This window comes from Rattus rattus, chromosome 11, assembly GCF_011064425.1.
Source record: "Rattus rattus isolate New Zealand chromosome 11, Rrattus_CSIRO_v1, whole genome shotgun sequence".
Taxonomy (NCBI): domain Eukaryota; kingdom Metazoa; phylum Chordata; class Mammalia; order Rodentia; family Muridae; genus Rattus; species Rattus rattus.
The window spans coordinates 38,638,990-38,927,347 of NC_046164.1; positions in this window are offsets into that span (position 1 = coordinate 38,638,990).

Sequence of the window (288,358 nt, forward strand, 5' to 3'; positions counted from 1 at the left end):
TTCAGCCACACATCTCTGACCTCCCCACAGTTCATCAGAAAGAGGTTTCTTCAGTAAGAATGAGAATTGCCTATAGCTACAGACAGAGGCGCACTTGGACACTAAGTCACCTTAGCTAAGGAGCAGAAGCAAGTTCGCCCTTTATAACACCAGTTTATTACCTCCTGAGGAAATGGCTCATCAACACGCAGGCCTGGATAGAAGAAGGCTAAAGGGACGCTACTCCTCACTGCAACTTCCCACTGATAGACTCATGGTAAAGGAAGTCATTGCCCTTTGTCTTGTACCACAGCTGGCCCAATGAAGTACCAATCGGTAGTACCAAGACAACTGTTATAGAGATGTTTTTGGTTAAACTAAAGTAACTTCAAAAGAAAACCACAAGTCATGAATCTAGAAAACGGCCAAGTAATTAGGAGAGAACATTGTTAGGAGGGAGAGGTTGATATGAGAACAGGGGAAGGGGGATAACCAGAATGCCTTGTACACATGTTTGAAATTGTAAAAAGAACTAAAGTTAAAAAAAAGTCTTACCTACTTAGTTGCCTCAAAGTAATGTATAAAAGCAGCAAAACAACTTGGGCTTTTACTTAAAATTTAGTTCTTATAAAAATAAATTAGGCAATATAATTTTAAATCGATGTGTTATATCATTTGTGGAATTTTGTTCTAGAAATAAGTACATGGCAAAATGATCAGTTTTTCCTTTGAAGATAATATTTTATACTAGTCTAAACTCTTTAACCACAAATGTTTGAGGAAACATGATAAATGACAGATAGGGGAGATGGAAAAATTAGAAAATTAACTGTCTATCAGACTCTGTAAGGCTTCAACAAAGAACAGTTCACAGGATAAAACATCAGAGTTTGTAATGTGGTCATCATTTAGGATCCCACTTAAAAAATAAAAACACCTCATATTGGTTGATTGAAAGGCGTGTTCCTAGTCTATTGGGCAAAGCAATGGTCTGAAGAAATATGCTACCCTTGAAGATCACTTTAGGTGCTGGATAGAGTACTCAGTGCTTAAGAACACTGGTTGTTCTTCCACAGGACCAGGGTTCAAGTCCAGGCTTGGCCAGTGGGAGCTGACAACCATACGCAACTCTGGTTACAGGGAATCCGACATCCTCTTCCTCCACGGGGATTGGAACATGCAATGCACAGACACACTTGGAGGCAAAATATCTACATACGTAAAATTGGAGTAGATAAATCCTTCTTTAAATATTTTGTTCATAAAATTAAGAAGGAAGATAAGAAGTAAAAAGAGGGGAAGAGAAGGGAAAGAGACGGAAAAACAATATAAACATGGAAAAGGAGCAAAATTTGGGTGTGACTTAGAAGTTAAGATTATTTTTTTTGAGACAGTGTTTCTTATAGACCATACTAGCTTGGGACTTAGGAGGTCCTGAAGGTGGCTTTGTGACCTTCATAATCCTTATGTGACCACCTCTAGTGTGCTGGGATCACACAAACTGACATACTTATGCCAGGCAGTGTTTCTTTTTTTCTTTTTGTTTGTTTTTGTTTTATATTGCTTAGTTTTGAGACAGGAATTCACTGTGAACCCCTGGCTGTCCTGGAATGTATGCTGCAGAGCAGGCTCACCTTGTAGTAGGAGATCTGACTGCTTCTGTCTCCCAAATAGCTGTGGTTAAAGGCCTGTCGTGCACCACTCATTGTCTTCTTAGGCAAATAATGATATATCATAGCAATTTTAACATGGTTTTACATTTTAGATTAGAAATTTCCATCACATTCCATGTTAACATTCAGAGAGAATAAAGTTAATTACTTTATGTTGAGAAATTCAACTTTCCTTAGTTACTGCCTAGTTCTTCATATGATACACACACACACACACACACACACACACACACACACACACAAAACAACCTGAAACAAATCTCTAAAAGTATAATTTTTAGTATAATTATCTAAAAATAATTATAGATATCCTTTTGTCAGCAATTGCCAAAACGTGAATGGCTAATTAATTAAAGTATCACTATGTTGGTTTGTGGCATTTTATTTTTGAAAATGCTAAAGATTGATAGTTCATAACATAAGAATATGCTCAGATATCAAATTTTGATCTAATGGTATATTTTAATACCCTGATTACTGAGGCTGCTTGTCTTTTTAATCAAAACTGTTGCCACTAGTAGACACCTAAAATGATTTTTTTTAATTTTAATGCAAAAACAAGAGTAGATAGAAATAAGAATAAAAGGTTCTGTCCATTGAGACACAATGAAGTAGTAAAACTATTATGTTGTTCGAGTGTCATAGTGTGATTGACTTACGATCATCACGAGTATTTGGAAAATTAGATGAATTAACATCACCAAGATCAAAGTCATCAGGCTCAGTTCAAGTCTTAGCAACCCAACAGAGGAAATCAAATGTTCTGCTATCATTATTTTGTAGAAAATATTGGAAAACTGAACAGCCATTTTAGTGATGTACTAAGAAAGTCTCATTTTCTATTAGTCTAAAGAGCAATCATAATGTTTGAAAAATATCGGCTCTTTTAACAGCTAAGGATTGCGAAGAAGAAAAATAAGTAGAAACAGAGCTCTTTGATTCAATCTATTATTGCAAAAACAAACCCAACATCAGCTTTCCACTGCCATTGTCCTCTGCTTCTTTTTAATATAATTTCAAAACCATTCACTGGCAGACTATAAGGGACTTCTGAGGTAATTTTCTGATTTGCCCTGATTGTCTTTCATAGTGATAATTTGCAGTCACAAGTGGATCATTTAACTTGATCACAATTTACAGAATCAGACTTAGCAATATTTACCAGGAATATAGATTAGCCAGTACTGTCAAATATGCAGGGCTTATTTGAAAAGTGCATGATTCAGTAAATTCCCCTACCAATCCATTACTGAGAGGTAAGTCACCTTTTGATCTTGCTTGACATGTTACCCTAGTTAATAATTGATAATTTTTCTAGGTAAATTATTTTAATGTGGACAGGAAAGTTTTAAAGACCATGGATTTATGCCAAGATTTCTACATACAGACCAAACTGAGTTGCACCAAGAGAAGGTCATGGTGCACATTCTTAAGTAGCTAACTGGTAAGAGAGGGATTAAAGAACATGCTCACTACAGAGAAATGTATTTGTTTGTTTGTTTGTTTTACTTATTCACTTTACACCCTGCTCACTGCCCACTCCCAAACCCCCTCCTACAATCCTTCTCCCATCCCCTTTCCCCTTCTTGTCTGAACTGGTGGGGGACCTCCTGGGTGAGACTCCCTTTCCTGGCACATCAAATCTCTGAGATTCTAGGCTCTTCCTCTCCTACTGAGGTCAGACAAGGCATCCCAGCTAGAAGAACACATCCCATTACCGGCAACAGCTGTGAGGCTAGCCCCAGCTCCAGTCATTCAAGACCCACATGAAGACAAAGTTGCACATCTGCTACATATTCGTAGCGAGGCCTAGGTCCAGCCCATGCCTGTTCTTGGTTGGTTGTTCAGTCTCTGAGAGCCCCAGGGATCCAGGTTAGTTGACTCTATTTGTCTTCGTGTGGAGTGCCTACATCGCAATAATTTTCCTCTGTACTTTAATCATCATTCAAACTGTGAGAAAATAACTGAAAACGTGTTTATTTTTCCACTTGGAAAAATAATGGAAGAAAAATGAACAAATTCGCCTAGATTATTAAAGACAAAACTCTTTCAGCCTCAGAGAGGATGAATATGAGGAAGTAAGACAGTCAATAATGAGAAATATTATTGTAAAAGTTACAAACTAACATGCAGTTATAGTATTACCAACTCAGCTTCATACTAACCTGGGTTTATACCCAAAGGTGTTTCTTTTCAGCAGAGCATGTAACTTTAATAACTGTCCACTATCAATAAAACTTCATCCAGCACCCTTTCATCTGTGTTTATCCCAGGTGAGAGCACATTAGGAAACGAATTAAAATTGATATATTTTGTAATACCGGAAGGTAAAGTACTATTTAGAATATCTCTATTTAATGGTCATATGTCAATAAAAATGAATTTTTAAAGTTAAATCCTTTACTCTAAAAGTAGACAAGAACATCTTGTAAGTCCCAGGGGACACAATGAGCAAAAAGCGATATGAAAGTAATGAATTTTCAACTCTTTGAAATCACACCCCTCAAAAAGCCCATTTTTTTCATGCACTGTTAGAATATTTTCAGTTTTTAATTGAAATAGCTGGCCAGATAGTTGGCTTGGGTGAATAACCACATCATTAAAAACTTGTCATGAATATATAAAAGTAACCTAAAGGGATCTGGATTTCTAAGAAGAGACATATGGTCAAATTTTTGTCCATTCTTCCAGCCATGTAAAAGATAACTTCTTCTATATTATCAACCAAATAGAAAAGGAAAACTAAAAGATGAACAGAGTAAGAAAAAATGTTGGCTTGAGCGTATAGAATTTTTATGCATATTTTCAGAAATGAAGGACAACCAGACGCAACCATGAATCAATGGTGCCTCAAACTGAGCTGGAGAATCGCTTCAGTGGTTAAGAACTCTTACTGATCTCACAAAGGACCGGCATTGGAAGCTTACCACCTCCTTATGCACACATGCTGATAAAGAACATATATGCAAAATAATAGAATTAAATCTAAAAGTTACTAAAAAAGAGAAAGTTTAGAAAAAAAACAGTGAAAAATGCCTCAAACTTATAACGTTAACTCTCTTGTGTCCAAGGTCCAAGATGTGAGGATTGTGATATTTAAGGTGAGTTTTATATACACAACACCCTACTTTAAGAAAGTAAGCAGAATTATCTATTATGCTATCTCTTTCCATATCAATAAAGGCCAAGGAAGCTTATATTACACACTCAGTAGGTTAGGACAAGGCACCTCATTGTCCTTCCTCCAAGGGGTGATACTAGAGAAGTTTAGGGGGAATATAGACATCAAAAGGAAGAAAAACAAGGACCCCTGCACTATATCTTAAATTGGATATTTTTTAAGATTTATGTTCTTTCAAGTATATATGCTTCTCTGCATGTTTAGCCTGCAAAGGTCCAAAGAAAGTGTTGGATGCCCTCCAACTAGAGTTATAGAGAATAATGAGCAGCCGTGTGTGTGCTGGGAATTTATCCTGGGTCATCTAGGAGAGCAACAAGTGCTCTTAACCATTGGGTCATCTCTCCAGCCCACTTATTAAAGATGTTGGGACTCCCCATCCCATATGGCAAGAGCAAAGCACACAGTCTTTCACCCATCACATAGATGATGATTTTATAGTTATTTACCCCACGGAAATTTCTACAACTATCATCTCAAGTTCCAATGCTAAATTGCAAAACCACATAAAAAGAAACAGGAAGCCATTTTAACAATGAACAAGAAATCTTAGCAAAGAAAGAAAAACAAAGAAGAATGTGACAGAAAACTTAGGAAATGAAATTTACAATTTATGTGAAATCTTAATCATGCCCTGGAAGCCATCAATGAAGGACAAAGGGAAGAATCACTTACTTTTATGGCATAACAATACAATTATTAAATATAATAATTTGAACACTGGCTCTGAATAGGTTGAAGAAAGGGAGGAAGAAAACCAGAGAAACTGACAGAAAAAAATCTTGTTTCAAACTACTCTCAACCTGGAGCACCCCTCCTGACCTTACCATGCTGACAACATTCTTGAGACACACCGCACTGCACAGCTTGTGACACTGGCTATACAGAGGATTTCCTGTAGATAAGGAAGTCCAGAGTTCACTGAGGTGCAGATGTAAAAAGTGGCAAAGTATCCAGAATTTGATTTTATTTATTGACAAGATGGACTGACAGTTAACACAGCCCTAAATTTTAATCTACCCAAGTCTTAAAGGCTTAACGCATCTTCAGCCTTAAATAGATTTGGTACTTCATTGCCTGAAATTTCTAAGTGACTTTCTCAGTAATATCTTTTCTGAAAGTGTTTGGGAAATCTATGAAATATCCAAAGTATTTTTTTCCTGCCATTTTGTAAATAAAATATAAGCGTTCTTTCTTGCAGCTCAGCTTAGGAAGTGCTTGAGATTTCTGACAGGTCATGAACGTGGCGAAAACTGATTTAATAAGGTAAAGAAAACAGATTTTTCTTTTCTTCTTGGCAAGAGCCGAGAAATGAAAAGCTTTAGGCCAAACTGCTTGAAAGCCGCAAAAGTTCCACCAATGATGCGAGCCTCCAAGTTTGGTAGCGTTTTTTGGTACAAGCACAGATCTTAGCCTATTAGACGTAATAAGTTACATTTTTGGCAAAGAAAAGTCGAATTTGTCATATTATCTTTATGGATGAAGTTGGAACGACTGATACTATTAGTGACAGCACTTGATGTACGAGATGCACTGAAGGGTTTCACACACTGTGTTATCTCTGTCACTAAATGGGCGTGACTCAGATCTCATGAAGAAACAGGAAATGAAGAAATCAAAAATATTCTTTTTCCACGCAATTACCCTGTATGTTTCATAAACATCAATGTAAAAAAAATAAGAAGACAACCTATTACACAAGATAAGGAGATTAAAGATTTACAATCGTTGATTATAATGCATGACCAGAAAATCTCTTCCTTCATAAATAATATTAGGACCACCAATGACATCTGAAAAAAGTTAAAGACCAGGCTAAGTCTCAGTCACACAGCCAGCACTCTCACAGAAGGTCTCATCCTTGAGTGAGCCAACATATGGTGTCTAATGGTTTTAACAGCCATCATAAGTAAGTGAATGTTCACGGGATGACAGAGTTTAGCCAGCATTAGTGTCTCCTACTTCCTTTGATCCTAACTGCCTGGTTTCTCACAAAGATGAGGGTCTCATTTGATACAGAACTCCCAAGATCCATGCCTTCACCTCATATCCTATTCTATTGCAAAGTTGTCTCAGAAGTTCTGCTCAGAAATGATTCCTGGGTGCAGGTAGTGGAGGGTTAGGGCTGGGAATACAGCATATTAGGGCTCAGCCAGAGGGTAAATTCTGCAAGTATAGGATATATTTATACTCTTCCAATATGCAGGAAGTGTCTCTAACCCAGTCCTCATCTTGGTTCCAAGATGATGGAGAATTTGAAATAGAAAATTCAATCAAAAGTATTTATCAATGAGAAAGAATAAGATCATGTGAATTTCAGGAATGGGCGGACCATGGTAATTAGGCAGGGAGGGAGAAGGTTGGAAATGTTGTAACTACAGTAATAGCATATGAAATTCTAGGAAAATATTTAAATTTCAAAAATCACTAATAAGCTGTGGGGGTTTGCAATCTCTTGGAAATTGCCTCCTTTACAGTGGACTGGCCTAGAGACTCCAAAAGACTAATTGCTCTTGCAGGGCCTCCAGTAACCATTTGCAGTGGGTCCTGCTAATTAAGCTATCGCTTTTATTTATAGTTTAGGTAACGCTGTCTAGCACAGTTATTTCCTGATTTTCATCATAGCTGTGTTTACAGATTTATCAAGTTAAGAAAGTACGAGCTATTAAAAATGCTACACTAAATCTTTTAAAGAAGCAAATAGGGTAAAATTCAAATAACTGTTCAGATTTTTACTTTTCTTTATAGTTTAAAGGAAATTAAAAACACACATTCAAAGCCTCTCGTTAATTATTATAAAATCCTCATAAACAAAAATATGACTGTAGCATATTCTTTCTATCTGAAAGTCCTTACTCCATGGTCCTAACTAACGTCCAGAACAAAGTTTTCCTCTGAAAAAGACTTGAATTTCAAGGTGTGCTAAAAATGTCAAGGCAGATCATGCCTTTAATGTCAGGAAGGCGTGGAAAGACCCTTTCTTCTTTTGGGTTACCCTTATAAACTAGATCTTTTTAAAAATTTAAATGTTTTTGCTTTGTTTAAATTTTTATTTTTAATCAATTTTATTCCACATTTACATTTATTTTTTGCCTCTATGTATGCATAATCACCACATGCATACCTTACATGCAGAGGGCAGAGAGGACTTTAGATCTCCATGGCAGAGAGAACTTCAGATCTCCACTGACCTAGAGATAGGACGGTTGTGAGCTACCAATGGGTGCTGGAATTTGAACCCGGGTTCTCTGGAAGAGCAGTCAGCACTCTTAAGCTCTAAGTCTCTTAAGCACTCTCAGCCCCCTCAAATTTAGTCTCGAAAAAAATAAAATATATAGCATATCTTTTGTAAAAGAGATTTTGCTAAACAAGTGTGAAAAATGTATGTAGACTTCGCCTGTGACTAGATCACTTTACAAAGAACTTCTAAAGGCATTTTTATAATGGATTCACTAATAGCACTCTGAGACTGGAAATTAATTAATTAACTAACTAATTAATGAATTATGGATACAATGATGCTTGCTAGAATTTTACAACAAGCTGGTCTTTTTTTTTTTACAATGATGTGTATCTTAATTTGGATTAAAAATATAACCATAAGAGCAGTATAATGAGGAGAGCAATGCCAGTTTTGATGCAGAATATTTCAGTAATGCGATTCCACAGCCAAAGTGACTGCTACTGGTGATATGTTAAAGATTAAGATGTGGACTTGCAAGATGGCACAGTGTGTAAAGGGTTTGCCATAAGATTTGTGACTGGAAGTCACATAATGGAAGGGGGAAAAAGTCCACCAGTTAGTCATGTGACCTAGGTGTCCTCTGTGTGTGTGTGTGTGTCTGTGTGTGTGTGTGTGTGTGTGTGTGTGTGTCCTCCACCCATATTTGAACACACACAAAGAGGGTGGAATGGCATGAATTTAAAAAAAGAAAGATTGAGTCAGGAGGAAATATTTGGTAAATTTTGGTATTAAGACTTTAGAAGTACTTTCGGATTGAAGAACCAGTATTTTTACATATTACTGGTGTTCCTTTAAAATAAATACATAAGAATAAATTAGATATTTTCATAGATAAGCTCTATGGCATGCTGGACTTACCAAGAGTCAATAAAATATTTTTCATTGAATTGTTCAGTGCATTTAGTTTTACTGAATTTCTGAGGGAAAAAAATTAAAATTAAAATTAAATTTGAAGTTCTGTCTAAATCGTGTCTTTGCCTATAAGAGTTTTTTAAGCGTACAATTACGGGCTGATTTTAGCTTATATAAACAATCTGGGGTCAAAACAAAAAGACAGTCTAGGGTCAAACATTCATTTCCAACTTAAATACTGGTTGAGTAAGGACCATTTCCATAAGCCCTTAAACTGCATGTATGGACAGAGTCCAAATAATTTCCCACTGAAAGAAAAAGAGAAATAGTTTTGGGGTTTCTTGTATCCAATTCTCATGCTGGGAACAAATGAAATCAATCTTTGTTCAGTCACAATTGAGTCAAGTGTTTGCAGTCATCAGAAAAGGATAAAGCAGCTAATATCACCATGGTGACAAATACACACTGTAGGGTCAGTAGATTAAAAAAGAGCTTAACATACACAGGCATGCATGCATGCACACACACACACACATACAAACAAACACACACACACACACACACACACACACACACACACACACACGCATGCACATACACACCCGCACATACACAAACACAGAGTGTAGTTTGCCAAACTTTGGTGAGTTTTCTAAAACAAAGTGGTAAATTTTATTAGGTTATTTCATTTTAAGTCACTTTTCTACAGTTTATTCACCTCTTGTCCCCATCACTTCTACCTTTTCGTCCCAGAAGTGACGTAAGAGAGACCGCCATCACAAACATTCAGATGGCTATTTTTCCAAATGCATTCGTCATAAATACACTCCAGAGTGATTATGACAGACCGCTCCTTTCTAATTTTGAGTTCCAGGTTCACAAAGAATCCTTTCATTAATTTAGCCCATCCTTTATTCACTCATTTCCCAGTGAATTCATTTGGTCATTTGTACACTTCATGTGCTTATACTCGGTGCTTCAAAGGTACACATCTGTTAAATTAATGGTTATGGACGGGCGTGACACATGAGCTAATCCGGCCTCCTCCATCTCTAGAGATTGAATTTCTTGCTGTTTTCAGATTCTTCAAGTGATTATATAATGACAAAGAGCTAGTCCAGTGGCGTGTTGAAAGGAAAAATGAGATTCAATATTAACCGAAAACTGATTCATACTAGCCCTTTCTCTCGTGTTTCTTGTGTACATCATCAAGATGCTATGAATGGAGATGAGGATACTGTGTGGTTTGAAGCTGCAATGCTTTGAGGAAAGGAAACTGACAGATGAACTTTATAACTGTGGCATTACACTTTCAGACTTTAGTCACATCTTAAAGGACCCAATGATTTTCTCATAGACTTTTAAGAAAAGTTTATATATACTAAGGGCTTACGTACTTCTATCATAAAGGATAGATAGAAAGATATTCTCAGAATATTGTCTGAGTATAATTCTTTAAGGTATACATTTTCAATATCTTTTCTTTTGCTTCTAGATAGAAAACAGTACCATAATTTTTCTGTACCACTAATTCTTCAATATTTATTTATTTATTTATTTATTTATTTATTTATTTATTTATATGAGTACTTTGTCTGCATGTCTGTTTGCACACCTGAAAATGATATCACATTGCATTGTATATGCCTGTGAGCCACCAGGTGGGTGCTTTGAGTTGACCTCGGACCCGTGTAAGAAGAGGCAGTGATCTTAACCATTGAGCCATCCCTTCCCCCCGAATTTTTCAAAATTTTAATAAAACTTCATACAGTTCAATTGTATCGGAATTAGGCAATGGCTCCAAAACATTGAAACAAAAATTCAGTCGTCTTGTAGAATTACATACGTAATTATTTATCTTACTTAGAATGCCACAGGAATGCAATAAAGCCTGTATGAATCAGGCCAAAAGAATTATAATCGCAATATTTAATTTAAAAAATAATGTTGAACTTTAGTTGGAATATAAAACCATTCACTTGCTTTCATGACGGTTGGAACCACAGAATGATTTGTGGCTTGTGGCACACTGCTATTAGCAGGAGGAAATGCCAGTGACATCACCGGACCATTATAGCAGATAAGTTCACCTATTAAAGAACAATACTAACAGTGTTTTACGTTTTTGCTAACCTGGCATGCTGAAAAAAACCTGTGCTGAATTTTCTTTTTTATAAATACAGCATTAGTTACACTGTTTCTATCATGTGTCCTTCCTTATATGAATGAATTTCGAATATTTAATAATGCCAAACATCTAACCATATTATTCATTGCATTGTATCCTAATAAAAAAGAAAAAGTTGATACCATACAAGTACAAATTTGAAAAAAGTTCTTGTTTTAAAAATAAGAGTGAATTACCATCTATAGGTAAAGACAGAACAAAACCGATTAAAACAATATAAAGAAAGAATAAAATCTGTATATTAGCCAAAGAAAATATGTAGATGAAAAGCACCTTTATTGTCTCCTTTGTTTAATCTTTGAAACATAAGCAAAGTAAAATTAGAACATCATGTACCTCAAACTGAATATAGTAAGAGTGAGTGTGTTTGACCCAGGGAAGGCAGATATGCTGTTCTCTGAGTCAGGGTCATAGGTCACACTAGGAACTTGAGCACAGTTGCTACAGAATATACACTGTTCACATAGCATCTTGACCTCAGCTTAGAGGCAAAGTTTGCCTTTTCTACTTCATCTGTGTGACTTTGCACAGAATTTGCATTTTCGTTTTTCTCACTTATTTCAGGAAAAGCAAACAAAATCTGTTCTCAGGGTTGATACACATACAAATTAACTTTATATGCAAATAGCAGGTGTTCGAGGGTGGAGGGCTTCTCAATCGGGGCTATTTTCATTGTGAATGTTTTTCACAATTTCATTGACTGACTCTACAAAAGGTTGAGGGCTGCTTACACCTCGAAATCTTTCTGACGTCTTTCAAACACATTCAGATGAGCAACACAAAATATAATTACAACCATAAGCCACATCTGGTAAGTGTATCAAGTTTGCTTAGGGCTCTAGTGAATTCCAGATGTCAAATCACACACATCAAAATGCATGCTTTTTTTTTTCTGTGGATGACCACTGCATGGGGGGAATAATGCTAATTATTCAGAAATATAGCATTTGGCAATGTGAAAAACCCAAGTTTTGCATTCATTGAAAAGATGCTTCTAACACAAGACTGACAACATCGGAATTAAGATCTGTGACTCCAAATCTTAATTTGTCCCTGTGTTTTGTTTGTTTGTTTGTTTTGTTTTTAATCTACATGTCATCATTTTAATAGTATATAATCTTCAGTTATATATTTTCATCTCAGAATCAAAAGAGATTAAAATCATCTGAAATAAATGAAATATAATTTAATATTGGCTGTAGCTTAACAGAGAGCTCTCATGCTGTAGGAAAACTAACTTTGTAAGGTTCTACTGTCATCATGCGTCTCAGACTGAATAAACCATTTGTACATTAACATACGTTTCTGGGTTATCTAAGTTCCTATGGCATGGTTCACAGCATTTAGGGTTTACAGATACCTTTATTATAATCATGTTTATCACAGATATTAACAAGAAAGACACAGAATTTCCTCAATACTAATTACACTATTACTAATTGAGTCTTGACACATGAGAGACATTGAAAAGATATGATGAAAAGTTAGAAAGCTTCATAGCTCCTGACCTGCCAGAAACGTTTAACCAGTATAAAAAATAATGACCCCTTTCAATTAAAATTTTGTTTTTAATCTGCAGGTGGAGCAAGGAGCACAGGTCTGAAACATCTGACTGTGAGGATTCCCGAAAGGGGAGGGGTTGTGTGAATGAGACAGAGCTGGAGTAGGGGAAACAGTGAACATGATAAAATACCTTGTGTCAAATCCCTAAAATATAACATTTTTTTTTCAAATATTGATTTTCCCTGTATTTTTATGGACGTAAGAAGGTACTACAAATACTTTCAATGTCTTGGAAAGAGTTTAGCAACAAGTTTCTGGTAACGCATACTCAATAAAAAAAAATCCACATCCCAATTTTATTTATACCCAGTTGACCCCACTTCTCTTATCATTTTCTCTAGTAGTCTTACATTTATACTGATTACATTCCAAGTATGGCACACTTTTATCCTATCGGAAAACCCAAAGAAAACAGTTTTGTTTCGTAATTAAAATCATAATTTATTATTCTAATAGTTTGCTCTGGATTTTTGAAGTCATTAATGGATTTTTTCTCCCTTTTAAGTGATACTATGAGGCACATTTTGAAAAGGACAAAAGGTGACACGGTATTGATTATACTCAATTACCATAGGATGCAGGCTCTGGCCTTCACAGAGTGCTGATAAACCATTCACATGTTAAAGACTCCCCACTTCTCAGCAGCAGTACTAAAGAGAGGCATCTTCTGCAACAGTGAACATTAAAATATGACAAAATGTAAACTGATGCGACTCTATACTTTTCCTCAGTAAATTACTTTAAGGTTAACAGAGTAAGGTTTAGGGACCATGGACTTACTCTAGATTTCTGCAGACCCAATTTAAGTTACACTGAGGGAAAAAAAGCAAGCTGCTCTTCCTCAAGTAACTAACACTGAGGAATTACAGAAAAATGCACTCTAAAGGGAAATGTTCTTTTTTATCCCACAGGCTTTTTACATTTTCTAGAACAAACCTTATGAGTGTCCAGGTAGGACTCTCAGCCTGTATAGAAGAGTTAGGCTTTTCTTATTTTATGGCACACAAATATATACTTCTTAATATAATAGTGGTCTCAGAAGGAGTGTTTCTTTCCTTGGAAACATTATTTGGGCTTACAATTACACATTAATTAGTGCTGTAAATTGAGTCATGTCTATAGCATGAATGGATTGTAAATATCCTAACACCAGGAACCATTAACTATTTTACGTCCAGATAAAGAGTAAAGTTTGCACAGAACAGCTTTTGTGGAGTGAATACCCTAAAAATTTCTGTGTTGAAATTCCAATCCCCACTGGACCTGAATGTATAGGCAGAGTTTCTGGGGGAAAGGTTAAAGTTCAATGATGCTACTGTTCTTATAAACAAAATTCTTCTCTCCATATTCACTTTTGGATACATATAATCACTAGAAGAAGAAGGTTTACAAATTTCAGTCAAGTCTACAAATTTCCCATATAACAATTGGCCATGCTACCATTGAGTGGAAATATGACCCAGCTTCTAACCTTAGAACACATTTCTCAGGTTAAGGAGTCTATCATGCAGGGTCATCCCTCCCCCAAGCAAACTACAGATACCAAGCAGAGGTCTGAGATGTCATTTATGCTTCTGATAGAACACATATATGTCAGAAGTTTCCTTTATCACTCTCCTTAGGTTAATGAGCTTGAACAAATCTCAGAAAAACACTTACTACAGTTAGTTGAGTTGAATGATAAAGGCATACAAATCAAATACACACACACACACACACACACATACACACACACACACACACACTCGCACAAATATGCACATTTCTGAGTGTAGGCCCTTGGGCACGAACGCATACGGATCTATGAAGCAAAAATGACAGAAACATCAAATGCTATCTGCCGTGGCCACTCTCTCAGCGTCAGTCAGCCTATGTTAACCAAATGAGAAGTCCTTTGCACTCCGTCCTTTGGATTTTAATGGAAACTTTACTGTACTGAAATCGCTGATTAAGTAACTGGGAATTGGTGATCAAGTCAATTTCCAAATCTCCATCTTTGGAGACTGAGAAGTCAGACCAAGCACCCCCGAGACTCTCAGTCACACATTTGGTTGTCCTGGCAGCCAGAGCCTACACTGAGTGTTTCCAGAAGCCCGAAGTCATCCTCGGGTCTCTGAAGCACACAACCAAAGGTAAACTGCACACTTTCACTTAAAGATCACTAGCATTTTGAAAACTCATGTTGGAAACTTGGGGGAGAATAAATGTATACTGTATATCTTGACACAGGACGGAGCTGCATAGGATGGGAGTTTTTATATGAAAAGGACAAAGCAGCTTTCTAAAAATGTCCGCGCACTAAAGGAATAAAGGCCATGTGAGGACGGAGGCGGCAGCTGCATTCACATCAAGAAACGTCCTCACCAAGAACTAAGTCAGCTGTACGTTGGGATGCCTACCATCCAAGCAGAAAACAGTTTTAGATTACTTAGCCACCGAGATGGTATTTTAGTATGACCAAAGTACTGTAGCATGATAGATGACTAAGTCTTCTAAGAAGTGGTTGAAGGAATGAACGAAAAGAAAAGGTTAGACAGGGATCCCTTCCCTCTGAATTCATGTTTGAGTAAAAGAAGAATTGGGATAAGTATCTTGCCAACCTTTATTCATTCTGCTTCAGTGAAGAGAGGCGACGTCTTTAACTAATGGGTTTAAGGAAAGACAATGTCAGAGCAGCTCAGGCATTTCTCTTACCTTGTCACTCTATCTCTGCACAGACTAGAACGTGAACTCAGTGTATTTTCCCATATTTTCACAGTAGAATCATGCTACCTTGAGATACCTAGAGATGTCACTATCCTGGACTGGTTGGAACTGCTTACGTCCTGAATGGGACACAATTGAGCTGTTAAGACTGAAGAAGGAGCTGGAGAGAGATGGCATTAAAGTTTAGGATGGGCCTATGTGGAGGAAGTAGTTCACTAGGGGCCTGAATAGAAGGCTATACCTGAACCTGGATTCCTTCCTGTTACTTTTCTTCCTGTGTCTAATGAGACCAGTAGCCTTCGCCACCCACAGGGGCAGCATCAAGTTCTGCCTCAGCAAACAGAACCAATGAAGTGAGCAGAAGCCATGAATGGTTTCCTTCCTCTCAGTTGTTCATGTCAGAAACTTAAAGTCTGACTAAAGAAATCCATTGTATCTATCTGAGTAAACCACAGAGCACAAATACTTTCTTGTTTATCTTTGTTGACTTGTCTTGATTTGAAGTCAACTGTGGGGGGGAAGGGTAGTGAGTATTGAGTCCCAGTTGCTTTTAAAGAGAATGGATCACAAAAGGAGGATATACTCATGGAAGGCATGTGGGATAATTTTGGAAGAAAAGCAAAATATATACAGAACAAATCTTGACATGCAAGTAATTTTAAAAGCTATGTGTAAAACAAAACCAAAGCCTCCAAAAATGTAAACAGTAACCAAAAAAGAAAATCAGTATAACCAAAATTAAATTATGATACTTCCTGGATCTTGTGAGGTAAGAGTGTGCTTGCACATTTGGTGACTATCAGAATGAGTCAAAGAATTTACATACACACATGTATGTTTGAGTGTGTGTGTGTATATATATATAGTTGTGTAAAGATTATATGCCCTCAAAATTGAGCTTTCACTGGAGCAGGCCTATGCCCTCCTTACTCTCCCTGACTGTGGGGCTGAGCTTGTGCTGTGGAAGTGAAACAGTTAGGGGAGTCCTTGATTCCTGCAAAGCAGAAAGGGGCTCCTATCAGGCTCCTTAATAAACAGCTTTCTGACCCTTTCAACAGATTAATGGTCTGTAAAGCACCATTAAAGTGTAAGACAAAAGCACTCATCCACGCCTAAATATTCATAGAAGAATACTGAATTTGCATTGCCTAATATGAACATATTTCATGTAATGTTGGAGTTTAGCATAAGAATTATTAGACTGGTTAGCATTTGCAAGAATTTCATGACTAAAGTGGAGAGAAGCCTGTCCTTTTCCTTATCTTCAGCAAAATGTCACTAGACCATATGTTCCCTGAAAGATAAACTGAGATGACAGCAATCTCAAGAAGAATTATACCATAATAGTGGCTTAATAAAGTGTTACTCCAGTGCATGGAAACGTCCACTTAGGGAGACTATTCTATTTCCAAAATACAGACCTTGCTCTAACATCGCTAGTGCACCATTATTTTCATTTTTAGCTTAAGTCAGACAAGATAGAACGCAATCCTGTAGTGACGGTCTCCATTCTTGACAAAACGTAGGCTTCAAAATGATTTCATTCTGCATACATACTTGGTGATCTGCGACTAGTGGCTCCATTGATCTAATTTATCATGTTGTCCACGTTTAACACTTAATATGTTTTGAATGACTTACTTTCTGTTTTGAATCAGAACTTTTTTTTTCATGTTGAGGACTACAGACATTTAATAAAATAGAATTACAAAGAGCTATCAGAACGCCACAATTCCATTGAACGATCACAGGCGAAGTACCCTGTATTGTAATTCTTCTCCACCACATTTCAAAGGAAAACTTCTCCATAGGTAAAACAAAAGCCTTTCCTCCTTCCACTGGACCAGTCAGAAGGTCCCAGACATCAGCATCATCGGTTACTTTAGAGCAAGAATGAGTATATAAATAGGATAAATGTTAAGAAATCAGAAGAGGCTGGAAAAATAATCATTAAAATCCAATGAAAACAGAGCAGGCCCACGAGAATTCTAACAGACTGTTCAGTGTGTGGCACGAACACGTGACCTGCCATTAAGCAAATATAATTAAGGGAAAGGGAACTGTACTTTTTCTTTTGCTTTCCTCCCTCTCCTGCCCCCTTTGGTAACTTTAGCTCCACATATGGAGCGTTTGGTTTCACTTCTGGTTTACTTTCTCTTAATCAAAGACCCTCACTGTAATGCCTTCACACAGGGCTCAGTGTTGTGGTTGCCATGGAAACCATAATTCTGAATGTCCTAACTTGTGTGATTAAAATTTAACACAAAGTAACATTGATGGTCTCCCACATTTCCAGGACCACCAATATCCAATTCTAATTAGCAGCACAGTAGCTGGTTTGGAAGGAATAAAGAGCCGTGGCTACCCCAGCCCTCACATCGCACCCCTCCCAGGGAGCACAAGGACAATATATAGTGCCGAGCCTCTTACAAAGGCCTGGTTCAAACAGAGGAGTTACTTCTAGATGACTTTCATATCCCCTGGAGAAAATAAAGCACATACGCTGTCTTCTTTGTATATACCATAGCAGTTGCTAATTTTCTTTTTAATTTGGTGTCCATTTCGCACCCCTGTTCACTGATGGCAAAATTCTGCAATGGTCGGACATGCGCATGTGATAAATGAGCATGTGTGTTTTATTTCCTCAAATATTACAATGATCATATTCATCTTTATAATTACTACAGTTTCCTTTTCACGTGGAATTAGCCCTTTATGTTTTCACTAATAAGTTATGACTATGTTCGACATGTTCATCCGAAGTTTGTAAATTTACCAATGTCTTCCTCTCCCTCCTTCCCTTCCTTCCTTCCTTCTTTCCTCCCTTCCTTCCTTCCTTCCTTCCTTCATGCATTTGTTGACAAACTCTTGACACTCCCTTCAGGAAACATTCTCTCTGAGTGGTCACTTTAATTTCCCAACAATTATATTATCTCAAGAACACCAGCATGATCGTGTGCTTTGGTACTTATTACCTTCATCCATTACTAAGGACAAATGCATTGGCCAATGCAAACCACTACATTAGGCAATTGTACCTTGGCAATCCATTACCCTTCATTTGGTTTATCATGAGACCATGTGAATGGCTTTGTTTCTCTTTTCTGAAATGCAGAAGAAAGTTTCACTTCCTGGAACAAGAGTCTTAAACATTTAACATTTACAGTGAGAAGGGAGGCAGTAACTCCACCAATCAACTTTTAAGGTAATTGTAGCCTAATTTTAAAAGACATCACGATAAAATTTATTTCATATCCATTTTCATGTTTGTTTATCATTTTGAATAATTTACTATTGATGGTTGATGTTATGTTCACTATTCGTCAAAACCTTTCCCACTTCATCTACAAACCTAAATAAACATACATATGTACCAGATATATAGCCTCTGTGAGCTAGATAACAAAATTAAGGAAATTCACCCAAAAAATAATTACATTACAAAATATTTTCTACATGTTAGAAATCATTTTTTTTAATTTTTGCCCAAGTACTCTGTATTAGCAATAATATAGAATTTCATGGTGAGGTTAAGCCCATCAACAATGACCTTTATTGATAAACTGTTAATTTCTTATGTGAAAAATTATTGTTAAAACCTTGTCTAACTCTGAAAGTTACACAAGTTCATTTAAATGTCACAGATATTTCAGAAAAGATATGAGTATTATCTTGTTAATATTTTTTACTCTACATACAATTTTGTTGTTTAGATGCATAACAATTCTAATGGACCCACAGACAATCCCTACTTCCTAGCACTCTCTACGTACAAGCACAGGATTGTCCTGTGCTACCAATGGTCCATTTAAGACTTTTATTTCTAATTAGAATATGTGAATACATTCAAGTGACCCCAGAGAAAGTTATTGTTAGTTTGCAGTCAGCAGGATGAGAGGAAGAAGGAAAAGACACTTGGGAATGTAAATGGCAGAGAAAGTTCCAAGAGTGAGCTAGGCACAGAAATTAGAAATAGTAAAAGCATATGCAAAAAACGAAGTAAAAGATAATAATAATAATAATAATAATAATAATAATAATAATAATATCCTTCCTACATTCCTGACATCTACTCTGATATATCTCCTTAAATAAGAGCTAATTTTAACAGATCTTTTTTGAATGTGTCATTTATTATCTAACAGATGCACTAAGGTTTCAAATATATTTTTAAATGGTGTTTGATACCATCTGTTCTATAAATAGAGTTAAAAGAATAAAAGAACACAGGAAGCCCAAAGGAGTGGGGGTGACCAGCTAAGAAAAACCTGGGGAGGCCAAGAAAAGAGGACACGAAGGCCTTGTTTTACCAGGATTGAACAAGGCTGGTTCTATGAAGGCTCATCATGAATTAATCTTGCTAAGAAGTCTGGCTGAAGACTTTAAGGATGCATCCCTTTACTGTTTTAGAGTTATCAGACATCAAAAGAAATGAAGTAGCTTATGCCAGTGACACAAGACTCCTGTAGCCTCAGGTTGGATGATGCCATCCTTTCTACTGGAACTGCTTTTAATTGTTTTAAACAATCATCGGAGTTGGGCATATACAATAGACAATAATGATAGCTACAAGCAGATAATCATTGTTAAGAAAGGAAAGTTGCATTTCTTTCTTTTTTTGTTCAGGTAAATTATGCAATGGGTAGTGGTTAAAAACTGTTCAAGAGATAAAATCTCTGAGACCTTGGATCAAGTAAGTCCACTGGGCAATATTATATTCAGTGTAAATCAAATGGATGACAGCTCTGTGATTAACAAAATTTGCCACCAAGCATTGAGACCTGAGTTCCATTTCTGGAACATACGTGGCAGAAAGAGAAAATCTACTCCTGCAGGTTGCCCTGTGGCCTCCCATGTATACAGCAGCATATACAAACTCATGTGCATTGCACAGAAAATAAATAAATGTTTCCTTTCCGACGTATATGCCAAATGTTACTAGATAACCTGATACTTCCAGGAGGGGAATAAAACCTGGTGTATAAGAAAAAGAAAAATATCAAGAAGAAGAAGGGAGGAGGAGGAGGAGGAGGAGGAGGAGGAGGAGGAGGAGGAGGAGGAGGAGGAGGGAAGGAGGAGGAGGAGATGAAGAAGAAGAAGAAGAAGAAGAGGAAGAAGAAGAAGAAGAAGAAGAAGAAGAAGAAGAAGAAGAAGAAGAAGAAGAAGAAGAAGAAGAAGAAGAAGGAGGAAGGGGAAGAGGAAGAGGAAGAGGAAGAGGAAGAAGAAGAAGAAGAAGAAGAAGAAGAAGAAGAAGAAGAAGAAGAAGAATCATCTTCTGCTAGAATATGCACAGTTCTCTCTGACTATTGATAAATTTTGCACAAAACAGATTATTATAAATATCTCATTTGGGCTAATTTTAGGGCATTATCAATGAGATTAAAACAATTTCCCTTTTCTTTAATTGAAAGATTTTTATCACTACCCGCTGAACATGAATGTGCTAAAAAGACAACTTTTACCATTTTAGTTCTTAAAAATGAACTCTCAGTGTTGTCAAAAGTTCACTTTCTGCTATGGCTAAAGTTAAATGAATTTTGTGGGTGGATGATCTCTGTGTATAGGGAAAATGTCAAGCATTTGAATGGAAAAGCGCAAGCTGCATGTAGCCTCCTCACGAACAAACCAATTCTTTCTTTCTATGTGAAATTAGGTGATAGATACAATTTAGAAATTCTGAACCAGGATGTGGATTTAATACACAAAGTACGTTTAAAAAATGGTGCTGGGTAGATCCGCGGTTAATACATCATTCCTTGTGTGTCTGTTAGTGTTAGGACACAGTAGGGTGTGCTCTCAGAAGACAGGATAAGAAGGTGATGTGAGTTAACCCACTCACAAAAAACACACTTGGAATGCACTCACTGATAAGTGGATATTATCCCAAGACCTTGAATAACCCAGGATAAAATGCACAGACCACACGAAGCTCAAGAAGAAGGATGACCAAAGTATGGATGCTTCAGTCCTTCTTAAAAGGGAGAATAAAACTATTCATAGGAGGGAATACAGAGACAAAGTTTGGAGCAGCGACTGAAGGAATGGCCATTCAGACATTCAGAGCCTGCCCCAACTGGGGATACAGCCTGTATGTGTGTGTGTGTATATATATATATAGCTAGCCACCCAAACAGGAGCCTGATATAGCTGTCTCCTGAGAGGCTCTGCCAGAGCATGTCAAATACACAGGCCAATGCTAGGAGCAAACCATTGAACTGACAATGGGGTCTGGAGGAATTAGAGAAAGGATTAAAGGAGCTGAAGGGCCTTGAACCCGATAAGAACAACAATTCCAACCAACCAGAACTTCCAGGGACTAAACCACTACAGAGACTACACAGGGACAGACCCATGGCTCCAGCTGTATATGTAGCAGAGGATGGCCTTGTTGGGAGCCAATGGGAGGAGAAGCCCTTGGTCCTGCCAAGGCTGGACCCCCCCCCCCAGTGCAGGGGAATGTCAGGGTGGGGGGAGAGGGGGAGTGGTTGGGAAGGGGGAACACCCTTATAGAAGAAGGAGAAGGGGATGGGATGGGGAAAGGGACTAGCATTTGAAGTGTAAATAAAAAATATCCAATTTAAAAAAAAAAAGAAGACAATGTGAGATGATTTCCTCCACTCATAGTCAATTCTTTTCTTCCACAGAAATGTTTCTAAAGTTGCTTTCTATTAAATTTATTCCCTAGTGTTCTGTTGCATCTAATTTCAATAAAAAAAATTGCAGATAAATTAACATTCTCTGATTTATCTGACATGTGTTCTACTTGGCTACCTTTTAAATGAAAGCTTTCATTTATAGAGATACTTTGGTAAGTGGATTACATAATCTTTTAGAACTCTTTACAATTTCCTCAAATTAAATCTGAAGGATCAACAATAAAACTCTGTGTTTTAAATGCAGATGAAAAAAAATTCTGAAGCAAGGGAAGGAAATTAAAACTACATCGATCAGAAAATGGCTATTAGAAATTGTTTGGAAAGTCTTGGTCCACTGAAGGCTGTGTGGAAGCTCTAAAGTTTTGTGACATCTCCTGTGCTTTCGGGCTGTAGTGTTAGTTCTTTGATACGGTGATGACAGGATAAGAGCTATATTAGTGGGATTCTGGGATAATCACACAAATATCTGGGGTATTACTGAGATAAAAACTCAAACTTTCATTTTCAACTGTTTATTACTAAATTACCATAATTTGGTAACAAAAATATTGCCAATTCGGTGTAGTCTATTCTTAATGACATTGAATAAAGGCAAATGTAGTGTGGTGAAAATGTCATTTGTTGAAGTAGTAACCAAAGGTTTATTCCCTTGTGTCTAAGAGCAATGAGATATAATTTACCCAGAAGTATGGGTTCAGAAACCAGAGTCTCGTCCTTCATTCTCCTATGATGGTAAGTTTACATGATTACATGTCGATCACCACCAAGTTCAGGAATATCCAGCCATTAACAATTTTTTCGCGACAAAGCGGACCAATAACCACTTGCTGCGATTGTACTTTTAAAAGGCCATTTGGGATGATCCTCCCGGGAATTGCATTTGTAGATAAACATTTTGCTAATTACATATTGTTCTAGGACAATGAAGACAGAAGTAGGCTGAGTCGAGAAATCTAATTTCTTTTCTTTTTAAGCAGTTAAACCTTACTTCTCTATACTTGTTAGGGATTGAGAAAAAGTATGTAAGGTGAGCACTGGCTAAATGGAAAAGGCACCCAAAATCATTCAAGGAATCTTGGGAATGTTTTAAATAAGAGGAAGTTTGGCTCTGAACCCAATCCCTACCCATACCACAATCCCAAACCAAACTCTAACCCAAGCTCAACCTGCACCCTTTACCTTACCCTTACCTTTATCAAAACCCTGAAGCTAATCCTGACTTCAATGCTTAACCCTACCCTGATCCTAACAATAAGTACCAGATAAACTCGAGAGGCATCAAAGTTCTGCGTGAAAGTGCAGTGAAGGTTAAGGCTGTTCGCCAAGAACCAGCGTCAGAGCAGTGGGTACGCACTGGTACTCCTGGCCCAGTTAACTCTCACTTAACTCATCCTCAGCGGATTACTCAAGTTTCCAAGACACTTTCCTTTAAAAAAAAAGCAAATATCAAAACAGTAACTATTCTCCTCTCTCTCTCTCTCTCCCTCTCTCTCTCTCTCTCTCTCTCTCTCTCTCTCTCTCTCTGTGTGTGTGTGTGTGTGTGTGTGTGTGTGTGTGTGTGTATGTCAGGGTTTCGCTGCTTTCCTGGAACTTAAATAAACCAAGTTGAGTTCAGACTCAGAGACCTGCCTTCCATGTGCTAGGATTAAAGGTATGTGCCACCACCATCAAGGTTCAGTAACTATTTTCGAAAAGAGCTTATACAATATATAATATTAAAGACTCCCCTCAACAAATGCCTATCCTGGCAGAGACTGGAGTCCAAGAATGGATGGGTTATACTCAGAGACCCAACCTGTTAAGAGGAAAAGGGAGGGTAGCAGGGAGAAGGACTTTGGGAGGGGTGGACCAGGAAGGGGGCAGCAAGTAGGATGTAAAGTAAATAAGTAAAAAATAATAATAATAATTAAAAATTGGGAAAAAGGCAAAAAAGGGGTTTCTTCAATAATCTTCAAATTATTCTTATTTAGTAATACTATATCACTACTCACAAAAAATATGAATGTCTTTCCCAAACATATTAAATGTCCCTACAGAAGAAATCTGGTCTTGAAATGTCCATGCTCTTATAATACGCACTCTATTTCAAGGCATTAAAAATCTACCTGCCATCAGTTCCTAAGACTTTGCTCGAAAACTGTTCCTTGTTTTCAAGTTTCCACTATAGCACAAGCATGTCATTCAGTCATCAATGAACACTTCTACCAAGTCGGCACTTGATTTTCTAAAATGAAGACGGCATTGCTATTTCACAATACAGTAGATATCTTACATAGGACAGACTGATATAGTACAAGCTAAATAAATAATAATGATAATGATAATAATAATAATAATAATAATATAATAATAATATGATGTTTTATTCTTTGAGATGAATAACATCCTTTGGTGTTTAGAAGGTAATAGGTAAAGCATCATGGGTCACTATGCATGACACAAAGTAACCAAAAAGACCTTTTGATCAGTATGAATTCCTAAAGTGTATATATATTTGAAATCATTTCTATTTTTGAAAACGTGCACTCCTTGGCTGGAGAGATGGCTCAGGTGCTGAGAGCACAGGACGCTCCTTCAGAGGACCTGGCTTCTGCTCCCAGTAAACATCCAGAAGCTAACAACCATCCCTAAATTTGGTTCCCGAGGATTTAATGTCCTCTACCAGTTTGCATGGGTGTCAAGTATGTAGAACGCACATATGCATGCAGACAAAACACCCACGAATGAAAATTCAAACACAAATATTTTTAAATGTGTAGTCATTTTAAAAACATGAATTTTGATCCAGGGTAGGCTTCAAAATTAAGGGAGCACTACTTAAGGAAATAAATTATTGATGCTTAAAATCCCGTGAAAGGTTAAAAATTATCATTCTCAGTAAAATCTCAGGAAAAAAATGAACATGGTCTATGCATTCATATTTTCCACATAGATAAATACTATATAACTTATGTCCAGTGTTTTGAATATTAAGTCTGGAAAAGCACTACATAAATCAGTGATCCTATAAGATTCAGCTGTGCACTGCAGACTCCTCTCCAATGCTAGTTATGGCTTTCATTAATCACACATCTTAAGCCTTTTAAAATGTGCTTACTATCAACCCCTACAGAACAAATACAAACACAGACTCTTTGTATTCAGTGACATAAGATCCTCATAGAATTGCAGCATCATATTTTTTTTTAGAGCAAGACGATCCTTTATGGGTAATCTAATGCTGCCGTCACTAATTGGACGAATGAGAATACTACAATCCAGAGAGATCAGATGAGGAGCCCTGGGTCTCATAGCAAAGTAACCACAGACAAATCCATGCTGAAGACAACTGAGACTTGGGTTCTTCCCAGCAGTACCACATTTGTAAATTGGATATAATTCGCTTCCAAGGGTACATAAAGACATATGATATTTGCCAGATAGGCAAATCCTGCTATATAAACACAGTTTTATAATGTTTTTTGTTACCTTGGTTCCTACTGTGAATATCCATCCAATGTTTTCTTAGATTCGACATTTATACTTCTGGAGCTTAATATTTTGAATCTGTGGAGTTTTATCTACTATCTATTGTTTTATAAATCTATTATAAGCATTGTAAAAAATTTTTTGAGATCCTTCCTAAGGAAACAGCACTAGACATGAGAAGTCACGTTAATAAAACAAGTGACTGTATCATTGTGCCTAACCTGCTGTCGTGTGCTCTAATAATAAGACACACTCACAGAAAAGAATGAAAAGTGTTACAGAAAAAAAAACAGAAAAATTTCACTCAATAATGTAATTTTCCCAAATATGTTCAGGAAACAATAAAACACTCAGGCCTTCCAAGAATTAAGCCAGTGTTAAGAATTGCTGAAACCCAGAGTTTAAGTGCATAGTTTTGGCAATATCAACTTTTACAAAAATAACAATTTAAACAGAAATAATGAAATCTACTTCAAAATCAAGCACAAACAAAATAATTCAATACATCCCTTAACTATACAACCCAGCAACCCCTCTTAGGTATTTATTTACCTTGGAGAGCTCTTGAAATCTTATGCACACAATCACATGCACACATGCACGCATGCACACATGCACAGTACATAATTGTTTGCAACGCTTCATTTTTATCACTTCCTAATTAGAAAGCCCAAATGTTTGTAATAGATGAATAAATGAACTATGATCTGCACAGTACTCAGCAATAAAAGTGGAATGAATTAATGATGCAGTCAAAAGGAATGAATCTCAAAGGCATCATGCTGTGTGAACACAGTTGGGCTCAAAAGGGAACATATTGTATGGCTTGTTGGTCCCGCATTCTGAAAAATTTTAAAACAAGAGTAGAGAATGACCTATGATATTTAGGGGCAAAGTGAATGAATACACAGGCGATGGTCACTTGAGGGAAACAGGAAGACATTTTTAGGTGATAAAATTGGTTGGTGTCCTGATTTTGGCAATCATGATTTCCCCATAGGCCTGATATTTCATGTCCTTTTACAAAGAAAACAAAGACACACTAATGAAAAGTTTAAGATGGAGATAGATAAACATGAGCTACAGTTCTAAAACACATGTTCGTTAAAATTCCTCAGACATCTAAAGTGTTTAAATACAAACTATGCAATGGGTAAGAAATTCAAATGTATGTGCTCTATCGCAATCATGAAGAATACTCCCTACGGTGAAACTCTGTCTTCCCAAACATTGAATCCAGGACTGTGGTATGGTACAGAAAACACAAGGCAGCATGTGGTAGAGTTTAAGGCATGCATATGCTATAGAATACACTCAAGGCCAGCTAGGAAAACTTCTCTTCTCAAAAAATCATATATTAAAGAGTTAATAAAAAGAGAATCCGGGTTATAATTCAGTGGTGGAAGGCTTGTGTAACATACACAAATATCTGTGTTCAATTCCTAGAACTTCAATCAATCAATACTTCTTACACACATACACGCATGTATCTATAACCAAGTAGAACAACATTTAGACATTTTAAAACAGTTTCAACATCAAAGACTACATATAGAAACCTAAGTGCAGCAAAGACACTGATACCAGGATACTTGGTAAATGCAAATGATTTTATTGTTTTGTTTTCTTGTTTCTTTAAAGGAAGTGAAAACAAGTTTGTTTATTTTTTGCTTGTTTGTTTGTTTGTTTGGGTTACTAGGTGATTTGGTTGTCTACTAATACTGCCTCTCCTGATCACTGTTGTGTGCTCTGCTCTGTGGCATAAACAGGCTGACAGTTTCAGCTGTCTTCTACTGATGGGCAGCTATCTGTCCAACATCAGACTTCTCTTTATGCAGATTTCCAAAGGCTGCTATGTATGCGTGCGGATTTTGAAGGGCACTAACTATGTGGCTGACAGCCGGTGACAGCCACTAAGCACGGAATAAGTAGAGACGATAGTATGAATAATCCATGAGCTTTCACTCTGCCCCTGGCCAGCCTCACGATCCTGCACTTTCTGTGTGGCTTTGAAATTAATTAGAAATGTAATTTCATGACAAATCAAGTTTTGTTTTAATTTTCTATATACAAAAGAGTGAAAGTAAGAGACATTAATGACCTTAACTTTAATGCTTAAATATGTGTAGAAATAAGTTTCATCTAAAAATTAAAATGAATAGTCTGGATGGTATTCCAATAAAATAATACCCCTCTCTCTCTCTCTCTCTCTCTATATATATATATATATATATATATATATATATAAAATTAAAATTAAATTAAAATTAAACAAGTGAATGCAATGTGTATATATTATATTGTTGTAAAATAAATATTCTATATAATAAATTATATATTTATATTAAATAAACTATAAATAGTAAATATAGATATAAATCATTTCTTTGTAATCACACACACATATATTTGTATTTAAAGAAATGTTAGCTTTGCGATGTACCACAAACTTGTCAGTTTCCAACCTGATAGCTATTCCTGGCTACGGCTCTGCTCTCATCATTCAAATACAGTAATGAAGATCTGTCAATTTATCTTTGGAAATATGCTCAAAGGTGTAACCACCACTCAATCCTAGCTGTAGCTTCAAAGTGGATTTTCATTTGACAGCACTGAGTTATTGCAGGAAAAAACATGGACAATATATTTGCCTATACTCGCATTGTCATCTATGATCTTTCCAGCTAGCTATTATATGAGTCCATGAGAGAGGACACTGACAGAGCTCTGTATGTCCGAAATACAGTATCGATGCTGGAGACTCAAAAGGAGAGCTACCCTGGAGAAGGCCATAAGAAAGGCCTTCTTTGAAATGTGTTTAACCACACAAGATCAAACTGAAGTTTGATTATAAAGGAGACAGAAAACAGAAGTAGGAATGTCATAAATTGGAAATTTCTTACCTAAAAACTTGTATGTTTGTGTGTGTCTATGTGTGTGTGCATGTGTGTGTCTTTTGTGTGTGTATATAATTATTAGTGGATGTATGTACACATGCACACATGCATGTGCAGGTAGTGTAGAGACCCAGCTAGACATTATCTCCTTTAACTTCTCTCCATATTCACATTTTAGTGACAGGAATGAACATGAAGTTCATCTCTCTGGCTTAGCTTGCTGTAAAGGGATCTTCTCAGGATCTGTCTATCTCTAGGTCCACAGCACTGGGTCACAAGTGTACAACCATGCACGTTCCTTTGCTTGCCTGGCAGGGCAGGCACTATACTAAATGAGGCATGGCTTTGGGCTCTACAGGAGTTAATTTAAAGGAGCAAGGATCTGCATAGATGCAGATACTTACAGCCAACTATTGGAAAGAGTTTAGGGACCCCCTATGGAAGAGTTAGGGGAAGGATTGAAGGAGCAGAAGGAGATGGCAATCCCATAGGAAGAACAACAGTGTCATCTAAACCAGACCCCTCAGAGATCACAGAGACTAGCCACCAAAGAGCATACATAGGCTTCTTGGTGGCCCTTGGGACGTATGTAGCAGGGGAGTGCCTTGTCTGCCTTCATGGGAAAGAATGGGAAGGGGGATGGTGGCAGGGTGAGGTGGGAAATGGGATGAAGAATTCTGGGAGGGAGGACTTGGAAAGGGGACAGCATTTGAGATGTAAATAAATAAAATATTTTAATACATAAATAAAACATTTTTTCAAAAATAGAAGCAAGGAAAATATCCTGGCTCCCATATTGTGATAAATATTCTACTAGAAAAGAACAGAAGCAGAGTCACAGAGGACTCTCACGTAGGTTCTTTCAATTTTAATGAGTACTGTATAGAAGAGTGTAGCATGAGAAAAGGAGTCCTAGGGAAGGAGACAAGGATATCTGTGAAGAGTGGGTAGAAGTGAAACAGAGGCTAAAGAACTTGGTGGAGGAGGATTCAGAGTGAGGTGAAGCCAAGTCAGGGGTGGCCAGGAGACTGAGTTGTGAGTTACAGCAAATGTGGTAAAGATGGGTCAAAGGAAAACATTTCACACTGTTTTGTTTCTACAAAGCAAGGGCCGAGATTGTACTCAAGGCAATTGCCAAGGGGGTGATAGGAGTCTGGCAGAACCTGCTGATCGCTATACCATGTGTGGGATATTACTGTAGCGTTACTCAACATACCTAGGGACTCGAAGGGTGGAGTCAACAACTGAGCTTCTGCCAGGATGGTATTACTGAATGCCCTTTGTTATTTTGAAAACTTCAGTTTGCTGTTGTATGGCTAAACACATCTCAAAGGAAGCATCTATGGTGGCCTTCTCCAGGGTGTCTCTCCTCTTGAGTCTCAAGCATTGACACTGTATTTCACACATGCTAAGCTCCGTGTAATGGTGTGTGTGGTAGAAAGTTTAATTAACCTCTATCACAGGAGGAAAAAGAAGCCTATGTATGGTAAATAGCACAGGAAAGGCCATGCGTCAAGACTATCTCCAAATCAGGAACACTTCTCCCTCCTTCTTAGAGGCACATTGTGTCTTACATTAAAATAGAGTCTATTCAAATATAGAGTGCTTGTCAAGATCTCATAAATAGAAAGTAAATAATATTATGGATAAAATGTTATTCAGTGCTTATTTACTTAAAAAATAAACCAATAAAAAATGGAGTTTTATGGGAAAAATAATGTCTGCAGGCTACAAAAGAAGCAGCTGGGGTCTGGTATTGTGAATATGTTGTGTCTCCTGATTTGGGGGAAGTTATGGTGTTCAGTCTTGTCAATGCAGACTGCATGCTTCAAAGGCAAATATAGTTCACATCGCTATACACGTCTATTTACTTAAAAGCACAATGAAGCAAACAAAGACGGACAAAATAGGTTAGAACTACAGTCTCACTTGACTACAGGGAGATTGTTTTTCTCTTAGTACATTGCTCTTTGGTTTGTAGATTGCTTCTGATGGAAACAACTCTTCATATCTATGTCTAACTCTTGAGAGACTATCTCACAGAGTGACACTGGCTGTCTTATTATCTCAATAGTCTGCCTGCCTATCCTTAAATTTGAGGATACATCACCACCACTGGGCCTGTGCAGCTTCCGTTGTGAGCATTTATGTAATACTTGCTTACAGTTTTTTAGGAAATTATTAAATGAGTCAGATTTTTGTCAAGTTAATGTACTTCAATGTATCACTGAACTTATTTCTCTTAGTAGATGAATGTCTATGGCATTTAGATACTAAGATAAAAATATAAGCAACCCTGAGTGACTTCATCATATCTACTCTCAAAAAAGAGGGATAATGTTGCTTATATAAGCATATGATATAGAGAATAAACCACTGATATCAACTTAAAAATTCTCACCTACAAAGGCATTTGCAAGGTTACCATAATCTTAAGTGATTGACTGTTTGCTTAAGAATAAATAAAGGGTCCTGGAAAATACATTGAGGGTAATTTTAATAAATATTGTTTCAAGGAATCAAAAACAATAAATATTAATAATAATATGAAGAATAACATGTGAATCAGTGGCCAAGATTATTTTTACTAGATATTTATAATAATTCATATTTTAACAAATTTACAGTTACTTAAAAAAATTATTTTGAATGTCTCTAAGAAGACAACAGGTGCCCGGTATTTTTGTACAGGGCTGAAATCTCAGAACTCTGGAGACTGTAGAAGAAGGATTTGGAATTAAGCTACTTAATGATACATTATCCTCAAAACAACAACAGCAACAACAATGTCAAAAATAACAACCATAAGAAAAATAAAAGAAGATGAAGAAATTCCAGTTGTTACCATTATCAATAGAAAGACATAAGTTATACATTATGATTTCCTTGAGAAATGTGTATATTAAACAGAATAAATATGTTTATAGTAAATAGATCTGTTTGAAAACAATCTGCTTAATATGTTAAAACCTTTATGGTATGAAATGAGTATATTTATATCAGTTTTGGATATAAAATTGAGAGCAAATGAAATGAATTAAACAGGAATGACATCAGTGCATTGTCTTGGTGTCCAAGTACCGATGGAAACAAAATCTTGGCATATTGATTTCAATAGAATACTATAGCCCTCAATGCCTTTACAGAGTATCAGTTTACAAAACTACCTTCTTTAGCCAAATTATTTTTATATTGTTAGTTTATATTTCTTCACCATAGCAAACATGATGACCTACATAATTTATTGTTAAGAAAATATGAGAACTTAGTTTTTAAAATATATATGAAATGAATATACTTCAAAATATATAGTTTTTAACATGCTGTATTTTCAATTAATTTAGTCTCATAAAACATATACTAAGCTGACTTTACATATTGTAAATTCATGTTTAAATTATCAGCATACATAATAATGTATTAATTACCTTAATTTGTTCTGTGATTGCTAAATATCCATAGTTTTGTCTTCTGAATTTCTGAATTAATCATTTCTGCAAAAAATAAGATAAAAGATACAATTAGATGATAAAATATTCCCTTTTACCATCTCAACAACAGAACTAGTAAAATTTTATTACTACTCAAGAAACCCATTTCTCCACTACACTTAAAACTGTCACAGCAGAATGAGAAGTAAGAAAACCTGAAAGATACAGATACAATTCTCGTGAAGACTGTTTGTAGGAATGTAAGTGAAATATTTAAGCACACAATATCAATACTTTTCTACTTGAAAGACCGCACAAGATTTCAAAATCATACATGTTGAGTTGGCTTGTTCTTGAATAAAATTTTACTAGGTATTCAAATATTATTAAATTATGTGTGTGTATTTGAGATAGAGATAGGGATATGGAGACCAAGTAATAAAAATAATTATAAAGATCTAAATAAAATCTAATAAAAATTAAGATATATTAAAATAAATTATTTTAATGATTTTCAAGATATTGTGTTTATTTCCTTAAAATGGTCACAATTCCAATTTTAAATCATGAAACTAATAATCCCCATAACAGGTGGTCGCAAAAATATTAAAGGGATGTTTTCCTTTAAAATATTTTCTTTGATAATTTAATATATACTTGCAGTTCTGTAACTACATCAATTTTCTACTTTCTAGAAAGTATATTTAAGAATTTATACAATTGACATACCTAGTAATTATTCTGAAATTTGTATTTTGCATGTAGTTGCAATAGGAGTTATTTTTGTTTCTCCTAAAGTATAACAATTCACATTCCAAAATAATAACAAGAACAATATCTATTCTACAATCTTGTCCACAAATGGATATGGAATTAAATATGGAGCAAAAATCAATACCATGTATTTAAACTGAGTTCCCAATAATAATCACAATTGGCTAAAATCAAACCAAGGATATATTAGTAGAAAGTATCCTCTAATGTAAATATTTGATTTGAGTTGGTGAATTTAAACTGTGAAAGTAGCAAAATTTGCTATATTTTAATAAATGTTCAATAGTATTTGAATACTTAGTAAAATTTTTTAAGATCAAGCCAACTCCATATTTGAATCACATGCTTGACTACTCAAACAAGTATCTCTTTTATAATCAATTGCTCAAAATACCCTGAATAATCTTCTTTCAACCAACTGAGCATTCTTCCAGTAAACAATGACTTAATAGATTACTGTCCTCTTGCTTTTGAGAAAAATGTATATTTGTCTTCCTGAAAATGTTTTATATAACTGGAAAATTGAGAATCACAGCATAGGCCTGCTCACAAATACCTCCCTTCAGGTATTTTGCATCACCATGGCAATATATTTTGATGTTTGGAGATGGCTAATCTTCAAACTCCACTTCCCCTCAAATGAATTGTTGCTTATGTTCCTGTGTCAACCATGTAAATATCTGTTATGAAGTCCTTTACAGCAAAGATTACTTGACAGTCTTAGAGTGTATCACCTCTGCCTAGTGGAACAAGCAACTATGTCAGCCTCTTAAATGCTGATGAGGCAAACAAAATTATTAACGTTTTCAAAAGTCAAAAATAAGACATTGTGAACAGGAAACCGTCCACATTAGCCTCACAGAAATTGAGATCCTACTGGAAAGGTAACCAGTGTGTATGTCCGTGCATGTGTCTGCATAGTCGCTTTTACAAACCCTGTTTCTTCCTGATTTTATTAGTTGATCTGTTTTGTTCTTTGTTTTCCTCTGTAAGCAGAGGCAGTCTTCAGCCTACAGTGGGGAACATTTTGCAGCACTACACTCTACTCTTAAGAATCACTTAGCTTCTTGGAGAGAGCACAGGACCAAGATCAGCTTGCTAAAGCCATTGAGCATCACAGTGAAAAGGACCAAGAGACAAGAACCCTTAGGAATGGAAAGGGGGAAGCAAGGGGAAGAGAAACAGAATAAACTGAGGAGCAGAGAAAGGGGCCGGATAAACTTCTTTCCTATTTTATAAATGTAGACATGCTAGAGCATGGACCTTCAAAAGCTGCTCTTGTGAATATTCCGAGTATGTGATTTCTTAGAAAGTGTTCAAAAATCTAATCATTGATGTTTTAGCTCAATTAGTGCATCTGTTCACATCTCCATCACCTTACAGTTGTACGTGGTCCAAAAATACCATAAAAGCAACACCCTAGAAATCATTGCAATTTACCAGAGGACTTAAGAAAGAGATGGAGAGACTTCGGTTCTCAAACCCTGATTTATGTTAGTTAGCTAAGGATAAAAATAACCTATGCTTTGAACAGGCATTACGATTAATCACACATAAAAGGCAACAAGAATAGATATCGATGAAAAGTAATGAATTGCCAATTTATAAAATCAGTAATCAATGATAAATATGTTTTACTGTTCAGACAGAGCAAAATTAAAAAGAAGACAAACTGTAAGCAATTGTCACATATTTACTGTTTCAGTCATGGCTCAAGGGAGTATAGATGCAGAAGGAACTAAAGAGATTAAAAGAAAACTCACAGAATTCATGCACATTCCAAGTAGGAAGCAGACGGAGACAGAGACACACAGGAGAAGACACATCTATACGTACAGATGTATACTTTATATATTTACAAACTACATACTCTCTCTTTTCTATAGGCTATGCACATATTTTATACTTACTAAAATTCTTACAGTGTGGCAAACACTGTTTTATTTACTTCATATTGACATTTAATCTTTTAAAATAATTATCTGATATTTGTCCAGACATTTTTTAATCTTTAAATATCAAAAAAGGTTGAGTGACAAATTCAGAGTTGCATTCCATGAACTCTAAGTTCTGATTTATTCTATGTATTTTATACAATCTATACACACTCAGGCTTCTCAGATAGCATTGTATTATCCCTAACCACTTTGTTGAGATATTTAAATTGAAGGGAAAATAAGTTCCCATAGATCGATAATTCGATAATCTAAGAAATTCGTGACACTGATTGCAATTAGTTAGTTTCACACTTTGATAGTTAAATGATTTATCTCCGAAATAACCCAATAAAAGTTGGTATGAGATTAAAATGGAACAAAAAGGTATGACTTTCTCACATGTGCTCCTTCTAAAATTATATAATATGACCTGTTGGAGTATCCCATAATGTTCAAAGGGGCAGTGAAAATGTGGCAAGATTGTGCACCTCTGATCATTCTGTATACAGTTAAGAGAGGCTTTGGGGCTAGAAATGTTGGGACTTCGGTCTGTGGCTTCTGGGATTTAAACACATGTTGTAAGACTGAGCTACACTCCCAGCCCATACTCCTGTCCTTAGCCTGTGCATTGATAACTAAAATAAAAACAGTAAACATGAAAAAAAAACTGTCTACAAGGTGATTTTTATCCTAAAAGTTACTCTTCAAATCTGCTTTGTAAATAGTACCCCAAATTATTTAAAGTCTCACTTTTCCAATGTGGGCTTCTTCTAAGTAGTCTATAAGTGTACCATAGTGCTAGCCTAGAAATTAGGTTTCAAAACTCTCTAAATGAAGAACGCCCTTGTTTTTCTCCCATAAAATCATAATTTACAAAAGAAAACTTTCCACATCACCCTCCTTGAGAATCTGGCCTATTCCTCTGTAAAGATTCTGCTGGGCAGAGAAGTCTGACAATGCACTGCCTTGTATGCTGGCTTACGGGGTTCAGAAAACCATAGTCCACATCATGCAAGCACATGGAAATGGAACCTGGAGAAGAATCGAGTAAGTATGGTGGCAAATATTCTCCCTGATATCAATGTTGAAAATAATCAAAGTTTCCGTAACAAAATGCTTCAAGTCAAGAGAAATTATCGATGTGTCCAACAACTAAGAAACTGTTAATGAAAGATAAGGTATTGAAATTTTGTACAAAAGGATGCTGTAACAATTTGCCTATGAATTGTTCAAGCTCTGTTAGAGCCCTCACTGGACTTAACGTTAGACCATAAAGCAAATCTTAGTAAGGGGTAAAAGGACTGAAGTCATAAAAGAATGTTCTCTAAATGAAACAATTAAATTAGTAATGAAAATTAGCAATCTCTAAATATTCATCAATTGCAAACAGTAGCTAGAAATATTTTAAGTCAAATAAAATCAAAAATAGCACATCAAAGTTTATAGGTGGCAGCAAAACCAGTATTTAGAGGTAAAGTTATACCTTAAAATTGCTGAGAAAACAAGAATGGAATATGATCAATTAGCAGAGCTTCCATATTAATCAAATAGAAGAAGCAGCTAAATGTACAGTTGAAAAGAAAGGAACACTAACTAAAAGCATACAGATGGTTTATCAAACACCAATGCTAGCATGATTATTAAGTTTTTAAAAAATCCTATGAGTCAGATCATAAAATTTCACTAGTTGCTTAACGCCACAAAATTATTCATGTTATCCATGATGCTCAATATTAGCAATAACAATTCAATATACTTACCCACAAGTTTCCCCTCCACTGATAAATACAACTAAATCTGAAACAGCTAGCAGACATATGCATGGGAGAACACATTTAAGCCATGGACGACGCAAGCCTTATTGAGAAAGGATTACACAAATCCGTACGTGAACCAACTTATTAGCCAACCTATTTACTTGTACGACTCTGAACTTTATGATAGTGACAGCCATCTCCTCTGCCTACATTCGTACATAGGGTGACATTACATGTCCCCATCTTTTACCATCATATGCCATTCCACAGACTACCACACCAAATCATATTACAGCCTTGGATATGTATTACAAAGACGAATGAACAAAGAAGTCAACTGAGGTAAATCACCACTGTGGTAAGTGGTTCAGATGACAGGACAGCACAAGCACATGTACTTAGTTCTAATTCCTCACAGGAAATCAAAGAGAAAGGTTTGGGCCTTTTGTTTCCTTCAGCCTTCCCTTAGAAGACAAAGACCCTTCTACCCAAATGGACATGGCAAGATCTTGATTAATACAAAGCTCATGTGTAAGCAGGTGTCCTCCAAGTTACACTGGGGATATGTCTCAAATACCCATTATAAGCTAAAAAGTAATTTAAGAAAAAAAAAGCACATATAAGACATACATTTCAGAAAATATAATTTATGAACAGTCACTCTAAAGTTTATTACTGTTACGCTCATGTGGCTGAGTGGGATCAGGAAGATATAATGGGGTCCTAACATTTAAAGAGAGTTTGATAAAAGATATCTGTCTTGCTCAAAATCCACAAATTCCAAGTATGATGTTTACTAAATGTTTATCAAATTGTCACAATGCAAAGATTCCTAAATAGAGCCATTAAGGGCTGTCTCTAAGAAAACAACACTTTTGTTGCAGCAAGTCCTGATGTAGACTGTTGTACTTGTGTTAGTTTCTCTAGGAGTCTCCTTTCTTGGCCTTGATGAATGTATGAAACAAAATAAAACAAAATAAGTAGGACTAAGCAAAGCCAGCCATGGGAACTTCATTTTATTGCTTATATGGTAAGTGACATACTGATCTTATAACATGGGAAAGGAAAAAGCCCATACAAAACTTTTACCCTTGGAAATTCTAGGACTTTAACACATAAAGAAAAATTAGGCTTCCAAAAATGGGAGAAGTAGGTATCATGCTCAGCAGATATAACCAATGAGGCAAAGGACCTCAGTTCACAGTGAAAGCTCCCTAACAGCAAAATGGATCACCAGCTGGGCTGAGACCTCCCTATCCTACTATTTAATACAAGGGTTTCCAAGGAGGAGAAGCACTTTTGTACAGTCTTGGGAAGAGTTACTGAGGATCGAGGAAGATTTCTTCAGAAATAGCTGTTTCAGTTTTGTGCTTGAGAAATAGTTCTCAAATTATCAACATAAAACAGTCATATAATTTATCTAGTGCCTTTACTTTTCAAAATGCCTCTGCTCTGACTCTGTAATTACACATGGCATATTTGGCTACTAATCATGCTTTCCTACCTCTCTAATAATGGGTATTATCAAGATTAATTATAGTAGGATGTGCCTACCCTCTATACTTATAAATAATCATTTTCTAATAGAAACTACAGTAACCTACCTGATGTTTTTATACAAAATAATAACTCTACAAATATATATTAAAATTCAATATTAAGGTTTTGAATTTTGTTTTGTCGGCAATTAAATCCTAATAATTTAGCACTGAAGTGTTTCAGGACAAGAGATTATACATATCATTGATGGCGTTGTTTCAAGTTCTGTAAAATGGAGTGACATTTTAATTGTTTAACAGATTTTCAAAATATAAAATTAAGTGAAGAAGGAAAATCTGGCATCAGAACCCCTGCCAATTTAGAAAGAACAATATATAAAATTAATTTTCGAAACAAACAGGCTGATACTGATTGCTGCTACTTTGTTGAATGTATATTTCAAAAGTCATAGAGAATAGAGATATATACCAATCTCCATCTCTTTCTTTTATCAGAGAAACTTTTTACACACTGTTCATTCATTGAATTCAAGTTTATTCCACTTGAATAAATCAGAGATGATAATCTCCACAGTCCCTATCCTTTTGTAATGCAAGGTAGAGTGATTGGTCTTCAGGATACATTATATACAATCTCAGTAATTATTCCATTCATTCTCCTTTAGCATTGGGACTCTAGGACTGCAGATCGTTAAAGACGTATATGTGTTACTTCAAGAATTATCTTAGAGTTTAGGATATGGACATTCATCCCTGCTTACTGTCCAAACTATAAGCTCAAAATGAAAAAAGAACATACACCCAAGTGGACTAGAAGAATAGCAATGTGAAAAGATCAATTGTTAAGTTTTTGGCAAAGTACATTCCCTTGTTATGGTAAACTTAGACAACATAGCTTATTCTGTATCTGTTACACAGTGTATGAAAAACAGATTAAGGAAAGGTTATCATGAAATGCTACTAACCATTTTCTACAGATTTTAGGTTGATTTTTAAAGAGATGCTGAATTTTTGCATACTTCTAGTCTCTAAATGTCAGTTCAAAAAAATGGTTTTTCTCTCTAGTTCCATGATGTTATGTAAGTCAGGTGATATCCACCCAAGGAAACACAGCAGAACCCTTTGCTCTTTTGCAAACGATGAGAACCCACATTTAATGAAGTGTTCTCAGACATTTAAAATTGCTTGGCTTGCCAGGCCAGACACTGATTGTTATATGCACTTTTCCCAAAACTCTGGCCATTCAATAAAATCAATAAATGTATTCTAACTAAAGTTTAAAAGGCTTCTGGGAAGCGACCTCTGCCAAAGTATTTTGGGAAGGTGCCAACTGCATAGTGGTGGTGAGATCAAAAATCAGAAAGTACAAAATAAAGGAACTTTTTTTTTTTTTTTTTTTGCACAGATGAAAAAAATAGGCCTGGCTGGAATTCTAAAAGTGATTGGCTTACACATCCGAGATCAGATTTCCAGAGCCCAGCTCGTCTGCCTTGCTTGGCATTTATTTTTTCTGTCCCAATCCCGCACTGACTGCAGTTCATTGCGCTGGGCTTTATTTCCCACTTTGTCTAGGATTTCAAGCAGAAAATCTTCTCTGCTGATGTCTTTAAAATAGTGTGCTTTGTGCTCCACGGTAATGAGTTCCTATCTGCGACTCCAACATCTGGAAATCAGGACCAGCGTGGCTTACAATCTGGAATCAAGGAACGTGTTTTATAAAAAGGTCGCGCTGCACTAAAGTTTGATGGGCTCAACCCATGGAGAAGCTTTCACCAGAGACCTGATTATGTTTTATATCCCACACAGACTTCTGTCAAGCAGAGATCAGAAGGCAAACACATATAGAGACAGACTAACAAACATGCGGAGCTCAGAAGGAAAAGAGATAAATATCTATAAATAATTTGAAAATGGTTTTATTATCAAATGAGCCGATCTCTGAAATTTGGGCTCTACCATAAGAAAAGTATTTGGCTGCACTGTTCATAAATATTTCTTAAAAACTGTCTTTAGTTAATCAACAATACACAGAATAAAAGCACAGATAACTGGCCCTTCCTTTCTGTATGAATCTCAATCTCAGTGAATTAAGAAATCATATTAGAGCATACAAGATGGCACATTTGCTGTCAAGCCTGAGGACCTGAGTTCAATTCCAGGACCCCACAGAAAAGAAAGAGAAAGTCAACTCCCCACAAGTTTTCCTCTGACATGCACATCAACACACAAAACAGTGTAAAAACACACACACACACACACACAGAAATATATTATAGAAAAATAAGGGATATTGTATTACTATTAAGAATAATTCAACATAATAACTTATTAAAGTTTAAAGAACATATACTTGTGTATATGTTAACTTTTTCCTTTGTGGACATTTCAATTGTCTCCCATTAGGCGAAGAATATATATTTTAAGAGCCCAGTAGATGTCTGGAATCATGGAACACACCAGTTCTCTATACTGCCCTTTTCTACATGCATCCATATGGCAGAATTTAAACTAAAAGGCCTGCACATGAAGAGACTGACACCACTATGTAGACATTAATGTAAAATACCTACAAAGAGACCCTCTGAGAACAACCATGTACACTTGTTTTTTTACTATCAATAAATGTACTTACTTTACTTTTCTTTTCTCTTTTCAATTAAAGATCCACTTTCCAGCTTCTCTTAAGAATGATTGAAGTGTCTACACCACTAAATAATGCAAGTTGGGTCATCAGCAAATAAAGTTACCCCACCCCTGAACACTAGGCAGTACCATGACAGTGGATTTGAAATCCCCATAGCAATGAAGTGTCTCACAAGCAAATAGCACCAGAAGTAAGAATTACTAACATGTTATTTGGGACAAAGAAGACAAGGTGAGACGACTTCATCACATTTCTGAGAAGAGCATAACATTTTAAACCTATCAATTGCTTATTTCTGTAATTTTCTATTTAATATCTTTATATGACAGTTAGTCTCAGGTAAACAGAACTATACTGTAGAAAGAAGCATACTGTAGTCCTAAAGTATTTGTACTTTACTCCTTCCATATTTTATGTATATGAAATAACTACATACAAAAATATATTTAACTTTTTGAGTTACTATGTATGTCATACACACACACACAAACACACACACACACACACACGAAATTTTTGTCCTTATTTCTAAACAATTTCCACCAAAATCTTCTAAAAAAATTTAGCTCTGTGGAGGAAAACTTACATATACAGGAATTTTTTTTCAAGAGTGACAAATGTTGCCTATAAGATACTCACATAACTCTTACAGAGTAAAAATATCCTATTAAAGTGAAATGTACATTTCAGAATACTAAAAGTCAATGAATGGCAAAGCAAGGAAATCAAGTCTTTGAATTAAATTTTCAAATTTCTTTGAGTATTGAATTTACTATTCATTCTACTAAATGTAACTGGATCGCTTTAAAGACCGTATTCCAAGCCATGTACAGTAGTAGAACATGCTTGCATTCTCTGTACACATAAAGCTGACCAGGGAAATTCTGTGAGTTTAACAGAGCTTGGCTCCATGGTGAATTGTGAGCAATCGCGGGGTACAGAATGAAACTGACCTCACAAAACTAACATCCTCCCCCAAAGAATGTATCACATAAGTATAGAGGAAGTGCCAGTAGCTAAAATACTCTTTGTTTGTCATACCCTTAGCAATTAAAGTGTCAGATTCATGCAAGCTTAAATATCCAAATTATAACATCATCTGTATCTGTAAATGGAAATGGTTATACCAATTATTAACAATAGTATTTGAAATTAAGTGTTTATGCTTTATGAGACAAGGCATGCGTCTTTCTTCTCATGGGTCTGCTGTATGTTTATTCTGCCCCTAAGCACAGTGCACTACAGTTCTTGGAGTCAAGTCAAGCTCCAAAGAAAGTAGGTGTTTCTTGAAGAGAGAAGGTTGAAATCCTGTGCCCCCAGCAGTTTTTCCATGAAAGTCTCTTCCTCCAGTGTTTAGCAAAATGATTAGTAATAGCCTTTAAATCCTGCAATATTGGTTTTTCATTTTTTTTCTCATTTTATTGTGGAGTTTCTTTAGAGAGAACCTCACTATATAGCCTAGGCTAAACTCCAGATCTAATCCCTCAATCCTACATGTAAGAACTACACAGGAGAAGGACTAAACCCTGAAAATTTAAGAGTATTTCAACTTTAAATCCATATTCTATGAAGGCATTTGGAAATGTAAAAACATACTAAGAAAGCTGATGTGAGTAGTTAGGCTTTACACACACACACACACACACACACACACACACACACACACACACCACAAATTCACATCGCCTGGAATGTAGTTCATGGTTTAACAACGCTGGCTATTCTTTCAAAAGACCCTGATTTGTTTTCCAGGATGCACATGGTAATTAACAACTATCTAGTTTAAGGGTATTTATGTCCTTTTATGGACTTTCTGGGCATCAGTAGTATACATGATAGACAGTCATAAATGTAGCTAAAATACACACACACACACACACACACACACACACACACACACACACACGAAAATCAATGAAGAACAAACAATTTCCAACCATTTCCATTCAATAGTCAATCTAATAAGCAATCAATGACCACAAGCAATTCTGAAGCCATGATTTTGCTAACTGACCTGTGAGGCTAAGCTAATTGTCAACATTATCAATATGAGTATGACAGTAAAAATAACTAAGGAACATCAAGTCATAAAGTCATAACCTAGCAGCTCAACTTCCTAGTCAAAGGATTATTGGGATCAAAGTCTAGATTACGTTAACAAGCCCGGTGGAGAACCAAGGCAAATATATTAAAACACCACCTAATGCCAAAGGGCAAATAAATATAAAACATTATTTTCGACATCAGTGCAGTCAGTCTGTAGAATACAAGTTGATATAATTAAGTTCACCTAGGACAGAGACATTTAAAAGCCTGAGCTATATACTAAGTGATGAAGGCAAAATGGATTCTGTCCAAATCTATTTTATTTGCTTAGATGGTATTTATTATATCTGCATTTTATTACACAGTAGTAAAAAAGATTACAAGGTAACGTCCTGCTATTTCCTTTTGAGAAAAAATGATACAGGGTATTATTAAACCTCGGCACAGTCATTCACATGGCATGTTGTTCTACTCGTGGATTTATATCATATCCATAGCAATTTATACTTACATAGCTGAGGGTAAGCCTAACCAGAAGCTCACAGTTTAAATGTTCCATATATACACGGCAATAAAAATCTAGGATATTGTCATCATCTGTAACTACATCTGTAGACAATCTCCAAAATACATCTTTTCGATACATTCCGTCAGAAAAAGTAGCTACCACTTTATTAGATATATAAATATCTTTGGAAAGCTGAATTTTGGGTAAAATGAAAACTATAGTGTGGTCCAACTGTTGAATAAGGAATCAATTTGCTGAGAATGTCAATGATTTGAGCGACAGCTCTGGCAATTGCATGCATATCAACTTCCTTTCATCAGCATTCGCCTCAATTTATAATCGTACATTGAAAATGGTGCGGGTTACGGAATGACTGTTACATGAACAGAAAGATCTAATTGTTTTAGTTATTTAAGAGAGAGATGGGGAAAATGAGATTTGGGTTAAGGTTTGCAGATTGTATGGACAATGTCTTGGTTACTATCTTCGTATACATTTCAGACAGGGAATAATTGTTCAGAGATTCACGACACCTAAGAGTTGTTTTAGGTTTGAACAGAAGCACCTTTTATCAACTTCTCTGGAGCATTCTTACCAGCCCCCGCTGATCTAAAAGCTCAGGTGTCTAACGGCATCATTTTAGCGCCGTATCCAGTAGGACAAATGCTCCCTAGTTCAGGGCTGATGTCATCTTTTTGAGATGATTTGTCCCAGGGGTTCTGGACCACCATATATCCTGTTTGCTCAGGGTGTACTCAGTGCCTTTTCTTGTTCCCATTAAATTACTTCAGAAATCCAGAAGAGCTAAGAGTCAATGTAGTTTATATCCACACAAACTATGAAAATTGTTTCCAGTGTGTGGATAAAGTAGAATTTTTTTCTTAACCAATGTGAGTGCAAATTCAAGTCAACTCAACAACAATTCACCTTTTCTAAACCTTATTGTTAAGACATCTGATTTTGAATCCAAGAAAGTCTTGGCAATGCCATAATGTCATAAATGGTATGCCCATTTCACGGGGGATAACCCATCCACCTTACTTTTTATTTTATTTTTTAATTTTTGCCAAACAAATTTTCTGAGAAAGGCACCACAATGTTAGACATCTCTTCCACAAGTTCAACCAAAGGGAAAAATATGACAAACTGTATGAAAGCAGGAATATATAATGATTCCTTATAATATTTATGATAATATTGGATACTGCATGGCATCCGAAGTTGGATGCTGGCATTTAGGAGAGACCACAACTCGGTAGTCATTCACATGCCTAGTACTTCCCTCTAACTTCTATCTGCATGTGTATATGGTGACACACTGAGGTGGCCTCCTCTGGTCCTCCACTGGCAGGCACCTTCATTAACTGAGCCGGGGTCATACATTCTGTATCCTTACTTTAAACCTATCATGTTCTAGATCCTCTATCATGTTTTGTGAAGGAGAAGTAAAAAATGCTCTGCTTTCTAAGAAGCTGAAGGCCACGTATAGCAAATGGGCGTGTAAACAAATAAACCTACAGAATGACTGAGGCAATACTTTAGAAACGTAATAAAAGAGCGGGGTGGCAGCAATGTGTGACTAGAATTGCAGAACTTGGGAGGTAGAGGTACAGGGAAGTGCTATCATTGTGAGTTCACAGCCAGTTTGGGTTACAGAGCTGGTTTCAGAACATCCAAGTCTATATACAAAGATACCCCGCCTCAAATAAATAAATAAATGATAAATAAATAAATAAACAAATAAAAAGTTGCCAGAAAGACAAAAATTTTAAGCAGCACCACTCAAATCCTAAATATAGCAATACACTGTGACAAATTAATGTGCATGCTAATATTTTATGTTCCATAGCTCTCTACCATTGAAGAAGCCAAACAAAGAAAGGATATATGATTTATTGGGCGACTGAATGCACTATCATCATCATCATCGCTGTTGTCATCATCTTTGTGATCGGCATCATCACTGTCATCATCATTATCATTGTTTTTGAGAGGTGGAGGAAGACAGAGTCCAGCTATCCAGCCTGGTCTGCCTTCCAACTTGTGATTCTTCCGTCACCTCAGTCTTTCCAGTGGTGGGACTACAGATTTGCATGACGATGCACAAAAAGATCCCTTTATCATTTATTATAAATTTAGCGTGTGACATATCTCTATGACAGCATTAAGTGACACACGACTCTGGCGCATGATATTACATTAAATTAGGCATCGATTTGCTCATCTATAAAATTAAAACTAGCAGTTATTTTTAACAGTTATTGAGAAGACTAAAAGAGGAAACCCATGTGAAATCTCCAGAACTATCTTGGGCATATAACAAGAACAAAGCATTTTTAGCCATTAAGGCCTTAAGCGGTACACTTTATTTTTATGCATATGATTTTAATTATAACATAAAATGAATAACATTATCCCCATTTAAAACATGATAAATCTGCAGCGTAGAGAATTTTAAAGCCAGAGTCACAAATCAACTTATAGCTAGACTACTCAGAAGAGATAGATGTAAGTGGCATGGTTTGATGATGCTAGGCCTCACAACCTACGTGTGTCTACCACCATAGGTGTTTCTGAAGAGACAAATGAGTGTCACCTGCGGACAGAATATATCAGAGTGAAAACAGATCAAAAGTAAATAACTAAATGTTACCTTTTCTTTAACCCAACCATTCAGAACCTAAAATCACAAGTTCCTGCTGAAAAGACCACAACTTGTCAGAAAGGGGAAGGAAGGCTGACCTCTCCTAAGTATACAGCTAGGCCTACAAGAAGACACTACAGCCCAAAACAGTGTTGGGAGACAAAGGCCACACATACTTATGGACAACTTAGAGAAGCTGGCCATTCAATATTGTTCTTCAAGAATTATCTCCTGTTCCTCAAGTTATACAGTTCGTGAGCAACACCCTGAGCTAAACAAGAAAAACACGTCTAGGGTTGGGGATTTAGCTCAGTGGTAGAGCGCCTCCCTATCGAACCCAAGACCCCGGCTTCCGCCCCCAAAAAAAAAAAAAAAAAAAAAAAAAAAAGCATCTAGGATCTGTTCGTGGGACCCTGGTTGACCATATGCTTGTTCTGAGCCAAAGTGCTGCAAACTGAGCTTTTCCCTGATAAACAGCTAAACGCAGCCTGGGAAAGTACAGAGTAGGAATAGACACCGAGTATCAGCTAAAATGGATAAGCTGTGCCTTGCCTTATAAATACACGTAGGAGTTTAAATTCATGCCTGGGTCATATAATTATTGCTGTCCCCAGCATATCACACTCCAGTTAACAGTTTGTTTCTTATACTCTCCCTTCCTGTTTCTGCAACCTCATGCTGGGTAATTCGTGTTCATTTATAAAAAGAACACTGTTCATCCCATTTTAACTTTTACATGGATTTCACTCATTTTCAATGACCATCTTCTTCAATATTTTCTATTTTCCACTGCTATTTGCAGCTACTGGTACCATAGTAAGCATCAGACTTGTTTGGTAGAAACCACTCTAATCCTTTTTCATAAAGCAGTCCAATTAATCTTTTAGCAGTAAACGCTATGGAAGAGTTACTGCCCAGATTTATGGACAGATATAAAAACTAACAAGTTGCAGGTTCTAGAATGGCATCATCACGATGTAACCAACAAGTCCTGTTCTTAGCTCGGCTTCAACAATATTAACATCTTTCTTTGACTCATTTACGATTTACTCTTCAAGGTTTAACTGAAAAATAAATATTTTACAATTGTCTGATTTTTACAACAAAACTTTCTTCTCACCTAATAACTTGCTGCAGTTTTTTCTGGTAGATACCTTACACTATTGGTAACTCTAAACATGCAGGCCTCCTTCCGTGTACAGGAGTCATCTCCCATAAGATGCTATCAGGCTTAACTTGACTTCAAAAAAGGACCACAGAGAAACAATTATAGTGCAATGCTGGTGAAATAGCTCACTGTTTAAAGGCACTCGCTCTTAAGCTTTGACTTCACTCTGGAACCCATGAATGCCTATGTATTTACAAACCTACACAAATAAAATAAGTAACTATAAAAGAAAAACAAAATTATAGGGTTACTAAAAATTTTGGTCCTAATAACATGCCCTGCACAATAAAATCCCATTATCTGTCAAATGGAACAGTAAACTGAGGTCAAAACCATAAATATTAGCTAGAGTATGTCTGTGTAGATCTCCATGTCTATTGACTCCACACTCATCATTGCCTGTACTTTACTATTGATCAGAGGAGTATTGGAAGATTCTATCATTCTTACTTTAAAGTATTGCTTTAAAGTGAAACGCAATGACATATGTTCATATTTACTCAATGTGATATTCATATCAGTATTACTATTTATATAGAACCAACATCCTTTAGAAGTCATGATCAGACAGTATCACAGATGTTCCATTTTGTGAAAATCTCTTGCTCCTTGATTCACCAGAATCATAGGCCATTTTCTTACAATGTCATGGATAGAATTCAATGCTGTCTATGGATTCTTCTATTTTGTAGCAAGAGAAGGAACCATCACACTTGCCTGTCTCTCGCCCATTAACAGACCAGCAAAATCCAAATATTGAGGGGACAATTTACCTTATGGAAATGAGACTGTGATATATTATCTCCTTCTCTTGAAAAACCATACTGTGAAGAAAGGTTACTTAATATTCCATAAGACCAAAAGCAACATAATGTGCTACCATTCACCATGGCTGAATACCCATTAGCTGGTGCAAACGTCATTCAATGAATATTGAAGGACAGAGGTTTAACTAAGCTGCTTTTGTTCCTTGTTCAATTTGCTTTGCCGAGTTTTATTATTATTTCTAACGTTCTTTGAATTAGCCTGGGCTGACCTACAACTCCCAAACCTGTCTTCATGGTTCGAGTACTGGGATTATCAGGGGACAACATCACCACACCTAACCATTGAGTCATATTTGTAGGTTCTGGAAACAAAGTTATAACCAAAACAATACCTCTAATTTGTAAGAGAGAGAAGATAAAAAAGATAATTGAGTACAGGCCATATAGTATGTTTCATAATGTTTGACAATGATGGCTAGAGGCACCATACAGTTTTGAGAGTCTTTCACTGACTGGTAAAGTAGGATTAAAAAATCTGAAAAGGGAGTAAGCAAGAGGACTCCAGGCACAAGGAACTAATGCAGGCTTCTTAAGGAAAGGGTGGCAAGAACAATCCAATCCATGAGGGAATTAATGTGCCGCAGCAAGCTTAGCAGGGGAAATGTTGTAAGAGGAAGCAGACACCTAGCAGTTGGCCAGATGCTAAGTTTGGCAGAGATATTCAGACTAGTACGCAAATGTAGCTTTACTACAACAGTAGAAAAGCACTGATGTATTCTCACCAGAGAAGTAAAGTAACAAGAGATATATAGGAAGGTAGGAAGTTAGGGAAGTAGGTAGGTAGGTAGGTTGGTAGAGATCTGGGTAGGTAGCTGGGTAGTTGGGTAGGTAAATAGGGAGCTGGGTAGGTAGGTAGATGATAATAGTTGATAGATGATTGATAATTACACATCTGGGTGGACGTACGTGTACATGAGAGAAATGTATGTGATTAAATTTTTCTAACTAAAAAAAAAATCTCATTTAAAAAAGTGTCAAAGTTTAATATCGACAAATCTTTTTTTTTTAAATTTTTTTTTTTTTTTTTCGGAGCTGGGGACCGAACCCATGGCCTTGCAGTTGCTAGGCAAGCGCTCTACCACTGAGCTAAATCCCCAACCAACTATGCATCATGAAAAGAGTACAAAAGACATACCATTATCTATTTTAGACATAATATTGTCTATTGTAAACCTGTCAGGGCTGTTTGAGGAAGTAGCTTCATAAATGACACTAGAGATGGTGAATATTTACTGTGAATTAGAGATAAAAATTAGTGATGATACACGTTTATATAGCAGTACTAAATTAGAAGAGTCTAACAGTCAATTAATCATAGGAAACAAAAAAAGAGAGAAAGAAAGAAAGAAAGAAAGAAAGAAAGAAAGAAAGAAAGAAAGAAAGAAAGAAAGAAAGAAAGAAAGAAAGAAAGAGGCTGTCCTTTGAGAATCTCTGACATTGGGGGGCAATTGGAAACTACTGAACATTAGGGAAGAAAGAGCAAAATGAAAGACTATGAAATGACTTAGCGAGAAGGGTAAGAAACATTGCTCATGAGGCCAACCCCACTACTTTTACTGAGAGCTTCCAGGGAAGTAGATACTCAGATCCTCACTTTGGATTTAACATCATAGACGGTAATAAAAAATATGTGCTTTGTGTATAAAGGTGAAGACAATCACCTAAGGAGAACCTCCAATGGGCTTGAGAGCAGGACATAGACAAACATCTGTAAGCTTTGAATGTAAAACATCTCTCACAGGTTCCTCTACTGAAAGTGTGATCCCAGTTGGAGGTGCCCCTACTGAAGCTGTGACATCTGTTAAAGGTAGGGCTAGGCTGGAGGAAGTCTCTTGCACACTGAGGCTCAAAAGACATACTTTGCCGGGCCTCCTTCCTGAGCTTCTGCTTACTGACTGTCTTGAGCTTAATGTCTCTCCGCCATCGTTTTTTCCACTGCCAATGATATTTAGCATCACCGAAGGGACCATGAAATGGAAGATGTCAACCATGAACCACATGAATGGAACTGTGAATTAAATAAATCCTTCTTCATTCAAGGTATTCCCCCTCAGGTACTTATCCCAAAGATGAAATACTGATTCATGCAATAGCTTTTAACATCATAAATATTCGCAGCCTCATGTGAAAACTGACACGGAAAGAAAATTCCCTATACTTAAAACCATAGGAAGACCTACAGTGTCAACAGGGATCCCTGACTCCTGGGAGCTCCTGGAGTCTAAGCCACCAACCAAAATCATACATAGGCTGCTCCATGGCCCCAGCAAATATGTGGCAGAGGACTGCCTTGTCTGGCCTCAGGGGAAGAGGACGATCCTAATTAAACCTGTAGAGACTTAATGACCAGGGAAGGGAGATGTCTGGGAGTAGGGAATGTGGTGGGTGTGGTTGGAATGGGGGTGAAGTGGGTGGGAGTAGGAGGGTGGGGAGGCAACCTCTCAGAGTCAAAGGGGAGGGGTAGGCAGGAAGGCATGAAGAACTCTGGGAGAGGGGACCAGAAGGGGGCAACATTTAGAATGTAAACAAATAAAATAATTTTTAAAAAGGTAAAAAGATCTATAGGTTTACGGTTCATAACTAACCCTCTGGAACACGCACCATTCCCTCAGTTCTTAAAGTTCCCATTCCATACATAAACAATGACTTCCAATGTGGCTGAATAACTTCATAGACATGCTCATCTTGTACCTTTAAAATGTTATCTACTTGGCTTCTCACCCTTTGCTTTCTTTTCTCTCAGATCAAACTGTGTATTGTTTTAGTGTTTGTGTGATTACTCTAATGGAAGTGAATTTTCACCAATGATCTAAAGCTGGTGAAGGCATCCAGAAAAAAAGGTCTTATTTTTATTAAAATTGCATTAAACATGAAGAAAAATATAACAAGGATAGTAAGCAACCCATTTATCAGGATGGTGCTGTAAGTTAATAATTATAATTCATTTTACAAAAGTAAGTAGCAGGTCATTACGTCTTGCAAGACAACATGGAAAATGGCCTTTAAATTCTCTAGTCCCAACAGACATTGTGATGGATATATAGTGGTAGGATTCAAAATTAGTGTTACTATAATTGACTAGCTAGTTGATTTTTAACAACAACAACAACAACAAAACAATCTGACCAGTGTTTTATTGAGAAATATAGGAAACATTGAACTTTGTCCTTAAATTGCCAAACAGTAATTACTACGTTGTAACACAGCCAGTGAGTAGAATTCGGAGGATGAACAACTGAAGTTGTGAATGACTTCAAGCCTTGTAGACTTCCAGCCACAGTTAGTTTTTTTACACTTAACTTTTTTCCCTGTGTATGGAAATGATGAATTGCCTCTGTAAACATTTCTTTAAAAAAGAAAATGCAGGGAATCTCATTTTGGTTTGTTTTTAATTTAAAATGAGACCAAACAAAGAAAACAATGAAGCAGAAACTTGGGGAACTATCACAGACAATGTCTTTGTCTTGTCTTCAATGCAATGAACGTTTTTGCTTCACTACAATATTGTAAAAAGTTTGCAAAAGGAAACAAACACTGTGCTTAGTGCGGTGGATATGAAAAGGGGGCTGTATGTATGGTCATTAGTTACAAAACTAATTTTTTTTCCTCTGAGGAAAAATAATATTGGGTTTTTCTTCTTAATATGTAGAGTCATTTTTAAAACATTAGCTGAAATGGCGTTCCATTTCACTAATAATATCAGCTCCCAGTGTGTTTGGTGTAGCCTTAAGTGTTTTACAGACAAGAACAAATAAAAATCTATGTATGGTATATTTTTTTAGGTTTAAACACATTCTTTTCTTTAAAAAAATAACTGTTTTTTTTAAAGCTGCCTTCTTTAATCATCCTCGGTTTCAATAAGAATGTTATGTGGTTTATAATCTAAGTTAATAATCATGAGCCCACTATTTTCTTCCAATTTTCAAAGAGAGGGAGAGGATAAAGTCATGTTTATCACAGATTAAAGAAACAAAACTGATCTAATTTGTACATACCTTTGAAACAGTCAGATAGTGCAGTGTCTGTGTGAGCACTGATGTCTAAGTTTTCCCACAAAAACCAGCATTATTAGGAGCTGACAAGACAACTCAGCGTGAAAAGTACCTACTGCACAAGGTGGGGAATCTGAGTTCCTAGCCTTAATATAGAAGTTCAGCATGAGGACACATAACTCTCACAGTACCTGAGAGGAGAGACAGGACAGAAGGAGACCTGCAATTTCCTGACAGGCTAGCAAGCCAGAGAAACAACTTAACTCCATGTTCATTGGAATTAAACATTTGGACGAAAGCTTCTATAAAAACATCCAATGTCCACCATTAACCACCATACCTCTACACATCCACATGTACACCCAACTGTTCACATCCTCAGGGACATTACTGCCACATACCCTAAAGAGTAGCATCCTCATGTGTATCTGTGAAGGCCAACACATTTTAAAATATTAGATTATGGTTTTAACAAAAGCATAAATCAGTGGAATCAAAATTTACAGAGAAATAACGTTAGGATAGCACTTCGAAATTGGGCGCCATCACGTTGAATGTTATCTGTGAAGCCAAGAACTATGATTAAACTATATATTTCAAACATCTATCCAATATTTATTGAGGAAATCTTCCTTCTTTTATTCTCTGCTAGATATCACTCTGTTAGGAGGACCTAGACAGCTGTGCGGAGAGAAAGAAATGCTTTCTCTGGTAAGCACCAGTCGCATATGCTAAAGGGAGGGCAGTCAACTTGTACCAGGACGCCCCAGGAATGTGCAAATAGAAATGGGTACTGAAGACTCATTGCATGTCTCCCATGTGGAAAACATCCATTTAAATTTAGAACTGCCGCTCTTAGAAAGATAAAGTGCAGGTTTCAATATTTGATGTTTACCGTCACCTTAGGAGTTTGGAGAATGCTTTCATATCACGTATCATATTTGTGCTTATCAAAGGACAGAAGCAATCCTTGTGGGATGGATGATGCTAATGTTTCATTATTGAGGACTAAGGAAATTATCCAATGAGGACACACACAGACACCCACATATTCCAAGAGTGTTAACACATGTGGTGAAGAGGAAGGTGCTTTGGAAGGGCTAAGATCAAAACTGAAATAAGATAATCGAAATTCAACGATAATGCCAGGCTCTAAGAGATAAGATCTATTTAAGCAGATTTTATGCTATGCGACCCTTAAAATTTATGTACAGCAAACATATCAGTCATCACAGGACCACACTTTAAGATGAACTTTGAATATGAGTTAGACGCCTCACGTATCATCACCCCGGAAATAGGACATCCATATTATAAAAGAGCTTTGCATACTCCCGTTTTCCCAGAAGGAAGCTAGTCTTTACACTCTGACTCTGAAGGACCTTCATAAAGGAACCAAGGACAAATTATTCTGGTCCACTGACCTTAAACATTCTGATCAATTCAGACTGTGAGTGATGGAAAAGTTGAAACTGGAGACTGACCTACTCTAGCGCACATAAACTGAATAGAGAAAAAGAGGCCTCTGAACGATGCAACTTTTCAAACCAAGGGAGAACAGAGACTCAAGGTGAATGCCAGAGATTTTTAAAGGAGTCACAACAAGGTCATGCTGATAAATTGAAATGAATATGACTTGGAACTACTCATAAATCATGCTAATTTCTTCAGAACCCACTGTCCTGGCCTCTCTGAACTCAGAGGTAATGGGCATATTATTCACATACCTGATTAATAATTTTGAAAATTTTACATCTCTTACAATAGCCTCTTGAGCTAGAGTTCAAAGGTGATGTTTCATTCAGGTCACTAAAGCACAAACTGCCTCCTACCCACTCTTTCTTTCACAGCACCCACACATACAACCCCTGCCCATGCACCCAAGCCTTATGAGGCAGGAATAAAAGAGTTTCTGTAAAATATAAAATGTATCCTGTTTTGCTACATACGCTTTTAATAAATAGCTTGACCTTCAATATTTCTCCTTGCTTATAAGCTTTCCTCACTACGGAAAGTATGTCGTCCTTAACCAAGTTTTAAGAACAATGGCTGGAGTCCAAACCCATGTAACACGAGCGGCATGAATTACTGGTTAGCATCCTGCCTAATGTAGGTGGGGTGAAAAGGGGTCCTTCTGGATAATCTAGTCACTCTGGGATTATGATAATCATTTTAAATATAAACTTGATAGAATCCAGAAACATCTGTGAGACTTACAGGCATAAATGGGAGTGATCACATTGAAATTTTCACTATTTCTAATCTTAACTTTTAAGTTAAATTTTCATTACATAATCTCCCCTTCTTTTTCTTTTCTTCAACTCCTCCCATGTATGCCACCCACTTTTACTCTCTCTCTCAAATACTTGACCTCTTTTTCTAAGTGTTGTTACCGTACATTTAAACACACACACACACACACACACACACACACACACACACACACACACACACACAGGCACACTCTAGTAAATATACAAATACAGCCTTCCCAGTCCTTATGTTTCTTGTCCGTATACCATCATACTTTGATACCACTTTGGGAGGTCCCATACTTCACCCGGGATCCTGAGGTTTACAAAGTGAAGCAAGGTGCCAAGTAGAAGCATACCTTCATCTGCTTGTTTCTTGACTGTGGAGACAACTAGCCTTGGTGCTTCAAGCCCCTGCTGCCTTGACTTCCTTACCTGCCAGAGTACTCTATCACAGCAACAGGAGAGGAACCTGACACATGCCGGTTGGTGCCATTATGACACAAAAGTAGGACACTATATTTGCAAAATGTATTAGTATAAAATTTAAACTCAAATTCTCAGAGTGAGGAATAATATGTGAACCACAGGCATGTGGCCATTGCTATACCTACGAAGCTGCCACAGTCCTTCTATGTTGCTCTATTAATTACTCTCAGGACAGAATAGAAGGTGAAACAAGCAGAATTTCTCTCCGAGTCATATGATTTTATACTGTACCATTCTTCTCTTAGCAACATGATACTAATAAATTAGATACGAGTCAGCATTTCTAATGGCAAGTGTTTTTTGTTTTTTTTGTAATTATAATACATTTTAAAAAAATTCCCAACAGGTTTTCCTCTCTACGATAAGCAAATAAATAGGCAAACAGTCTTTCCAAGTTAATAATATTGCAAAATCCAACATCTTTCTCAAAAACTTCTACAAACAACAAAAACCCTGCAATCTTGCTACTAATATTTAGTAATACAGCATACCAAATTCCCTCCTCAATTATTGGGGTCTCGATGAATTCAAAATCAAATCCAGTTTAAACGTTGTAATAATGACTATCAGTATAAGCTGGTTCTCCTTTGGTCTCAAAATTGTAAGTGATTTACACAGCAAATAACTAATTTGAAACTGCCTAGGTAAATATTGAGGCACTAGAGACCTGTCTATTAATAGATCCTTGGTCACTTTACATATTAGTTTAGAAAATTATGTATTATAAATAGGTGGATTTTGAAACCGCTTTTAGAATAAAAATTCACATGTCATGAATTTAAAACATCATTCAAAGAGTCAAAAAATTGTATCTCTGCATCTCAACACTAGGGAAATTGAGACAGGAGTATTGTTTTGAGTTTGAGGCTACCCTAGGCTTCCTAGTGAGTTCATACAATCTTGACTACAATATGGGACCCACACATCAAATAAAAAACAAATAAATGAGAACCAGAGGCGATGTGCATGTATATGTCTGTGTATGTGACATAGACACAGAGAGCTGTATGACATCCATTCCATGCTGACATATATGGTATACATATATTTCTCACTCAATATTAATAAATGAGAACTTGAGTCATCTGAGAGATTATGTCCAATGTAGCAGAAAATGCCTGTTTCAGGATTGTTGGGGCCTGGTCCCTAAACTGGAAAAGCTAGACCATAAAAGTCTCCTAAAAGAGATTCTTGGATTTTTTTTTTTTCTAAGAGAGACTCTTACTCTAAAGCCAAATACATGGAAAATTTAAGTTCCTGTTTAGTCCTGTTGCACTGTAAGCCTGTGAATATTTTCATTTCATAGCTTTTCACTGAGATCATTAGATGTCTGGGTGTACAAGGTAGTAATTAGTACTAACAGAAGGAATACTGCTTCACTGTGTTCAATGCTAGACCTCTGCCAGGACAATTATTGTGAAAGTCTAGATTTGCCTTAACAGAAAAAAATATTCCATCAGGATACTTAAGGGAAGACATAGCTTTTCATGGCAATTAAACTCTTTCATCATTATTTTCCTGTATGCAAGTCAAAGCACAGAATGGACAATAAGAGCAGAATTAACTGAATAAGCATTATATGTATGGTTCGTGCTCCTTTATATTATGATGCGAAGCTATTTTTCCAGGTGATATTAACGTCATGTTTAATAGTTTTCTGTAGGGAGCCATTCTGAGCTATACAGTCACAAAGGATGTGGGGAGCGGGTGTGGCGGCAGTCCCACGATGGTGCCCGGGACTGCAGCTAAGCACCTGACTTTCTCACACACCTGAAACTAGCCACATCCATTGTGAGAGCTGCGCAGGCGCACCATGACGCAAGATCAGGCCATGTGATGTGGACCCATGAACTGAGATTACGCAGTCTGGAAGGAGGAGGCGGAGTTGAGGGAGGATATAAGGGGGTGTGCTGGGGGCTGGGGGAGAAGGAAGGGAAGAAAAGAGAGATTGCTGCTTGCATGCAGAAAGAAAGGTTCCTGAATAAACTGCTTTGAGAAGAATGTCGTGGTGTCGCTCCTTTCTGCGGGACAGAAACAGAAGCGACAGTTTTCCTTGTTGCCATCTAAGATTCTGTCTACATCACCTAAACCCCTGTGTGAAAATGTAACATATACTTGTAAACCTAATGTCCATTCCTAATAACTAAATATATTAGTGGCTGATTGAGATATTAGCCAAGGTTTTAAATCAAGGTGTACACAAAACATAAATCTGTAAGGTGTGTGAAAAAATTTAGGCCCATTTAAAAATTCATTGATTCACTCAGAAGTGAGGAGGCAGCACCCCGTGTGGAGTGAAAAGCCACTTAGAAGAGTCATTCAGTTCTGTTCTGATTCATTAAGCAGATACATTGTTACTGACGGGGTACAATTATAAGAGGCAGAAACATAGATTACACAGAACAAAGCCTTATGAATCAGAATTTGAACAGCAATAGCGAAGTACAGATTTGGTTTTTACTACTTTACCTTATATGAAACTTGACTGTTATTCTGAATCCTCACTATTCCCTCAGACAGGCACTAATATATGGCGCATACCAGTTAACAGTGAATAAGCTGTTTCATCCTTCATATGATGGAACCCTCAGAAATGTGAAGTTGGCTAAAGTTTTAAAAGAGCTATGTATGATGGGACGGAGACATTTAGTGTTAACAATGATTATTAAGATGGATGTGGTGGCACAGGTTGGTAATGTTAGTGCTTTGGAGGATGGGTCAGGAAGATCAGGAATGTCAAGGCAGGCTAGGCTACATACTAAGAAGCTGTCCTCCAAATTTTAGTTAAATTATTAAAATAAAGTAAATGTGCATGGTCATTTACTTGTAATGCTATATATTCTGTAATCATCTACAGAGAAAACAACAACAGCAAAAAGCTTAATTATTTGAAATAGCCCGGCCATACGACCTATAATCACAGAAACTCAAGAGTTTGAAGCAGGAGGATCAATGGATAAACTTGCTTAGAACAACAAAGCAAGCTCCATCCCAAAATAAGTAATTTAATGAGATTCTGCCTGAAAGTAAAAAGACAGTGTCCAGGAATGCAATTTAGTGTCGTAGTCATTATCACATTCAAGATCATCAATTAAACCCTCTGTATTACAAAATACAAAATAATTAATCAATAAATTAAATGGTTTAATGTGTTTTGGCATGAAAATTTAGGACGATTAATGTACTTAATAATAATCATTGCGATTGTGGCCCACAACTCCTGCTGCATTCCTGGAGGCCATGCTGGCACCAGGGATTTCAGACAAGATGCCATTCCTGCCCACTAACTCCCCTTAAAGCATACCCAACAGCTGTAAACTGCACCCATCCATAAGCTGGACCACAACTCCAGCTGATTTCCCTGAGGCCCACACCTGTCATTTGGTGTGGTATCCACATGTATCTTATTTTGTCCTACAACTTCAACAGAAGAACTCTTCTTTACCAGAGTCCACACTGATTCTAGGGACCCCAGAGGTAAAATTGGCATCCAAAGCTCCAGAAGTCACCCAGGCACAAAACCCCAGCAAAGACTCATTACTGCTCCTGAAGAACAGATGATCACCTGAAGCCCAGTCCATTCAGGTCAGAAGACAAGAGAAAAAATAGAAATTAAGTGAAAAAGCATCCATAAAACACCCATCTAACAGAAATAATCATTAAAACCAGCAACTAATCCTATAATAACCCCAAACCCAGATGATTAGAGGCCAATGTAAGAATACAATCATCAATAGGTAGGGCAATGGGACCCCACCAGAGCCCAGCTACAGAGTCCTGGATATTTTAACAGAAGCTCCAATCCAATTTAAATCTAATCTTAAGAAGATGACAGAATCCTTTAAAGAGGAAATGAATAAATCCCTTAAAGAAATCCAGGAAAATATAAACAAATGAAAGAGTCATAAAATTTTTTAAGACCTGAAAAATGGAAATATAAGCAATAAAGAAAATACAAACTGAGGGCATTCTGGAGATGGAAAATCTAGGTAAGTGATCAGTAACTACAGATGCAAGCATCATCAACAGAATATGAGAGAAGAGAGAGAATTTCAGGTATAGAAGATACAATAGAAAAAATTGATACATTGGCCAAAGACAAAATAAAACCTAAAAATTTCCTGACACAAAATATCTAGGAAATTTGGGACACTATGAAATGGCAAAAACATAAGAATAATAGGAATGAAGAAGGAGACTTCCAGCTCAAAAGATCAGACAATGTTTCCAACAAAATCATAGAAGAAAAATTCCCTAAAGAAAGAGATGTCTACAAACATACAAGAAGTTTATAGAAAACCAAATAGGACTGGGGAAAAAAAGACCTCTCACCACATAATACAAACATTAAATGTATATAACAAAAAAAAAGAATGTTAAAAGTTCAAGGCAAAAGGATCATGTAACATATAAAGGAAGACCTATTAAAGTTATACCTGACTTCTCAATAGAGACTGTAAAAGACAAAGGGGCCTGGAAAGATGTCTTGAAGTGTCTAAAAATCCGCAGATGTCAGCCCAATATACTATACCCAGCAAAATGTTCAATCAGCATTGATGGAGAAAATAAAACATTCCATGACAAAACTAAATTTCAGTAATAAATCAAGCACTACTGATGGATACTTCATGAAAAACTCTAACCCAAGGAGGTTATCTACACCCATTAAAAAATGGAAACACACACACACACACACACACACACACACACACACACACACACGCAACACTCAATTACAGAATAAAAAAGACAAAGACTAACAGAATGAATTGAAAACAGGATCCATCGTTCTGCTACATATGAGAAACACACCTCAGTACCAAAGATAGGCATTGCCTCAGAGTAAAGGGCTAGAAAAATATTTCCCAAGAAAACAAACTTAAGAGACAAGCTGGTGTAGGCATTTCAATATCTAATAAAATAGAGTATCAACCAAAATTAACCAAAAAAGATGGGGAAAGATAATTCATATTCATCGAAGGAAAAAAAATCCACCAAGATGATGCCTCAATGCTACACAGGCAAAGGTACCCACGTTCACAAAGGAATCATCATTGAAGCTTAAATCACACGTAGAACCCCACATCTCAATAGCAGCAGACTTCAAAATCCCACTCTCATGCATAGACATGCCATCCAGACAGAAAGTAAACAGAGAAATAATGGAACTAAAAGACATGATTCAAATGGTCCTAACAGACTTACAGAACATTTCACCCAAACACAAAAGCATCTCATAAGTCCTTTCCCCAAACTGACCATATAGTAGGTTACAAAGCATGTCTCAACAGATAAAAACATATTGAGATAAAAACAGCCATTGCTATTTTCTATCCAACATATTTATGTAGTCATCATGGGGGAAGGAGGTAAGGATTTCATAGAGGACACTTCTGAGATGTCCCTCGTTCAGCTTTGCTACTTCTCAGCCTTCAGTCTGTTCTGTTACATTTTTTAAAAGATTTATTCATTTATTATATATAAATACATTGTAGCTGTCCTCAGACACACCAGAAGAGGGCATCAGATCTCTTTACAGATGGTTGCAAGCCACCATGTGGTTGCTGGGAATTGAACTCAGGACCTCTGGAAGAGCAGTCGGTGCTCTTAACCACTGAGCCATCTCTCCAGCCCCTCTGTTACATTTTTAAGAACAATAGGTACACATTGAACAAAAACCTAGAACCTTGCCATAAAAGCAGTACTTAGGTGTCCTTAATTGTTCACAGTACGACAGATAAGGTAGCTAAATAAAAATTTCTACCTCAAAAAACACTGTCTCAACCCCTTCACCTTCAAATCCAAATCTCATCAGAAATACATGAAGTTCAAAACAGCATTAAAAGTCCATTTTTTAATTTTTGTATAATTACTTTGGCACTGGGGGCAGACTTCTTTCCTTCTTAAAACAGATTTAGCTACTCGCTACAGTACTAGACACAGGAATATTTTATTCCAAAAATTAATCAGTGGATATTAAATGGTAGATTTATATCAGCTTATCAAGCCTTGAAGTTTATGGAACACTAATAAAGTGATATAGTCATGATTTACTTAACTATTTAAAATCATTATTATACCTGCCATGTTTTACTCTTGCGACTAGCCCTTCCTCATATTCTAGCTTTCTACACTGTAGAAATTTATTTTTATTCATTAAGCAACGTTAATTCTGTCTTGTAAAATTTAATTTGAGAATTTTACTTCCATGTCCAAGAGAATGTAAGCTTTGTCAATGTATTTTAGAAATAGGCAGAGCTTCGGGGTCTGTTTGAATGAGCCACATTTTTCCCTCCCCAAACACTCTGCTTTATGCTAATAAAAATACTCATCATACGATATGACTGATGACCTTTCAGAGAAGGGATACAGGATGTCGAAATGTCTCAATGACTTTTCCAAAGAAACAAAAATTGGACAAAGATGAAGAAATGCTTCCCTAACAATACAAAATCTTCCTTGTAATAATTTTGAATTTTATGGCATAATCATATGCAAAGGATACCCTCTACAACATAGAAAAATAATCAGAGAATAATTATTTTTATTTGAAACATGTGCATACAAAATAAGTTATATTTTCCTCTGGGCATTTTTCTGTTATTATTTTATTTCCGTCTGTGTACATGTGTGTTTGATGTGTGCTGGTGTGTCTATTGTATGATGACATGCACATGGCACACATGGGTATGTGGGTGATAGGACAACCATCATTGCCAGACATCATCTTCCACCTTATTTGAGAAATGTCTTCTTTCTTTTTGCTGCTGTTTACAGCAAGCTATGTGGTCTTGGAGTTTTCAGGGCTTCTCGTGGATCTGCCTCCCTCTTCATTAGTAGTATTGCTCACATATGCCCATTACTGAGCAAAACATTAATGGAGTTCTAGGGACCCATACTTATGTCCTCCTATGTTGGCTTCTTATTTTCTTACTTTGTGTTTTTTTTTTTTCCTTCGGAGCTGGGGATTGAACCCAGGGCCTTGAGCTTGCTAGGCAAGTGCTGAGCTAAATCCCCAACCCCTTACTTTGTGTTTTGTTTTGCGCTTTTTTTTTTTTTTTTTTTTGTGTATCTTTTACTTCCACTCTAAGTTTATGGAAAAGAAAAATCACCAAATTGTATCCTCCACAGTTGGACACAGAGACACACTAACACACTGTCAGCATATTGATCAGATATAAGAAATGAGTCATTAGGGGTCCAGGAAGATGGTCCTCTCGATAAAGCACTGCTGACTCAAGCATCTTTGGTAACTGAGTGTGGTCTCAGCACCCAGGTGAAAGTTCAATGTTCATCGAGTGGTGGAGATAGAGGAGTCCTGAGGGCTCTGTGGCCAGCAGGTCTAGTTGAATGATTAGTCCATGTTTGCTCAGGGAGCCATCATAGAAAACAAAGTAGAGAACAACTGAAGAGAACACTTGATCTCAACCCTTGGTCTCCACATATACAGACAAACATAGCTACTCATTACCACCCCCCCTGACCACACATTCAAATAAATGATTTAATAGGACTCTAACAGAATGCTTTGAGAGAAGAAAAGTCACTGTGAATGTAGACTGCTTACAAAGAAATAAATGTGATAAAGAGCCACACTAATAAATTCTTTATAATTACAGCAAGTTCCCTTTTTATTATTATCTGGATGTAAGTTTCATAAAGAAGGGTTTGGTGATGAAAGATCCCATAGCCCAAAGTAGGTAATTGCTTGCTCTTGAATCTGAGTTAAGGAACAGTGTAAGAATTTTAACATTTTGTTCATGGAATATACACGATTTTCTAATCCTCAGCTTATCAAAATGTGAAGCACCATGATAGGCATTTTCACTGGAATGGCTCATTACTTAGGGACTTCGAGTGTAAATATTCAGATATAACCTTCCCTTGCATACATTGTATTTATTGTCTAAACCTGAGTGGATTTTCATATTATTATAGGCTAATAGTTCAAAAAAGCATTCTTAGCACTTGTTAGGTCCTCAAAACCAGAATACTCTGTTAAATATAATAAGTTATAATATAGTATATTTTAATATTGAGGTAACACATTGAATGATACCTACTGTTCTAAACAGTACCACACTTTCTTAAAAGACTGGAAACTCACTTTGTTACTGGGAAAGGATAATCAGAATTAATATACCTTCCTACCTGGTAACAGAAAAAATAGCTACACCTGATCTTCTTAAAGCAAGAAAATTTCACATACATTTAATGAATATACACAACATTTAAAATTATTACCTTATTAGCAATCTCAGGGATACTGTGCATACCAACTGGGATGTCTGACGTTTCTACTGTGCTAGAAGAGTTGGGTAAACACTCACGAGCATGTCAGCCACTTAAAACAAACTACAGATTAAGAAGACTATGAAATATGACACCCAGAACATCTACGAAAAGCTGTTATGTCCTCAAGAATTAGCTATTTCATGAAAATACTATTTCAGATGACATGGACAGGAACTATTTTAATCCTTAATTTTTCTAATTTGGTCTTCTCAGAGTGGTCCAAATCCTGGTTTCATTTTGCGATTTTATTTTGTTTTGCTGCTCAGTCCCACATATAATTCTTTTCTTCAGCATAACATTGTCATTGACACAATTGAGATTGGTTATGTGTTTTATGACATGATCATAATTGTCAAAATTCATTAATACTACAGTTCATCAAAAATTCTGTACTTAAAGCCTAAGGTTAAATGACTTGCCTCTCTCCATGCTACCCTACTGCACAACTCAGCTTGTTTGTGTGTTTCTGCAATCACATACTCCCCGAGCACAAGCCCTGCTATATTTAGGATGTACTGAGTTATCATTCATGTTTTAATAGATGAATAAAAGCCCTCCTTCCATACCCACTTGATCTGTTCCTAACCTCCTACCCTACAGAAATATAATCCATCCCAGGGTCTCTTGAATTGAAAGAAGTAAGTTGTCACAAGCTTCTTTGTAACTCATAAGAATTTTATAAACTACACCGAACAATATTAAGTGTTCTTTCAGAAATGTACCACCTTGCTACCAACTGAAACCCCTACAGATGTGAAAAAAAAACACTCTTTAATGTCTTTGTTCAAGTCATTAAGAAAATGATGAGCATTCATAACAGGGCAGAAACAAATCCAAATATGCTGTGTGCCAGCAAAAGTATTCTCTAATAGTTCCTCTGACATACTCATAAAAAGCAAGTTATCATATATGTAATGCTTTTTTTTAAATCAATGATTCACTGGCTTTATTCTTGCCCAAGAATAAATCTAGAATTTCTGCCATGAAGTCAACATGAGCTTTCTGTTTGTCCCATAAAACAGTATTTTAATTTTTAGAAACAAAAATCAATAAATTAGATGTGTGAGAACTCAATCAACATCACAGCCAATAAAACAATTAATTTTTAGAAATAACAAAATATGTAATTATTTAATCATAACAGTTATCAAAATTAAACATAATTTAATTGCTTATTCAGAGTCATTAATTATGTAGAGTTGAAAAATTACACTATTGAAGCAATCATTTAATCATTAGAGCTAGGAAAAAAAGTGTCTAAATACTAATTCATTATTTCTGCTATGGTCTTGGGAAATTACATCCCATATTTATAATAAAACCAACATAATTATTTTAAGATGCATAACTAATTACATTGGCATGAATCTTTAATATGCTAACAGTATATGGGAAAGTAAAAACTAGAAACTGTTTTCTAAGGAAAAAATGACACAATGAAACAGTTAATAACCAAAAAGAAGTGTATAATTTCCAGAATGCTGAAAAAATATACAATATACAGAGCTCTTTTCGGTACAGGGTAAACTTAGTTAACAGCATTTTAAGACAAATTCCTTTCCTGCTGATGGCAAGAAGCTCAAGTATTATTTCCACCCATCTTTTAACTCATGAAATAAACTTTCAAAGAAAGAGGGAAAAAATGCTTATGTCTCTCTTGACTTCCCTGATGCCAGGAAATACCTAAATTTAAAAATTCTCTTCAAGCGAACAGTAGAAAGAATCAGGACTTTTGGCTGACCTTTTGAGGGACATTATTCAAGGATTCTTAAGCTGCAGAATTACAATTAGTCTCCGACAGTGACTTTTGTTAATCAAGTTTGCATTTCTTTGAACTTTACAATCCTGTACTTGCGTGAATCTGTTTAACTCCTATTTGCTCAGCAACACATCAGAGTCACTAAATTATGCAAATTACCTGTTGGCAATTCTGACTCATACATGCACATGGGGGAAAAATGCTGTATCTTCTTTCGTTCAAAGTCATTCATGACTTTGAAGGAAGTTCTTAAATAAATCTACATTCCCACCGAGTGATGACTGCAGAACAAAAAAATTACTTGCTACAGTGTAGACCACAAATCATGCCAACTGCAGGGGAGGGGCTTCCCCATTCCGATCACTCTCATATAACATAAAAAATACTGCTGATCTCCAGACAATACTTCTTAAAGAAGGTCTACTGTCACTAAACTACTGCTGTATTATTTTATTTATGGACGGCAGAGAGCACAAAACCATCTTGGTGAATTATGGAAATGTTGAAATGTGCCTGTCCTGAATATTCTCAGCGACTAGACAAGTGTATAAAGTAAAGTTATAGAGTCATAAAATAAAGGATCGAAAATAAATAATATAAAAGATAACCTGGGCCAGCCTTTCTCAAACTCTTTAATTCCAAGTTCTATGAGGAAAAAATAAAGTAAGTCTCCCTATGGCTTATAAATGTAAGTATTAAACTATTCTAAGTTATTTTCTTCTAATATAAGTTCTTATGGTCTTTAAGGTGTTATGCTACACTGAATTTGGAAAAGAAATAATGTGTGTTGCTTGCCAAAACTCACCTGACTGCAGAAACCTTTGCTTAAGTGTAGCGTTCAAGTCTAGTATGTTTTAGAAAATGATAAACATTTCCAAATACCATAATTTACACACACTACATTAGTGACGTGAATCGCCATAGTAACAGAGATGAAAGTTTATCACTTTTGATTTGAGATAAGGCACCTTGCTGGACTGATGTGATTTAAGGAAAGGATGCAAGTCTTCAATTATACAGTAGCTCCTCTCATCCACAGATCCACTCCGATGTTTCAGCTGTCTACTGTCAACTGTGATTTAGAAATGGCAAATTAAGAATTCAACAATACATACGTTTGAAATCATGTGATGATCTGAATACATGATGAAATCTCAAAGGTCCAGCTTAATCTTGCTTGCTTGTACATACATTCACACACACATACATACATATGTACATATTTTTGCACTTACTGAAGCATGGTTAATTTTTGAGAGGAGTGTGAAACAGGTCATGGTATGCTATTATCAAATGATCAGAATCACAAGGAGACCAATCATATCTCGATAAAAAATGAAGAAAGCTATGAATGCAGATGTGAATTTTCATAGAAACACATTGCTTATTCCTAGAAAAGGTAGGTATAAAGACCAGTGAGGAATAATTACCGAAGACATGGTCTCCTTGGCAATCACCCAGTTACATGAAAATGATGACGCAAACTTTATATGTCTAGAATTTCTATGGAGAAAGGGCCTGAAGTTACCACTGTTGTTGTTCAAAGTTTATGAATCTGAAAAGACTACTGCTTGCTACCTTCATAATACTTAGGGACACATAAGAAATGACTGTTCACAAATTGTCTCACTCTTGTGAGCAACTCTCATACTTAAGATTAGCACAAGTTGTAAATGTTAATCTAAACTAGTCAAGAACTCTACATGCATTTTAGTCCAGATACTGTAAGAATTCCCAAGTAGCTCAGGGGAATGCTGAGATGGACCTGCTTCCATTCCATTGGTCCGACCATATCCTCTACAGAAGTCCCTGTGAGCACGTTTAAAGGACCATGATATCACTAACATTTAACCGATGGTGTATAAAGCACAGCAACTTGGACAGAACAATGCAAAACACAGAAAAGACCACTTATAGAAGATGCTCTCTTCTTTCTCATTCATGTGTTTCAGAAATTCAAAACGGAAGTGGTAGGATGTGGCAAAATAAAGAGTACATCACATCAGTGAGCTACACGGGCTATCGGGTGACCAGTGTGTTGATGTTTGCTGGTCTCTTGCGATGAAGTGTGCATGTCTAGGCTCGAACACGAAGTTTCAAAATCCGACAATGACAACCATAGAAACTAACATTATAAACCTTAAGGACAATAATATGGGAACCGTACGTGAATTAATTAATATGAATTAATATGTTGATGGTGACAGTGCTTTTTTATAAGAATTTATTTAATTTCACAAACATCTATGATTATTGTGTATTCTAGAGGCGAAGAACTTACCCTAACAAGATGTTCATATACATAGTAACTCTTTTTGCTCTTGATGACTACTCTTTGAAAAGTGTTTGGGGCTATCTGATAAAATATCCATTATAAATTTCACAATGATCCTTGGACCTACATCTTTGCAAATCACCTCCCCGAGCTGTTTTCACGGATGCACCTGTAAACATGTGCATGATACATGTGCATGATGACAATTTCAGCCGTCTTCAAGGTGGCAAAAAAACCAACACCAAAGACCCAGGGAAAGGGGAATGAAAACAAAATTACAGCATTTATATTATATATAAATATAATTATATTATATATAAATATAATTATATAAAAAGATACAAATTATATCATATATATTTATATGACTACTATGGTAGGAAGAAATAAGTCTACAAATGCTAACCGAAAAAAAGCTTTTTAAGGTAAATTTTAAAAGTATATACGAATTAGAGAACATTTTGTAAAAAGTTAAATTCTAATTTTTAAATGAATAGATATCTTAGGTACATTTCATGCACACAGAAGATATATTCATATACATATTTTGAATATATGAATACATTAGCATTTGTGTGAATATGAATAGACTAAGAAAAGCCTCAGAAAATTAAAGATAAAATAACATAAGGGCATTTTCTTATGGACAAGAAGGTTGGATATTTAAAATTTCTACTTTGATACTTATTTTATGGAGTCATGATTTAATACTGTAACCACATAATAAAACTCTTCAAGGAAAGGCATCATTTAATATTTTCATGCTACCAAACAGCCCACAAAAATTAGTTCTGAAAATATGAAATAAGATAATTCACAAAAGTATATTGATTTGATAGTTTATACACTTAATAATGTTGCTTTTCAATGAATTTATAAACCAAAAAGAATAAATAAATAAATAAAAATAAATACACCACACAAAAAAATAAGAGGAAAACAATCTACTTATACATTGAATCCCAAGTGCTTTCTCAACTTTTCTGCACTTATGAAATTAACATTAAAGCTATTGCTATTTTAAATATTTTGAAATAGTTTCAGATAATGGCTGTTTAATTCTCCAGTCACAGCAGTGAAAATGATCATGAAACTAAGATGACCACAGTGTCATCTGGGACCTCCCACCACACACTCTAATGGGGATGAGCAGTCGGAGAGAGAAAGGAGGGAAGGAGAGCGAGTAGGAGGGGTTTGGGAGGGAGAAGACAAATACATAAAACCCAGAGACAAATCCTTGTGCTCTTGATGCATTGCTATTTATAATACAATCATCGTTACTAAACTCTAGTGCAAAATAGCTTCAGAAAGAGACTTGGAAAGATAAGTCTCCTGGCTGAACAAGAATACCATGGTTAAAATAAAATGATTAAGAGAAGAGCATTGTTAGTTGTTGAATTTATTTAACCACAATAACAACACTTGTCATTCTATATTTTAAAAAGGTGGGGATATGGTATTTCCTCCGCCCCTTTTACTAAAGGCTTAGGATGTCTGGGGCATACTATTCTAGAGTCTAAGAAGAACAAATCTTTAGCAAAAGCAAGTATATCTGATAGTCCATTTCTGTTTTTCTTCTCTCCAAAAGTGAGTCAAATTAAAAATCTCCTATTGCTCTAGTAAAGAAGAAAAAACATTGTAGAACCAGAATGATCACCCTCTTCTTAAGAAGCAAGCAGTCAGGTTTGGTTAATACAAAATTATTCCTTGAAACAATATACAAGTCAGGTCGAATCTGAGGATGGATGGTTCTGTTGTGTTTTCTGTCTAAGGTATAGGTGTAATCACTACTACCCAGCATCCTGAAGGAAACAGTACCCTGGATAGAGTGATAGATTATGTCCTCTCTCCAAGACAGCCAGAAACAGTTGAAGGGTTCCCCCTACACAAGAAATCTAATAATACTGGTTTTAAGTTATTTTTGTCAGACTGACTGCTCCTTCCTACCAGATGAATTCCTGCCAGAACACCTCCTCAGAGATTAAGCCCGATGGCAGAAGACTGTTTTCAAAACACCTGAGCTTCAAATCCCAAGGACCAAGAGACCTGTGATTTTCCCCTCGGGCTACATCATCCTACGGAGCTGATGCCAAACAGCAGAACCATCCTTGTCAAATCAGGAGAATATAAAAAGGGCAGACAGTTTTATAATAAGCCTTTAAGAATATCTGACAAGAGAAAATTCAATAGGAAACAAAATTTGAAAATTTGTTTTGAAAAAGTTGACATCGTTACTAGCATTTTAAATACACATGATGTGTGTGTGTGTGTGTGAGAGAGAGAGAGAGAGAGAGAGAGAGAGAGAGAGAGAGAGAGAGAGAGAGAGGGTTATGAGTGATTATCTAGTGAGTGCTACTTGGTAGCAATCAATCCAATTCCTGAGAGTTATACACCATCCTTAAACATTCAAGACACAATGTTGCTACAAAATATTCTACTGTATGGCAGTCAAGCAAAGGAAACCCAATACCAGCACACCAGTTCTTTAGGGCTTCAGTTTCTGAAAATGAAGAGTGATGGGCAAAATATTTGGCTTAAAATTCTAAGATTTCTTCTAACTACAACGCTAACTAAATCTAAATGCAATAAATGTATGCTTATCATATAAATAACATCTGGAAATCTAGTATATGTGAATGAGTGTGTTCAAGACTTACATACGCATGCTTTTATTGAGTCTGAAAAATGTGGCTGTGAGTTACAAGGATTCATTTTCCTTAGGGTGTGTGCACATGCATGTGTGTGTGTGTGTGTGTGTGTGTGTGTGTGTTTGTTTCTGGTGTTAATAGTTCACATGTGGAGCTTGGATGCAATGCGTGAGTAGAGTCTTTCCCGAATATGGATTCTAGGGAGTGGACTCAGGTTGTCAGGTTTAGCAACAAAAGTCCCAGGAGCTCTTTCATAAATACCTTTCTTATTAATTTAATATAAAGGGACTAGTTACTTGGGATAGGTAGGCTTTTCTGATCTCTCCTCCATTTCACTCCTATAAATATTCTTATAATTGGGAAGAGCTGAGAGCTCTTATGTATTCTTGAGAAAGATCATTCATTTATCCATTACTTAAATCTGATTAGGGCTTATTGGGTATACAAGAATTTTTGTAAAATTCCCAAACTATCACCACGACTCAAAAGCAAAAGTTATGGTGGTGATTTATAGCCCTTTCTACATTTAAAATGAGAACTATTAGAACATGAAAATACAGGAATTCTACATGTGATATGCATTCATAATTCTGTTTTATTTTCTTATCAGAAGACTTAAGGAACACGTATTCAGAAATATATTTGCTACATGTTACAATTCATGTCTGTTTTCAATATTTGACAATTTTTGAATGGATATAATGCTATTAGCAGCTGGTACAATCTGTACAAAATCCATTTGAATACTGCCCTCAATGTAACACTGATTCAAAACATGTCATTATGGTGACATGTTCATATACCTATTCTATATTTCACATTCAATACACTATTTAATAAATTACACATGGTACTCAATACAATCTCAGAAGGAGGCTTTATGTCCTACATGACTTTGCCTAGCTGTAAGAAAATGAATGTGTTCGGAGCATGCTTAAGGCAGGGTGGGCTAAGCTTTTTCTGGGTGTTTAATAAATTAAATGATTTTGAGTTGTATTTCCAACTTGTGACAGATTTACCAAGAGACAAGCCAGTCACAAGTTGAGTGCTTTATCCATTTACAGACATAAAATAGTGTGTATGTACTGGATAGATTTTCTTTTCTATTGAAATAAACCAAAATATAATCGATTCAGTAGATGTGCACACTCTCATTCAGACAAACCAAGATGTTTTTCCTCAATTTTATTTTGACATGGAAAGTCCTAAACTGCTACCATGAAGGTATTAAAATGAAAAATAGAAGGACCTTTCTTTTTAATTAAGGCATGCCAAAGACTTTTTCATATTCAGCCAGGCCTGATAGCACACAGCCTGCACTTAGGAGGCAGAGGTAGGTGGACCTCTGTGAGTTCAAGGCCAGCCTGGTTTGCAAACTAAGTTTCAGAAGAGCCAAGGCTGTCACACAGAGAAACCCTGTCTCAAAAAAAAAAAAAAAAAAACAAAAAAAAAAAAAAAAAAAAAAAAAAAAAAAAAAAAAAAAAAAAAAAAAACCCACCTTCTCATACTCATCTGTATTTAAGTTATGACTAGACATTGCTATATTTAGAGTGTGTGCCTATATAGATGTGTGCATACATATGCATAAAATTTCATGTAAAAATTTATGCAGGTCAATGCTCTTCCCAAATACACAAGACACCTAATACTAGACTCTTAAACAATCTTAAAAAGCCAATGAATATCCAAAGAAAAAGCTGGCTTTTAAAGTCATGTGTTCATCTGTTCATCCGTTAAACGAGAAACTGCATAGGAAACACAGTACACAGCAAGCATTCAATGAGTTCTCATGAGCTCGTTTAAATATCCATTTACACTGATCCCTGTATAAAAGAGTGAGCGCGCAGTTCATTTCCATCTGAGCTAAAGGCTTCAACAGACATAAAAGAGGAATGGAAAGGGGGGAACATCTTGACCTTCACAAACACCAACAAGCATCCAGGTAGGCAATGACCAAAACAACAGACAAAGTGGAGGTGTCTAAAAGGGTTGCAGCATCCCCTTGTCGATGCTTTTTCTACCTCCTCTCAAGGTATCTTGAAGAGAAGGCAAACAAATCTTTCATGCCTAATTTGTAATTCTCACCTGCCTGCTGCCTGGCTATTTTGTCAGTGAACTTTATTTCACTCACCCCAAGCCCCCTCCCTCCTGAAAAAGAAAAGAAAAGAAAAAACAGAACAGTCAAAGGAGGCGATCGCCAAGAGGCCAGAGGCACAAAATCCCTGGAAGAAACAGAGCAGGAATGTGACCTGCGCAGAACCAACGTGGACAAAACAGGAGGATCTTGCAGGGATCAGACAGGCACTTCGGGAACATTTGCCAGGAATAGCCAATAAAGTAACCTGCCAGGTAGGGTAACCCAGGAAAACAAAGGCTGATTCATTCACACCTCCACAGGTAGAAAAGGAGCCAGGAACTTCACCCATTTTTGCCTGAGGAACCAATGGGTTTTTAAATTAGGAGAACCACACGGTAAGAGCACCATCTCCACCTAAATGCTATTTTATGAGAATACACAACAGAGTAGCGACTGTGTATTTTCCTTTTTATTTTCAGAAAATCCCCTCTTCAAAGCTTCTGAGAAAAACACTGGGATTATAAGATTAAGAAATACAAAAGATGTCTTTGTTACTGGGCATACTGTTTATACCCAGATATCATGAAGCCTTGCATTCAAAACCCAGCCGTAATGGAGGTCCACAGCAGAATGGGTACAGTGAATGCAGCCACCCTGAATGTTGGTAGATTATTATACAAAGGGCAGCTATCCCACTGAGAGGGCTGGCAGCTTGACAGAGGACCAACAAACGAATAAACTGAAAAGCTTAATGAGTCCAGTTTCACCCTCCCACCTCCCAGTCCTGACACTGAGGCAAACAAGCCACCATAATAACCTGTGCCCTTCACTCTGCTTAAGGGAGAGGAAGGATAACCAGCCTTCTTGGGGCATTACGCCTGGAAGAATGGGAATCTGAGAGCTAGAGCCACACAGCTCCACAAGTCTTCTCTGACTACACGAACAATCCCAATGCTGGCACATAAGCACCATTTTCTTTCCTCACGGAGTGTAACACTAACCATTGCTCAGAATCAACTCATGTTTGAGAAAGAAAAATGTTCATCCATTGATTTTCTGACAAAACAAAAGCACTTCGGGGAGATTTCCTGGAGGGACCATTGTTTGGAAACCTGGCTATGTCCAGCTTGTGTAATCTCTCCCATATCTGGATATTACTGAATTGTTTGGACGTTCTCCCTGTGTTTTCTACATTTGATATGGAGAACTGAAATACCCAACGGACTAAAGCTATATCCATGCTGAGGATTCTACCGGGCTGACAGAGAATGAGAACTTCTTAAGCCAAAAAAACAAGCAAACAACAGTAACAAAAGAGCAAAACTGTCCAGGGCTGGGCCCACTCTCCCAAGCACAGTAGCGTGTGAGGGGCGGGGTCCTCTCTATTATTGGAGAGAACTAATAGGAGAACTTCTCAACTGTTGAGTCTTTTCCAGTTCAAATGTTACAGATTCCCAGCCAATTATCTTGGTCCCCTTCAAGCGTTCTATTGCCAACCTCAAGTAAAATATTTGTAATGTGCAAAACTAGCTTCCAGCAAAGCTAATAATGTCATTGGATAATGTATGAGATTTTTAAATTGATATTTCTTCCTTTTACTATAGGCTGACTACATAATCTCCCAATGTATGTTTCTGAAAGAAAAAAAAATCAGCATTGAGTATGTCTTTGTTCTGGGTTTATACAAAAATTTATAAATTTGTCAGAATAGCAATAATACTGATACATAAAAAGTAAAAAACAAAACAACAACAGCAAACTAGTCAAGAGGTTATAATATTAACCCTGGATAGAGAGCTATCATTTTAGATGCACCAAGTCAGTTGTCAGGCCAAAGGACCAGCATTTGGAAGGTGAACATGGTTCACGTTAAGCCATGCTAAAAAGATGGGCAGAATCATCAGTCCCTTAATAAGGCCCTGCAATTTTCAATCTCAGAAACCTTGGCCTTAGCACAGTAGTTAACAAGGACACATCCAATCAAAGTCATGTTTGCCCACTTTAGTAAATTATTCAATAAAGCATAAATCTTTTTCCTCCTGTACTCTCTTTTCAAGGTATGCTTTCCCAAGCACTCTGGGTTTGCCCAACATTAGAGGCTTCCTTAATCTTTCTTAAGGGCCACCTCGGATGGGGCCCTGTCCTGTGTCTGACCTTCATGTGATATAATGGCTTTAGCTCTCTGCTTTTCTCCGTTCTCCTTGTCTGGGCAGCAGCTGAGATTTACTGGTTGCCTGCCCTGTTTTTGTTTTTTATTTTTCTATTTAATAAAACTGTCCCTAAGTATCCATTTGAGCCCATTCTTAAATTCTCTTATTAACAAGATTAAAAACAGCAAGATGCAACCTTAATTTCTCCCGTTTTAAAACAACTTCTCCATTGGAACATATATTTAAGGCAACATGGATACATGTTCCAGGGACACAGTCATTCATATTTAGCTCAAGAATAAATCATTTTGGTATGCCCTTGGATGATATCTAATCTGCTGACACTACATTTTAACTATCTAAAGGATGTGTTGTATGCATTATGTATTAAATATATAATACACATATACATACATATATTACATTGTTCTTATAATTTTATACACAAACATGCACACATACATGCACATACACACAAGCACACTGTTTAAAATTATAAAATTTTTACAGTGAGTAAAATTTTTAGTTATTAATTAAAATTAGAAATTATGAGATGACAAGTTAAGGTACATGAGAGTAAAACATTAACAGAAAACTTCTTTGCCTTAGGAACCGCCATGATAAACTGGCTTTTAATTCAGAAGCCACTTAAAAGCCAAGTGTGCCATCAAATTCCTGCAATCCCAGTGCCTGGGAGGCTCAGGAATTAAGCATTTGTAGCTTGCCTGGGCTTATGACCTGATGAGCCCATGCGTCAAAACATGGCTAGGGCAGGGCGGAAGAGCATTGCGTAACAGCTTAAAGGAAAACTTTACAGGAATTAGCAAATACTCCTCAGAACCTGCAGTTTGGAAGCTCCAAAGCTGTGTTCCTTACCCACGCTGACAGCTCTACTCCGTCTCACCTCTTGCCCTGTCCTGGAGACACTGCTGAAGACTCCTTAGCATATCGTTGAACATTTATTCCAATTTCCTCAAACCACCTGCCAGTCTTTCACTGACAGATCCAACTGTCAAAGCTCTTCCCTTTTTGGGCTGGTTTAATTGCTCCCAGTAAAAAAGAAACTGACATTCTACTTTGTTAAAAAAAAATGAAGCTTTTGACATTTCAGGAAGCTAATAGATGGATAAACAACCGTATCACACGCACACCTGTCCTTTAAGGGAATTTGACCTGGATACCTACGTGCCATGCTCAAGAGTTTATAATTGAACTAGTTGATGAATGAAGAAGGATGAAGTGAGCCCCACTGCAAGGTGCATGCTGAGTCTGCTCCTTGGCAATATCAAATACCGATGGCATTGCTTTAACAAAAAGAAAACACAATCATAAGGCTGTAACAATCAGATTGAATCGATGCATTACGCCTCTTTATTTGGGGGTAGCCTTCTTTCAACTGACGACAACTCAACCTCATAACCGACCTGCAAACCATCCATATATTAAAAAAAATGTTTTAGATGCTTTTGTAAAAAAAAAAGAAAAAAGAAACAGATAACTCTTAACCCAACATTATATTAAGGCAGTTTTCCCCCTAATAAGCCAATACTATTATCTTAAGAACCCTGTCTGCCAATGGAAAGCAGAGACTTTTGTTTTTAATTTCCAAGTCATCTCTAAGTTATGTATTAAGTTGATGTGAGGCATAGCAGTCATTCACTCCTGAAATGAGAAGGCCAATATTGTAACACACGAACGTAGAAAAGCTTTAATCAATTCAGACGCAGGATATAACATAAAATGAGATTTCATCACCTCTTAATCTATTAGGGTGGAAAAAAAATCTCTTCCTAAGCCAGCATGATGAATAGATATGCAGTTCTGGTATCACTTGCTAACGTCACTTTTAAAAAGATCTAGATATATAATCTTCTCTAGGAATGTTTAATTACATATTATCCAGTTTTTCCTGGTTGCTCATAAGCTATTTTTTTTTAAAGGGAAAAGCATTCCACCTGGAAACCTTCATAGATGCCATTCTCAGCATCCCAAGATACACACAGGAATCTTACTTTGGAGGGAGATGTTTTAGACTCATGCAGTGGACCTCTCCTTGCATCAGAAAGGTTTTCCCTTGACAGAATTCAGCGCAGAGCTATTTTAATAGCCAGGATTCTAAGTCTTTCTTCCTAATTAAACTTTTCTATGTTTCCTTTCATTTTCCTTTCATGCCAAATATATTCCTCTAAGCTTCACTGAGAAGAACTAATCTCCAACGGGAAGCTCTATTCCACACAGCATCTTTTCCGTTTCCTTCCTTCTTCCTCTAAAATTGAGAAATAACTCACGAAAATACCCAGGCTAGATTCACATCCCTGGAATTGACCTTAGATAATATTTATTCAAATTCCTGGGTAGAGAACTAAGATATATTCTAGAAAGTGCTTTAAAAACCTAATTTGCAAATCAAAACACATATTGAAAAATATTTGAGTTAACAAAGATTGGACAGTTCAATAAAATTATAGAATTGAGAAAGACCAGAAAACCATATCCATTAATAAGACACCAGTATATAAATGACTTTCCTCAACACAACTAAGATGATTTTTATTTTGGTCTGATTTTTATATTGTACTATATGCCTTGTGATGACTTAGATGTATTTTAAATAGTAGAACATTAATAAAGCAAAAATCTCACTTTTTTATACCATTCAAATTATCAGAACTAAAACCTTGTCTCCTCAGCTTGATGTTACAAATGAGTTTGTATTAAAAATCCTGGGGCTAACAGCAATTCTAGTGTTATACTTGTCTGAGCTGGAACGATACTATACATTCCTTTTCATTTTCTTGAGAAAAGTGATGACAGAAAATATAAATTAAATAAACATTTTCATGGGCCTGCAACAAACTTAGACTCAAAAAAACCTTACCAGTTTTACGTATGTTTATTAGTAAGGTGGTAGCTTTTTAAGTCAGGGTGGCAATATGTACCTTACCTCATTTCTCCGAAGAGAGCAAATAAATCTCATCGTTTTATCCCTCTGTAAAGTATACTATTTATCACATGGGTGAGAAGTTCACCCATTAATGGAACACGAATTCTTTCACCCTGCCAACAACCCAATCATTGGGGCCTTCAGCAACAGTAAATTCTGTAACCTTGATCTCACACATAAACGTGTTTTTGTAAGTCACAATCTGCCAAGCTAGAGGTGACAGCTTTATTTTTATGGTGGCTCAGTTTAATCTGCATTTTCTAATTAATATAAATTATATGGAAAGAGCATACTATGTGCTACTGTAAAGGGGATTATGGGATAGGTGTAATGGCCAATTTTACACCCTATTAAGTATAGATACTTATATTCAAAGTAACAGCTGACTCAAATATATCACAAGAATCACTGCTAATTTAAGTGATACTTTTTATTTTGTGACAACCTGTAACCACATGTTTGAACAAATGTTGCCATAGCTCATTTTAGTCATTAGCAGCTACCAGACTTTCCACTTATACTTCAGACACAAATCAAACCTTATTAACGGACAGAATTCCAACTCTCTGTACCTGTCTTCTTAAGTTTCCAGGAAAAGAGATAAATAATAAAAAAATAAAATAAAATAAAAATATGCAATGTCTCACTATTCTCTAAACATCTGTTTAAAACAGTAGGTCCTCGGATCAGAAGACTGTCTCCAGAATTCTTAAAGCTGAAGCTTCAGAAATTTGTGTGAGTGTGTGTGTGTGTGTGTGTGTGTGTGTGTATGCACGCGCGTATGCGCGCGCATGTGTGTGTGTTTGCACACCGGCGCGTGTGCACGTGGACATGCACATCTCAGAAACTTAAAATCCTGCCTTACTGAAATTATATTATTATGTGTACTATGTCTGGGGTATGTGTGTATGTATTTAGGTATGTGCATGTGTGCAAAGGCACGCCTTCAGGGAACTTCTTGAAGTCAGTTCTTTCTTTGAGTATTGTATGTCTTGGGGAATTAAACTCAGTTCTCCAGGCATGGTAGCAGGCACCTTTACTCAGCCATCTCGCCAAACAAGCTATTTCACTTCTCTTATATGCTGCTTACAAGTCAATGGGTAAAACCTTTCAAAATTAGTAACAAAAATGAAAATATGGAGTTGGCATTTTATACATTTTTGAGCCCTTTCAATCATAGTACTTGACACCCCAAATCACCAATGATGTTTATCGGTTGAATTCAAATATTTGCATTCTTATAGGAAGCCCAAGGCTACTAAATTTCCTTCCAACATTTCATCCAGAAATAGTCCAGAGACTGCCCCACCTAAGGATCCATCCCATCTACAGACACTAAACCCAGACGGTATTGCTGATGCCAAGAAGCACTTGCTGACAGGAGCCTGGTATAGCTGACCCCTGGGAGGCTCTGGCAGAACCTGACCAATACAGATGAAGACCCATGCAACCAGCTATTGAACTAAGCATGGGAACCTCAATGGAGGAGTTAGAGAAAGGACTGAAGGAGCTGAAGGGGTGAGCCACCCCACAGGAAGAAAAATAATATCAACCAGTCAGAACCCCTCAGGAACTAAACCACCAAACAAAGAGTAGACATGGAAGGGCCAATAGCTGCAGCTGCATAGGGTACCAGAGGATGGCCTTATCTGGCATCACTGGGAGGGGAGGCCCTTGGTCCAGTGGAGGCTAGATGACTGGCTAAGCATAAGGGAATGCTAGGGCGCTGAAGTCGGAGTGGAGGGTGGGTGAGCACCCCCATAGAAGCAGAGGCTATGGGAGGAGTGGATGGGGGTTTAACTTGGAAGGGGGAATAACATTGGAAATGTAAATAAATAAAATAACCCATCAAAAGAGAAATAGATCATTTTCAAATCAACTTCTATTGGTAGTGAAACACAGAATTTAAGAATGAATCTACAAATATTTGCTTATTCATGAATGATAATTCCTGTTCTCACTTCCCTTGTAAAATGAATATGTTTCCCTGCTGCATATGAACTGATTACCCTGGAGACTGTCTAAATGTTTTATAAAACAAAGATATTTAGAGAGTAAATTTTGACAAAAATCGCCCTTCTTATACCATAATAGATTCCTATGGTGCCTTCATTAGTAGTATTGCTAAAATGCCTCAGAACTTGCTTTCCTGTTTCAGAAACTCAGGAAAGAAAAACGATCCAGTTGAAACTTAGCCCCTGCCCTGGAGACAGAGACAGGACAGTATGTCACACTTAAGTTCAACTTCATATTTCCAGTAAAAACTTACTTGCAGCAATGAAGTACCTTAAAAGTCTTATTACAGATAAAGCTACTCTTCTCTACTTTCTCCAACTGGACATTCTGTTATGCATACAACCTCACTACGTTAAAAACTATCCACCTATATGGCAAAAAATCAACACAAATATTTCTGTTAGTGAAAATAATTCATAATCCATCAGATATTAATACTTCTGAGATGAAGAATAGCATCCTACAAATTGATCAAAAGACATAAAAGAGGACATTTTTCTCATAAAACATAAAACAAGAAACACTGTAAAATGTGCATATAGTCTTTTAACATTAGCTTTCAGGCAAATTTTAAGGCACACACATGGGTTATAAATTTGTAGTCTAAATCAAAGTTAAAAATTGTAACCCATTATTTGTAGGTGCTTATCAAGGAAATTTTTCAGAACTGTTGGAAAATAATGTTGAGAATAATAAAATTTAGAGTTCATATCTATATATACTTATGTCTGTACTCTCTATATATGTATATATGTGTACTATACATACATATACATATAAAACAAAAAGAAAATACAGTGTTCCTAAGTTTATGAGACAATTACTACAAAACATGGATGCAAATGTCTTTTTTACCATCACCTCTTCCCTTCAGAATTTTCACATATGGTTGTCACATTTGCTGCTAGAGACAATGCCAACACATCCCTTGCCAATGACGACAGCAGATTTCACTCACCAGAGTTCATCAATGCTAATTACATCAAGGCTTTTCAGGGAAATAAGTAAAACTCCTCTCTCTCTCTCTCTCTCTCTCTCTCTCTCACACACACACACACACACACACACACACACACACACACACACGACTCATATCATTATGGAGCCCAAGAATCTCACAAGTTGTCATTTGAAGGCCAGATATTTGGTGGCATTGTTTTCAACCTGAACAGAAGATGTGAAAAGCAGAAAAGACAACAGGGTATATCCTTACCCTAGTCAAAAAATATGAGAACTAAATTCTCAGTTAATATTTGACTGGTGAAGTTGGACGTCTCATCTCAAAAGAAAGATAATAACTCCCCCAATTCCTCTACCACTTTGATCCATATGGGGGTCTCACATAGATGGGTGATAGCAGTCTCCATTGGTAAAGACCATCATCATCCTTACTCACTTCCACAATATATGTGTTCATCCAGACACATTATAGCTACATCCACTGATGATGTTGTCCCAGATAACAAATACGTTTATCTCAGTCAAGGTACCACATGATATTAACTACCACATTTAAAATTATAATTGCATTACTTAGAAATTGTAAATAAAACAACATTTTTAATAGGACAAAATGTGTGTTGTCATGAGAAACAGATATTTTTGACAATTGCACAGAGGCCAAGATCTCCAAGAGTCTCACACGGAAAAAAGAGACCAAACTGAATCAATGAACAGGGAATATGAACAAATTATCCTGCTGTGATTTAGACCTTGACAGCTACCAACAGATCTGGGTTTAAAGTTTTGCTTCCCAAAGTTGTTTATTACATAAAAATTATAAAAATATACAAGTTTTTTGTAATATAACTGAGTTTATATGAGCCTTTAAATTTGCCTATTTTCTTTCAACTATAAAGCTTCTTTTGCATTATAAAGGCTTTTAAGGCTATCTCAGTAAATCTGTCATAAGTTGAGGACTATTTTACTTGTTCTAAGGACAGACTTTAAATATAGATTATTTTCTCTGGGTGTGCAGAAGAGTGGAAAGATAATAAAGACTCAATCCATTTATTTCAAGTCATTTCCTTTGGTGATCAAAACACTCCTTATGGCAAACATTTAAGTCTTCTAAATTCCAGGTCACTGGAAGCAGGTCAAGTCCTTGGACACTTGGTCAAGTGTCCAAGATGGACCTCCAAGTTCCACAGGGCCCAGAGCAGTCCTGTTCATTTCACACTACTGGCTGGAACCAATGCTCAGCTTGAGAAACCTTGCAGAATAGTACACGAGGCAAAAGAAGTGGGAAATTCAATAGCTTAACGATCCAAAACAACTGAGATAATTAGCAAGAAAGGAGACAAATCGTACTGACTAGCATCACTAACACATTATTCTGGAAAAGACAAACAGGTTTGGAAATACAATAGTTTGAAATATACAAATAAGGTTTCATCAAAGCCTTGTTTGTTATAAAATAAGTTAACCTGAACAACTAAATGAATAATGTTGAAAATCCTGCAGATTGGGATATTTAGTGACTGACCACACTCTTGCTAGATATATTCCACTGGAAAAATATTCAGGCCTCATGTTATCTTTTTCTCTTACTAAAATGTCCTCTCTATATAAATGACCTATAAATTTTTACCTATGCATGTGACCAAATCCTTATAAAATCATTATGGATCCAATTACTTAAGGAATAAATACCATAAAGTAAAGCACATCTACCACGAAGAACCTAAAAGATTTGGATTCTGTCTTAGGTTGTTTTCCCAAAGGGTTACAACTTAAATTTACCAAGCGTAAGTTCCTCAACATTTAATGGGCACTTATTTAACGGGCACAATTGTGCCTGTTATCCCCCAGTGAATACTAATAGCCCATTTAACTGTCAGGAGTGATCCAGTATGGGATAACTATTAAACGAATTTCCTAATGATTAATGTATGCAAATTTTTAACAACCCAATGAAACAAATCAACAATAAAACATGTTCCCAACTATCCCATCTTTCATTTCCATTGTATCTGATTCCTCTCCATGCCAATTCCTTGGAATATATTTGACAGTCCCAACAGCCACTTCTACTACTTCATTTCTTATTCACATTTCAATATTTTAGAGTACAAATTCATCTCTAAAAATATTGAACAGAGTCAAAGATTAACAATTAAAATGCCATTTTCACTCTCCATGTCTATAATTTAAAGAAACATTATATTTTTGATAAATTCATCTGTCTTAAAACCAGTCCCTTGTTTTATAACGTGTCATCCGTCTCTTCCTAAGCTCTCAAGTCTTTAAATACCCCATTCATTGGTCTGCTTTTACTCTGCCTGTTGCCCCACATGACTCTCTTCAGTCATCAAGTCTGATCCTAGAGCTTCAAGAATCACTTCAGTGGTCAGGTGAGGACAGTGAATTTTTTTTTAACCATGCCTTTCCTAAGGGGTATAGGAACACAATTTCTACACTTTAATATTGAAATCAACATATTCATCAAGTTGTTTAGTTCACTGTCCATGTCTCCGGAGATATCCAAAGTAAGGTTAACCTGAAAAACCATTTTCAACAGGTCTACAGTACTGCGCTTACTCACCTCATTTAGTCAAGTGCTTTAATACATCTTCCAACCTCCTGCTTCAAGATATTTCATCATTCGTAAATATTTGACGTTTCTCCAAGGACTTTAGCTATCCCTCCCTCCTTTTGTCCCTCTGTCTGTCTCTCTCCATCCCCCATCCCTTTGTCCATCCCTCTGTCTGTCCCTCTCTTCATTCTTCCCTCCTTCCCTCCCTACCCTGCCTCCCCCCCTCTCGTGTCGTGTGTGTGTGTGTGTGTGTGTGTGTGTGTGTGTGTGTGTGTGTGTAAATGTTGAAGGTAGACAATACATCATGTTTCTTCTTATCTTGCTCCTGGTTTCTGAGACAGGATTTCTCACACAATCTGAAATACAATGATGTTTCAGCTGTGCTGGCTGCAGGCAATCGCCGGGGCTCTCTGTTCACCACTCCTGCTCAGAGACCTTCCATTCCTGGATTTCTATGTGGGTTCATGGTATCCACACGTTAGTCCTTATGCTTGCATAGCAGATATCCGACTGACTCCGCCACCTCTTCAGCTCCACCTTAACTGTCTTCCTGGTTTAAGTATTATCAATGGTAGTTTCGTCCTTTTCAGTCACATTCAAACAGCAGCAACAGCAACAGACTAAACTCTATGAGTTGGTCTGTCATAAAATTATTCTATCATTCCACCCAAATGAGAAAAGACTTTCAATAACAACCATTCTTTCTCCATGATTTAAACATGCCATAAATTTTAAAAGTGTTCTCTTTCAACTAGTATAATGAGATGTTCAAAGTACCTTATCCATCCTCCCTGTAGCTCTCTTCATTACTTTCTTACACCAAAGTTATATATAACAATTAAAAATGCTAGCAAGCAAAACAAAAACTACAATGATTCTTGCTTGCAGCTCTGTAGCCAGAGAGTAGTAGATAGGAAATGCTCTATTACTGTTCATCAGTGAGAAATTCAGCCATGTTTTGGCAAGTACAAAGTCACCTGGTTCTGTACATGAAAGACATCACTGCAAACCAACATCTGCTAAGACAAATATCTAACTATGTAGACTTTCCGAAGGTTTAGATTCATTATATTAAAAATTTGCAGAGTATACAATTTCTAGGATCAGTAAATGAAAAGAGGGAATGCTGTGGGAACATACTTTTCAAATGCATAGACACACACACACACACACACACACACACACACACACACACTTAAGGGAAAGCTCTTAGTAAACCTCACTGTGTCTTACACCAGACAGAATGCTTCTGAAGCCTGGGCTAGTGTGTAGGTTAAAAATAAAGACAATTGGGCAAGGAGGAAATCTCCCAGCACACCTCTAACTTACAGCTTTGTATTAACTAACACTCTGGGTGCTTTCTCTCTGTATCTTAGTGGCTTCCTTTCAGAATTGAAACAAGAAGAAAAATGAACTCCACAGTGAAACATAGCATCTCTGTCTTGTTTAGAGTAAAACATATAGTTTTTTCTATTGAGCATCACGATTTTCACTATTAAAAGGTGAATTACAAGGTCTGAGCTCTGGGTAACAATCCACAGAACCATATATCAAATAAATAATTTAAACTATCTAAATATATATTTATACTATAGATTGTAATAACTCTATTTTATCTTCAGTGATAGTTGGAAAACTACTGAAACATCAGGAGGTACATTTTTAGCACAGCGTGAGGAGATTTAGCTGAGAGATTCCCATTAACATCAATGTGTGTTGTTTGGTTCAGTCTTCACACACACACACACACACACACACACACACACACGTAATTTCACGCGTATCCAAAAGCACCTGAGGAAGTGCTCCCCCAAGCAGAGAATCCTAAAACGTCCAAGAGAAAATTAGTTTTTATATGTAAATATAGAGCCTACATGGAATTCATGATCTAGTGTTATTTCTATTCCATATAATTTGTTTATCTTAAAAGCAAATTCAATGATTTTGCTGTAAGTTTTAATTATAACAAATGATGACTGTCTTCTGCATTAATGTTAATCTGACAGATCTAGTCTAGCAAATAATTTAATTGAATATGCAACTGAAATTTTCTTCTGGAAAATTGCTTAATAGCCCTATAGTTACCAACATATTTACCTAATGTCCTATTAAACTACTTTACATGGCTTTGTGATAACTGGATGACCTTTAGTTTTTTTTTTAAAACAATGTACTAACTGATTTTGAATCTTGTACATTCGTTCTTGAAATAGATTTTGGGAAGTTTTTCCTCATGTAACTGTAAAATTATGTTTGAATTTTTAAAGATCTGTGAAATATGAAAGGAGTTTTGCAAAAGATGTTGTTTACAGACAAAATTAGAACAAAAGAGGTCATTTTTGGAAAATTCTGAATGTGACTTTTTCTTTCAAAATATTCCTTTAGTTTGGATAATTGGTTGATTGAAAAAGTAATTCATGATAAATAATGTATGTAACAAATTATTATGGATTAAGCCATATTATATGGGTAGTTTTAATTAGTATTTGAGTAACTACCAAATATTTTAGTTTCTATGTTATAATGTTTGAAAAAAAAACAAATTGACTCATTATGAGTGTAAATATTTTCTGCTTCAAAAATCTGGAATAATATATATTCAACAGGTACCCAATGAACCCAGAGTGCCCCAATTTGTCTGTCAACATGGAAGGAATAGTGCATGTGAGGTGCTGAGCTGAACATGGAACTTATATATCACACCCCTCCCCCAAGGGCTCAGTGGTAATAGACAAGGAGAGGCGAGATCGATTGTAAGAGCCAGACAGGGTTCATAAAAATAAAAGAAATTATATTGAGGAGCAGTGGCACTAATGAATTCACAAGAATTATGACAGCATGCCCAAGAGCTGAGTAAGATAAAGACTGATAAAACCCCAGCATATGGGGAACAGTAGCTAGGAAACACCATCACCAGTTGAGGAGATACTTGCATCTGATACCTCCTGGGAGAGGGGGAAATCAGTTTTCTTTGATGATGTAAGAACTGATGAGTTGATCACAAACCAGAGCAGAACCACTGCCAAGACAGTCGGACTACACAAACTGAACCTGATGGGGTCAGTGAAAAAAACCGGCTAAGGAGAAATGTCAATGTTGGGGGAAGGAGGGAAGGAATGGGAATGACGAGATGGTGATTATTTGAGGAGTTGGGAAAGGAGGGTGAATATATTTAAATTTCATTGTATGAAGTTCTTAATTCAGACATATATTGTTAAAGATGTTTCAAGCATATCGTTGCATATTCAATAGTAATAGTACATAGAAACTGAAAACATGATCTCATTTATTAATTTATTCCCAGTGACTGTAGGAAAAGTTAGGATTTTCTTTTCCCACAACAGGGGAGAAAGTCATGAATTTCTGTATATTTATCCTGCAATTTTTGCAGTTTCTGTAATAGAAGTAAACTGCTCCATGTCTACATTTTTTTGTTGTGACTTTCCCCAATGGGACCCAAAAGAAGTTGCATTTCGTGGTCACTAAAAACACCAGTTGTCATTTGGGTAAGTACTTTAGAATCTCAGTTTCAGTTTGCTTCAACAAAATTAGTAGAATTAACTTCTGCTATGAAGAAAAGTCAGAATAAATCTAGAGAGGACTTGTTATTGTTACCATCACCATGAAATTATACTATTTGAATTGTTTTAAATATAATTAGAGTATTAAATTTCCCAGTGGAAAATCATTGAAATATATGTTCGAGACTTTTCACATATGAAGTTCCTCCATTATGAGAAAACTGCTCTGTGCACTATTAGTTATGGTTGCGGGGAACTGGATAAAACACAGAGCCTTTATCCTGATGAAGTTGTCTAATGACTCTTTACCTAATGACTGAGTGTCCTGTGTCTCCTTTCCAGTGCACACCCACAGCACAGTGTGCGTGTTTACTGGTTCTGGGAGGGATGATGACTCAAACGTTGAAAGCTCTACTACTACACTGGTTCATCAACCCAACCTTTCCCAGAGTTATCTCATGTACCCTCAGCACAATCTGGAAATTATGACTGGGTAGATGTGACAGCAATGTTCCTGATCAGGTGTGTGGAGAAGCTAAAATTTAGCCAGTTAGTACACACAAACACACACACACACACACACACACACACACACACACACACACATTCAGATGAACACCAAGTACTTTTCTTAGTGCATGAAATGGTAAAATTTATCACTAGTGTTTAATTCATACTGGAGAGAAATGCATGATTTAGGAAGATATAGAGTTAATAAAATTGTTGTAGACCCTACTTACTCTACTCAGGAAAGAAGCTTTTCAACTTTTGTCTTTCATTTTCCAATCCATAGCCATGATTAACTGATAGATAGCCTATTTATCTCTCAGCTAATTTGCAATTGCACTTCACAGTTCAATTCGTGTTAGTCAAAGCTGTACTGAAATGATACACAAAGATAAATCTGCTATAATATATTCAGGAAGAGAATAAACACACCAATACCTTTGGACTTCAGGAGATAGCTTTCTGTCCTTCCTATACTTCCATAAGGAACTAACAGTATATAATGGATGTAATCCAACCAATCTTCAAGTCTCAAGTAAACTTACACAGTCATGATCTGCATTATTCCCATTATGGTGGTCACTCTCTGGAATTATTCTTAGTTAATTATTTATAATATTTCATAATCTGCACACATCTTGAGAACAGTTATTTGCTGCAGTAGCATCAGTGACCAGTGTCGGCACACAGTACCTCCAGAGTAAAGATCAACTGACGGAAGAGCATTACCTGGTACTTCGGTATGTAATGTGGAAGGGTGGTATGTAGTACTTATCAATGATAACTTTGCAGAAAACATACACAGAAAGTGGAAGGCAGAAACAAACTGAATCAATTTGCCACTTAGTGTCCTGCTGAGAAACAGTGTCCTTGAAGAATATACATTATCAAAGACTGAAAAATATTTTATTGGAGGTCCAAGAAAAAAAACTAAAAAACCTTTTTCCAGGTGTGGCTAATTGTTATGTCTGTAGATGTCTAACTTTCATTGGTTCCAGGGCTTTATGGTGAAATGAAAGGTATGATTAAATGTAAGACTTCAGGACTTAAAGTCAGGATCAGCTTCGTTCCTTCCTCTGTCAAACCTTCTCCACAGAGATCACAGGTCCTGAACTTTATTTTACCATGGTCACTGAGAGGTTTTCTCTGGCCTTGTAAAAGAGAGCTTTTACTCAAAGTCCTTGCATGACATCTTAAGGCTAGAACCACAGAATCTGCAGCTAAGTGGAGGTTAACTGATCCATGCAGCTCCTGAGACGCTATAAGCTGTTTAGTACCTCTGTCATGGAGATAGTTAGAGAAGCAAATATCACCTGTGGTGTGACATCAGGGCAGAAGCAATGAAGAGTTCTAGGGTCAAGGACATGTGGATGAAGAACTTAGTTCCCTCCAATGAAGTCTCTCCAGGTACGCAAAGAACACTTAAGGGAAGGCGCCTCACCCAGCAGCAGATGACCAACTCAATACAAACTTTATGGTATTTTTGGAGACTTTTTCCCCCATACTGATCTTTCACTTGTACATTATAGTTTTTCTGAATTTGTGTTTTTAGTGTGTGTGAGTGTGTGTGTGTGTGTGTGTGTGTGTGTGTGTTTCTCATGCTTTTTGTTTTGTTGTTGTTGTTTGTTTTATGAATTTGGTTTGTTCGTTTTATTTGCTTGTTTGTTTTAAGAGCGAGAAAGAGAATGAAGGAGTAGAATTGAGTGGGTGGGAAGAGTGCAAGAATTTTGGCAGAGGGATAGGAAAGCAATGTATGATCAGACTATGATGTATGAAAAACTATTTTCAATTTAAATATTATTATTATTAAAAATAAACTATTTTAATTTATGTCAATTAAAAAAGAATTGGGCAGAAGCTGAGAAATTCTTTTCTGAGAAACTGAACTATGTGTATCTCTGGGAGTATTCCCTTTGCCCTGAAAATTAATCCTTTCCACACTCTGTCACATGCTACTCTTAAACTTTTTACCAACTCTTCTTCAAATCTCAGCTTAAATGCCCTTTCTTTGATTACCTTTCCTTCATACAGCAGGTATCTTAAGACACTACACACATACGCACACTTTAAATTATCAATTAGATTGTAAATTGTAGTAATTATTTAAAAGGTATCCAGTGAGTAAACTAATAGAGGACCAGACCCATACTCATTGTGAAAAAAAACAAGGAAGAAAGGGAAGGAAGGAAGGAAGGAAGGAAGGAAGGAAGGAAGGAAGGAAGGAAGGAAGGAAGGAAGGAAGGAAGAAAAGAAGGAAAGAAGGAAAGAAGTAAAGAAGGAAGGAAGGAAGGAAGGAAGGAAGAAAAGAAGGAAAGAAGGAAAGAAGTAAAGAAGGAAGGAAGGAAGGCAGGCAGGCAGGCAGGCAGGCATGGAGAATGAGAAAAGTTGAATTTACCTGACCACAATACTATTGACATTGGGAGTGAAGATAGCTGTGCTGTATCAAAGGGAATACTCCAGTTCTCTGTGGCCTCTACTAATTTGGTTACAAAAATATCCTCCCCCAAATTGTGACTTCCAAAAATCACTTCTCCACATGTTCAGACATCTCCTAGAAGAAGAAAATCCTGTTTCGAAGTGATTACTAGTCAAGAAATAATAGGTAATTCAGAAGATGCAGAATGAGTTAGTTTAGCTAATGGTGCTGGACCAACTGGATATCCACATGGAAAACACAATATCTAGACCAAGGCCTTCTGTCTCTCACAAACATTGACATTAGGATAGAGATCTAACATTAAATTGCAAAACTGCCTTACCCAAGTCCATTACTCCTTCTTTTCCTAGATGCTTTAGGAGTAGATTGAGTTTAGAGAAAAAAAATAACTGGAAGATTCAGGGATACATCAAAGAACACGGACTTCACACATATATCCTCCTGCTATCAGCCTTCCTGAAGAGGGACAGACAAATTTCCTTCTAATGAGCCTGATTCAGAGTTAATTCTCTGTGATGCATTGTTTATAGACTCCTCATTGTTTAGTGTCCTCAATATATTTCATCACGCTAACTACTGATCTTTTGATAATAAGAATGTGTTTAAACATTCCCAACACTCTCTGCTTTAATTAGCTGATAATAATTACTGAAGTCAGATAGTGTTGTATTTCTAACTTTTTAATTCCCTCCTAAACTTTTAACGTTTCATGAACATAACTGTATGTTGACAGTACTGTTGAGAGCAAAACCATAAAATGTCATTCATTCATTTATTATTTAACCTAAAATGACCTGGACTTTTTTTTCCCATCCTACTGCCTCGGCCTCGCAAATACTGGTATTTCATGTATCTCCATTTCTGTGGGATATGTGAGGTTTTTATTTGTTTGTTTTATAAGAAGAGTAACTGCAGTGAATACATCGTTGCTGGTCACCACACGAGCAGACCCCACTGACTAACTACTTTCCCTGGTCTTCTTGTAGATGATGGCTTGAGTTGGGAGCAGTCAACCAACTTCTGCCACCAGAGAGTTGGTGGTAAAGGTGTGAACTACAATACCCAAGTTCAAATCTAAAAACTGTGAGAAGACTGGCCCTCTAGTGCAGACCTTGGTCTTATAGTTCTTTATCAGTGTTGAAACCTCCCTGAACAATGAATCTTTGTCTACAAATCAATGTTTAGAGAAGAGATAGCCAAGAAGATGGCCCAGTACAAATGAAGAAGGAAATAAACCTTTTAGTTGGGAAAATCCTGTATTTACCAGCACACCATGGCCTGAAGTATCTTCAATTCCTGCAAATGTAAAAATTTGGCTTTGTGTCTTATCAGGATTGTTCTTCAATCAAGAAGAGATCACAAAGTAGAGAAATTTGACAAGAATTAGAACATCCTTGTTTAAGATCTGCATATCCTATTATCGTTTCTCTATCACAGTAAAAAACATCACATTTCAGATACTGCTTATCCATCTGAAATCATGGTCTGTTCAAGAATTCTACACATTCTTTTTTCCAAGGTTATTTTTATAATATGCTTAGCATATCTAGGAGCATTAAAGGTATATATTTTAGGCAGCAAATAATAAATATATTAAATAATAAATTATATTTCCTAGAATCAGGGACTATGATAAAGTGTTTCCTAGAAAGTTGTAACTTTAAGGAGTTTCACGCTTTCTTAAGAAATAAAAACTCAAAAGAGTTAAGATTTAATCTGAATTTGCCCTTTCCATGCCCCTGTCATTACCTAAGTAGTTATCATAAAATATACTATTTTAAGAGTAGGAAACAGTTGTGTGTCCCGAGACCACTTGACATACCCAGGAATAAGCCAGGTCTTTGACAAACGTGGAAGATCAATATTGCTTATTGTTCTTGAAAGAAATAAAGTAGGTTCTGCTTTGTGTGGGTCTGGAAATTTTACTTGGTGGGTGGTTTGTTTTTAGAGAATTTCACTAGGTAGTTCTTGCTAGCCCAGAAGTGCCTGTAGACCAGGCTGGCATTAAACTTGAGACGATTATCTTGCTTCTACCTCTCAAGTGCTGAGATCTCAGACGGTCGCGACAATGCCCATCTCGGATTTGCCTTTAAGCATTTTTCTTAGTTACCTTCAGTTGTCAACTGGACACACTTTAGGAGACCTCAGTTGAGGAATTGTCAAGGTCGTACTAGCCAGTCGTACAACTGTGGGGCACTGTCTTCATTGTTAATTGATATAGGAGAACCTAGCCCACTGGGTGAATCAGTGAACCACTGTGTATTCCAGCTCAGGGCTGCTATCTAGGTTGGCCTATTCACTATAAGAAAACCCCTAACCATGAGGCAATGAGAATCCAGGAACCAATGTTACCCTATACCCTCTGCTTCCAGTCCCTGACTTTCTGCTCTGACTTCTCAGTGATGGACAGTGACATTGAAGTTTAAGCTTGAAATAAACTCTTTTCCTCTACAAACTGCTTTTAGAGTATTTATTATGACAGGATGTAACAAAGCAGTATATCATATATATATATGGCAGTCTCATTTTTATGAGTATCAACAAGCAGGAGACCTTTTAATAATATATTACATATATAGTATTTAAATTTTAAATAGTGCATACGCATTCTGTGCAATTGGAACTATGTGCCAAGTGCCAAAAAATAATAAAAATCACACCCCGTGAGTGCATAGCATGTGTGTGTATTTCTCTCTATATGGATATATAAGGACATATATATAGCTACTTGCAATAGAGAAAAATAGACAGATTAGCATAATTCCTTCTTTCCTCAATATCCTTGGCAGGAAAGAACAGCCCCCCACTGGTTCAGAGCTGTTCCATCTGCCATTCTAAAGGCAAGAACAGTTCGTTTTCTTGGAAAGATGATTTATGGGACAACCAAAGCTATCTTTCATTTAAAAATATTATTATGTAGAATGCCCATGAAATCTATTGTTGGATCACTAGTGAGATTATGTAATGTCCAAAACTCTGAACCAATGGATTCTTCTCTCCCCCTTCTGCCAATTTTTCAATGCATAAATAAGGCTCCTAGTCTTACACGAAGTCACTATTACACTATACATAGTTTATCCAGAAAGGACTATATTTAAATAAATTCTAGTTGTGTTTCATGATTGTTAATAAAGAGCAATGGGAGGACGTTTTGATAGAAGCACCTGTCTGGCTAATGATTACACATAATCAATGAGTAGATGATATGATGCTATGCTAGGAGCATGACAGTGCTAATACTGCTTCTTGATCTATGGAGGCTCTATAGTTGGGTGGAGATAAACAGGCAAGTGTTTAAAAAGGTGTCAATGAAATCTTCCTTGAGATTACGGGTCAGATATCCTGAACCATTCCTGGGGATAAAGCCATTCTTTTACTACAGTATGTTCTAATCCATTTAAATAACACAGCAGGCAGATGAAATTTCCTTTCTTCCTAATATTTTCACCCACCTCAAAAATCAATAAACAATAAGAAATATTTAAAACCTTATACTTTTTCTTATTAAATATAATTTTTGGTAACTATATGTTCTTGGAAGACTTTTACTTGGAGTGACTAGTCTTGGCCTAACATGTAAGGCCAAATATAATCCTTCGAAAATGTATTTTTCCGCAGTTTAAGTAAAAGAACAATAAAGTAGAAAGAGAAAGTAGCACTGAACTAGGCGTTCAAACACCACAATAAGTGATGAAGCCAGATCAGCTGGCTGTGTGACCTCCAGTCCTCTCGCTGCTTGCTGTCTTTTGTAAGGCTGGAGACTCTTCAAATTCTTATTCCATTAGGTTTTACACGTGCCTTTTAATAATTTCTATTTTATGTTTCCACAAAGCTCTCATTCTAAACAGTTCCCATTATTAATTAATATACAAGCTTTGCGGGATTTATTTTCGTAACTGTTGCCTCGCTAATGGTTTGATTTTTCTTCTGAATTTCAGATGCCATTAAGCTGCCAAGGGCGTTAACATATTAAGAATAAGCTGGGAATAACAAACAGGTTAAGAATAATAATCATACCTTAAAGAGGTCCTCAGAACACTGACTTCAGAAGACAAAACGTGTTGCTGGAACTCAAACAGATCTTTCAAGGATAACAAAGAGTGAGCAAAAATTAATAAGACAAATGCCTCTGAAGCCCTCTCCTCTGTTCCAAACTGAGTTTGGAAATTCTGGTGTGCTTCCTCCTCTCTCCTCCTCTCTCAGAGTGCTAGCTGAGAGACTCTGTGGTGCTTTGTCCAGCCATATTGCTCTGTGTATGGAGGAGGGAGAAATGCTTCAAGGATGACTTTCAGCCACACTTGGCTTATAAAGGGTTAATGAATGTAGGGGCCGCAGCTGGGAGCACTTCCCTATTCTTGTGGCCCTGTGTGCTCTACCTCACCTTCTCTGTCCAAGTCACCAACTAGAACAAGGCTTGCTGCTGTTTTCCAAGAGATCTGAATTCTCCACCTTTCTCTTCCCAGATGAACATGTGAGACTATTTTAGGAATGTGTAGTTGGAAACCACTCTTTTGGGAAACTTACATTTTCTAAAATAATCTTAACAATTTATAAAACAACGACAACAACAACAATGAACAAAAACCAAAACCCAAGAAAGCCAGTTTGATTATAGTTTCCCAAATGTTTCAGAAAGGCAAAAGCAGAATGAAAAAATATTTTTACTATTCGTCCTTCAACCATCCAACTGGACAAGAATTGCTGTCTGTTATCCAATGACTAGACTACAGAATTCTCTCCTGCTATGTACTAGGTTCCACAACTGCACCTTACACTGGTTTTCTTCTTAAATTTAAATTACATTTCATACACACAAACTCCTTAATTCACACTGTTTTTGTATTTTAAAAGGACAGTTTTGCTCATTAATTGACAGTTACCATTCATGAATATATTTGTCACCAGAAGTGTAACAGATAAAGAATAGTTTTCTTTGAAAACAAATTGCTAACTTTGCAGCAGTAAAATATAATAACAAAATAAGACCTAAAATCTGTTATTAATGTTAATGCTCTCTAATTTAAATTCCATCCACGTGAGTCACAATATGGAGATTTAGGTGAGACATTGATGATTACTATTTCTTACTCTTCCAACACATAAATCATCAATAAAAATGCAATTTCAAAATTTGAATTTTAGGTTGTATATACCTGTCACATGATGCTAGGCAACCAAAAACTGAGAATAAACTTTTATAAATTCTTAAAACCATGTAGTAATACATTTTCTTCATTGTTAATCTTCAGAACTAGGTATCCAGGCTTATAGTAGTAGAAAAATAGCCTGTAATACTATAGTATGATTGCAAATCTCCCCTCAGTAACTACTCAGTTGACAATGGGCAAGGCAACACTATTCATTGAGTCTGAGATTTTGCATCCAGAAGATACATCAAAAACATAACTTTTATACAAAAATTTAATAATGGATCTGAAGTATTATATATGCCATATGCATTGAAAAAGAATATTACTTCTTTAAGTAAAGGACAGAATACATTTTATTTGGTCGTATAGCAGGTAAATACCAATGGTACCAGCAGTTCTTGGTCTCCATATACTGTAATGAACTTTTTTTTTTAATTCTTACAAGTTATTTATAATGATAGTTATATTAGAGAGAATATGAGGAACTACTGAGAAAGTGGAGAAGCCGAGAACTTTCTTGGATGATAGGAAATTCTAAATCTTAACTTAGTTTTTCATTTCTTGCTTGATTATTACTGTCGACAACACTTCAGAGTGGTGCCTATTATTTTATGTGGCATTATCTCAGTTTATAAAAGGGAGGGCAAATCCTACAGGTAGTAAACTAAAAGGCTTTTTGGAAAGTCATGCAATTAATTTTAATATGAACCAAATATTAGCAAGCAAGTACAGAAAATGAAGAACAATTTTGGTTTTTGTTGTGGATGGAACGAGAATGGTTCACATATATTCAGGTGTTTGAATGCTTGGTCCCCAGGTGGCACTCTTAGATAGATCTAAGAGATATGGCCTTGGTAGAGGAAGTACGCCATGATGCTGGGCTTTGAGCTTTCACCCCATTGCCAGTTCATTTTCTGAGCCCTGCTTGTGGTTCAAGATGTGAGCTCTCAACATGGTACTCCAGAAGCCTGCCAGTTCCCCCACTATGGCAGAGTTTCAGCCCTCTGTGACTACAAGCTCAGTATATCTTTATTCTATACATTGTTTTGGTTATGGATTTTTAAATGTAGCCACAGAGAAATAACTTAATATACTTACTAATGTTTTTATTGAAAATTATTTTTAATTTTCCCTTCAATATTTACTGAAAAAGGATAGTTTTCCATGAAATAGATACTTACTGATCATGGTTTCCTCTCCTCCAATCCATCTAAATTCTTCCCACCTCCCATTTCATACAAACCCACGACCTTTCAGTTTCTCATTACTTTATTTTTAAACTGTGAGACTTGCACAAAAATATGTAGATACAGTGGTTCATTTTAAAATTCAGAACATCCACTAGGAGTTCACTCATATTTTCTCAAGACAATATATTTTTGAGGCTGGATATAAGCCTCTTACTTTTTAAAGGCATAGATCATGACAGTTTGTAGCAGAAGTCTCACTAACCATGCCATCCATTGTACAGAACCCTACGCAGAAGAGGAATTTCACACTTTAAACTTGAACATCCTTTGGAAAGGTAGAAGAAATCATCTTGAAACCTAAATGTAATCTAAAATTATTCTTTCAAGGAAGATAGGCACCAATAAAGAGTTGCAGCAATAGTGTAAGCTGCATTGTAGAAACTTAATGTAAAATCATGGAAAATATTATGTAAAATCTTTTTTCAGTAGAATTAAGTAAGTGCCCCAATTACTCCAGCAAGTACATAAGGCACAAAAAGAAATGGCAGGCCTCAAAAGGCTAGCTGTTGATTTTGAACAAAGCAGTATTGCCTGGCATTTAAGCTTGATGCCAGATGCAGCCATCTTCAGTCACATCTTGAGTAACAGCATCTGAAGTCATAGCACGGAAAAACAGCATCAGGACCACACTTTCAAACTGGCTCATTTCAGATGCCGTTCACATGATGTTTTAGATTGGAAGAACTTCCTAGCAGTGGTCCGTGATGTCAGTAAGCATCCTCAATATTAGTCACACTTATTTCATGGCTATAGGTCAGCGAGAGGACATACAACAAAGATTTTACCAATTAAGTCCCTAAGGGGCATATTAAAGGGTAGGAAACTGAATATCCAACAAGTATAAATTATATCACAAAGCGATAAGAAACACGACAATGAAAAAGGATCCACAAATAGGACTCAAAAGATACATCTACTATTATTAAAATGTGACAAGGTACAAAATACAAAAACCTCAGGACAATATTAAAAATAAAAAAAAAAGGTGGCTATGTATCACCTCAATGCCTGTTGCACCTCAGGAGTTTGCCATTGAGCAACGTAATCTCAATGGGTAAGACGGGTTATTTATAAAGTATACTCAATAATGCACATAAACAAGCGGGAAGCCTCACTGCTTAAAGTACACAGGGACATTCATTCAAACCTGTTCTGTGGGTATTCCCTCAAGAACGGCACAACTATTGGATTAAAATCAAACAGCATTTCACTACAAAATGAGAAACAAAGACTGACTCAATTACCTGAAGGGAAAACCAATGCCTACAAGGAATCCCTTACCTCTGTGAATGCTTCAGAAGAGCTAGCTTACCGCACTGATACTCTACAATTGTCACCAGCTGCCACACAAACAACATTGTATCGCTCGTTTACCTGGAGTGTCAGCCACATCTGTGCACAGCGGTCACAGCTGCGACCAAAGTCAGACAATGAACAGAATGTTCACACTTGGAAAAACAAGCCGTCTCACATCTTCCCCTCAGAATGCCTCTGGAATAAGGCAAGAGTTTGAAATCATAGTTAAGTTACACCTTTAAATTGTAGTTGGGCAAGGTTTGGTGTGTCTTTATTTCCCTGTCAAATATGTTTTATGGAGCCACAAATACTCAGGAAATACAATGGTAAAACTACTTATAAAATTCACATTACTTAAGAACATGGATACTTATTAAAAAAAATCAAACAAACTCAGAAGTAATCTTAGTGAACCTGAAAGAAAATGAAATCTCGCTTTTCACACATTTTAAATGTCATTTCGACTATTAAAGGTATAAATAAATAACCAGTCTTTTTAATAAAATTATGTGACTCCAAACAATCAAAGAAATGACACATTGAATATTTTACAGAATGTGTTTACGTCACATCTATGAGTTTTAAAAAGCCCCCATAGCATGCAGGGGCAGGGGAGGGGACTCCTAAATACTAGGGAAGGGGAAATTCGAAGAAACCAAAGCTTATCAGTGACATCATAATATTTCAACACTTACATAGGATTTTCCTGGTCAAGGGATACATGCTAAGCAGGAAGCATTCCCTCCATCAATAATATATGTCAGAACGTGGGGATCGGGAGACTGTTACCAGAACCCAGAGATGGCACAGGAGGGTTATATAGTTAGGAAGCAGTGCCAACAAGCTTTCTAAGCAGGCTTTCCATCCCCAACCCCCAAAGACAGAAGAACTACTGAAGAAGCATTTGGTAACAAACTAGTCTCCCTAACAGAAAGCAAAGGTGATCTGCTAATTCCATGATAATGGAACTCGGCTGAGCTAGTCATTACTAACTTGCTGGTATTTGTATTCATGGATTCACTAATTTTCCATAGTGGCAATGAAACAAATATTATGTTTAATCATCCACATAATTTGAGAATTCATTTATTGGAGAAAACAAAATATATTTTGAGACAGCTTGACGAATGAAGTAACAAATACTTCCTTCTTGTCGTCACAATGACGCATGACATCACTTCAGCAATGTCGTCACCCACAGAGGAAATACACAGTTTCCTCTGATGTGCTAAACATGACCTCATTTAGTTGCTTGAATTTTTGTAGGGTTTTGTTTTCCATCAAATTACTTTGTAGTTATGACTCATGATCTAAGTAATGAGTCCGTATTTTGTTTTCTGTGTGTATTTTTTTAATCACTAACAATCCGTATAATGATACATCTTGTTGGAATTGTCTGAATGCGACTAACCAAATCTTCAAAACGATCGCATATAAAATGACATCCTGTGCAAGATGGGAATGCCCACTTTCACCAACTTTCCAACTTTTATTTAAAAAGTCCCCAATGCTAGGTTAGAGAGATGACTCTTTACAAGTAATTGCTACCAACCCTGAGGATCTGAGTTCAGCTTCCATGCTGAAGGACAGTACACACGCTCACAAATTGTCCTCTTACTTTCATTCACTTACTATGGTACATAGTGTATGTACGTGTGGACATCATATGGGTAAGCACACACAGACACACACACACACACACACACACAATCATATAGATAATATTTAAGCAAATAATCAATAAACTGTTTTTTCCTAAATGAGAAAATTCGAAGCCTTGGGTTTTAGTTAAAATAGTAGACTAATTTTTCACCAATGTCTCCATCAGTAGGCTGTACCTCACCATCTTAGGCTCTGTGCAAATTCTTTTCTGAAATCAGTGACTGCTGACAGAGAAACTTCAGTCACCCTTACATTTCTTTGCTTCAAAGTCTCACCCTACTATTTCTTATCAATAAAAGCCAAGATGCTCATGGATACAAACCAGTTTTCAAACATAGTTTACATCGGTTTCCCCCTTTCTCTTCTCGTTTTCTTCAATACCACATTCCTATCATTCTCCTCTGCTCCCAGGACATGTCTTAAGACCAGAGGGGATAGTGTAACTTTTACATTATAATTGGGAAATCACATGGAGAATTATTCTCCGGGCAATTTAATGTATGTGTTACAGACACCTTCAAACTACTTCCTAGGCATTGACTTCTTGGCTTTGCCAAATTTGGTTGGGAAGCTATTGACTTTGACTGATAATAAGGTCTTGGCTTTGGTTCTTTGGCAGGGTGTATTGTAAAGCCTAATATTAAGTTTCTAAAATATTTGCCATTAAATTCACGCTACACTAATTCCATACTCTAAATATTAATAGTCATTTTACTAGTATTGTTTGGTATTTGTTCCAGTGGCATTCAAGAAAATTCTTGTCAAAATGTCCGACTTTTTTTTTTCCTACCAAGAGAGTCATTAGAAGCCAGCACCAAAGAAAGATAACTGCTAGCCCTTTTGTGTGAAGTAGGAAATTTTGACACCAGTGAGGATGGCTGTAAGTGTGTTTAAAATATTGACACAAGATTGGCAACTGCTCACACTCTGCCTGAAAGGTTTACTACTGGCAGGGACTCGCAGCAGCTGCTTGTTGGGAACGTGAGAAAACATTTGGACAGTTAGGATAGCCTGATTTCCCCCCTTAAAATCTGTTTGGCAAAACTTCCTGGCAGTTAATAAGATTGTGTGGAAAAAGATCTTTTAGTGTGTTCACATCTCTTCATCAAACTTATATTGCCAGTATAGATAATATTTTCAAAACCTATGATATACCTAATCTCCTTGTTGCAGGATAATGACTCTTCACTATACTGTGCAAATGGGGACTGGATTGCAATGCAATTCTAGTATTTTTAATGAAAGTATTTTTCATAGGGAAACTTTCCTTTTAAAGAGATGATAAACTCCTAGGGCGGGGTACGTTTTTGACAGAAAGCTGAGACTGTAACAGAGACCATGATCCCACACTATGGGATAAATTTGAAGTCTTCATTAAGAAATCAATTTAACTACGCTGGGACTTTTGAGAGCTCATTTGTAAGCATTAGTGACATTTGCAGGCACAGTTCAAGCCTCTTAACTTAGTCCTGCAAGAGTCATATGGTATAAACCAGCACAAAACCATCTCATTCACTCATGACCTCTGTGTAAGACTGTAAGATAACCACTACCCAGGGACATGTAATTTGTATACTCAACTTTTATAGTAATTTTCTGAGAATTTCCTTTCATTAATAGGAGTTACCCTCTGACTTTAACTGCTTTTCCTCATTCACTTGCAAGTAAGTTGTGGCCTCGGTATTACCACCCCTTATCTGAGACAGAGCAATCTGAAGAGTATTGATTTATGACGGCTATGTAATTTACACACTCTGCAATTTTCCTGCGTGATTTATTCAAAAAATAGATTGTACATTAAGCTTGGCATTCATTAGGGAAGCCTGCTCCAGTTTTATATTAATCCTGTATCATATTTGGAAGATTTATGCACTTCTAGAATAGGTAACTGTTTGGCACATATTAAAACATTTGAAAAATCCAAGTGACTCTTTAGAAATATTTGTGCTAAATCATTGGATGAAAGCCATTAACATTAGAAACTTGAGGTTACATGAAAATAAACAATGTCATTATGTATGTATATATGTCTACACTCATACACACATTATATATATATATACATACATTATATATGTTACATAGTGAGCAATACAGTGAACATAAATTTATAATAGTTCCATTTCAAATTATTTCAGTAAAATAAATATAGACTAAATTTTAAGAATTATCTATCAGTAATAAGTATTATTTGGTAATATTTGTAAATCAGTGAAATAGCCAATGTTCCACATGCTATGATTGCTTATCTGTGAAAAAGGAGATCCTAATATCTGATGATTAAAAATACAATAATGAATAATTGACAGATCGACAGATAAGAATAAAGGATAGCCTATAACTATGCAATCATAAAATTACATTCTCACCATAATCTTTTAAGAAATATTTTCCATTTCTTTGAAATTACTAATGAACTTGGAAGGTTTAATTACTGCTTTGTCAATAATTAAGAGAAGATAAAGCATGACTCTTCAAATGTTACCTAGATTGTTACAGAATAGTTATCTACTTACAATGATGCATGGATAGATGAAAGATAGATGATGTATAGATAGATAATGAACTATGCGTAGATATATGGACAGTGGGATATGCTTATTGATTTTAAATAAATTGTCAAGTCACCAAACAAAAGTACATATTTTTATGTAACCCAAAGCAAATTAAGATTTATGTACTTTGTTCATTTGTTCAAGTTGATGCCAATTTAGGAAAGGAAAACCTCTAAAACAGTAAAATAAAATAAACAATCAACTGCTAACCAGAAGGTGGCAACTCTCTTCATAGATTGACAGCACTCATTCCACTAGTGACAAAAAAAAAAGCCAACTGCCAGGGAACTAATCACTGGGATTAGCACTAATTTTGTTTTCAGAATAAGAAATAAATTAATTAAATATGCTGACAGAACCATAGGCCGTCACCTAATACATTTCGATAGCGCCTCAGAGGCTAAGAGAAATAGAGTAGGGAGAACCATACAATGGGAATCCATGGAGGTGTAGCCATGACACAGCCTCACAATGACATGTGCAAGTGACGCAAGCAACATTTACGCTTTGATTGTTGTATATGATGGTGCAAGCTAGAACGACAGAACTAAAACACTCAAAAGGGAGAACGACAGGGAACAGCCTCCTGCTGGAAAGGTAGGCCAGACAGGCCACAGACTAAGACGATTATGTTCCATTGTTCTCATTTGTATATCTCATAATTAAAAGACTACACATTTCATACTGGCTGTTCCTAATCTTGAATATACAAAAGTCGAGTTCCGATTACCTCTATGCATTAATAGTCTTCCAATATTTATAGTTATTTGAAGGATTGCAAATTGTGCTTGCTCAGTCACAAAACTGCAAAAGAGTGACATGTGATTAAGTTATGGTGGCCTCTAATAAATCATTTGTAGTCACTTACTCGAAAATGGGACCTTTTATAGCCTTCCCTATTATTCAAACATATCAATCGAATCAACTTAATTTTCAACTCAGATATTGCTTTTCCTACCTGCCAAAGCACACATAATGGGGCTTTTACTAAATACGAGTAATTAATTTTTAACTATAGAAATAAAAGACTCTGCAATTTAAAGACTTGATTTTCTTATTATTTTTAATGTACAAATGGTTGCCCTGATGGTTATTATTTGGCTGAATGGATTGCAGTGAGGCTCCCTGGGCAGCTGCTGACATAATGACTGATTCTGTGCAGAGCAGAGAATGGGAATGATAAATTTTGAAAGGCTCTGGAATTTGTAAATCACAAAAGTAGCTACAGTTCCTAAAATCTAACCATTTGTTCTCAGCAACAAAAGAAGACTCAAAAGCTTTTGTTTAATGAAATGATTAAAAAAAACCAGGATACCAATGAATTAAGGGTTATCTCTACAAGCAGAGTGGAGCGAGCAGCTTGTGAGCCCAAGTGGGAGGATCACAAATGCAGACTGATTAACACGGAATAAATACAATTAATTCTGATTTTAACTCCTTCTAATACTATTATATTCTCGTGGCACTCATATCTTCATTTTTGAAAGTATATAAAAGTAAGAAACTTTTTAGTCATTTTTGCCTAGACAAGTTAATTGTTATTTTGAAATGTGCAATTAAAATATTACTTGAATGAGTTTGTAGCAAAATTACCCCAAATAACTGAAGAAATAAAAAGTAATTCCACTCTGACTGCAACGTAGACAATTTGCACAGTGGTAAGGATCCAATTTTTCTGATACCTCAGCTTCCTTACATGTAAAGGAGCTGTTTTGTTTTGTTTTGTTTTTACTTAGTGCAACATTTATTTATCTTTTCTTTTTAAAATTTTATTTATCTTGGATATTATATGTATTTATATCCTTCCTCTCCCATCCTCCCTCCTCCTGCTTCTATGAAGATGCTCCCATTCCCATCCACCTATTCCAACCTCAGCGCCCTGGCATTACTCTACATTGGGGAAACGAGCCTTCACAGGACCAAGGGCTTCTCCTCCTATTGATGATGGACAGTGCTGTCCTCTGCTACATATGGGGCTAGAGTCATGGGTCCCTCCAAGTGAAATAGAGTAAGACAGCATGCCGGATAAAAGCACAAGAACAGGAATAGGCCAGTTACAGCAGGAGGTGTGAGGGCACTCAAACAGCACTACCATTCCCATTCACCTTAAAGACACCTCACTTCGGATTGAAAGAAGCAGGGTAACAACTGAAATAAAACATGAAAAACTGATGTGAATGTAAGAGACTGTCTTGTTTCAAAGCCCTCTTCTGAACTTATTTTTATCTAATCTTTACTCTGTCACTTTCCTGAAGGGACAATGATCCCAGCAAAGACACAAAAGATAAATGTTTTGGGGGGGGCACTGGGGTGGTAGGAATCAGAATCAGAACTATTTACATTCAGAATAAAACCTAAAATTGGAAATGAATTTATCATTGCCATTATAAAATCAATCTCTTAGGGTTTTTTTTCCTATAGTTTTCCAAAGTTTGTATAGTAGCCCCTTATGAGTACCTGTACATAGAACCAACCACAATTTACATAGGTATTGCGTTTTGTCTCCTACATTTTACAACGGATATGATGGTTTTATTTATCAATTAGTTCCAATTATCTGTACTGTAATACATGTTGCAGAAATATGACCTAATTCAAATAATCTTCTTACACTACCCTGTTCTCGTTTTCGTGATGATATAATGCTTACCTAATGAGATTAAAGTCAGGAATCACATAGGATGGTGGAAAAGTGTTGACTTTTACTGAATTAATAAGGGATCTCATCTGCTCTGAGATCATGGCCTATGAAGACACTAAATGGCTATGTATCAGAAGCAGACAATGTCAGCAGATGGAATCATTCTCGGAGCATCCACAACTGGTGAAGTTCTTATTTCTGAAAAACTTTTGGAAGAATGTTGGGGTCAGGGATTTTTGTTTTGTTGTGTTTATGTTTATGTTTGTTCTCTTCCTACCTCATCAAAGTGCTGTTGAAGAGATCACGCTCCTGATCAAGCCCATCAAGAGAAAAACTGCTTCTCAAGAAATTAGAATTCCTGTTCTGGATAGAAATCAAATATTCCACCTCGGTTAAGAACATATCTAGATGGCGGCCTCACCTGAAGTCATGCTGCAGAGGCAGAATAGTTATTATTTTAATTAGATACCACACTTTTCCTTCCCAGGATTCCTACCACAGTACTCGGTCCTTTATAAGCTACCATTAAGTTGCCATCATGTTAACTGGGTCTTTCCATCCTTCTGCTTCCTGACTCAGAAAGGGGAAACATTCTGTTTCTGTTTTTACTTTCTTTGGGGATATGCTACCTAGAACATAAATATGCTTTCTCTGACACTTTGGGCTACCTTACTTTCTCTAAAGCTCTGGTGCCTGCAATTTGGCTGTTTGTCTTTCCTGTGTTTGACCCTGTGCCTCCTAAACTCAAGCAAGCCCCATGGCTTTTTCCTTTCTTCTCTTCTTCCAGGTAGTCGCTGAGATTTACAGCATGAGTGCTCTAGATGTTTGTAAATGCTATCAAATTTTTCTTTAATCTTCCATTTGAGTCTATTCCTAAGTTCTTTTACTAATTGTACTGAGCACTCCAAAAGATGACCCAGAGTTCCCTGGTATCATCTGCTGATCACAAAGAGACACTAAAATTTCAGGTAACCTAGGTAATTTTAATTCTGAATATCACCAAAGGACTATACCCCTAATTGAGCCCTTTTACATCTGTACAATTAGAAGGATTTTGAGCTCTAAACCAGCCTGAGCTATGTAGTAGACCAGAAGGAAACAAGGAAGGGAGACAGAAAAAAAGAATCAAGGAAAGAAGGTAGGATGGAGGGAGGGAAGGGAGGAGGGTGGGAAGAAAGGAAGGAAGGAAGGACAGAAGAGAGAGGTAGTTTGGTTTCATTGTTCTAGCGGATTTCAATTCCTTCCCACTTTCTTCATCTTCCATGATTTATGAAGATCTTCCAATGCCCTACAACATGCTCTTCACTTTGCTCAACAAGCAACGCTTTCTCCACCTTTGCCGCCATGTGAATGATTATCCTCACTTCCTTATGAAACATCAGAGACCCTCTAAAGTCATCAATAACCTCACTCCTTAAGTTCCTTCAGCAGGCATTTACGGTTTATGGTTTTAGTTTACCTCACGCTGCTTTGCTGGATGCTACTACATCAGCAATAGCAAATAATTTCCAGAACCATATTCTGTCCAGGCTCAGAATACATCAATTTCCTACTCGACATGTTCAAACACCAGGTGTCTGTGACGTGAACATTGTAAATCCTGCCTCCAGCAAAGACTCCGACACTATGAGAGTGTGCCCTTCATTTCTGTACTCATCAGATTTATAACAGCTGGTTACATTGTCTATGTTTAAAAAGAATTTGAATCGTCCACTGACAATTATTCTCCTGGTTCAGGTAAAGCAATTGATACAACCATTCCATAAGCAGAATGACCACTACCCTACTTTGTGAGGAAGTTGGCTGAACACAAGCCAAAAACTTTTCCTTTGTTTTATTTTCGAGTGTGTGAGGCCGTGCATTAACATATGTGCCTGACTCACAGGTCTTCACATCCTCACACACACACAGCTTGGGTAAAAATTGCTTTCCATGTTTATGTCCTGCTACTTGTTATGAACTTGGTTGATACAGATTTCTTTTAGCCACCTTTGCCATAATATCTATTTTAATGCAGTTAAACATTTGCTTTGGATTATACTCTTATGGCCTCAAATATTCTTCCAATGTCATTTGTTTTACAGGTTCTTTACGAGGAACCTCAGGCTTTCCAGTAAATGGTATATTTTTCAGTTCCAGTCCATTCCTGAACCAGTGGAACTATCCCTTGTTTGATATTGTGACTTGATATCAATTGTTTGAGAAAATCCTGCATAAAGTCTTTATAGACACAGTGTTTTCTAGTGCCTTGACCAGACACATGTTCTTTCCAACTCTTTAACCCCAAACTTTAAAGCTCCTTGCACTTAATTAACAAGCACATGTTATGCAGTCAACTTCTGCTACTAATGGTGAGAGCACAAATCTATCACACATTTCACATTTATGTTAATCCTTCATGAGTTATGATAAGGTTACTCCTTATCTGAGTAACCTCAGCATACATTTTTCCTTCCTCATTAAGCCTGAACCCATACACCCTTTTATTTTAAGAAAACATTTTATGGATTCCCTTTAATGTACCCAAATGGTAAGCATGTTTGTAATTGAGGCACCGTGAAGTAAAATGAACTGGAATGTAAGTACCGTAGTATCATCACCCTTGTTAGATGACCCAGAGGACAGGATGTCCCTTGCTGGCAGGGAGCATAGTTAGCATGGATATGCAGGACAATAAAATGAACTGGTTACTAGGTAAGACAGAGCATGCAACTGCCCTATGCTACACAGATGGCATACAACTTGAAATATAGGAGTTAAACTCGAGAGGTGGTTCATTGTTTGAGAGAGATTACTGTCTTTTCATAGGACCCAAGGGTGGGTTGAAGAACTTAATTTGGGTGGCTCAAAACTCCCTATAATTGCAGCCTCAGGGCATCCAATATTTTGTTCTGATCCCCTTAGGCACCAGCATACAATGGAAGACACAGGCACAAATATCTACCAGTATGTAAAAATAAAAATAAATCTAATACTTGATAAATGATTTAAAATATATGAATTTTCCTTTTTATTTTCAGAACATGTTTGAATACAGGTAGATGAAGAAAAAATTAAAATATATGAATTAAAGAAAAACATCCTTTGACTCTTCATGGAGAATGTCTGCAAACCCAAATTTGAGGCAGCCTTGGATACCTGATAGGCCTATTTCAGCAAATTTGTAAACTCAGTACCACTAGAGTTTTAAATAAATAAATTGCTTACATATTGCTATGTATTTTCAGAACATGATGACTACAGGTCAGTGAAGCCAGAAAACACAAATCTGTTTAGTAACAACTTATGATGTAATTAGTAAGAGTTCACCCAGTTAAATCAAGGAATGGAATAGTTTTAAAATACATTGTGCCATCTCATTGTATAATAGACCATATCAAACATGGAAAATGCTCATTGTTTATTAAAATGCTTTTTATTAATTAACATACTATATACTAATTTACAAGTTTCATGTTATTTATATTGTCCTGAGGACAATATTGGTTTTAAAATCAAATGATTATGATTTGTGTGTAGTCCTCATCACAGTATAAATTTTAATTACACAGATGTAAATTTGAGATGATGAACTAAAATTACAAATATAAATTATGATTGGGAATTCTTTCCAAAAAGCAATACTTTTAAACATGACTGGGCATGTTTTACACAGTATTAAGCCTCTGACTTCTAAAAATAATGAAAATGGAGTTGTTTCATAGAATGATAATATATTTTTGAACTATAAGTCTTCACTTCCAAATTAAGTTTCAAGAAAAGCTCACTGCTATTTATGTTTTGGGAACATACTGTGATTTGACAAGAAGTAATGTTGGTTTTGGTTGGTTTTGTGGGGAAAGTAGACCAAGTAAATCCCTTAATTCTAATCCAGTATATCTCATCCTTACAGTGGATATATTTTAAATCCTGAAGCAATTTATATATCAGAATGTAAGGGGCATCAACTCCCAAAGGCTGATCCACCCTTCATATACTGAATTCTCAAACATGCTGAAAGGTGCCGGAGAGTATCCCGGCTTCCCCAAGCCTGGGTTTGCAGATGTTACCCTTGAAAATGCAATGAATCCGTCTTTGTTCGCAACTGCAATCTTTCAGCTAGCCGAGAGATTTGTTCTGAGTGAGGAGTCGTTCGCCTTCCGCTTCATTTCCTGTGACTTTCAAACTGTCATGCTCTGGTTCTGCGCTTTCACTACAGTTCTCCAGCACTGAGTTTCACTCAACACCCAGCGGACCACAGCAACAGGAGACAAAAACCAAAACAACAGCGGTGTTGTTCAGCTACCTTTGCCCCTGTATCAAATTACATACATACTTAAAGCTTTTAATAGATCCCCTGTTTTTAAGGGTGCTATCAAGTCTACCCCGGAATTCTTGTTTTTCTCAAGGTCCATTAAGTAGTATACAAACTGAAAAGAGTAGTTCTGTAGGAATTTGAGTGAAATATAAAATGTCTTAATGTCTTTTAAAAATAAACCCAGAAATTACTAGCATATTTAATTGTATGTTCAGCTCTTATATATTTGTTCATATTTGATATATGTTTTTACTAATTATGAATAAAATGGGTTTGAAAACTAGAAAGCATCGTAGACGGAGATCATATGGAGCAATGGCTGAAATGTTGAAAAAAAATAGGTCTACAGACAACTAAGACACATGGTCTCCATTTTCATACTCAGCAGACATTGTGATACCTATAATAAAAAGGACTTCCATATGCTATCTATGAAGCATGTTTCATCACACGCATGATTCCTCTGGAATTGATTTTTTTGTTAATGGAAGTAATGTGGACTGAACTTACACATGACTGATTATCATATTGTATATATTGTATCTAATTATAGATATGTTAAAATGTGAATATAAGGTTGACCTTGGGGTGGATAATTTATGTGTTCTGGGCATTATGTATAAGCTCTTAAATTAATTCCTTACTTTATTCTTAAAATATGGTAGGCATTTTCCCGAGTCTAAAATGGGAAAACTGGCAAAGAGACGTAGATCTCTGCTTTAGATAGCCCAACATGCAACGTTAAATTATTAGAGGAGCTGGAGTGATGACTCAATTGATAAAAGAATTGAGATAAAAGACTGGTGGGTATAAGAGCCTATCTATAATTCTAGTGAGGGATAGGGAGGGGAATGGAGTTAAGTTGAAGGCACTTGTCCCAGGTCCAAGATGGTTAAACACATTTCTAAACCATGAGCTCTGGGCTCAAATGCTGCTTCAATATAAAGTACAGAAAGGGACTAAGGAAGAATTCAGAAATCAAACTTAGGCCTTCACGTACACGTCATCAACCCATGCCTGCACACACATGGGAATGTGGTGCACACATAGACACACACACACACACACACACACACACACACAGAGCAAAAAAGTGAATCCCATGTTGATTACACCTTCAATGCCTACTGCTTGCTAGGTATGGGTTTATTTCTATATTATTGGGTCGCTTTATTAAAAGGTGGACTTAGAAACATGGGAATATATATCTCTTCACTTCCATCTGTATTTTCAACAAATACGCCATAAATCAAAATATGTGCATCTGAAATTATTAATTTCTCACCAACAAATCTAGTTCTGATGTGGAACACATTGGAAAAGCACTTACTGATTCTATATCCAGAATAATTATAGACATAATAATAACTAAAATGAGTCATAAATCTGCATTGGGAGTGCTGCTAATGTTTATATATTTCCATTTACAGGAAAGAACTATTTTTAATACCATTTAGGAGACAAATAAATAAACTCTAAAATTATTTATGTGAGTTCTCTGAAATTATGGAGCTTTTAGGTGAAATTTCAAAAGCTCTCCCTGACAATCATATTTAATTAAAAAATAACTCCTCAGTAGTCCGGTCTCATGCAAGTCCCCATAAACATGCCAGGTAAGTTTAGTTTAATATAAAAACAGGAAGGGAAATTCAGCCATCCTGTCCACTCTGGTGTCTGTTCCCTTTCTTCTGCAAGTTAGCTCATGGCTCATTCTCCGTCATAGGCAGTACGTGAGTTTGCCTTTCATTTCCTGGGACCCCTGGTAGCCATGTAATGTGTCCAAGAGTCTCACTGAGTAGTAGCTCTGTTCCTACTCAGATCAGTCCATCTGAACAAGCGTTCCGTGTCTGATCACTAGCAGTAGATGGGACTGAGGCAGAGGAAATCCAAGGAGACGGTGGACCAAATCGTCTCTAAAATCTCTCTTTGCCTTAATGCTTTTATGGTTTCAGATTAGACACGCGCTCTTAGGAGGAAATTACAAGTCAGAAGGTAAAGTCAAGTCACATGAGTATACATTTTGTTAAAATGACTCTTAATTAGATGGTCAGGGAGGTCTGTTTTGCTCCTTAGTAGTGCGATCTGAAGAGACAGGCGCTCTCTGGGAATAGGCATCAAAGCAAACTTAAAAACGCATCCAAGATCTCCATTTCCACAAACAAGATTAGCTCCTGCCTTCCAGCTGCCTCATGCCTTTGGAGAGTTTCTCTCTTTGTCTCCAGGTCTACAGTGCTAGAAATGACAGAAGGAAAGGCCCCAGCCTCTGTTTGCCATTTATATACTGTTTGCTCCCATGAAAACGTAGGCAACCATGAATGAACTATGTTGTAGACGGTCTTTAAATGAGCAATTTTAAAAAGACAGAGATTATGCACACATGCACACGCCATCACGTTGCAGTATAAACAAGATAATTACACACACGTGCAAGCTAGCTGTCCATGTGAACAATGTTCGGATTTCCAGACACTGTCAGTATCTCCTGTGTAAGCTATAATTAATGTTAGTAGCATTGCAAGTATAGCTTCAAAATTTCCAGTTTGTTTAATGTTATTATATTTCCTTTTGTAGTCAACGAGGTAAACAAATGTGATTTCGATTTTCTTGCTTTCCTGGGGTATTGTATACTCCAGACGTGATAGAAAAAAATAAGTATGTTACGGTATAGCCACAGGTGGTTTTAATTGTGAAATAATTCTAGGCTTTCCATAAGTTAAGCCTGTTTTGTCTATGGAGTTTCATGTAAACTTCGGTATTTAAAGCTATGTATTTTTATAGCCTATACATTTTCGGCTAACCTGTAAGCACTGGAAAGAATATTCCTATAGTACTCAAAATAACAGACCTTAGAAGAAAAGCAATGACTGGGACACCAACCAGCACAAACCTTTGACCTACTATTTGTCCTGCCTGTAAGATGTGTTAGGCAATGGTGACACAGAACTTGTGAGAATGTCCCAACTTGAGACCCATGTCATGAGAGGTAACCCATGTCTAATAGTCTGACAGGTCAGAAACCAGAGATCTAAGAAAAAAAATTCAAATACAACCACACACAGACACACACAGACACACACAAATGTCTATATCTATATCTACATCTATATCTATCTATATCTATATCTCTATCTACATCTAAATCTATCTATCTATATCTATATCTATTTATATATCTATATCTATATCTATCTATCTATCTATCTATCTATCTATCTATATATATATATATATATGGAGAGAGAGAGAGAGAGAGAGAGAGAGAGAGAGAGAGAGAGAGAGAGAGATTCCTAACAGGTTGGTGTCTTATCCATCATCACAGAGGCTTGTTCCAGCAGCAGATGGGAGCAGGTTCAGAGACTTACATCCAGACAATATGTAGACAGTCTAAAGTAGAGGTCTCCGTTGGGTCCTTCCCTTTGGAACTTGGAGAACCCACCAGAAGAGGGAAAGGAAAGATTGTAGGAGTCAGAGAGGATGGAGGATGACAGGAGAAAACGGCCCACTGAATCAAGCAAATAGGGCTCATATGGGCTCACAGAGACTGAAGTGTCAAGCACAGGGCCTGCATGGTTCTGCACTGTGTTCTCTGAATATATATTATGGCTGTTAGGTCAGTGCTTTTGTGGAACTCCCAACAGAAGGAGTGGGTGCGTCTCTGATTTTATCATACTTTGGGACGCCTCTATTGGCTTGCCTTGTCTAGTCTTCACATGAGCCTCTTGCCTTGTCTTGTTGTATCTTGTTTCATTGTGTGTGGTTGTAGTCTTTTGAAGGCCGGCATATACATATACACACTACAAATACACGCATATATGTGTCACAATAAAAATCAAATGAAGAGAGTCTATCAACTCGAGAGTAAGGGAACACAAGTTAAAGGAGGATACCTGGGAGGGTCTGGAATGAGTAAAGTGAGACGAGAAAGTGGTTTAATTCTATTTCAATAAAATATGTTTAAAAATGTAAAATGAGATACAAGCTAAAAAAAATACACACAAAAGAGAATAAAAGAAAGGGAAGCGAACACTTTAAGCTCATTCAGATATGCCAGCCACATTTAAAGGAAAAGCACAGCTCTTATCCATCATCAAAGAAGCAAATGGAGAGCGTTACAGAAAGCCACAACAAACACAGCTAATGGAATGTGTGCAGCCACACCCTGAAGAGTACATCTGCAGCACAGACCCCACATCTCTGCCTCTGGGAACGTCTCAGAAGAAGGGACAGACATACGCTAAGAGACAGAAAGCCAGGAAGTCCACCATGAAACTGCCTTTCCTACAAATGACTGCTTAGAGAAGATTTGCACAATAACAGTATCCATGCACATCCTGATGGAGGGATAGCGGGCATCTCTCTATGTCCTTCCTTAGACAAGGAACTGAGAGGGAAAACTAGCATCTCTCAGGGACGAATCCCCTGACTGTTCATTTAATACCACCTAGTCAACCCACAAAACCGTACGTAAGCATCCAATGCAGGAAGACCTGGCAGGTGGTATGTACATACTTGTGCAAATAGGTGTGTGTGTGTGTGTGTGCACATGTGCACGCATGTGTGTAATAATAATAATCAAAGAAACTGGTTATCAATTTGAGAGTAAGAAAAGACGTGACAGGTGTTGAAGGGAAGGGAAATGCATGGAGACGGAGGAAGGAAAAGCAAGTGGAAGTGAAATATCCATATTTTAATTAAACTATTAAATAACTAAAAATTCAAAAACTCATTCATGTAAATGTATATGTTTTTATTTATTTAATTACTATACCAAGAATATAAGGTATTAAAATATTTTTGTGCTATAAACTTACTGGAGAAAAGCATAGTAAACTGGCTATCATTTTGGTCAAATTAACTCTATAAATAATGTATATGAGAACTAAAATATTTTAGTTCTAGAGATTATATTCTTTGCGATTACAGATGTTAAACAGAGAAGTCATAGCAGAACACAAAACACAATTCCACATAGTTAAATTTAGATATTGTCAATGTTAAAAATTAGGGATGCCAAATTTACAAAAAAAAAAAAAAAACCCAAAACACTGAATTCACATTTTTTACATTAAATTTTGTTCAACTACTAATCAGGTTATACTGATAATCTACAAGTGCTCAAAACTGCTTAAACATATGATAGAGTACTTAATGGGCACATGAAATGCACCGTGCTTCTTTCACAGTTGAAGATATTCTATATCCATTATTTGATCAGATGGAGGTGTTCGTTGTAATCTCCGAACTCAAGAGGCTGAAGCCAAAGAATGTGAGTTCTAGTCCCGCCTGAACTAAAAGGTGAAGGGAAAAAAGGCCAGCAAAAAGCTATTTTTAAGTATTTCTCCCACAAGACTTAACATACCAGAACAACTGCCAACCTTTGAAATTACCATACTTTTAGAGCCTGTATAATTCCATGCAACATTCCTTAGTTGTTTTATAAAAAGTATCCAAAATAAATCATAGAAGAAAAAATGTGACACAGTTACACAGTTCTTGATTGTTGTTGGATAGACTATGTGCCCAGACATGGTCTCATACAGCATAGCAAAAATACATACATACACACATACATACAAACATACATACATACATACATACATACACAAATAGAAAGAAAGAGAGAAAGAAAGAAAAGAAAAAAAACACCAATTTGTCTTTAATCTTAGTATTTAGTGAACCTCTAGACAATAGTCAAGAATCACTTCTACATTCAAATATTTTCCTAAAAGTTTTAAAAATAAAATCTCATTCACAACATCTCTTTCTGATAGCATATAAGAAAAAAAATCACATAACTCTAAGTCATTTTAGTATTATAGTATAAATTCCAACTGTGCTATAAAGATAATTATTGCTATAATATATATCCATATAATCTACTATTAGAATATAATTGTCTAAGTTTTGCAAATGACCAATCAAACAAATTATTTATGTCAGTTTAAAGTCTGGTCCTGTTTTAATTATCTTATTAAACATAAATTGGAAAAAAGGAAAAGTGGTATGAAACATAATAGGCTAACTTTTCTGAGATGGTAATGTTTCTCATGAGAGAATTTATATGTACTTTAAAATGTCTATGCTGAGTTCATCATTTCCACTGAAAATTATCAGTAACATATATCTGAGCCCATAAAAGTACAACGCTCAAGGATCAGCAACTGAATGAAAGATACAGCTGTTTTAAATTTGTATGACTCCTCTGCTATGGTACACTCTGAAGTCTATATACCTATAAAAATTATCATTCATATATATATATATACATATATATATTTGAAGACTTGTCTGTGTATATGCATATCATCTGTATAATTTCCTTAACTTTTGAATTACTTTTCAATCCTTCTGTTTACCAGTACCTTGGATAAAGAAGTATCCCCAAATGGCAAATTTTGAATAGCCAGTTCTCATAAATAAAAAGAGAAAATCTCTCTAAGTAGGCACTCACTTAAAAAATTAGGAAAAAAAAAAACACTAGAACTAAACTGGAGAAAGGAGATGTCAGAGGTTTCAGAGGAAATTTTCCGCAATGAGCCTTCCTTCTTCCGTGTCTTGACACAGAACAATGAAAGCTGGTTCTTGCCTACATTAAGCAGTGTGGAAACATTTAACCATTCGGACAGTTCCACATTATACCTTGAACAGCTCTTATGATCAACAGTGAAGTTCAATATATTTACTACCCCATATCAGAGTAGAGCATTACTCTGTGAGCTAACTTTAACCAGTGATGGACAAGGGGTCTTTACTGAGTAACTTAAAAAATAAACATGTATTCTACCATCCTCTCGCCAGTAAATGATGACCAATCAGGACCTCGCACTATGATATCTGAAAGCAATGCCATTACATATTAGAAAAGAATGGTCCATGAAAGATCTAAAAAATAACAGAACTCTCTTAACTCAGCCATACAAAACCCAAATTGTTTTGGGCATCTCATTAAGGAACATGTGTCCTTTTAATTTTGTTAACTCTTTGTTAACTTGATCTTCTGTAGCACAGTCTAAAATCTCCAAAAAGATTCAATAAAACTATTTTGTGTGTGTGTGTGTGTGTGAAATAAAAATACCTTAGTGATAGGAGAGATGTCCCTGAGATAGGAGGAATACTTTAGGCTTCAGACCAAGGTGTTCCATACAAAACCCTTTAAACTAGACAGTATACAGCAAGGAGCGTCTATCTCCAAGCAGTCACCGTTGGAGGCCATTAGGAATAATTTGTACGGTCGTGGAAAACAGTAGCTTACCCAAGTTCAAGGAGCATAGTCTCTTGCGTACTAAACAAATCCACCATGTGGAATGTATTCACTGCTGGTGTTTTGTTTCTTATAAAATGAGTCAGGTCTACAATCTTTATGACTGCCAAAGCAAACAGAGCTCCTTATTTGTCAAGAACAAACAAACCCTTAAAATTAGAAGGAGGAGGTGAGCGTAAGACGCAGATAAAGAAAACAAAAAGAGTAAAAAGAAAATATGTATAAAACTACTGAATGTTACAAACAGCAATAGATTTCCTGGTTTTGAAATACTGTTCCCAAATTCTGAATAAGGGAATTATGGGCAGGAGGGAATATTGAAATTACAGTCTTGTCCTCTTCCTTTTTATGACACACAAAGAATGTCAAGAAACAACATATTTATAAATTAAATAAGGTGCTGAATTCATGAAACCCATAAGGCTTCCATGAGGAAGGAAGAAATCATATAAAACTGAATCACTATCTTACTTCAGTCTCCCAATTGCTAGGTAATTATATGTAATTTGTTAATTTGCTTCAGATACACGGATACAATTTAAGGTCAAACAGACATTTTCTTTTCACTTAATGACATCTCTCACTATCTTAAAATACTTCAATATTTTCTATTCAACAAAATTTAAGTTTTGCTACCAGACAATTATAATGTCTGCAAGAAATAAGAATTCATGGAAAACATCTCAGTTAAGGGAAACTCGTTTTCATAGCCAGGCAAAAAATCTTAAACAGAGAGCTTTAAATTCCATTTTCACGCTATAAATGTATGCAGTTTCCTAAGATTGGCATAAGTTGCCATTGTAAATCATGTACAATATTCTATGGTTTCTAACAACAGAGCCAAAACTATAAATCAAGATTCAAATTTTCATATTTACACTACATTCCAATGCCCAGAAAACACAAACAATTTACAAAAAAAAAAAAAAAAACCTCTGTAGCCAAATAAATCAAAGTGTTTTAGTATATTTGAGTTCCAGACTTGTGATTTAAAGAACTGTGTGCGAACTAAACATTCTATCATTTTCTTATGTGTGAGCTACAGAAGACAAAGGAAGCAGGAAGCGGAAGAGTGAGAGAGAAGTTTGAAGGTGGAACGGGACGGAAGAGGAGGATGGATGGGAGGGAGGGAGAAAAATGGAAAGAGGGGAAGGGAAGATGTGGAGAAAGGGGCAGAGGAAAAGTGAAAGCCTAAGTCCCAAGTAACAAGTAATGACAGGAGAGTTTTTAGAAATTATTCTTTTAGAAGGCCTAGTTTTCCCTCTATTTTAATTAGCATCACGCTAACTAAAGTTACATTCACAAAATGCAATAACCACGCCACAGAGGCAAACTCTTGGACAAAATTGAGTATGTCTGCATAACCCCTATTAAAACCCCTATTAGAACCTTTTTAAAGTTATTTTTCTATACTGAAAACAATGGATAACTGTCATAATCCAATACCCTGGGGCATACAGTTCAGCAGGGGAGACAAAGAGCTCTGAGATCATGGACAATGGGATTTGCAGAAGAATCCTGTAAAGCGCCTCTGCTCAGTGAAGGTTTAAACACGTGATAAATGATCCTGTCACTTGTTCCTTAACTTAAGTGTAGGGCCTTGGAAAAGAAAACAAACAAACAGTTGAGGTGGAAACATCAAAAAAGGTATTTTCTCAGGTTTAACCTAAGGAAAAACCATGAAGTATATCTGCTCTCCCACAAATCGTACCAGGTATGCATATCTCTTCTCGTGTCTCATTCATACATCTATGAATAAATACATTATGCATATGCACATGCACATACAAATACATACACACATACATACATACATATACATATATATGTGTGTATGTGAATCTTGAAGCTAAAGGCAGTGTCCCGGACTGAAATCTAAAGCTTTCTACATAAGCTCTACCATTTGGAAATAAAGATGTTGCAAATTTACTTAGTAAGCTAAATCTGTAAATTTTTAAAAGTTTTACAAATGTCAAAACTTCTGCTGTAATTACCATTTAGAGATCTGATTCTTTAATTTGTAAAATACCAGCTGGTAATTTTATAGTAGAGTCTTATACTAAGTAAGCCCAAGGTCAACTCTTTTTGACCTTGAGTAAGTGAGTAAGTCATCTTTCTTTTGTTTCCCAAAGCCACACCCAAAAGCTACGGCCAGCCACGTCGTAAACACATTTTTAAATATTAAGATGCTTAGGCAAGTTCATATGAAAAGGTTAATCAAAGCCATTAGTATGATACATGGGAAAATAGGGACGGCCTAAGTGCAGGAGAACTGAATGAAATGAAAGATACAGAAGAAGTGAAATGAAAGCAAGGAAGTAGGAAATATAAACAGTGTATTTAACAGCTTATAATAGCATGACTTCTTCCTTACTTCCATTTTTATCAATTAGTGCACTCAGAACTAGATAAATAGAGCTTAACAATGCTCAACAAAGTTTTTAGAATTTCTGCACAAACTTAAACCAAACTACATTCTTAAACTATTATATTGAAATTTCTTGAGTGATTAAAAACACTGATTAGAAAACTACTCATGTTTTTAGACAAAAGATAAGAAATATATTTTGGTAGATGCAAAGCTTTTGTTAAGGTTTTATCACTTATAGTTGGTCTCAATTATGTATCTAGGGGTGCAGACATTATTAGTTATGGTAGATAAAGATAAAACAAGCAACTGACTTTTGGTTCTTGTAGAAGTTGTCCTAAGTTGGCAGAAACGCCCTTTGCTAATATTTCAGACAGGAAGTTAGTGGTCTTGGTGGTTAAGGAAGTTGGCTGTATGCTTCCCCATGATTGTGTTACAATGTGACACTAATTTGTGGAGATGTCTTATGACAGAAACATACTACATATTTGAGCAGCTGTTTGTAGGAGTCTTGAAGTTAAGACTATAAGTATCCATTCACATAGTGATAAAGGTATGAAAACAAATTGGTCTGGACAGGTTACGTCTTCAAGGATAAAAGTTCAGAATACACTGAGTCAATTATATTCTGAGGTCCCAGGACAAGGAGACAACCTTGTGATTGCAAATATAAGCTGGCAAGGTTACATAGCTGCAAGATTACCAAAATAAATGCACTGGAATGTGGACTCCTGACTATGGATCAGTTCAAGGTAAAGTGAGATTAAGGCATAGTATGGTCGTCCCAATTTTGGACCTAAACCTAAAGGCAATGATATAATTATAGTAGTCCACTTGGTATTGGGTAAACTATTCCAGACCTTTGAGTACCAATAAAATAAGGGAAGAGACCTGAGGATAAATTTAAGGCTTCGGCATCTGAAACTTTTTTAAGCTCATAGAAATTCAAAAATTGTAAAAATACTGTGGCTTTCTTTTATACTTGAAAATTCAGTCAAGGTTGAAACATTCAGGGATAATCTTTGCTGTACTTTGGAGAATTGAAAATCTATGCTCTACCATTTTTGAAAATTAGTTGCTGATATGAAGGTCACTGTCCCTCTTTTCTGACGAGTAAAGAAAGTAAGGTATTGTGATCATTAGGCCTGACAGGGCAAATCTCACAAAGGCTGACAACAGGAGAGCAAACGCTTAGATGGTATAAAGAAGCCAGGCAGCAAAGAAAAAAGAGAAAACTATCAGAAATGAAGAACCTGACCATCTATTCTTAAACCATATTGAGATAAAGCCCTGGGAAAAGCTCAGTTCTTTTATTAATAACATGTTTTATTAATTCTTTGAGAATTTCTTACAATAGTTTTTGGTCATTTTCCCACCACTTCTCCTTCGAGCTACTCCCAGATGCACTGCCTTCTCTCTTAACATGCTTGAAAGGAAAAGAAAAAGATGAGGAACGAAATTAATTTATATTTATGTAAAGTTAAATAGAAGACTACATATATGACACTACCTGCTGAGGCAATGTTCGACCCGTCAAACCACAGACTATCTATGAACCTCAACTGATGTCAAGCATGGGAAACCTTCCTTTCAGTTGTCAGTGTAGTGGGATTCCCAGAGACCTCCAAAACAATACAGGCAATTGCTGTTGGCCTTGGTTGCCATCCAGAGAAGGAGCTTAAGATCCCACTGTTGAAGAAACCATGCTCTTGAGACACAAGACTTAGAGGAATTGGTATGGATCTAAAGAAAAGGTGCTCCTTGAGGACAGACTCCCTCGCGATATCCGAAGGACTCACGCAAGCTGCCAAGGAAGAAAAGCAACCAAGATGGAGGCCTATGAACCACAACAATGACCAGAACGGAAAGATATTCTGAAAGGTACAATAGTAACACAGATAACCTGGGGCTAGCCAACAGCTACCTAATTGGATTTAACACCTTAACCAAGCACAGGTGAATTCATGCCTGGTAGTGTAAACTTAAGCTCATGGCTGGTGAGGCCATGGTTCCTTGAGGAGAACCTACCACTTCTAGTTTCCTAAACTAATAAAATTTCTGTCTGCATCTTAAATGCTAATCCTTCACCCATGGGCAAATAGAGGCATAATCCTTTAGTGAAGAACCTTCTTTTCTTAGCAGACAGATACCACTGCAGAAAGCCACAGCTAGTCAGCATACAGACAGCAACTGGCTATAGGGTGAGGGTGTCCAGTGCCAATAGAAACATTGACAACAGAAGCCCTATACTTAAGGCTCAGGGAGTATCGTGGAAGACAAAATAAGAAACTGTAAAAGCCAGAGGATAGAATGTCTGCTGTGAGAAGTCTCTTCCAAATCCCAAACAACAACAAACAAAACGAAAACAAACAAAATATTCAGTTCTTAAGTCCATTTTAATGGCAACCCATCTCTAGCCGTCAATTCCTGGATGCAAAGAAGAAATGGGTTCTCTTAAATTCAAGTAAAGCATGCACGCAGGTGTTGGTTATCTGTGAAAGAGTGTGAGGAGAGCATAGTAGTCTTTTAATCTTTCCAAGCTATAACTAACCGTGAATGACATGAATAATCATGGTTTTAGGGTCATATTCACAAAGTGCAGTCTTCTATGTGTTAAATGAATAGATAATAAGATGATAATTAGATGATACACTGACAGATGATGTTGATAGATTTCATATAATATATATGTGTATGTGTATATATATATATGTTTGTATTGAATGGTTACAAATCAATAAACAAATAGTCAAATGTTGATTTAAAATGTACTATAAAATGTATCCTCATTATAAGGATCTAAATTTGGTTTTGTGAAAGTAGCCATTAATCACAGTTTTCAAGTCTATTTGTTGGAAAATGCTATACCCACTACCAGTCCTTTAGGAAGACGTCTATTCTCACATACTGGTATCCTTTACAGAGGAGCAAAGATGGTTACTATTCATTTTAGGCTGATCAGACTTACAATCTCCAAATTTCCCAGGAGCTTTATCTCTGGCATGTTTATTCGCGGTATTTCCAGGGTGGCTGAACTGAGCAGTTAAGATCCACCATGAACATGGCAGCAATGTGCCCTGGGCTGGGTTCCCAGGTGGAATGAAGAGAAGAGGACAAGTGGAGTGTCCACATTCAACTCTCTCTGTTTCCTAACTGCAGGTGCAGTATGACTAGTTGGCTAATCAGTCAGACTTGAAGCTTCCCAAGGCATGATGAATTGTGGTAAACTCAAACCCTGAGCCCCCTCAAATTCCCTTCTGTATGTTACCATTGTCAGTCCTTTTGTTGCAGCATCAAGAGAGTAACTAATACACTAGCCATGAAGTCTTTTCTCAGGATGAGTGGTTCTCAACCCTTTTGAGTCGAACAGCCCTTTTACAGGGTCACCTAAGACCATCAGAAAATATACTTATATTGCGATTCGTAGCAGTAGCAATGTTACAGTTATGAAGTAGCAACAAAAGTAATTTTATGGTTGGAGGGTCACCCCAACATCAGGAACTATACTTAAGGGTCAATGGGTAGGAAAAAATCCACTACTCTGTATCGTCAAGACAGAGAACTCTCTACCATCTCAATGAGACAGAAGCGATAAGGTTATTATTTATTATTTTTTATTATAAATTTTCTTATAGAAAAGCAATGCTCATGGAGCTTAAATGTTGGAATGACAAAATAAAATTTGGGTTGGATATAAACACTAGAAGTAAGCAATCCAGAAACTAAGAGACAAGTTCTTGACCTGTACAGAAAAGCAAAATGTGTAGGAGAGAAGATACACACTGGTGAGCGCGGTATCAAGGCTGACGACACAAAGACCTTCGAAACCTTAACAAGACCTGCTATCCTTACATAACATAGCCAGATGAAAATAATTTATTGGCTCAATGTCACGGTTCTGCCTAACACCACCCTGTACAGAGGAACTCGGGAGAACAAAGGTATAGCACAGGTAAGCTAGCATTGAGAAACAGAGAACAAACTATTTATCTCACTCTGTTCTCTCTGGAATTTGCTTCCATGGCCTTACGGCATTCAGAAGGGGTCAAAGAAAAGAAATATCTCAGCCAGATGATTCAGACTTTAAATATTGCTCTATTTTATACACCCATTTCTATACCTTAAGCTTCATCTAGAAAACAAGTCCTCAAGGCTGTCCTTCATGATTAATAATTTCTACTCTATTCCTACAGGATATTCCCCCTATATGTAATCTCTTTTCGAAGAATAGAATCTTATATGTGAGAATTTACTCTTAAAGTACGGAAAGGTTGGATCTGAGACATGCTGCCTGATTCACCACCAATTCAAACTGAAGAGTCAACAGGAAAACAACACCAATGGACAAAGATTAAAAAAAACAAAAAACAAAAAACAAAAAACAAACAAAAACCCAACACTAGATTTGAATATATTTTTTGGTCATTAGAACAATACACCCAGAGGCAATATAATTCAACCAGTTCTACTTTTTAAAAAGAAAAAGAGTAACATTTTATCATACAATAAACTGTGCTGATTTGTGACATTGTATATTTATACATGGAGATATAAGAGTAACATCAACAATAACTTGAAGCTGTACATACAAATAATATCAATTATAAAGTATATGATAGTTTTCTATATTTTCCTATCTATGAATATGTTTCATTAAAAAAGGGTATTGCATTTGGTGCTGCACCTCTTCGTCTATACAAAACTTATTTTGCAGACAACACCCACAAGGTTTGCACTCATGGCTATAACTGCCCCAAAGAATGCTAGTGAGTGACTAAAGCCGACTGAAGTTATATCTCTTTTGGATAGACACAAGTTGATTCTAAAATCTTATTAAAATGTGCATCATTGCTTCAATTTCAGTGGCTAATTATCTGTTCCCTTTTAAAAAGCAACACGATACACTTAGAGTCATTAAATATTAACAGTTTTCAAATTTAGAAAGTGAATCTTCTTTGAAGTAGTTTTCCCATGAAAAATCAGCCTCAGATAATAAAAAGCTATTATTTTCTAAAAGCAATTTTAAATGAGTGGTATCAAAGATGTTATCTATACCAGCAACTGACTAAATAACACGGGGAATGAAAAGACGACATAGCAGACAAGTGGGACAATGCCAGCCCTCCAGAGGCTGAGGCAAGAGATCAGCAAGTTCTGACCAAACAGACCACACAGTTAAATCCTGGTCCTAAGAATGAGACAGTACTTCAAAAACAAAACAAAACAAAACACCCAAAAAGCAAAAAACAAAACAGCAAAAAAACTCTTTACTTCTGTCATATCAAAAAACAACAAACAAAACAAACAAACAAAAAAAAACCTAAAATCCTTTAACTTTACTTGACAGACATATAAACTGAATTATTATTTTTCTCTATAAATACTGAATACCAAGATCAGAGAATAAATACATCACTCTCAATCCCCCAAGTATAGTTTGTAGTTCTTAGAATCTCCTCATGTGAATTAGTACACCAGACCTTAAAACATCAATAAATTTCTCTACCTATGAAGTGGTTGGAACACGCCCTTATTCTTACATTACCGAGGAGGAGAGTAGATCTAGGAGATAAAATAGCACCACCAGAGTCATTTGTGGCACATCGGTGTAAGACCACTGACCTTTAATTGCCCGAATCCAAGTGATTCTGTCGTGAGCTCTGGGTAAGAGGTGAAGGGATAAGGGACTAGAGAAAACTTTAAAATGAGAACACTGCAGTGGAGAGATAACAAAGAAAGAGAAATCACCATCAGAAACAATGTCCCCAAACAGAAAAGTAAGTGGATGAACAAACAGGACAATCGAGCTACGAGTGACCCTGTCAGCCAAAAACAGTCCAAACTACCCACATAGTTTTAGATGTCATGAAGTCCGACTTTACCTGCTACATGGAGAGAGTGCTAATATCTCTGGCCTGATTTCAAACATCATCGGTGTAAAGATATTTTCCTTGACAAAAGGAAACGTCTGTTGCTCTCTTGTCTAAGTTGTTCAGGCAATGTGCTTTAAATGGGAAGGCAGCTGGATGTTAGGAGACATTGACCTCTCCTGCAAAAGCCTGAATCCCCATCTAACAGACGCAAAACAAACTAGCATTCAGGAACACAATGGATGGTTAGTTATGGATACACAAGGGAAGAAAGTTTTGGTAGGGATACCTTTCGCCTTCAAAGCAGAGTCTAAACTATGACGCAGCTGCCCCGAAAGCTTAAATACAGCGTCCATTATCACATAATGCAATATTCTCCCTAAAACCAGTCTAGACAGAACCAATCTGCTGAAGTCTGAAATATTTTTCTTTTATGATTATGAACAGGCACAGAGCAACACCATACTTAACGCATTAAATTATATCCACACAAGGGTTTTATTTCTCAAGGAGTTTTGTTGTGAATTAAAAGCTGGCATGACTACACGCAAAACCTACAAAACTCACAATCGGATCTGTTTACTGTAACGCGCTCCTATCCTCTCTGCTTTATGTATGCACTCAAAAGATAACAAAAATAATTCTTCAATCTTTATACTAAAGTGTTTCCTTTCCACCCAAAAACACTGTTCTGGTGATTCCTGAGACATTTTGTATGTTACATACCACGTTCCTTGTCTACAACACTGAAGGCTACCAGAAATACCATAAGAAACATTTTAGTGATTTTGGAAAACTAAAATGCAATTTCTCAGTAGATTTTTAATTATTTTTGTTCAGTGCTCCAGGGGTTTGATTTCAAGGGAAATTCTTCTGGGAACGAGGAAGGAGGTAGGGGGGAAAAGACAGAGGGAGGGAGGAAGGGAGGGCGGGAGAGAGGGAGGGAGGGAAGGGGGAGGGGACTTAATATCTTAGCTAGCTAGCAGCATGATGGTGAGCAAAATAAAGGCAGAGGAAAAATACCTTCCTTCTGAATATTAGCATGATTTATGCCAAAGCTGTATCCAGCCAAACTCAGCTACAGTAGTTGTAAAACTGAAAGGATCAGATATGTCATAGTTGATTTCAGTTGCTGTATCCAGACCTAGCGGAAACATCACCTGATTTTACTTTGATCAATCCTGCTAATTTTCTAGTAGCCCTACAGAAACTGCTAACTCCTTCGTCACAAAGCCTCACACGGGGGAATTTACCCAGCAGTTATGTATTCTTTTCAAGTACCCACCTACTTCCAGTGTTTACATTGTCTCGCCTAATATGAGCAGGAGGGTCATTAATTTTAGTAATCTATTTAAAGCTATAGATCACGCTGAACGTTTTGACATGTGTTCATTTATCTAATCCTCTCGCCAGTATTTTTTTATACAGAGGATATGTATCACCCACCCAGTTTTACAAATAAATACTATGGAACAACATAGCTGTCAAGGTATGAGTCTCAGCAGGATACAAGATCTCTAGACTCCTATATTCGCATTCTTACCACTAAATCCCTGTGATGCTAGTCAGTTTAATGCCAACACATTAACTGTAGCAACAGAAAATGAATTAAACTTTAGCTAAAAGAGGGGTTGCTTAAGTATACACTTATGCAATGAGTAAGTGGAATAAGTAGAGAAAAAGGGAGAACAAAATAATGGTTATTCGTGCCGTACCTGTTTGTGCCATGCAGTGTGCCAGGAACTTAGTATGTTATGTGCCTTCAGCGAGGTGAGCAGTCTCAGAAATTCCCTGTATCCTTCAAAACTGTTCTAAGGCTCAATTACCTGACCCTGGCCCTCAGAATTGGCAAGGTTGTATCATTCACAAATGTAGGACCTGAGGCTCAAAAATGCAAACCATTTAACTGACAAAGAACCGGATGTTCATTCTGTGGCAGACTCAGAGTATGAACATAGTTGCCTGACTCTAAAATCATCGGTGCAAATATGATGTGCAAATTGTAAACTCTACATGTAGGTAGCCAGAGACTAACAAAATAAATATCCTAAATGTAGCACAAAGGTATTTTTAAGTAGGGGTACATGATTTGCTATGCTTTAATTCCTGCATCAGTAAATACAATTTTAAATTGGTTTATAACCCAATGTTCCCCATTTCTCTCAAGTCATAAACTGTTTGACTCACACACTAGAATTCTTAAGATACGATTCATATTTTATAGAACAGCTATACATATCATAATGCCTAAGACTTATGATTAAAAGCAGAATAGTTAAAGTTTTTCATAGTTAAGATGAAAAATAAATAAAATGTAGACTATCGTAGATTTTAACTGCTTTTGAGCTAATAAATATTTATCGCAGATTTAAAGACAAAATGGCAGGATCGTATTAGTGAGGCAATCAGGTATCCCACACAAGAGGAAGCTCCATTATGAATGTATACAAGTTGACTAAACTGATTCGTGAATAAAGAGCTCCGGTTCTGAAATCTGTGATGTAAAGTGCTTCCTTACATAGACCTGGGCAGATTCCAAGTACAGAACGCAGCATTCTGCTGCCAAGATAGGGAACAAAGGATAAATATGACCAAACTCTGTAATGCAACGACAAATAGGAATTTACTGAATCCATAGGGAGCAGAAGCTGGCGGCATTCATGTACGTTTGAAGGAGGTAAACACATCCCAAATGAAAAGAAATCACTTCTTTTGAGAGTGTTACATAGACAAATGTAAGAAGCTATGCAGATAGCTTGAAAATGTCTGGTCTTGTGGAAGATATACGTCTAAAGAGGTTTGTCAAGGAAGCTCTAGAGTTTAGCTACGATGGGAAAGAGCCCTTTTCATTGAGGACGTCAGTTCAGATGCTGAGGAATAGTATAATATACACTTCTTTCTCTTCAGCAGCACAGCCTCTATTTAAATGGATTGGTTTTCTGACTGGGATAATCTACTTCTGTCCAACACTCTCTGCCCCAAGGGAGCTACTTCTCATTCCGCACAGTGTTCAGCTTTTCACCTGCACAGTGTGTCACGAACTCCAGAACCCACACACTGTCTTTCCCCTAATGACTGTCTCCAGCCTCTCAGATGTACTGCTTAGACAACAATAAAAGTTGACTCAGAAATGTCTACTTCTTTAATCATTATTTGGTTTTCTACTTTTACTTTTAAGACAACAAATAGATTCAACAAGATCTCCCCTTAGGCCAACAGACATCACTTTTGTTTCAGATAAAAAAAAATGTAACTGAGTGGCCAGTCTTGAACTGTCTAGACAGTGTTCCCACTCAAGGGACTACAGGGACCAGGTACATTATATAAATAAGTGAAATGTGTAGAGGAGAAGCAACGGGAACTGCGGACAGCTACGGTAAACCAAACATGCATGCTCCTTCTGAAGCAGTCGATTTTAGATGTTTAAAAAACACAGAAAACAATAGGACCCTGAGAATGTGAAACAAAAAATAACAAGTGGTCCAATGCTTACCTTCAGTTATATGTAAAACGCAGCCTATTTTTTGACCAACATGAATGCATCCACATACAGCCTACTAAAATAATAGAGACAGCCTTCTGCCCTCACATCTCTCACATGCATTAGGATATTTCCCTCCCACTAAGGGAGAGCTTTTTGTTATTACTGAGGAAGACATTGTATTGGTTAAATGCACAAGTTCTATGACTTCCTGAGCTCCTGAAGCTCTCCAAATTTGATACAGGTATGACTCCTACCTTCAACTATGCTCACAGGGAAAAGGGAATGGAGCTGCTCTGACAGGAATGTGAATGCATTGTGGGTGGAAATAGTCTCTAACAAAGAATAATCACCCCAACTATTGTGTGTCAAAATTTCCTTGGGTAATGGAAGACACATGTCGACTAATCACAGAGAGGGAGCCAATGGCAAACCAAAGAACTGACACCACCAAAGGTCAACTTGAGGAAGCATGAGTTTACTAGGATTACTATGAGTGAGGTGCTCAAAAGGTAGAAACCTGGATTACGTTGCATAGCCTGTAGGTAGCTTAACAGGCAGGAGATCCCAAGTGATAGCATTGGTCTAAACCTCTTCCACACAAGTGAGCTGGAATATACTTTCTTCCAGGAAGCTAATCTGGTCTTAGACTCTTTTTTGCAGCTTGGCTTGCCTGGGAATAGCTCTTGACTTTTCTGCCTACTCTGGCAGAGAGGGGCCTAGTGAATCTGGTCAAATTCAGGGACTTCCTGAAGCTCTTTTGAGTTGTCCACCTTCCTGCTTAAAGTGTTTCTTGTAGGATGGAGTGTTTCAAGCTCAGAGGAATCTGTTATACCATATCCACTCTGTTGCAAAAACAGTCTGTAGTCTGAGTTAGTGCAGCAGGCCGTGTCTGTTCACTGAACCAATCTAAAGGCTGAAGTGCAGTTTAGTTGACTACCTAACGAAATGATAGGAAGTAAAGAAACATTAGGGAATCAATTGCTCTAGATCACAAAGTGGTTAGTAGCAATGCCAGAAACAAATCAGTTTGTACTGTTCATGTGGCAGGGTGCACACATATATCAGGGTCACATGTTTAAGCATGCATTTGCAAGCCAAAGGACATCCTCCTGTACCTTTCTCTTTTTTTCCTTCGAGATAGGATGACTCACTGATCTGTAACTCCCCTAGTAGGCTAAGCTCTCTAACCTGATGGTCTGAGGAATCTACCTGTCTTGAAACCCACCCAGTGTACACCCTTATCTAACCACTCCCACCTTAGTGTTAGTATTTAAAGAAGGGGTCAGCAACCCAGCTTTTTCAAATGGGTCCTGAGCTCAAATTCAGGACCTCTGGAAAGGCAGTATTTAATGGGTCAAACCATCTTCCTAGCCTAAGAGGCTTAAAAAAAAATTCCAACTGTATCATTTCAGGGCAACTGGCCAATACCCAACCAACCAAATGAATGCAGAAGACACATTGTGAGCATTAAACATGCTGTTGTTAACTCGTACTTTATGATAAATAGAGTTATTCCGTTATTCATTTTCTGAAGCGATCTTGGCTGGTAATGAGGGGTCTAAGTTGCTGAGCACAGCACAGTGCCCAGCCCTTCTGGAAATTCTGTCTTGTAAGAACTTTGAATGTTTTCAACATGGAGCCAACATGGTTTAAAGCTCATAACATATTCTTCCCATTTTGTCTTCCACTAATGGGAGACAATTTGGACCTAGCTCCTGAACTGCATACTGGAGACGGAAGCCTCTTCCATGGTTTATATCATAATGTTAACATTTATCACTTTTATATTTGCTCATTAAACTCTTAGAGGTTCTCCACGATGAAAGGTAAGGAAAATCTCCCCATGCCAGGATTCTGTCATCGAATATTTCTCTGACTTCCCCACTTGAGTCTACTTTTTCTTGCCAAAGCCACTCAAAGTCCTGAACTTCTGTCCTGTGTTCTTGTTACACCTGCACTCCAAGGCTTCTTAATCCCTATTATTTAATGTGTCACGTGCAGTCACTGTTTAATCAAAAGGGTCACCCGAGCTTCTTTTATTGTAACTGGGATGATAAAGACATAGGCTATTTATTGAAAAAAATTTCACTATTAATTACTATGCTCTTTTTTCTTACAAGGTCAGATAAAAAGGATATTGTGGGAAGAAGTATCTGTGAAATACGTACTAAAGTATTAATTTGGAACATAAACCAACAATAAGGTTTGCATTAAAAATTCCTTGGTGGGAGGGCAAATATAGTTACCAGCGAGAGCAGCAGTTAGACATTCTTAATATTTTTACTGTGGGCGGCGTTGATAATTAAAGCCTTTCTCCTCTGGTAAGCCACATGTTAGAGGGCAGAGGATGGGGTGTAAATAAAAATTTACCACAGATTTTATAAAACTTTACATCTGTTTTCTAATGTTACCTCTCTTTTCTCTCAGTGTCACAAAGTTCACCACCTGACCTCTCCATAAAAGTGGATTTGCCAACAGGTAGCCATCTCTGTACCACTGCAGAGGAAGATACATTCAGGCTGTGGGCAAACTGACTCTGATGCTCACTCCGAGACCTGTTCTCTGTAAACTCAGTACAGACGTCAGAGCGGTGGCTCGCTCTGGCCATCTGGGCAAAGAGCTTCTATTACATAATTTCCTCCAAATAGGATCCTTGGGAAAGAGGGTTTCGGAGGAATAACAACAGCCCTACTTAAATATTTATTTTCTGTGGCAAAACCACTTAAATTCCACAACAGTGAATTAAATCTGGTCCTGAGTGGATCAACATGTGTACTGAGTCTGTATCAGAAACAACAGTGACGAAGAAGGCGGCGAACAGCCTGAACGTATATAATGCATTTATTTGGGGGGTCTCATCCAAGCTCTCAAATATTCCTCAGAGGCCTTCATTCTCCTTCAGTTACAGATGAGAACACCGAGATGTAGACTGTGTGAATAACTTACTCAACGTCCCCGTGGCAAATGAGATACTGTACCATTCTGGAGAACCGTCTACTATTTTGAAGCACATGTCATGTATCTTCAAGTTACTACTATCTAAACAAAATACATGTATAACAGAAACTGGACCACTTCAATAGGACATGACCCTACATCACCTCAATTAATTTTGCTTTAAATGAAGAGTATTTTTTTAATATTAAAGTAATTGAAGGTAAGACGATGTGAATACGAATGGAGTGGTTGACTGTGAACTATTCCCTTGTAGGCTCACGTTTTCCCCTCCTGGTGTCTACATTGGGAGGATTATGGGAACTTTTGCACAAGGGTCCCAGTAAGACTTACGAGTTGTAAGCTAGCAGCTTGCCATTGAAGTTCTGTGTTTTTGACTGAAATCCTCTCAATAGCCAGTCAGTTCAGCTTCCTTGGACCCAAACCATTCTTAACACCAAGCCCAAGCCATTTCGACACTAAGCCTCTCCAGTCAACACTGCCTTATACTCTCTCTCAAACTGTGAGCTAAATCACATCTGTCCTAAAACTCATCTTTTATATGTTGTTTTTCTTTCATATTAGTAAAAAAGGCAAGCAATACAATAGTCACTTAAAAGCTAGCTTTCGATTCTAGATTTTACTTCTGCTAATGCAACAGCAAAATTAGCATTGGCTTGTGTTAGTATCACAATGTAGAATCCCTACAGGGGTCAGGGGAGAATAAATGAAATCGTGTCTATGAAAATATTAGAAAAAGGCACGGCTTACTAATAAAAATTACAACTGCAGTTTTTTCACTTGAAATAATGCTAAACAAAGCTTTTTGTGTAACTTTTTTATATAGACTATAGAGCACACATAAATATAAGGATTTGTGCTATAGCAATGCAGTTTTAACTTACAATTTCTTTAATATCACTTAAGAAGCGAGATATTGACTCACTTCCTTTTCAACTTACGACAGCTGAACATACTGATTTTCCCATTAATTTTTTTTTCAGTTTTCGATTAAATCCCAAACTTGGATACATTAAATTTTAAACTGAGAATCATAAACCATACCTTAAAAGAATAACTCTTTGGAAGCACTGCTTTAAAATGAGTTAATTAGCATAGCTGGCAACATAAAATATTTTAGTATCCTGTAAGTTTTCCATAAGTTATGAAAAATCAAGTATTTTCAATAATCTGCAGATAACATCTGTGTGTGTGTGTCTGTGTGTGTGTCTGTGTGTGTGTGTCTGTGTGTGTGTGTGTGTGTGTGTGTGTGTGTGTCTGTGTGTGTGTGTCTGTGTGTGTGTGTGTGTGTGTCTGTGTGTGTGTCTGTGTGTGTGTGTGTGTGTGTGTGTGTCTGTGTGTGTGTGTCTGTGTGTGTGTCTCTGTGTGTGTGTGTGTGTCGGATTTATTCTTTGGAGATTTCATACAGTGTATTTTGATTATAATTTTTCTCATCCTGAACTCCTTCCCAGTCCTCAATGCATTACCCTATGCTTTTTTTCCTTTCTTAAAACAAACAAAAGGAGGAAAAAGCTAGAAGAAACTAAAAGTAATGGAATCACTTTATGTTGATCAAGCACCGCTGAGCATGGCACCTGCCATGGGTGTGCTTGATGTATACAGTCTCAATCCATTGAAGGAACCGGATTTTCTTCATCCCAGCAACCATCATCGCAGGGAACCGTGAACTCACTCAATACGTATCAAACACCTAACAAGAAACACCTTGCCACTTGCAACTGAATGTGTTTGTAGAGTTTTGCTGTTGCTGCTTTTTTCTTAAAATGCACACCAAGCCGGTAAAACTGGAAGGTTTATGTCTCTGATGACACTGACCTTCCTAAAGGTGAGTCTCTTTTCATTTGTGGCCAAAGAGGACACTAAGAAGGTTCATGACATATGGGAAAAATGTCTACCTTTTCCGGTGATAAGTTATAGTTCTCCATACCAGTTCTGAGGAAGCTTGCATAGACATTGATTCTGAGGTGGGCTAGACTCCTGCTTCTGATGTTCATTGAAAACAATCAGGAAAAAAAGCACATAGTCTGTGTTAGGTTAACAATCTCTGAACTCCTGAGACCTTAGGTCAGAGTTCCAAAGTGAAGTATTCTTCTATTCATAATAGTAAAACTTAAGTTCATTGATAAATGCTACATCAGTTCTTATATGGGACTAATTCACATGGATATACCACAGGACAGATTACAGTTTGTATTTTAGAAACTAAAAAACTCAGGAATTTAATACACTTATTTTTCCTTTGAAGATTGTGATCATATTGCTAATACCATTTTTAAATACCAATGTTTTTTTTAAAAAATTGTAAAATAACAATGTTTAAAAACCTACAGTAACACTCATTCCATCAAAACTGGAAGAACAATGTCTTCAGCAGACCCAGTAGCACACAGCAGTGCAGAGCAGTGGTATAGAGCTTGTACAAATCTCACAGGCTTATTTTTATCTTCTTGGTCACAAGACATGAGTGTTTCTAATCTGACCAGGACTCTGAAGACCTGGATTTGAAATCTATTTCTATCATTTCAGGTCCTTTCCCCTGCAGGTTTAATAAGGTATAAAACATAATTCTAAAACCCCCTTTTTAAGATATTAAAATACAACAAGAGATGCTGTATTATTACTCTTCTCTTCCTTGGTGTATAATCAGGTTTGTAAGGAATGCATGTGTTACACAAATATATCACTTTATAAATGTCCAATGTGAAAAACTTAACTAGGTCATGTCCATGTTTTCCAAAAATACTACATATTGATACAATTATAGTTTTCTTTGTCCTTCCCCCTCTTCTTCTTCTTCTTCTTCTTCTTCTTCTTCTTCTTCTTCTTCTTCTTCTTCTTCTTCTTCTTCTTCTTCTTCTTCTTCTTCTTCTTCTTCTTCTTCTTCCCCCTTCTCCTTCTCCTTCCCTCTCTCTCTCTCTCTCTCTCTCTCTCTCTCTCTCTCTCTCTCCTCTCCCTCCCTCCTTTTCTCCTCCCTCCCCCTCTCTTTCTTCCTTCCTTGGCACTGCTGATAGAAACTACAAGCTAGGCAAGGACGCTAACATTGAGTTCTAGGCCTTGCCCCTTGATGGGACAAAGGACACAGATGGAAATGATGAAGAGAATCGTAAGAAGAAAATCAGGTGCTTGAGGCTGGGTAAGGACGCACAGGGCTCCCGTTCCTAAGACAAGTCTTCCTTATGTACTGTATTGGCTACCATAAAAGGCAGGTCTAAGGACATTTTTCCCTTAGTTCCCTGCACTTATATCTGGCTTGCCCCTGGCATCAATAGCAGAAGCACAGTCTTGGTAGTATTAATTTCCTGAAAACTGCCATCGCTCCTGTATCTTGCACCATTTCCTTCTAATGTAGCCTGAAGTGTCACGATCACTCCTTGCCTAGTACAGGAAGAACTTTGTAATTGGATAAAGGTCCCCCTCTAGGAACGTCTAATTTCAAACAAACAGTGTATTAACTTTAAGTCACTGTGAATACTATTAACTGCTTTTAGAGTATTTATTTCCTCACAGTGGTATTCTCAAAAATATACAAAACAAAAAGTAAACCAAAGAAATAAACAGAAATAGCTTAACCCCTATAGAATGTAATTATTCCAGCAATAATATCCTGTATTTGAACCTGTAAATTTTCCTCTCGCTCAAAACACAAAAGTAGACAATGTCCTTGTACTCAAGAGTGTGCAGTCCTACATTTAGCTTCGAGTTGTAAGCCATACTTCTGGATCTCAAACTTTTAATCTTTACACATTATAACTTTGAAAGTGATTCTTTAAAAAAGCTACATACTTCTAAATTATTTGTATTATTAAGTGGTAACACTTAAATAAGCTAGGACGTGAATGTGAACCTGCTTACGTAAATAAACTTAGGGCAGTCATTATTTCTTCTACACAGAACAATTCTCTCTGACATGCTATTCTGAAACGGGAACTAGAAGTTGGAAGAACAGGTTTTTCGAGCATCAGGTTGATGTGTAACTTTGAACATGCCACTGAATTTTTCTTTGTGTCAGATTCTTCATCTGTGTAACAAGAGAGAAAATTAAATGATTTATAAAGGTTACTGTCACCTTTCAAATCTACCAACTTATTTGAATCTTTTATTCAGATGAATTAAAGCGGCAAGTTCATAAATCATCTTTGAGATTCAATGTGATGGTTCATGTAAGGTTTTGCCGGAAGGGAGGTAGGAACCTGCATCTTGGCTTATTTTTTTTAAACAAAAGTTCTAACTAAATCTAGAGCTAGTAGAATCTGACAGCTTGTTCTGCAAGTGACAGTATTACTTGAAGCAAGCATTAGGCCATATTTGGAAAGTATCTGAGGCGACAAAGCAAAGTAGATTTTATTATGGCTTTATTTAATGCCGTGCTTCAGAAAAATCACAAATCAGTTTCATTAAGTTTAAGCACAGACACATTTAAAACTTGGCAAAGAGGATAATGAAGAATGATCATTTCTCTAGCCTATCTGGTACAGGCAGTCTGCAAGATTCCACAGTAAAATTTAACTTATTCTACCCTGAAACAAGTGGGTTCAAGTGCATGGTGGTCAAATGTAGCAAAATCAGAATCAGATTATTCCCAATCTTTTTTAAACATCCTTTTGTAAAAAGGAAGAAGGGAGAATATAAAGGTGCATTCATTAATAAAACAGGAAGGAGAATACAAAACGCTACTAAGAAAGCATGTTGCTACAGCAGATGAGAAAAGAATGTGTGACTTTCCATACTGCCTTGGTGCTTTAATTAAAATTACACATACAGCAGATACTCTCCAGCTGCCAGCCCAAAGTTTGTAATGAACAGAGAGACTTACTGCACAGTCCCTTATCACGGCAGCTCCCTCGGGGACAAAAGTATTGATCTCTTTCATTGAATAAATACTAAAGTAACAACAAGAATCCATTATGTCTGACCTAACAAGAATTTTTAATTGAACAAGATACTGTCTGAATACTCAAGGAAGAGTGGATACCATATCACTTTCTCTTCTCTCCTTAAAGCTCCAAGTTTAAAGGGCAAATAGTGAACGAATTAACAAAATTACCCCATTTCAAAAGCACTCTCACAATGTGACTTTCTAGCTGAAAAAAACAAAGCTTGATCATTTGTTTTCCACGGTTTAAACGTAATTAAGATTTATAGCAGCGAGTAGACATTTAATACATTTTACATTCACCATTGATAGAAGAAACTAAGATAGATTAGTAACTTTATCCAAATATCACATTCACGTCAAAGAAGTAGCTCACGTCAAAGGAATTTTTAAACTTCATTAGGCTCTGGACATAAACAAGGTACCTATCTTTGTGGTTTCATGATTCAGCAAGACGGAGGAGGGAGGTATCAATTCTGAGAGGAAGTTCTGTGTTTTGCTATAATTCATAGATTGAAATTTGGATCTAGAGAAAGTGGCAGTTATGCCTTTTGGCTGAGAAGCTCTCAAGGACTTAGGAGTTGGTACCCAAAACGAGAGAAAGGGAAAGGAAGAACCTTCATTTTCACATTTCTGAGTCTGATGTTATGAAAATGGAAGCATCCTGCTGACCCAGATCCACTCATCGTAAATGTTCCCTAAACCTAGGGGGAAAAAAATCCGTACCAGTGGCAGCATTTGGGTTAACTAAAATAAAAAGAAGAATGAGAAATCCAACATATGGTACAAATGAATCAAATCCAGGGCAGCCTAACTCTGCGAGAAAAATGCAGAAATTCAGCCAGTCTCTCAGTGAAGGTGCAGGGGTGTGGCAAGCACTTGCTTTTATGGCTTACTCTACGAAGACACGTGTTAGAACGTGAGGTTTTTAGTCCCGCTAAACTATGTCTGTGAACTTCCTTAAGAAAAGAAAGTTAAATGCTCAGGAATAATATACCTAACACAGTCTAGCAACTTATTACGCACTGATATTATAAATAGGAGAGATTATTAATAATACCTTCCAGTAAGTTATTTAATTTTCCACCTAGGACAATGAGTTATTTTATTGATACAGAACTTGTTTTAGTCTCCCTATCGTAAACCTCTTTTGTGTTTACTTATTTATTGGGGAGGTCTATATGCCATGATGTACGTTTAGAGGTCAGAGACCAACTTTCAGATTTCTCTCTTTCTACCATATCAGTCCCAGGGACAAGCTCAGATGTAACAATAAGCCCCTGTATCCTTATGAGCAACGCGAATCATAGTACAAAAATTTAGAAAAAATATTAATATTAAATCAAGCTGAGATGAAATTATTAGTATCCCAGGACATTTTTATCATGAAAAAGGTGACACAATCTCTTTACCAAGCTTCCTAAGATCTTATTATTAAACAACAAACACACAGAAGGTTTATCCATGCAGGCATTGTACTTTTTAAACTTAGATCAAAAAGATGTCTCTTTCTGCTGTAAAATTTATTTGGAAGAATGAAAGTAATATTAAACTCTAAATTATTAAAATTAGAAAATTACTTGCTCCACATTCCTACTCCTAAATACTGTTATGTCTGAAATCTCCATGGAAATTCACAAACCTGGAAGAAGAAACACAAACATTTATTTCCAACCCACAAATGCTCCCCATAAACATCTGGTAAGGAAATATTGAGTCAGTGCATATACAATACAGCTCTTTATTGCCAACAGAAATCATGGTAAAATTGAATGGTTTTTTTTCTTAAAAACAAGAACTGCCCTCTTGCTATTGTGTACATCCAGACAAACTGTGGTTTCAGCAAAAACCCATATTTAAATGGTGTGACACTGTCTGTAACACGCCATTGTCACTAAGTCGCTGTTGAGTTCCTGATCAAGTTGTATCTGCCTGAATAAACCCCTGAGGGATACATAAAGACTTTAATTAGATATAAAATATAAATATAAATATTAACATGACAGGATTTCATATTAAATTTAAAGTAGGCAGGGAATTTTTCTGAAATATTTATATATATTGAAATATACATTTTGCAAGGTTGAAGGAAGAGACATATTCCAAAATGCAAATTTTTAAAGTCTGTAAGTTTTAATGTTTAAATTGGCCCTAAAGTCAAAAGGTCATCAACTGAAACTAATTTAGCACATTATCTTATTCTTTGTGCCAGGGTCTTCCACTTTCTGGAAGTAACTGACCTCCATGATAAGTTGTAATGCTTTTATCTAAAAAAAAAAAAAAACCCAGCTCAGTTCAATGCTTTCAGTTATTCATCATTGTATAAGACCATAAATTTTCAACCTAGTGATGCTAGCCAGTTATCTCATTTTTTATGCCCTTAGAAAAGTACTTAAGATGTTGGATTTTTTTTAATCTTTTATTTTATACACTTTTTGCACATAGAGACTAGAGGCTGTTTACAACACAAAATAAATCCACCACAGTCTTCTCTGGAGTTCAAAGACCCATGTACTTAACTACTTTACTGTTAATTAGACCAAAGACATAAAAAGTAACTCCTCTTAATAGAGCATGGAGTTAAAAAAAAATTTAGAATGCAGAGCCAGAAGCATCAGTTACATGATAATCCCATCATATTGGAGAGAAAAGTCCATGAATCAAAACCATGTGGGGAAGGATCTGAATCATGCATCCGATGACAAAGGTCACCAGCAGAAAAGGAAGTTTGTCCTCTCCAAATCGAGTATTTGTTACTAGGATTCATCAAAGTTGTCCTTGGGAGATTCTATTTTCTCAGAGATTCAGAAATATTAATCAAGTAGACACAGATAATAAAAGCCAACTCATTGATAAGTGGATATTAGCCCAAATGCTCGAATTACCCTAGATGCACAGAACACATGAAACTCAAGACGGATGATCAAAATGTGAATGCTTCACTCCTTCTTTAAAAGGGGAACAAGAATACCCTTGGTAGGGAATAGAGAGGCAAAGATTAAAACAGACACAGAAGGAACACCCATTCAGAGCCTGCCCCACATGTGGCCCATACATATACAGCCACCCAATTAGACAAGATGGATGAAGCAAAGAAGTGCAGGCAGACAGGAGCCGGATGTAGATCTCCCTGAGAGACACACCCAGAATACAGCAAATACAGAGGCGAATGCCAGCAGCAAACCACTGAACTGAGAATAGGACCCCCGTTGAAGGAATCAGAGAAAGGACTGGAAGAGCTTGAAGGGGCTTGAGACCCCATATGAACAACAATGCCAACCAAGCAGAGTTTCCAGGGACTAAGCCACTACCCAAAGACTGTACATGGACTGACCCTGGACTCTAACCTCATAGGTAGCAATGAATAGCCTAGTAAGAGCACCAGTGGAAGGGGAAGCCCTTGGTCCTGCTAAGACTGAACCCCCAGTGAACGTGATTGTTGGGGTGAGGGCGGTAATGGTGGGAGGATGGGGAGGGGAACACCCATAAAAAAGGGGAGGGGGAGGGGCTAGGGGATGTTGGCATGGAAACCAGGAAAGGGACTAACAATTGAAATGTAAATAAGAAATATCCAAGTTAATAAAGATGGAGGGGAAAAAAAAGCCAACTCAGATAGGTTATGCAAGCCTAGGGGTTGCTAACGATACTCAAAATGAATGAGTTCGTTTCCTTGTTTGCTCTTTTTTTGGTGCCGTGGCTCAATAGCAGAATCTCATACCTGTCAGACAAACACAGTCCAAGTGAGCTCTGTTCCTGTCATCTAAATGACCATTAATTTTAATCCCTAAGATTTAACTCCACCGTTCTACGTTTAAATAGGAAGAACCTGCAATTTCCATCCTTTTTTGCCATAGTGAAAAGCATACAAATGACTGGCTATAGCCATGAATTTATGAGGCTCCTTTCTTACCTGCATGATTAACCAAATCTACAGCCATGCCCCTTCTAGCTTATAATAGCACTTAGACTCTATACGCAACTGAGTATTATTTCCAGACATACCCTGTACTTGCTGCACAATGTGTCCTCTCTCTCCACATTCTAGAGAATGCAACAGATAAAAAAGAGAAAAGAAAGCAAAATTTCAGTACTTGTTCTATTCACCATAGGTCAGGTACATGACTCTACATAATAATTTTCCATTTTATTAGGATATAGTGAATTTGATCATACTTCCTAATGCCTTCTGTGCACAATAGCTGCCTTCACGGATTGACAATTTGACACAGAAAGAAAAACTTCATGTAACACATCCTGGAATTAATTTTATTGAATATAAATGGGCCTAAGTGTGGAAAAGAAAACAAGAAGAGAAGACTATGAATTTCCATGTGATGCACAGAGGATCCTCCAGAATTCAAGCCTCTCAAAGGCCCTCCTTTATTACATCTTTCCAAGTGTGTAATTACTCTGAACAAAATCTAAATCAAGATTTGGATTCTTTACTACATTTGGTTATCTGTGATTCTGACTGTAGGGACTGCAGTTTAATAAAAGGTTAATTAACGCATCTGTGGCCTACATGGAACATTTTCTAGGCTAAGATGATTTCAGTTCAGCTCCCTGGGAAAAAAAATCAGTTGACTGGAATTCTTGGCTTTCTCCCAGGCAGTTTCTTGAAAAGGTTACGGGCTTAATTGAATGAAAGCAGAGTCTGCAACCATCAACAATTATCTATAGAGCAAGACGTGTTATTAGGCTGAATAAAATCAAAGGTAGAAACCAACTACAATTACGTATGGAGCAGTTTAGTTTTTAATACTGGCCATATTAAGAGCACCTGCCACCACTGTGAAAATTTCCTAAAAGTCTAGCGTTTTCCTGGCATAAAGACACCGCACAAACATCTAAGCATGTGGACAATGTACTAAAAATGACTTCTACTTATTTAGAAACTGTTACGATTAACCAATTAACCTGCAAGGATTGAGAAAACCCACATGAAACCGACATTCCATTTCCTTCTGTGTTCTATGCACAGCAGCGAAGCCAATACATACACCGTCTGCTCCTGGCTCTTGCCTTCTTTGTGGTGTCTGTGCGCTGCTTGGGACCTCAATCTACATCCACTTTGTTCATCCCAGAAACGCTCCCTGTTCATTTGGAAAGTGAGCGTCCACAATCCTCATGTCCAAAATATGAAATGACTAAGTGACTTAGTCACAAAGGCATGTCGCAGGCAGTGTCGGTACACAATATTTAAGTAAGGGTTTTTGTTGAAACCACAGCGTTGACAATGCTGCTCAAATGACTCAGATTTAGAAGCATGGGTAATTTTCCAATTACACCGGACTTAGTTGTTTTAAAATGTTTTCCCAAGTCCACTCTATTAAAGATAATTACTCTATAACTGATCGCCAATTATAATTATCAGAAGGATTAAGCCCCAATCGCTGGGTCTCTTAATTTTGATTGCAGCTCAAGATTTTGAATGCTAGATTATATTTAAACATTCCTTAAAACTTTAGCTGACTAGAATAGACTATCTTCCCTGCAATGCTCAAGTTTTAAAGACAATTCTTATAATTGATTTTCAGCAGATTTTTTTTAAAAAAAAATCTAACAAAAGCTATAAATCCATCAAAGACAAAATTATGTAAGTCATTCTAGTCAAAGTAAAAAAAGACAAGAGGTTTTGATTCCCTGAAGAAAGGGTAGAAATATGTAGTTTCAAGTGAGAGTAGAGGGAGGAAATCCAAGTCTTCAACTCTATTTTCTCTATTAAAGGTAAATGCCTCACCACTGATCATTATAATTCAATAACAAGTGTGACGATGTACAGGTCAGAGCCCAGAATAGGGAAGGTGATGGTGAGAAGCCAGAGAGAGGCATTCTGGCGGCCATCCCACAGAAGCTCGGTTTAGCTGAAGACGGAACAAGGGGATGACTAATGCACTCTTTGCAGAATGTAAAAGTAAATGCCGCCCATTTTATTTTTTCTTAACAAAAATGGCTGCACTACAGAATAGCATGGTAGTGAGGTTAGTACTTGTTCCCGATAAAACTGAAGCATACACGAGATGAAAATAGCATTTACCGAGAACCAGATTTCTAGTGAAGAAATTCAGACGTCGAGCCTACTGGATTTCACACGAAATACATTAAGACACACAAACTGCATTATAGATGTACTATGTATGCATAATGTATAAGAAAGGAAAATGTAATGCTGTAGTCAAAGACAGCACGTGCCATGTGCGACACCGATTAAAAATGGCTGTACCTTGGTCCTGTGAAGGCTCCTTTCCCCAGTGTAGGGGAATGCCAGGGTGCTGAGGTGGGAGTGGATGGGTGGGAGGGGAAGGATCCTCATAGAAGCAGAGGGAGAGGGTATGGGAGAGGGGGGATCCGGGAAAAGGGGTAACATTTGAAATGTAAATGCATAAACTACCCAATAAAAAAGGGGAAAAAGAAATATAACTCCATCGTAGATAACTCTTGTCTACAAAAAAAAAGGGGGGGGGAATAGCAAATTACTTCGTAATGTATTTAAAACAGTATCTAATGAGTGCATTTATCCCATAAGAGGATGCCGGTGAGATTCTTAACATTTTTGATAATGAAATAAAGCACATTAGTCACTGCATGGAAATAATTAACAACAGTAGCACCTCTAAAAATGGCTTTAGCTATTATATATTGAATACAGCCTTCATTGGAATTCCAGGGTACCACTCTCAACATAGGGTGACAAACTTCTAACTACACTATTCCAATCCGGTCTCTGATCTCTGTTTTACCAATGTAGTGTGATCTTTCCCTAACATCTCTAGCATCATCTGAGAGCCGATGTCTGGTCTGACTGAACTTGGCTGTTTGAAAGAACAGTTTCTTAAGCTTTGGATTTTCACTTGTGTCCCCGTTTGCCTCAAGTACTTTGTTTTATTCTTTGGCAAACATTGCAACTTTTAAAACTTATTCTAAATAATAATTCTGAAAAAATGATATGTCGCCTTTTTCCCCTTTTTGTAGCTTTAGGCGTCCTTGCAAATACAATACTGAAATAGCATGCTCTATCTTGTATTTGATCATAATTTTTCAACCATTTTCCTTTTTTTTTCAGAATCAAAATACATACACACAAGCGATTTCAAAATATCAATAGTTTGAGTTCTTAAACCTCTTTAGTAAATCATTGACTTTCTCTTAAATATGTGTAAAAATATGGTTTAATTGTTTAGTGTTAGAACGCTCCTAAACAGGTATGAGTTCCTATCAGTCAAATGTGTATTTGCCTAAGTATAAACTGGGCAAGTCATTTTACCAAACACTGTTAGTGCAATATATTTAAACTTTGTATAAGCACTCTGATGTTCATATATGAATATAGAAATAAGGTAACATTAAATAGTTTTTCCAAAGGCATAAAGACACAAGGTTTCCAAAGTAATATTCAATGCCACGCTGTGTATTGTCAGATTCTGTTCTCCCTGTTACCCTCAACTTCCTAAGCCAACTACAGTCTTAAGTCTCGATATACATTATTATTTATGAATATGGGAAGTAATAAACGTCCACTAAAAAAGAGAATGGTGATTTATACAATTTTCTTCATTTTAAGATGTCTTGATTAAATGTTTTAATACAGGACAGCAAAGAATGCATAGTTCATTTTACACTTGGTTTTATCGCTTAGTAATATAAAATCATGAAAGCACTGGGGTTCAGACACTCCACACACTTTTTGCATTCTTAGTGTTTTTTTATTCACCAATCCATCTTAAACTATCTAGAATATACTGCTCTCTGCTGCTTGTCACCATATATGGTAATGTATATGTTATGTTTATCATATACTTTGACACAATCATAAAATGTCTCATAGATACAACTAAAATCTGAAGTTTCGCTTTTACACTTCTTTGCAGGTCTCTGAAGCCTCTAGTATCGTCTGAGATATCAAATATTTATTCAAATGTTTCCTAAATTGAGTCATAGAGTAATGATTTTTGAAGCTATAGGAAATGGAAATCTAATATGTCACACAGCTGGGCCTGGGAAGCCTACTTGAGTCTGCATTGATTTGCATCACTGAATAATAGAATTTCCAACCAAATGTAGTATTTTAGCATATGAACAATTTCCAAAGAAGAAAAGAACAGTACAGTAAGATGCAAAGCAAACATTCCCAAATTCCTCATTTCAGTAAGGCATTTTCAGGAGATTTCAGAACTGAACACGAAACTGTCTCTCAACCCAATGGGGCTTCAGGCCACACAGACACTGTGAAGACCATGCAAAACTCTAGCCAGAGGGAAAGTGTGCTCCGTTCAGTTTGCTTGCAACCAGGAAGAAGTCGAACCAATTCTGGTAGCAATGGCTTTCTTTCTTTACACTATCGTGCCATTCATTTTGATTTCTTATATTCACAGCGCGAAGATACCAGTACTGGATGTAATTGGCATATATATGGCATGAATCAGTTTGGAGATACACCCAACTGATAGAGGATGTGTAATTAGCTATATTAATTCAATACCAAGCCTAATTATGCTATGGTTTACAGTTTTGGGGAAATGGATGATATAATCTTTCATTTTAAGGTTCATATGGAGTGATTATAATGTAATAACATCATGTTTTGATTGACTTTTACTTCAAGGTTAAAAGATGTTCTGAAATTTTGGGGAAATTAAACTTTAATGCTAGGTCTTTGTTCCCCTAAAAGTGCCATCCATAGCATACTATGCTTTTTAAAATGTGTATTGTCTAGAAAATCATAATAATTTTTAAATAGATATGTTGCATGAGCATAATAGCTCATCTATATATACAACATATATGCTTGTTACCAAAAGATGGTTTGAAACATTCAATGAATCACAGCACTAGGTAAAAAATCATAAATACTCAAGCTATTGATTTTAGTCATCTTCTCCCTTTTGCCTGAGTGTGGGAAGCAATAGGATTTTTGTCTAATAGAGTTAACTGTTGGAATAATATCAGTTTCTTGACATTGTGATCTATCATGAACTACAAGAACATTAGTCACAGGAACGAGAATGTGTCCATGATCGAGTTTGGAATATGGATTTAATAAAAATACCACATCTTAATCCACAGGAATTCAAGATATGACAAAGGGAAATAAAAAAGCAATGCATGTATTTGACAATGAATGTGCTTCTAAGAGCTATCAAGAAAATCTGTTATTGGTTTTATGAAATATACATTAATATTTTTAAGACACTTTCGTGGTCTACTAGAAAATAGAGCACTATAAATTTTCATGTGTTGATTAATGCTAAAGTTCGTGTGTGTGTGTGTGTGTGTGTGTGTGTGTGTGTGTGTTATATGTAGACCTCGAGCATAAGAAATGAGGGAGTCAAAACATTAGACCCTTTGCAATAGTAATATTGAATTTAGCTTTTCAAAGGCAAATTATTTATTCAAAAACAAAAATGAGAAACTATGAACTAACAAACCGCCAAATATACACCAACTTTTAGCTGTCTTTGCATGTTTAACGTTCACACGTTCAACTTTGAAATCCCCAGTATCCCCTTAGAATGTATAAACTCAATTTCTTTCAAGGTTATATTTAATGGGTGGGAAAATTAACATAAAATGTACCATTGGCTAAGCAAAAGTAAAATATTGCTCTCATGTTGATTTATTATTTACAAATTCTTAATACTTGATACAAAAGGAATAAAGTCCATTCTTGAAAATGTATCATGTAAGAGTCAAATGACATTCTGAAAATGCCAAACACTTTTATTGGCCCATGAGCAAAGAATAAAGTATGGGTATTTGTAGTACTAATGCCCAAAGAAGAAAACTCTTACAGATTCCTAAAAATGTCGGTTCTGGAATATAGTAGTAACTATATTCTCTCCCAGCTAAGACTTTAAAAGGGGAACAAGGAAACCCTTGGCAGGGAATAGGGAGGCAAAGTTTAGAACAGAGGCTGAAGGAACACCCATTCAGAGCCTGCCCCACATGTGGCCCATACATATACAGCCACCCAATTAGACAAGATGGATGAAGCGAAGAAGTGCAGGCCGACAGGAACCGGATGTAGATCTCTCCTGAGAGACACACCCAGAATACAGCAAATACATAGGCGAATGCCAGCAGCAAACCACTGAACTGAGAACGGGACCCCCATTAAAGGAATCAGAGAAAGGTCTGGAAGAGCTTGAAGGGGCTCAAGACCCCATATGTACAACAATGCCAACCAACCAGAGCTTCCAGGGACTGAGCCACTACCCAAAGACTATACATGGACTGACCCTGGGCTCCAACCTCATAGGTAGCAATGAATAGCCTAGTAAGAGCACCAGTGGAAGGGGAAGCCCTTGGTCCTGCCAAGACTGAACCCCCAGTGAACGTGATTGTTGAGGGGAGGGTGGTAATGGGGGAGGATGTGGAGGGAAGCCCGTATAGAAGGGGAGGGGGAGGGGTTGGGGGATGTTGGCCGGAAAACCAGGAAGGGGAATAATAATCGAAATGTAAATAAGAAATACTCAAGTTAATAAAGACAAAAAACAAAACAAGACAAAACTTGTCTTTGAGCAAGCACGTCATGAAAGACGGTTAAACAGATAATAAATACAAAATAAAAAAAAGAGACAAGCAACAATATTACATCTTAATGATATACTCAAACTTACTAATAATAAAGAAGATGTGCACATTTTGAGAGTGAGGGTTTAACATACTAGGGTCGTTCAAAGCATTTAGAGACAGATAAAATATTGAGATTAATGGTTGTGCTGTCTCATGTGAAGACAGTGAACACCTAAAGGACAGCGAGGACAGGGTTAGAAAGTCAGGGCAGAGGGAAAAACTATTCCTATCCACGGGACAATACTGAGTGATTTACAAAATAGATCCAACAACAAAAGTTAATCCTTGAAGGTATGCCAGGCTGAGGAAATGTCTGAAGAATTAACACAGGGTGGTTTGATTCAGACAACTGCATTTTCAACTTATGACAAAGGAAAAGAGTGCAAAGTCTTCAAATCCCTAATAGAAGGTTTAAATTCTAGTTTTAAAAGCTTCTATAACAACTTACTAACTATGTGATGATTTGCACAGTTCTAGGAATATGTACAGCTTGCTACGTGTTGTCTTGGTTACGTGAACTGCAGGTTAGTTCAAATGAAGTATTAGGAAATGCATAGTACTGGGAGAACGAGTGACAGTTCTTAGTTAAAAGACTAGTCTACCATCCATGTGATCAAAACATGCAATTCTCCCTTCTCTATTCCTTTGTATAACAGTAATGCTTATGTAAAAATAAATGAGTTGATCAGACCTTCATAAAAACACAATAAAACAATTTTCATCTCTCCCTCAGAATATAATTTTTTTAAAAAAAATGTTATCAGCAAGTATAATTCTAACTTTTTCAAACCTATCAGATCTGTATAACAGGAAAACGAGGGAGTTAAATCCCACCTTGTTTCAATAAGATAACTGCTAGGATCATTTATGACACTGTTGTCTCTGAAATAAAAGACTCAGAAATCAAATCAAATAGGTGTGCTAGAGTTTTATGTGGAGAATTTTCTGAATCCTAAGCCAGTTGATGAGAGCAGAGCTGGGGAGGGATTGCCTCAATGGCTGGAGGTCTGGCCTCGCAGTGGTAATGGGACCCAGAAGCTTCTTCTTCCTCCCTCATTTCCTCCCACCAAGGTAAGCATCATCACGCTACCACAGCTGCCATGACTTGCTGCCTTGCATATATATATATATGCAAACAACAACAAACCAAGCCCAAACCCCCTTTCCCTGATAGAGTTTTTACCCCAGGTGTTTCATCGTCAGAAATCAAATATAATTGATTAAATGAAAAAATGACCTGGATCATTCCAGAAACTCTAAAATACCCAGCTGTAAATAATGGGACTTCTACGAGCTATTTCATGACAGCCTTGGTTAACATGAGCACTTTCTCCCTCGGGAATTTTACAGATGTGAGAGACAACACTTGGATAGCAACCAGTGGCAAATGGGTTAGCTGTGACAGACGGTGTCATTCTAACAGTCCCTAAATTCATCTTAAAATTTGTCGGTCACTAGGTCACTATATTTTTGTATGATTGGGACGTCTTTTCCATAAATTATGTATCCCATTCTTTCAGAATATAAAAAGCACAGAATATTGGGACATCAAGAAGGATCAGAAATTAAAAGATAATTACGGAAGCCAGTAATGCAGAGGTATACATTTGGATAGGGCAAGGTCAGTAACGAAGCCTAAAAACAAACAAAAAAAAACAAATGAGCAAATTGAATAGATAAATTGGGTGATTTACGTGGATGAAGTGTGACTGGTTGGCAAAACAGAAGAGTCCTGTTGGACGTGATGGTGACGGTATCTTGCTACAATCGCCTCACCCAAGAGACAGAGGCAGTGAAATCATGAATTTCAGACCATGGAGTTTCCAGACTACATAGAGTTTCACAGCAAAACCCTGCAAGTTGGGGAGTGGGAGGTGTAAAGAGTTCAAAGTGTGGAGAACCAGGAAATCAAATCAATTCTCGATGCCTGTCAATCTGATGTTGGTTTGGGAGATAAAAATTCACGGACTTAAAAAGCATGGTGGCGACTGCTTAACTACTAAGGGATATTTTGTCAAAACCCAAGAATAATTATAGTTTCCAGGCATGTTCACACTTGTACAACTCTGTAGTTCAGAGTAAGTGGAAATCCCCAAGGGGGCGGGACCTGTACAACAGAACAATTCAGTGGCTCAAGACTGAATATAGATTTTGTAGAGCAATAGTTTCAGTGGGCTGTCTCTGTCTGTCTCTGTCTCTGTCTCTCTCTCTCTCTCTCTTGTTCTCATGCCTTCTCACAGGAGCTCTCTTCCTCCTGGTCTCCCCCCTCACTCTCCCCTCTGTATATGCCTGTGTCTCCCTGTTTCTTTGTTTCCTTGTCTCTCTGTGTCTCTCTGTGTCCCCCTGTCTCTCCCTGTCTCCCTGTGTCTGTGTCTCCCTGTGTCTCTTCTCCGTCTCACTTTTCTTCCTGTCTATTCCTCTCTTATTCAAATCTTAAAATATTGACAAGTAGCATTAAATAGATGGACTATTTCGTAGAAAAACTGGGGTTTTCTGGTTTATAAAATGTGAACTTTGGGTCTGGAGACAGGAGCGCACTTTTACCTCACTCATTAGGGGGCACATATGTGAACCTTCAGTATAGAAGGTTCTAGTTTCACAAATATCAAAGGTCAGCCTGACTCTCCTCTTAGAAATGGGAGGAATAGGTAAGCTATGCAGTCAACACTTCTTCGTGGGGTGGGACATTCATGTAAAGACTCTGAATGTAAATGATCTGAAGCTGGGAACGAAGGATACCATGAAGCGGAACAGTGGTGAAGACAGGAAGGGCTGAGAGCAGAAAAACTTCCCTTTTAAAACCACTGATATTGATTATATCTCCCAATAGTTTATGTCACACTTTGACAAAGACGCTGCTTACATTCTGAATCATGGCGGGCGGGTTAAGAACGAATTCTAAGCTTAGTTTTAGAGAAAATATTCAGTCGCAGAACCACAGCGATTTAGAGCTACAAGAGTCCTTGGAGACCAACTAGTTCAACACTAATAGATGTAAAACTTAAAAATTTAAAGATAAATTTCCAAGCATCACCTTAATTGTACAGTACAAAATGATTTGGAAATACTCAGAAATATACTGAGCAATCTGTAAGCCATGTGGTAGTGATTGGGAAGACCGGAGGTACATAGTCGATCAAAATGCACACACATATGAGTGAACTGAGCATGGAAACACTGTCTTACCATCAAAAACGAGGCTTTTCATTCTGTTGGCTCTCAAGCCTGTAGCCCAGTCAGGAAGCTCTAATGAATACCCATGGGGAAACTACAGCGCAAAATATTCCCTGACCTATTTGGAAATGAGACAACAGTCCCTCTTGGAATTAAATCTTTGGTGCAAAGATTTTCCTGTCTTTTTTCCCAGCAAATGAGTATCATGTGCACCACTGGAGAGACAACACCAGCTACTTACCCCCAATGAGTAGACTGAGTAAACACCCATGAGGTTTGAGACAGTCAGAGAGTCAGATAATGAATGTGCTATTTATAGAACAAATACAAAAGTGAGAACCAAATAAACACCGAATCTCTGTAGTTTGGGATACCCAGCTCCATGATAAAAGGAAAATAAAGCCTTGTGCATGGGTCACAATCATTAGCATGATTTTTCTACATCTGCAAAATTCTTGCAGGTTAATTTTTAATTGCTGAGGAAGAACAAAACTTTTGCCAATGGCCTTTAGGCAAACATCCAGAAATAATTACCCATAGACCCCCTGTTTAAAGGTCGGGTAGATTTTGAGAACTCGGTGAGATTCTCCAATGATTTGCAAAGCAAGCTCACAGAAATGAGCTAAGGTAAGGGGTTGTAGTTGAAGTGAGGAGCAAAAGAAAAACAAGGTGTAAAGTGTTTCAGACAAGGTGTCCCCACCTCCCTCTGAGTAGAAGTGCAGAGAGAAGAGGTAAATTCACCCTAGCTATTCAGATCACTTCTGAGATAACTATTCTTGTAAGATGCTCTGAGATGACATCACTTGATCCAACTGGCAGATAACAACAACAACAACAACAGCAGCAACAACAACAACAACAACAACAACAACAATAATAATAATAATAATAATAATAATAATAAAAAAAAACAGGATTCAGGATGTTTTCCAAACCAATGTGTTTTAAGAGTGAGGAAAAAGAGAGAAATAAAGGACTTAGTGAGCAGAAGTGAGTACTATCTAAATAATTATTTCCTTTTGCTTTTTTTTAAATTAGTCTTTTAAATAAATCTCATGGTGCTATAATATCAGGGTTGTTTAAAAAAATTAGAAAAAAACACTATCTCAAAACTACCAGTGACTCCATCCAAGAAGGTAATTAACTTGAAGTTTTGAGACAACTGAACTCCCAACAGGAAACTTCAAAGACACAGAGTGAACAAGTGAGCTATTAACTGCGTCTGATGATACGCTGTGGCATCCAAATAAATAACAGGGATCAATTTGAAAAATTAATGAGGTACTCACATCTGAACAGAATTATAGCTACAGCCCTTACCACTAGACAGAACTTAAGGAGAGTCAATGACTGCCATACAAAAACTCTTAAATATTTCTTTATGATAAATTCGGCATTTCAGATGTATTAAAAATGTTTAATATATCAAAATCCCTTTTGTGTTTCAAATCTTCAGAGAAAGTGTTTATCGTGATTATGTAGTGATACACTCTCAGAAATTTAGTGACAAAAGTAACATGGCGCCTTCCTTTCCTTTAACCTTTAGAAATAGTTACAGACTCTTAAAGTTAATGCATACTTAAATGGACTTGATGGCTGGTACTGCAATACACATTTTAAAACTGAGCAACTTATTCTTTATCAAAACTTTAGGAAAATAGACTTACTTAAATAAAAATAAAAGTTAAAACACGAGACCTACATTAACCTTTCAAGTTAAAATACTTGCAATAATTCTAGATTTGACTTTGTACATTTCCAAGATCAACAAGATTAAAAGCTACCTTGATACTCTACTTTTCAATAAGGACTTTAACTTCCTGCCTATATCAGATTAACAACAGCTAGAGTATAGTTTCAAAGTAATTTACAGTAAAAAGTTCAAATTAAGTGGGGCTTATTCCATTCATTCTTGTAGATTGTGCAGAAGGAGGACCTTGGTATGTCTCCAAGATGTCTGACACAGGACTCTCCTTGGGAATGCTAACTTTTGGGTTCTCTTCTACTTCCACCAGCCAGACCCTGAATAATCCAATAAAGACAACATGGCAGAAATGATACTATCAGTCTTCTGAAGGGACATCTTCAAATAACATGCATTTTTTTTTTTGTGGTCACCTGGAATGACAGCTCTCTAAACATTTCTTTTTTCAAGCACAGCTGTTAACCTGGTAGAACTCCAAACCACACAAGAGACCTCGTGTCTATTCTCTAATCAGCTCAACCTGGTCACAGTCCTTATGTCAATAGATTCCAGAAACAAGCTTCTGTATAAAGCAACCTCCAGATGATTCTGTACCCCTGAACTCTAAAGCATACGAGCATATTGACCACATCCACTCCCAATCATAGGGGAGTGGCAACCCCCCTTCATAGTCACACCCTTTGTAATTCTGCACACATGCTTTCAGAACATACTAATGTGTGTTATATCCCCTGTGAGATTTGGGATTTTGCTGTTATGCTGCTTGCAAAAAAACCTGATTTTTCTAAGGCCATTTCTACAGTAGTAACAGCAGTTAGTGGTAAAACGATATTCATAGAGATCTGCCAGATATATTACCAACACGTCACATGCAGACTATCTCTCTAGGTTCCCTACAAAGCATTGTTAATATTCCTACCTTATAAAAAGGAACACTAAGCCTTTGTAAGAATATGTGGCTCTGATTGTCCTTGGGGACCAAGGTAATAAATGTTAGAATCAGTATATTCTTGGCGTTACATTGAAGAACTCCAACATTAGTAACATATTGCCCGTGTGGAAGAAACTAATGTGCATGCCCAAACTGGGTTATTGTGTCTCTAAACTTGCTTGCTCTCTGAATCATCTACTGGAGAAGTTACACCTAGATAAACTGCAATTCCTAGAGATGTTTGTAGTTTTCACGTCGTAATAATCAGGTATTTTAAGGCAGCCATACCATAGTTAACTTTCTGAATCCCGACACAGTAATGATGAGGATGACCTTGTTTTGTTCAACTGAGAGATGAAACTGAAATCAGATTAGTATTCATCAAGCGCAGAAGTGATGACAATGACTGTTAGTCGGAGCTAATCTTACCCCACGGAACAGAAAGACCACAGCTGCTAACCAACTGACCATACCACTGCCCCCAAACCCAGCTCCCCACCTCGGACTCTTGCTATTTAATGGCTAATACCCTTAGCTAAAGGAAGACCCAGTCTCCTCTCCTATTTGGTATGTGTTAGGAAGTTCAGGAAAATCATTTTGAGTGTTGCACAGATTTTCCTGGGAGGCGCTGATTCAGCCAGAAAACACATTCCCTTTTTCTCTCTGCTCTGCCTGCTTCCTGCAATATGGGATGCACAGGAGACAGCTGCCACGCCAAAAGCCACCCTATGACGTTGAGAGGTAAAGTCACAGAAAGCATGTTAATGAGAAAGGAGATGGCAAGGATAACAGTCTCTTAAGATCGTGGTGACGGCACAGAACCACAGTCTGCTTACTACGGAACTTCCTTTTCAAAAAGACAGAAACACATGAACTCCTTACTATGTTTGCATTTTTGATAAATGCCTTCAGATACAATTACATCTTATAAATTATTTATTTATTGGCTGCCCAAAAGATTCAAAGCTCCAAAAATGTTCAATTTCTACCCAGTGACAAACTTCACCCTATCTTATGCCAAAAGCAACATCCTTCATGTCCAGGATGACTGTGTGAATTTGAAGACACACATGGGGAACCTAATTGCTGAGAGTCCTGCTTGGATCATACCACAGCCAAGGTATGAGATGGGCAAGGGAACTGAGAATAAAATAGAAAAGCTGAGGAAGAATGAAAATTGCTACAGTTAGCCGATGCTAAGCTGTATGCCGGGCACGTACCACACAATGAACCGAGAAATTCTACCTATTATTTACACAGTGACAGATAAAAGAAAATGAGGTGGCGCTCGATAAACAAGCTCTCTTCTAAAGTAGATTTAGACACTATTCATCCCCTTGCTTTCAGCCTAGAAGCCTGCTTAGCTGCAACTGTGAAATAAATTCCGACCCTCAGAACATTTCAGGGAGGAATAATGTTCAAAACAGGCTCAGGCTTTCTTTCTCTTCTCTTTGAAATTGATTAGGTGTGCTTTCAGATGAGAAAAGGCTTGGTGTCCCGGAGAAGAAAGAGTATTTTTAGACAGGTACGAAATAGCTAATTTAAGTTGTCCAAATAAAGAGAGTACTTAAGATTTTTGACTTGATACTGTAGCTAAGAGCTATTTTAAATACCTTGTATGATGGGCTCACAAACAAATCATGCCATACCAAGCTTTGATAAATTATCAAATTATGCCAAAAGACAATTGATTGTGTACTATTACCTCAACGTTTTCTGTGAAGTCAAACTGATTGCAAAACAGTAGTGAAATATATTTCTTAAGCCACCTTCAAGAAACCATAAATGGAGTAAGGCAGTAGAAATAAAATCACTGATGAGTGCTTAGGAAGTAACAGACATTAGATTCGGAGCTTGAAAGAAATGTTACACAAGCAGTAATTTAATTTAACTTTTCAATTTAAGGCATGCCTGGTCACATGCGACTCTCTGAAATGAAGCATTTCAACAGCTCAACATGAGTCTGCTTTAGAAGGTAATCTGAAAATCTATAAGAGCAACAAAAAAATTTTTTTTTACTCTTCAACAAGACTTGCTCTGACTGCTAAGACGCAGAAACGGGCAAATAAGAATGATTCAGCTCAGTGAGTACTGCACACACAGGAGAGCTCACACAGCAAACCATTCAAAGGGCTTTCAACCAGGGGACCATGATCTTCATATGGAAGTCTGTCCATAGCATATACGTCTCCAAAGCACAGTCAGACCGGGTTGCTTTGTATAGAACAATTTTACACTCCCTTAAAATGAAAGATTTCTACCATTAGTTCTTTTCTTTTTTTCTTGCCTTTTTATTGGACTTTTTTATTTACATTTTAAATGTTACCCCCTTTCCCTCTCCCACCTCTTCTATGAGGGTATTCCCCCAGCCATCCACCCACCCCTTCCTGCCTCTCTGCCCTGATGCTGCCCTACACTGGGGGTCGAGGGGTCGAGCCTCGGCAGGACCAAGAGCTTCTCCTTTCATTGGTGCCCAACAAGGCCATCCTCTGCTACATATGTAGCCATTGGTTCCTTTCTTATTGAGTCTCTGATTTAGGAAACAGTTGCGGGGAGGGAGCTGATGTTTCTTATATACTTTATTTTGATTTCAAAATTGCATTCATTTACCAGCTATTTGTTCAGGGCATATAAGTGTGCACAGATGTGTCCTAGAGTCCAGTATGGACAGAGGGTGACTTGCAGTCATTGGCTGTCTTCCTGGTTGTGATTCCAAAGGCTTGAACTCAAGTCATCAGGCTTGGCTGCAAGCACCTTTACCTGCTAATTCATCTTACAGACACCTCGAATATATAAAGTAAAAATAAATATGGACATCCCAGTTCTCATAACAACTAGCTCAATGATTTTGTATAGAATCCTGTAAAGAGAGAATTGAGGTCAAAATGGAGAGAAACTCCAGTGCAGCTTCAAAGACAAAAGACCCCATTAGAAACTCCGTGGGCTCAGATTGTAGGGGACCAGTCATCATTCATGAACTCTAGCTTTCCACAGCTATAAGGAGACATAAGACCTAAATTCAATGAATATTGTAATATAGTGTCCTGCCATCATTCCTGACTTGACAAATATTAGTGTTCATTCAGACCTTGGAATCCTTTGTATTACCTAAGAAAACATAATGATTATTTGTAAACCTGAATTATATTGGTGTTACGAGAATGCATTTAGATCATTTTATATCTGAAGCGAAGAATATAAAACACTGAGATATATAAAATGATACACAAATTAATTCTATGATTGGGTTCACCAATATAATTCTGAGGAAAAAGTCAGTAAGTTCAAATTGTAACAATAGCTGAGAATCACCATTTGAGTAATTTTTAATTTCCATCACAATGGAAACAGATCATTTATTTACCCAAGCTTTACAATTCCTTTGTTAAAAAAAAAAACTGAATGCCTCTTAAACATCCAGAAAAGAATGAAACATATTTATAGAATTGTGTAACACATATCATCACACAACTGCATCTGGTTGTGCCTTTAGGAAAGCACTCAAGACGGCTATTTATGAAAGCATCCTTGAGCTGCCACAGAACATCTTTCATGTGCTGTGGTCACTATGGTATCCTCACAATGCAGCTTAGTCCCTGACATATTCTGAGAATTCAAAACTATGTGCCAAGGTAATGGCTGGAAATATTTAGCATTAAAAAGTGGTTGTTTCTCATACACCAGAAAAATACATTTTCATAAGAAATTTGCTTAAACATATGTAAGTAAATCTAAGTGTCTTTTTTGTATAAAAGAAATCTCATGCTGTTACATTATCATATATATTATTGTTTGGAAGGCAATATATTAGTCTAGTAAGCATTTTCTATTTGTGTTGGGCTATGAAGTGTTTCTTTCCCATAAGCCTATGATGAATGTTGGTGCTGTATAACTAGTAATTCTATTAATAGCGAAAGGACTAATTTCTATTTTGAACCATTAGCAGTCATACAAACATACACTAAAATCTCATTTAGGAAGAAGTAATGTTATCCTGTAAAATGGATGATAAAATGGGTTAAATTATAGCTATAAAATTTCTAGTTAGGGAATCATAAGTCTCTTTTACATCGGATAAAACAAAATAAAATCTGCATTCTACCGAGATGTACTAAAGTCAATGATGTCAAGTTCTAAATGAAATACATATGTAAATAGAGGTGTACAATGAAACCAAGCAAACCTGCCCACATATCAACAGACATCTCTTTAGCTTTGTGGGTTTAATTTTAAATAAAATGCACCAATGTGTGGTCCTTAATATGTGGGAACAGAGCAATGCCACAACTGACATCTGATACGAGTTATCAGCTACCACCAAGCTACCTCGATCATTCGTCTGATTATTCACAATTCACTAGTCTATGAAGAACTGTTCCCCATCACCTGTTTAAAAACAGAGAGCAGCTGGTCTATTTTTACAAATAAGGAACTTGGGTTTCCAAGGCAGTGAGGGAGCAGAATGAGGCGCTCTTGGCAGCTGTGAACCAAGCTCATGAGCTCCACCCTTTCACAAGAGTAGAAAAGTCAGCTGTTGTCTCAACAGCTGGCAAGTAGCTGGTGAAAATAAGGTCTTAAAAGGATTGTAGATTTCATCTGGAAGATATCCATAGTCAGGAGGCAAAAAGAGACAGTGACACTAAAAGACGTGATAAAAATGGGAGAGAAACACAAAGGAAGCTAATGAACCTTCAGATGCTAATAAACCGTGGCCGGAATTATTTGCTGCTATTATGGAATCCTATAACCTGGAATATCTTTTCAAAAGGAAAGCTATGTTCTAGAAGATGTTTTACAACCCTATCAGAAACTAAGGAAGCAAAACTGTTATCTCAACGATGTCCTCAGTCCTCACTCTCCCATTTGTTGGCTCTTTAATGCGATCGATGTGTTGCAGATGTGTTCAAAATAAAGTGTGATCGTTATAAACAGGAAGGCGTTGCGACAAAATTTAAGATGAGGGCACTTGCTCCTCGAGCAGGAAGCATTCTGTGGATGACATTTTCACAGTCACTTATTGATTTAGCCAATCCAGCCTAGTGTTGCCCATGTGTCACACAATGATCAAAGAAACCATTCAAGAAGCATGCTCCTGGCCTTTGGAAACACCTAATGTAACACCTAACCTAATGACAACATTGCTTGTGGCACCCCAAGACAGCAGAGAAAAAGCACCTCACTGTACTGGAAATAAGGGAGACAGGGAGAGAGATGCATGAGAGAGAGGCTAAATATAAAGTTTGGTAAACTGAGGTATCAGTCCTGAATTTATGACTAGACTTGATCTATAAAGAAACCTTTAAAATCCTTTATAAAGTATTTCAGGAAGGGGACAGCACATGCAAGGCAAAGCACATGATAGATGAGAAGGGGGGCAGACAGGGAGACAGGAAGGATTTGCTGGGTAACACTCAAAGGTCCAGCAGAGGCTCAACCCCTTACATGTGTAATAGCACCGATCCGCACGCCTATCTGATTTTTCTTCCACTGCCCTTAACAAGTCTGTCAAAGGAAACCCAAGGGAAGAGCAAAGCCACATTGCTTCAGATGGAAGCAGCTGAGGATCAGAGAGAGGGAGACACAGTGTCCAAGATGCCACCACCTTACTGGGCACTGTACAAGCCACTCACCAGTTTTCAGGGCAGTTCTTCAAATCAGCATCTGCAGAAGAGTAAGGAAAAGGAGATGTTTATGTGGAGAATTGCCCTCTTAAACTCTTCACTTATCTCTACGCAAATTAGTTCACAGAAACCAAAAAACCCAGTTGAATGCACACAACATGCATGGGGGTAAAGGAGGGCAGAGGAGCCGAGAGAGAGGCACCCAAATCTCAGGAGACGCTATCATCACGGTGGTTCTTGTGTCCACCATCATTGGCTACTCTTCAGACCCCATTCTATATATGCCAGAATGCAAAGATCTACTGAGGAACAAACTCTGTTGTGATGGGGGACGAGGGGACAATTCGATCGCTATGTCTCCAGTTACCCAGCTCTGGGAACACCCACTTGGATACAGCAAGGATGGGTTGTATTTTACACACACTTTCTTCCATTGCAGAACAACCTTATTAAATGCTAGTTTAATAGTTCCCTTTATCAGAAATTCAAACTCACATAAGAGAGCACAAAATCAATATATTTCCACATGTATATTTCTGGGTAGAAAGAGAACAAGCATATCCATGTTATGATTATTGCTTTATAATAATACAGACCCTGTAGAGGAAGAAAAATCCTGCCCATAATTTCAGTCAAACAACCTTTCTTTAGATTCTATTCAATGGGTATTAAGACCAGCAAAACACTTTTAGGAACAAAATGTGTGCAGAGAGTAGATGATCTGATATACAAGCTTAATCTGCACGACTCTACTGTTAGATCAATAGAAACCAGTCCTTCCCCTGTAATCATATTTACCACTACATAAATCACTGTTACTGGAGTCAGCCATTAAACTTTCGCAGATAAAGGTCTCAAACTGAACTCCATAACCTGAAAACTTTCATTCTGCAAAGTAATGACAGGCTGGGAGAGTTAACTGGATCTGATGGTTGTGAGTGATCCAAGTCTTTGCATTCTGTCAATTAATGAATGCCATGTTTAACATGCCATACAAATTTAGCTTACTGTAGAAGAACCACTGAATAAATCCAAGGACAGTAATTCACTGCAGTTTTTCAGTAGTAAAGTTAAGCCGAATGAAATCAGTCCCAATAATGCGGTTAGTTTTATTAGATTACAAAGGGAAACAATATCCTTTAAATGATTTTATAATGATAGTATTAAAATCAACCTTGAGTTTCATTCAACCATCAGACAAAATAACCTTTTAATATTACTTGTCAAAGTTCCCACAGACACAAATGTTTATGAAGAAAGAGGACTAAAACTGGATTATTAAATAGTTGGCTTTCAAAAGAAAATAAGGGCTTTAATGAAATGTCAATTTTAGAAATACAAATTCCTGGCTTAAGTATTAAAGTTATGTTTCACTTATAATATAAGCATTTGTACTCATAGATACAGATAAGAGGACTACATCCTTCTCTCATCCACAAACTTCTCCCAAGAGAAATAAAACTGTAGGTGATCTTTTTTTTCATTCATTAGTTAGCAATGCCTGTGAGAGGAGAGATTACTTTGTGGACAGACCTTGAAAGTCAGTCTTCGATGTTAATATTCTTAACTTCAGAAAAAAGAGGGATAAAATATCAATGCACATATGACAAGAATATGTTCTTGCTTTGACCTGGATAAATTTAACTCTTGAGGGAGAAGCCTATAGAAAGCCACTAACTTCAGGGCTAGACTGTTTTTAAGACTGTGGTACACTAGTAACATATCAGTTGGTTTAATCAACAACTGATAAATTTATTCATTTCCCATTTGATTTGAAAGTCAAACCTGTATTCCAGTACAGAGCAGGGACATAGGGGCATTGCCAGTTCATCCATGGAAACATCTCTTGTCTATAGATGTCTTCATGTATTATCACGGTTTCTGGTGACTATTCAATGTATTACCTTATTGAAACGGTTCCCCCTCAGTGTTTCTAAGGCTATTTGCAAACTTCTTATACCACTTTTCCTGTTTCCAACCAAGCTGAGAAACAAAACCCTTAAACCCAGGGCTATTCACTGACAAATATGCCTATGGGAAGTGTTTACATAGATAAATTCTCCAAGAACTCAATCATAAATTCTTTTCTAAAATTACATCAAAAATTGATATGTACTTTAATATAAAACTAAATATTAACATTCAAGGATATATTAATGAAGCATTAAGAGTACGACAGTCTGTAAAAATGAAACGTCCAGCATATTTTGTTGACCCAAGAAATAACAGCACATTTCTAAGCAGTTCAGGGGAAAACTGTTTGCCAACAACCTTCGGGCAATGATAACTTGTATGCTGGGAGTTTCTGTGTTATTGTCTGCACTGCTAGCCTAGCGTTCATGAAAATGTATACAATTGTTTCACTGGAAAACTCCTTGGTGACTTAACCAGACCTTGTTTTTGGAGGGCATCAGACATTCTTCTTCTTTTTTTTTTTTTTTTTTCTTACTCCATCTTTATTAACTTGGCTATTTCTTATTTACATTTCAATTGTTATTCCCTTTCCCGGTCTCCAGGCCAACATCTCCCTCCCCTTCTATATGGGTGTTTCCCTCCCCATCCCCCCCCCCTTACCGCCCCTCCCCCAACAATCATGTTCACTGGAGGTTCAGTCCTGGCAGGACCAAGGGCTTCCCCGTCCCCTGGTGCTCTTACTAGGCTATTCATTGCTACCTATGTGGTTGGAGTCCAGGGTCAGTCCATGTATAGTCTTTGGGTAGTGGCTTAGAACCTAGAAGCTCTGGTTGGTTGGCATTGCTGTTCATATGGGGTCTCAAGCCCCTTCAAGCTCAGACATTATTCTTAAGTCCAAGCTTCCATAATGGTCAAGAGTCACTATTTAAAATATCATGTATGTCCTTTTGCTTTAAATATAAATCAGTATATAAGCATAGTGGGACAATTCTTAAGAATCATGGAAACTTTCAAGCAATGAACATGCTTCTCTATGGCAATGAACATGTGTGTGTGTGTTCTAAAACACTGGAACACAACTTAATCAGCCTGAAAGACATCCGTTCACCTCATTTAACACATACTGAGTGAACACCAACTAGATGCTTGGTCCTCCGTGGGAAATGGATATACAAGAGGGCCACATAATAGACACAAACATCTCGTACTGAGCGTACAATAGGCATGGGGAGTCAAATATTAAACACATAATCAAGCAAATAAAGTGCTGAATAAGTGCTACCCCAGAAACAGGGTGGGGTGAGAGATGGCACCCTGGGTAAAGACAAGAGCTTGTGTAGTCTGTGAGAATAAAGAATCTTGAACAAAGGAACACTAGGTGACCTCAAGTAGGGTTTGCCATGAGAGAAGTAGTGTGAGAATAAGCACTCAGATAGAAAGACGGATGCCAGCGCTTGGGCCATTTGGAATTGTACTTGAAGAGTAGTAGAATAGAGGGAACTACATGACCAGTAATACTGAACAAACAAGCCATGCCAAATACCACAATGGTGCAGCAATTTCCAAGATCTATTGTGCTACATGTAGTTTGTTTTTACCAAACAGTACACCACTAAGTAGAGTGATATAACCACCCAACTGTAAGAGTTCATGGAGCATCCCATTGCATTTTGGCACTCACTAGAGTCTTCAGAAGATGGTCTAAATAATAATGATGTTACTGAAACATCGGGGGATTCAGATTCAAGAGAAATGTATGTGAGAATAAACTACCAATCCACAGTCCATATTCTGAGTGTCTGAATAACTTACAAATTCAACGAGACCTACATATGGAAAGCATAGTTTACAAGCTTGTTCTTACCAAAATCAAACACTAAAATAGGTAATATTTAAAAGGCGATTCTATGGCCATTATAAATTAACATGTGTAAGCACGGAACTAATGGAGTTCAATACATTGATGCCTAGATCAGGAATCCACATGGAGTCCAATTCCCTAATATTTTTAAAAATCTTTGCTTATCATTCACGATTATCTGAAATCTCTACTGAAGCACATTGTGTCATTAAGAACATCAACCGTTGATGTTCATGGAAACTACCAATGTTGTCTGTCTTTAAGTTTTCCTAATTCTTTGAGAATTTTATTCAATACATTGCGATCTCATATTCACCTTGACTCCACCTCGAACACTTCCCAGACCCATTCCCATCTCTCCAGCCCCTCTCAGCTACTTGCTCTCTCTTTTTCTTTGTCAAACAACCCATCAACTCAAATTTGTGCTGCGGAAGTCCTCATATGTGTGAGAGCAACCATTGAGACAGGTCAACATACCAGGAACAATAGTAAGGAGAGTTGGAGATGGAAAGAAAAGAAGGAAGGAAGGGAGGAAGGAAGGAACGAAGGAAGGAAGATCTTACAGAAACAACTACACACAGGTTTAGAGATCAATTAAGCTTTCTTAAATTCTGCTTTGAAATATATAGCTCATTAATGTGGAAAACATACTGGTGCAAGCAGATCCTATTTCAACATTAATAGAGTAAGAAAAAAAAGTAACATTAAACATCTGTCCTGTTGTACATATGTTCCAGGAAACTTTACATGGACATGTAGGTGACATTCCCTGTTAGGCTTGGGGAGGGTTGGGAGTGTGACTCGGTAATGGAAGTGCTTGCTGGCTTTGACTGGAGCTTTGGTTTCTCCTCCCAGCATCACCAAACAAAGGATGAGCAAACCCATCAACGTGCACACAAATCCTGCAAGATCCGTTAGGAGAACACGCCTTTTATGGTTTAATTTGCACATACGGGACTCTCCTAATTTCCTGTAGGAGAGCCTAAAATGAGATAACACTGAGGGGAGTAAAAGCCAGTGCAATAATACTGAGGGAACATTCTTAGTGTTGACTAAGCTGAACCCCTGAGAACTGTGTGAAGAAGTGTATTAGCAGGCCAGACTACTCTTCTGTTGTTTATTTGTTTGTTTGTTTGTTTGGTTGGTTGGTTGGTTGGTTGGTTGGTTGGTTGGTTGGTTGGTTGGTTTTTACTTTCTCCCCAGAAGTGTTTGCTTCCTGCCCTAGAAGGACACAAGCTGGAAGTCATAAGTGTAGAGTCAGGGAGAAGCCCTCACTGAAGACGTCCTCTCTGAACCATCCCGGCTTCCAGAAGTGTGAAAGGGAGATTTCTTTCCCTTATAAATGAACCAGTCTCAAGTATTTTGGCCACCACAGCACAAATGGACTAAAAGAACCCTAACTACCTAGGTCTGAAAACTGAAATGGTGTCCTAGGATGCACTGAAGCAAACAGATTCGCTGACTGATGGTTGCAAACTAAGCAGCCAGTTCTGCCTGGGGAACCTATTTTCCTGTTTTCTAAGTCCTAAGTAATAACACTTCCATTTCACAGGAGTTTTGTTTAACTGTTTTAAGAATGAAGTGATACCCTGGAGGGGAAAGTCCTATTTCCATTTGATACTAAAAATTCCTTACATTCAAATAGCACTTTATACTTTTTAAAGAAAAAAAATATGTACTTCTTGTGGTTTTCCTGTTTTTCCTTTCTCTTCCCTGGAAATCTACCTTGGCTTCCTTTGGTGCTTTTGTGTGTAAGTGGGCAGGCAGCAAGCAAAGAGAAGGGGATTTAGACAGTCAATCACCCTGCTCACTCAAGAGTTTTAAGTGTTCTGTTTGTTGTCTCCTGGGAGAGCAGCATCCATAGTAACAAATGCAAATGCATTTACTTTAGGGCTATTTTAATAGCCATCAATGGAGTCGGGAGGGAGTTACATGTAGATTCAGGTCTCTGGGCTCTAGGGATCAGCAATAATTTAGTCTTTAAATAATAATGGCTAAAGCTTCATAGGTTGTAGCTTGATCCCCATTAAGCAGTAAACCACAGGCTTAGCATCTATGCAGCACCCCTCTGTCTACTATCAGAGCCCTAAAAATACACCTTGCATTGCGTACATGGACCAAATGTCTTGGGTCTGCATGAATATTTCATCATTCCTGCTTCACTTTGCTCCCAGACCAATTGTTGCATAAAACACTGAAAACAAAGCAAAAAGCAGATACTTCCCAGGGCCAGTTTTAGAGAGGAGAGCCAGCCACTCCACAGGATTTCTTAAAGAGAGACTTTCTACCAAGGAGGGGAACTAACTTCTTCCTGCATAGGAAGGTGTTGTGCACATTATAGTACGAAATGTGCCCCATTCAGAATAAGGGTATTCTGTAAGTGGTGAGTGTTCAACAATCATTTTGCTTGAGAAAGAAACATACTAATTCACTCTCTGTAACTTTTGCAGGCCACTCATAGCCATGAATCCTAATGCTTGTAGGTAGTACTTGTACCAATGATCATGAGTTAATATGATTAATATTAATATTATCATATTAATTATATTATATTAATCATATTAATATGATTAATATGGATAGCATATGTCTGGCAAGACAACAGTTTCGCTCTTAGCAATAACTTGGTTCCAGCTTCCTTTTGAAGATGAGGCTACTAAAACTCGGCTGTTAGGTAACTTCCCCTAGAATGTGACATTACAAGATTGTCATCCAGGTTTGCTTGAAACCAACATCCAGCTCTTAACCCTTTCTTTACCGCCTCTAACTGGAGCTATCTGTTTTAGGTTCATTGTCAAAGTATCTATGGAGACAGAATGGGATTTACTAATAGAAGCAAACTGTGTAAAGGCTTTCAATTTCTCCAAGACATATTCACATGCTTACTCTATCTCTTACACACAGGGGTTAGAAACATACTTTCTAAAAAATGCATGCGGAAAGGGACTGGATATAGATCTCTCCTGAGAGACACATCCAGAGCAGGTCCAATACAGAGGTCAATGCTAGCAGCAAATCACCGAACTGAGAATAGGACCCTTTCAGGAGGAATTAGAGGAAGGATTGAAAGAGTTGAAGGAGCTTGCAACCCCATAAAAACAACAATGCCAACCAACCAGAGCTTCCAGGGACTAAACCACTACTGAAAGACTATACATGGACTGACCCAGGGCTCCAACTGCATATGTAGCAGAGAATAGCCTTGTTGGGGCACCAGTGGAAGGGAAAGCCCTTGGTCTTACCAAGGTTGGACACCCAGTGCAGGGGAATATGGGGGAGGGCAATAAGGGGGATGTATAGGGGAATACTCGTATGGGGGAAGGGAAGGGGAGGGAATAGGGTTTTATGGACAGAAAACCGGGAAGAGGAATAACCTTTGAAATGTAAGTAAAGAAATATATACTAAAAAATTAAAAAAAGAAATATACTTTCACCAATCAATGTTTAATTCTGTTATTGGGCCTTTAGGGAAACCCTGGAAATGAAACCCTACCAATATATAGAGATAACATGAGGAAAGTGAAACGTCTTTTCTTTATTAAAATAAATCTACATTTTAAAATAATGATGAGTCCCCCAAGAGATTCGTGTGTGAGCAATCTTTCTCTTGTCTCACAAAGACAGTCTCCAGAAGCGCTGTGAAGGAGGCACGGGAGCAGCGCTTGCTGTGGTACTCGGTTTGTGCTCCTGTACTCTAAGAACAAACGCTAATTATCGCTCAGCTCTAATGCTCATCTCAGCATCTGCTAATTAAAAGATCACATCTTCTGCAGAGTCAGCATTACAATTCAAACGAAAACATTAATCAGTTTGAAAAATTCAAAATCAATCAGCTTTAAGGAACCAGCGTAGGCCTCCGATGACTGCGAATGGGTAATCGCGTAAACCTCGAACTGCCAAAGAGCAAGTGTCAAGTCACGCCTCTCAGGCGTCCGCACCCACTGTCACACAAGTTATTCAGAAAAGCATTCTTTCTCTGTGGTCCAGTATTGTGCCGTGACCATTTGATGACACATGGGATTTTTACACAAAAAATCACAACACCATCTGGCTCCTGAAGAGGTCTGGTTTACCATTTGATGCACTCGAGATATGATTACTGACTAGATTTTAAAAATAGATACTGCAGAGTTTTCAACTAGATAATGCAACTTGGTGAGCTATTTGCAGCACACTAATAACTGCAGAGAAAGCTCAGTTGTATTAATTATTTTCCAGCTGTTTTTACTTTACATTTTGCTTCTTTAAGCTGATGGCTCTATTTTTAATAATCTTTACTCAGAGCAGGCCATTCAAAGTAAAGACAAAAATGTACTTCAGGATTCTAGAGAAAGAAATAGGCCTCAGATTTGTCCAAGGACAGCATCGCATGCCTTGCGTTGAAGAGTAAAGACTAAGTGGAATCTCCTCCTGTATAGCAAAATACAGGTTTCATTCCACTGTCACCAAACAAATGGCCAGTAACCTCATGCCAAAAGCAAATACTCCTACATACAAATTAAGGTATCAAAATATAAAACTACCTTAACACTTTAAATTACTTAGAATTGAAAGGATGCAAATACCCAACTTTTCCTGCAATCATAATGAATATATACAGACACAGACAGACAGACAGACACACACACACACACACACACACACACAGATATGCACACACATACACACAGACATAGATACACACACACACAGATATAGATAGATACACACACAGTCATATACAGACATAGATACACACACACAGACACAGACACACACACACATAGATAGATATACACACACAGTCATATACACACACAGACATAGATACACACACACAAACACACACACATAGATACACACACACACAGTCATATACACACACAGACGTAGATACACACACACACAGAGACATAGATATACACACACACACATACACACACACATAGATACACACACACATACACACACATACACATATATGTAGGTACCACACATACACACACACACACACACACAGACATAGATACACACACACAGACATAGATACACACAGACATAGATACACACACACACACATACACACACACTGTAAAGATTCCTACTATTTCAACAAACTGATTATGATTCGTGTATGTAAAGAAAACAGTATATGGAACGCAAAGCTAGTTATTGACCCTAAGCCAATGACACATAAAGAACTAAGGCCTGGAGAAATGGTTCACACACTGTGGACACTCTTTGCTCCTACAGAAGACTGAGGCTTGGTTCCCAGCACCCACGTGGTAGCTCACAGTCATCCTTGACTTGTAGCTCCAGTTCCAAGGGATCCAATGCTTTCTTCTGACCTCTGTGGGTACCAGTCACGCAGATAGCAAGTACATATACATGCAGGCAAAAATAAACAAATCAATATACGATATTAAAATATAACTGCATTATATATGCAGCTATATTAAACACATTATTAAATATAATATTAAAATGTAAATGTAAATGAGTAAATCAGACTTCACTTTTAAATGGTGAAAATTATATATGAATTCCAGTGCAAAAGGTTCCTAATATAATATTTGATATATAAAGTCAAATTCACGTCCTTCTTGATCTAAAATAAAAGTTCAGGCCTACAAGGATTTACAATAATGCTTTCATGCAGAAAAGACATTTTGATATATAGAACGCTAAGGAAACCCAACTCCAATACACTTTATTAGATTAAAAAATGAATAACAACTTCTTATGACAATTATATTTCAAAAAATTATTAGTAAAATTTATCTTGCAATCCTTAAAGTTAATAAGGATGAAAACATGAGTCTATGCATCTTACAATGACTTCCACTTATGAGGACTGGAAATCATTAAAGAGAGGTTGTTTTTATCACGTTGATGCACACTCATAAAAATTTCATTCCATTCAGACGAATAGTGTAAATTCTCATTAGGATAACAACCACTAAGAGAAAAATTATTTTCATACAGGACCCAATAAGCAAGAAGACTCTTGAAAGTTATAGGTTTTCATCTTATGCATCATAAAAGAAAAAGACAAAAGGTGCCTCTTGTCTAAGGGGGAAAAGGGCTCATTTTCACATGTTTGGAAATATTAATAAAAGAAACCTATCAAGAGACAGAATGAGAAAGAGGCAGAAAACAAACTGATCTTCATGAGTACCTGCCATTTATCGTTCATGACTGACATGTTTTCAATTATCTTTCCCAATTTCCTTTATTTTCTTTTTTTTTATATGACAAACTATCTGTCATAATATTGCAAAAGGAGGAAGCCATGCTCTGTTGTAGCTCTGTTAGGAACAGCTCATCATACTCATAGCACTGATAGCAGTTTGAATGTGGCTAGTGATATGGGCTTCACGATTCTACAACATAACTCAACTGAAGAAACATTGACTTGGGTATTGGCACACAGCTTAGCTTTACGTTTGTTATTTATATTTAGTGGTTTTATGTGGAGAAAACCTGGTACACCAATGTGTACAGGCCAGAGGTCAAGCCCCACCATCATTGTCCTCCAGGGACAGAACCCAGGTTGTCAGGTTTCATGGCAAAGTGCCTTGACTCACTGACCAATCTTGCCAGCCCAAATAGAGCTTGTTTTTAAAAGACACGATCCTCTTATAGCTGTGATAAAAATTCATCATGAAAATGTCTCCAACTGTGGAGAGAATTCACACTTGATGTTTTCTGTTGCTGTTGTTGCCCCTCAATTTCCACCCACTATAATCATCTTTCAGGTAACAGCACCTTCTTAAAGTGCTCTGGAAAAGGTCACTAATTGTTCCGAACGAGAGTTTCTGAAGTGCTCTCTACAGCTCCAGACTCTTTGATTATTCCTGCTGGTTTTATTTTCTAGTCCCTATCACTCCAATTGCGGTATTTCTGATAGCCTCATCCTTGCACATATCCCATGCCTGCCATTTTCATTTGACGAAAGGGCAGGTTCACACATTACCATGCATGTGTTACTGCCACCACTGTGCTCCAGAGACAGAACTCAGGTTGTCCTGAAAGTTAATTCATATGCCTCCCCTCACTTTAACCCCACTAGGAGATACCCCAAATCAGAATTCTAGCTCAAATCCACCTCTTAGTTTAAGAACACTTTCCAGTCAATACCCACAAAGAAACACGGAGTCCTGTACTGAACGGTGCTTTCCCTCCCTACTTTCAAATTACCTTCTAAAACTGTAAAATTATACTACCTCTCCTCCTACTAATAAATAACTAGTCAGTAAGGCAAAACTATTTGTTTTCTATTTTGTTCATCATACTTCAGGCACCAACTATTTAAGATCGTACTGTCAAATAACTTTATTAGTACGTTCCTGACTCTCACTGGGCTCGATTAGATTCTTATCTGTCCATGAAATGGCCTTCTTGCTAGGACTAAACCACCTTCATCCTACTATTGACTTAAAAAAGAGTAGAAGATCCCCTACACACACACACACACACAAATCTTTTTAAATGTATATATTTATTTCATGTAATCACTTTCCCTAGTTCTATATAATTAAAGATTATAACTGGAGTGATATGTGTTGATTTAAACTTTCTACATTCTCATATTTTAAGTCTTTGCTTACACTTCAGTTTCTCAAGGACACATCACCTGAGATATTTAATATGGCATATATCTTCCATCCCCATCCCCCCCCCCAGTTAATCACCTACGATTTCCTCATCCAACTCTAATTGTTTGAAGCACTTCCTACCTTCGGTATTAACCTACTAGTGCACAAGGAAGAAATATCAAGCACAGTAAGTTGTCCAAAGTCCAGATAGTCCATGGTGTGGAAAAAGAAGCAGAAGCGCAGGAAGGGAAGATGTGAGAAGGTAAAGGGAAGATTTGACAGGAAGATAATGTGTGAGTAGGGCTGTTGTCGCTCAGTTGGCACAGGGCTCAGCTAACACTGTGCTCAGCTAACACTGTGAGGTAGAAAGCAAGCACCATGGAAACTGGGGATGAAAGCCCATACCTCAAATCCCAGCACTTGTGAGGAACAGACAAGGTTATCAGAACTTTAAAGGCATTTCATCTATACATTTAGTGAGGTCAGCTCCCCTTGCAATAGAAAGACACAGACACAGACACACACAGAAGCACTCACACAGACACACAGACACACAGACACACACACACACACAGGAGGGGAAGAGGATGGGGAGAGAGGAAGAGGTGGGGAGGGCAGTTGAGGGGGAGAGAGGGAGAGAAGGGAGGAGAGGAGGGAGTGTTATTTACCCAACTCAGCTTACTCAAATTCCTACACAGGATAAATTTAACTGAGAAATGTATGCTGAGGCATTTAGACAAAATGTGAGTTCAACAACTTAAAGAGAACATGAGATTCACATTAGTATTGGGGGAGTGACACTTTTGCATTAAGGATCAGAAAATGCCTCTTTCACTATGAATTTCAGAAATGATTAGAAAAGAAGTAAGTCTGCCTTAAACCATATATAAACACCTAAGGACACAATTCTTACATTGAAATCAATTCATTATCATTAAATATTCAAGATGATAGAACAAAAAAAATCAACCATACATAACTGAGGACCAATGACAATTTCAGGGTAAAGCAGTTTCTCCCTTCCCCCCCCCGAACAATATATTGTTAATTATCCTAATAAGAGCTAAGTCCTGTTTTCGTATCATATCGTGAATATTCTTACCTACAATATAATTGCTTGGAAACACACTGCCTATGTGCCAAATATGGTTCTAAGAATTCTGGATTTTCCATGTCTGTAGTTTAATAATAAGTAACAATAAAAGAGCAAATGTCATTATTCTCCTACTCTAAAAATTAGCTTGCTTTTGAAGAAAAAGGAAAAGTATGTTTGCCAGTAACTGGTAGTGTAAATAAGCCAACTGCAGTGCTGGTCCTCAGTCTCCTCAGAGCTCCCACTTTGCCAATATCCAGACAAAGATATAATATAACGCATGACCCAAGCTTCAAAAATGCGACCACTTACCCTGCAGTAAACATGGTTCCAATTGTTTTGTACACAACAGCAATTTGTGCTTGATGCCAGTGTCAGATTGGAGTTAACCACTGGGTTAAGGAACTGGAGCTTCTGTAGAAGATGGTGGAGCAATGGTTGGTCCCTGTATTTTGCCAAAGAAGGTTTCCACCACATAGAGTGCCCTTCCTTCTTACTGGGAGCTGGGAGCTGACGCTCTTATTTTAGTATTGTAGAAATATGGATTCATGACTTTAGCATTACCTGTTCAGTGAATTTCTCTCAAGTACTGTTCATTATAACTCCATTGTATCCAAGGCCATGGATACACTGTATCCACTTCAATGTATCATTACACATGAAAACTTAGATTCAGAGGATGAAAGAAAGAACCCTGATTCTACCCCTGGAGGGTACTTACACAAACCTAAATAATTGTAAGAAATGACGAAGGATCATGGTCACAGAGGACATCGAAATATAATGTGCAATAAAATGCATAGGGGAACTTATCTCGCAAGCCCATTACTGCACTCTCAACCCTAAATGATAAGCTTTAAATAACCAGGGGAAGAGGGAACTGAGGCGAGGCCGAACAAAGCACGACATTCAACACCAGGAGAGGAGCCCAACCCTGCAAGCCTGTTTGCTTTGTGTCCCACCACCTCACCTCCTACGGGCGTTCATAAATTATTTCCCTGTGTGAATCACTAGTCAGTTCTTGGCTGCTTCATTCATGAAACCTCCTCACCAGGGCTAGATCAAGTCCTTCGGTTTTCATTGTTCTGCCCTACGCAATTGCCAGTCAAGACTAGAAGAATAGCAGCCGTGAAGGTCCACCCACTAAGTTCAGGTAGATTTAGTTTTATTGCCTTGTACTGGTGACTGGGCATGCCTTGGTCATGGCTGCATGCTCCCACCATCTCCAGGATTTATTTCTCTTGATTTCTACTATTGGCTAAACAACATTTTGCCCTTATACTTGTCTAATACAGTCAAAGCTATTCATCCTGGGTGCCAACACTGGACCCAAACCTGTCTCACTGGACTAAGGCCACATTACCTACTTTTAATCATCATCTCCCTGAGAGATTGTCTTCTATAAACATCAGAGAATGATCTCCAAGTTTGATAAGCTTCGAGGGATTATTCTACGTATCATCAAACAAACTTTTGATTACCGAAGTGGAACAATTTTGTCCACGGGCTCTGTAAACAAAGACTGTTATGAAACTCCTATGCAGTAAGCTGTTGGAACAAACAGCAACTTGCTAACTTTTTTCAAACACCTTGTAAACTGAAGAAACACGCTACACACAAAAAGTTCAAGTACATTAGAAAAAAATATTAAAAATTATATCTAACTACATTTTTGTTTTTTGTAACTGCTTACAAAATTAACCACACAATACAGAATCAAAAAAAAAAAAAAAAAAACAGAGCTGTAGCCATGGACTGATTTATTTGTGCAGCTTCTCTTTCAGAGTCTACTGCAGGATCAGCTCATATCATCATGCAATGGATGAATATGGCCCCGGAAGATACGTGAGAGAAAAAGACCATGATCACACAACTTTGTCTACTGTATATAGCTTTAACCATTTAATCTTAACATTAGTTACAATTGTCAATCTCATATTCTGCTAGGTCTGTACACTCAGATTTATCCTAGGTCAGTACACATAGGAGAAAATACAAGATTCCTAGAAATCAGTATTCTCTATAGTCCTTGGCCCCTACTGGAGACCTAGAAGCATGGCCATTCTGCATAGTAGGGGTTAATACAGTATTTAGAGCATTAGCAGTATTGGAGAGTTCCACAAGTGACTGTTTCATTTTGATCAAACTCAGAGGGACCTTGGTGATTTTCAAGATGATAAATACAATCCAGGGACAGCAGCAATAATGCCATAGTATTTGCCAGGCATAAAGGTCACACTGTGGGTCAAGGACTAGGTCAATATTCTAGTGAACACTTCCGGTCCTGATATAAAAAGAACTTTTTGACCTAAGGAACCCAACCATGATTTTGTTCTAGGTAGTTTGTCCTTAAAATGATTTCCTTCCCAGTTCTTCTGCTCTGTGCAAGTGTCCATGTTCCAAACTGCTGAGAAAGTGCAATGTTTTCCGGGAGAGCTTGCCTCTCCTCATCCTGATTTCACCAACTTCCAACAACTCTGCTTTCTGCCTCGCACAGCTGATCTAAACCCCTGCACTGTGGAAGCTCGCGAAGGAAGCCTCCCTCTTGTGCCAGCAAGGAGGCACGTGATACAAGAGTAGCGCAGAAGGATGAATGGGCCAGAAGGCAAATGTGGCCTCTGGTCTTATGCCAGTAGGGACTACTCATTTCTAGATTTCTTGTTATGTGAAAAAAAAAATAGAGAAGTAACTAATTCCACAGACACAAAAGGTAAACTTATTAATGTGACTCTTAGTCTCTTTCTCTTTCCTATTGCCCCTAATATATTCCAAGCACTCTAATTTTCTTTACCCTCTCCTATCACTGGCAGGAGTGCTTTGCTGTGTTCACATTATCATTGTTATTGTTTTGGGGGATGCTGGGATCAAATCCAGACTTCACTCACACAAAGCAGGTGTTCTCCCACTAAGCTAAGGAATTTTCCTAAATCATCCTGCTAGGTTTGAACCCAGGGTCTTGCACTGCCAATAATTTGATAAAGCATTTATATTGTATTATAAGCTTTAAATTTATCTATAAGCAAATAAACAAAAAAAATCTCTTTGCCCTAAAGCAAGTGCAACAAACAAATCCAAATAAAGCGATGAGCGTAGGTTTCAGGCCCATACTCCCATTGAAGGAATTTCTCTTGGCAACAGAGACCACTACAGGACAGAACAGCTCATCAAAATGCAGATCTGTGGAGCTCAGGCCCCATGGATACACAGCTGAAGATGAGGCAGAAAGACTGTAAGAGACAGGGGGTTAGGGAGTTTACTGTGAGACCATGTCTCGCAGTGACATCAGAAGCTACACCCTTAGATTGTCACCAACATGGCTGTTCAATTATGAGTTCAAAGGGACATAAAGAATTATAGGCAACCGAGGAAAACAGGGAAGAGGAGAGGCGGTCTTCTCTTCTCCAACGAAGAGAACACTAATTGGTTTTCCAGTTATCCAGTGTCGTCAGCCCTGACAACATGTACAAGTAACACGATATAACATCATATGCACTAAAAGGCTATATTTTGGAATAAATGTATATACATGCATACATATATGGATATATATATATATATAGACACATATGCACATTTCTGTCTATCAGGATGACTTCCAAGTTCCTCTCAGTTATTTTTTTAGCATAGAATATTTACATGTTGTGCTTCCTGCCTACCCTTCACCATGTAAATAATGGTTATCAGGAATGGTGATGAATGGTGGTGTTGTTTTCATAGGAGTACAGATCAGAGCGTCCTATGTATGTATATACACGTCACAAATATGCATATACAAATATGTATAACATATAACAACAATTGATTAAAAAGGACGCCATAGATGTGAAGGATACTGGGAAGAGATATAAGGGAGGGCTTGGAAGAAAAAAAAACAAATGGAAGAAATGTAATAATTGAATTATATCTCAAAAATAAATAACAAAAAATTAAATGATATATTTAGTAATGTAGCATCCAAGCTCTCAATAATGATATCCAAATAATGTATCCTGAATAATTCTCAAAATATTATATTGTCACATACAGCAATGCCTAACTCAAAGACCATGCCATATGCAAAGAATCACAGTAAGTGGTCTGTTTAAACTCCTTATTATGCACCAAATGCATTTGTTTTGAAAGCTACTTCATATTCTTACTGTGCCTTGTTATTTTAGCCCTGTCAAAATCCAAGATTTTTCAGAGACTCAGGAACACGTTGATTTTAAAGGGTTAGTGATTATTTAAGTCAACCCCAGATTCTGCCCACTCTGACTTCTAAATATTTCGAAGCCTTTTGTGGGCAGAGACACTTAAAGAAATCAGATGATGAAAAGTCTTTAAAATGAAATGTAGTCTACGTTTTTGATCCACAGAATCACTTGATGTTAGCTTAGCTTCTTTTGATATTTTTGCCGAATTAAAATGACCATTCTTTGGGTTGAAAAGAATTAAATAAAAGAGGCAAGATTTCCAGTATTTATCTGAAGATCAAGAGGTAGAAAACATTAAAATTCAAATCTAACAAAATTCTTGCTAGCTCCAAATGACAGTTCTCTCAAAATCATATTATAAAGCTAATAATGTCTAGAGAAGGCTGGTGGAGTAATTATTTTCATGCACTTATTCATAACTGTTTGAAAGATTTATTTCAGAAATCATCTCTGTGTGTATCTCCTTTGGCAGAGGACATTTATTATAAGCGTTCATTATGAGCAAACAGATAAACAAGGACTAGGTAGGCATAGAAGTAAGGCAAGCCATCCATAATCCTAATTTTCGTTTCACAAACACACGACAGTCGGGGTGATAATGAAGAGACACTGGTTATCTCCTTCAGGTGGGCAGACCTAGAAAAAGGCCAGAAGATCATAGGCTCACCTCTTTGTCCCTTTGCTTCTCCTTCACATGACAGCGCTCCCTAGAGAGTCATTAATTGAACTCATAAGACTGCCAGATAGGAAGCTTAGCTGAAGCCTATGAAGATTAATAAGAAATGAACCTGCCCTCAATCAGTAGACCATCTATAACTGTTGCTGACACAGGAAGAGGAACTTCATTTATGCTGCAGTACAAGATCAGACAGAAAAGCAAATGTCACGACATAGTGGGCTGGACATGTGAAGAAGCAAGGAAGGTCTTCTGTGAATAATGCCAATATCATTTGAGGAGGGAACGATGCTCTCGACGCTCCTCTCAGTCCTATTTTAACCTGAGTATATATACATGTAGTTCTTCCTTCCTATCCTCAACCATGCAAATAACGGTTATCAAAGATGGTGATGGATGGAGGAGTTGTGTGGTTCTCCTGGGCTTACAGCTCAGAACACCAAACCAGAAGGTTTAACTTGATTCTGCATCCACAGAATCTTTTCTGAACATGGAACTTTTCAGGATACAGAAAAGGTCACTGAAATGGGTCTATCCACAAAACTTAACATCAGTGACATTTAATGATTTCCTAAAATAGTAATGATATTCCTTTTTGCACATGCTGCCAATTAAGACAACTCGGAGCGTGAAGAACGGAAGGAAAAGAAAGTAAGAAAGAGCATTGTGCTCACAACAGGCCTATTAAGGAACTTGTCAAAATTCTATCATTACATTTCTAAAGGTAAATAATAGCAAACTGATCAATCTCAAGTAGCTTTAAGTAGAAATGACTCCATTCTACGTTTCAAAAAGGCTCCTACTACATTAATGGGGGGGAAAGCTGGTGACATTTTAACAGGATCTGCAATCCCGCTAATGGTATTGTACTGATGTTAATGTTCAGATTTTAATAACTGACTATGGTTACTGAAATAGTAACATCCAGAGCGAAAGATTAAAGGGTATGTGGGAACTCTTTGTACTGTTTTTACAACTTTTCCCTGGGCTAATAGCTGATTTAAAATACAAAGTTTAAAACAATCCCCTAGTTGTAACATAAAATTTTACAGTGCTAGCTGCATAGATGTAACAGCCCATCAAATAATACACATTTCAAATAGCCAAAGCTTCACCACAGCAGCATTTCACAGTGTCTACTGACTGCTTAACAGCTAGGACTTACTAAGATTTAATTGCTGAAGGAAAAAATATACATTTCTATGTAGATGGGTCCACAAACAAGGAATGCAAAGCTAAATGCTTCATTGGAACTCGGGAAGAAAAACATTGTATTTCATTAGTTATAAAATTCTAGAGCTGGATTCAATATGAAAAAGAACAATTATGAGGATCGTTCTTTCCCATTTTATGTTACAATACAATTCCAAGAGACTAGAATTACTCTATGATAAAATGAGTTTCTTAGGGAGAGGGAGGAACCCTTCCTGGTCATCACTAAACAAGGCCGAGACAAAGCATTATCAACTTACTCTTAACAAGGTGCACTTATGACGTACCTGTTATGTGATAAATACTGATATAAGTTAAACTTCATGGAATAAGTTTTAAAAAGAAAAGATTTCATGATCCTTTAGAAATGCAAAAATGTAAAAATCACAGATTATGAAAGCATTTGGTTCTGAGGAGCTAAGTAAGATTTTTATATTCCATATTTGCATTTCTCTATCAAGATGACAACAACTGCCTTTAGTTTATTCTAGAGGTGATGGTAGCAAAGAGGCCTTATATAGTAGCTACTTTATATTTGTCTGTTTGTTCTCTCCCTACTAATTTCTAGCCAGCTCCAACGGAAATGATACTCCAACTTTATATAATGTTCCCTCCTGACCCACCTGGAATCATTGCTGGGCACTTGAAGTATGAACAAAAGTCATGTTTTTTACTGTCAAAATAAACAAAATATCACTTTCTATTGTGTAATTTTGAGCTTCTTCATCTTAGTGGTGCTCTTTGAGTTTCACCTGAGAGCCTTAACAAGGTCACGAAATTCACTTCTGCCAGTCACTTCCCACTGAAACTTCAATTTTATCATGATTGTAGTTGGCTTCTCTGTTGCTATGGTAAATCCATGACCACAAGCAACTTGGAGAGGAGAGGGTTTGCTAGACCTTCCTGGATAGAAACCTCATTCAAATGAAGCTAAGTCAAGAATTCAAGCAGGAATCTGGATGCAGGAAATAAAGCCTTTGCTTTATTTCTTGTGGTGTTCATGGAGGAACACTATTTACTGGCCTACTAAGCTACCATTCTTAAAAATGCCAAACCCAAATAACCAGGGATCACTCCACCCATAGTGTACCAGGCTCTCCTATGTCCATTGCAAATCAAGAAAACTCCCCACAAACATACCCATAGGCCTACTTGATGAAAGAAATTCCTTAATTGTTATTCTCTCCTCAGGTATATCTATGTCTATGTCCTGTTGGAAAAACTATGACAATTAGTTTTTATCAGTAAAACATTCACATATTCAGAGAAAACAAGAAACTTATGGCATTCTGGAAAGTGAAGGCCAGCTCAAAATAAAATTTTAATGAAGAACCATTGTTGGGGGAGATCTGACATGGTCCCAACCCTAGATGAAGAACTACAGGCAATTAACAACTACTGAGAAAGGAAACTTATTCTTCTCTAAGAATGAGACGGTTAAGTATGTATCCAATACCAAGGAATCAGCCTCAAAAACATAAACATGAACATCACTAAATGGACTCAGAAAGTTCCCTTAACATACTTATTTGCATATGAATGCATAACAACAATAATTAAAGAAAAAACAGGCATAAGTTTGAATGGAGACCTGAGAGGGGTTGAAGGAATAGAAGAGAGAATAATGAATATATTTTGATTAATTAAAATATACGTTCTTGCCTCTCCCGTCTGATAATCACATGGTTTATTTAGTGTTAGGAACTGAGTCATTATGTATTTATAGCTAAAACAAATCCATAATATCTTCTCTTTAAAAAAATCGCTAATAGTTTCAGCCAGTTATAGTACAGATTTTGAGAACCCTTCATAAAGCTTTGATGGAACGTTGAGCCTAAGCTTGCTGGGAAGAAAGCAAGACTTAGTCAAGACAGGCTTATCCTTCTGCTAAAACTTGAGCTGGAAAGGAACAAAGAAGAGGAAACCTCAGCTTGGCAAAGGGACTTCGATGGAACACAGGATGAACCATCATAATTTCTAGTAGGAATTCTTGAAGAGACAGAGTTAGAAGACTTTACAGAAAAAGGAAACCTGAGAGGGAAGACAGAAAGGTGATGGGGACACTCAGGAAACATCTGTGGTCTCTACATTCTACTGTGACTCGGGAGAGAAAACAGGCATGGAACAGGACTCAATGACCTTGGTCAGCTTCCGTTGGGCTACTGAGAAGAGTGATGCTGAAGATGACACAGTTGCAGAAGATGCTGATGATGCAGAAGAGAAGGCAGTTGTCTAGGCATGAAGCAGGGATGGTTAAGGAGAGCACTCCATCTCGTTAAACGAATAAGGGAGGTAAAAGTAGATGTGCTAACTCAGTGAAGGACCAAACACGCTAAGCTGTTTTTGCTGAAATGAGTAACAAGGTAATAGTTACAATTACCTGCACAGAGGCATTTCTCAATACTACGGGTTTAAGTTGACTTCTCCTTTCCTTGCAGAGTGAATCATATTCCTTACAAGCTACAAAAAACTATGTCTACAGCTCTAAGTTTGACAAAGATAAGGGCAATGACCCAATCAGAATGGAGACAGAACACAGACTAATAGGAAGATGGTATGTTGACCTTGCAATGACATCAAACTGAACGTTTCTGTTTCATTTTCAGTTTGAACCAGACCTTAGCTATTGAGAAGACAGACACCCTTGAAGAAGTTCCTACTGATAATCAAGGAGACCACTGAGAGGTCAAGCACTGGGCAAAAGAAACAATGTAACACTAATGGACCCTACTGTTCCAGAACTGGCAACAACACAGTTTGCCTGCTCACATATAGGCACCTACTCTGAAAACACAAAACTGCAAGTTACTTCATTCCATGGAAGAGAAGGTTAGTGCAAAATGAAGTGATTTTCTAATTCTCCTTTTTATAAGGGATGAACTTAACATCGTTATTGGACTGGAAATGAGGCCCCGGGACCAGAGTATTACAGGAGGGTTGAAGAAGAGTGCTTTGGCTTCCTGTTGGCTACAGTTTTTGAGGTGTCTTGAAAACAGGGACAGCTAGCACTCACTTCCAGGAGGGGATGTTAAATAAACAAGGACCCTCCACTCCACACCCCTTTGCTTCTCAGCTTTCACTTTGCTGTTTTAGAAGTCCACCAACCTTGCCAAAGGAACAGCAGTAAGATGTGTCACTAACCAGAGAAGGTAGTGGAGCAGTGACTGCAGACCACTGCAGTCCACCATTTCTTACCCATAGTTCCTGCCAAGGATCCCAGAATGACAGGAGCCTAGAGTTGAGTAGAACGCAGGTGAGCCCAGAGCAAACGTGTAGATGATGTCACAAGAGAAGATACCGAAGCAAGTAACTATGGGGGTCTTTCTGCACCTCAATAGGACCACTAAGAATTACGCCTTTACACAATCATCTTAGATTAAAGGATTCTATTCTTTAGGTGCACTTTTTTGCTCTTAAGAAAACAAAACGTTTACACCACTATTTATCATATCACTGGAAGTCATATGCAGAGCAATTAGGCAAGAAAAAGAAAAAGACACTCAAATAGCAAAAGAAGAAGTCAGGTTATCCGTTTGCAGATATCAGGATTCTATGTATAGATAATCCTAAAATTCCCAGCAAACAAAAATCTAGTGATATGGCAGAATACACATGCAAAATCATTACACACCAATATGAAATGGTGAAAAGAAACCAAGAAAGCAATCTTATTCATATTATCTACCAAAATTATTTATTCATCAAATTTCCAGGAATATGTTGAAGAGGTGAATGTTCTCTGCTGTAAAAATAACGTAACACTGGTAATGACCAATCATAGAAACAAGCCTGACTACAACGGATTGGAAAGATTACCTTAGTACGATGTCAGTACTAAGCATTAATAATAAATGCTCTGAAAGCTCCCAGGTACTAGAAGCAAAGCAGTGCCCAGCAAACACCAGTGATGTTCTTCAAAGAAAATGTTACCCTAAAAATCCATGGGAAATCCTGACAGATTCTAAGCAGCTCAGCAATCATGAGCAGAAAGAACAAGACTGGAGACATCATAAAAGCCAATGTCCAAACAGTCCAAAAGGCTAGAGTGACCAAAGGACATAGTAGCATAAAATATACACCCAGGGGGCTGGGGATTTAGCTCAGTGGTAGAGCGCTTGCCTAGCAAGTGCAAGGCCCTGGGTTCAGTCCCCAGCTCAAAAAAAAATATATACACCCAGAACCCTGGGACAGAAATGAATCAATGCATCTGTCACTAACTGACCTTTGTTAAAAGTATCAAAATTATCCACCCGAAGTCATTTTGATCAGAAGTAGGAAAATTGATCTACATACTTAGGCAAAAATAACGAAACAGATTTCTGTATCTAACCATCTCAAAATGCTACTAGGAAAATATAAGAAGAAGAAAGAAAAAAATCCTCAAGACAAATATGCTTATTGAATAAGGCCCCAAAATGCCACCAGTGTAGGCAAAAATAGAAAAACGGGGTTACATCAAGCTCAGAAGTTTCTTCAAAGCCACGAAAATAATCAACTGTGTGAAGAGACAATTTGAAAAAACAGGGGCAAGATGTGTAAAGACCCAACTACCCAGAGTTCTGTAGAAACTCGAAACAAATAAGTCCTGTAAAAATGATCCAAATATGTGCTTCCCGAAAGAGGGCGTTCACAGAGCACTAAAAATGAAAAATATGCACAACATTGCCATTCATAAGAGGATAACCAATCAAATCCACAGTGAGACATCATATCATTCCAGCTAGGACAGTGGTAATCGAAAGATAGACTATGACAAGGGATGGCAAGGGTACTAAGGGGAACTTATATACGCTGTGGAAATTAAAATTACTACAGCCATTGCAGAAGACTCTCAAAAACTTAAAAACTGAAACACCATGGTCGAGCTGTGCCGCTGTTGGATACAAATCAAGAAGCTCAAACAAGCATACAAAAGAGGTATCTGCGTTCTGCTGCTTCTCATCTGCTGCTTAGAATAGCTACAATATGAAGGCAATCATGGTATCTACCAAAAAGTCAATTAATAAATAAAACGTATTTGAAACACAAAATGGGCTATCATTTGGCTGTTAGAAACAAAGAGTTAAACCCTGTCTTTGCATGAGGGTGCTCACAAGTGGAAGACGTATGAGAAGTGAGACAGGCTAAGCCCAGAATGTCAAATACCACATATCCTACTCACTCATGAAGCCCCAGTGGTAACTTCATAAGAGAGACGAGAAATATGGACCATCCTCAATGGTGCCAGGTGACAGGAATAAAGTAAACTGGAATAATAAGTATCAAAATGCATTTCTGTAGGAAGAGTAAATTCTGATAGTTCCCAGGAGGTTATTTATGCTTTCTAAGGAACTGAAAGAGAGAAGTTTGAAGATTCCCAGTGCACAGAAATGATGAATGTTTAGGGAAATGGAAATGCTACTAATTTGATGAAGACATGCTATGCCTCTCTTTCCTTACTACACCTTACCCAGTGAATAAACACAATATTTAAGTTAAATATGGCTTAATACCTTTTTTATACAAAAAAAATCTGGTATACCCAATTCATGCTGGTTTGTACTTCAAATAAAATAAAATCTGATTTTTTTTTTACCAAAATAAATCCATGCTCTAAAGTCATGGACCATCAATATAAGAAGAGTAAAATAAGTTTGAGAAAAATTAAAAGACTGTTCCTACATTTTGAGAGCACATAGTTTGTTTCCAAAGGTATAAGAATCTCAAGAAGGTACTTAAAATACTCCAGATATAAATACATTTGACAAATTATTGCACTGTAAAATCAATGCTCTTAAAGCTCCCAGGTACTAGAAGAAAGCAGTGAGAAAGCTAGTCATTTGATAGAAAATGTCCTCAAATCTGGCTCTCAGGAACCACTCATGTACACACAAAAATATTTTGGAAAAAAAGTAAAAGTAAAAAATTTTAAATGTATTTCAACTAAGGTAATACATAGTAACTTAGACAGTGCACCAAAATTTCAGATGAGACACTAACAAATCTAAAGGCACTTACCCTAGTTACTTTGTAAAGTCACACTTTTGAGAATCATGCTTGGAAAGTTCCACAAAGCAGGCCTTTCCCTTTAAGCCTGCCATAAGTTGGAATTGTGCTCTCAGACTCTGATCACCAGGTCTACTGAGGCAGACAGAAGCTCGCCCATGTAAGAAGGACAAGGGAACTGAAAACGCCCATTCACCAGGTTGCAAACACTCAGACACCACCCTCAGCACCATAGGGGAAAAAGCAAATACAGGTTGTTACCCCATAGTGTGTGGGCCATACACCCACAATGTTGACACATGAAATAAATCTTAAGTACAAGGGGAGGCTTTTGACCAGCACTGCCACTCGCTGATCTGGTTCTCCACCTACGTTCCAAACCACTGTGCTCCAGAAGTGGGGAGCATTGTTTCCATTTCTCACGGATCCAGTCAGAGACAAGAAGGCCAATGAGAAACCCATAAAGGCAGTTTTGCAGGCCCCTCTCTCCCTGCACGTATCGTACACTGCATCTGTAACTGAAGGCCCCTATTACATGAACTTTCTGTTCTCCTCCCAAATGCTGTAATGAAAAGAGAATGTGAAATGAAACCCTATATTTCTTTCACCATCCTCCATCATGGTATGATGTCTCTCCAAAGACGGTTTGGGGAAGTGCTTTCCACCAGTCTCTAAGGTTCACTTTAGAAGTCAGATATGAGCAAAACAGGCAAGAGCAGTAACTCCAGTTAAAACCCAAAGCCTTATTCTGAAGAATTACCCTAGTCAAAGCAGAGCTTTCCCCCATACTCTTTTATTCATCTGATAACTGACAAGCAAAACAGCCACATAATCCATGACAATCGGTCAAATCGTGTAATTATTGCGGCCAAGAATGATTCTTTATAGGTTAGCCTCGTTTAACATTTCTTCTCTATAGTTTTCTAGGCAGCAGCTAATCCCTCATCACAACTCTCGTACACAAGAACGCTGGACGAACACTAGACATTTTGCATCTGGATTTCAAACTCTCGTAGGACAACGTGATACTGTTGCCATCGTCCAGTGGGATGACTCTTCATCTTGTGCATGAGTCTTCCTTGCCTGAGCAGTAAACTGACGAGAACATTGTCTTTGTCTCTCACTGAGCCCATCTCAGTATGCTTTCTGTCATTCTTCTCATGGGCACTGCCAATAGAACCTGAAATTAACTACTGTACTCTTATGTCTGTTTGTTTTATTTTGTTTTGGGGTCTACTACTTGTGGATGATGTCTTGCTTTAATGTGGTACCTGAGGTAAGATTTCTGAGATGTGAGCAGAGGCACAAGAGCACATTAATGTAACCAAACAGGGGGTAGAAAAGGATTAAATAAAATGCTACCTTTTAAGTTTTTTCTGTGAATTAAATAATCTCTAAAGACTTTTCTAATAGGATTGATGCTTTCATTGAGAACCTATCTTCTTTATGCTTGGAGGCCACATCTCAAGAGTCTCCCAGTCTCAGACAAGATGGGTATGTGAGAGGGATGGAGGCGGGGTTAGTGGAAGGGAGAGGAGGATAACATTTGAAATGTAAACACATAAAACGATTAACGAATAAAGATAAATAATTAAAAGTGTGTAACACAAATGAAAAGAGGAATCTAATACAATGTCTCCATAAGAAAACGACAAAGTGAAATCCATTAAAGACAAAAACACTGTAAAGGCTTCCCTGAGATTCTGGTCCTGATGCAGAAGACACAGCTAAGTCTTTAGCCAGAGAAAAGATGAATATTTATTTCAACAAACATAGCTAGAAAAAATATTATCATATGCCCTCCTTCTTTCTCCAGGAGCATTCGGATGGAAATTGGCTCATTTATCTAAGGTGACAGCAAGACAAAATTATAGGGCAAATATTCTTTATCTCCGATTAAATAAGAATTTAGCAACATCTGGTTTGCTATAACAATTACCCCAAATTATTCAAAATACCTTTTTAAAGTGTGTTTAAGTATGTTACTCTGTATTTAACAGTTCTTTTTAATACACCATCGAGATAAACATAAATTGAATTATTCAACAATTTAGCTGCATACATAGTGATTCTAATAGGAGACCAAGAAATGAAGAGAATGCACTAGTTCATCTTTAGAGCAGTTGGGATGATAAATAAAAGCAGTTACTTGGCCCTCTAGAAAGAGAACTTGAAAGTGTTTCCTTTTCTGTAAGTGAGTCCTGTCAACTGTCAGGATAGGTTCAAATTTGTATCTCCTTTACATGGTGTAATTAGAGAACAGAGACTATCTCCGGTATGGAAATAGTAGTTCTCTGAGAGGACACAAATCTGAGATCCTATTATAATTCTCTTTTTGAAAGTCAAGTCCTCACACACGTAGTCTAAAAGGCACCAATTCTGACTTTGAGCCTATGAGGTCGTTTTCAACAACTACAGTTCCTCGCCGTCTTTCGCATGTTTCTAAAGACTATTACATTCGAGGGAAGGTGTTCATCTGGGATAAAGGTGTCTGAACTCATCCCTGTCCATCATCACATATTTATTTCCTGTAGTGATTATTTTTTATCAGGTCCTTAAGATAAAATTTAGAGGCAGTAATGTCCTGGGGCTGAAGGCAGGCTATCTCTGCCCTGAGAGCTCTGAACACCGGATCACAAAACTGTTTTTATGGTTCAAATCTATTTCCTATACATGCCTACAGGGTGTGGGGATTCAAAATGGGAATAAGTAATAAAAGCATTTCTAGGATTCTTTTCTGACAATGCCTGTGAGTAGTCAGGCTTCCATTTGTAGCCCAGAAATGGCTAGATAATCGTGCCTTTCAGAATGAGGCTGAGATACAAAACTATAGTGTGATGCACAGGAAGCAACAGAACAGGATGCAAGAAAGCAAGGCCACGAGGACAGAAGGCGACAGCTGTGAAGTGCAGTGTCAATTCTGCACAAAGACTGGAGGGGATAAATGGGAGGCGGGGGGACGGTGTGAGCCACTGTTTTCTCTTTTTTTAGGTAAGTAAATATGGCAGAATTTACTTTCTTGTCTAACATTAAATCTAACAATGAAACTATTTAGATGGGATTATGTGAACTCTTAAGCTTCTGTGATACATACCTACCTGGAGCTAGCCGGGTGTAATTAGTAAACCAAGGCTTGGGGATCTTCCCAAAGCTGCACTGCGGCCACATGGCAGTCTGATGGTCTGGGATTATTTCATCCTAAAGCTCATTTTTTCCCAAACACACAAGTATGCCATAGCCAAGTTTTTTTTTCAATATCCACTATTAGTTTTAAGTCAATAAAACCATTTCTTGTATGATGCTTATCTTAAGGACTACACCTTCATCTTTCAAAATTAGACAAAAGCACATTTAAGCAATCAGATCCTGTGGGTTATGAAAAAGGTTACCAGTCATTAATGAATTTCCATGTTCATAGATGTAAAGAAAACGAAAGGAATAATCCACATGAAAGGCGGGCTTCTTTTTAAGGCATTTTATATCTCTGTGTGCAGAAGGATTGAAACTTCAGATCTAGTTTGAGCTACATCGTGAGAAATTGTCTAAAACTAAATCAGTAAGCTCCATACCACAGCACCATATAAACGCTATATTAAAAAATAATGAGGAGTCTGGGGACAGGAGACAAAGAGAAAAGAAAGAATTGAAAGTTTGAATCACTTGAAATAGCTTAGAAGTTCTTAAGTACTAGAGTCAACCTGTTTACGTTTGTAACTCAATTTCTAACCACTTAGGCAGCTGGGAGAACTACTGTCCTTTTAGGTGTCCTTAAAATAAGAATTCCCTTTACTTCAATAAAACAATGTATACGTAGATCCCAGAGGAAAGGAATGATCTTTAGGGTTTGAACACTATCAACTAAATTAAATGCAGTTCTAACATCTGACTTTACAACGTTTATATTTCATTTAAAACAGACACAATTTATTTCTTCCTTTTCTTACCTTTTTGTTTTTTCTTTCCAGTATCACACAACTCCCAAAAATGAAATTTAACTTTCAGGTGAAAACAAACAAACAAATAAGACATATTCAAGAATCAGATGGGAACTAGTTGGAGCACTATGAGAGCCAGGTATACCAGTAAAATGCAGCAACGTCCATGAGGAGACCAGAGGAAGGCTGTTCCATTTGAGCAGCGGCGGCAGGTGGCTTGGACTATTCTGTCCTTGGGGCTTCCATGTTGTTCCTTGCTGTCCCCTTTGGACTCCTGCTTACTTCCTTGCCCATATTTTATAGCTGTCTTCCCAATCCTCTCTGCTAGGTGCTCTCCTCACTCTCAACGAACCCCTTTCTTCCATAGCACTGTAGCTAAGGCGTCTTGTTTTAAGAAACACTAGCTGCCTTACCAGTCTCTATGCAGGCTCTGGTACTCAGTGGATCAGTGAGTGAGAAAAACCTGCCCTTATCCAGCCTGCCTGAGCTCAGTGGGTCAAAGTTTTCAGGAAATGCTGACCTTTTTTTTCCCTGTTAACTTTTTGATCTTTATCACACTGGTGTTCGACTCTGTCACATACAAATCACTCAGTAAATAAACATTCATAAGTGAACCAAGGCTTGAACCATATTTATAATTTATAAAGATACTTCCCCCAGTAAATATATTTATTCCACCAGGATAGTTTTCCTAAACCATAATTATTTTTATTTTGCCCAGTGACTCCTTCGTCAGATTTATTTCTCAAGAATCTACATCATTTTTCATTAACCCTAAATAAATTGCTCACAATGATTGTAAAATTAAGGATGTCACCACCCATCAAAAGAATGCCCTAAAATTGAATAACAGCCTTAATCTTGATAGAGGAGAGAAGATATCTGTCCTTAGTGCGTGACTGGTGATGACCAGTCTTTCGGGTCTCTCCACATTACTGATTTCCTGCTGTCACTGTTAACCTTTAGCACAGATTCTGCTACACCAACTTCCTCCAGGTCTACAGATCCCTTCAAGCCAAAAGATACAAGACCCTAGAAAGGGAAGGGAAACAGGGTAGGGTGAGCACAAACCAAGCTCTTGGAGGAAAACAACCTCTCCCAGCCTTGAATCCACAAAGTAAAATTGTAACACCTTGTTTTGAGGTTTTGTTTGCACCCTCAACCCAAATAGAGTGCGTGACCGCTGGTTGGAACAAGTACTTTGAATTGAGCGTCAGCTGGTCGATTTATACTGAGACATCCTCTTTGTTTCCCACCGACCAAAATCAGCTTGGGGAGGAAACAGGTCCATTTCATCTTAAATTCCCAAGGAACAGGCCATCACTGAAGAAAGTCTAAGCAGGAACTCAAGCAGGATTATAGGCAAAGAAGCAGGAGGGATTGAGGCTTACTGGTTCCTCATAAAACCCAGGACCACCTGCTTAGAGGGGACATTGCCCTCAGGAGGCCGGGCCCTCTCACATCAATCAGCAAGCAAGCAAGTACTACCACTTAAGACAGTTCCTCAACTGGGGCTTCCTCTCCCCAGAGGACTCTTGGTTGTATAAGGCTGACAAAAAGTAACCAGCACTATCTAAGGTGAAACTTTCCGATGTGATGTGGGCATAGGCAAATCCAAAAATGTTGTGTTCTTCACTTCCTGACTTACCACACCTTGTATATGTCCTGCGCCTTTTTGGTAACCGTATATAGAGCAACACATTCCCTGGACTGATACACTCAGCCTTCCCACTTGCCTCGAGCAAACCGTCCACTCCCTACCTTAGACAAGATCCAGCACTGCGTCTAAATTCTCCTGGTATGATGGACTTCCAGTGCCTAACAACTTTAGTTATAAGATAAAATAAAATAAAATAAGATAAAATAAGATAAAATAAAATAAAAAATTTAAAAAGCAGAACAAAACAGTATCATATCCACTGTTTAATATCTAATATTATCCATCATTTTGAAAATCTCATAAAGTCAGAGGATCCTTCAGATCTGTTTTGTTCCATATCCCAAGCACCCCGAGGGCATCTGGAATAAATATTAAAATGAATGATAACATTAATTTAAGTAAAAATTCTCTTCAGGGAATAGCAGAAACAAACAGAAGTATATTTAGGGAAAGATCACCTTCAGCAAACATGAGAAATTAAAAATTCCAACAAATGTTGTTCTATTTGTGAGCTTGCACTGTGTACTGGAGCTCATTTAATACTTGCTATACCTATGAAAATAAGTATAATAATATAATTATATTTTATACCTATCTTAACAGATGAGGAAATTAAGTTATTATTATTAAGTTATTATTAAGTTATTAATTAAATTAAGTTATCCAATGTCATTTTTCACAGTGTCAGGTTTGAAACTGTACTTTTCCACTTTCTAAAACTCTGTATTTATTTATTCAGAGAGACATTTTAATCACTGTATTTTACATCATTCTATATGCAAATGTTCACTTTTATAAATGATTACTCAACTTCTTTAGAGCTTAAAGACAATTTAGTAGTTAAAATTTATAATTCAAAATTTTATGTAAATAAATTCTATCAGGTGAGAAAAAAGGACTAGCATTAAGTATTCATTATTCAGTGTATATATTTCTGCTCTCTAAAACAATTGTTTAAATTGGAAGACTAGTCTTACGGACCCAAACCCTGTGTGTTAAATATATTTACTATTTAAGTATAAGATAAAGTAAGTTGACATAAGAAGCAATAATAGTGCTGAAGTCATTTATTGGTTAACAAACTTATAATAGGTAAGGGAAACATTGAAACATCATATAAGTAATAGCCGAGGCTGGCCATGAACTCCTAGTTCTGCTTCTTCTGCCTTGTAAGTTCTAGAATAACATGTGTGACTCACAACATTCAGCCAACAGTACAAGGAAGAGATCGCAAGACTGGGAGAGACACATTAAAATCCATGATATTTTTATAGAATACTTTTATTATGCCACAGTTAATGTAAATTATTACAAAAAGTATATATAATCCATTTTATCTTTTTCAAATATCCAATTATTACATGCAATATTACGCATTGGCACTTCAAGGAGGATGTAGTGGAAAGTTGCTATTAAATCAACTACGTGGTGAATGCTTCTCAATAGAGGGTGTTTGTTTATTTTTTGAAAATGTAACCTACAAGCAAGGATAGTCTAATTTATTTGTGTGTGTGTGTGTGTGTGTGTGTGTGTGTGTGTGTGTGTGTGTGTGTGTGTTTCCAGTCCTACGTCAGAGCTCCCAAGGACTAAACCACTACCCAAAGACTACACATGGACAGACCCATGGCTCCAGCTGCATATGGCCTTGTTGGGGCACCAATGTGAGGAGAAGCCCTTGGTCCTGCCAAGGTTGGACAACCAGAGGAGGAGAATATCGAGGTGTGGAGGTGGGAAAGAGGGGTGGTTAGGGAGGGGGAACACCCTTATAGAAGGAGAGGCAGATGGGATAGAGGTCTTATGGCTGGAAAACCAGGAAAAGGGAATAACATTTGAAATGCAAATAAAAATATCCAGTAAAAAAGAAAGGAAGGAAGGAAGGAAGGAAGGAAAGAAGGAAGGAAGAAAAGAAGGGAAGAGAAGAGAAGAGAAGAGAAGAGAAGAGAAGAGAAGAGAAGAGAAGAGAAGAGAAGAGAAGAGAAGAGAAGAGAATTCAAGACCTTATACTTTGGAAGCAAGGCTCTATCCCCAAGAAACATCCCAACTCAACCACCAAGGGAATTCTACTCAAATGAACTTCACCAGTTTCCTTCACATTCTAGACATTTCAAAGGAAGGCGCCACTAGTCCCTGTACCATTTAAAGAAAGGATAGACAGAAGTTTCTATGGTCACTATGCTTTGGAGAAACGCAAGTAGAAAGACTGCTTCAGAGCTGACAAGCAGCACCCCTGCCATGCTGGGACAGTGTCCTTAGCTCTGCATAGCGTGGGATTTTAAGGAATCTAACAAACAAAAAACATTGGTTTTCAACGCCACCTAACAGACAAAACCCAGCAGCTTTCAGCACCACCTAAATTTACCTTGCCACAGAACCTTTAATACCTGTTCCCATTTTTGTTTGATTTGTGTAAGTCTACAGAGCACAGTCATGCAGTTATAGAATTGTTTATTTATCAACCACTGTAATCTCTCTCATAAATAAGTTCTGCTGCAAAATTACACAAAACCCAAAGAAGAAAAGTTAACCAAATTCTGCTGTCTCCTGGAGCTAACACTGAAGCTCACATGCTCACAACAGGTATTTAAAATAGTGCTGTTGGGGTTGGGGATTTAGCTCAGTGGCCCTGGGTTCGGTCCCCAGCTCTGGAAAAAAAAATAGTGCTGTTAGTGTTTCTCTCCCCCACCTCTCTCCTCTCTCTCTCTCTCTCTCTCTCTCTCTCTCTCTCTCTCTGTCTCTCTGTCTCTCTCTCTGTGTCTCTGTCTCTCTCTGTCCCTCTCTCTCTCTCTCTCTCTACACACACACACACACACACACACACACACACACACACACACACACACACAAATTCATACTTACTCATACGCATTCACACTCATTCTCACATATGGGCAAACAATTCACATATATTCACACATGCTCACACAACCCCCTCCCCCACACACACAAACACTCATACTCACACACGCTCACACACTCAGAAGTAACTTTAGAAGTTCTGGTTTCAGTGTACAAATTACAGAAGTGTGCATCATAGAACACCTCAAATTTTCTTCCTACATTTCTACCAAAAGATCTCTAACCACACCCATGTCTAACAATATTCATGTTCATGCTAACTAAATGCAAGCCACCATGCTTCACTTTTCTACCTCACTGAACTCTCTGTTCCTTCATATATAAGTTTCCTTTACTTTAAATACGTTTGTTGGTCATTTACTTTGACTTTTCATATTTGAGTTTTCAAAGATGCATCAAATGTTCAGTGTGGTGTTCTATTGAGAGTTTGGTAAAACTTGAGTTTCACAAAATAACAGCTTCAAAGAACTGGGGAGATAATGCTCAGAAAAGTCACTATATTGTTAAAGATATAATCCACAGACCCACTCAACTATTAAAATATACAGGAAATTGTGGAGGGACTGACCCTGAATTTTATATCCTGGTAAATATGTAACTCAGTAACTGTTTAAAAATTTTGAAAGGTAAAAATTACTATGTATAATGTAATATAATTACTATAATTATAAATTATTATAATTATCAATATGATTAATATATAATTAATATAATTATTATGATAAATAATTGATGATTACTAAGTACAAGAAAGAAATTCTAAAGAAAGAACGTTCAAAGAACCACTGACCTGGGAGACACTCACACATGGGAAAAGTCAAGTACAGTGCTGTGCTCTCTGATATAATGCAGGGACTCTCAGCAACGGAACCGGAGAATCAACCAAGAATTCCTAAGTTAATAAATTTATGTGATGTCATTTATCCCAGCCAAAATAACAGAGAGGGCTAATGCGAATATGTTAGTATATAAATAAATCTATCTGAACCAGTATTAAAAAATAATGCTTTAAAAAAAAAAATCACAGGCACTTAGAGAAGTTGCAGGAAAATTTATAGTTGTGTGTATGCTCTAATCTCAGTTCCACGGAAATACATGCTGAATACAAAAGTGGGCAATTGATATAAGATCGCAAGTTCAAAGTAACTGTGAGTATTGTGAATAAGGGGTGTGCTGGCTCGTTCCTGTCAACTTGACACAAGCTAGAGTCATCTAAGAGGAGAGACAATTGAGAAAATACCTGCAAAGATGGTGTTACAGGCAAGGGAAGTTTCTTAATTTAGTTGATGTGGAAAGGCCAGTCCATTTTTCATTGGAACACTGCTGGACTGTTGGTCCAGGATTTTATCAAAAACAAAACAAAACAAAACAAAAACAAAAAACAGGCTGAAAAGCCATGAGGAACAAGTCCGTAAGCATCATTCCTCCATGACCTCTACATCCGCTCCACTTTCTAATTCCGCATCCAATGATGAACAATGATATGGAAACAGAAGCCAAATAAACCTTTTCCTCCCAAATTTGTATTTTACTCGTGATGTTTCATCACAGTAATCATAACGCTAAGACAAACAATATTAACATATTAAGGGGTTTCTGCCTTAATACCAATCTTACCTATGCTCAGAGTTGAGTATGTTCTGTAATCATAAAATATCATTTAAATATGATCTTCCAAACATGCAATATGGTACCGTGAGGATGAATAAATAAAATTCAAACTTCAGAATTACTGGAACTCAATGAGACACCCCTTAAAAGCATAAAGGAAACCCACAGAAGCGATAGTGCACACGAACACCCATAAAGAAGGGCAAGGAGTATCCTCTGACGCTGACATTGTGACCTTGCGGAGAGTGTCCCCCCTTTATAATAAAGTGGGCTAATACCTCATTTATAAACCTGAGGCCTTCATTCATGTCCCTTTACATTTTGCATTGCCGTTGCTCTGTCTCAGCCCCAAATGCCAGGAGGAAAACACAGGAAAGAAGACACCCAGGCACACAACGGCTTTCTCACTGTCGGCCATTATTCAGGAAAGGTCTCATTGAACAAATGTCTGCTCAGAGGCTCGGAACAAACTTCATTTCTGAACACTACTGTCTACAGCCCAGCAGGCTGTTTCACCAAGATCAGATCACACATTTAATCAAATGCACCAAAAAAATATGCTTTCAAAGTTTCCTTAATACCACCAAATCACCAAACAATGTTGATAGCATAGTGATTTCTAATGTTCTTTCTTCTTTAGGGTCCTATAGCAATAAGGCAAGGCCCTATTCCAGGGAGTTCTTCTAATTAAACTTCTATTAACCTTTAAGATTTCTCCTAAATTGTCTTCCTATGTTACTACTTACACTGTTAATGCAAAAATAAAAATAAAAATAAAAATAGTATAGCTTTCCAATTTAAATAAAGAAAACAGCAAGCTATCCATGGTGGCAAATGCCTAGAAAAGGGATGTCAAGGCCAAACAATCAAGTGTTCAAAGCCAGCCCAAACTAGGAAGTTAACCAGAAAACACTAAAATCTGGGTGGATGGCACCATCTCAAAAGTGCTTTGCACAAGTGGCTATGAGCCTATCATGTAACCACTGAGGTGACAGAGGCCAGGGGATATTAATGGCTCACCAGCCAGCTAGTCTAGCCAAATTAGCATGCTGGGGCTCAAATGAGACAGCATCACAGTATCACAGAAATAAGTTGGGGGCCAGAGAGAGGACTCAGTAGTTAAGCATGCTTATTGCTCTCCTAGGATCTGGATTTGGCTCCCAGAACTCACCTGGTGGTCTGCAATCAATTGTAACTTCAGTTCTAGGCAATTTGATGCTTTCTTATATCCTCTACTTATAGGTCCTCCACTCACGTAGTACACAGAAACTCAGGTATCATCACACATTACATTCACACTCAGCTAGGCATAGCCACCTACACATATCCGTATACATATAGAAAAATATCAATAAACCTACCTCCCTACACTCCTCTAAGCAATACGTTAGAGCGCCACTTTACCTCAGGCTTTGACACATCAGATTTCTGTCATTTAGAAACCTTAGGATTAGATATCCGTAGGTAAAATCTCTTTGAGCCATTGCGTGAGGATGAAGTTACGTAGCCCCAATTATCTGAAACATCCCGTTTGCTATACATTTGAAGAGTCTGTCTCTAAACAGAAGGTTTACTCAAATAAACATGTACTTCCATCTCAAGTCTGTCATGAATGTACTAGCCAGTGTAGATTCTCAAACAGATGGATAGATACATATCCATAAAGGCATACTGGTCCTTCTTTTGCTTCTGTTTGCATTTATTTTGTGCGTTGTTTATCCGCCAAGCATAATTTTGTTTGTGCAGTTTCTGTTGGGATAAACGTTTCCTCCATGCTGTCTCCAGTCAGGAATCACTACTTGCTCCTCTTTGTAAAAATACTCTGACTTCACTGGTACAATTCCAACATGAGTTAATTCTGCCCCAGGTATTTGCTGTGTGATGAGACATCTGGGTAGCTCTGCTCACATGGGTGTTGTACTGAGTTTCTGTCTAATCTAGCTAAAGCCTGTAAGAACAGCACTGTTCTCTACAATGCTAACAATATATGAGAGGAAGCCAGCATTCTGAAGAAGCCTGAGTTCAGTTTGCCCTTCGCACTCCACAGCAACTCAACCACCGAAGGGAAAAAAGACCACATTTCTTCTGTAAGCGATGCCTTTCAGTGTTTAATGGGTTTTCACAGAATGCAAAACCTGGATGGCCTGTGATACAGTTTCAGCAACAGCAGGTGTTTCTGAACAAAAGATGAAAATTTCTAACCCATAATTTGCATGACCTTATTGGGTATTCCGGGTATAGTATGTAGGTCCAAGGTGACTCTGACTACTTACAATTAATGGTTTTCCTAGCCAGTTTTCCAATGTTGTGTTTTTTTCCATCAGTTAACAACTGGTCACTATAGTGTACATCCAGATGATAGGTACTTTATTCTGTGGAAAACTGTGTGGTTTCAATCAAGCCTTCCCTCTGATTTAATAATCTTTCCATCCACAGAGGAAATAGAACATCCTTGCTCACTCTGCTTTACTGATACACAGGTGTGGTCAGACCTGCTCTGCCTTGTGAATATTTGCCTGTTGTTTGTTTAATATCTGCATGTATGTAGTGAGGAATCCTGAAATGATATCCAAGGGTAAACATGAAATTCAATCATGCTTCCCAGGCACCCTATCCACATTGTCTGAATGTGAATTTTTACTACATGGCCTTGCATTTAATGTCAGATGAAGAACTTTCTACCATGGCTTTGTGCTTGTCAGTTCAGTGAGTTTTGAATTTTAAGAAGAAAAAGTGGTTCAGATGTGGTGACTTCTGTTTAAAGATACTACTCAAGCTATAGAGAACACCTAAAATCTAAGTATTGAATTTTACCTGTGGCAGAAATCAAAGCTTCTAAACATCGCAGTAGAGGGCATGTGGAAATATAGTTAGGGGCTTACAAATGACCGCTGGTCCTAGACATTCTAAAATGTACTGATTTTGGTAAACCTCCATCCTTCCCTCCAAAAGTTGTATCTAGAATTACAGTAACCTCCCAATAAATGAATCATTTCAGCCTAAAGCTAAGTTGGAGTGTCCTTGCAATTAAAAGAAAAAAGTAATAAATGTCACATCATGTAATGAAGTTAAATGTAACGAAACATGACAACTGAGATATTATAAAAGTCTTATCATTTCAGAGTGACTGATAAATACGTCATTGTCATGGACAAAGTTGTTTAATTCGATAAGGACACTTAGCTGAACTCTTTTCCTACACTATAAAGACTGTGTGTTGTTGTAAAGCGAAATAGTTGCTTCAGTTCTCTCCCATAGACAACTGTATTTAATAGAATTAAAACTCCCTAGAAAACATCTATTGAAGTTTTAAGCCACTATAAAGAAGAAAAGCAATGGATACGCACATGCCTTGTGTTAACCAAAACTATTTCTCAATAGGTTCTTTGTCCATTCCTTGAAGTCATGATCAGTATTCTGAGGCAAGGTTCAAACAACACCCATTAGCCTTTGACAAATCAAGAACACTGAAAATTTGAAGGAAAGAAAATGCTCATGTAAATCAACTGAGACCTCCCTTGCCAGCCAGAAATCAAATCTCATGCAGAAAGATGACCATCAGTCAGGCCTATTTCCTCTGAAGCAAAAGTCTTTATTTGGAAGTGCTTTGAGGAAGGGAGAATGAAACCAAACCAAAACAAAACAGGAGACTGTTGAAAACCCTCTCACAGGGTCAGCTGTCAATGGAATGCATTTTAGTATTCAAGTTATCCACCCGAGCATAAGATCAAAAACTGGGCTAAGTCTCACCCCTATTCTCATAGGCTCAGGCTACCGTGAGCCACCGGGGGCTGCCTTGAATAGTAACACACTCTGCCTCTGCGGGATGCATAAACACCAACACGGGCTGATCAAACAGAAGGGGTAGGGAGGGGGGTGCTTTGTTTTGTCATGTTTTTTTAACTTGGCTTTTATTTTCTTGAGTCATACTTTCAGATACTAAAGTGTGCTGCATCTAGCAAGTCAGCGGTTCAACATTCAGGCCTTCGTTGTTATTGTTGTTAATTTTCTCAAATGCTACATTATTGATTCCCCTTCTTTACCTACAAATTAGACAAGTAGAAGAAAGAGTCACCGAAAGGAAGGAAGGAAGGAAGGAAAGAGAGAAAGGAGAGAGAGAGAGGGAGAGAGAGAGAGAGAGAGAGAGAGAGAGAGAGAGAGAGAGAGAGAGAGAGACTCATTACCAACTGTCACTGGAATACAGATGTTCATTCTCAATTCTAAACTTATTTATAGGCCTTTCAATACTTCTAGTCTTTAAGGTAATTTTTGGATTCGGAATTGTAAGGTTTCCTTTGCATAATTCATGTATAGCAATCTTATGAGTACTTGTACTTTGGGGTTATAAATCTTTCAAAGGCATGGAAATCTGTAAATTTTGGAAGTGGATGATGACTTGATTTGGTTACAACACTGAGGCCCTTAATGCTTAAAGAGCTGTTGACACCCTGTGAAAAGAAGCTCTGCTGTTTCCCTTGAAGTGTCTTAAGCTAAATGGTTATTTTCATGATTTAAAAATCAGTCTTCAGCCAGAGCGCTAGGTGGATGTCAAAAAGACTTTTTTTTTCCTGTCAGGATTATTTTTTGATGAAGAATTAGTAGTAGAACTTAATATGTTTTAGTTGAATAGGAGCCCTCAGCAATGGATACTTAAATGGTTGACGAAGATGAGAAGAAAGAAAGAACAGTGAGACCAACACTCAGCCCCAAACATTTCTTAACTGCTTAATAAAATGCTATTGATTTTTGTAGCTCATCAAGAACTCTTCAATTAAATAAATGATATTTGATTTAGCTAAGTTTTGTTAATGATTGTACTCAAGGACATTTCTCAGAACACTGTGACTGTAGTGTCAGGTACCAAGAGTCTAATACTCCCTTAAGCAGAGAGCAGATACTTTTCTATTTACTTCTTATTTTTCTTGCCCAACCAGCAGGGTGGATTTACCACCTTTATTTCCTCAGGCAGAGATGGCGGAGGTAGGACCTGCAGGTGTTGGAGAGCATAGTCAGGCAAAGGCTGGATCTGAAAAGCTCATAGGAAACAGTTTTTAGCCCTGCCTATGTAGCAGGATGACTTCGTTCTGTAAAACTGTGAAAGCTTCAACCCAAGTGTTTAGGCTGCTCACAGAGAGAGGCCTGATACCAGACTTAGAGAGATCCATGGAAAACACGCAAAGATGTGTATAGTCTGTATATCTATCCACGACGCCTTCAAACTTGTCCACAAACTTGATTCACAAGGACTAGAGTTCTCCTGCTAAACTTTAGCACCTAGTCAGGCTAATTTGTATGCAAAGCCTCTTTCACCATTAGTTAGGCATTTCAGCCACTCATATACAGAGGGAACTAAAGGATATAATTACCCCAAGGATTCTTTTCACTGAAATGGCCTGTTGTGGTGCTTAGGTAGTGATTAACAGATTAAGTGTGTAGTGAGTCGTCTTGATATCACTTCAGAAAAGTGATTTCCTCCCTAATAATTCCCAAGATGCATAAATATTCAATTAGGGTCTTTGAAAATAGTTTTAATTGAGCATTCACACTATCCAACTTCAACCTTAGCTCAAACTGACAAAGGTGTTCTATTAATTTTTCGTATAAAAAATTCTGCCCTCAACCCTCCATGAGTTGAACGAGTAAGGTGAGGATTACCTACCCTTTCCATGAAAGTTTTAAATGTCACGGGGATTTTAATGCACACTCTGAAGTAGTGATGTGAAACATGACTGCATATCTGAATCACATAGGGAATTGATTAACGTTTCCTAGGACTCTTGGGAGATCCAGTATTAATGGGGATGATAATGATGATGATAAGAGTGATCAAGACAGCAGTCCTTGACTATTTATTATTACTGGGTTCCTGAATCTGTTTTCCAATTTTTCAGCATATTTGCCTGTTAGGTTTTCACAACAGTCTGTGAATGTAATACAGCTCCCACTCCCATCAGAAAAAAGTAGGAAACTGAGACACAGTGAGATCAACTATCTTTCCCCAAGTCAAATAGCATCTCAAAACCTAGGTAGGCACGGGGTTCTCTTTATCTGCACACCATTCTGCCTTTCTAAGTGAAAGGGCTGTACCTCATGAATAGATTTCATTTTTTTCTTGGCTCCTCTGTAGGAAACCAAATGGCAGTCAGCAGGTCTTCCTGGAGGTCTACGTGATGACCAAAACATTGAACATCAAGTTCTCCACAGTGTGTTGAGGAAACCAATAATCAAGATGCTGAGGAACTGATAATACAGGATCTCCGTCCTGCTCCTGTTTTTGGACATTGAACTCTACTTCATCATACTTCAAGATGTTCCCTGCTATGGTCATATGGGTGATATTTATGTGTAAAGAAGGCAGATCCAGGGAAAGTTTGAGAGGTCGTAAGTTTCTGTTATAGTCCTTTCTTTATATACTTTAAGAGGGACGGCATGAAGTGTTTTTTGAGTCTACTCTCTGAGATGATAACAACATATAATTCTTATCCATTAGAAAACTGGAAGTTTCATAAAAGGCAGAAAACCACGTGTGCACATGATGACATATGCCAACAGAACAGTGATGCCATCATGATCTGCACACATTCTGGAACTCTCCAGAGTGTATGTTTTAAAGGGAGAGCAAAGGCAAGTGATGCGGAAGGATGACTATTAAATTTGCTTTTCACTTGGCAGATCTGTGAAGGGCTCTCTCAGCCCTTGAGTTCCCAGAAACACACATAGAGAGTACTGGTTTAAGAACATTCTTAGCTCTATACAACAACTGAACTGCAAATCTCACAAGACAGGTGCTGTCAGCCGGATGATTTATTTCTCCATGGCAAACACAGTTCTCAATATGAAATGCATTGCCATCGCCACTCTTCCATTTAAACTTTTGAATAATATAGGCCAGAATTTTAACTTCATTGGTCTGTGCTTTCTCTTATGAAGACATTCATTAACATTAGCATTACATTTCTTTTTAAAATGTCAATAGGACATATCAAGACTTGAATAATTTCTTTATTAATATTTATAGACTCTGGGGGCTGGGAGTGTAGCCCAGTGGTAGGGCACTGGCTGGCATACTCGAAGCAGTAGGTTCAATTTCTACCACAGGAGGAGGGAAAAAAAGAAAAAAAGGAAAGGAGAAAAGACAGCTTAAAGTACTCTGCCATGGTGAAATATAGACAGAACATCACCCACCCTCCAAAATAAATGGAATTCCATCATCTCAGAGTAAGACAACATATGACATGTTTTTACATTATGTGTTTATCAATAAAAGAGTACATTTCACAATTCTAAACAAAATATTACACTTATTTTACTTATGAAGTAGAATTAAATTGACTTTTTTCCCAGGCCAGGAGAATTATTAAGCACATTTTGAGGTGGAAAGGAGGCTACAGAGCATAGGAATTACTAATGTTATACTAGCTTATCATTGATATATATATATATATATATATACATATATATATATATATATATCGAGTTCACAATGAATGTAATAGGAGTTTTCTTTGTAAGAATTAAAAATCTCCATAACCACATACATGCACCCATAGCAAAGGTGAATGTGTGTATGCCTGAGATAACAAACAAATAAACAAAGTACCCGAATGCCTTTATATTTGGCTGCTTTTGTCTTATAAATGAGGCATTCTTTAACTAAATGTATTTGCATACAAAAATAAAATGTCACAAGTGAAATGCAACAATCCTTGAAGACCCTGTGCAGCCTAACAGGCAAACAAAGGGTAAGTTACACTGTGTCTTCAACCTACCCTAAGTGATCAAGGGAACATTTTGAATGTGATGCAAATTTAAGGAATTAAAGGCAAAAGAGCCATTCGTGAGACTTAGGAGAAGCTCAGCTGCCTCTCCTCCCAACCACTCTTAGCACCCCTCAATCCATCTCAGCATTTCTCAGAATCAGTGCATGATCCTAAATCCAAAAATCACACTTGTTTTTCCTTGCTGATTTCTGAAGCAGAAAGCCCTCCTTTTAGCAGTAACTGTCCTTTTCATTTGACAGCCCCCTGAAGAGTTTCAACCAAACTGTAAAGTGGCCCCTTTCAAAACTGTAAAGAATTCACTTTTGCATTACGATTTGACTAAGTTCAATCTTTGTGATCTTACAGTCATTTTTTAATCTACTCCTTATGAATTTTAGGCTCTAGCTCTTATGAATCGAAGGTAAATCAAGTCCATAAAAATGTTGCCTGTTGCTGGATACTAGAATCAATGCCAGTCCCCATAGCTGGAGCCAGTAAGTCCCACACTGGCCATGATTCCCTCAAAGGGTGTGGGAGGCGGGATCTGGAAACTGCAAGGAGAATATTAAGAAAGCGATTTCAGAATGACCTTCCATTCATATTTTTAAGCAGGGCTTTCAATGTGAGGCGTGATCTTCATACTGAGCTACTGAAATGGAGACATCAAAAGCATTTTCCAAGCTGATAAATCGCAGGCTGGCTTATCACTCTTCTGGCCAAGGATCTCTGATATAGCCCATCATCTCCATCTCAAGAAATCAAATAGTTCACATAAACCTTTGTACTCTGGGTAAGTGAATGGAGCCCACTCCGCCATACACCACAGACTCCAGAGGACCAGATTACTGGATAAACATCCAGTGGAGACAAGTGCTAAGGAATGGCATGCAAATGCTCTTGACATGTGCACCTTTGGTTAAAGACAGCGCAATACATTGACAGACGCAGGCCTAATGACATCAGGACCTGTGGAATGCACGATTGCTAGGAAACGCACGCTGCTAGGAGACAGAACAGATCTGATGGTATCTTCCAGGGTAAAGACTGTAAATCACTGGGTTGAGAACTGCTAAAAGTGGAGAGGAAGTATTCTACCATCCTCAGAAATGTTTGCAAGTACAGAAATGTTCACAGAAACCCCCCAGAAAGGAAGAAAAAAACCATAGGAAGCAAGACTCTAGGGGCGAAATCATAAATCTAAGTTGTTTTTTTTTTTTATAGTGGTCATGGTCATGTATAATATCTCCTATAAATATTTTATAAAGTATAACTTAATCAAAATTAGGCATGAGTGAATGATTCAGTACTTGTCCTTTGTAACCTATGCCTTGTGGTCAGAACCTTAATAAAAGTACACTTAAAAATAAAGGACACTTCTACAAAAACATGTTTTTCAAGTTAACTAGAACCTAGCCATTTTGCACAGACATCAAAGTAGTCAGAAGTAATATACAACTAAGTATTGCAATATATTTTACTTATTGTATTTTTCAAGAGTTATCTTTGCAAGCATAAGTTTATTAAGAAGTGTTTATCTCTGTACATCTGTTACTCATTCCTTCACTGCTAAAAGGAGAAAAAACACAAAACAAAACAAAAACTGAACGAAGAGATTTCAGCATAAACATCCTCTTGTTTCCTTCACAAATGATCTGGTATCCTCTTTGGGTGACACTGGAAAACAACTGGCAATTTTACGTGTTGTGCGCATACAGACAAATTGAGCGCGAGAACTGCTGACCACTTAGTACATTATAGGCTGAAAAATGAATTAGGGAGCTTCCTAACCTCTGTTATCTCATAGACAAATGCAGCTGACTTTCAAAATGCAAAAAATAAAAAAAAAAATCACTAAAGTGATCCCTTGCAGATTCAACGACACCATTCTCTAACTAGCGATGACAAGACCATATGACACTAAAATTAGCAGACCTCCTATTTACTTCAGAGCAAAACACAGAAGGCGTTTTTTTTTTTTTTCCCTTCCTGCCAGAGTCTATGTGTCTTCTTTCTCTGGCAGCTGGCTGCAAGGATATAAAATCAGAGGTGCAAGCAGCCCTTACACTTCCTAATGAGTAATCCACCCAGGAAAGTAAACACAACAGACACCAGCAGGTTCAGCTCTGAGGGAGACAGTGGCAAAGATGCTTACACTGTTGTTTACAATGTTCTCTCTCTAACTACTGCAGTCAGGGGCCATCGGAGCCTCAGGGAGGAGACACTCGGGAGGTGGCTCCCAAGCCTCCAGTTTGCCCAACTGCTCTCTCACTGGCTATCGATAAAAGCAACACACGTTTCTATTCGGGCGAAGAATGTGGCCCGATCATTCCAGAGACCAAGGTTTCTGCGGGCTACACTTGATTACGGCAAATCTGCGAGAGGTGACTGCTCTAGCAGGTCCAATCAAGGCCAATTTGGGATACGTGGAGCGCTGCACCAGCGACTCCAAACATTGCATAGATCTCCAGGGGAGAGGGAACCTGCCGCCAGCTTCCTCACAACCCCACTGGGGGCCCTCGGGGCCTCCTCAAACCAGATTTTCCAGCTAAGCAGATCCCAAGCGATTTCTATGAACAAGCTTCTCTCAAAGAGCTCCCCTATCCTTGCACAGGTCTCCCCGCCACCCTAAACGCGCAGGATCCTAGACACTCAGATAACACGCTCGCGGACCACTGGCCAGCTTCCCCTACAAACACAGGGCTGCACTGCTGGACGTCTGGCATGCCCAGCAGCCTCCTCTCGGCTAGGACTAGAGGCTGTCTAGTGCTGGTCCTTGCGCTTCACTTCAGCCCAGAGACTGTCCATCTCCCAAGAGAAGCACCCAGGTGCCAGCTCGCCTACCTGTAACCCGCCACCAGGGCCACCACTGCTCTGCCCACCGCACCCTGGCGCTGCGGCCGCCCGACCCCATTGAACATCCTTTCTACACTGGGTGCTCTCTCCCGGCACAGCTCAACCCCGTGACACCCACGAAAGTGACAGCTTTCCCCAGCTAAAATCGCTCAACAAAGCCTAGGCACTCAGGTCTAAATAAAACTGCCCGGCTATGAGAGCTGTCTGGAGGCAACACGGTTCCACTTCTCAGGGGCACGACCTGGACAATCTCAGCCACCTTGGATGCTCTAAGGCAGGCGTCCAGGGAGGACCATGCCAGGCTCACCACCCCACATTCGCCATCACCCCCGAACTGCGCTCCTCACCCGGTCCCTGTTCATCCTCCAACCCGTTCCCACGTCCAGTGTTGCTCCAGCCTAGCGGAGGAAAGGCGCCCCCTCGGCTGCTTCTGCCCCGACCAAAGGACAGCACTGGGGTGACAGGGGAGGGAAAATGCGCGGGGTGGGATTCGTCCCTGTCACCCAGCTTGCGCGACTGACAGAACGCGGGTTCTCCTCTCCTCTACATCTCCCTCTGTCACCCGGTCGCCCAGTAGGTGATAGAACCTCGAACCCATGCCAAACCCCAGCGCCCACCAGCCAGGAGGTTCCCTTCCCGCCCCGCATCACGATCAGATGAGTGTGCGCATGAGGGCGAGTGTGCGAAGGCGAATGTGTGAGTGGAAGGGTGAGTGTACGTGAACCCCGCACCCCCCTCGGTTGCCCGCCCATCGGATGCCTCCGCCTGCGCCCGACCAGGGCGACCACAATTATGAAGAGTGCAAGGAATAAATTACCTTTCGTAACCGCTGGTCCCTGAGATGGTCCCATCAGTTGCTCAACAACCTGCAACCCGGTGCAGTTTTCCACAATCCATCCATTGAGCCCCGGGGCAAAAAAGAAAAAAAAGAAGAAGAAATAAAAAAAAAGAAAGAAAGAAAGAAAAAGAAAACAGAAAAAAAAAAAGATGGACCTGTCCCACTGTAGACACCCCAGTCACACCAAGCAACGAATGATAATCAAAACGCAGAGACGACAGGAGGGTGGAGACCCCAGTCAAAGAAACAACAAAAAGTGTCTCTTTTCCTTTCTTCTTCTACACAGCCATGGAGAAAGGGGAAGCCGGGAAAGCCAAAGCAAGTCTTCCTGTAGGTTTCCTCGCTTCACACGCCCCAGGGGGCAAAAGCGGAGCACAGAGAAGGAGGGTTCAAATGTCTCTCTCAGGGCACAGTTGCACAACTTCGGAGTCAGGCTGTGTCTCCCGCGGCAGCCGGAGGACCCAAGCGGGAGCTATTAACATGCGGCAGTCATAGCTAGAGCTGCTTTCCCTCCTCCTGCAGCCGCCGCCGCCGCCGCCGCAAGAAAAGCCGCTGCTGAGGAGACCAAAAATCTTCCACCATCCCCCCCCCCGCAGCCGATCTTTATATCCAGTTCTCCCACCCCACCCCCCTTCTCTTTCTTTTTCTTCTTCTTCCTCGTCCTCCCCTTTCCGCCTCCGAGCGGGAGGGAGGGGATAGGTAGGGGCAGCCGCGAGGACCAGTGGTAGCTTCTCCGCCCAGCCCTCCTCGCCGTCCTCCTCCTGCTGCCCCCGAGGTGCTCCGGCAGTAGAGGGTCCGCTCGGCCGCCCGCAGCCCGCTCCGAGAGCCCAGGCGCGAGCCGCGCAAACTCCTTGCCGGGTGTACGGCGTGGACGCGCCGGCAGAGCGGGCGCCGGGCCGCCGAGGGCTGCGTGCCTGCCGCGGGTGGCGAGCGCCGAGCTCCGGGGGTCGCCGATCAGCTCGCCGGCCGGGCCGGGTAGCTTCGGGCATACGGGAGCTTCATCGCCCAGCCCGGGCTCCGAGCCGACGCCGTCACTGCCAACCTCCTCGGCCGCCGGCTTCAGTCCTCTTTTTTTTTTTTTTTTAATTTTATTATTTTTTTTCCTTCTTGACTCCCCCACCGGAGCCACGGAGGCTCGGGGCGCCCTCCGGACACGCACACGCTCTTCCCCGCGCGCACACACACACACGGGCGAGCTCCTGCCACAGCACACCGTGCAGCCCGCGCGCGCACACCCGGAGGAAGAGGACCGAGGCCAAGGAAATAAATAAATAAATAAAAGAGAGAGAAGAAAGAAAGGGGGGGGCGAGTCACAGGCGGTGGCGGCGGCAGCAGCAGCAGCAGCAGCTGCGGGAGCGGAGGCAGCGCGCAGTCCCCGAGCTGCCAGCGGCGGCGGCGGCGGCGGCGGCGCCGGCAGAGGTAGCGGTGGCGGCTTCGCCCTCCCGGCCCTGCCGTGCCATCTGCATCTCCGCTCCTGGGAACTGGAGCGAGCGCAGCGGGCCGAGCGAGCGGAGGGGGCGATCGCGCCCGCAGACAGGCAGCGTGCGCGCAGCGGCCAAGGCAGCCGAGGCCGGAGTGAGCCACCGGCGGGGTGACGGGCAGGAGGGCTCCCAGGACCGGGGAGGGGGGCTCCAGGCCGGGAAAGGGGCGGCTAGCAAAACCCGGATCTGGAGTCCGCGAGGGCTCCGCGGGCGCGGGCTCCACCTAGCCGCTCCGCAGAATCTTGGAGGTGGGAACCGCGGGGCGGCTAAGGGAGGCTTCCCTTGCAGGGTTTGTCAGACAAAGGGTACCTCTCTCCTGGGTAGGAGCATGCCTTTATCTCTTTCTCTCTCTCCTCTCTCCTCTGCTTTCCTCTCTCTTTATCCGCTCTCCCTTTCCACTCACCCCCACCACCCCTTCTCTCTGCACTCAATCTCTGCACTCTCCCTGCCTCCCTCGGGTTCTCCTCCCCCACTCTCCTGTAGGTGAATGAGGTACCAGGCTGGGAGTTCTGCCAGTGTCTCTTTTCTTTTTTTTCAGGTGCAGATTACTCCACGTGTTCTTTATGCGGGAGCTGACTTCTAAAGCATTGCCTGCCTTTGGGTGCATTTTATGTTTCTTGAAACTTACCTCAGTGTACAAGTTCATTGCAAAATCGAAAGTACATTTTCCCCCCCTCCGGAAAAAAATATGGGACCTAGAGACTGGATGATTTTGATTTCACATCAATAAAAATCACCATGAAGGATAGAGAAAACTGTCTTGGTTCTAGGTCTATGCCTTTTGCTACCATAAAGTTTGCTCAAGTGACCTTCGTCAATTAATTGTACCTCTTTGGGATGCTTTTGTAAATGAAATTGTTCAGCGTGTCTTCCTTCCTTCCTTCCTTACCTCCTCTCTCTCTCTCTCTCTCTCTCTCTCTCTCTCTCTCTCTCTCTCTCTCTCTCTCTCTTTCTTTCTTTTTTCTTTCTCCTAAAACATTTTACCGGTTCAATGACTAAAGGAAGTAGTTTCTATATAAGCATAGTCTAGTGACTAAGAATTATTGTGTGAACCCGACAGGTACATCACATTCCTATTCGGGTCTGTCAAGTTGAATGAGGCTATATAGTGTCATAAGGATCCAATAGCCTATGGGAAATTGCAAGGTGGTAACTAAGGCCCCAGCAGATCTCTAAACCCAACTGTCAGCATAATTAGCTCACCATCCCTTCCACAAGAATGAATTGCATTCCTTCATCAAAGCTCAACTCACCTGCCAGATTTTCAAAGAACCCTTTACTTAACTGTCCCAAGGTGAAAAGAAAATGTGCTTTTGAAACATAGGATGTGTGTTATACACAGCATAGCCATTATCTTCTCCACTTGGATCCTACGTGTTCGCCAAAGGTCTTGATGTTAAAGGCTGGTTCTCAGCCACTGATAATTTTGTTGGGTAGTACATCATTTAAGAGGTTGGGCCTGCTCTAAGGATGTTAGAACAGTGAAGATGGGACTTTGTAGAGGATATAGGGAACCCCGCCCTTGTACCCTGAATTCTATTTCCCAGTCACTGAGGTGAACAGCTTTGCTTTGCCATACAATCACGGGTATTGCTTTGTACCATAGATACCAAAACAACACAGCCAAGTAGGCACAGACCGAGGCCTGCAAAACTGTAAGCCAAAATGAACGTCCCTCCCATGAGGTTACTTTTCTAGGTATGCTGTCACAAGAAGGAAAATGTGATTAAGCAGCTAACTAGCACAGCACTTTAATGGTTACCTCTACCACAGCGCACATTTCCTCCTGCTTATTTCAGGCTCCTTTTAAACAAATAGCTGCTTGTCCCTGTATCTTCTCACATTGTAAGAACTATCTGAGAGGTGAATTCCAAGTTTTAATAGGAGGTATTAGGAAATAATATCCTACATACTATTTCTTCTTTGTTTATCTAGTAATTTATTTGGGAGTGGGGGAATAGAAAGCAGGAGATTTAATGGTTGAATTCTGACCAAGTAGATTTTCACAGGCTCAATCAAATATGGCTGCTTGGATTTCCTTAATACAGGACAGCTACAAGCTCCCATGGGTACTTAAAGACAAATTGACATCTGGACTCACTTGTAGCTTAAACAAATAGCTTCACAAAGAATAGACCAGCATACTGTGACAAGAGACTCTTAGTTGTAAAGGAGCCAAGAGGGAAACAACTCAGTTCCTACTTACCACCTTCTTAAAGGGAATATTTAGAAAACAGTTATAGGAGAATATTTTTAAATGTACAAGATATGAGGTAAATCAAAGAAAGTACATATTATTAGTGATGACAGTAGAAAGATAGATATAAATAATTTATAGGTATGGCTAAGGGGTCTATAAGCAATGTGTTTATCAAAGTGTGGAACACCTCCCCTGAAAACTAGCGATAGTCCCTTGAACACATAATTAAAGATGGCTCCTACAAGAGGACTTGAATAAAAATAAACAAAGAATTTCAAAGATCATACTGGTGATGGGAGGAAAGGAAAACGGTGAGTAAAAACAGTTTTTAAACACAATGCAAGTAGGAGAATTGATTGTATGTGTAGTTTAATTGCGTGCCAAATTGCACTGTTTCCAGAAGTTATCCATATTTTTAGCTCAAACTCTACTTCCAAGTCACTTTTGATATGATGAACATAGACTTCTATGTTTGATTAAACCTCTCACCCCAGCTAGGAAATCTATGCCAATACTTTCTCAGCTGAATCTTTTAGGAGAGCAAAGTAAGTCCAGTACCTTTTTTTCCCCCTACCCAATTATACTGAGCTCCTTCTTGTTGGAGAAAAGAGAAAAGCAGATTACTTAGGAGCACAGACACTCTATACACAGTAGCTCCAGGCACACTGGGATGGTGCCTTTGAGTCATTTACTGTAGAATGCTGGAAAGAGTTGGCCCACCTGATATTTAGTCTGAAGCAAATCAATAGTAACCAAATGAAAAGAAATTCAAAAGTTTTTAAAATCAGAATACCTAATTAATTAGGAAAAGAACAATTTAAAATATCGTTATAACTATTAAACTTTCCTGACCCAAGGATTCTTTGCAAATCAATAAATATAACCAAGTGTTGAACATCGTGAACTTTCATTTAAAACATTGAAAAACTGGGTGTACGGAATATATAGAAATAGTCAGTGATCATTAGGAAATAGTTTCTGCCCATGAAAATGCAACGTACAAAAAGGTATACCATGAGGAAGCTGTGTGACAAATTTTCCTGCAGGTTTATTCAGAAAATCCCTCACTTCTTCCTTTACCCTTCTTTCTCCACCTCTCCCTCTCTCTGAAGTTTGTCTGGTCAGTCTCCACCTCAGCTGTTTTTATTCTTGGTAGGGGCCCTCGAATACCTAAGAACCTTCCTAGTTTTCCTTCTGAGCTGTAAGAGCTTTGGTTAAGCTCTGGTTTATCCCTTGAGTTTTCAGCCTCAGTTGAAAAGCTTCCTAGCTCCTACTGGACCAAATGTTGCAATTTGGAGAGGAAGTTGCAATTTGGAGCAGAATGGGAAACAATGGAGGTTTACCATGTTTCAGTTTTGCTGATTAAAAAAAAAATCAAAGAAAACAAAGCAAAACAAAACCCAAGCAACAACAGCTACAGTAACAGAGGTGTCTCGAGGTGTCACAGCCTTGGCTCCCCGGTGACAGTTCCATCAATTAAGACAGTTCCATCAATTAAGTCTACAGTGTAGATACAAAGAAACAGAAGGTAGGAGGAAGAGCACAACTAGCCTTAAAAAACATTTCACTAACGTTGAACATTTCTTTTCCTGCTTATTTTATTCTTAGATGGGAGATGTGGAGTATTACAGGGAAACCCGTGTCCAATTGAATGTCAGGACTCTTTCAGTCCTTAGCTTTTTCTCAACTCATGAGTTAATATCCTTCACCACCCTTGGCCACACTTTACATCTTTTAATCTTTTAGTAGCCAAGTAGAGAGATAATGCAGACAGGAGATGACACCTCCTTCACAAAATGACCTTCTTCTTCAAAAAGTATGTAAGGACTTACAGGGTTTCAAATGACTGAGCTATCCCCATCAGGGACAGTCCTCTAATACCCAATCAAGTATCTGCAGACAGCTACATTTTAAATGCTGTGAGGCCTAAACACACTGACAAATCAAGGTAATCAGAGTGGAATCACATCTGCAGAGCAGTCAGCGAAGCTCGACGCTCAGACTGCTAGCACGCAGTGAATGATGAGAATTCTAAGGATTTGGGGTGCACAAGAATAAAGTCTTAGCTATAGATCACACCACGGGGCCTATCAGAACATGTTTTATTGTCCTGTGGGAGAAATGAACTAATCCCGGAAGATATCCAGTGATCACCCAGAAGCTTTCTTACAGCAGGGAGTTTTTGGTTTTTTAACTTAGAATGAAATTTTATTACACATAGGTCACAAACTTGGAGATTTTCTTTTTTCTTCATACACAGTTATTGCTCTTTTCCACAGGAAGGCTACTTTTGAATTACTCATCTGCTCACAACAGGGACTAGAATGGAACAGTAAAATGTGTTAGAGATTGAAGTTGGAGCACTGGCATATAAGACTCTTGCCTCCAATACTGAGAATACACAAATGTCTTTATTCAAAAATTCAAGCTAATTCTATCTAGGCATGGGCGATGACATCAGTAAACCATTATATATTGTTGACTGAGGTATGACTGGTGTGTTAGTGATCAGCCAGCCTTTACTTGAGGTGTTTATTTCAAGAGACGTTCTGAGGTTGATGGTGAGGAACCTTCCTTGAGCTTCCTGTCACAATGCATTGATGAGGGCCAAGAGCTATCCTCAGAGATACAACACTCCATATCTCATACCCGCTCCCATTCCACCCATTGCATCCATTCTAGACTCATCCTCTTCTCTAGGGATTTCTGTCACTATAGCTTTTGCTGTAGTCAACATGGCAACCAGCCCAGCAGCATCCAGTGAAACAGTTTTTGCAACCTTTGTTAAATCAATGACTCCCCTTTCCACCCTGTTCACAATACCTCCGGGCACAGCATCATAACCTAGAGTGAGAAACTTTGTAGAAATCCCTCAGCAATCAAAGACATGCATTCTTTGCAATGGTCACGAAAGGAACTTTGAGAGCTCCTTGAAGAATCTGTATACCAATTTTCTGATCTCCATTAGCAGGAACTAATCACCTCAAGACTGTGGAAGCACAGAAGCTGGCTGAAAGCTTCTCCTAGGGAAACAACTTGTACTGCAGCTCTTGTAGTGTTGGGGGCTACTTTAACTCTTCTCATTCATTTGCACATCACTTTTTTGGCCAGCCTTCAGCACAGCTCCCTCCTCCTGAATGTTTAGTTCAGCTTTCTCTTTTCATATTCACTGGTTGTGGTTTCTGACTGCTGAGGGCAGGGGGGCGGGGTCAGTGAATGTGGTTTTTTTAGGTCGAGCTTAGTCACCTTTTGGTTTCAGAAGCATGTAAATGAGATCCGGATGGGGAACTCACCTGGCTAAGGGTTGTGGAGAGTCAAAGCATTTCTGCTGCTACTGGGAGCACAAGCACGGAGGTAGGCGATCAGTAGGCTCATTTTAGATCATATGAGATTACAAAATATTGCTCTTGCCTACTTAATATCTTCTACTCCATCATTTATCCAAACATTTCACTCTTTTAACAATCCAAAAGAAGACGCATGCATTTAGCAGTTTGAACAACCAGGGAGCTTATCTATGGATCTAGGTCTACAAGCTCCTTTTTTCACAAGGTGTCAAAATGTGTCTGGGGCTGGCCTCGAACACACGGTAGTCCATCTACCAAGTAGAATAACAGGCATGCAATGTTCCAGGTGGCTTTTCAGAGCTCCCTGTTTTAAGACAGATTCTCTTAAAGTGGTATTTTTTTCCACATACTGACTTTTCCCCCTTTCTAATAAACAAATCTCCCTGACTTTTTTTCTTACTAGTTTTCAAATGTTTGCATGAACTAGTGATGATTCTAGAGGACTGTGAAAACACAAGCAAGCTTAGTTGTCTACTATGTTTTAGATCCCACAATTAAATTACCTTTCATAACTCCAGAATAAGTTCCACTTACATCGCTAAGTATAGATGTTTGAGCTACATCATTCTGTAGTATTCAGGGCTCACAAAATCGCAGTTAACTTGCTGCGGTAGTCCCTTTCTCATTGTTGCAATAAAGTACCTGACAAAAGCAACATGAAAAAGAAAGGAAGGAAGAGAAGGAGGGAGGGAGGAAAGGAGGGAGGGAGGGAGGGAAAGAGGGAGGAAGGGAGAGAGGGAGGGAGGGAGAGAGGGAGGAAGAAAGGAAATGGCAGCAGGAACAGAAAGCAGCTACTCCATGAGAGTTGATGCTGGTACCCAGCTCCTGGAATAGTGCTGTCCACACCTTCATAAGTGCGACTATAACAAACATCAACTAATTCAGTCTAGAGTCTTTCTAGCACACACGCTCAAAGCTTGCTTCCTGGGCAAGTCAAGATCCTGTCAAGTAGACAACATAAACTTTCACAATCACAAATATCCTGCCACAGAATCTAGATTCAGGATTCTAGAAATATAAAAGCATTCCCCAAACTGCCATTCTAAGTATGTTGTAGACTTAAAACAGTAAACCAACTTGGACTCTACTAATAAATGTGTTTGATCCACTGGGAAAGAAACTGTGAAGAGAGGACATAGAGTATTTGCTTCTTTATCAAACACTCATTCTTCTGTCCTTATTCTCCATTTCCCTTCTTTGCAACTACAACAGACATAGACATTACACCACAACACTAATTACTTCCACATCTCTGAGAGCAGTTCTTACACTTGGCTAAGAGAACAATTGTATGAAATAACTTCGGACAAACTCTATGGCCGTATTCTTTGGCCATGGATGTTTGCTCCAGTCCTGGGCAACTCAGTTATGTTTACACATTGACTCTTATCCTACAATTCTTTGGTCTGTGCAGGGCAAAGAGAATATCCATAAAACACAAACAGGAAGAAGCTTGGAAACTATTTTCTGCAAACTAAAGTTATCCCCTTAAAATCCATATGAAGCATCCCAACCCCCTATCTGAGACCTTAAGAGATAATTACACAATGAATGTGGATCTCTCAAAAATGTGCTATTAGAAACTGGACTCCAGAAGTCCTGAAAAAGATCCTTAGAAGAAAGAGATGGCTAAACAAGTAAGAATGCTTGCAGCTCTTGCTAAGGACCCTAGTTCAGTTCCTAGAACCCAATGTCAGGGAGTTAACAACTACCTGTAACTCTTGTTCCCTATGGCCTTTGTGGGTATCTCCACTTTATATTCTCTCTCTCTCTCCCTCCCTCTCTCCCTCCCTCCCTCTCCCCCTCTTCCTCCCTTCCCTTCTCTCCCCTTTCCTCCTTTCCTCTCCCTTTCTCTCCCTCCCTCTCTTTCTCCACTCATTCACCTACCACAGAGATGTTACATAATTTAAAATAATAAAAATAATGTTTAAATGAATGAAAAGGACTAGTTTTTGTTTTGTTGTTGTTGTCGGGTTTTTTGTGTGTCTCTCTGTGTGTATGTGTTTAGAACTCTAGTATTCTGATACTGTGACTTTTTTTAGTCTTCTAATGCCTGGAAATGTATGAAAACAAATTTCTGTAATACAGAGGACATTGGTGCATAAACATTTTTTCTGGGCTACATGAACAAATATCTTTCCTTGTAAACAGAGTACAAATACTTACAACAAAGTTAAAATTACAGTAAACTGTGTGGGTAACCACAATGTAGAAGCATGACCCAAAAGTCTCTTGGAAGCACGGGTGAAGAATGCTCCAGTAGGTTCCTAGATCAAGCTGTTCCTTCAGTTAACTTTCTCCAGCCTATAAACTCCAGTGCCCCATGAAGCCATTTTCAGGAGGAGACTTGCAATCGACTGTGAAATGCAGAGGGAAGTAGTTAGAATCTATAAGAAGAATCCAGTTACCCTTCCCACTCTCCAGTAGAGGACTATCATTGAAAAATCCAAAAACCTTGGAAATAAAATATTTCAATTTCCCAGAAGCATACCGGGCTCCTCAGAAAGAGCCACTAACAATGATCCTTTAGACAATGACAACACTGAACTAGGGAGGCTAGCTCCAGAGCTGAGTCAGTCTTCTGGACACCTGGCCAGAGATAATGGGGTCAGAATTGAACTGGTCTCTGAAATTCTTCAAAGCCTCACCAAATATAGAGAAACTAACATAACAACAAATCAAAATTATACTGATGTCAGTGCTTTGCCCCTAAGAATTGTATTAGAGGTTAGGTAACCCTCCTGGAAAATCCTAGCTCCACACGAAAGGAGGCCTACGAGTCCGTCAGGTCATTGCCATTTTGATGAATGGTTGACACCTGCATGCTGGCAATTTCTGCAGAATACTATTTGATTCTGGGGTCCTCCTTCAGGGATTCTTGGCCCCTAAGAGTCATAGGCTCTGGGGAATCTCTCTGGAAAGGGGAAATAAAATATATTTTGTGGGTGGACTGGGGGCAGGTGGGAATGGGAGCAGGGGGATTAGGTGTGGAGGAGGGAAGTGGTAGAAAAGAGTAGAGGGAGAAACAACCCAATCGAGAGGCATTTGGAGGATGGTGTGAAAAGCCAGTTGCAATGGAAACTTCCTTTAATCTATGAGGGAGACCCTCCTGAGGACTCTTAGTAATAAGGGTTACGGATTCCAAATTGGCCATGTTTTGTAGCCAGAGAAGGATTCCAGTGCTGGACAAGGGTTACACTGGGTCCATTGTTGACTGAGGGGATCTTGTAGATATCGCCAAACATCCCAGGCTGATGGTAGAACAGAGGCTGCTCTCAGAAAACATAAAGAAGGTTCTTATTTCTGTAAAGAACATCCAATCAGATCACAGAATGTAGAGAGGTCGAGCTGGTGCCTGCATTGAGCCTTCACTCCTAAATTCTGGGAAAGGTACTCTGAAGTTTACCGGAAGAGAAACCTGGATACCAACCCAGTCACCTTTGACCTACACTCTGTCCTACGAGCAAGATGTGCTGGGGCTGTGGTACTGCAGAACTTGTGGGAGTGGCCTACTAACGTCTGGTTTAACTTGAGGCCCAAGCCATAAGAGAATGCCATGTCCTGCCTGGTTGGCTAGGCACCAGAGACGGGATAGTCCAGAAACCTAGGGTAGAACCAACTACAACTGACCTAAAAAAGGGAAAGCAATGAAATGATTCTTGCTGCTATGCTGCTATACTCATAGTCTAATGCCTTGTCCAGTCCTCATCAGAGAGGTTTCCCTCAGCTGCAGATGGGAGCTGGCACAGAGCCACACAGTCAGACATTAAATAAAGTCTAAATTGGAGGTTTCCATTGGGTCTCTCACAAGACCAGGGTACCCTACAGAAGAGGCAGGAGTGTGAGGACTTTCGGAATCAGAGGGGACGGAGAACGTGGCTCACTGAATTACCTAGGCGGGCCTCATAGGGGATCAAAGAGACTGAAGCAGTAGCTGACAGTCCCCTTGGGTCTGCCCCAGGGCATCTGCATGTCTGATATGGCTGTCAGCTTAGTGGTTTTGTTGGACATTAACAGTCGGAGCGTTGTTTCTCTGATTCCTTTGCCTGCTCTTGGGACTCTTTTCTTCTATTGGTTGTCCAGCCTCAATGTGGGGCTTTTATTTTTTAAACGAGGCATTTGCCTTATCCCATTGTATTTTGTTTCGTCCGGTTTGGTTGTTGTTTATTGGAAACCAGCGGGAGAGTGAATCTATGGATGGGGGTTCAGGGGGAGAGCCAGGAGAGGTGGGGGGAAGAAAAACCGTACTGGCAATATATGGTACGAGAGACGAATCTGTTTTTTAAAAGTCTCTTGGAGATAGTCATAGCTTTTCTGTTGAGAGCCATGGTTATTATACAGAACAGCCTCTTGGGCTATTGTAGCACCCCAAACTAAACTATTACTCATGACCACAATCGTCTGCTCCATGGAGAGAATCAAAACATGACTTCGTGCAGTATTTTTTCGAAGGATACCACTGAATAAAATAAACCCTGCTAAACTTCTACGGAACTGCCTGCTTCTTTTGCATCTATATTTAAACTCCCAAATCAGATATCCACTAGGGGAAAATTCTGTACGGCTGTGCAGTAATGCTGCTGGCATGCAGTCGGTGTCTCAGAGATATCTAGGAAATTAGGTTTCTTTCCTATTGTGTACTGAAACTTCCTTAAATGTGAGTCTGGAAAACGCACACTGCACTCCTCCCTGAGCACGTCAGTCACATCATTTCTGCAGCAGCGCCAGCTAGATGACTCTGCATTTCTTCATCTTCAATTACATGTGTCACTTCTTCCAATTAACACGATTAGGACTAGAAGGAAGGCATTCGCTATTCTCTACACAGTTATAATGATCAAGCCCATGCTAGACCCTCAAAAAAATGCATTGTTAGTAAAATAACTCAACCCAATGTTATATAATCTGTAATATTAAGTTAGTAGAATATCTGTTGAAGAATAATTAATATATCTATCTATTGAAGTATAATTAATATATCTAACATTCTATAAACAATTTGGCTAATAGGATTTTATGCAATTAAATGAGTGCTATTAAATCCAAATTAGTCACCTTGGCTAAATAAGGTCGCAGATACTAAAAGCACATTGAACGCTCTGAAATCACTTTGAATCATGACATGCATCAGACTATTTTTAAGACGAGAATATATTTTTTAAGTGCATTTGATTTTTGATTGATATTGTTCTGGGTTTGAGATCAAGTTTAGAAAATTTTGCTAGCACTAAAAAAACAGAACTTGGAGACAATCTTATTATCAAGGAAAGGACAGTATGTTGGAATACATAGAGGCTAATTTTTTCTCTGTGGCTGAATTTCAGGCTCTAATATCTATTTAGGTAAAGAGGTATGACATTCTGTGTGCTCAAACTTTTCTCATGTATTGCGGCAATTTGTCCTTCGAAGGAACTAGCTGTACAAGTGTCATTCCCACATTAGTAATAATGAAGGGAAGGTTCACCTTCTATGGCAAAACATTCAAGATCCTTCAGCATCCAGGAATGTTTATAGTCCTATCCCTTTGGTCGCATTGTTAAATATCTACATTCCCCAACTCTATTGGATCAGGAGGAAACACGACAAACAGTTTGATTAGGAAGCTGATCAAGGAAAACTGGAATCAAGGCTGAGATAGTCATTGTTTTCTACATACACAAGCCAGGTAAGCCAACAAATTCTGTTGTGGCCTCTTTTCCTGGGCGTTTCTTTCTGACTTCCTTTCCTTGCTCCCAAGTCTTCCATATAACACTCACCTTCTTCAAATTTGTGTCCCTGTTTATAAATAAGTGTTATTACATAATATGTTATAGTATATAAAATACTATGTAACATAATAAAATAAAATATTACACACACACACACATATATATATATATATATTGCTATATTACACACACACATCCATATTTCCATAACCTGTTCTGCTCTTTGCTAGTCAGTTTCTGACTGACCTTTGCTATGGGATAACCAGTTGGTATGCTCTTCCTCAAGAAATCTGTTCTGCTCTCAGCATTACTTAATTGTATGCAGTTCTATGTGGAGGATTGAGGTTTTCCTGTCAATATTAGCATATCTATTGTTGTTGTCCTTATTTATTCCTGTTTGGCCAGGTGAGAATAATGGGCATAGCTTCAGTCGTTATTGAGAGATACAATTTTAAGCAAACTCCTTGACCTTTGGCTCATCTTTCTTCCCATTCTCTGCCATGTTCTAGGAGCCTTAGGTCTGGCAATGTTTGTGTCTATGTACACCCTAGGGCTAACCTCTCTACCTCTGTCACAATTTTCTTATTGAATTTTAGACTCACTCAAGAAGAAGAAATTATGCCTGGTATTGAAACCTTCCAATCCGTTCAGGGTTAGCGAGGTCATTGGTCTTGGAGAAGAATCTACAACCACTATTTTACTAAACCAGCAAAATCCCTAAGTACATTCTAAACATTTGTCCTTCTATCCATAGGTAATTGTAGCCTGTACTCCTCATCAAGGAAACTTGGCAATGGAACAGATAGAGACCATTACAGAAAATGACATCCAATCAAATCACAGAGTTGTGGAGTCCAGTTTCCTGCCATTTTGACTCATGAATCAGAAGTGACTTGTTTCTGATTGGTGGCATGAGCTATCATCTTACAAATTGAGTCTGCTCCAGGCCAGTAAGCAGATGTAACATGATAGGAATCTGCAGAGAGAAGCATCAAACACATGTATGGACAGGAGCCTAGATTATATGAAGAAAGATTTGGAGGCTGGAGGCATGGTGCGGAACACAAAAGTGCTTGCTGTCAAGCCTGAACACTTGAGTTAGATTTCAGGATCTAACAGAAGCAAGAGAGAACCAGCTCTGGAGGGCTGCCCTCTGACCTTCACTGGGCCTTGTGACAAAGTACTCACCTACACTATCGATTTGAATGGCCTTTGGGATCCTTGCTGTCTTTGCAGAGCTAAGTCCAGAAACATTCATACTTTCTAGGAAACAGGTGCTATAATGCTAAGGCATGATTTCCTTTGGATGAATCCAGCATGAATTTGTGCTAATGAATTTTGTCTGGTTATTTTTTTTTTTTTACTTCTACAAATAGCATGCTTCATTCCTGGGTATCCTCTGCTTTATGTGTTTATGATATCCATCAGATTACCACATAGGGAGAATAAAAGATCCAGCCCACATCAAATGCTGTAAACCATCACCATCACAATGAACATGATCACTTGACTTGAGTCAGACTATCTGGAATCCTTCCCTGAGATATTTTTCTGTTAATAGGTTACAAGTGATGTGGAGAAATCTTCTGTCCTTCCAGGACATGTTTGACATAGGAGTTACCTTAACATGAAGTGATTAGTTATTTACATATTTCCATTCAATATCCTCTAACAAAATAATTAGCAGAATAGCATTTGTCCCTCTGGATGGTGGAAATATATGCATGGCAACAGTGTCATACATTTTAATATAATATTTTATTGATTATTTGGAAATTTCACATAGCACTTCATCAACCTTACTTCCTAGTCCTCTGAGGTCTGTCCCCCCAAGACAATTAGCAAGAACAAATTAAACAAGTCCAATTTGCTCTCCATTTAGTCACTGGAGTACGGTCAAACTTCTAGTGGTGGGCACCATAAAGAAAATGAATCCTTCCCCTCCCCCACCAGTAGCTACTGGTAGAGAAATACACTTCAACATCCTGATCACAATTTTTAAAAGAGATCTCATAGATGGCTTCTTGTCTTGGTAGTTAGGTATTTGGGGAAGAGGGTTGGGGAGTATTGTCACAGAAACCTTCTATGTCTCCTTCTCAACTTTGAGCCTGTACTCATGGATACCACTGCAAAAGAAAGCTCCTTGTCTTTTACAGTGAGCAGGAGCACCGATCATGGTCATCCACCTGGCCTCTGATGTCAGCATGTATCAAGGACCTCAGCATGGTCTCCGGTGGCAGTACAGATCATGGATCCCAACAAGTTCCCTGGCGACAGCATGGCTCACAGAGATCAACACAGCTTCAGGAGGCAGCACAGACTACAGACATCTACAGGGCTTTTGGTGATGGTAATATGGGCTACAGTCCTTCACTTGGGCTCCATTGCAGGATGGCCTAACATGGCCCCCAGTGACAGCGCAAACCACAGACATCAGTGTAGCGCACGGGGAGCTCACATTTACATGACCTTGTGCAGCATATTAACAGCATCCTGTAACAGTAAATGCAAAGGAACTAAGCAGGATCTCTAGTGGCAATACTGAGCCATGGGCATCAACACAGCCCTGTGCTGCAGCACAGAACACTGACACTGTTGTAGCCCTTGGTGGCAGCACTGGTCATTAACATCAATGTTGCTTACAGGGCAATATGGGCTAAAGACACCACTCCAGTCTCCTATGGCAGTATAGCTCATAGATATCAACATGGCCTCAGGCAGTAGTACAATCCATGCACATTAACATGGTCTCCAGTAGTAGTTCATGCTTCTTCAGTCTTCTTTGGACATCAGCATGGTTCAGCCTCTCTCCACCCTGTGTATACCAATCTATTCCTCCATTTCTCCCACCTCATCAGTGCAAATTATATTATATTATAAATTATATTTTATTATACTATTAACCCTAAGAAGCCTGTTTGTTTTCTAATGAGAGAGAGAAAGGGAGTAGATATGGATAGGAGGAGAAGTGTCAAGGAACTTGGAAGAGTAGCAGAAGGAAGAGGATCAGGGTATATTTTATGTATGAAAAAAATCTATTTTTAATAAAAGGAAAAGATATTCAATATTAGATTTAATAAAACATGAGTTATTCTTCTGATATCATAAAATATGATTCCAAACCTTCTATATTCTTGCTAAGGAGAAAATACGATGTTTCTGATAGCTATTTTCTAATAGCTGAGATCTTTCTAGATCTCTAGATCAATTTAACAAAACAAATTAGGAAGTCCATGAAATAATTTTAGAGAACTAAGCTGTAAAGGTATAGTGATAAATTATAATGAGAAAAGCTCATGGACATCCGTCCATTATCATATATTGCCTTCAAGGTTGTCTTGGGCCACTGGAAGGGTAAGGTAGGAGGGAATTAATGTTTCTTACCATTTCATTTTTAACGTTACATTTGGTCCTAATCATTTGTGGCCAATTTACTTCTCAAAAATAGTCATGCTGCTATACCTACATGTTAGGTAAGTTGGAAAATAAGTCCACCTATGACTCTAGGAGAAATTGGTATGGATTTGACAAACATGGACCCACTTCTCAGTACACACAAACCCAGTGATTCAGAAGGGAAAGGTACTCTCGTGCAATTCAGGCAATATTTAATCTAAAGAGCATGGAATACAGAGTTCAAGACATAGATTTTAAATGGCATCTGCTTAGCCCCGTTTCTGGATCTGACTGTCCTGCTGTCCCTTGGCATTTCTGTGCATCTCTCTTGAAAAGACTTATCTACTTTTCATTTGACGTGTATGAGTTTGCCTATATATGTGCACATGTAGTAAATATATGTGTGGTCCCTGCGAATACCTAGAGGTTGTTGGAACCCCTGAAACTGGAGTTTCAGAATATTGGAGCTGTACTGTGGGTGCTCGGAAGCTCAGTAACATCTCTTAACAACTGAGTCATCTCTCTAGCTATGATATATTATATTCATTAGTAAAATTTATGTATTAAAATATCAGTCCTTACTCATCTCAAGGGTATTATGTCTACCAAAAAATTGTGTGGTAAATCCAGGGCATCATAAAAATTGAAGATTTATACATTGACAACATTTATACAAGTAGAATCCCATGTCTTCATGAATCTGTTCATGTTGTTTCTCTCCTTCAAAAAATGTGATATCACCTTTCAATATTACTGCTCAAGCTGGAAATATTCCCTTTTCTCAGGACCAAAGCATTCATTTCTGCATCTTGGTGAGTATAGTCTGTTCATAGATGAAATGCATACATATTTTTTTCTTGCTAAAAGTTACATTCCTCCCACAGGGACCTCTCCATCAGGAGTAGAAAATGGGCCTTCCTCTGTATTTCAATACTACTCTGATGATTCCCCAGCATCCAGTGTCTCTTTCTTTTGGGCTTTGCCTAAGAGTTCTTTTATAACTACTTGTCTGTTCCTCCTTTTTCTTAAGTACTAAGCTCTTTGTCCCTACAGTGGAACACCCTGTATGCATATTTTTCCTAGATTATTCTTTGACAAGCCTCCTGCTAGTATCTCAGAGAACCTGCTTCCCACAGCACTTCAACAAGGACACTCAGCTACATCTTCCCCTTTTCAGCTTATTTGTATCGTTCAGCTGACAAAACTCTGTTAATAAAAGTCATTGTGTGTTGGGTTATGTGTATTGCTGTAACCTAGTGATAAAGCTGAATGGTGTGAAAAGAATCAAAACGTGTCTTTCAAAGACTGGAAGCAAGAAGTCCAAAAACTAAGGTGTGGGCAATGCTGTATTTTCCGCAATGTCCTACAAGCGTACTGTGTACTCCACTTTGCAGTGATGTATGACAACCTTTTGGTGTTCCTCGGTTTGAAGCTTCTTTACTCCATCCTATCCTTGTCTCTCGTGGCTTCCTGTATGTTCCTGTATGTTTCTTCGCATGACACTTCTGTCAACGGACCAGACACATTGAATTATGGCCCATTATTTTAGCTTCATCCTAACTTTGAAAATATCTGTAAAGAACCCATTTTCAGAAAAAATTGGTGTTTCGGGTATCAGAAGTTGGAATAGAAGCAAAATTGTTTGGACACCCAATCTAAGCGGTGATGTGTCAAATTAACCAATGCTTTCCTATCGCACTGAAACAAAGATGAATGGACCTATTGACAAAATACCATGAGGTCTATCTTATGACATCTCTGTGACATACCAATTAGCTCATGATTTCACTGTGGTAACCATGATGGTCTATACTCCTCACCTTTCAAGCCCATCTATGTTTAGTCGTGTCTCGAGTTATAACAGAATATTCAGCAAAAGCAGCCTCAAGAAGGGAACGTTTGTTTCTACTCACAGAGGATTTAATCCTTTCTTGCAGGGAAACTGGGGTGGGAATTTTAACATAGGTGCTTGAAGCAGCCAGTCCTCCTGTGTCTGACGTCAGAAAGTAGAGAGAGATAGATGCTGGTGCTCAGATCACTCTATCCTTTTCATCAGGTTTGGATCATTGCCCATGGGTTGATACTGTCTTAGAGTGGGTCTTTCCAACTCAACCTAATTGAAAAACTCCCTCAGAAACACCATGGCACCTTGTCTCCTTTGTGATTCTAGATCCTGCTAAGTCGATAATCAGTATTAACAATTGCACAGGCATATTACCATCTTGAAGACTTGCTTCTGCATAGGTTTGATTGTGTCTTTTCTGTAATGTTCCTTTCCCAAATCTGCACAGTGCTTTACCTACCTCTTGCACCTTATAAAGAAACAAAAATTTTCAGTGATGCTTTCTTATACGCTACTTAAAGTTGCATAATCTAAACAGCCTACCACACAATGTTTTTATCCACAAAACTGCTTTTCTAATATGGGTGCAATTAATGCGTTCATTATCTTTCTGAAGATCCATAGCGTGCCTGCCATGGAGCCATTACGCAATGCATATGAAAATTACACCTTATCGATAAACTGGTAAAAGGAAAAACATAAATGAGGGTAGATGTATAGTCATAATTTTCACCATTTTCCAGTGTTTCAATACTGTTTTGAAATATCTTTTACTTTTCATACTAAAAATATAATTTTACCATTCCCTCCCTTTGCTTTCTCCCCTTTCTCTGCTCCAAGTTTCATGGTCTCTTTTGCTTTAATTTTACATATGTGATAGCACATATAAATAAAATCTGCTCAATATGTATAATGGTACATGTATGTATGTGATTCAGAGATGACCTCTTGATATTGGATAACCAATTGGGATTTGTCCGACACTTAAGTGTCTCTTAGAATCTGTGCCTGTCCTACCTAATGAATAAATTGGTTCTGGACTGTAATGGTCTTGTTTCTCCAGAATAGAATAAAAGAATAAAAGTGCTTTGAGGAAGGAGACATTTTGTACTCTGCTCAGTGATGTTTCCTCAGCAAGTAAAATAGGGCTTGGTGTTTGGTGATGGTCTGATAAACCTCAGAAAAGGTATTCCTTTGTGTTCCATTAGAATTGTGTCTTCATTGCTTGAGCTAAACAGGGTTACACAACCAAACTTAGAGTAGACTGCTTTTTACACTTTAACATTTGATTCACTAGCATCATTGATACTTCTAAAATGAACCATATGACTTCAAAATCATCTTCTAAAATCCAGTCCTGCATAACCATCAAGAACTATGAAAAATCCATGGCAATTGAGCCAGAGGAATTATTTTAAGAATTTAAAAAGTAGCTACCAGGAAGATAATTTAAATATTGAGATATGGATTTTTGAACAACAACAACAACAACAACAACAACAACAACAACAAAACCCTCTTCTTTAAACAACTAGAGGTAAACATAAAAATTTTACTGACAGCTTGACCTAACCAATAATATTAAGCTACCTTGTATTTAACAAAATAAATTAGGAAGATCAAAAATATAATCTCAGAGATAAAGTATTAAGGTTGTTATATTACAAAGATTTATTTTAATGAAAACAGCAATAACAATAAGCTGGTGGCTCTCAGGTAGTTGTCTAAGGATCAGAGAAGGACTAAAATCAATTTCTAATCATCAGACTTTCAATTTGTTTTGAGTGAGCTAAAGTTAAACTCGAGAGAGTATAACTCTTGGTTATTTTTCCTGAAGAATGAGGTATTTATGATTATTTTTTAGAATGAGATGTGGCTATTTAGATATTTCTTCAAGGAAGTATAGTTTCATGGAAGATAGAAAGCCCAACATTGTACTTACATTCCACAATACTCTACCTGAGTAACTGATCAAGAACCTTCATTTCTTTATCCTTTGTGTTGATCATCCTTTTGTTGCTGTGACAAAATATCTAAGATAAAGAACATAAAAGACATATGAAAGACATATTTCGACTCACAGTTTCAGAGGTCTCGCTCTTTGTAGGCTGAATCTTGTCTCCAGGAGCATGGTGATGGACAGCATCATGCTTGAGAAGTCATAGTCATACATTGTCTGTTCACCTCATGCCAGCTTGGAAACAGAAGTAGAAAACTGTCTGTGGACAAGATTTATCTTCCAAAGCCATTCACTCGCACTCTTCTCACAGGGACCTGATTGCTCTAGCCTTGGCCTTTCAGCCATAACTCCACCAATGGACTAATATAACTACCATGATTCAAACACTACTTTGATAGTGCGGCCAAGAACTTTATGGAGAAGTTCATCATATTCCAGCTACAATGTGCATTAGGAAAATACAGGGAACCTTCTCATTTTTCCTTTCATCACCTTATCATTTTCCACTGCTCAGAGTCCTAAGTGTTAATATTTCAAAGTTTAAAAACTTCAGTGAATAAGATGTTGAACAGGAACAATTTCATTGTTTTGAAATAGTCGCAGGGTTATTATGTTCCTGAACTTTTCATTGTGTAGCATTTTTAGAAAATTCTTTATGTTTCATTTACTATTTCAAGAGATGGTGCTCCAAGTTCATGAGAACTAAGAATTGGTGAAGTTTTTGAGCAAATAATTGCCTAGAAACATGTATACATTATTTTTATAATCCAACGTAAAAAGTTATGAAAATTTTGAGTGCCATGTGGTCAAGTTGCCCACGGTAAAACAGCCAGCACATTGTAAAGGTGAATTCCCATCTATAACTACATCATTACAAAGTTTAAATTATTTCTACCTAATCCTCACTGAAAATATCACATCGGCATAGCAAGATGACAGTTAGGGATGAAGGAAGCCTTTTAAAAGATAATATAATGTAGTAATAATATGATATACGCCAACTAATGAACAGGTAACAAAAATGTGGTTCATGTACACAGTGAATTCTATTTGTATATAGAGAAAAATGAAAACATGACAATTTCAAGTAAAGGAATGGAGTTGAAAATTCAGTGAGGTGACCTGGGTCCAGAAAGACAAATGGGGCATGCTTTCTCCTATTTGTGGATCGTAGTTCGGAATCTTCAATATGATTGTATAATCTGGACTAAACACTGAAGTCAGGAAAGTAGAGACGGACATTTGTAGAGTGAAAAAGATGGAGCTCTAGAATGTAGGCCAGCAGGGCACAGTGCTATGATAGAATAAAGAGAGAACACTTAGTGGGCACTTAACTTGTAAGGGGTGATATGGGAATATAAAGGCAGAAAGAGAGAGGAAGTAGAGACAACACAAAAGATGTTTGTTGAAGCCATACTATTTTATAAGCTTACATAAAATACACATATAATTTATAGATGAACACACACACACACACACACACATATATATATATATATATATATATGTATTGTAAATGGAGTTATGAAAAATGAGGTGATAATGTTCCCCCAAGGACTCATAGAGTATTTAACAAAACCTCTGTACCAGTCAAGGAAATCCTTCTTTTAAGTTGTTGGTTGGGGTCAGGAATGTCCAGTAGACATGCCAAACAATCTAAGCTATTGCCACTGCCCTTGGTTGAACTTGATATTCTGAAAGAAAATGAAGGAAATTCTCAAACAAAAGAATAGAGAGAGTAGATGTGGTACTGATCTAGAAGGCTCCATCTCTAGTGATATCTCTCACTCTATTAAATGGTGACCTGCAAGCTGCCAAGATAGAAAAGTAGACATCAATTCCACGAGTCTACTTAATCTTGCGAAGGACAACAATGACCAGCTTGGTGATGCAATCATGACACTTCTAATTTGGTATAACCAATGACTGCACAATTGGCATTAACACGTACTTAATAGAAAGGGATTCATGCCTGCCTGGTACTTTATCCTACACAAGAACCCATTACTATATAGGTCATGAACCCTGAAGGAGAACCCATTACTGCCATTTGTCTGAATCAATGTAGCTTCTAACTGTATTACAAATACATATCTTTATACCCACAGATAATTGTAGCTCTCACCTCTCATCCAAGAAATTTCTATTTGCAGTGGAAAGATGATGATCATCTTTCTACATGATCAAAAACTGGTCAAAATGTTGAGGCTAAACAACCATGAAGTACCCAGTCTCAACACAAACCCTTAAGCAGTGGCTCAGGAAATATCGCAGATGAAGAGAAGGAAAGATTGTAAAAGACTTGCAGCCATGAATTGCTGGGAAGGGTTTTCTAGATATAAGATAAGCTATATTCACGACTTTTCAATGATATAGTTTCTTAACCAAGCTCAACATAATGACCGTTAACAGTCAGCATGAGGTTTGTGAAAACTTCACTAAGCTCCACACCTAAGTAAAGAGCTACAAGTGGTCAGTGTCTTGTGAGGGAACAAAGGTCAGCTTTCTCCTGTGGCAAGTTAAGTCACCTAATAGATTAATCATCCTTGTCGGGTGTGTGTGTGTGTGTGTGTGTGTGTGTGTCTGTGTGTGTGTGTGTGTGTCTGTGTGTGTGTTTGTCTGTCTGTCTGTAAATAATAATTATAGAAGAAGAGGTTATGAATTTCAGAGGGACTGGGAGGAGGGGAAGAATTTGGGGAGACGGGAGTGGTAGATTTCTTTAAAATCGCTCTGAATCATAATTATTCTTGTCAGAGAGAGACCTATGCAAATATCTATATACATTCCTAAGGAAATTTTCACATTTATATGACAATTCCATGTAATTCTCCAACACATTTCCGATTGCATTTTGTCAGCCAGGTCAATATGGAAATGATTCTAGCCTCTTCCTCCTCTTTGTGCCACCTTACCTGTTGTGATCATTTACTTCTCCCTGTCTCCTTTAGTGTTTAAAATCTTGTCCTCCATTGAAATGCTCATTTGTTTTTTATGATTTCAAATTTGTCTAAATTTCCTGTAGGCTTTTTTTGTACTTCTTGGAATCAAAACCTCAGCAAAACAGAGTTATACAATGCTACCTTTCAGTTTTCCCAGCCAGGTGAAATCTCTGTTTCTTGATGGTTTAGTTTTCTGACTTATTAGCTGTTAAGAACGTTATAGTCTATTAAGTTCCCCTTTGCTCTAAATGCCTGAAAGATAAGATTGTGCTTTTGTACACAGAATAGTTTCCTTGGCTTCCATTGTCAGAGTTGATTATTGGTGTCCATTGTCATTGATACAACTTGCGTTTAAACCTTAATTTGAATAATATTTTACTTTCTTCTTGAATATTAGAAAGGATAAGGGAAATTATGCGAAAGGTCCTGAAAGTGGGAAGAGGAAAGTGGGCGATTAAATAGTGCATCTATTTTGTCTAAAGTCTAGCTTTGCAACACGTTCCTTAGATTGTTTCTGAGTTCTCTCTTAATTCTTTGACCACAATCTAAATCTTCATCCAATGAGGAAATTCTAGGATATTTGCATTGCTCTATCAGGCTTTCTAATATATCTTGTTCTATCAGGTCATTCTAGATGAGAATATTTTATTTCATAGCTCTAAAGTCTATAGTCTTACTGATTCTAAGAAAAGAACCTTCCTTCTGAATGTCAGAGATACATACAAGAATAATATTAACTAAGTCAGTAAAGAATAAGATTAATCAACCAGAACCCCCAGAGCTCCCAGGGACTAAGGCATCAACCAAAGAGTACACATGGGGTGGTGGGGACGGTCATGGCTCCAGTTGCATATGTAGCAGAGGATGGCATTGTCTGGCATCAATAGGAAGTGAAGCCCTTGGTCCTGTGAAGGATCTTTTCCCAGTGTAGAGGAATCCCAGGGTGTTGAGGTGTGAGTGGATGGGTGGGAGGGGGGAGGCATCCTCATAGAAGCAGGGAGAGTGAGATGGGGGGGGCTGGGAAAGGTGACAAAACTTGAAATGTAAATACATAAACTATCCACTAAAAGAATTATATAAAAAAGAAAGGCAAAAAAAAAGAATAATATTAACTCAGTTAATAGGAGCCTTTGTTTTTGTTTGTTTCTAGATGTGTTTATTTATCCAAACCCTCTTGTGCATGCATGTGCACACAACACACACACACACACACATACACACACACAGGTGTGTATGCACACACATATGCATGCAAAAATACAAGGAAGTAGATTTCAGAACAAAGTGTGATATTCGCGTAACTGCTAAGTACTTATCCAATTGATTGTGAAATCCTTGTTTATATTTTTTGTTGAATTCCCTCTCACATTTCTTACCTTTGTAGTTGAACTTTATAACTCTTAATATGCACCCAAGTGCAGCTTTTGTTGTGAGATAATGTGATTTATTTCAGGTACTTACAACTTGTCCTTTTACTTAATCTGAGGTTGGATGCTCTATTAGTGATGGATAAGATCATCCTGTACAGATCTACATACACAGGTTTATATGTAGATACTTATATTCTCTTTTGTCTAGTGGAAAGGATATTCGTTCGTATTAGTTAGTTTCATGACTCATATATTTGCATTCGATAATCCAACTCATTAGAGGCTTAATGGATCCCCGCTATACTCAATGCTCCAAATTCATGCTAAAGTAATGAATGTGAAAAACCATATGTAATCTATACCTTACTGTGGGATTTTTCCCTAACAGATAAACATTACAGGAAACCAATCACTGGGCGAGTAGGTAGAACTTCGAGGTTTGGAAGAGGAAGAGAGAAGGCAGGAGAAAGGACGGCCTTTTGGACAGCGGGAATAAGGGAAGTAGAATGTAGCTTCCTACAACCAGACGTGGTTGTTTCAAGTAGCGGATCCGCCAGGATCTACCACCGGAGGATTTCTAACATAGAACAGTTTATAAAATTAGAATGATAGATTCTGTGCCTAGGTTTGTGTTCCCTGTTGATTCTAAAGAAACATTGTGTGGTGTTTTCCTTCACGCGACGACTCAACTGGGTTCCAGAGAAGGGTATGGTGGAAGAGCATAGTGTGCAAGGGTGCATACCAGCCAGCCACAGAAATTTGGAAGCACGGGCATGCAGGGAAACAGCCAGCAATGGGAATTCAGTGAGACTGAAGGAGAGAGCCCTGGTTAAAAAGAAAGAGTGCATCTCAGCCTGTCCGCAGGGCTGGAGACAGACCAAGGCCGTCTGCTGGTGCTAGCTAGTGTTAGCATGTGAAAGGTGTGTTAGCGCGTGGGAGGTTTGCTTTTAAATATTTCACACAACACCTTAAGGAGTCACAGATGATGCTGCAATAAGTTCACCACTTAGTTATACATACATAAAAAGGAACTACCTAGAGGTGCTGATCATAACAGCAGTTGGCAAATTCTATGTTTAAATATGTTTTCTAGATGTCTGTACCTAGGGAAGATCCTCGTGTGTGTGTGTGCGCGCGCGTGCGTGTGACACAGCTCTAGTATTCTTGCTGATCCTTTACTTTCTACTTCCTGCTGACTGGTGAGGTGGTGATTTGTTTTATTTTTTATTTAATTCTTAAGTCAAATCACTGGACGGTAATAATGTGAACCTTTGTAAGTTATTGAAACTCTCTCTGAAAATCATATTCTTGTTAAAAATATATACTAATGAACATTCATCTATATGTATATATGCATATATATATATACTTTATGTGGGTGTTATATAATGTTTTAGGATATTCGAAAAGTTTCCTTACTATGAATACTAAATTTAGAAGAAGAATTATTATATAGTTATACTGCACAAAATATAGCAATATAACCAAACTCATCCTGGAAGCTAGTGTTACCTTGACACCAAAGACCAAGGACTCAATAAAGACAACAAAACCATAGACTGATCACCCTGATGAACACATCTGCAAAATTCTCTGTAAGATACTTTCAAACTGAATTCATCAGCATGTTAAAGAAGTTCGTATACCACAAACAGACTACATCAAGGGATCCAAGGATGATTCAACATATGCAAATGGATAGATAGAACCCAGTGCAGAAACGGACTCTGGAACAGAAATCACATGGTCATACTGATAGATGTAGGAAAGGCCTTTGATAGTGTGCAAGATTCTCTAATAATAAAAGTGCTGGACAGATTGGGAATTAAAAGTTTGTATCTCAAAATAACCAAAAGCCTATGTGATAATCCTTTAGCCAACATTTTAATAGGGGGCTTGAACTTTTCTTCTACCCTCAGAGAGATGAGCGTCATTGACTCTTATTCAGGATAGTGCTTGAATTCTTAGCCGGAGCCCTAAAGTGAAACAACTAAACGAAAGTATTCAAATAAGAAAGGAAGGAGTTAAATTTCACTTTTCTTCTGGATCTCTACGTAAAAGACCCTCAAATGTCCACCAAACATGTTCATAAAAGTAATGAGCTGCAAAAATTAATAGAAAATCTCAGGAAATGTATAGATTTCTATAATATATATTACATATAAAATGCAAATTATAATATACAACAGTCATGATTATGAAAAGAAATTAACAGAATTTTTTTCTTAAAAACACAGAGTTGTAAGGCTTATAAAATGAGAACTTTAAATTTTAAAGAAAAAAATGAAATCAGTGGAAGACAGATGTAATTTTGAATAAACTGGTGGAATTACTATTGTAAAAATCAATCACTATATTACTAAATGCGCTATATGGGCTCAATTCATTCTCCCTTAAATTATAGCTATATTCTTCACAAAAATAATAAAAATACTGAGATTCATATAGAAGCACAAAAAGTGTAAATATTAAAAGAACTGCAGAGCAGGTATCATAGAACAATGTTAGACATATCATTATTCTTGATTTCAAATTATACTGAAGAGCCATAGTGACAAACATAGTATGATGCTGTCCCAAAACAAGGACATAATCTAGTGTAATCAAACAGAGTATCAAGAAATAAATCCATACTGTTACTATTATCTACTTTTTAAAGGTGCAAAAAACATATATTAGAGAAAAGACAACTTCTCCAACATATAGTGCCCTAAAACCTGGTATCTTCTTGTTGAAGAATAAAAACATACAAATCATTTCTATCCTATGAAAAAGCCAATTCAAAGTAGATAAAAGGCCTTAATGCAACATCTGACAACGTTATAGGAAAATATAGGGACAATAATTGACTATATATACCTAGGTTATCCCTTTCTGAAAAGGACTCCAACTGCTTAGAATTGAATCATTTGAGAGCATGAAGTTAAAAACACACTTTCACAGCATGAAGGAATCAATCAAGAGAGTGAAGAAAGATCATTGTAAGATATATAATCTATACTTATATCTCTCCATCTAGCTATCATCTTTCTATGGACCTATTATGTGAATGTGAGGCAGTATACAGAGTATAAAAAGAACTTTAGAATGCAGTATACAAACCCCAAATTATCTAGTCTATAAGTGATCACATGAATTAAACAGGTTCTGCGCAAAAGACAATGGAAAAATGATCAAAATACGTATTAAGAAATATTCACCAGCTTTAGCCTTCAAGGAAATACAAAATTAAGCTCCGATTGTGCCATCCATAAGCCCAGAAAGGATATTAATGCTGGTTAAGATAAAGGGAAAGGAATCCTCATACAATCCTGGATGAAATGTAATTTAACTTAGCCATCATCCAAATTGGTTCGATGCTTTCTCAAGTAACTCAAGATAGAACTCCCATACTATCCTGATATATAACTCTATGGCATATCATAAAAGGAATCTAAGTCAGCATATGAGAAGGACACTTGCAAATCTATGTTTGTGGAAGTGTGCATCACATCTTTCAACTCTTGCAATCATTATCAGTCTTTATACACAGGTGAAAGAATAAAGAAAATATGATACATAACATACATAAGAAAATATACATAAACAGTGGAATTCTGGTCATCTGTAAATAATGTATTACACTATTTGGAAGAAAATGGATGGGACTACACAATTTATGCTATGCAAATTAAGAGAGACTTACACATATACCATATGCTTCTGTTATGTGATATCTTCTTAAATCAGTTTTATGATATGACAAAAATAAAAGGATAGAGGAAGGAGGCAAACTGCAGGAGTATTGGGGAACATAAGAGGAGTAGGAATTTGAATATGGACAAAGTGAATGATATACGTGTATGATGATGTCATGATGAAACATAATATTTAGCATGCTAATTAGAAAAACGAATATAAGATCTAAACTTAGGAATTAGGAGGAAAAGTGATGAAGCTGATAAGTATGGAGAAGATGAGTGATAAAGAGAAATATAAAATATCATCTATACAGGAAAATGTCATCAACAACATACTACTTTGCATAATTGATGAAGAATAATAAGTTAATTCCATGATGATGTACAATAATTAAAATAATCTTCATACGCAAAGGATAATGAAGTATGACAATATACTCGAAACTTCTATTTTAGTATGTAAAATGATCTTTCTGTATATGTGTGGTATATATATTCACATGGTGTGTTCATGCATAGATGATAATGATGATGAGGTGGAGGAGGAGGATGCATGATGGATGGTAATGGCAATGGTGGTGGTGATGATGGTGGTAGTCACTTTCTTAGTAATGATGGTGGTTTGGTGGTGGTGGTAGTGGTTTGTTGGTGAGGTGGGGTGTGTGTGTGTGTGTGTGTGTGTGTATGTCTGTGTCTGTGTCTGTGTGTGTGTACATGCATGTGCACACACATACAGGAGGGAAGTAGACATTGTGTATCTTCCTCTATTGCTCTCTGCCTTATATTTTGAGTCAAGGACTTATCATTATATATGAAGCTAATTGATTTGGCTAAACTGGCCATTCATCCAGCTCTAAATCTACCTGTTCCTGTCTTTTCAGTATTACAGGCATGTTCACAACACCTGGCTTTTATATAGATACTAAGTAAGGACTGAAACTCAGGTCCTCACACTTGCAAGGCAGATATGTACTTATTTATAATATCTAGTGAGCTTTTTCTAAACAGAAGGTAATAATGCTATTATCATTACAAATTACTAGGTACATCAAATGTATTTGATGTTTAATCACAAGGTATGGAACACAGTAGACTCACTAATTTTTTTTTGCAGCTTTTATTTGATACATTGATAGGAGCTATTTTAATATTCAGTGTGGTTTGACATTTCAGTGATACTTGAGTCTAGCAATTGAGAGGAATACCAAGTCTCTGAATATTCCGTGCAGCAGGCTTTAAATCACCTTTTGCCCCCTACTATTTTCTGTTCCTAATAAGGACATTGCGCTCATGTATTTTGCATATCTCCTAAGGAGTGTAGAGAGGTAACTTCAGGTGTAGGGGAAAGAGTTAGCAGACACCTGGAAATGTCTCTTTCATCCCTATCACTCTGCGTGGCCCCTTCGCAGATCTATGCTGTTTCCAGCCGTGGAACCCCAGGGGAACCCGGGATAAATGCTGACCTCTGCACCGACCTTATGTAGAGATGAAAGAAAGGAATGTGTGTGTATTTTAAAACAGTTATTAAAGACATGTCGGATTTTCTATAATATAATTTCATTTACCCAAATGAGAGTGTGGGAGAAAGTGAATCATCAGAGGTCTTTTATGTTAAAGTGTGAACAAGGGAGATGTGCTTAGTGACACATTTAGGGATTGCAATCGAAGGATCATATATGACAAGCAGTGGGTATAACAGACATGTCAGCATCAGTTTAGCTACCTATAACACATTGACAATAAACAGAATGTCTTGGTGAAGTCAGGTTAATTTATGCAAATCCCTTACAAAGATGCTTGGTATGAGGAAAGCACTTTACATGTATGCTATTTTTGCTAACTTCCTGAAAGCCAATGCCTACGCAATTGCAAAATAGCTACCTGAAGTAAAGTTTTCTGTGATGTTTAGGGTTGATTGTAAACTTGACAGGAAGTGAAGTCACCAAGGACACACTCCTCCAGGAAAATCCATGACATTAGCCTCTGGGTGTTTCCTTGAGCGAGTATGATAAATAGGTAAATTGAGGTAAAAGTCACACGTTCAATGGGGTTGTACCGTTCCCTGGGTTTGGGTTCTGCACACTCAAAGCGGAAGACAGCTGAGCATAGGCTGCCATTCATCACTCTCTGTTCCTTGTTGTGGACAGGTTGTATCAGGTTGTTTCAATCTCTTGCCACCTTGGATTCTCCCCCACAATAGTGATAATTAAACCCTTTGCACCTAAGTCGCCTTTGTTAGGGAGCTTTGTCCCAGAACAAGCAAAATCAACCAAGACATACTCCAACATGTTAATGAGTGCTTGGGCTGTGCGATCCCAGGCGCCTTTGTGTTCCTTTGTTACCCATCCGAATTTTCTAAACCTTCTCTGATCAATGGGAGTTTTACTTCCATAATGAGACTATCAGTAAGGAGTACTTTTAAAAGCTAATGGAAAAGAGAATCCATTAGGAAGCATTAAATGTATTACCATGACAAGGAATAAGGGACAGCCAGGCACAATTTAACTACTCTAAAAGTTAAAAGGACAGACTATCAAAGAAAAATTCCTGATTTAGCAGTCTAGTACTCGTGGGATAGAATTGAACCCATCCAAAAGGAGATACAGAAGAGAATTTAAGTACATCATTTCCCCCCCTACTGCCTCCCATCTAGAAGTAAGGTCTTGTATATAAAAATACCAACCTTTGAAAGAATAGTGTTTGTTGTCTGCCAGTCAGGTACTGTGCTATTCATCTGTTGCTCTGTAACAAAATACTTGTACAATAGTCTTAAGGTGGCATGGCTGTTATCTCACAATGACTGTGGATTGGGAATCTGGTCTCAGTTTACCTGGGTTCTCAGATTCGGCCTACCTTATAAGGATTCATCTACGGTTGAGGGCAACTCAGGGCTTGCTCCCACACCAGTCAGGCGGCTGTTGTCACTAACAGATGGTTATTAAGAGTGTCAGCTATTTTTCATTCATGTGTGCCTAAATAGAGGGGTCGGTGAAAGAAAAACAATAGAAGAGAGAACGAGGGAGAAAGGATAGAAGCCAAAAGAGGGTCAGAAGACATGGCCGAGGGGAAAGGAGATAGAAAAAAAGAGGAAGGAGAGAGAGGAGCAGTGAAGAGAAGGATGAGAAGAGGAGAGGAGAGGAAAGAGAAAAGAAGGTGGGGAGAGGCCCAAAGGGAATTATGGGGAGAAGCAAATCCTAGTCAACTAAAACAAACTCATTTCAGCACTGCTATTGTCTTAATTCGTTAGGACAAAGTTGCCAATTTGGGTCTACATTCAGAGGGATTACAAATGTTTCTGACTGCCAATAGATAAGATCACTGATGCCACTCGAACACATAACTGTGAAAGGTGTCCTGAAGGATGTTGGCTAGGGTACATTTAGAGTAGCCAACTCATCATCCTTTCATTTTTAGATGCTTGGCACAAATGTTTTTCACTCATATTTCTCGTCACACACATAGTATTCATATCCAGTTGGATTCCGTGATAGTCATAGTTATCCCAGTATAATATGAAGGTGATGGAATTATAAAGTGCGAAGGATTTTATACGTATGTTGCTTGACAGCCAGTTCCTGTGGCTTGCAAACATAAAATTTGGTACAGCAAGAGTAAATCACTGCCTTTCCTGAAGTCATACAGGTGGTTACTAATTATAACAGTGGAGCTAATGAAGACATCCTAACTTGCAATTTATTCAAAACTTGAGGACATTCCCATAAATGAAGAACTATAGGCAATAAATGACTGCTGAGAGAAGAAAAATCAACATCAGGGTCAAGTGATGAGCCCCTGTTATGTGACAAAAATTTCCTGGGGAGATTACCTCCCCTCTCCCCCCCCCACACACACATGGGCATGGACACGCACACACACACACACACACACACGCACACATGTACACATGTGCTCATGTGCATTCACACACTCATTTACTCACCCCAAGTAGGAAGCCTATGACAAACCAAAGTATGTATACCACCAAAGTCCAACTTGATGATCCAATGAGTTTTATAGGGGTGACTTACAGGAACAGAAACGACTCAATGATAGCTGTATCATTAAAGCCTACTCAAGCATGGGTAATTGCTCACCAACCTTCCAAAACTGGAATACACTGCACAGCCTGTTGAGTTACAGGCTGGAGAATGTCCTTTCCAAGTGATTCAGTTGATCTAAACCTCTTCCTGTCAGCTTGGCTTGTTTTTACATCTTCTGAGCAGTTGATCTGGACCAAGAGTCTTCTTTGCAGATTTAGTTGCTGACTCTGGTAGGGATTAGGGAATCTGGTCAGTTTCAGGAACTTCCTTAGCTGTTTTGTGTTGATCATCTTCCTATTTATGTGGTGGCTTCCCAATCGGAAGATAGGAAGAAATGTTGCCATCTCAAGCAAGTAGAACAGATCCCTGATAGGTTATACAATGTTAATTGGTTAACCTAAATAGATACATATACTAGAATTGTCAAATATGCTTATCAGACTGCATTTATATATACGTACGGATGTATATACTCACATGTACACAGAACACTTACTAAGCAAGAGGTCATGAATTTGTGAGTGAGTTGAATAGATGAGAGTAGAATTGAAGGAGATGGATAGTTAGAAATGACACAACTATATCGCTCATGTATGAAATTATTGAGAATTTTGAAATCAAACAATGAAATAGAGGACAATATTAAACAAATGTGATGCATTCTCATGCCCAGTACATTGAAATTATGCTATTGACCTAATGAGCAGCCATCACTATAACACAGCTAGTAAAAAGAAGCCGAACAAACCAAACCAAACCAAACCAAACCAAACCAAATCAAACCAAAATCCTAAAGGATATAGGGCTTAGTTGAGTAGAAAATAAGTAGGAAGATTTGTGTCAGCAACTGGAAAATTGAGTACTCAGGAAAAACAATGAAAATCATTTGACAAAAATATCAGCTATCATCTACCAGAATTGTGCAGAAGCTATGTGCACAGTTAATCTATCTTAGCTTGAGTTCCTGAATATGTGGATGTGCAAAATCTGTGAACCATTTATTGTATAAATAAGTGAAAAACAAAATTCCATCAGTGTAAGCTACTGGAAATTTCAGGTTCATCTATTTGCAGCTAGGGCCAATTTAAGTAGTAGAGTCTTCTATACAAATCAAGCCATTGTCTAGTGTTAACAATTTTGTATGCAGAGAATACTTTCTTCCTATTAACTGCTGCAGTTTGGTGGTTTTGTCTGCTGTTTAGTACACTGTAAGATTAGAACTAATAAGTGTTAAGCACCTGCCCTCTGCTACCAATAGCACTAAAATGTTTAAACTATCTCACTGATGCTTTACAGCCAACAGGAAAGAGATCTAATCTTTAGTCTCACTTTATAGATAAGTCCGTGGCTGACAGAGTACATGCACAAGTTCTACCAGGTGCCTAGATACTGCCTGATACTTAGAACCAGAGAATGGGATAGAGACATCTTTGGAGTCATAAATATGGATGCTATTTTGAGGAGAAAAAGTGAAATGGGAAATAAAAAAATCATAAAAAAAATTGAAGGCAAGGAAAGTGCCCACTGTGGGATTTAAGAAAAGGACAACTTCAGAATGTGCAGAAGAGAAGCTCTTCACGGAGAGTAATTGTGTGTCAGAGACAGAGGAGGAAAAATAACATGAATCTTGTCAGCCTTATCAATGTGAAGTGCTCAAAGAGAATATAAACATTACAAGAAAGCAAAGAAGGTTGACACCAAAAGGCAAGTTCTCACTAATAGGATTAGTAAAGGTATGAACCTGTGGAGAGCAGACACGAGGTAGACTCAGTAGAAGGCCAGTTCTTAGGGGGGAAGAGATGAGGAGAGTAAAACCAAGCCGATGCAGAAGCTTTCAGAAGGATCTGAACAGAGAGGCTGGGTAGTTGGAGTGGATGTTGAGGTTGTAGCGCTGCATGTAACTTACATGACAAATTTGTCAGGGGCTAGTGGGAAACCTTTACTGAGTGATCTTACAAGCCTTCAGAGAAAGCTAGGAACGTGGGATCTTGCACTTAGGAGAAGGACCAACATTTTTAACATTAATTAGTAAGGACGTCAAGCATGGGCCAAGAGTCCTGAGTGAGAGCTGGAACACCTGTGTTCTATGTCCAAAAAAACTGTGTTTGATCCCCAGCATCACAAACAAATTGAAAAGCAAGCAAGACGTGTCTTGTTTACTGTATTGTTTCTGACTTCTCTTGTGGATATAAGACTAGATGACTGAGATAAAATGCAGTCAATGTCTTCCATGTGTGACTTTAAATATTTTCAAACTCTAGAAACAGATACGTGTTAGTTGAAGATTCTCCCTCGCCATTGGCTTTTTTCCTGACAGGACACAGAGAAGCAACAGCAAGGAGACAGTTTTTTTATGGACTGGTAAAAATTGCCATTTTTTTTAGTAATTCTCTTTAAGAGTACATTAGTTCATATATAGTTTGGTGCATCTCTTTTTGAGGTGTGAGAACTTTTGTCCTATGCCAGTAATAGGGCATTGAACTTTTTGACCAATTTAAAGGATTGAAATGACACAACAGAACAATCCTTATTAAAAATTGCTCGTGAAACATGAGCCAAGCCATGCCACAGAAAACAAACTCATATAAAATGTACTGATGTTGCCTTTTGATTCAAAAGCTTTTTTAATTAATCTAATAAGAGAAAGTTTAAGTATGTGTTAATGTTTTCAGTTTATTTAAGATGAATTGTCTTGAAGATATGGAAGTATATTTTTACTCTTCTTCTACTTATTCACTGGTAATTTTGTACATACCTAATAAACTTATATTTTAAGTGATAATACAAAAATTTTAATCATTTGTTAAATAGCAAGTAATCCTAAAAGGTGCTACATCCAAGAATGCAGGGAGACCTAAGAGGTCTATGTAACATGTTTGAATATATTTGCTTTAATTGACACAATACTGGCAGAAATGGTCAATAGTCACATAACACAAATAAATTTTATTCTACTGAATACAATTACTTTGCACATCTATGGTTAAGAATCATTCACATTATTATTGCTTTTCTGTCATTTACAGAGTAATGAAATAGGCTAATAAAATGAAAAGCACACACCCAGAAAATTAGATAACCCCAAGGGTGTGCTTCTCATTGTACATTTTTTTCTCACTGAGGATTTGGTGCATTTCAAAGATCTTCGCAATTTGTTCTGTGATTTATTCATTTTATAATTAATCTCAAATATGGGTTATGTGTTGATGTAGTTTTTATTGGCTTAAGAACAGTAAGCATATTAATTTCTGTATCAGCTCTCTCCCACTTTCCCAATCAAAAGTCATATGAAATGGAATAGTTACAAATTCTGTAAGATTAGCTCTTCCTTAGTCCCCAAGTCAGCAGATGGTAGGTTTCCTTGCTACCTGTGGGAAGAGGACTCTAGACCCTAGGATGTTTCTGAGTATTGGGTTCACATAAAGCAAATCCTTGTTCTGCACAGAAGCTTGCTGCATTTAATTAAACTAGAGTATTAATTTCAAGTATGATCCTCAAGATAAAACAATGGTTTCTTGAACCTTTCGTTGTATTATTCTTATTGTTTATGTGTATTTGCAAAAGGAATTTGACTTCGTTTTAAAAGAGGTCAGCTAGTATTATGTCCTACTTTTAACAAAGGAATTTACACACTTTCAGGATGAAAAAAAAATTTCTAGAGCTACTACAAATAACTGTATTGTAAGTGAAATGTATGCCATAAGAGTAAGTGTTAGAAAAAAACTTGTTTATATAAACTTGGTAGGTAAATCAGATATTCATTTCCTATTAAATAACCACTGACTTGGAAGGTGCTTGACTTAAATTTAAAAATGAAGGCTAAGGCTTGAGATTATTTTGAAATAAAATGACATTTTGACTGATAACACTATACAGTGTTGACTAATGTGAAATAAAGCTTTGGCTGGGCTATGGCAGAGGGAAACTCACAAAAATATTTCATAAGAATGTTGATCCATATTTTCCCCTAAGGTTAAAGTATATTATTGAAAGCAAGTGTATTGCTGCATTCTCAAAGAAGTCCCATAAGCCATGGAAGTTTTTGAAATATTTACATTAATAAAAACGTACAATACTAGTATAATCCAGGGGAGACTAAAAGATTTTTCTGACAATTCTTCTGTTGTAACTCAACAAACAAACCTAACTAGTTAGATTCCCTTAAGACTGAAAGAACAAATGTGTAATTTCTGAGAAATTCTCTTAAAACTCAATTTTTACATAGAAAAAGTCCTGAAATGTTTGGTTACATGTTTTTAGATCTAGGATTTGACTTTTGGAGGGCAAATAAGTGAAAGAAATAAGCTTCTCCCAGTTTGCCCCTGTTCTGTACCAGAGCCTATGCTCTGGATCCCAATCCACTAAGCCCACACCCTTGTTGCAGCTCAACTCCCTAACTATCCTGACACATCGAGGACCATAGGTCAGATGCCAAATCCCGTCCCAATAGCTGGCACGGCCAGGACCCCTGGAACCCTGGGACAGAGATAGCCTGCCCAGCCAACATCTGGTTTACATCTGTGTCTGGAGCAGAACCTCTGCTCTAGACCCACTGAGCCCAACTCCAGTTGTAGCTCAACGTCCCCGAGGTTTGGATCCATACAGAATCATAGGATCACAGAATCACAGGAGGGCAAGCTCCAGTCAGAGACAGCAAGGCCAGTTAACACCAGAGAGAGCCAGATGTCTAAAGGCAAACTGAAGAACATAAGTAACAGAAACCAACACCACTTGGCAACATCAGAATCCAGTTCTCCCACCACAGCAAGCCCTGGATACCTATCAAGCAAGATTCAAATTTAAATTCTAATCTCATGGAGATGACAGAGAACTTTAAGAGGACGTAAATAACTCCCTTAAAGAAGTTTAGATCAGAGACTGAAGGAAAGGTCATCCAGAGACTGCCCCACCTGGGGATTCAGCTCATATGCAGCCACCAAACACAGACAATATTGCTGATGCCAAGAAGTGCAAGCTGACAGGAGCCTGATATAGCTGTCTCCTGAGAGGCTCTGCCAGAGAATGACAAAAACAGAGGTGTATGCTCACAGCCAACCATTGAATTGAGAACAGGGTCCCCAATGGAGGAGTTAGAGAAAGGATTGAAGGAGCTGAAGGAGTTTGCAAGCACATGAGAACAATACCAACCAACCGTAGCTCCCAGGGACTAAACCACCATTCATAGAATATATATATATATATATATATATATATATATATATATATGTATATATACAGATCCATGGCTCCAGCTGCATATGTAGCAGAGGATGGCCTTGTTGGGCACCAATGGGAGGAGAAGCTCTTGGTTCTGCCAAGGCTTGATGCCCCCTAGTGTAGGGGAATGTCAGGGAAGGGAAGCAGAAAGGGGTAGGTGGATGAATGGGGTAACACCCTCATAAAAGCAGTGGGATGGGGGACGGATAGGAGGTTTATGGATGAGAAACCAGGAAAAGGAAACATTTGAAATGTAAATAAAAAATCAACTTAAAAAAAAGAACTGATATCCTGAAACTGCCACAGGAAAGAGGTAGGAAACATAAACATCTTATAGGCAGGAGGGAAAAAACAAAGAAATATAGAAGAACACAGGTAAACAAGTAGAAGCCCTTAAAGAGGAAACACATAAATCCATTAAAGAAATATGGGAAAACATAATCAAACAGGTGAAGGAATTGAACAAAACTATCGAGGATCTAAAAATGGAAATAGAAACGTTAAAGAAAACACAAAGAGAGACAACCCTGGAGATGGAAAACCTATGAAAAAGATCAGGAGTCTCAGATTACCAACAGAATACAAGAGAGAGAAGAGAGAGTATCAGTGGTAGAAGATACCATAGAAAATATTGAACAACAGTCAGGAAAATATAAAATGCAAAAAGCTCTTAACTAAAAATGTTCAAGAATTCCAGGATACAATTAAAAGACTGAACCTAAGAATAATAGGTATAGCACTCAAGCAGCAGGTCCCCTGCCATCCAGACACCGCCCTGACCTGAAAGGACCCAGTCAACAGTTCCCTGTACCCAAATCCCATGGGAGGGAGAGCTAAACCTTCAGAGGGGCAGACACACCTGGGAAGCCAGAAAAGACTACAATCTGCCAACATTTCTGTCTCCAGAGGAAAACACCTAATGCCATCTGGGACCCCAGTGAACGGGGGGCCCCTGAAAAGGCAGCGCAGGCCCTCCTGGTTGCCGCCCTCGCTGAGAGCTGAAAAGCAGCCCCCCAGGAGCAACTTCAGCTGTGGGACCACAGGTAAGACCAACTTTTCTGCTCCAAGCGATCTGCCTGGTGGACTCAGGACACAGGCCCACAGGAACAGCTGAAGACCAGTAGACAGGAAAGACTACACTCCTTGAAAGCAGAACGCTCTGTTCCCATAACTGGCTGAAAGAAAACAGGAAAACAGGTCTACAGCACTCCTGACACACAGGCCTATAGGACGGTCTAGTCACTGTCAGAAATAGCAGAACAAGGTAACACCAGAGACAACCTGATGGTGAGAGGCAAGTGCAGGAACCCAAGCAACAGAAACCAAGAAATACATGGCATCATCGGAGCCCATTTCTCCCACCAAAGCAAACACTGAATATCCAAACACACCAGAAAAGCAAGATCTAGATTTAAAATCATATTTGATCATGATGCCAGAGGACTTCAAGAAAGACATGAAGAACTCCCTTAAATAAATGCATGAAAACATAAATAAATAAGTAGAAGCCTATAGAGAGGAATCACAGAAATCCCTGAAAGAATTCCAGGAAAATACAATCAAACAGGTGAAGGTATTAAAAATGGAAATAGAAACAATAAAGAAAGCACAAAGGGAGACAACCCCGGATATAAAAAACAAAGGAAGAGACAAGGAGCCATAGATATAAGCATCAACAACAGAATACAAGAGATAGAAGAGAGAATCTCAGGAGCACTAGATTCCATAGAAATCATAGACACAACAGTCAAAGATAGTATAAAACGGAAAAAGCTACTTGTCCAAAACATACAGGAAATCCAGGACTCAATGAGAAGATCAAACCTAAGGATAATAGGTATAGAAGAGAGTGAAGACTCCCAGCTCAAAGGACCAGTAAATATCTTCAACAAAATCATAGAAGAAAACTTCCCTAGCCTAAAGAAAGAGATACCCATAAGCATACAAGAAGCCTACAGAACTCCAAATAGATTGGACCAGAAATTAAACGGAGACATAGACAGACTAAGAGAAGTCATGAATCAAATGGACTTAACAGATATTTTTAGAACATTCTATCCTAAAACAAAAGGATACACCTTCTTCTCACCACCTCATGGTACTTTCTCCAAAACTGAACATATAATTGGTCATAAAACAGGCCTCAACAGATACAGAAAGATAGAAATAATCCCATGCGTCCTATCAGACCACCACAGGCTAAAGCTGGTCTTCAACAATAATAAGGGAAGAACGCCTATATACACATGGAAATTAAACAATGCTCTACTCAAGAAACTAATCGTCAAGGAACCTGGTCAAGGAAGAAATAAAGAAAGAAATTAAAGACTTCTTTGAATTTAATGAAAATGAAGGTACAACATACCCAAACTTATGGGATATAATGAAAGTTGTGCTAAGAGGAAACCTCATAGCTCTGAATGCCAGCAGAAGGAAACAGGAGACAGCATACATCATCAGCTTGACAGCACACCTAAAAGCTCTAGAAGGAAAAGAAGCAAATACACCCAGGAGGCAGGAAATAATCAAGCTCAGAACTGAAATCAACCAAGTGGAAACAAAAAGGACCATGGAAAGAATCAACATAATCAAAAGTTGGTTCTTTGAGAAAATCAACAAGATAGATAAACCCTTAGCCAGACTAACGAGAGGACACAGAGAGTGTGTCCAAATTAACAAAATCAGAAATGAAAAGGGAGACATAACTACAGAATCAGAGGAAATTCAAAAAAACATCAGATTCTACTACAAAAGCCTATATTCAACAAAACTTGAAAATCTGTAGGAAATGGACAATTTCCTAGACAGATACCAGGTACCAAAGTTAAATCAGAAACAGATAAACCATTTAAACAACCCTGTAACTCCTCAAAAAATAGAAGCAGTCATTAAAGGTCTCCCAACCCAAAACAGCCCAGGTCCAGATGGGTTCTGTGCAGAATTCTATCAGACCTTCATAGAAGACCTCATACCAATACTGTCCAAACTATTCCACAAAATTGAAACAGACGAAGCGCTACGGAATTCCTTCTATGAAGCCACAATCACTCTTATACCTAAACCACACAAAGACCCAACAAAGAAAGAGAACTTCAGACCAATTTCCCTTATGAACATCGAAGCAAAAATACTCAATAAAATTCTGGCAAACCGAATCTAAGAGCACATCAAAACAATCATCCACCATGATCAAGTAGGCTTCATCCCAGGCATGCAGGGATGGTTTAATATAAGGAAAACCATCAACGTAAGCCATTATATAAACAAACTGAAACATAAAAACCACATGATCATTTCATTAGATGCTGAGAAAGCATTTGACAAAATTCAACACCCCTTCATGATAAAAGTCCTGGAAAGAATAGGAATTCAAGGCCCAAACCAAAACATAGTAAAAGTCATATCCAGCAAACCAGTTGCTAACATTAAACTAAATGGAGAGAAACTTGAAGCAGTCCCACTAAAATCAGGGACTAGACAAGGCTGCCCACTCTCTCCCTACTTATTCAATAGAGTTCTTGACACTCTAGCCAGAGCAATCAGACAACAAAAGGAGATCAAAAGGATACAGGTTGGAAAAGAGGAAGTCAAAATATCACTATTTGCAGATGATATGATATTTAAGTGATCCCAAAAGTTCTACCAAAGAACTACTAAACCTGATAAACACCTTCAGCAAAGTGGCTGGGTATAAAATTAACTCAAATAAATCTGTAGCCCTCCTATACACAAAAGAGAAACAAGCCGAGAAAGAAATTAGGGAAATGCCACCCTTCATAATAGTCCCAAATAATATAAAATACCTTGGTGTGACTTTAACCAAGCAAGTGAAAGATCTGTATGATAAGAACTTCAAGCCTCTGAAGAAAGAAATTAAAGAAGACCTCAGAAGATGGAAAGATCTCCCATGCTCATGAATTGGCAGGATTAATATAGTAAAAATGGCCATTTTACCAAAAGCGATCTACAGATTCAATGCAATCCCCATCAAAATACCAATCCAATTCTTCAGAGAGTTAGCCAGAACAATTTGCAAATTCATCTGGAATAACAAAAAACCCAAGATAGCTAAAACTATCCTCAACAATAAAAGGACACCCTGGGGAATCACTGTCACTGAACTCAAGCAGCATTACAGAGCAATAGTGATAAAAACTGTATGGTATTGGTACAGAGACAGACAGATAGACCAATGGAATAGAATTGAAGACGAAATGAACCCACACACCTATGGGCACTTGATTTTTGACAAAGGAGCCAAAACCATCCAATGGAAAAAAGATAGCATTTTCAGCAAATGGTGCTGGTTCAACTGGAGGTCAGCATGTAGAAGAATCCAGATTGATCCATGCTTATCTCCCTGTACAAAGCTTAAGTCTAAGTGGATCAAGGACCTCCACATCAAACCAGATACACTCAAACTGATAGAAGAAAAAGTCGGGAAGCATCTGGAACACATGGGCACTGGAGAAAATTTCCTGAACAAAACACCAATGGCTTATGATCTAAGATCAAGAATTGACAATTGGGATCTCATAAAACTGTAAAGTTTCTGTAAGGCAAAGGACACTGTTGTTAGGACAAAATGGCAACCAACAGATTGGGAAAAGATCTTTACCAATCCTACAACTGATAGAAGGCTTATATCCAAAATATATAAAGAACTCAAGAAGTCAGACTGCAGGGAGACAAATAACCCTATTAAAAAATGGGGTTCAGAGCTAAACAAAGAAGTCACAGCTTAGGAATGCTGAATGGCTGAGAAACACCTAAGGAAATGTTCAACATCTTTAGTCATCAGGGAAATGCAAATCAAAACAACCCTGAGATTTCACCTCACACCAGTGAGAATGGCTAAGATCAAAAACTCAGGTGACAGCAGATGCTGGGGAGGATGTGGAGAAAGAGGAACACTCCTCCATTGTTGGTGGATTTGCAGACTGGTACACCATTCTGGAAATTAGTCTGGAGGTTCCTCAGAAATTGGACATTGAACTACCTGAGGACCCAGCTATACCTCTCTTTGGGCATATACCCAAAAAGATGCCCCAACATATAAAAAAGACACGTGCTCACTATGTTCATAGCAGCCTTATTTATAATAGCCAGAAGCTGGAAAGAACCCAATGCCCTTCAACAGAGGAATGGATACAGAAAATGTGGTACATCTACACAATGGAATATTACTCAGCTATCCAAAACAATGACTTTATGAAATTCATAGGCAAATGGATGGAACTGGAAAATATCATCCTGAGTGAGGTAACCCAATCACAGAAAAACACACATGGTATGCACTCATTGATAAGTGGATATTAGCCTAAATGCTCGAATTACCCTAGATGTACAGAACACATGAAACTTAAAACGGATGACCAAAATGCGAATGCTTCACTCCTTCTTTTAAAGGGGAGCAAGAATACCCTTGGCAGGGGATACGGAGGCAAAGTTTAGAACAGAAGCAGAGGGAATACCCATTCAGAGCCTGCCCCACCTGTGGCCCATACATATACAGCCACCCAATTAGATAAGATGGATGAAGCAAAGAAGTGCAGGTTGACAGGAACCGGATGTAGATCGCTCCTGAGAGACATAGGCAGAATACAGCAAATACAGAGGTGAATGCCAGCAGCAAACCACTGAACTGAGAACCGGACCCCCGTTGAAGGAATCAGAGAAAGGACTGGAAGAGCTTGAAGGGGCTTGAGACCTCATATGAACAACAATGCCAAGCAACCAGAGCTTTCAGGGACTAAGCCACTACTCAAAGACTATACATGGACTGACCCTGGACTCTGACCTCATAGGTAGCAATGAATATCCTAGTAAGAACACCAGTGGAAGGGGAAGCCCTTGGTCCTGCCAAGACTGAACCCCCAGTGAACCTGATTGTTGGGGGGAGGGCGGTAATGGGGAGAGGATGGAGAGGTGACCACCCATAGAGAAGGGGAGCGGAGGGATTAGGGGGATGTTTGCCTGGAAACTGGGAAAGGGAATAACAATTGAAATTTAAATAAGAAATACCCAAGTTAATAAAGATTAAAAAAAAGAATAATAGGTATAGAAGGGAATGAGGCTTCCCAACTCAAAGAGCCAAGAAACATCTTCAACAAAATTGTGAAGAATACTTACCTAGCCTAAAGAAGGAGAAGCCCAGAAACATACAAGGAGCGTAAAGAACACCAAAGTGATGGGACCAGGAAGTGATTTCCTCCTGTCGAATAATGATTAAAACACCAAATGCACAGAAAAAAGGAAGAATATTGGAAGTGGTAAGAGAAAATTGTCAAGTAACATATTAAGGCAGACCTAATTGAATTATACCAGACTTCTCAACAGAAACTTGAAAAGCCAGAACATCTTGGGCAGATGTCATATGGAACCTAAGAGAACAAAAATGCCAGCCGAGTGTACTATACCAAGTGGAACTCTCAATTACCATAGATAAAGAAACCAATGTATTCGAAGACAAAAGCCAATTTACACAATATCTTTTCATACATCCAGCTCTACAAAGGATACTAGAAGGAAATGTCCAACACAAGGAGGGAAAGGAATTACAACCTAGAAAAAGAAAGTAATTTTTTCACATCAAACCCAAAAGAAGGAACACACAAACATAGTACCACCTCTAACAACAGAAAAAATGGAAGCAACAATCATTGGTCCCTAATATTTCTCAACATCAATGGACTCAATTCCCCAATAAGAAGACATAGACTAACAGACTGGATACCAGGACCCAGCATTTTGCTGCATACAGGAAACATATCTCAGTGACAAAGACAGACACTACCTCAAAGTAAAAGGCTGGAAAAAAGAATCCAAGCAAATGGTTCCAAGAAGTGGAGTAGCCTTTAATATTGAATAAGATCTACTTTCAATCAAAGTTACAGTAAAAAGTTGGGGAAGGATACTATATATTCATCAAGGGCAAAATCCACAAAGATGAACTCTCAAGTGTGAACATCTCTGCCCCAAATGCAAGGGCACCCACATTTGTAAAAGAAACGTTTCTAAAGCACAAAGCACTCACTGAACCTCACACAATAATAGTGAGAGATTTCAATACCCAACTCTCACCAATGGACAGATCATGGAAACAGAAATCAAATAGACACAATGAAGTAAAAGAAGTAATACCAAATGGTTTGAAAAATATCTACAGAACATTTCATCTGAAAACAAAAGAATATATCTTCTTCTCAATGTCCCATGGTACCTTCTCAAATATCGACAACATAATTTTACACAAAACAAACCTGTACAGATACAAGACCATAGAATCAATCTCATGTATTCTAGCAGACCACCATGAACCAAGGCTGGTCATCAATAACAACATAAACAATAGCAAGCCCATATACACATGGAAGCTGAAATATTTGGAGTTTATTTTTAGAGAACTGAGATTGAGCCTAGATCTTCAAGCATGCCAGGCAATTACCAATACTTTATTGTATCCCCAGCCATCCATTTACTTTTTATTTTGGGATACACATTACTAATTTGTCCAGGGTTGTCTTAAATTTTCTCTGCAACCCAGGCTGCTTTGCCTCCATCCTGGTCTTTCAGCCTCCTAAGCTGTGAACATCACTGGTTTGTGCCACTGGACAAGCTACACATTCATTCCTTTATTGAGATGGTAATTTAAATGTTAATGCATTGATTCCTTTATCTTCAAAAAAGTAAAACCCACCACCTATTACAAGCTCATCAGGCTTAATTTCTATTGTCAAAAGTGTAATGCATAAAAATAAATGTTGTTTGGGGCCCACAATAATTCCTAAGAATTATTCAAATTCTTTGAGATATAAAGTCACTGTTTTTTCACTATACTTTCCTTGTGATTACTCATATTAATCATAACTTTTTATGTGATTAACAGTCATTTTACAATCTAAACTAGTTACGTGTGTATGAGACAATAGCTGTCATGTATAAGACTTTTATTTTAATAGATTGGCCAATAAACTGAAAATAAGCTCATAATAAGTTCTTTTTTAACTGAAACGTATGCCTTCTTAAGGGAGCAAAATTACTACTACTTGAGAATGAATCTGTATCAGCCATAAAGAAACCAGAGAAACACATTTTCACTTGTGAGCATCAAGCAATGGTTTTGTTACTTAAAGATTTAATCTTCTTTAGAACTGCCAGATTTTGGTGATTTCTTATCAATAAGAGAGTTAATAAACTTTTAGCTCCAAAGTGCCTGAAGAGCTTAGATATTATCTTCAAGTTGATATTGTACAGAATATGATTACTAATGAAATAGAAAATATTAAAATAATTATTCAATTTTCTTAAACACAAATTTACACTTCCACAGTCTCAAGTATCATGTTGGAGTAATGTCTCTGATCATTAAAAGTAAAATTTTATTAGGAAATGTAAACCCAAATGGAAAATATGTGCTTACATTATACTTAGAGGAATAAAAAACCCTCTGTGACAGGAAATGATTGTTATTAAACCATAATTACTAAGCTGACTTTTCCAGTAACTTACTACAAATCTACCAACAATTCATTCCTTAAGAATGTCTTTCTGATCTAAAAATATATCTTTTTTGTAATAAGAATTTCAATATTCTATCACAAATACACTCTTAGATATTAAACTAGTTTCTTGTAACTTGAAGAATACATAATTTTTCTGTTGTTTTATTCCTATATACCAATTGGAGCATAATTCTCTCAATTGAATTTTAATCTAATTGTTAGTGTTCTCTGGAATTAGAAAAAAATCTCAAACTGACAGAGTAAAAAACAGCCTTTCTGAGTGGTAGACACATGAACACACACATAAATATAGAGTTACAGCTTACAACTTAGAGTTGTAAGTGCAGCTCAAGAGACACAGGATACACTGTGCCTTGTATGTTCAGGTATTAAAAAGAGACTCTTGTCTTACGGCCATGATGGTCTTTATTCTTTGACCTCAAAATTAAAAGAAAGAGGTAAGTGACACACATTAACTGTCAGCTCGCTTTCACCTGATAACTTTCATAATCTATTAGTCTACTTTTAGACATCACTAAGAGATCAAACCATAAACCTAGTTTCTCACTCATGGCTGGCCACAATAGGCAATGACTTATCTGCTGCGTGAAAACCAAAACTAAAACAAAACACAAAAGTAAGTGACAAGAAGAGCTATATTGATAGTCGGAAAGGTTAAAGTTCCCTTGGTACTGTGACCAACCACCAGAAGCTCTGCAAATGATGCTGTGTTTAAGCCCACCTGGGAATTGTAAGTTAGGTACAGTTTTCTGACTATATATTCATCTGTCCATTTTTATTTGAATTCAACAAAGATCCTGGTGGACCATCTCCAAAATTCTTAAGGGATAATTTTAAGAAGACAAAACTCTGAAATGAAAATTGAATAGGCATACACATGTAGATGTACATATGTAAATATATGTGTTTGCACACATATATACATATATATCTCTTTGGCAAATTATTAAATATATATAATTTATATATCACAGGAGAATCACAACAATTAGATATGTCAGAATGTATATCACAATAAATGTAAATATATATATCAGAATTTATAAAATAAGAATATGAATTTATTCTGGATTCCTATTTTAGTCTTCTAAATAATTTGGTAACTTCCTTTGAAAAAATTCGAAATTCCTTATAATGATATATTTCAAATACATTTTCTTTTCTTAATTGTATTCTTAAGGGCTTTTTAAGGAGCTATGAGGGCGACCCAGGATCTTGACTTAGCTATGCAAGCACTCTGCTCTGCCTCTGAAGTGAATCTCCCACCCCAAGGACTTTTAAATGTGAAAATTTAAATAATATTAATAATATATTAATAATAATATTAATAATAATCCATATTTTCCCACTTATTCTTCTGACTGCAATTGCTTTCCATAGTAGTAACTGACAAGTCCTTCTTTCTTTTTCTTTTTTTTTCTGGTATCTTCTATTCATCGCTTAAGCTCCATCCCATGCCCCCATTGTATCAGATCTTTAGAGGTAAGCTTTTGAGGTATCATATTGGTAACTCTAGATCCAGAGGGCATTATCTCTATAGAGTGTGTGATGCCACTAAATGGACACGCAGCATGGTCATCTTTTGTGGGACCATTTGCAAAGTCACCTCCATGTGTTTAGGGGAGAGGACATGAGTACCGTATGTTCTACATAGTCTGTGAATGTTTCCGTGTTCCAGAGTCATGCAACTGTTCTTTGATTATGACATTCTAAATTTCTTTCTACGTAGGTGGTTCATTTTTACTTTTATGTATTATTATTATTATTATTATCATTATTATTATCATTGTTACAGTTGAAATTGAACTCAGGACTTCTTACGTAGCTGAAAATGATCTAATTGAGATATCATGGGTTGCACTCCAAGACAATTTACCGCTGGTTAATTTTGAGTAGCTTATAAAACCACATTTAACTGCGTAATTTTCTCTTTTTGAATGAACATTTTTTTCAGTGGGTTCTCTATAAATTGACACATGACATGAAAATTGACATTTACTTAAACTACAAGCCTAGACATCATCACCATAATTAATAGGTTTGACTTAGGATCAAAAGACTATAAATGTCTTCACCATTTTGTTATTCCTGTGTCATCTTATATGAGCCATACTCACATTGCATGCATATATACACATGACATTGAATGTGTATGTTTGAAACTCAGAAAATAAAGGTGCAAATATAAATGAAACTTACTTAAAATTTAAACTGGAATGCTATTGTCACTATAATTTCCAAAAACATTTTATTAGTTCTACAAGGAGCTTTTACAATATTTTCCAGGATTTTATTGTTTTGTTTCCAATCCCAATAGTTTATCTATTATACTATTAACACTTATAATTAAGTGGCGGAGAATTATTTCATAATCCAAATTATTTTAAATTTTTTCAATTTACTTTTTTTTATAAGTTTATTTGTTTGTCTTCAGGTCTGTATACCTCACTATTTCCAAGCCTACAGTTTTTAACTGCATTTTTTTGGTGCTGTATGTAATAATCAAGTTAGTTCATCATTAGGTCACTTTCTTCTATTAAATAGGGAAAACATCTCAGCCCTTAACCTACTTTCATGCACATGAGCTTTCTATGAGAAAGCCTTATCTCTTTTAACACACCTTACCTATACTAATAGCTATGCTGTTAATATTTTCCTATAGATATTTGATTCTTTGAAAGCCATAAATATCTGTAAACACACAAAGACAAGAAAAGTAAATTTTCATCTTAGAAAGGGAGATTTGCATTATATTGAAGAGTATCTTCACACACGATTTAATGAATCTTAATGCTGGATTTCCAAGATAAAACGTGTTTTTATAAAGGGGAAAATACATACATCCACCTTTCCATTTCATTTTTTTTCTTCTGCATCATTCTTTACCTTACACATTTTATTATTAGAATACTCCTTTGACTTGCTAATGTGGAGGAATGTTTTTTCAGTCTAGTTATTTTTGCCTCCCAGGGCTTTCACTTGTACTGGCCTATCTGTGATGGGTGATTTTCCTCAGGGATGTTTGGAGAGTGACAATTCACATACAACAGAAGCCTCATCAAAATTAAAGTCTGAACCACAGCAAAATTGGAAAGTTATCACCCTTCCTTATTTCTCTTTATTCTTATTATTATCATTCATTTGCCCTATAGCAACTTCTACATGAAGATTAATGCAGTGGTATGTTTAATTTGCATTCCAGTGAAGACAGAGTGGAAACTCAGCCCACACCTGCAAAGTGCTTTCCATGGAACGATGACTGTTGTGAGGCAGAGGCTGGTCTTTATGTGAGCCGTAAAGTTTTCAGACAGCCAGGTTTTTATTTATACATTGGGCCCTTTAATATTTTCATCTATTTATGGATATACATTAATATGTATTCAAATATACACATTTTGATGGTTTTGGTGGGCTATCACTTAATACTTAAATTGAACGGAGCAAGAGAGCACCCGGTTTTATAGACACTGAAGCTTATTAAATCGTCGTTGGCTCATTAGCAAAATAAATACAAATTATGTACATAACATAAATATATAAGTGAACATTTATTTAGAATGAGTCAAGAAATCATAGCCAATTTTACCTTCATCATAACAGCTAGAAAAATAAAATCTGCATTAAATACATGCACCACACATTACCCTGTTGCTTTTAACTTTTTTTCCTGTATTCTTACTTTCTGTTGACTCTTTAAAGATGGTTATTATGTATTATCTCCTTTATAAGAGAAAAATAATATAATGTTCTTTAAAACTAGCTTTAATCTTGCCACCGTTACTATTAGAATATTTTCAATTTATTAAGTGTAATGTCATGAAAAATTGTGAACCGTTTTAAAATGTAGAAGACCTTGATTAACCTACTTTCTTTTTTTTTTTTAATTGGATATTTTTATTTACATTTCAAGTGTTTTCCCCTTTTCTGGTTTCCTATCCATAAACCCCCTATCCCATCCCCCTCCTCTTTCTTCTATGAGGGTGCTCCCCCACCCATCAACCCACCCCTTCTCCCCTCTCTGCCTTGACATTCCCCTATACAGGGGATCCAGCTTTGGCAGCACCAAAGGCTTCTCCTCCAATTGGTGCCCAACAAGGTCATTCTCTGCTACATCTGCAACTGGAGCCATGGGTCTGTTCATGTGGATCACTCTTTGGATGGTAGATTAACCTTACTTCATATGTCACCTACAAGACATGGAAAAAAATGGCTTGGTGTCTGACTAAGGGTGGCAACCATGGTATCCTTCCTATGTACTTCTGTCTTTCCTATGTGCTTCTGTGTCAGGTTTTGTGGCATGGCTTACCTACCTCAAAAAGTCAACATATATTCTTTACCCTTGTGCCATGGAACTGGGTGAATAGCACAGTAGGAAGAACTCTAGGTTTCTCCCCTAGCTAAGGTAGTAAGATGTTAACTATGCAGGTGCATCGAGCTTAAAGAGAAAAATCTGAGAATTCCAAGTCATTAGTCTTTTTTTTTTCTATTTGGAAAAAAGCCACAGTGGGAGGTGAAGCAAAGTGGTACATGGAAGTGATTGGGGAAAAGAAAGGAAAGGAGAAAATTCTGTTATTATGTTTAAATTATTTGTCCCTAAAGTTAGAATCAAGCTGAAAATGTAAAGCATTAAGGATGGGTGGGAAATCAGAATAGAAGGACAGATTTGTTAATGTTTGCATTTTGCATATTTACAAAAACAGATCAATGCCAGTGTAGGGATTTCAAGAGAGCCTTGTAAGGAATGAGGTAAGACAAAATAAAACAAAAAACAAACAAACAAAAAAAACCAAACAAACAACAGCAATAACAACAATAACAACAAAACAAAGGATCCTAACATTTAAGGATATAACATAAATAAGAGAGGGAGGATGGGACGAGGGGTTTGTGGAAAGGAAACAGGGAAGGGGGTATCATTTGGAATGCAAACAAATAGTGATGAAGACACAAGAAAGCATGTAAACTGAGGCTTGGATTTAGAACTTGTGCTGCCAATTGTGTATTTTTTGCTATGCTTATTTTTAACATGATACATTTAAATACTTTGTATACCTCCTTCTAAAATTGAACCTTTAGTAATAGGAACAGTGTTTATCATGTGTAGTTTTTGGGACAATGCTCAGAGCAGAATGGAAACTCCTGTTTTCACACAATGCCCAGAATCAGGCATTTTGCTTACAGCTATGAAAATAAACAATATACTTTATAGATTGTTTACTTGATAACATAAATTTGACTTTCTAAGGTATTCTTTTAATTGGAAAGTTCACCTTGTATCATTCAAATCTTAAATCAGTCTAAGGAAGGCACAATGTAAAGAGACCCCAGCACGTCTGTTGTAGCAGAAGTCATGACACCATTGGTCAGCAACTGGGCCCAGCCCAAAGTTACCACTAATTAGTATATTCATTGTTAATGTTGACTGGACAGCACTTTTTATAAGATAAAATGGAATTCTTACTTTAACTGATGCAATAATCAAATTTAAACATTTTAAATTAGTCCTCATCATATTATTTTCATAGAGAAATTAGATATAAGGTAACTACTTAAGTTACCTAAAACTACATACCCAATAAAATACATAAACAAAAAAGAAAATAAAAAATCCTCAACATACTTTGGATTTAGGATGCTAAAGTTGGCCTTGATTCTGCTATGGTCCTTTGGGACAAACATGTTTTTTTTCACGTTGTACTCATTTAGTGAGGCCATCATAGCAAAATTTCCTAATGCTGATAGCTTAAAGTAACAGAAATTTCCTGTTACATAGATGTGAATGGAAGAAATTTGGAATCAAAAGTCAGAAGAATCCTGAGGAAGGATTCTGACTGTCTCTTTGCTTCTGGTGCTTGTGGGCATTTAGTTTGATTCTATAAACTTTCAAAAATATATAGGACTAGGCAGAGGGCTCAGTGGCTAAGAGGCCTTCATGTGAGAATTGGAGGACCTGAGTTCAAATCTTGAGCACCAACATAAGATGATTGGCATAGATGTACTTGCTTGGGACCCCAACATATGGGAGAAGACATGGACAGGATTAGGAGCGTGTTGGCTAGCCAACCAAGGTAAATAAGCCAGCTTCCTATTTTTAAGAAGGATGTCTCAAAAAGTAGAGGAGAGAGCAATTAAACTAGACACTAGAAGTCCTTTGGCTGCCACGTGTGTATACAGACATGTATATCATACATGTACCTGCACATTCAACACACACACACACACACACACACACACACACACACACACACACACACTCACATCACCATAAACTTGTGTGCAGAGCTATTAAATTACGTTGAAGTTTCAAAGGTGTGTAAGGTATATAAAACATTCTATATTTTCTGAAGAAACAAAATATTAAAATCATATTTTAGAGTAGAATCTAAGCCAATCACTATGAGGTAAGTATTTATATGTCATAAATTATTCTAAATCTTACTTTTATAAAATAGCATGTTTAACTCCTATAATATCCTTAGAAATTATGCATGGTTATATACAATAAATATCAAATATCAGAGAGTTTTAGGTCAATGAAGTTAAAAATGTAAATTTCAGCCTGGGATTGTTTAGCATCCAAAGTCTATGCTCATTTATAACTCATGCTGCTCCCAGATATGGAGAGAGGGAGGGGGAGGGAGGGAGAGAGGGAAGGAATGAGGGAGGGAGGGATGGTCATATGTGTATGGCATACAAAATAGCGAAATGGAACCAAATGAATTAGAATTGACTTTAGGAAATGGGCTGATTAGAAAGATTATCATGGAGTTGTCCAAAAGACTGAGTCTCAGAGGGTGAGTTTGAAAAACCAATAACTACTTCAGCAGGAACTCTGATTTTCTTTTGATATTTCCACTAAATTCCATAACTTACTTTTTTTGTGCATGGGAACCTTCAGAGTGAAAAGTGAATTCTGGATTTTCACAGCTCTGTCTGCATCCCTTGATGCTTCCTGCCACCTGCTACACTCCGATGAGATCCCCACAGTCTAATCCCCTGTCTGGCAAGCCCAGCAGCTGTGAGTTTTCCCTTGTCCCCTCTACACTCCATCTTATAGTCCACACTTCTGGCTGCAATCCCTGATGTATTTGTACTAAACTCCCCAGCCACAGTTCTGCCTGCAATCCCAGAGGTCTGCTGCCATCAGAGACTACCAGGTCTGCCAACACCAGAGACAAACAGATGGCTAAAGGCCAGAATAAGAACATAATCAGCAAAAGGCAACATAATATGGCACTACCAGAACTCAGCTATTCCACCTCAGCAAGCCCTGGCTATCCTAATACACCCATAGTTTTGAAAAAAAAAAGTCCTTAAATCTAATCTTGTGAAGATGATAGAGGCCATTAAAGAGGAAATGAATAAGTCTCTTAAAGAAATACAGGAATATAGAATCAAACAGGTAGAGACACTTAAAGAGGAAATGAGTAAGTATAAAGAAATTCAGGAAAATGAAATCACGCAGGTGAAGGAAATGAATAAAACCATTCGAGGCCTGAAAATGGAAACAGAAGCAACAGCACAAAAACTGAGGCAATCTGTAGATGGAAAACCTAGAATAGAGAGCAGGAGCTACAGAAGAAAGCATTAGCAACAGAATAAAAGGGACAGAAGAGAAAATCTCATGCATAGATGTAATAGAAGAAATAATATGATAGAAGAAATCAGCATAGCAATCAAAGGAAATGAAAAATCTAAAAGGTTCCTAACACAAAACATGTAGAAAATGTGGGTGCTATAAAAAGAACAAACTTAAGAATAATAGGAATAAAAGAAGAACACCCCCATCTGAAAGGCCCAGAATATATCTTCAACAAAATCATAGAAGAAAAATTCACCAACATAAAGAAAGTGATGGTTATAAATAAACAAGAAGCATACAGAACACCAAATAGATTAGACCAGAAAAGAAAAATCCTCCCACCACTTAATAATCAAAACGCTAAATGCAGAGAACAAAGAATGAATATTAAAAGCTGCAGGGGAAAAGGCCAAATAACATTTAAACTTAGACTTATCAGAATTACACCTGATGTCTCATCTGATACTCCAAAAGCTAGACAGACCTGGGCAGATGTTATGAAGACCCTAAGAAACCACAGATGTCAGCCCAGACTACCATACCCAGCCAAACTTTTAAACATCACTGATGTAAAAAACCAAGATATTCCACTACAAAATCAAAATTAAACCATACCTTTCCACTAATCCAGCCCTACAGAGAATATGAGAAGGAAAACTCCAATGTAATAAGGGTATCTACACACACACACACACACACACACACACACACACACACACAAAAAAAAACAACAAAAAACAAATAACTTCAAACCAGTTAAAACAAAGGAAGAGAATCACACACACACACACACACACACACACACACACACACACACACACACACACAACCATCACCACCACCACCACCACCAATATCAAAATAACAGGAACTAACAATTGTTGGTCACTCAACATTTTTCAACATCAATGCACTCAATTCCCTAATAAGACAACAGGCTAAAAGGATGGATTTGAAAACAGGATCCATCATTTTGCTACATACAGGATATATACCTCAGCAAAATTATATACATTACCTCAGAGAAAGGGGCTGGAAAAACTTTTCCAAGCAACAAGCTAGAGTAGCCATTCTAATATCTAATACAATAGAGTTTCAACCAAAAGTAATCAAAAGAGATGGGGAATGATACTTTGTATGCATCAAAGAAAAAATATCCACCAAGATAATGTCTTAATTCTGAACATCTATGCTCCAAATGGAAAAGAATTCATTAAAGAAACATTGTTAAAGCTTAAATCATACAGCAAACCCCACACCTTAATAGTGGGAGATTTCAAGACACCACCGTTACCAATGGACACATCAACAAAACAGAAACTAAACAGAATAATAATCAAACTAACAATTTTTGAATCTAATAGATCTAATAGATATCTATAGATCATTTCACCCAAACAAAAATATATGCTTTTTCCTCAGCACTTTACAGAACACTCTCCAAAATTGACCATATTCTTGGTCACAAAGAAAATCTTGATAGATACATGAAGACTGTAATAAATCTTGCATCTTATCAGATCACAGTGGTTTAAAGTTGGATTTCAATAGCAACAGAAACAATAGAGAGCCTTCCATCTCATGGAAACTGAATAATTCTCTACACAGAGACCAGTTGGATCAAAGAAGAAATAAAGAAATGAATTAAGGAGTTTCTAGAATTCAATGAAAAGGAAGGCACAAAATATTCAAGCTTATGGGACACAAGAAAAACAGTGCTAAGAGAAAATTTCATAGGACTGTCATAAAGAAATTAGTTAGATCTCATACTTCTGACTTCACAGCATACCTGAAAGTTCTAGAACAAAAATAAGAAAACACATCCATGAGGAGTACACAGCAGGAAATAACCAAACTCAGGACTGAAATCAATCAATTAGAAACAACAAGGACAGTACAAAGAATCAATGAAAGCAAAAGCTGGTTCTTTAAGAAATTCAAGAAGATAGGCAAACCCTCAGATAAACTAAATAAAAGGCAGAGAGTTAGTACCCAAATTAACAAAATCAGAAATGAAAAGTGGGACATAACATTGAGTAAATCCAAAGAAGTATTTGGTCTTACATTAAAAGGCTATACTCCACAAAATTGACAAATTTTAATGAAATGTTAAATCAGGTTCAGGAATGCAATCCACAGAGCTCTATAACCCCTAAGGAAATAGAAGCAGTCATTAAAAGTCTCCCAACCAAAATAACCCAGGTCAAGTTGGTTTTAGTGCAGAATTCTAGTAGACTTTCAAAGAAAAGCTAATACCAATACTCTTCATACTATTCAAAATATACTCTTCATACTATACAAAATGGAAACAAAGGAACACTGTCAAACTCATTCTATGAGGTCACAGTCACTGTAATACCTACATCACTTAAGGACTCAACAAAAAAATAATTTTAGAACAATTTTCAGCATAAGATTTGATGCAAAAACACTCGATAAAATACTCACAAACTGAATCCAAGAACAAATCAAAGACATCATCCACCACGATTAAGTCGGCTTCATTCCAGGGACGCAGGGGTAGTTTAATATATGAAAACATATCAATGTAATTCACCATGTAAAAAACTAAAAAAAGCACATGATCACATTAATAGATGCTGAAAAAGCCTGTGAAAAAATACAATACCCCTTCATATTAAAATTTCTGGAGAGATCAGAGATATAAAGCACATACCTGAACACAATAAAGGCAATATATATAGTAAGCAATAGGCAACATCAAATTAAATGGAAACTTAAACAATTTGACTAAAATTGGGGACAAGGAAAGGCTGTTTACTCTCTCAGTATAGTACTTGAAGTTCTAGTTAGAGGAATCAAACAACTAAAGGAGGTCAAGGGGATACAAATAGGAAAGGAAGAAGTCAAATTGTCACTATTTACAGATGACAAGATAGTATACACTAGTGACCTCAATATGACAAAATGACAGTCTGCAGATTGGGAAAGGATATTCAATAACTCTACATTTGACAGAGGGCTAATATCCAATATATGTAAAGAACTTGAAAAGTTAGACACCAACAAACCAAAGAATTCAATTAAAAATGGGGTAGAGAAAAACAGAGAGCTCTCTACAGGACTCTTAATGGCTGAGATTGTAAATGTAAAGAAATGTTCACTATCCTTAGTCATCAGGAAAATGTGAATTGAAAGGACTCTGGGATTCCACCATACATAGGCCAGAATGGCTAAGATCTAAAACTCCTGTGACCGCACCTGGTGGTGATGGTGTGAAGCAAGGAAAACACTTCTCTATTACTGGTGGGAGTGCAATCTGGTACAATCACTCTGGAAATCAATCTGGCAGTTTCTCATAAAATCAAGAATGGTTCTACCTTGGAACTCAGCTATACCACTCTTGAGCATATACCCAAAAGGTGACCCACCATACCACAAGGAAACTTGCTCCACTATGTTCAATGAAGCTTTATTTCTAATAGCAGAAACTGCAAACAACCCAGATAGCAATCAACCAGAAACAGATATAGAAAATGTGTGTTAATTTACACATGAAACACTACTCAGCTATTAAAAAAAAGACATCATGAAATTTTCAGGCAAATGGATGGAACTAGAAAGCATCATCCTGAGGTAACCCAAACCCAGAAGGATATGCATGGTAAGTACTTCTTATAAATGGATATTACCCATAAAGTACACAATACCCATGCTGTAATTCACAGACTCAAAGGAGCTAAATAACAATGGGGACCCAATGGATGATCCTTGAATCTCACTCAGAAGGGGAAATAAAATGGTCTTTGGAGGTTGAAGGACGGAGCAAACAGGGAGGAAGAAGGGATGGGGAGGGAAACATGCAGTAGATCAGATGTAGGGAGAATTGGGGAAGAGGGCTTGGAGAATGAATGGAAATGGGCAAATGGTCGAAGGTGGTGTATCTCTGGGACATACTAGAGACCTGGGATTGGGGGAGGCTCCACGCAGCCTATGAAGGTGACTTTAGCTGAGACTCTTAGCAGTGAGGGATATGGTTCCTTAGGTGGCCACCTCCTGTAGCCAGACAGGACTTCCAGTGGAGGTATAAGAACACCAACCCACTCAAAAATCTTTTGAACCAGATTTTGCCCTGTCTACAAGAAGTGAAGGGACAAAGATGGAACAGAGACTGAGGGAACGGCCAACCAAAGACTTGCCCAACTTGAGACCCAGCCCATGTGAGAGACCCAATCACTATTAATGATGCTCTGTAATGCTTGCCGACAGGAACCTAGCATAACTGTGCCCTGAGAGGCTCTACTTATCTTCTGACCGAAACAAACACAGAGACTCACAGCCAAACATTAGAGGGATCTCCAGGAATCTTGTGGAAGAGTTAGTGATGGACTGAGGAGTCTGGACCCCTAGGAACTCCCAGAGATTGAACCACCAACCAAATAGCATGTCAGGGGTGGACCTGGATCCCCACTTCCCACACACGTGTGCAGCAGATGTGCAGATTGGTCTTCATGTGGGTCCCCTAACAACTAGAGTTGGGGTTGTTCCTGACTCTATTGTTTGCCTGTGGATCCCATTCCCCTAACTGGACTGCCTTATCTGGCCTCAGTGGGAGAGGATGTCCCCAGTCCAGCATTGACTTGATGTGCCGGGGTGGGTTGGTACATAGAGCCCCCCCCTCAGAGGAGAAGGGGAATAGGGAGCTGTGTGAAGAAAAATCTGGAGGAGAGGGGGCTGGAATTGTGCTGTAAAGTGAATGAACGAATAAATAGATAAATAAATAAATAAATAAATAAATAAATAAATAAATAAATAAATAAATAAATAAATGGAACAAAAAAGGAAAAGGAGAAAGCAACGTGAAAAAAAGAAATATGAATTTTGAATAGGATATAAAACTAAGAAATAAAAGCACATACACCTCAAAGTGTTCAAAAACAATAACGAGTGGAAGGGATGATTCCCCTTAAAAGAGGATGGGAAAATTGGCACTTGGGCTGCAGGTATGAAGCATTACACATCCATCCATAATGTTTCTAAGTTCCATAATCAAAGCTTCCTCTGGAGGAGGAAGTCAAGTTGTGTGTACAAAGCATGGTCCCATACCTGCCTTCCACTGAAACTCTCCAGGCAGAAATAAATGCTTGCCCAGCTCAGTATAAGATCGACCTCTGAAAAATCCATCTTAACACCTATACCAGAAATTTGTGAAATGACTAGTGTGGGATTTTATTTCAAGATATATAGTATCAGATGAATCTTAATTTTAGACATCTTTTACATAATTAACTCAGATTTACGTTTGGCTAATGTTTTCTGTTAAACATTCTAAGTCACGATGCTGACCACATGCCTATGGAGAGATAGCCCATCCAGTAATACGTACCATCTGTTGAATGCTTAGGAATGATTAAGTGCTTTATATATATCCCTTTCAGTGAAAATACTTTGCAGATATGTATAGAAAATGGCTGTGAACTGACCCAAATATCACTTTTTTTTTATTACCTTTACTACTATTAAACAAAGTAATAAGCAGACCTCAGGGATTACAGAGAACTATAAACCATATTTAATCATGATAAATGTGAGTAATATATTTCCAAAATATTGTCTCATTTATTTACTGCTCACTGGCTATTCTGTGTATCAGAATCGGGAAGCACAAAATATTAATGTTGCATACAGGTGTATGTAATTTTCTGCAGACATTTAGAGTGAACAGATTAGGATCTGATCCAGAGATGGAAAACCATTTATATAGCAATATGAAATTCTATAATATCCAGCCTTCAAAGAAATACAAGCGTTGAATTATCAAAAGTCGCTGCATTACAAATAGGAAAATTAATAATAAATATTTAACAAGTTTGTTTCATTTTTAATGTTTATTTTAAAAGGCAGCTTGGCAGTAAGAATTCACATTACCTCATTTCAATAGATTTGTCTAAAACATTTAATAACAGGATTAGGATATGGGAATATGATTTGTACAGAGGCTAAAGATTTATAATTTATATATGTGAATGAATGTTTGCATACTATTTTATAATAATTCCTGAGAAATCTATGCGTTTGTAAAATTTCTTATTATGAACTCCCAAGTAATTTTTACTTTGATTTTAACTATCATTTTATTTTCTTGTGTGCAAAAATTTGAACATTTTGATATATAGTTAACTGTGACCTCATGAAACATTTTGTTTTTATAGAAAACTAAAATTATGTTTCCCTAACCAATAAAACAAATACATACATTTCTTATCTGAGTATGGACTTCTAGTTAGTAATTTTCTTTTAATTTAAGCATTAGTAATTTTTTAGCTACAATAATGTTGCTACCTAATGTCTATTATTGGACTGCAATCCTGAGAATATTGTAAATGTTAGGAGTTTACTTATAAAAATTATGTTTCTAAAGAAGCTGATTTTCTGAGAGCCCTATGTTCAAAAGGTAAAGAGACAAAAAGTAGATTATTTATCTTAAATAATGCATTTTAGCTTGTTAATACATGAAAATTTCCATGATTCTTATTAAGCACACTATAGTAAAAATACAAATGGTGTCTGTGTTGAATGCAAATCAATCTGTGTTTGGCTCTATGGAGTGGTTGACATGGGACCAGTTAGCTATTGGTAAACACTATGTTTCTTTAAGGCAAGATCACAAAAAGGAATTAAGCCATAGACCAGTGGTTTTCAACCTTACTAATTCTATGACCCTTTAATAGAGTTCCTCATGTTGTGCTGACGGCACACCATAAAATTATTTTTGTTGTAACTTCGTAACTGTAATTTTTACTGTTATGAATCATAATGCAGATATCTGTGTTTTCTGATGGTCTTAGGTGAGTCCCATGAAAGGGTCAGTTGATTCCCAAGGGGATTGCGACACACAGTTTGAGAACTACCGACACAGGTTGATTGATCTTTAGTCTTATTTGTTTTCAGTTTCTCACTTTTCATATGGGAATCAAAATAGTTTAATGACATTTCGTAGTCAGACACTTGTGACAGTGTTTTATGAATGTGAAAGGCAGTAATTTGGGAGTGTCTTTCAGAATGACATTTGAGGGTGAGGGAGGGTGTGTGTGTGTGTGTGTGTGTGTGTGTGTGTGTGTTTTCAGGAATTTTCAGAACAACAATATATGTGAATTCATGCATATTCAATATTTCTGGTAACTGAGTAACTCAAGTATAAAATGCTATTTCTTTGCTCAACTAATACTGTATTTTCCATACTTGAAGAATAAAAATGCAAGCTCTCTCAAGAGCATAGCTAGATATGAATCATCTAAATAACAACCCTGCTGAGCCTCTTGCCGGCAAGGCTTTTGTATTTTTTCTTACCTGCACTTTGGAAAATCACAATGTAGTTTATAACTAAAAAATGTATCCTTTAAGCTAACTATTGGGTGATTTTTCTCTCAGAAAATGGTCAGGAACTTTTGTAGAGATAGTAGAAGACAAGATTGTAAAATTAGGCTGCATTTCTTAGTTCTGAATGAAATCTTTTTTCTGTCGTCCAGTTCCCTACTGAACTATTGCAGAAGTACTATGATTTGTTCTCTCCTCTCATTATTTTGATTTATTTTATAGAACATATTAGCCACGATTATTTTAAGGCTTCTGTCAACTTGTTCACTTGTGGGTGTGTTCTTACTGCCCATTGTTCTGCTGCTTGAAACCACATGGTTCTGACTGTTGGCAGCTTAATGAATGTTGAATATTTTACATTAAATATTTTTTAAGGATTCCATATAAGGCTTTTTCCAAATAAGAATAAAGATCTGGAGAGGAAATATTCTTCCTGTCTGTCAAAAATAGTTGTTATATACAGTCATATCACCAAGAAGGTATGCAAACCAGTCTCAGACTGAGTGAATCCTCATCAGGGCTCTCATCCAGTGATGCTAGTGGATCTCTTGGAACACAGTCTGGCATTTTGTCTACTCTTATCTGCGTAGTCATTTTTCATGTGAACTCTCTGCATTCTCTTAGGACTTAGATCTATCTTGCTCATTCGCTGGAAATTACAAGATTTTCATGATTTTGCAGGCTGATATTGTTCATTATGTCACAAGACTAAAATCTTAGATAGTAAAACCAGTCATTGTGCGCCGATTTCTAGTTCCTTGCAATGAAGAATTTATTTTAAATTTACTTGGATTGATGGAACAATAACGTTCTTGAGAACTGTAGGGCCAAGATTCCTATAGCTCTGCTATATGTTGTCCAGGGCTGACTGTCCTAGAGGCTTTCCCTTGTCCTGTGGTCTCTGCCCCATCCATTGTCAAAAGCAAGAAACGATGATGTTTTTGCATTCCCTTTCCCACCTGAGATCGTCACCAGGAATACATGAGTAGTCCAGATTCTTTTAAGGTTCACTAGGACAGAACAATAAGAGGGGTAAAAAATCCCTCCACTTTGAGAGTTAACTGTGCTATCTAACAGAAAATAATCAGAGACATTGATTACATTCAAAGCCTCTGCATCTGCACCTCAGCAAGTCAATCCTGAAAATCATCTCAGGATTATCCTTGCTATGCTTGGTAGGTGCTGTTGATAGAAATCATTAGAGATCATACCCAGCCTTTTCAAACTGTTGGTTCATTCATTCATTCATTCATTCATTCATTCATTCATCTTTTTTGACTTTTTTATTGGATATATTTCTTTATTTACGTATCAAATGTTATTCCCTTTCCTAGTTTGCTGTCCATAAACCCCCCATCACTTCCTCTCCCTCATAATGGTGTTTCTCCTGCCTCATTCATCTTTTCTTAAATCTCTACCAATTTGCATTTCTTAACTCTTCTCCTAAGTTGTTCCCTTTTATGCAGATTGACTCTCAGGATGGAGGCTTGGCTATTTCCCTCAGCTTGAACATTTATCTGAAAACTATTTGATCACTTTTACACATTGTTTAAAGAAGAAATTATTTAATTTTGGTATGTGATGTTTTTTAAAATAATATTTGCAACACTTCTTATAATAATGTATGAAATTTTAATGAAAGAATTTAATAAACACATTGTCTGATTGGTAAATTGCTTTGTGTAATTCATCATATTAAATATTGGTTTCGTTAGATATGGTTGTAGGTGATGTTAATCAATTACTTTTATATGAGAAAAATGTGCTTAAATGAATATTTTAATTAAGGATATGTATATATAAATGATATCCTTGTCTATTTGACAGACAAATATAAAGGGTTTATAATGTACAAATATTACTAATTATATTTTTAAATCAAACAATTATTTTTAAAAAGGTGAATACACACTGGGAAAATGTATTTGCTGAGCACAATGAATAATTAATTTTAGGAAATAGAAAATTCCTCAGTTACATTTCTCCCCTAAGAAAAATAATTCTCTTTTTTTCTGCATTTTATGAAAAATGTAAAACCTTTTACCACTTCTATAACGTAAAATAAGTATAATTTTAAAATTTTTTGAACTTGTTTTAAAGAATGAATACAGTTACCCCTAATTAGTGCGACTTTTTAAATCTTATAATGTTGTTCCTGTTGTTGAAAATCAGCATTACCATGGTGGTCAGATAGGATGCAGGGTGTTATATCAATGTTGTATCTGCTGAGATTTCTTTTGTGTTCATGTATGTGGTGAATTTTGAAGAAAGTTGTGTGAGTGGTTGAGGAAAAGGTTTATTCTATTGTATTTGGGTGAAATATTCTACAAATATCTTTAGTCTATTTGGTTAATAATGCTAGTTTATTTTTAGCATTTCTTTAATTTTTGTCTTGATGTCCTTTCTAAAGGCAAGAGTGGTGTATTGAGAACTTCTAATATTAGAGTGTGAGGGTCAGTAATGCGGTTTAAGCTATAGTAGTATTCTTTATGAATTTGGGTGCTCTTGTTCTTGGCACATACATGTTATGAATTTTGACATACTCCTGATGAATTTTTCATTTGATGATAATATACTGTCCTTCACTATCACTTCTGATTAATTTTGGTTTGAGGTCTATTGGTTGGATATTAAAATATCTAAATGAGATTATTTCTTAGTTTCATTTGCTTTGAGTAATCTTTTCTATCCTTTTACCTTGAGGTGTTAATGACTCTTGATGTCAAGGTATATATTTTGAAGGCGGCAGAAGGATGAATCTTGTGTTTGCATCCATTCTATTAGTCTATGTCTTTTTGTTGTGAATTTAGACCATTGACATTGAGAACCTCCAATGAGCAGTGTTGGTTGTTTTCTGATATTTTGTTATTGTGTGCTACTCCAATTTGTTTGTTTGAGATTATTTATTTGTAGTGTTTTGGGACATGAGTGTGGTTAACATCATCTGTTTGAAGCTTTCCTAATACCATCTATAGAATTGTGTTAGTATATAGATACTGCTTAGGTTTGTTTTTATCAAGGAAGATTTTATTGTCTTCATCTATCGCAATGAAACTTTTGCTTACTTACATAGTATTCTGAGCTTTCATTTGTGGTCCCTTAGAGCCTGTAAAACATTTTTATAGTCCCTTCTGGCCTTTCAAATCTCCATGGAGAAGTCAGATGGTTATTCAAATAGCTCTGTCTTTATATATTAACTAGTCTTTTCCCCTTGAAGCATTCAATATTTTTTCATTTTTCTGCGGGTCTAGTGTTTTGATTGTTTGGTTTCTTGGGAATTTCTTTCCTGGTACATTCTTCTTGGTATTTGCATGATATATATATATATATATATATATATATATATATATATATATATATATATTTCGATAGGTACCTCCTCCTTTGTTGAAAGTATTTTCTAAGCCCTTGACCTGTGTTTCTTTTCCATTCTCCATTTCTATTATTCATAGATTTGGGCTTTTCTTAGTTTCCGGATTTCTTAGATGTTTTGCATGTGTTCTACATGGATTTGGCATTGCCTTTGCCCAGGTTCTCTATTACTTGCATTTTGTTTTCAATGTCTGAGAGTCTGTATTCTATCTTTTGGATTCTGTTGGTGAGATTTGCCTTCACTTACAAAAACGAGGTTCATTTTTTGTGTTCCTACATTTTAAGTTTAATTTTCCCCTTATTTTGGGTTTTCATTACTGATTGTATTTTTACGTTCCTGTCTTAAATCCTTTGTTCATTTTATTCCAAAGATTGTATTTTAATAAATTTCTTTAGTTTATTCATTTCCTCTTTAAGGGCATCTAACATTTCAGGTATCTTGAAGCTTTTGTCATATGCTTAGGCTAGAATGCATTTCTTGTGATTGCCCATGTTAGGGTTGCTGGAGTACAATGGATACATCTTTTTCTTGCTTTTATTAATTTTTTTTACACTGGAGTCTAGGCATGTGGCTTGTGTATGACTATACTTCTAGGTACTGTTATCTGTCTTGTCTTTGTTGGTTGGGTATTTTAGTCCTTGCTTTCTGTTGTTCTCTTTGGTCTTTAAAAGAATGCAATTGTTGTGGGTTGTATGTTAAGGAATGTGTCCATGATCCTGCCATATATGGTTACATGGGTTTCTGGGTAGAATATGCTTCTAAGTATTGGAAACTGACTTAAAAATAAGAATAGGTTATTTACGTTCCTGTCTTAAATCCTTTGTTCATTTTATTATAATAAGTGGGGGTGGCTGATAGAGTCCACAGGAGAGCAGAGTATGTCACTGGGATTTACTTAGTCCCCTGGGGATGAAGGGAGGGGAGAGAGAGAGAGAGAGAGAGAGAGAGAGAGAGAGAGAGAGAGAGAGAGAGAGAGAGAGAGAGAGAGAGGAGAGGCTTATCAGGATATCTGCTAAAGAGCTGGAGATAGTCTGGGAAATTGTATTTGGAGAGGAAAAGGAAAAGTGTTCGGAAGCTCATCTAACTCTTTTCCTGGCCTACTTGCTCTTTGACATATGGAAACTGATACCTTGAAGAGTCTTTGTGTTTAGATACTTGTAAACCAAACCAAAATTTTATTTTCTATATGAACATAGTGTCAATGAACTACAATCCAGATGCCTTGAAGGAGAATATTGTAAATCTTTCATAATTTATTCGATTTAGGTAGGCAGATATTCAAGTTGATAATCATGTTACTGAGATTTCCAGAAACATGTGTAGAAACTAGGAATGTAGAAGACAGAGAGTACTACGATGAGATTTTAAGGCTAGTAAAATCAAACCAGGATGCTGGTAATGAATTCAAGTGTAAGAAAAGTATGTTATGGGAAAATGGGAAGCTTTTCCAGGCTTTGTGGTCAATTTTGCTGCTTATTGTCACTATTACTTTGTAATACCATTAAGAAACTCTTTGAATACTCAGCATCAAAGTCTCAGATGACAGATAATTTGAGGAATAGACATGTTGATATGTGTGCTTGGTAATGCAAGAAGACAAAGAGGCCTACAGCTTGATGTAAGAAGTATGGACTGATCAGGGTTAAATATCCAATGCTCGGTGGAAATTAACAGATCCCCTGTAGCCATCAAGACCCAGCTACAGATGAATCGTATTCAAATTTAAATGTAGATTGAAGGCAACCTAGAAGGCTGATGATCTGGAAAGCACATTGTCAGTACGAGCACTGCATTTTCTTTTAATTCTCTTCTTCTTTTGCTATTTTTCTTCATGAAGGGGTGCATTTGTTTCCTTTCCCTTTATTTTTCATGTGTCCATGACGAGCTTATATTTTTACTTTTGATGGTTCCAGAACTCATGCAAGACATATGCTATCACAACTGTCAGTATTAGGTTGTAAAATATAAAATTTCAATCCTATACAACACTCTCTTCTTTTACCTCTCTACCATCTACACTTGATGTTACTGATTTCACCATTTTATACTTTCATGCTACGTATCCATTAACAAATAATTGTATCTGTAGTTTAGTATTTTTACCTTTAGTATTAGAATTAATAAGAATAATTTGCATCACTAGAGCATTAGAGTTCTCCATATTTGATTACATGCTTTATCAAACCCCTAGATGTTTTCATGTTGATCAATATCCTTTCAGTTAAACATGCAGAACTCTCTTCAGCTTTTACTGTAAGCCAGGTAATGAGCTTGTTTGCCTAAGAAATCCTTTACTTTTTTTTATATGGCGATATTCTAGGTCGAGGCTGTTAGGAGTTTCTTTGTCGTATCATTTTATTCAAACTTTGTTCAAACAGCCTTTAATTACCCTTAGTAGCAACAGCATGAATGCCCACCGGAAATTCCTAGGTGGTTTTAGTCCTCAGGATGAGCACACCAGCAATTGCTATACAGCTTTAAAAAGGAACACCAATCCAAGGGGTGATTGGACCTTAGCCCCTTCCCCTCCCTCTCTCCTTGCTGGCTTGAGACGTATTATATATGATGTACTGCCCTTTACAGAAGCCCAAAACAAAAGGGATAATAAGAATTTGATTGTGGACTTTCAGAGCCACGTGCCAAATGCACCTTTTCTTCCACAAGTAGCCAGAATTCTGTATTTTGTTACGATAATAGGAAGCTGACTAATATGGAAATCAAGTTATAATCTTATAGGAGACAAGTTGCTTTTCTCATTATGCTTACAACACTTTCCCTCTGGGTACAGTTTCATTATAGTGTTTTCCAGTGAAGAAATCTCTGTGCTCAACTTATTTGGCGCTATTTAAATTCGGGGAAAAGCAATGTTTACTTTCCCCTCCAGATTCAGAGTTGACTGTTACTGTATATGTAAATAAACATCAATTCCACTTCTTTTCCTTTGTCTCTGGGATTCTCATAATACAAACTGTGCTTCAAGTGACAGTGTTCCAGAAAGTTCATCAGCCTCCCTTTCCCTTCCCTTCCCTCCTCTCCCTTTCCCTCCAGGCCCCTCCTTTCTATTGTCTCTTCCCCTTCCTATTCTATTGGCCTTTTGCTTATCTAGATAATGTCAAATGCACATGAATCAATGTATCTATTTTTAAAAATTCAAGGCATCTTCCATTTCTTTTCACAGTTCATTTTAAATGTCTTCTTCACACCCAATTTCTTCCTTCTTCCTTCCCTGCCTTCTTCTCTTTCCCTTTCATCACAGTCTTTACTGTTGGTTTCTGTTACTGTAAGATCAAAATGGGCACGACGAGGTCCCACGGGTCACGGCTCCACGCTGAGCCCCTGGTACTCTCGGACCCGAGGGGTTGCTCCCTGGTATTAGTTCTGGCACTGTAGTGCCATATAGAACGAACGTTAATTTACCTCACTGGCAGATGGCTTCCGTGTGACGCCATACCACATTAGCCTAGCTATCTTCTAGTCCCGGTGGTCTCTCCGTTACCATTGCTAGTCAACCTGGCCAGCCCTGGCCAGCCGGGAACTTTGGTCCCAGCTCCCCAGTAATATCAAGACTCAATAAACTGTACCCCAACATTCAGATTTATATGTTAAATATTTAATCCACAATATGTCCACAGAATAAATTCACTGCCAATTATTAAAGGTTTAATCTACCCACCTAGACAAGATAAAATTGACCTAGACCACCTGGATGGGAAACATCTTCCTCCGTAATCTCCATCTTGATTCCTCCTTCCTCCTTTCCCCTCTGCCTACCCGTCCTTCTCATCCAATGATAGGCTACGTGTTGACCTTACTTGCTGCATAATGACATCATCCTACAAGTTTCTATATTATTGTTAAAGTTTGAGCAGTTTTTCTGCACCGTGTTCTTGAGTTTACTCATGCTCTATTGGTCTCATCTTGTTTTCTAATATTTCACTGAGGTTCGTTAGGATAATGATGTTACGTTCTCTGCCAGCCACACGTCTCTGTTCCTCTGGAGTCAGCTGTGGAATTTCCATTTTGTTCCTTTGGCAGTGTCTGTCATGTTTTCTCGATCCAGGTGTTGGCTTCAGTCTCACTCCCTGGTGTAGACAGATAAAGACTGTTACTTGTGACTCTGGGTAGAGACTCTGGTCTTTACTCTGGATGGCCTTCTTATGTTCTTACAAAATCTATGACTGACAAAACAGCTCCTATCTATCCATTTTCTCTAGGATGGTTTTTCCAAAGTGGCCAAGCTTGTGCATCTTCTCTCCCACTATCAGAGTTGAGTTATAGGTGAAGATTCACAGCGATGATTGATGCCATTGCAGAACATCACATGGGCTATTCATGAGGATGTATAGTACACCATTCACAGAGATACAAATATAGTTATATATATATATTCACTAGTGGGTAGCAGTGGCCTAGGCTAACAATCCCTTGGGGTTTGTTTGTCCATAAGGCATGTAGCAGAACTTTCTTCAATTTACTACCAAATAAACATCTTTTTGTACCTAGCTGTCTCAGGATAGTTCACCCTTTTATCTTCTCATATTTGGATAGGTGAGGCAGAAATTTATCTCTTGTACAGAACCTCCATTGCTGAGGAAGCCTGATATCTATTTTGCTCACATTTTTCCTTGTGGAAGAAATCATAGTCTAGGATTTCCATCACTGATCAGCAGATTCTGCTTCCCTTAGGGAAGGGTTATAGAAAAAAATGATAAAGTAAAACTTCTGACTTTATACTCACCCGTGAAACGGCTTTTGGAGTATTTTTCTACAAACAGTGCTAGAACTTTGTATCAGTTTTTAAGCTGAACTTAAGTTTTCAGAGTTCTCCTAACTCTGCATGGAGAGTGATAGGATTCTAGTGGGTATGAATTACTGTGTACTTTTACTGGAAAATGGCTGAAAAAGGAACTTTTCAATTCCCAATGTTTAAACCTTATGACACTTTGTGAATGTAATGCAATTTCCCAAGACTTTTCCAGACTATGTCATCTAACCTTTTTCTAGATTCACTCTTTACATGACCTCTTATATTATACTTAGGAACTTTCCTACTTTTGTTCAATTTTTCTTTTATAGGATATTTTCTTTATTTACATTTCAAATGTTATTCCCTTTCCTGGTGTCTCCTCCTGCAACCCCCTAGTCCATTCCCCTTCCCAATACTTCTATAAGGATGCTCCTCCACTCAAACACCTCTCCCTTTCTCCTCCCCACCCTGGCATTCCCCTCCACTGGGGCATCAAGCCTTCACAGGTCAAGGGCCTCTCCTCTCATTGATGCCCAACAAGGCCATCCTCTACTACATATGTGGCTGAAGTCATGGGTCCCTCTGGGTGTACTCTTTAATTGATGGTTTAGTCCCTCGGAGCTCAGGGGTATCTGGTTGGTTGATGTTGTTATTACTGTTGGGTTGCAAAACCCATCAATTCCTTCAGTTTTTTCTCTAACTCCTCCAATGGGGACCCAGTTCTCTGTCCAATGGTTGGCTGCAAGCATCTGCCTCTATATTTGTCAGGCTCTGGTATAGTCTCTCAGGTGACAACTATATCCGGCTCCTGTCAGCATTCACTTCTTGGCATCTGCAATAGTGTCTGGGTTTAGTGTCTGTATATGGGATTGATCCCCAAGTGCGGCAGTCTCTAGATGGTCTTTCCTTCACTCTCTGCTCCATGCTTTGTTTCTGTATTTCCTCCCTTGAGTATTTTGTTCTCCCTTCTAAGAAGTACTGAAGCATCCACACTTTGGTCTTCCTTCTTCTTGAGCTTCTTGTGGTCTATAAATTGTATCTTGGGTATTCCAAGATTTTGGGCTAATATCCACTTTTCAGTGAGTACATACTATGTGTGTCCTTTTGCGATTGGGTTACCTCACTCAGGATGATATTTCCTAGTTCCATCCATCTGCCTAAGAAATTCATGAAGTCATTGTTTTTAATAGTGGTGTATAAATATACCACATTTTCTGTATTCATTCCTCCATTGAAGGACATCTGGGTTCTTTCTAGTTTCTGGCTCTTATAAATAGGGCCGCTATGAATATAGTGGAGCATGGGTCCTTGTTATATGTTGGAGCATCTTTTGGGTTTATGCACAGAAGTGGTACAGCTGGGTCAATTTTTCTTAATCTTTCCTCAAGTCACTACTAATCACACTCTAAAATTCCAATTTAAAACCCATTTGTGGCATGAAATCATTTTTCTTTTATACTTTTAAAATATTTTATTATATTTTTTATTGTGTTATTTATTAGTTTCTGATTTTTTATTGGTTCTTTATGAGATTTACCTCATGTATTCCAATCCCTCTCACCTCTTCATTCCCTCATATCTTTCCTTTGCCCTTGTAACATTTTTCTCCAAATAAAAAACACACAAACACATTCTGCCATCACCAAATACAGAAAACAAAAAACGTAAAACATAGGAAACATCTCTGCATGGCAGCTGGCTCACAGATGCCTTAGCCATCAGGGCCAGTTTCACTGTGTTGCCCAGGCAAGGTGCAAGGCCCACTCTCTCAAGTTCTACAGCCAATGAGGAGGTAACTGTAAAACGGCTAGCATTTTTACAGCAGTAACCAGTACTCTCGACTCCCTGCCAACCTTCTCCCAGTTTCCAGTCTTGGCCCCTTCAAAAGTTCCTCCCAATAGTTCTTCCCTTGGTTCCCAACAGTCTGCTTAATTATTCCCCTTTCCCAGTTTTCTCAATAGTAGCAGCTCCAAACTCTAAGAACTGTTCTAGACTCTTTGCTCTGCTCAGTGTCTCCTGACTCAACTGTATCCCAAGAATATCTTCCCTACCAAATGCCTTCACTCTGTTCCCTCCCCCACCCCCATCCTCAGCCTCAGCTTTTTTGTTTTTTGTTTTTTTCTTTCCTGTTCCCAGAAATCCAAGAGGCAACCAACACTGGAGGTCATAAGGTCAAGCAGTTTCAATGGCTAAGGATTCTTTTTTTTTTGGTTCTTTTTTTCCGGAGCTGGGGCTAAGGATTCTTAAAGGGCCAGCCAGTTCACTGGCAACTGGGGATTCTTTAAAGGGCCATTTACACAAGGTAAATCATGCTGAAGGGCAACAATAGAGCTATCCCTGCTCTGTGCCCTCAGGGTCCCCTTCTCCAGACTAACACAGTCACTGGGTGGGGGTGGGGCACCACTCCAGCACCCGGTTCACTTCCTGATAGACAAGTGGCTGAGAAACCTCTCCTTCAGTCTTAGCATCCTGGTAACTCTTCACCAGGATAAGCTTCCTGTGCTGCCCAGGACAGGTGCAGGGCCAGGAGCCTGTGAGGGACTGGGCCAGATCAACTGCTTTCAAGATCCTGGAGTCAGCTCTTCTAACTGCCTCAGATGGTGAGGGGTAAAGGTGTAGAAGACATATACCCTCAGTCCTGGCCACCTCAGGACAGAGGAGTCTCAGGACCAGCTCTCCCTTGCTCACTCTTTCTGCTGGATACCTCACCCATGTCCCTGCCACCAGGGTCAACTCTATTGTGTCACTCAGGTGAGGTAAAGACTCTGCTCTCTTGAGTGCTCCAGTTGGTGAGGGGCAGGGACAGACCCATGCTCTCAGGACACCAGGGACAACTCTCCCAACTGCTACAGGTAGTAAGGGTTGGAGGGTCTGTTCTCCCAAGTGCTGAAGCTGGTAAGAAGCAAGGCTACATCGCCCATGCCCATGACACTGTGTGGAGTTTCCCCAACAGCCAGAGGTTGGGGATTGGACCTCACCTCTGCACCTGTTCCTCCCCACACCAGACAAATTGTGGGGTTCAGCTGTCCCACACTCATGCCTTTGGGACTGGCTCAACTACACCCCAGCCACTAGGGCCAGTTCCACTGCGCTGTCTGGGTAAGGTGCAGGGCCTGCTGCTAAGAGATGAGGCCAGCCTCCTCTGCAGAGTGCCACCACCAATGAAAGGCAGGGTCAGATCTGCATAGCTCCTGGAAATCCAGGTGGTCCTGTGCCTGGTCGTCCCTTTGTTCTCTCGTGGTGACGTGAGCTGCACACATCTACACTGAGCCATGCCGCTGTGAAACCACAAATCCAGGCACGGCCCTCAGAGGAGGCTTAGGCAAGATCCTCATCGTGGCCATTCACAAAAGCCTACTCTTCTCCTCCCTCAAGTCTCCAGTGCCATTTCTGTCCATAACGTTCAATTTGCTCCTTTCTCTCCCATTCATCGACACACAGTGGTGGATCTTGCTACAGGTTGATCACAAGGCTGGCAGTGTGTATGTGACATTTTTGTCTTGTAAGCAGGACAAGAATAGCCGTTCTATCTGAGCACTGAAAGGTAGGCCTGTGGGTGGCATGGTGGTCCTAATGTCTTTCTCTGTCTTCCCACTCCCAGTGCTGCACTGAATAGTGACAGGCAGGGAGGGCTCTGTGTAACTATGACTTGCCTGTGTCATATGGCAGAGGACAGGTCTATGAGTATCATTCCTTGCCAGGGTGGCAGAATGCAGGTCACTGTCTGTCATTCTCCTCCTGAGCTGTACTGCCTGGATTTGATTTGATTGTTATGTGTCCCAGGCATAAAACAACTTTGGCCACCAAGCCAGGCATCAAAGTAGAATGAACAAAGGATTATCATCTCTTCTGCCCCTGACAGATATAAAAACAATACTACCCACATTCTTTGGCCCATTGTCAGGGGGAGATATTTTTAAATTTTTTATTATAATGCAATTATATTATTTTCCTCACCTCAAACTCTTCCATTGTTATGGTTTGACTATGCTTGGTCCAGGGAGTGGCACTATTAGAAGGTGTGGCCTTGTTGGAGTAGGTGTGTCACTATGGGTGTGGGCGTTAAGACTCTCATCCTAGCTGCCTGGAAGCCAGTATTCTACTAGCAGCTTTCAGATGAAGATGTAGAACTCTCAGCTCTTCCTGCACCATGCCTGTCTGGATGCTGCCATGTTTCCACCCTGATGATAATGGATTGAACCTGTGAAACTGAAAGCCAGTTAAATGTTGTCCTTATAAGACTTTGCCTTGGTCATGGTGTCTCTTCACAGCAGTAAAACCCTAGGACACTCATGGACCCCTTTTCTCTCTTACTGATTCATGGCCTCTTTTTATGTTAATTGTTGAGATATATATATATATATATATATATATATATATATATATATATATATATGTGTGTGTGTGTGTGTGTGTGTGTGTGTGTGTGTGTGTGTGTGTGTGTGTATGTGTATACATATACATTTCTTCTCATCTCTATAATGCTATTTTCATGTAGGTTTCCAGAGCCTATCATTTGGTATAGGATAACTAATTCGTTTGCTCTTCCCCTCCTCCATTTAGGATTTTGTCTGTCCTGAGCTTGTGAAGGTCCTATATATGCTGTTACCAACTCTCTAAATTCATATGTGCATGCAAAATTCTTAATTTTATAAACAAAATAAATATAGTTCCCTTCTCTAGTAGAAGACTTCGCAGAACTGAAGAACATATTTGAAGAAATTTACATGTTTATTTCCAATTATTTTATGATTTTTCTCATCTTTGTGCCAAAATAAAAGGTATACTGCCTTTCTATGGAAGACATTCAGTAAAGGAATACATCCTAAACTTCTGTATAATGGAGGAGGAATTCTCACTTATTTAAGAATATTTCTCTTTTTGATTCCTTCAATGGGGGTCCTGTTCTCAGTTCAGTAGTTTGCTGCTAGCATTCGCCTATGTATTTGCCTTATTCTGGCTTTGTCTCTCAGGAGAGATTTACATCTGGTTCCTGTCGGCCTGCACTTCTTTGCTTCATCCATCTTATCTAGTTTGGTGGCTGTATATGTATGGGCCACATGTAGGGCAGGCTCTGAATGGGTGTTCCTTCAGCCTCTGTTCTAAACTTTGAAGGAATCAGAGAAAGGACTAAAAGAGCTGAAGGGGCTTGAGACCCCATATGAACAACAATGCCAACCAACCAGAGCTTCCAGGGACTAAGCCACTACCCAAAGACTATGCATGGATTGACCCTGGGCTCCAACCTCATAGGTAGCAATGAATAGACTAGTAAGAGCACCAGTGGAAGGGGAAGCCCTTGGTCCTGCCAAGGCTGGACCCCCAGTGAACAGGATTTATGGACAGAGGGCAGTAATGTGGGGAAGATTGGGAAGGGAACACCCATATAGGATGGGAGGGGGAGGGCCTAGGGTGATGTTGGCATAGAAACCGGGAAAGGGAATAACATATGAAATGTAAATAAAAAATACCCAATTTAATAAAGATGGCAAAAGGAATATTTCTCTTTAGTATATTATTTTCTTTACTGAAAATATTTTTCTCTCATACAATATATTCTGTTTCCCCTTGATCTATTCTTTCTAGCTCCCAACTACCCTCTCCCCTAGACCTACTCCCCCATCCAAAGTTCCCTTTGAAAAGATTAGACCTTCAAGAGGTGAGAACTAAACAAGACACAGTAAAAAGACAAAAGCTCTCCCACTCTCTCTACACTTATGCTGAGCTCAATTTGGTGGTAGGATATTTTGAAAAAAAAATTATTAATGCAATATTTTCCAGATTTTGTGTTGCTTACACTGGGAAATAATTATTCCCTTGCTTGTGGGAAGTCTAATTGAAGACGATTTTGTTAGGTTGCTGCATTAGTATGTTATAATTTAACCCAGTAGGGCTGGAGAAATCGCTCAGCAATCAAGAGCACTAGCTGCTCTTCCAGGGGACCCAGATTTGATTCCCAGCACCCATATAGCAGCACACAGCCATCTGTAACTCAGTCCCAGGAGTTCCAACCTCCTTTTCCAGCTACTGGAGGTAACTACATACACATGGTACACTGATATACCTGCAAGCAAACATTCATACACATAAAATAAATTAAAAATTCAACCCAAATATGTTAGTCTCTGGAATTTAAAGACGTTGCCTTGCGGAAGTCCCACACCCGCGGATCCCGGCCTGCAGCAGCTCTCTGCTCCCAGACCCCGTGGGAGACAGACCTTACCTCCTGGTCAGGTGGGCACTCCTGAGGCTGCAGAGCAGAAGAGACCACCAACACTGCCCACCCCTGCCCACATCCCTGGCCCAAGAGGAAACTGTATAAGGCCTCTGGGTGCCCGTGGGGGAGGGCCCAGGAGCGGCAGGACCCCTGCGCCTGAGACACCGCTGGAACCTGAAGGAAACAGACCAGATAAACAGTTCTCTGCACCCAAATCCCGTGGGAGGGAGAGCTAAACCTTCAGAGAGGCAGACACGCCTGGGAAACCAGAAGAGACTGCTCTCTGCACACACATCTCGGACGCCAGAGGAAAACACCGGAGGCCATCTGGAACCCTGGTGCACGGAGGCTCACAGAAGGAACCTGACCTGCCTGGTGCACTCAAGACACAGGCCCACAGGAACAGCTGAAGTCCTGTAGAGGGGAAAACCTACACGCACGAAAGCAGAACACTCTGTCCCCATAACTGGCTGAAAGAAAACAGTAAAACAGGTCTACAGCACTCCTGACACACAGGCTTATAGGACAGTCTAGCCACTGTCAGAAATAGCAGAACAAAGTAACACTAGAGATAATCTGATGGCGAGAGGCAAGCGCAGGAACCCAAGCAACAGAAACCAAGACTACATGACATCATCGGAGCCCAATTCTCCCACCAAAACAAACATGGAGCATCCAAACACACCAGAAAAGCAAGATCTAGTTTCAAAATCATATTTGATCATGATGCTGGAGGACTTCAAGAAAGACGTGAAGAACTCCCTTAGAGAAACACAGGAAAACATTAATAAACAAGTAGAAGCCTACAGAGAGAATCACAAAAATCCCTGAAAGAATTCCAGGAAAACACAATCAAACAGTTGAAGGAATTAAAATGGAAATAGAAGCAATCAAGAAAGAACACATGGAAATAACCCTGGATATATAAAACCAAAAGAAGAGACAAGGAGCTGTAGATACAAGCTTCACCAACAGAATACAAGAGATGGAAGAGAGAATCTCAGGAGCAGAAGATTCCATAGAAATCATTGACTCAACTGTCAAAGATAATGTAAAGCGGAAAAAACTACTGGTCCAAAACATACAGGAAATCCAGGACTCAATGAGAAGATCAAACCTAAGGATAATAGGTATAGAAGAGAGTGAAGACTCCCAGTTCAAAGGACCAGTAAATATCTTCAACAAAATCATAGAAGAAAACTTCCCTAACCTAAAGAAAGAGATGCCCATAAGCATACACGAAGCCTACAGAACTCCAAATAGATTGCACCAGAAAAGAAACACCGCCTGTCACATAATAGTCAAAACACCAAACGCACAAAATAAAGAAAGAATATTAAAAGCAGTAAGGGAAAAAGGTCAAGTAACATATAAAGGCAGACCTATCAGAATCACACCAGACTTTTCGCCAGAAACTATGAAGGCCAGAAGATCCTGGACTGATGTCATACAGACCCTAAGAGAACACAAATGCCAGCCCAGGCTACTGTATCCTGCAAAACTCTCAATTAACATAGATGGAGAAACCAAGATATTCCATGACAAAACCAAATTTACACAATATCTTTCTACAAATCCAGCACTACAAGGATAATAAATGGTAAAGCCCAACATAAGGAGGCAACCTATACCCTAGAAGAGGCAAGAAACTAATCATCTTGACAACAAAACAAAGAGAAGAGTAGCACACAAACATAACCTCACATCAAAATATGAATATAACAGGAAGCAATAATCACTATTCCTTAATATCTCTCAACATCAATGGCCTCAACTCCCCAATAAAAAGACATAGATTAACAAACTGGATACACAACCCTGCATTCTGCATTCTGCTGCCTACAGGAAACACACCTCAGAGACAAAGACAGACACTACCTCAGAGTCAAAGGCTGGAAAACAACTTTCCAAGCAAATGGTCAGAAGAAGCAAGCTGGAGTAGCCATTCTAATATCAAATAAAATCAATTTTCAACTAAAAGTCATCAAAAAAGATAAGGAAGGACACTTTATATTCATCAAAGGAAAAATCCACCAAGATGAACTCTCAATCCTAAATATCTAGGCCCCAAATACAAGGGCACCTACATACGTAAAAAGAAACCTTACTAAAGCTCAAAACACATTGCACCTCACACAATAATAGTAGGAGATTTCAACACCCCCACTCTCATCAATGGACAGATCATGGAAACAGAAATTAAACAGAGACGTAGACAGACTAAGAAAGTCATGAGCCAAATGGACTTAACGGATATTTATAGAACGTTCTACCCTAAAAAAGCAATAGGATATACCTTCTTCTCAGCTCCTCATGGTACTTTCTCCAAAATTGACCATATAATTGGTCAAAAGACGGGCCTTAACAGGTACAGAAAGATAGAAATAATCCCATGCATGCTATCAGACCACCACGGCCTAAAGCTGGTCTTCAATAACAATAAGGGAAGAATGCTCACATATACGTGGAAATTGAACAATGCTCTACTCAATGATAACCTGGCCAAGGAAGAAATAAAGAAAGAAATTAAAAACTTTTTAGAATTTAATGAAAATAAAGGTACAACATACCCAAACTTATGGGACACAATGAAAGCTGTGCTAAGAGGAAAACTCATAGCGCTGAGTGCCTGCAGAAAGAAACAGGAAAGAGCATATGTCAGCAGCTTGACAGCACACCTAAAAGCTCTAGAACAAAAAGAAGCAAATACACCCAGGAGGAGTAGAAGGCAGGAAATAATGAAACTCAGAGCTGAAATCAACCAAGTAGAAACAAAAAGGACCATAGAAAGAATCAACAGAACCAAAAGTTGGTTCTTTGAGAAAATCAACAAGATAGATAAACCCCTAGCCAGACTAATGAGAGGACACAGAGAGTGAGTCCAAATTAACAAAATCAGAAATGAAAAGGGAGACATAACTACAGATTCAGAGGAAATTCAAAAAATCATCAGATCTTACTATAAAAGCCTATATTCAACAAAACTTGAAAATCTACAGGAAATGGACAATTTCCTAGACAGATACCAGGTACCGAAGTTAAATCAGGAACAGATAAACCAGTTAAACAACCCCATAACTCCTAAGGAAATAGAAGCAGTCATTAAAGGTCTCCCAACCAAAAAGAGCCCAGGTCCAGACGGGTTCAGTGCAGAATTCTATCAGACCTTCATAGAAGACCTCATACCAATATTATCCAAACTATTCCACAAAAATTGAAACAGATGGAGCACTACACCAATTCCTTCTATGAAGCCACAATTACTCTTATACCTAAACCACACAAAGACCCAACAAAGAAAGAGAACTTCAGACCAATTTCCCTTATGAACATCGGCCAAAAATACTCAACAAAATTCTGGCAAACCGAATCCAAGAGCACATCAAAACAAACATCCACCATGATCAAGTAGGCGTCATCCCAGGCATGCAGGGATGGCTTAATATACGGAAAACCATCAACGTGATCCATTATATAAACAAACTGAAAGAACAAAACCACATGATCATTTCATTAGATGCTGAGAAAGCATTTGACAAAATTCAACACCCCTCATGATAAAAGTCCTGGAAAGACTAGGAATTCAAGGCCCATACCTAAACATAGTACAAGCCATATACAGCAAACCAGTGGCTAACATTAAACTAAATGGAGAGAAACTTGAAGCAATCCCACTAAAATCAGGGACTAGACAAGGCTGCCCACTCTCTCCCTACTTATTCAATATAGTTCTTGAAGTTCTAGCCAGAGCAATCAGACAACAAATGGAGGTCAAGGGGATACAGATCGGAAAAGAAGAAGTCAAAATATCACTATTTGCAGATGATATGATAGTATATTTAAGTGATCCCAAAAGTTCCACCAGAGAACTACTAAAGCTGATAAACAACTTCAAAAAGTGGCTGGGTATAAAATTAACTCAAATAAATCAGTAGCCTTCCTCTACACAAAAGAAGAAACAAGCCGAGAAAGAAATTAGGAAACGACACCCCTTCATAATAGACCCAAATAATATAAAGTACCTCTGTTGTGAATTTAACCAAGCAAGTAAAAGATCTGTACAATAAGAACTTCAAGGGGGTTGGGGATTTAGCTCAGCAGTAGTGTGCTTGCCTAGCAAGCACAAGGTCCTGGGTTCGGTCCTCGGCTCCGAAAAAAAAGAACAAAAGAAAAAAAAAAAAAAGATCAAAAAAAAAAAGAACTTCAAGACACTGAAGAAAGAAATTGAAGAAGACCTCAGAAGATGGAAAGATCTCCCATGCTCATGGATTGGCAGGATTAATATAGTAAAAATGGCCATTTTACCAAAAGCGATCTACAGATTCAATGCAATCCCCATCAAAATACCAATCCAATTCTTCAAAGAGTTAGACAGAACAATTTGCAAATTCATCTGGAATAACAAAAAACCCAGGATAGCTAAAGCTATCCTCAACAATAAAAGGACTTCAGGGGGAATCACTATCCCTGAATTCAAGCAGTATTACAGAGCAATAGTGATAAAAAAACTGCATGGTATTGGTACAGAGACAGACAGATAGACCAATGGAACAGAATTGAAGACCCAGAAATGAACCCACACACCTATGGTCACTTGATTTTTGACAAAGGAGCCAAATCCAGCCAATGGAAAAAAGATAGCATTTTCAGCAAATGGTGCTGGTTCAACTGGAGGTCAACATGTAGAAGAATGCAGATCGACCCATGCTTATCACCCTGTACAAAGCTTAAGTCCAAGTGGATCAAGGACCTCCACATCAAACCAGACACACTCAAACTAATAGAAGAAAAACTAGGGAAGCATCTGGAACACATGGGCACTGGAAAAAATTTCCTGAACAAAACACCAATGGCGTATGCTCTAAGATCAAGAATCGACAAATGGGATCTCATAAAACTGCAAAGCTTCTGTAAGGCAAAGGACACTGTGGTTAGGACAAAACGGCAACCAACAGATTGGGAAAAGATCTTTACCAATCCTACAACAGATAGAGGCCTTATATCCAAAATATACAAAGAACTCAAAAAGTTAGACTGCAGGGAGACAAATAACCCTATTAAAAAATGGGGTTCAGCGCTAAACAAAGAATTCACAGCTGAGGAATGCCGAATGGCTGAGAAACACCGAAAGAAATGTTCAACATCTTTAGTCATCAGGGAAATGCAAATCAAAACAACCCTGAGATTTCACCTCACACCAGTGAGAATGGCTAAGATCAAAACTCAGGTGACAGCAAATGCTGGCGAGGATGTGGGAGAAAGAGGAACACTCCTCCATTGTTGGTGGGGTTACAGACTGGTACAATCATTCTGGGAAATCAGTCTGGAGTTCCTCAGAAAATTGGACATTGAACTGCCTGAGGATCCAGCTATACCTCTCTTGGGCATATACCCAAAAGATGCCCAACATATAAAAAAGACACGTGGCTCCACCCATGTTCATCGCAGCCTTATTTATAATAGCCAGAAGCTGGAAAGAACCCAGATGCCCTTCAACAGAGGAATGGATACAGAAATGTGGTACATCTACACAATGGAATATTACTCAGCTATCAAAACAATTCGACTTTAGGAAATTAGTAGGCAAATGGTTGGAACTGGAAAATATCATCCTGAGTGAGCTAACCTAATCACAGAAAGACATATATGGTATGCACTCATTGATAAGTGGCTATTAGCCCAAATGCTTGAATTACCCTTTATGCCTAGAACAAATGAAACTCAAGACGGATGATCAAAATGTGAATGCTTCACTCCTTCTTTAAAAAGGGAACAAGAATACCCTTGGCAGGAAGAGAGAAAAAGATTAAAACAGAGACTGAAGGGGACACCCATTCAGAGCCTGCCCCACATGTGGCCCATATATATATAGCCACCCAATTAGACAAGATGGATGAAGCAAAGAAGTGCAGAAGTGTAGATCGCTCCTGAGAGACCCAGCCAGAATACAGCAAATACAGAGGCGAATGCCAGCAGCAAACCACCGAACTGAGAATAGGACCCCCGTTGAAGGAATCAGAGAAAGAACTGGAAGAGCTTGAAGGGGCTCGAGACCCCATATGTACAACAATGCCAACCAAGCAGAGCTTCCAGGGACTAAGCCACTACCTAAAGACTATACATGGACTGACCCTGGACTCTGACCTCATAGGTAGCAATGAATATCCTAGTAAGAGCACCAGTGGAAGGGGAAGCCCTGGGTCCTGCTAAGACTGAACCCCCAGTGAACCAGACTGTTGGGGGGAGGCGGCAATGGGGGAGGGGGGAGGGGAACCCATAAGAAGGGGGGGGGGGAGGGGGATGTTGCTGGAAACCGGAAAGGAATAACACCAAATGTATATAAGAAATATTCAAGTTAATAAAAAAAAAGACTAATAAAAGGGAAAAAGTCAAACTATAAAAAAAAGACGTTGCCTTAATATTTTCTGTATAGTTTTGCAAAAAATATTTTTAAATTTTATTTAAGTGGCACTAACAGTTTTCTTTTGAAATTCTTCAGAACTGTGAATTATTTTACTAAGAATTTATTCCATTTATTCTTTTGGAATATAAGAGGCAGAGACATTCTGCCATTATGTTTTCTAGGAGAGTGGCGGTGGAGAGGCTATAATCTTTCAAGAAGTGTGAGCATTCATTATGCTTTCCCTAAATTAGAAAACTATTTTGGCCACGTTGCTAAGTAATGAGAAGCAAAGATGTGGGAAAATTGTTAGTAATAATTTAGAAAGCAAACTGATGTTTAGTAGACATGTAAAAACAGGCTAACCAAAGTCTTCAGGGTGTGTAGTTAAATATCTGCCCAGTCACTTTGCTTGTGAATCTGATTCCCACTGGTGAGTGAAAAACTATTGTAGTGGAGAGTGCGATATAGCCCGTTGGGTGTGTGCTGGTCATGGTAAAAGTATATTGTACTATTAAGGAGTCAAAACTGTATGGCACACCATATTTTAGACAATTATAAATGTGTGTAAATAATTAAACTAGGATACTTACCATTTATTAATCACATACCTTTTATTTTTTCTTCCTTCTTCTCTGCAATTCTGTTCATGTGTAATGCTTTTGAGATTGTCTCTAATGCCTCAAATGATATTTGACTTGAGTATTGTGTGACTTTTTAGGAAGATGTGAATAAACACCTATTCAGCCTAGGTAGAGCATCTACGACAGACGGACTAAAGCAGGCTAGTTAAGTGACCTAGACTAATAACTTTATTACTGTCACTCACAAGAGACCAGCTGAGGCGTTGTTTCCAGCATAGGCGACTCAAGCAAACTTACTCCAGCATTAAGGATGACTTATAGAAACTATATACCTGCCAGTCATATCTATCCAGAAATTGGCTACAATTAATTTAACCCTGTGGAGGGGCCTCTTCCTTCTTGTTACTGTCAGAATCTTTTTCTGAATTTTGTGTTTTGATTACTTTCTGAGTCTTGCTTTGATTCTTAACATGCATCCCTCTTTTTTTTTTTTAAGTAGGAACATTTCAGTAGTTGCACATCAAAGAAATATACTAGTAAATAAGTGTCTTTAATGTCACCTAATCTCTGTATTATTCCCTCTTGGCTTGATTTTCCAATTCTTATGCTTTTAAAATAAAAGTAATCTCGGTATCTTATGTAAAGCATGTTCCTATTCTTTCTGTTCATTTGTTCGTTTCTCTTTGCCTATTCTATAATTGTGCAGCATGGAATTATAACAAAGACTTTCTTGAAACTGTGAGTGTGGGGGTGAAACTGAATAAGAAACAAGGATATTCTATTTAGTGGGATGAAAGTCCCTCAAAACCTTATGAGTTAATTTTTTTCCATTTTAAATATTTATGCTGTCTAGTTGTCATAGATCTCTTGTGGGGTAAACCCAATACTTAATAGGGCTTGCAGGTGATCCTTTTATTGATAATCCATCAGACACTGACCCTTTTATTTGTGTTCTTTTACTGGGGGCAAGAGGGGAGAGAAATCTTGGCAAGCACTGTGCAATATATCTAGAGGAGCTCAAGAAGCAATGCCAAACTGATGGATGGGGGATTTATATCAGCTCTGCCTCACTGAGTGGAGTCTGTAGAGAGGGGAACCCTTCCCCCAGCCCTTACTTCACACCTGTCTGGGTACTGTAGCCTGAGAGAAGAGTTTTGTTTATTTATTTTAGAACAATCCCAAGCATCGTTCACCACGAGAAGATATTCTCCCTTGCCACAATCAGATGTGCAACCAATTTCAAGTCCGTGCGAGCCATCCTGCCCAGCATTTGGTTCTGAACACAGAAAGGTAAGAAGAAGCCATATGTGTTCACACACAGTGGGCTCAGACTTGAGCCAGAACTCCCATTCATTAAGTAACTTTGAGTGAGTGTGTGAGATTATGTCAGTGGGAAAGACTATTCTATTTTAACACTTGTTAAGTATATTTAATTCCTCTTCATGTAATAGACTAAGCAGGGCTGGTTTATTATCTGTCTGATCCTCACAATGATTCTTTTAGTTTCCAATTTACAGATGCTTTATTGCTCCTTACTTTTTTATATTACCATTCTAAACTTGTATGTCTTCTGAGTTTTTTTAAATTAACTTTCTTGGTATGTGTGTATGTGCATTGGTTCATAGTATGCTTGTGGAGGTCAAAGTACTTGCAAAATTATTTTTTCTCCATTGCTTCTCTCATTGTAGGAAGAGCATACCATTATTCCATCCGCCTTGTAGAGGTAGAGGTATAGAATCTCAGGACATCAAGTTTTTTCTCAACAAGGTATGCCTTTACCCACTGAATCATCTCAATGAGACTCTGTTCTGGTTGTTTAAAAGATTGTTTTAAAATCCTTGATGGAACCCTCAAAATATATCTCTTGATTCCTAGAACCATGTAGCTATTAAGTTTAGTGTATAGATGTTTAAAACCCTCTAATAAAAATTCTAATATATTTAAGTTATATTAGGGGTTTTTAAACATCATACACTGAAGCATATTCTAGAATCAAGATATTCAGTGGTACTGACCTCAAAAACAGCTGATGTGGGGAAAGGTTCCCTCGGTGAAAGTTTAATCATGTTTCTTTCTGAAGAATCTTCTCATGAACAGAGCTGAATGGAAAGAAGAGATGAGGAAAGATCGAAGTGAGACTCGAAGTGGTGAGAGCACAGAGGTTCGAGAGGACTGACGATGCTGGAAGGGCCCCGCAGTTGGATGAGATTGTGATGTGACTGACAGTCTGCTGGTTCATGGGTTATCCTTGATTAACAGACCGGACCATTCTCTTGTCGGAGCAAGTTGACAGTCTCTAGTCTAGCCTAACTGGTAAATAACTCTACTGAAATAGTGTTTGTGCAACTACAAAAATCTCAGAATCAAATATCATTTGAACGTCAAAACAATCTCAAAGCATTACATAATTAAATTGAAGGAAAAATAAGGTATGTGATTAATAAATGGTAGAGCTATCTAGTTTATTTTATAATTGTCACAAAAACATGGTGTGCCACTTTGATTTTGACCATATGTACAGCTGCTTTGCCATGACCAGCACACACCCAGCAGATTCTGACAAAGGCATTTTACACCTGAAGACTTTTGGGTTGCATACCTTTTATACTAAACATCAATTTGCTACCTAAAATTATTACTATATTTTCACATCTTTGCTCTCATTACCAACATTATTATCAGACACACAATTTGGGGAAGCTTGTGAATGCTCACACTTTACTGAAAGATTATAACCTCTCCACATCACTCTAAGAAACATAATGGCAGAATGTCTCTGCCTCTTATATTCGAAGAATAAATGGAATAGAATGTAATGAAATAAATCACAGTTCTGAAGAATTTCAAAAGAAACTGTTGAATGCTGCCAAACTAATCTTTTTTGCAAACATGCAAGCGTGAAACGAATATTTCTTATACATTTGAATGTTTAGAAATTGAACATTTGAAACAACACCCATGTTTAAAGACTACTGACGGAGAGTCACCCCGGACTAGCTTTGTGCAGGTGATTCGATCTTCAGCACCATTGCTGAAATGGTGTGTTGGATTGAATTGCCCAGCCACTTACTGATTATCATACAGTGAAGTGAGATATTTTGAAATAAAGGTCTTTCAAAGTTGTTTGAGAATTGGTTATCTTTGACTTCAGTGTTTGTGTGACAGGCTGTATTCTTTTAGGTTTTTATTTCAGTGTTATTCTAAACTATTAACTGTGAACCTCTGTTTGCTGAGACAGGATGTGCAGAGTTTCAGGAGTCTGGGAGCACAGGCGGACAGGCAGCTGTTGGTGGTGGCAGCTGAACCAGCCTGATGTGACACAGGCTGGAGATCTCGAGGTGGTGGTTGGGCTGCCAAGATGCAGAACAGGACTGAAATTTTGCTGTAATTTGAAAGTTAGGACAGCTCAGGAACAGGCTGAAACAAATGAAGGAGAGCAAGCCCATCTGAAATAGAGCTCTATAGGAAAATGTATCACACACACACATGTGTATGTGCTGTGTACCATGTAGTATATCAAGAACATTTCACCAGTTCAATCCGTGTGAACTTTGTGGACGACCCTTTCGACCTCTACACAGAATGAGCCAGTCAAGAGCATGATCGGACAGCTGACACAATTTGTCGGTATGAAGAACAGGCAGAGAATCAGCCTCACCACAGTGACAGCTGAAACACGTGGCCTGGTGTCTGGTGAGGCTGACTCAGCTGAGGAGAGGTGAGCACAGGCAGACCCCGCTCAGCATGTTGCTGTGTGAAATCCCGGTTGCCAGTGAACTGGCTTTGACCCTGAGGCAGCTCGGCAAAAAGTCACTGTGGCTGGCATTCTCAGACAGTGTGGGAGCGAAGAAAGAAAAGACAAAGTGGCTTTGAGGCTGAAGTGAAGAGGAGAGGTGCAAGTGAAGGCATTTGTTGAGGGAAGATGATTGAATCAAGGCTGAGTAGTCCATTGGAGGATTTGGGCTGAGACAGGAGAACAGGAGGAAGACAGACTGGAAGTGGGAAGACGGCGAGGTGGAAGGAGCCTGATTGCTGCTGCAGTTTTGAGAAGGGAGGACGCAGTAAGTGGGCTGGAATTACAGAATGTGAATAGTAGTGAAAGACAGAAAATGACCAGCTTCTTGAGACCCATTGAGAGCCAGAACAAAGTCAGACTGATTGGAAGAAGGGAGGAAAGTGAGGATTG